General features: G+C 43.0%; 1 protein-coding gene, 1 non-coding gene and 1 pseudogene across 2 annotated transcripts; 2 read left to right on the forward strand and 1 right to left on the reverse strand.

Annotated features, from left to right (window-relative positions):
* Positions 1 to 50,827: 50,827 nt before the first annotated feature.
* On the forward strand, positions 50,828 to 197,212 carry LOC126438175 (protein yellow-like). Its single transcript, XM_050090548.1, has 6 exons — positions 50,828 to 50,875; positions 144,545 to 144,767; positions 167,194 to 167,455; positions 175,201 to 175,560; positions 180,816 to 181,059; positions 195,124 to 197,212. The coding sequence occupies exons 1-6, from the start codon at positions 50,828 to 50,830 to the stop codon at positions 195,367 to 195,369; spliced, it is 1,383 nt and encodes a 460-aa protein (XP_049946505.1). The 3' UTR covers positions 195,370 to 197,212.
* On the forward strand, positions 67,149 to 67,301 carry LOC126438182 (U2 spliceosomal RNA; annotated as a pseudogene).
* Positions 146,278 to 146,352, reverse strand: Trnas-uga (transfer RNA serine (anticodon UGA)). The gene has a single exon. It is a non-coding gene; the product is annotated as a tRNA-Ser (tRNA).
* Positions 197,213 to 288,358: the final 91,146 nt, after the last annotated feature.

Raw genomic sequence — 288,358 nt, forward strand, 5'->3', positions numbered from 1 at the left:
CGAACAAGTCAGTAAGACTTGCTAGTGTCGGAACCGCCCACACAGCTGTAAGGAAAAAAAATAGAACTTTTCCCATACAAAGTGGCAGTCGCGCAAGAACTGAAAAATACTGATCATGGTAAGAGAATGCATTATTGTCCATGGTTCAAAAATTCCGTTCAACAAAATGGAAGTGATATTCTTAATGAAACATTTTTCACTGATCAGTCATGGTTTCATTTATCCGGGTACATGAACTCGCAAAATTCTCATATGTGGAGTACTGCAAATCCATTGTGTATTCATGAGGAATCACTTCATTCTGTGAAAATAGGAGTTTGGATTGCAATTTCTAGACGTCGGATGGTGGGTCCCACATATTTCAACGAAACAATAAACGCTCAACGATACTGCGGTGATATTCTGTATCCATTCATAGGAGAACTTGTGTTAAGTGAAGTACTGAACGGTTTATTCCAACAAGATGGTGCAACCGCGCATACAGCTCGCGTTTCAGTGTCACTGTTTGTTGATGTTTTTGGCGAATGCGTAATTTCACAGGGACTTTGACCTCCACGATCGCCTGACCTAACACCACCTGACTTTTTCCTCTGGGGTGCAGCGAAAGAAACTGTCTATAAAAACAGTCCAAAATCCATCGATGAATTGGAAACTATAATATCCACTTTCACTGCTTCTGTTACCGAACAAATGTTACAGCTTGTGCTTGGAAACATAATTAGACGAATTGAATTGTGTATTGAACAACAGGGGGGACACTTTCAACATTTAATGTGAAAATTTGTAGGTAAAAATGAATATTCAATAAAATAATAAATTGTATTTCACTGAATTTCATGTCGGTATATTCATTGCAGCATATGGCACGCGCGGATAACAAAAAAAATGGCTCTGAGCACTATGGGACTTAACATCTATGGTCATCAGTCCCCTAGAACTTAGAACTACTTAAACCTAACGAACCTAAGGACATCACACAACACCCAGCCATCACGAGGCAGAGAAAATCCCTGACCCCGCGCGCGGATAACAATCATACGGCACTGCGGAGAGACGTTTTGAACACCTCGTATATTGCAAACGACTAGGTTTATGTGATAATAGGTAAAAAGAAATTAGGTTCTGTTGGGATTGGTGTGGTGGTCTATGTTGGGGGACGTTCCGGGGCGCCAGACGGCTGCTCGTGACGTTAGAGCAGCCGTGCGCTCAGAGTCTGTAGAGCAGTGCGACGCGCCATGGAGCTCTGGCCAAGGCGAAGTTCTGTGATCCTGATACTTGGTCACTAGGGAGACCTGTGGATAACACAGAACCGAATTTGACTCAGAAACATAATGGTAGACTGTTCTCGTTATTGGTTGTAAGAAGTTATTGTCGATCGGAAGTTAATCCCATTTGTAATTGGAATAATAAACCCTTGTTTGTGAACCTACCAGGATCTGTTACTAAGTTTTGCACACCCCGAAAGGCCTGGTTGAAGGCGGGTCCTTCCGTAACGAATGAGATCACGAGAAGAAAGAGAGAACCCTCGCAGTACAAACACACTGAAGTTGACGCTGGGATATTCGAACATTTATTGTAAACTGTACAGCAGGTGTTAATGTGACGTGTGCTAAAGTGCTTAAAGTGGAACTTGATAAAAATACGTATTTATCAGTTGATACTTTGTAAAGCTCATGTTGTAATGGTTACTGACTGTTGTACATGTGTATACGTGTAAACCTGACAGTGAACGGAATAAAACAGAAAATAAGTAGCAATGTACATAAAATGTAGCCCATCTCGGAAACCGTTCGGAATAGAGCGTATGCCATATGAAGTTTTTTGCTTCAAATGATCGTTCCTGCCATAACTCTGAATACAGACCATTCCTCCTGGGACACTCTATATAGATATAGCTGTAAACAATAGAGGACTTGATGGTCTTAATCTCGCCAAGAAAAGTGTAGAAACAGAAAGATCCCGTGTAGTCAGTGAGTCGGATGAAGGCAGTGAATCGATATGAAAGAGGAGATGAGTGTTGACGATAGGTAAAGCTGTGAAACGTGATACGAGGCGTGTTTTTTTCAGTAAGTACCGTTTTGAAATTAAAAGGAGAGTTGCTAAGATATCTCAATAATTTTATTTTTACATGAAAGCCTGTTTGTCGTAACGTTGTACCAGTTTTTGAATACCCTCCTCATAGAAGTCTGCCGCCTTACTTGTTAACCACTGCATCACCACTGTTTTGACTACGTCATAGTCTTGAAGAAGCTGACCGCCCACGTGTTTCTTCAAGTGCAGGAACAGATGGTAGTCACTGGGCGCAAGATCGGGGCTGTACGGAGGATGATCTAGAGTTTGCCATCGAAAAGATGTGATGAGATCTTTGGTCTCATTCGCCACATGCGACCGGGCATTGTCTTGCAGCAAAACGATGCCCTTGCTCAACTTGCCACGTCTTTTATTCGGTAATACAAGTTCTCGGTCACAATGGCATACAAAACACTACGACAAACATTAGGAAAGTCATTTCGCAAGGAGGGAATCGTAAAGCGTCTGTTTTCTCTCATCTTATTGTCCAATTCCTGCACCAAACTTTCATTAACGACAGAAGGACGCCCACTCTATTGTTCATGATGCACATTTGTGCGGCCATCTTTAAATGCTCTCACCCACCTTGTTACCATTCCATCAGTCATAATGTTTTCTCCGTAAACTGGACGGATCTCAAGATGAATATCGATCGCTTTTAGACCTTTAGCACTAAGAAATCTTATAACAGACCGTACTTCACAGTCGGCGGGACTCACGATTATCGGAGGCATCTTAAACACTTAGTACACAACGTAATCAAAGAAGAAAAAAATGGTTCAAATGGCTCTGAGCACTATGGGACTTAACTTCTGAGGTCATCTGTCCCCTAGAACTTAGAACTACTTAACCCTAACTAACCTAAATACATCACACACACACCCATGCCCGAGGCAGGATTCGAACCTGCGACCGTAGCGGTTGCGTGGTTCCAGACTGTAGCGCCTAGCACCGCTCGGCCACCACGGCCGGCATCAAGGAAGAATCAGACTGTAATGGCGTCAGTGCGTAGATTAAGGTACAGGCTTACATGTAAAAATAAAATTATTGAGATAGCTTGGCACGTCTTTTTCTTTTAATTTCAAAACGGTACTTACTTAAAAAACACGCCTCGTGAAAGGAAAAATATTTCATAGTAACTGTGAACAGATTTGTGGTAGGGATTTGTTATACAAATGGTGTTTTGGTTAAGAGTGGCTCCTGCACTTAGAGCCAACAATCGTTTATGAATAATAAGAAGTGTCATCGAAATGTATGATGTTTCAACTAAATTTTGTGGAAACAATGCAGAATAACACTAATCATAGTGAAGGTGGTATTGGAGCGATAGTGACGAGTGGGAGAGCGAGTGCAGGCTAGGATAGTTACTGTTGCAATACTTCTCAAATAACCAGTGACTGTATTTACGCATTCTGCTCATTCTGAATTACTAAATATTGACCATTCTCATAACACTGACTGTTCAAAATCGAAAGAGTGACAAACAAACCACGTTTAAGTTGAACCAGCGACGTGGGATGTCTACCAGGCACGCTGTCGCTGCTCTAAACTATCGCGTGTTTCTTTTTGAATGTGAGCTCCACCCTCCAGCTAAATTAATCACAAGGCATTGCTTCGCGGCAATTTGTGAGTCAAGTGGTTTAAATCCGCGACCTCTCGTCAGCCATTGTCAAGTGGTGACTGCCACGTGATTGCTGCTGCCAACCTCATTTACAGCCACGCTGCTTTTGTGACTTCTCTGATGCTCACTCCAGCCCCATAACACATGGTAATTTTTTTCTGTAAATTGAAGCAGGAGGGGGGGGGGGGCGAAAGGAAAGAAAAGGAACTCTTGATATCAGCTGCATCAGGACTTTGTGCGGCATCAGCGGCAACGAGTGAAAATGTATGCCAGACCCGGATTCTAACTGGGACCTCCTGCTTAACTATGGCCCCACCCGGATACAGTGTTTATCGCACCTGAGCGGATTATCTCCGCTCGCCTCTCAGCCGACCCACATTCCCACTTAGCGCCACATGTCCTCAGTTCCTGTCGATGTCCTCCATGCTCGCAACTTTGAGGTTCCCACAGTACGGACACGATGCATTCAAATAACTGATTTTTGGGACATGTCCGAAAAAACAGAAACCAGGCATTCATATAGTTGATTCACCCAGATGGGCAATGAATCCACTACATTCAGCGCAGATGCACAATTATGTCCTACTTCCTGTGGGAATCTCAAAGTAGCGAGCATGGACACATGGTCGAGGACTGCGGATAGTTAGCTCTAGGTGGGAATATGGATCGGCTGAGGGCCGTGCCGAAATAGTCCTCGCAGCTGCCATTACACTGTGTCTGGGTGGTGCCGTGGTTAACGCAACTGCCTACTAAGCAGGAGGTCCTTAGCTGCCCAATTGCGATTATAGTGTTTCTGGGTGGTGCAGTGGTGCAACTGTCTTGAAAGCGATAGATCCCGGGTTCGAATCTCAGTCCGACATACATTTTCACTCGTCGCCACTGATAATGCACAAAGTCCTGATGCAGCCGATATAAATAGGGTCTAACCTCTCCTCCATTTCTCCCCGCTTCTCTTTCTATTCTACATCTACATCTACAAGATCAATCTGTAATTCACACTTAAGTGCCTGGAAGAGGGTTCATTTTCATACTACTTCTCTACCATTCCACTCTCGAATGGAGCGTGGGAAAAAGGAACACCTAAATTTTTCCGTTCGACCTCTGATTTCTCTTATTTTATTATGATCGTCATTTCTCCCTACGTAGATGGGTGTCAACAAAATATTTTCGCATTCGGAAGAGAAAGCTGGTGATTGAAATTTCGTAAATAGATCTCGCCGCAAAGAAAACCGCCTTTGTTTCAGTGACTGCCGCCCCAAATCGTGTATCATATCAGTGACACTCTCACCCCTATTGCGCGATAACAAGAAACGGGGTGCCCTTCTTTGCACTTTTTCGATATCCTCCGTCAATCCTACCTGGTAAGGATTCCACACCGCGCAGCAATATTCCAGCAGAGGACGGTCAAGTGTAACGTAGGCTTTTTCTTTAGTGGGTTTGTCGCATCTTGTAAGTGTTCTGCCAACAAAGCGCAGTCTTTGTTTTGCCTTCCCCACAATATTATCTATGTGGTCTTTCCAATTTAAGTTGCTAGTAATTGTAATTCCTAGGTATGTAGTCGAATTGTCAGCCCTTAGATTTGTGCGATTTATCTTATACCCATAATTTATCGGATTTCTTTTAGTACCCACGTGGACGACCTCGCACTTTTCTTTGTTTAGTGCCAATTGCCACTTTTCGCACCATACAGAAATTCTCTCTAGATCATTTTGTAATTGGAATTGATCGTCTGATAATTTTACTAGACGGAAAATTAAAGCATCATCTGCAAACAATCTAAGGGGGCTGCTCAGATTATCACCTAGATCATTTATGTAAATCAGAAACAGCAGAGGGCCTATGACATCACAAAATATGTATCACAGTTGCGGTTCTGCGCGGTGTCTGTTCTTCCGGACATGTAGAAGGAACAACCACCAGGCATTTATACACTGAAGAGCCGAAGGAACTGGTACACCTGCCTAATATAGTATAGGGCTCCAGCGAGCACGCAGAAGTGCCGCAAGGCGACCTGGCATGGAATCCACTAGTGTGTGTAGTGGTGCTGTAAGGAAATAACACCATGAATCCTGCAGGCTGTCCATAAATTCGTAATAGTACGAGGGATTGGAGATCTCTTCTGAACAGTACGTCGCAAGGTATCCCAAATGTGCTCAATAATGGTCATATCTTGAGAGTTTGGTGGCCAGTGGAAGTATTTAAACTAAGGAGAGTGTTCCTGGAGCCACTCTGTAGCGAATGTGGACGTCTGGAGAGTCGCATTGTCCTGCTGAAATTACCTAAGTTCAGTGGAATACACAATAGACAAGAATGGACGCAGATGATCCGACAGGATGATTATGTACGCGTCGCCTGTCAGAGCCGTATCTAGACGTATCAGGGGTCCCATATCATTCAAACTGCTCAAGACCCACACCATTACAGAGCCTCCACCAGCTTGAACAGTGCCCTGCTGACATGTAGGGTCCATGGATTCATTAGGTTGTCTTCACACCTGTACACGTCCATCCGCTCGGTACAATTTGAAACGAGACTTGTCCGACCAGGCAACATGTTTCGAGTCATCAACAGTCCAATGTCAGTGTTGATGGGCCAGTTGAGGCGTAAAGCTTTGTGTCGTGCAGTCATCATGGGCACACGAGTGGGCCTTCGGCTACGAAAACCCATGCCGGTGATGTTTCGTTGAATGGTTCGCACGCTGACACTTTTTGATCGCCCACCCATCATTGAAACCTGCAACAATTTGCGGAAGGGTTGCACTTCTATCACGTTGAATGATTCTGTTGAGTCATCGTTGGTCCCGTTCTTGCACGATCTTTTTCCGTCCGCAGTGATGTCAGAGATTTGTTGTTTTACCGGATTCCTGACATTCACAGCACACTCGTGAAATGGTCGTACGGGAAAATCCCCGCTTCATCGCTACCTCGGAGATGCTGTGTCCCATCACTCGTGCGCCGACTATAACACCACGTTCGATCTAACAACTGCGCCAGACACTTCTCGTCTCATATAGGCGTTGAAGACCGCAGCGCCGTCTTCTGCCTCTTTACATATCTCTGTATTTTAATACGCATGCCTTCACGTAGTTCTTTGACCTTCAGTGTATAATAGGTAATGTTTTCGTTGTGCACCCGAGTAGCCCGTTTAAGTCTTCCTATTATTGGGTTCCAGGCTGTGATTAGTTGCAGGACACCTTCTTTATTGAGCATTTTGTCATAATTTTTTATCTCTATTCCTTTTTGTATGATGCTAACCCAGCAACCAGTGCTCCGTTTAGTAACAGATGTCTCGTTGAATGAAATTCGGTGTCCGCTTACCAGAACATGCTCTGCTACTACTGATTTATCAGGATGTCGTAGGCGGTTACATCTCTCACGTTCTACACAGCATTGTTCACTAACGTCCACGCCCATAAACTACTTTTACATCTCGTCTTTCACAGGTGTCGTGAGTTGTCGTATTTCTTATGAAGGCCTTAACACCGAATCGATTTTATCCTACTGAGCACGGCAAGAACGCAAGCTTCTTCATGTCTTCTTTGGAGGCCATCTGCTTGCGTGTCTCCGCAGAGTTGATTTGCGAAGTCTGTCGGCTGTTCAAGCCGTTTTCCTTGAATAATTTCCGTCAGTTGTTCAGTCCTCAGGCAAGTTTTTTGCGCTTGAAGCGGCTTCCGCTCTAAAAAGGTTCAAATAGCTCTGAGCACTATGGGACATCACATCTGAGGTCATCAGTCCCCTAGAACTTAGAACTACTTAAACCTAACTAACCTAAGGACACCACACACATCCATGCAGCAGCGTGGTTTCAGACTGAAGCACCTAGAACCACTCGGCCACAGCGGACGGCGGGGAAGATCCGCTTGGATTCCAGAGACGACTTATCTTAGAATATATACGCAAGCAGAGCAAACTTACTACCATAGCATTCGTAGATTTGGAGGAACCTTTTGACGATGTTGATGGGACTACACTCTTTGAAATTCGGAAGATAACAGGGATACAGTACAGAGAGCAAAAAGATATTCGCAGTTCGTATAGAAACCATATTGCATATTTAAAAAGGAAAAGGAAGCATTAACTGAGAAGAGGGTGAGACAGAGATGAAGCACATCTCTGATGTCATTCAGTCTGGATGTTGAGCAAGGAGTAAAGTAAACCAAGGAGAAATTTGGAAACAGAATTAAAGTTTAGGGGAAGAAATAAAAAAAGATATTTCCTGCTAGATTGTAATTCTGCCTGAGATGACAAGAGTACTTGGACAACCAGTTGTAAGACGAACGTCGCCCTAAGAAAAACGATGGAAATAATGTGTAGTGAAATTAAATCAGCTTATCATGATGGAAGTACATTAGGAAATGAGACTCCACAAATGCTATATGAGATTTGCTACTTGGGCTGCACAGTCAATGACAATGGCTGAAGCAGAGCGGATTTAAATTGCAGACTGACAATGGAATGGAAATCACTTCTGAGAAAGACAATTAATTAAAGAGTTAGGAAATCATTTCTGGAGTTGTCTGCAGTGTAGTCTTACATGTAAGTGACAAGAAGAAGTTCAGAAAAAAGAAAACAAAAGGTATTGAAATGTGGAGCCAAGTCAGAATTCTGAAGATTATATGGGTAGATCAAATAATTAATGAGGAGGTATAGAATTGAATTTGGAAGAAAAGAAACTTAAGGCAGAATTTGATTAAAAGAAGGGATCAGTTGATCGGACATAATCCCAGAGATCAGTCAACCGAATTATGAAATAGAGGAAAATGTGGGGAGTAAAAATTATAGATGAAGGTGATGACCTGACAATAGTAAACCGGTTCAAGGCGATGCAGGTTGCAGCAGTTACGCAGAGATGAACAGATTTGCACAGGATGTTGTAGGGTGGTGAGCTGTATCATATCAGTCTTCGGACAGGGGACCACAACAACATCAACAATACTATAAAACAATACTGACAATTGTGTATAATGCAAGATGGCTATATTATTATCAAATCAAGGCCAAATTTAAAAAAAATTGATAACATTGGAAAAATACTTACCAGTTGAAAGTCAGAGCCCCTACACAGTAACATTAAGTGAATTATGAATTGAATATCGTCCATCTACAAACTGGTCATACTCACATTATTTCTATTTATTTATCCGAGTCCAAAGAATATTAAAATCCAATATGGTAAGAACTACAAGCTAATATTATATAAATAACAGAGAATTTCACACTTTATGAGTCCAATGTTGAGCAGCCAGAATAGCACCGTTATTCGCTGCAAGCAACTCTTCCACGTCACTGGGTTCGCTCAGGTTACTACAGACCAGCAAGTGTCCAAGAGTCCAGCCTTGTCCACATTCACAACATTCATCATCACTGATATCTCATTCCTTCAAATTAGCCTTGCACCTTGTCACCCCTGTTCTCACCAAATACTCTACAATATACCCTCTGTAGGCTACGTGTACTAAAGTTTCCTGGTGAATGAAGGCAAGTTCTCACTTCGGAAGTCCAGATTGTGTGCACCTATCATTTATTAAACCGATCCCCGTGGCCTCCATTATACGAAATTAGGAGCAAAAAAGCTCATATAGAAATACACCCGGAAATCCATGGTGTCTATGCTATAGGGTATTTATTAGTTCATGGTACCTGTACGGTACAATATAGTGCATGAAGAGCTGTGATGAGATCATCATTAGACGAGGTACTTGAAGTGGCCCTCACGGGCCTCTGTGTATGCGCAAACACTAAGCAACAGTGACGTTCAAATGTGTCATCCTGCAACCGACAGTGTCACAGACAGCATGAACGCGTTATTCCAGTTCCTACGCGTCTGGGATGGGCTCCACATACATGACTTCTTCAGGCACCGCCACAGGTACATACTTGGGTTGGGGTCGGCCGACTGGGAGCGCCATTCTACTAGACCACCTCATCCAAACCATCAGCTGGGGGTAGTTGTTGCCGAGAAGCCTCCGCACAGAAATACGGAAGTGAACTGGAGTACCATCATGTAATAGCCACATGACCCGTCCCACCACCAGAGGCCCGTCTTCCATCAGGATGTGGAGATATGCCTCGCTTATGATGGGTTGTGGTAGGGTGACTGGTCCCATGGGGCAGTCGCCCATAACCCCACCCACAGACTAAGGCTCAAATAGTATTTATGATTCACTGCCACAATACCATGGAAAATTTCTGTCGGTCACATGTGGATGTTTTGAGTGATAACGGTTCCGTTCCTTCATCTGTATATAGTATAGATGATAAAAATCTGAGTGATGTGTGTGACGAACCAGCGACAAGACTATCACTGTCATTAGCAACAAGTCCTGCGCATACTGTAAGTGATTCTTGTTCCTCCAATGCCTGTGTACGTATCGGGCGCAGCTGCCTTTCATGGTCAACCATCCCCTGTAAACGATCCTGTCTCACACAAACGACGAAACACTGTTGCTAACTGTTTATGGTGCCGTTGCTGTCGGCGCGGATACTTTTCCCACTTTTCCCGTTACAGTCCCGCCGCCTACCCATCAATGCCCATTGCCTGTCCAAATGTACAGACTACGTTGACCTACTTCTGGTTGGTATATCCGACCATCCTCTCTCTGCGGTGCACCATACGGCACACGTCCACGTTGGAGTGAGTCTGTAACAGCAGTCAAGCGGCTGCCCCCTAGTACTTCAGTGTAGGCGGACACACATGTTGCCAAGGTTTTTTCGAGTACGCTTCAGAGGTTTCGCTGGGAAGCCCTCACACATCCTCCCTTCACTACCTATCACTCCTAGAGCGATTTACATATTTATGGAGCCCAGAAAGAAAGCTTTCGCGGGAGTCGATTTGCTTCGAACGAAGAGATGCACGCCTAAGAACAGTCATGATTCTGTAAGCTAGCGCAAACATTTTTCCATGAAGGCATTGACCTTCTTGTCTCACATTGGGATAAATGTGTTGTTATAGAAATTACTTTTGAAATAATAAAGAGTTTACATATTTTTTCTATCTGTCTTGTTTTCATTAAACTGCCTCTTACATTATCTCCTGATTAGCTCAACTAAACAACTCTCATTTAGGTCTCACTAAACACTACTACTTGACAAACATGTGGCTGGCCTTGAAAACAAGGGAAATTGCAATACTGACCGTATAAATTTTAAACCGTTGGTTACTATTGCATATCTATTTGAATCACAGAGTGATCGATCACCTTCAGTGCAAGACAAAGTCCAGTGGACTCACATAATCAGGCACAAAATATACCTTTAAACATCGGTGTTCTTAGTGAAGAACGTACCAACTATCAGGCAATGAATCTTACCTGGCAGTTGACATGTTCTTCGCTGTGAACACCAATGTTTGAAGTTATATTTCGTGCCTGATTATGTGGGTCCACTGGACTTTGTCTTGCACTGAATATGATCACTCTATGATTGAAATCGATAAGCAATTATTAAAAACGGCTTCAAATTTATACCACTAATGCTAGAGGTTCTCTTGTTTGCAATATTTGTTGTATGGTTGTGGTGGAAAAATTTCCTAATGGAATCGAGTCTAAAAAGAGTTAATATAGCAATTCATTTACTGAATATTACAAGTTTTTTTAATTTTTCTGTATTCATATTATTTATCACATTTCCTCTTATTACAGCAGTGAAACTAAGATTTTATAATTCTTCCAATAACTTTTTAAGTAGGTATTTTTATCTTTTCTGACAAAATGGTAACATATAGCCACACAATTAACGAATTTTCCAGTGTAAAAAACATAGTTGGAGACAATCATTATGCAAAGCTTCTTAATATGACACATAAAAAGGTTCTTAATATGGCGGACACAATGTACGAACATAAAAAGTAAAACTGTTTTCTTATAAATATGCCTAATTTATATATCTACTACTGACGACTGAGCTGTGACAGAACTGAACTATTCCTACAAGGACATGAAATAAGTGACGTACGTAACACCTCGTGTCTTCACTCCTGTGTAAAAAATCATAGGATTTTTTTTCACATTTTCCAACAAACCAATTCACAAGACTGATACAAATGCAGAAAAAATTGGTTTCTGTTGATTCATTAAAGTATAAATGAAAGTCCACGAATGTGAGCCTCCAGCCTCACTTAGCGCGGAAACGTACTAGCCTTTGCTTTGTACTCTCTCTTCCTGTCACTGTAAAATATTTATTTTATTTGAAACAGTTAACTGTATATGCTAATGTACACAGAAAATAGGTTTATTCGCCTTAATGAATGCAGCCCACCTAACACAACTGCCACGCACTTCCTTCTTCATGGCAATTCTCAGCCGCACTCCGCAGGGGCAGTGAAGACGCTCCTGCAGCCTTTTCGATGGGAAGTGTTCGATAACCCACAACACAGCCCTAATTGGCTCGTCCTGAGTACCATCTCTGTTCACATGAAACTCTGGATACGAAGACAAGACTTGGGCGCAGGCTACGCACTATAGACCAGCGTAGAGAATTATCTGAAAGCACAGGCGGCTTCCTTCTATGACGATGGTGTTGGAAATTTGGTATAACGCTCCGACAAATGTCTAAGTCGGAACGGCGACTATATAGGGAAGTAACTGGAAAGTGTAGCTAACTCTTGCAAATAAAATGTTTTTGATTTTCACTGTTGTTTCTATTGAGCGACCGATCGGAAATTACTTTCTGGAGAAACCTATGTGTCAGTTTGCAACATAATTACACGGTGTTTGACGAATACTTAGCTTAATGATTATGACCATTGTTTCAGTTAAACGCAGATACATTCACTGAATCACTAATTTCCACAGGAACTCAGCCGCAGTGATCGCTTAGTTGGTGTATTCCACTGATAATGATCACTGTTACGGATGACTTTTATGCTTGATTCCAGATGTGTACGAAATTTAATGATAAAAGCTATATTTCCCTCTGAGGATATTGTTTTGATGTAAACCAAACACGTTGATTGAGAACGCATGCTTTCAGCACAATACGACTGAATAAATTCTTCTCCAGCTTCCAGCTGCCAGCGGCGGTTACAGATCGAAGAGCTTTCACTTGAATGTTCTCCGGTCATTGTTAAGTGATAACGGACCGCCGTCGAGCCTCGACCTTACTGACGATCTTCGGTGGAGGCCCTCAGGCTTTTTTTTCCTTCAGACGTCTGTACGTCCGTTGCTCGTTTCTTGTCGTCTTGGCTTTCCTTTCCGATACAGGTCTGAAACACACAAAAACAAAATTACATTTCTATGTTAAAAGAACATACTATTCCGCCAAATGTCGTCAACTGATCTCCCGGAGATATGGTATTGCTGCTACTTGATGGAGTTCCACTGTGCGATGATCACGAGATAGCTCTATTTTGCAACCTCTGTATGCGATCGATATGGCAGCAGTCGCTTTTCCCCTGACTACAGATGCGTTCTCCAAAACTGCGCCCAGTCGCGACTTGCACAGACCGACAGCAGCATTCTGGGAGAGTGTTGACGTCTAGTAGAGCAGCGGGTGAAGATGGCGCAGCGCTTTTACGCCTTTTAACCTTAGTTCTTCAACCTGTTGGAACTGTTAGATACCTCTCGAGAATGACATGTAGATGCTCTCCGGCTGCACAGACCCAATACGACTGACTCAAGTCTGTTAAGAACTGGGTGTCTCACTGCGACGAGGTCTTGGCTATTCGCCAAATTGCATAACTCATCCATTTTGCAGTTCTTGACTACACATCGTCACAGGCTGCCTGCATACCCTGGCCGCTCATGCTACGAGTAAATAAGACCTTGCTTTCGGCGTACAGAGCGATCTGCACAAGTGAACGTGTTGGCAAGTCCACTGTGTGCAGCGTGTGCAACAGGGGATCGAGCACACCGAAGTTTTGCGGCACTCTTTCTAGTATCCAACGGTTCGAGGACTGCCATCCTATGTCCTGAAATGGAATGTTCTGTTTTCTAGCCATGGGCCGTAGTATGGTATCTAGTCTCGCCCTTGTAGAGCTCTGATTGTAACGTCATTGGTCCTCAGTGCATCCCCATATAAGGCAGAGTTTTCGCCCCGCGCCTGCCGCGCCAACTTTAATTTTGCGGAGGCCTAGTTCCATTCGCCAGTGAGCTGCAAGCCGTCATCGTTATGGAGAGTAAAGGACGAATGAAGTTTTACATTCCATCGACGTCATTAGCGACGAAGCACAAGCTCGGGCTGAGTAAGCTTCGGGAAGGAAACAGGCGTTGCCCTTTCGAAGGAAACTCTCGGCGTTCGCCTTAAGCGATTTAGGGAAATCATGCAACATCTAACTCTGGATGGCCGAGCGGACTTTGTATCGCTTTCCTCCCGAATGTGGATCCAGTGCCTTACAAATGCGCAGTGTTGGCAGTTGTGACGATAGAGTTGTCGTCGTAAGCAATTTTACGTACATTTTTCATTGCATGCTCAGTTACCGCCGATACGCCGATCTGTTTGGGTCTCAACCACCTCGCATGTTCAGTCCGGCGTTGTCTTGTTATGCACACGGTCTGCCCAACGTAACAGTGTCCGCAGTCACATGCAGTTTATCAAACGTCTTTTACAGGCTTCATCAGTTGTATTTTAGCTGGAGGCCTGAAGACTGACGTGATATTATGTCTCTTTACGTACCGGTTAATCTTCACTTCCAGTCAAGCACAGAAAGTAAAAAAAAAAACGCAAGCTTTTTTGCTCTTCTCTTCGGCTATGTTCTGCTCACATATACCTTCTGAAATTTCTTGCGACATTTTTCGCTTATTTTAACCATTATCCTGGTAAAATTCTCGTATGTGTCTCAGTTGTTCTGACAAGTCTGGAATCCTATTGGTGAACTGTCCTTAGAACATTACTCTTTCAGCCGGGTGGTGAGGCCTCAAGGGTTTTAGATACCGTACCGTGTGACTGCATATCCGGTGTACGCTGTATCTGACACACTCATTGGGTTTCAGACTGACGAGAACGCAAAGGAAGAGCGTGACACCGTCCTTTTGATTTCCATCGTGAACTTGGTGTGATCATAGAAAATAATGAGGTTTTGCACGAAATCTTAGATCTTCACGTCCACATGGACAGACGACAAGCCTGTAAGAACAAATCACCTTTGCAGGAACATTTTCGTGGCTATATCCGCAAAGTAATATCGATCTCGTAGACTGAGCACCAATGTCACACCACGGCTTTGTAAGGAGGAGAACACCAAAAACGTGAAAGTCAATTACCATCTGACAACAGCCGAGGAACACTTATCAGTCCTCCTCTAAAGTAACACATTTGTAATTCTGTACTTTGCGCCAATTAATTTTCATCCTATACCCTCCACAAACTTACAACACATCGTTTTGTTAAAGGCCATCTGATCCCAACAATAGATAATTTCACCTTGTCAGCGCTCTTTACTGCTGAAAGATAATGTACTCATCTTCCCTACTAATAGATCTGTTAGCCTTACACTGTTCCATGCTGCAGTAAGAGGAACGCGTCGAAGAGTATGAAGCGACCGCAGCGCCGCAGTTCTCGGACTCCTCATACTCATGAACTACAGCAGAACTGAAAAGTCTGTTAGCAATGATGTTAACAGTGGCGTCTTGACTTGTGAAGTATGCAATCCGAAACGTTAGACTCTACTCGCTGCGTTTCTGATCTCTACTGAACAACAGCTGGTGGCTGTCCACACCGGGAAAGCTACGTCAGACACAGGAAGACTTGGCCAGCCTGTGTTGCGCTGGTTCGCGGAAAGAATATGCTTGGTGTGCTTGCCATGTGGCTGTTATTAGTGCTGTGTGCTCTGTGCACAAGATCGCCCAAGGAAGCTTTCAAGCGTTGTAATATGGGATTTGCATACTTCGACACTTGTGGATTTTGTAGTTTATCATGGCGACTTGTTTAGTTGTGTGCGTGCTGTTTTTTCAAACTGTGCAGCTGATTGCTCGCTATCTACTACAGACGATTGCTGATCAATATCATTAGCATGGTGATCTTATGTATCTTTTTCAGTCGCATTGTAACTGTTGAAGGAAGCCCTTAAGGCAGTTTCGCTTTTGTGCTGATTAAATATTGTTCTTAAATTCTCAGATTTTGAGTTTGGCATCTGCTACGACGTTACACGTGCTCCACAAGCAAGACAAATCTCATAGGTATACTTAAAACAAGAACCACTTTATTTTAACAAAAATAAGAGTATTGATTCACACAAAACGCACCATAGCAGTTAATTGTCTGCTAATTGAACAATAAGATCTTTTTGATCCATCCTGAATGCTGAATAATTGCCTCCTGACTTTATGACAAAAGTCAAGTGTGGAAGTTATATGTCAAGTGCAGTCCATAATCACTGATAAGCATAAATAGAACCAGTCTAAGTCCAGATGGACCACAAGATTGTGGCTGTCCATAGTCACAGTGACACAAAGTCTTGGTCGCAGAGTCCACACAGGCATATATCATTGAGGCTGAAGCTCGTTGCTGATAGCTAGCTCCCTGTTGTGGCTGTGAAGGTGTAATTCTAGGTCGAGGCGGCGGCTCAGACTGGCTTTCCGAGGCCGTGCGGCTAACTAAATACTGCTCAAGTGGACGTATATCGCTAAGCCTATTTGCTGGCACGTGAGGCAGTTCAAGCAAATGGTGCCGTATTCGCCATACCTCCTAGCGGCGATATGGTGCCGACTATAGGCAATTTGAGTACTGCTTGTCATGGTGGTGGCTTCCAGAGTTATTCATGGAAACAACCTGCTGCTGCTGTTGTCGGAAAGTTTGTGTGTGGATCCCCAAGACGTGCCGCCTGCAGACTGGCGCATCTGCAACCCGCTGGACTTGCGTGCTATGTTGGTGGACTGTGTCCAGACACAGCATTTTCATGATATCTTTCAGAATAGAGGCCTAGCGATGTGAAGTGTTTATACTCTTACGACCTGATGTCATTCATATTACCAGATAGCATGTGTGTATTCACGTAAGGTTTCCAATTTCTATAAAATTTTGGCTCAGTCAAGCTTTACTGTGTCCCTGGTTGATTATGTTGTATTTAATCTGTGTGATTCAAGTCTTAATTGTAATATTATTTTACGTCTCTGAGATTAGTGTTTTCTGTTAACTCTTTGATTATTCTCTGATGGACAGTTTCGAGTGTTACTGAATCGGAATTCCTAATGAATTATGAATCCTGTAATATACATACAGAGTGACTTATTTCCACTTTTAGTAAATTATTTGTAATGCTATTTCTCTCACTGAACATTTTTGCAGTATTATTTCGGGAGTTATTGTTATTCATTTTGAAACAGTAAGATTTTGCTCATATTATCGTATCTGTGCTCGGAGAATTTTTGTTAAAAATTTAGTGATTGTGTTAAAAACTAGTTTTGATAATAAATGTTGTGATAGCTGAATTATCTCTGCACATTCACAAACCCCAGTCATCTGCACGACACAGCCTAATTTGTGTTTCATTTCATTCAACAGAACCATCATAAAGCAATTAGAATGAGACTGTACATTCCTCTGCGAGAAAACGCACTATTTTGAGGAAAATGCATTACTTACTTTCTCCTTTTGGATATGAACTGACTGAAGATCCTTCACAATTTGCACAATTAATAAAGAAGATTATTCTACTAACCCGACAGCTCACAGTACGGTAGATCTAAAGCTCCTGGAATAGGTCTTCTCTCTCCCACCGATCATCAGACAAACGGCAGTTGCTTCCATACACAGTTGACATCACATTCCCTGACCCACTGCACAAACAAAACAAGGCAATGCATACATAGCCTGTGTTACGTATGTGAATCGCTAAGCACTATGCTCTGAGGAGCCAAATGTTATATCCCTGCTGCAAATGATAAATGGATGGAAAGTGGCCAAAGGATCTGTCGCCATAGGAAATGGACAGGCAAGCAAACGATTAGCTGACACGAGGGCACTTTAAACAAATATAGTTTACTCAACTTGTGCGAAATAAATGCTACTCTATTGACAACTTGTGGGAGCCGTGGCTAGCTATAGGCCGAGGCCCGTCATGGGTGTGTTTCTTTATGTACTCAGTGTTTGCCAGTAGAGATAATTGTCAACAACTCGGCGCAATGTTTGACACCAGCTAGCAACTATGAGTTCAAAAATGTTCAAATGTGTGTGAAATCTTATGGGACTTAACTGCTACGGTCATCAGTCCCTAAGCCTACACACTACTTAACCTAAATTATCCTAAGGACAAACACACACACCCATGCCCGAGGGAGGACTCGAACCTCCGCCTGGACCAGCCGCACACTGCATGACTGCAGCGCCTTAGACCACTCGGCTCAACTAGGAGTAATAGAGAATTATAAAACTGGTGCCTCTGTGTCCGCCATATATAACACCATTCTGACGGTCTTCATTGGTCGGCGGCCTGGAGGTTTTTCATTGGTGGCGATGTTCAAAGTGTCGCTGATGACGCCCGCAGGATTCTTTGGAGCAATGGCTCTGGCTCTATCGATGAGCTACGCTACTATAGCCAGGGACCAAGGACTTCCCTGCTTCAAGTTTTTGTATGTCTGTCCTTCTGACTGAAGGATTGGGGGACTGTTCACTTATGTAATAAAATGTAACTCCTTGAGAGAGGACAAGTTACTCTCTCACTTATTTTTCTTATACAGAAAATTATTAAAGATTTTGTTTCAACCTTCTGCACTTTCAGCAAGACTCTAGAAAGTTAACAACCTGAGCAGAAGTCGATGGAGCCTGGTAGCATGTGGTAGTTTTATGGTTCTTAGCTTGCAGAAACAGCATGTTGGAAGTTGAAAGCAATTGGCGGTGAGCCCATCCCTCAGGCAGGCCCACAGCTGTACACAGCAGACAGAGCATCCCCTAGTCGAGAGCGGTCTCTAGCAGAACAATGCCAAGCTACCTGCCGCAGTGCCAGCAGATATGGCTGGGCTGGCGGTGGTGGACTGAAGGGACGTGTCAACACGGTGGAGTCATAACCTGGGCATTGTGTGGAGCCACGCATACTAAAAATTCACTAGTTTTCGTGTTCGCTGATACTGCAAATAGGCCTGTGACCCACTTCCATCGACTGCCTCGGTTGTATAAGAAACTCCAGCACCTGAGAAACGTTTAGAGATAGAATCTTTATTACACCTCATAGCTAGGACTAACGTACTCCAAGGCACACGTGATTTAGATGAAGATCTTTAAAATTGTATCTGTTCACTTGTTGCTGTGGGAAGCGACCGACTTCGGAGAAAAACATCTTCCACCCCTGTGAAAACTTAAAAAAGCCAGTAATTGGCGCTTTCTTTTCTCTCCACAGACGCAGGTTTCTTAACTCTTGCCCTGGTTCGATAGGAGTTTGTGCTGTCATGTTTGAGGGGAAATTTAGCGCCTCTAAAGCCCTGTGAGAGGCTCAAGACAGGGTGAAGGCGGTGTCGTTTGTACACTTTGCAGGAAAACGGAATTTTTTTTATCTGGAGAGGTGCGAAGCACTCAGGTTCTGGACTTTAGTCTGGAAGCATCTTCTGGTCGAAGCTCTGGCATGTGTGGTTGGTACTTGCGACCTGTCCTAACTGAATTCGCTTGTGAGTAGTTAGACCGGCGAGGCTGTGGTGACGTTCTTACTGTGCAATCAGTGTGACTTCAAACGTCCTGGACTACTCATTTGCCGAGGGCAAACTTATTCGTTTTTGGTCTACCAGTCTTGACGTTTGGTATTCTTGTGCATTCTGTCATATAAGTGAGTCAAATTGGTCCTTGGTACGACCAGCAAACGGGCGTGTCACACACTGAAATCTACCATGATTTCAGGGCTCTGGTAGTAAATTGCGATCCGTCTACCTGATAGCTAGACCGCGAGAGTTTTGAATTTCTTTCGTGGCCGCGGTCGATTCACAGGTGCCGCCTCCACGTCTCGCCACCACCGCGCACTTCCCGCTAGCTGCCATTTACATCGCCGCATGAAGCAAACAGGGTAACGTACTGCTGCTTTGGCCTTGTCAGAGCGTATAGATCTCAATCGCCACTTGCTCTCAGCTATAACTAAATTGAGAAACTTCTGTTGATTATATATCAATCAAAGTCTGCTCAGCGTCAGATAAGTTCAGATTGCGTTATCTACACTACTGGCCATTAAAATTGCTACACCACGAAGATGACGTGCTACAGGCGCGAAATTTAACCGACAGGAAGAAGACGCTGTAGTATTGAAATGATTAGCTTTTCAGAGTATTCACACAAGGTTGACGCCGGTGGCGACACCTACAACGTGCTGACATGAGGTAAGTTTCCAACCGATTTCTCATACACAAACAGCAGTTGACCAGCGTTGCCTGGTGAAACTTTGTTGTGATGCCTCGTGTAAGGAGGATAAATGCGTACCATCACGTTTCCGACTTTGATAAAGGCCGGATTGTAGCCTATCGCGATTGCGGTTTATCGTATCGCGACATTGCTGCTCGCGTTGGTCGAAATCCAATGATTGTTAGCAGAATATGGAATCGGTGGGTTCAGGATGGTAATACGGAACGCCGTGCTGGATCCCAACGGTCTCGTGTCACTAGCAGTTGAGATGACAGGCATCTTATCCGCATGGCTGTAACGGATCGTGCAGCCACGTCTCGATCCCTGAGTCAACAGATGGGGACGTTTGCAAGACAACAACCATCTGCACAAACAGTTCGACGACGTTTGCAGCAGCATGGACTATCAGCGCGGAGACCATGGCTTCGGTTAGCCTTGACGCTGCATCACAGACAGGAGCGTCTGCGATGGTGTACTCAACGACGAACCTGGGTGTACGAATGGCAAAACGTCAGTTTTTCGGATGAATCCAGGTTCTGTTTACAGCATCATGATGGTCGCATCGGTGTTTGGCGACATCGCGGTGAACGCACATTGGAATCGTGTATTCGTCATCGCCATTCTAGAGTATCACCCGGCGTGATGGTATGGGGTGCCATTGGTTACACGTCTCGGTCACCTGTTGTTCGCATTGACGGCACTTTGAACAGTGGACGTTACATTTCTGTTACGACCCGTGGCTCTACCATTCATTCGATCCCTGCGAAACCCTACATTTCAGCAGGATAATGCATACCGCATGTTGCATGTCGTGTACGGGCCTTTCTGGATACAGAAAATGTTCGCCTGCTGCCCTGGCCAGCACATTCTCCAGATCTCTCACCAATTGAAAACGTCTGGTCAATGGTAGCCGAGCAACTGGCTCGTCACAATACGCCAGTCACTAGTCTTGATAACTGTGGTATCGTGCTGAAGCTGCATGGGCAGCTTTACCTGTACACGCCATCCAAGCTCTGTTTGACTCAATGCCCAGGCGTATCAAGGCCGTTATTACGGCCAAAGGTGGTTGTTCTGGGTACTGTTTTCTCAGGATCTATGCACCCAAATTGCGTGAAAAGTAATCAAATGTCAGTTCTAGTATATTTGTCCAATGAATACCCGTTTATCATCTGCATTTCTTTTTGCTGTAACAATTTTAATGGCCAGTAGTGTACTTTTTTAGGGGAGAGTACTTGACTCACTTCTGCCACCCAGGATACTTGTCCATTGTCCTCTTAACCCAACTGTTAGTTGTGTACAATATTCAATCAATAATTATAATTTATTTCTGTTTTTCTTTTAAAAAATAAATGTTAGTAAATTTTACTACAGTCTCAATCATTTTATATAGTCAGCACCGTGGGTTAACTTTTATTGTGGCCTCCCATGCCAGGTTAACTTTCAACCTGCAGCAGTCGTTTCGATGTTAATTGTTATGTAGCTACCAGTTTCGGTGACTCAGTACACCATATTCACTCCTTAACTGACGGTGAGGGGGTGAACTCCCATCGTATACACGATCCCATCAGTCGCCAACACCTATGAACTGGTATCTGTAGACTGCTGTAACAGCGATGTTGTGTCTGCAATCAGGACGGGAGCAGGTGTTGCACTTTATTACATTTCCTATTTGAGATGTATCGACAGTATGGTGATATCTGTATTAACAGACATCTTCGTCTACTGAACCAGTACGATGAGGGTGATGAAAGTTTTCTCATATATACAATCACCTTGCAACATGGAAGAAAATATCCATGTCACAGTACTTGGTGGAAAGTCGCATTAATGTGCCAGTGAGTAGTATTCTAGATGGTATCCCAAATGTTATTAAGTTCATTGCATACTGCTTTATGGGGTCCACGTAAATCTGTCACCCTGTCCTCTCTTGGGAGGCCAAGCTCTGCAGGTCAGAAACCCGCATGGAGAGCAAGTAGCGAGAGGTAACATCTCCTTGAAAGAAAAACAAATACAATGGACCAACAGGCTCTGCGTGTAGCACCTCGTAAAAGCCTCTTTCCAGAGTTGTAGGGGAAACTGGAACAATCTGTGAGGCGAAGAGGGCCAGGAGACCATCAATATGGTTTACTGAGTGGAAACTCAGCCCTTACTGTTCGAGTTGGTACACAGTGGAGCTTCGTCATGGAGGAAGTCAGCAGTTCTTCCAACAGTGACAGCGAATTAGAGGAGACTGGTTAACACACCATTCCTGGCCATGACCTTGGTCTCATTCTGTGTGGACGCTAGAGCCGGGCTTCGGTGTCTGGAAGAAGGCTGCCGCCTCCACACTGGAGAATCGGCATTTTCGGCTGACTGCTGAACGATTCTACTTCTATCAAAGTATACGTCCTGTAAGAACCGTGAAGACAAGGTATATATATATCTAGGCCTATCTGCATCTACACTCCGCAAACCACTTCACAGTGCGTATCAGTGTCTATTCCTACCTCCGGTGTTGCTGTCGCAAATTGTCTGCGGAAAAAAATGATTGTTGGGAGGCCTCTGTGCAAGCTAGAATTTCTGAAACTGTACCTTCACGGACTTCTCGCGAGATGTGCGTCAGAGGAAGCAGTATATTGGCTGACTCGTATATGAGCGTACGCGTTCGAAATTTTAACAGAAGACCACGTCTTGAAGCAGAATGCCACTCTTGTGGCGTCTGCCATTACAGTTGGTTGAGCGTCTCCATGTCTCTTTCGCGCTGACTAAATAGATCTGTAACGAATTGCTCTGCTCTGCTCTTCTTTTGATCTCCTCTGTTTCCTCTCTCTCAATCATACGTAGTCTGGGTCCCAAACTGACGAGCAATACTCAAGTACTGGTCGAACGAGATAGGAGATACGAGAAATCAGGTTTTGCATGGAAACATTTATATAATCGTTTTTCCCTCAGCCTGTTTCCAAGTGTGTCAGGAAAGACATTGGCTAGCTGTGCTTAAACGTACTCTCCGACACGACACGTGTAGGTGTAGATGTAGATTTGGATATATACTCGTATAATGGTTCGGGCTTTCTGTACGTCTTTGAGAAGTGATTTTTTCAGAGCCTGTCATGCTGGCTTTAGGGCGAGTGAGTTTCCGTCATGGCAAGTATTCCCAGCGCCTTTAAGATTTAGGGGAACGGCGGGTACTGTCAACCACTTAGGGAAAAATTGCTATAAAGCTTTCGCTGGTGTTTTTAAATGAGGTACAATTGCATAAAACCTTTACTTGAACATCTCTTTGGTGTAAATAGCGAAAAAAATAAGATTTATAACCAAAATGAAACGGATCAAGAAAAGATGTTCTGAGACTTGCAATTCGAGTTGTTAAGAAAAATACCGCGTATCATGGGCTATGCAAAAAATGTAGGTTTTATGGTTCGCTTACAACAGTCAGTTTCACTTGTGGTCGACTGGAAATGACACACGACTTTAAACTAGTGGACAGAGGTTCTCTGAGAGTTATGAATGCTTCTTCATTAAGTTTTGACACAAATCTCTACTGTCAATTTCTTTCCTCTGTTCAGTCTTTCAGACAGTTTAAAATTTTCTGCCAAATCTTAAACCAGCTTTTGAAACCCAGTCTTAGCCAGCTGCCTTAGCCTGGACTCTAAATTTCTCACGTATGCTGGTCATACGAAGAGAGGGCCTTATGTCCCAAATCTGGCCAGGCTAAATAAGCAATAAGTAAATAAACAAAAGCATTTATTCGGAATTTTCTTCTAATATTCGCTTGAGAATCTCCATTTGAAGTGTCACAGATTCCTTACAACTGATTTCAATCTTCTTTGTAGGGTGTGTCAGTTAGGTTGGTCCATAAGTTCTTAATGTTTTTTTCCACAAGTTTAATAAACACAACAGATACAGATAACAAAGTCTTTAGTCATCAATAACATGTTTTCTTTTACTGTTTCCTTCATCCAAAAAACTTCGGACCATCAAGGAGGCTACCGGTGCGTTGCGCTCCTCCTTGCTGGTCTCTCGCAAGGACTCAGCGTTCCTCTGCCGGCTGCGCATTGGCCACACCTGGATGACGCACAGCTATTTATTGCGCCGCGAGGAACAACCTTTATGTCGCTGCGGGTCAGCTTCGACGATGGTCCACATCTTGTTGTACTGCCCGCTTTTAACTCCGCTCAGGCAGACGTTTGTACTGCCTGATACGCTTCATGGACTTTTATCAGATGACGTTGCGATGGCAGATTTAGTTTTGAGTTTTATTCGTGCAGGGGGTTTTTATTGCTTGATCTAAGTGTTTGTCCTTTTTTGTGTTGATTGTGTGTACGATTTTAGACTGGGGTTTTTAGTGCGTTTCTTGGTGGTTGGCTTTTCCTTTTTCGTTTCTGTGGTCGGCCAACCACTGTCATTCTCGGTGTGATTTTAATCCTTTTTTTCTGGTCTCTGTCTGTGTCTTTCTCGTCTTGTGTCGTCTCTTGTCATCTCCATTGTTTTTATTCCTTGTGGTTGTTTCAAGTTCGTGGAAAAAGGGACCGATGGCCCTAGTAGCCTGGTCCCTTCAATCCCACAAACATACCAACCAACCAACCAACCCGGGGTAACTTTTAGATTCCCCGATTGTAGAAATCACGTGGTTTTGGGTCGAGCAACTCGTAGAGGCATGTTCGGAGCGTATTTTTATTCAGAAAGAAAGTTTGTTGAAGGCTTTTCGGTACAGAGCGGAAAAGGTGAAAATCTGATGGTGTAATATCTGGTGAATAAGGTGCGTGCGGAATGACTTCCCAACACGACTTCTGTGTAGTCTGGTTTTGTCAGTCTAGCAGAACGCGGGCTTGCATTATCGAGGAGTAGCATCACTTCACGCATCCTTCCTGGTCATTGTTGCTGGATTGCGTTCAGTTGTTGACAATAAATGTTAGATGCGAAGTTACACGTCGGGGTAGCAATACGTGGTACACCTCAATGTTGCTGTTTCACCAGATGCGTAACATTATCTTTTGTGCACGCGCGCAGGTCTTCATGCGGGGCGTTGGTGTTTTGTTTCGGCTCAACGATTCCTTGCTTTTCCTTATGTTGGGATAAGTACACCATTTCTCGTCACCAGTAACGATACAGGACACGAATTCTCCTTGTTTACGATCCAACAGAGGACGAGCAAGCAAAGATGCACAGGTAACCACCTGCTGAATTTTGTGATTTTGGCTTAGAGCTTGCGGAACCCATACACCCGATTTTTGAACCTTCACTATTGCATGCAGATGTCGTACGATGGTGGAATTATGACAGTTCATCACATTTGCCAGTTCGGATATGTCCGAAAGAACAGACACCATATACATATTCAGATAATTAAGCCGAGACTGGCAATGATATCTCCAATGCAGATTTACACCAGACTCGAACTCTTACAGTAATCGGCGAAATGCGGCAAGTAATGAGGATAATAGGCAGGTGCCCATAAGTATAGTCCGTGCAGTTGCAATGACCATTGTGTTAGGGTTGCTCAGCGATGACGGCTGCCTCTTACTGGCTGCCCGCTTCTTTACGGTGCTCCCAACGGGTAAGCTTCCCCTTTTTCGTTCACATTATCGTCATAATTTTTGGCATATGGCTCCCATGCATTTGTTGATTATTATATAAAAATAAGAAAAAAATGTGACTGTATGGTAGGAGGAGAGAGACATCATGGCCATGCCTCGGAATTCGACCTATGCCCACCTTTCCTCCTCAGTATGCCGCTGACTGTGCTCATTAATTATGTAGAAAAAATTATATAAACAAATTAAACTTTGTAGAGGGCCCGGGTTCGATTCCCTGACGATGCATTTGTTTTTAATGTACTGTTCCGTTTCCATATGCAGGAGATAAACAAATGCAGTGATATTTTTTGCCACCAAGTAAACAAACCGTTTTTTTCAAATCGCCAAATGATTGCTTTTGGGGAAATACGAAGGGAAAAAAATAGTTCCTAAAAGCAAAAAATAAAAACATTACAGAAATTAAAAAACAAAGAAAAAGTTATCGGAGCATCTGCCTATTAAGAAGGAGACCTGTGTTCTAATCCCAGACCGTCACAAATTTTCAGCTTAGCCATTGCTTTCAGTATTATATGTACTGAACCATGCATCATTCCAACATTTTGTAAGGATCCATTGGCAGAAGGCAACTCACACTGGAAAGTTAGGTGAGGTCGGGGCTTACAAACACTGTACATGATGTGTCCCTCATATAATATCCACCAAACATTCTACCTGGAACGATTGGTTTCTGAACCTATGTCTGTCAGGAATATTTTCTTGTTTCTTTGTTTACTCGAGTCTTCTTTTTGCACTTACAATAGACTCCCCGTATAGGGAAATACAGGAAGAGCTTCACCGGATCGTCGTTCTGTGCAGCGACTGCCAGTGTCTCCTCAGCATAAATAAATGTAACGTCTTGCGCGTAAGGAAGGAGCATCACTGGAAGCAGTCACGTCTATTCAATATATGGAGGCAGGCATACGGAGAGGTTTAAAGTGGAACGGTAGCAGTGGTAAATGCTAAACTGAGCCTCATCGGAAGAGTCCTCACGTTGTGTGTACATCCACGAAGGAGGTACCTTACAAGACCCTCATTCGACCGACACTTGAATATTGCTCCCCACTTTGGAACACTTACCAGGTAAGATTAGCAGGAGAGATGACGAAGAGCAGCTTGTTTCGTCACTGGTACTCTCAGTAAGCGTGAAAGTGTTACGGAGAAGCATGTCCAGCTCCAGACGCGGACGGTACAAGAGACGTGCTATGCATCACTTGTGGTTTACTGTTAAAATTACGAGTGTGAGTTCTTGTGGCAAGAGTAAATTGTAGGCCTGCTTGGAGGTTGTTTGGTGCATTCGGTGTGAAATACGCCGGTAAGTTGTTGAAGAGTTCATTTCATGAAACCAAATCACATAGCGAGCACGCCCCGCACCAACGAAAGTAACCATTTTCATTGCGCACTATGCTGGCGCTCCTGGTGGCGGAATGGCGTACTGAAGCACTACGTGAATCAAGCTTGAGGTTGTTTGCTACAAAGTGACCCATCTACCAGCTCTGTTAAGTTATCTCAATGTTTCTATAACATTAAAAAGTTGTAAAGTCCATTTTGACTTGCCCTGTACAGTTGAAGATACAACATTGTCATGTACCTAGGAACAAATATTCTATTCAAATTCGGAAGAGTTGCAAGTGGGACAGTCATATCAGTAATGTATTTCATGGCCTGTGTGTTTCATTACTACTCTACAGCAGGCCCCGAATCAGTAAGTGAAATCAAGATGGAGTGTTGTCAAAAACAACTTAGACGTTAAAAACATTTTGAAATGGAAACTGTTCGCAAATAACACAAATTTCCATTTTTAAGACAGAAAAGCTGTTAAGACATTAAAGCAATTCAGTTCATTACCAAACATCACGTGTTCTGTGGTCAGACAAGTTCCATTCCAAGATATAAGATGGTTCATGAAGATGAAACATTCCTTAACCGACCACATGTTATATAACTTGTTTTAAATGTATAGAGAATATTACACACCATAAAACCCTGTAACTGAAAAATAAACAATATGTTCAAAACACCTTAAATATACAGTTTCGAGTTGTACTTTTAAAACTGAACATGGTGAGTTGATTTTAGTCAATAATGCCTTTAAGGCGACAAAGACGCCATTATCAACACCTCACTGAGTTCGAACGAGGTCGTGTAATAAGGATACGGAAAGAAAGTGAATGTTCCTTCTGTGAAATTGAAGAAAGACTTGCGAGGAATATAGCCACTGTACATGATAGCTGGCAGAAGTGGTCACGGGAAAGTAGAGTCCCAAGAGTACCAGGCTCCATATGGCCACATAGCGCTTCCTGTCGGGAAGACTATTGTGTTCAGCGCGTGGCTCGGGCGCATCGTGCTGCAGCTGCAGCAGCAATTTGAGAAACAGTTGGCATCACAGTGACACAACGGTCTGTTACAAATCGGTTACTTCGAGGATAGCTCCGAACAGGACGCCCTCTAGCGTGCATTCGAATGACCCCAAACCAGCGCCATTTGCGACTCGAGTAGTGTCAAGTAAGAGCTCATTCGAGGGCAGGGTAGAGGTCTCTTGTGTTCTCTGATGAAAGCTGTTTCGGTGCCTGTGATGGCTATGTGATCGTTTGGAGGAAGTTAGCTGAGGGCCTGCTACCAACGTGTCTGCGTCCTAGACGCACTGTACCTACAACTGCAGTTATGGTCTGGGGTGCGATTTCGTATGACAGCAGAAGCACTCTCGTGATTATTCCAAACATCCGGATTGCAAATCTGTACGCCAGTCTGGTGGATCGATATGTTGTGCTGCCATTCAAGGACAGCATTCCTGGGGCTGATTTCCAACTGGATAATACTCGCCCACATAGCACTGCTGCAAACCCAACATGCTTTGCAGAGTGTCGACATGTGGCGCTGGATGCTCGCTCACCAGATTTGTCTCTAATCCAGCACGTATGGGGCATCACTGAACGACAACTGCAGCGTCATTCATAAACAATATTAACCGTCCCTGTGTTGACCGTCCAAGCGCAACAGGCATGGAACTCCATTCCACAGGCTACAACCTGTACAATTCTACGTAAGCACGTTTGCATGCTTGCATTCAACAATCTTTACACCCGTTACTAAAGTTCCAGAATCTTACAGTTTGAATGGCTCATCTCGTACTTATTGTAACCTGTTATTTTGCAATGTTAATCACTTACACTTGTTACCTCGACAAACGTTTTCCCGAAATTACATTTTTGTACGTTATTGTTTTTTGCGTTTCTGATTTTTTCCTTCACTGTATTTTACAGTACTTAAATATGCAAAACTCTTAGTAACTACAAACGCTGCACAAAACACAGCCTCATGTGTACAACAACAATAACAATAGACAATGCCGGGCGCGGTGGTCTAGCGGTTCTAGGCGCTCAGTCCGGAGCCGCGCGACTGCTACAGTCGCAGGTTCGAATCCTGCCTCGGGCATGGATGTGTGTGATGTCCTTAGGTTAGTCAGGTTTAAGTAGTTCTAAGTTCTAGGGGACTGATGACCATAGATGTTAAGTCCCATAGTGCTCAGAGCCATTTGAACCAATAGAAAATGCCGGAAGCTGGTAACGGTGGTCTCTATTGCGAGTTCCTTCGTCTGATTAGGTCACTAGACAGAAACACCGACCAGGTACGCTATCCTCCAGGCACATCATTTACGCCCGTTTTATTGCTCACGGAAACCGCACATTGTATGTTGCACCACCATACAGAGAGACCTTCAGAGGTGGTGGTCCAAATTGCTGTTCACACTGGTACCTCTAATACCCAGTAGCACTTCCTCTTGCATTGATGCATACCTGTGTTCGTCGTGGCATACTATCCACAAGTTCATCAAGGCATTATTGGTCTAGATTGTCCCACTCCTCAACGGCGACTCGGCGTAGATCCCTCAGAGTGGTTGGTGGGTCACGTCGTCCATAAAATGCCCTTTTCAATCTATCCCAGACATGTTCGATAGGGTTCATGTCTGGAGAACATGCTGGCCACTCTAGTCGAGCGGATGTCGTTATCCTGAAGAAAGTCATTCACAAGGTATGCACATTGAGACACGAATTGTCGTCCATGTAGACGAAGGCCTCGCCAATATGCCGCGATATGGTTGAGCTATCGGTCGGAGGACGGCATTCATGTATCGTACAGCCATTAAGACGATTTCCGTACGTCGGCCCCACATAATGCCATAATGCCACCCCGAAACAGCAGGGAACCTCCACCTTCCCATACTCGCTGGAGAGTGTGTCTAAGGCCTTCAGCTTGACCGGGTTGCCTCCAAACACTTCTCCGACGATTTTCTGGTTGAAGGCATATGCAAAACTCATAACTGAAGAGAACGTGATGCCAATTCTGAGCGGTCCATTGGGTATGTTGGGCCCATTTCTACCGTGCTGCATGGTATCGTGGTTGCAAAGGTGAACCTCGCCATGGACGTCGGGAGTGAAGTTGCGCATCATGCAGTCTGTTGCACACAGTTTGAGTCTTAACACGACGTCCTGTGGGTGCACGAAAAGCATTATTCAACATGGTGGCGTTGCTGTGAGGTTTCCTCCGAGCCATAATCCGTAGGTGGCGGTTATCCACTGCAGTAGTAGCCCTTGGGCGGCCTGAGCACGGCATGTCATCGACAGTTCCTGTCTCTCTGTACCTCCTCAATGTCCGAACAACATCGCTTTGGTTCACTCCGAGACGCCTGGGCACTTCCCTTGTTGAGAGCCCTTCCTGACACAAAGTAACAATGCGCACGCGATCGAACCGCGGTATTGACCGTCTAGGCATGGTTGAACTACAGACAACACGAGCCATGTACCTCCTTCCTGGTGGAATGACTGGAACCCATCGGTTGTCGGACCCCCTCCGTCTAATAGGCGCTGCTCATGCATGGTTGTTTATATCTTTGGGCGTGTTTAATGACATCTGTGAGCAGTCAAAGGGCGTGTGTCTTTGATACAATATCCACAGTCAACGTCTATCTTCAGGAGTTCTGGGAACTGGGGTGATGCCAAACTTTTTTTGGTGTGCGTACGGAAGCAAGTAGAAGCTGGTGTAATTAATACGTGTCAGACATAGTGCCATCTGCAAAATGTGCTGTATAATACTGGTGCTATGTTTCGGTGGTACCAAAAATCTGCTCAGGAAACGCTAGACTTGATAGTAAATATCCGGCCGTTGTGGCCGAGCGGTTCTAGGAGCTTCAGTGTGGAACCGCGCGACCGCTACGGTCGCAGGTTCGAATCCTGCCTCGGGCATAGATGTGTGTAATGTCCTTAGATTAGTTAGGTTTAAGTAGTTCTCAGTTCTAGGGGACTGATGACTTTAGATGTTAAGTCCCATACTGCTCAGAACAATTTTTGATAGTAAATAGTTACTTATTGCAGTGTTATCCCTGTTTCTCCGAATTGACACTATTTTTCAGTGAAACAGCGTTGTGAGCTACATCTAAACTTTAGACTGCAGATGCTAGACGGCACCGTAATAGTTGTATGTGCGAGTGCTTAGGAGATTTAAGCTAGCGAGGCGAATGGTAGGCAGCTATTTTGGCACTCAAGAATGGTTTCTATTTTCGTAGACACCAATAGAGCGCTTTGTTTCAACCGTTCTGGCTAGCGTCACAGAAGAAACGACGAAATTTGAGAGAGCAGAGAACGATAAACACAGCTTTCAGCAAAAGTATCTGCTAAACTGACGATGAGCTTCGAAGTCAGTCGGAAGTTACTTCATTTACTTGCGACATATTGTTCTCTTAAAACCATAAGGCGCTACCGGTACCACTGTTGTTGTGTGAATACCTTTTTTTTTTATTTAGATGCTGTAACCACTTACAACCTGCATTACCTCGTCAGAATGATAATGCTATTCAACTAGTATATTTATGTGTTGGTGCGACGGAACTCATTTCTAAGAGATAATTGTTTTTAGCAGCTCTCGCTGCCTAAAAACCTAGATTTGCGTATTGTGTATCGTACTAAGCTTCAGTATAATTGTATTCACAATGAACCCCTCCGATAGATAAGTATGTAGGATCAGCCGTATATGGATTGAAGTGTAGAGGTCGAGAAGAGTCATTTATAGGCCAGACTGACAGAAGGTTCAAGACCAGGTTCGGGGAGAACCTGTTAAATAAGAAAGGTCAGATAAACAAAATTCCGTATTAGCTGTGGATCTTAAGTCCAGTGGACACCTCTCCCCCACAGTAGAAAACCTGAGGATACTACACCTTGCTTAGAAGGGGAAGAAGTTGAGTCTACTAGAGGAGCTGGAAATTGTTACACATTTTACTGAACGATCAAATTGTTAGCAGTAATAAAATATATTATGATACAATGTTAACAGTGTTCCGAATTTTGCTGCAATATTATTTTATGACGCCAGCACCACTTGTTTTCTTGTGTGGGAAGTTGGGGGAATCATATTTTAAATAGGAATTTTTAATGACTTTTAGCCGTACATGGCTTTACGTCTTTAGATTTGATGAGTCTTGTTTCTTTATTCTAGTGATTATGAATGTTTTTGTCTCTTGTTTGCGATGCTTAAGACTGCCCCGATCCTGGTATCTTGAAGTTTTATCGATTCAGAATGCATACGCTATGAATGTACTCCAAAATGTGGCTGTTTTACTCCCTGTGATGGTGTTTTAATGACATATTTTTTATATAATCACTTTATCTATTCTTTATATGGGGGTAGTTATATTTTTTGGGGTTTTATTTGTTTGATTTGGTTTAATTATATGCATTTTAATTACTATTTGTACGTACCGTTGGTTTTCGAAAACATGTCTTAAGCCGGTCATGCGCGCCGTCTGGGCAGTTCTTGTCGCACTATAGCGGCAGCTGTACATCAATTTGTCACATTATTGTTTGAGGGCGCGCCAACACAGACAGAGTCGCATGTAAGCTGTACCGTGGTTTTGTAAGCGTGGCCCTATCTTGTACTGCCACCGTGGAACCGGCTGGTGTGCTCAAGGTGGCATACGATAACCGTGACAAATTTTTCCGCCACATGTTTTCACAGTGTTTTTTGTAACAGTCTGCCACGATGGAATGGAAAATTTTTCCTTACATTAAATGTTTGTACATGCAAACACCTGACTTAATACCCATTCAGAGCAGTGCCAAAAATGTGCTTCTGTAGGTGAAGTAGGTTACAATAAAGCAGTTTACAAAGTTTCGCGTTTAGCTTTTGAGATATACACTCATGCTCATAAAGTAAGGATAATGCTGATACGTGGTGAAACAATGCCTTGGTGGGCGGTTTGTGGGTTTATATAACCTCGGAGTATGACCATGCAGTGAATTTGACCTGTGGCCGTCGCACGGTGGCGTTGGTAGCAGTCCACATCCGCAGAGGTGTTTTGGTGCATGTCAGAGTACGGTGCTAATGGTGACTGTGTGTTGAAAATGGCTCAAATAACACATACTGATGACGTTATGAGGGGTAGAATACCAGGGCCACTGAAGCCTGGTCAAACACAGCAGGTCGTAGCACGGGCCCTCCGTGTGCCACAAAGTGTGATCTCAAGATTATGCCAACGATTCCAGCAGACAGGAAACGTGTACAGGCGCTACAGTACGGGACGTCCTTAGTGTACAACACCACAAGAAGACCGATATCTCACCGTCAGTGCCCGCAGACGGCCACGGAGTACTGCAGATAGCCTTGCTCGGGACCTTACCGCAGCCACTGGAACAGTTGTCTCCAGACACACAGTCTACAGATGACTGAACAGACATGGTTTATTCGCCCGGAGACCTGCAAGTTGTATTCGTATGACCCCTGGTCACAGGAGAGCTCGTAAAGCCAGATGCAAAGAACACAGTACATGGTCGTTGGAACAGTGGTCCCAGGTTATGTTCACGGACGAGTTCAGTTATAGGCTGAACAGTGATTCTCGCCGGGTTTTCATCTGGTTTGAACCAGGAACCAGATACCAACCCCTTAATGTCCTTGAAAGGGACCTGTATGGAGGTCGTGGTTTGATGGTGTGGAGTGGGATTATGATTTGTGCACGTAAACACCTGCATGTCTTTGTCTTTGACAGAGGAACTGTAACAGGTCAGGTATATCGGGATTTCATTTTGCACCAGTATGTCCACCTTTTCAGGGGTGCAGTGGGTCCCACCTTCCTCCTGATGGATGATAACGCACGGCCCCACCGAGCTGCCATCGTGGAGGAGTACCTTGAAACCGAAGATATCAGGCGAATGGAGTGGCCTGCCTGTTCTCCAGACCGTGGTGTATGTGTTCCCTATCTGCCAATGCTATTATCGCCAGTTTTGTGTAGTGCAACGTTGTGCGGCACTACATTCTGCAATTATCCTTAATTCATTTTTTTTATTTATTTATTGTTCCGTAGGACCAGATTAAGGAGAAGTCTCCATGGTCATGGAACGAGTCAATACATAGAATTATAACACGACAGTAGAAACAAATAAAATTAAATATAAAAACATGTTCAGGTGATAAGTCTTAAGTTTAAATAAAGAAAATCAACAATGTAACACTGGAATTTGCTTAATTTTTAGCTCTTCCAGGTGCTCCTCGACAGAATAGAAGGAGTGAGCGATGAGGAAACTCTTCAGTTTAGACTTAAAACAGTTTGGGCTACTGCTAAGATTTTTGAGTTCTTGTGGTAGCTTATTGAAAAAGGATGCAGCTGAATACTGCACTCCTTTCTGCACAAGAGTCAAGGAAGTGCATTCCACATGCAGATTTGATTTCTGCCTAGTATTAACTGAGTGAAAGCTGCTAACTCTTGGGAATAGGTTAATATTGCTTACAGCAAACGACATTAAAGAAAATATATACTGTGAGGGCAATGTCAGAATTCCCAGACTATTGAATAGGGGTCGACAAGAGGTTCTCGAACTTACACCACATGTAGCTCGAACAGCCCGTTTTTGAGCCAAAAATACCCTTTTTGAATCAGAAGAGTTACCCCAAAAAATAATACCATACGACATAAGTGTATGAAAATATGCGAAGTAGACTACTTTTCGTGTTGAACTGTTACTTATTTCAGATACTGTTCTAATGATAAATAAAGCAGCATTTAGTTTCTGAACAAGATCCTGGACGTGGGCTTTCCACAACAGCTTACTATCTATCCGAACGCCTATGAACTTGAACTGTTCCGTCTCGCTTATAATATGCCCATTCTGTCTGATCAAAATATCGGTTCTTGTTGAATTGTGAGTTAGAAACTGTAAAAACTGAGTCTTACTGTGATTTAGCATCAAATTATTTTCCACAAGCCACGAACTTATTTCACGAACTACATTGTTTGATACTGTTTCAGTATTACACAGAAGATCCTTCACTACCAAGGTGGTGTCATCAGCGAACAGAAATATTTTTGAAACACCTGTAATACTAGAAGGCATATCATTTATATAAATAAGAAACAGCAGTGGCCCCAGCACCGACCCTTGGTGAGTGTAGAAACATTGACTGTAAAAAATCATTTTGTGAAATTAGAGTTCGAAGCTGCAAATGATAAAAACTTCCTCATATTTTTAAACGAAGGCTCAGAAGCACCCTGCAGGTTCGTCAGGATCTTCTCCCTTGTCCCTCTTTCTCTGAAAGCATCTGTCTTCAGGATGAATTCGCTTATTTGGTGTTGAACTCGGCTGCAGCTTGTGACGGCAAATTTTAATTCATCTCTAGCTTGCAGTCCCTTTAGAGTATGACAGCCAGAGCTGATGTAGAAATACAGTAGCACTCTTATTCTCCCCATGTTTTCATCATCAACTGATAACACAGCATCATTGACTGCCCATTTCTGATATTTTATCACCTCTAACACTCCTATTCTTTGGTACTTGTGTCATTACTCATTGGGATTCTAAATGCGCACACGTAGACACTTTCGGAAGACGTCTGGCTGAGGCATATCACTATAAATTGGCTTGATCAATAACAGCTTCAGGAATGCAGTTCTTTCTTTTGAAATAGCTCCTGGTATTGGGCGTGTCTCTCTTGTTGGCTTCTGCCTCGTGATGACTGGGTGTTGCGTGATGTCCTTAGGTTAGTTAGGTTTAAGTAGTTCTAAGTTCTAGGGTACTGATGACCATAGCTGTTAAGTCCCATGGTGCTCAGAGCCATTTGAACCATTTTCTTGTTGGCTGGCGTTGCATTGTGATCATCTGCTTCTCAACACTGATGAGTTCTTCGTTGTGAGTACCATATGATTTTGCCTTTCTAGAATGATGATTACTGCTGTACTTACGTTTCGTAAGGAGTGTGTCACGTATAGACGTGTTTATATTTTGTCAAACTGCACCAGAGCACACGATTCCACGAAAGTCACCTGTTTTATTATGAAGCCAAGCGGCAGACATAAACAGCGGGGTAGCCAACATTGAGCACTGCGTATCAAGTAGCGATAAGCAAAAACCACAGCTCTCTATGCGGAGTAGTCTCACAGACATCCATATATAAAGAGATTCATGTCCAAAATTAGGTTGTTGTTGTTGTTGTTGTGGTCTTCAGTCCTGAGACTGGTTTGATGCAGCTCTCCATGCTACTCTATCCTGTCCAATCTTCTTCATCTCCCAGTACTTACTGCAACGTACATCCTTCTGAATCTGCTTAGTATATTCATCTCCGGTCTCGCTCTACGATTTTTACCCTCCACACAGCCCTCAAATGCCAAATTTGTGCTCCCTTGATGCCTCAGAACATGTCCTACCAACCGGTCCCTTCTTCTTGTCAAGTTGTGCCACAAACTCCTCTTCTCCCCAATTCTATCCACCACCTCTTCATTATTTATGTGTTCTACCCATCTAATCTTCACCATTCTCCTGTAGTACCGCATTTCGAAAGCTTCTATTCTCTTCTTGTCCAAACTATTTATCGTCCATGTTTCACTTCCATACAAATACTTTCAGAAACGACTTCCTGACACTTAAATCTATACTCGATGTAAACAAATTTCTCTTCTTCAGAAACGCTTTCCTTGCCATTGCTACTCTACATTTTATAATGTCTCTGCTTCGACCACCATCAGTTATTTTGCACCACAAATAGCAAAACTCATCTACTACTTTAAGCACCTCATTTCCTAATCTAATTCCCTCAGCATCACCCGATTTAATTCGACTGCATTCCATTATCGTCGTTTTGTTTTTGTTGATGTTCATCTTATACCCTCCTTTCAAGACACTGTCCATTCCGTTCAACTGCTCTTCCAAGTCCTTTACAGTCCCTGACAGAATTACAATGTCATCGGCCAACCTTAAAGTTTTTATTTTTTCTCCATGGATTTTAAAACCTACTCCGAATTTTTCTTTTGTTTCCTTTACTGCTTGCTCAATATACAGATTGAATAATATCGGCGAGAGGCTACAAACCTGTCTCACTCCCTTCCCAACCACTGCTTCCCTTTCATGACCCTCGACTCTTATAACTGCCATCTCGTTTCTGTACAAATTGTAAATAGCCTTTCGCTCCCTGTATTTTACCCCTGCCACCTTTAGAATTCCAGTTAACATTGTCAAAAGCTTTCTGTAAGTCTACAAATGCTAGAAACGTAGGTTTGCCTTTCCTTAATATTTCGTCTAAAATAAGTCGTAAGGTCAGTATTGCCTCACGTGTTCCAATATTTCTACGGAATCCAAACTGATCTTCCCCGAGGTCGGCTTCTACCAGTTTTTCGATTTATCTGTAAAGAATTCGCGTTAGTATTTTGCAGCTGTGACTTATTATACTGATAGTTCGGTAATTTTCACATCTGTCAACACCAGCTTTCTTTGGGATTGGAATTATTATATTCTTCTTGAAGTCTGAGGGAATTTCGCCTGTCTCGTACATCTTGCTCACCTAATGGTAGAGTTTTGTCAGTACTGGCTCTCCCAAGGCTGTCAGTAGTTCTAATGGAATGTTGCCTACTCCGGGGGCCTTTTTTCGACTCTGGTCTTTCAGTGCTTGTCAAACTCTTCACGCAGTATCATATCTCCCATTTCATCTCCATCTACATCCTCTTCCATTTCCATAATATTGTCGTCAAGTACATCGCCCTTGTATAGACCCTCTATATACTCCTTCCACCTTTCTGCTTTCCCTTCTTTGCTTAGAAATGGGTTTCCCTCTGAGCTCTTGATATTCGTACAAGTGGTTCTCTTTTCTCCGAAGGTCTCTTTAATTTTCCTGCAGTCATTATCCATCTTACCCCCAGCGAGATAAGCCTCTACATCCTTACATTTGTCCTGCCATCCCTGCTTAGCCATTTTACACTTCCTGTCGATCTCATTTTTGAGACGTTTGTATTCCTTTTTGCCCGCTTCATTTACTGAATTTTAATGTTTTCTCCTTTTGTCTATTTAATTCAATATTTCTTCTGTTACCCAAGGGCTTCTACTAGCCGTCGTCTTTTTACCTACTTGATCCTCTGCTGCCTTCAGTACTTCATCCCTCAGAGCTACCCATTCTTCTTCTAATGTATTTCTTTCCCCCCTGTCCTGTCAATTGTTCCCTTATGCTCTCCCTGAAACTCTGTAAAACCTCTGGTTTAGTCAGTTTATCCAGGTCCCATCTCCTTCAATTCCCACCTTTTTGCAGTTTCTTCTGTTTTAATCTACAGTTCATAACCAATAGATTGTGGTCAGAGTCCACATCTGCCCCTGGAAATGTCTTACAATTTAAAACATGGTTCCTAAATCTCTGTCTTACCATTATATAATCTATCTGATACCTTTTAGTATCTCCAGAATTCTTCCATGTATACAACCTTCAAAACTAAGTGTTAGCTGTGATTAAGTTATGTTCTGTACAAAATTCTACCAGAGGGCTTTCTCTTTCATTTCTTACCCCCAATCCATATTCACCTACTATGTTTCCTTCTCTCCCTTTTCCTACTCTCGAATTCCAGTCACCAATGACTATTAAATTTTCGTCTCCCTTCACTACCTGAATAATTTCTTTTATATCATCATACATTTCATCAATTTCTTCATCATCTGCAGAGCTAGTTGGCATATAAACTTGTACTACTGTAGTAGGCATGGGCTTTGTGTCTATCTTGGCCACCATAATGCGTTCACTATGCTGTTTGTAGTAGCGTACCCGCATTCCTATTTTTTTATTCATTGGGTAGCCTCACAGATATGCTCGTCATGAAAAAAAATGGAAAAAGAAGCCAATTTAAAAAAAATCTACTGAGATTCATATAGGGACAAATTATATATCATTTTACTCAGGGAAAACGTAACAACATTGTATAACTAGTTTTTAATAGTACCATAAGTTTCCAATTTTGTGCTTGAAAGTTCCTCTTAATGTGACTAGATTCATCCTTTTACCTTACGCGCGTCTTTAGTCACGTGAGGACAGAGAAGTCGAGTCGCGCGTAGCTTTGGTGTGTCTGCAGTCGCACCAGTGGAAAGGGTTACATTTAATTACATTAACACATTGACAGTCGCATACGAAGTGATGAATGTTTCACCGCGAATCTAAGCCAGACCCACGGCATTAAAACCGATTCAGACGAGCGACTTTCTGGTCGAAATTGACTACTCGAAGTGGTCGTCTTGTGTGCCTGCGTGTAAATCAGCAAGCAACGATGCCGCGATTGTGTCGAGTGTGGAGATCTAAATTTCCGAGTATGCTGCACACTGAGCATGCGCAGAAATAGGGGACTGTGATGGCGTCTGCTAATATGGGAAGTTAACCTACTCTGGCCGAGCTCACTCCTACTACAGGAATGGATGTTGTGTTTTCGTGTCTCATTACTCTTTGTTGTGTTTCTGCTCTGTTTTCATGACGGACTAAAGATTATACAACGTTCTGGTATTTGTACCTGCTAGTGTTCTCTTACAAGAGAGACGAAATATCTGAAAACAAAATTGTATTTGCGTTTTTAGAAAGAGAAAAAGTTACACAATTCGTAAATAAGAATAGATAGACATGTTATAATGAAAATTATGTGAACAGCGAAGAGGTCAGAATTATTTTACGAGAAAAATTATTTTCGGTGCTATTTGGCGCTTAGGAAGGAAACAAGATGCAAAGATGGCTAAGCAATGTCTCCGCAATATCCTTTCTTTCAGGAGTGCTAGTTCTGCAAGGTTCGCAGGAGGGCTTCTATAAAGTTTGGAAGTTAGGAGACGAGATACTGGCAGAAGTAAAGCTGTGAGGACCGAGCGTGAGTCATGCTTCGGTAGCTCAGATAGTAGAGCACTTGCCCGCGAAAGGCAAAGGTCCCGAGTTCGAGACTTTGTCCGGCACACAGTTGTAATCTGCCAGGAAGTTTCATATCAGCGCACACTCCGCTGCAGAGTAATTTCATTCTGGAAACATCCCCCAGGCTGTGGCTAAGCCATGTCTCCGCAATATCCATTCTTACAGGAGTGTTCGTTCTGCAAGGTTCTCTGGAGAGCTCCTGTAAAGTTTGGAAGGTAAGAGACGAGATACTGGCAGAAGTAAAGCTGTGAGGGCCGGGCGTGTGTCGTGCTTCGGTAGCTCAAATGGTTTAGCCGGCACGGTAGCTCAGCGTGTTCGGTCAGAGGGATTGCTGCCCTCTGTAATAAAAAAACTGAGTTAACGGATCAACAACGAACCGAAACGGGTGTCTTTCGACGGCCACCCAGAGCAGATACAACGAACGAAAACGAACAAAAATAAGTTAAAAAAAAAGATGGTAGAGCACTTGCCCGCGAAAGGCGAAGTCCCGAGTTCGAGTCTCGGTCGGGCACACAGTTTTAATCTGCCAGGAAGTTTCAAGATGCAAAAGAATAGCAAAAAGACGCTATTTATTGCGTTGTAGATATCGTTTGCTGTGTTGGCAGATATGTATTTCCTCCAACAAATTAATGTTTACGTTCAGAAATTTTTGGGTGACAGTTTTCGTATTCTTTCAATTCCCAGGGGTGTACAGAATTTATCAGGTGACTTTTGACAAGACCCGCCACTATGAATTCTGTTTTGGTCACTAATAAACTCTATTATCATTGCTTGTTCCCACATTTTGTACATTATTCAGAACTTTTCGTAAAAAGGGTAGTCCCTCATAACCTCACTTTCACCTTTCGGATACCAAACTGCACAGAAAATTGCTCTCACAACACATATAATTTTGCGCTGACGTGTAAACAAAAATGGCCGTTCGTAACAGACGAGTCTCAGTACAGAAATAAAACGCCATGGGCTCCACAGGAGACCCACTTGTTTCGAGCAGCCAGATGAGACAAAAAAGCCTATGGTGTAAAGGGGGCTCTAGGCATGAGGCTCCGCCGTGGTCGCCGGCGGTCGCACGACAGTCAACCTCTTACAGGACAGGCGCACAGCACGGCATAGCCTCCACGTTGGAATCAAACCTTAAGGAAATTGCCCCAGCTCCGCGCACGATCACCCATGCTAACTTTTCTCACTTTTTTCAGACTACCAGAGCTATTTTGTTGGTCATGAGGATCTCGCAGCAACGACTTTATAATCTCGAATATCTTGAAACAATCCGTCTACCCCACAGGTTCCACAACTGTCTCTCTACAGCCTCGAGAGCTGCCGATCAACTGCTTGACTTAGCGAACTCCAAAACTGTCCCACGAAAGGATTTAAGTATACACATCAAAAAAAGCTTTGCATCATTCCGGTTCCCAGAACTACTGAAGATAGACGTTGATTGTGGATATTGTATCACAGACACAGTCCCTTTGACTGTTCACAAATGTCACTAAACCCGCAACAAAGATGTAATCCATGCATGAGCACCACCTATTAGACAGAGGGGGTCCAACAGCCGAGCAGTTCCAGTCATTAGACCAGGAAGGAGGGACACGGCTCCAGTTGTCTGTAGTGCCTGCCTAGACGGTCAATACCACGGTTCGATCTCATCTGTACTGTTACTTTGTTCCAGGATGGGCTCTCAACAAGGGAAGTGTCCAGGCGTCTGACCAGATCAGTGTTTGGACATGGAGGATATACAGAGAGACAGGAATTGTCGATGATATGCCTCGCTCAGGCCGCCAAAAGGATACTACTGCAGTGGATGACCGCTACCTACGGATTATGGTTCGGAGGAACCCTAACAGAAACTAAACCATGTTGAATAATTCTTTTCGTGCAGCCACAGGACGTCGTGTTACGACTCAAACTGTGGGCAATAGGCTGCATGATGCGCGACTTCACTCCCGCCGTCTATGGCGAGGTCCATCTTTGCAACCACGACACCATGCAGAGTGGTACAGATGGGCCCAACAACATGCCAAATGGACCGCTCAGGATTGGGGGCATCACGTTCTCTTCACCGATGATAATCGTATATGCCTTCAACAAGACAATCGTCGGAGAATTGTTTGGAGGAAACCCAGTCAGGCTGAAAGCCTTAGACACACTGTCCAGCGAGTGCAGCAAAGTGGATATTCCCTGCTATTTTGGGGCGGCATTATGTGGGGCCGACGCACGCCGGTGGTTGTCATGGAAGCTGTTGTAAGGGTTGTACGATACGTGAATGCCATCGTCCTACCAATAGTGCAACCATATCGATAGCATATTGGCGACGCATTCGTCTTCATGGACGACAATTGGCGCCCCCATAGTGCACATCTTGTGAATCACTTCTTTCATTATAACGAGTCGGTCGACTAGAGTGGCCAGCCTGTTCTCCAGACATGAACCCTATCGAAAATGCCTGGGATAGATTGAAAAGGTCTGTTTATGGACGACGTGACCCACCAACAACTCTGAGGGATCTACGCCGAATCGCCGTTGAGGAGTGGGAGAATCTTGACCAATAGTGCGTTGATGAACTTGTGGATAGTATACCACAACGAATACAGGCATGCATCAATGCAAGAGGACGTGCTACTGGGTATTAGAGGTACAACATGCAATGTTTGGTTTTCATGAGGAATAAGAGGGCCGGAATTGATGTTTATGTTGATCTCTATTCCAATTTTCTGTACAAGTTCCGGAACCCTCGGAACCCCCGGTAATGGAAAACTTTTTTGATGTGTGTAGAACTTTCAACCAGCCGGTCTCTAAAGCAGAATGTAGAAATTGTAACTGTTCAGTTCCTCCTCCCTGCAACAGAAACTTTGGTCCCTTCTCGAACTTTCCAATGTTTAGTTGGACGGCTGTTAGTATGGGTCAGCCGCGGAATCGAAAAGTCACCCTAGAGTTGGGAGACTGTGTAAATAGTGAAGGATAATTTATCGGTGATGACTAAAGGCTCTGTTATGTGTATGTTATCGAATTTATGGAGAAACGCAACGAATTTATGCATCAACACAATACCTTCACAACATTAAAAATACCTGTAATACGCAATAAACAAAACGTACATCTCACAAGACAGAGTAATGCAATAATCCTCAGATGAAACACGAACACTTTTATTTCAGTGTTTTCAGTGTGTTCTGTGAATCTACAGTACAGCAAGTAACAAATGCAGAACTAGTCCGTTAAAGGTATTCTTCAAAATTTCGATGACCATAATGAAGATAGAAAGTACAGCGACGCACCATCGGCTGCTTTACACGCTCAAGAATTCCAGGAGTTTGGCACGCTACCTTCGTGGTTGCGATTTTCCAAGCAAGTTCGTATGGTTATCAACCGGAGTCTCGTAAACTAGGATCTCTACGTGCCCCCAAAAGAAAAATGCATTGATTTCCGAGCTAGACATGGAATGGGACCAACGTATTGTTGTCCAAACGAAATGGAATTGCAATGTATAGAGCCAACGGAAGGTATCTGTGGACATCCTTTGAAAGTTTGTCGGTGGAGTTCTAGTTCACCCTTCATATTCTGAACTGTAATGATCCCATAACACTCAATTGTGGTGCACCCGAAGCTCGTTTTACATCTGAAGATTTCTCCGTTAAGAACGACATTCTGTATTCTTCTTGCTAGGAACTTTCCTATTGAAGCACAGACCTGGTCTGCTATCGCATACGCTCGTATTTTGTTCATTTGGCGGAACTGTAACGAACGCCTTCTGAAATTCGGTTAACACAGCATCAGTCTGTATCCTGGTATCCACTAAACTCTGTGTCTCGTCGACTAAGAGAGCGTGAGCCGGCCGAAGTGGCCGAGCGGTTCTAGGCGCTACAGTCCGGAACCGCGCGACCGCTACGGTCGCAGGTTCGAATCCTGCCTCGGGCATGGATGTGTGTGCTGTCCTTAGGTTAGTTAGGTTTAAGTAGTTCTAAGTTCTAGGGGACTGATGACCTCAGAAGTTAAGTCCCATAGTGCTCAGAGCCATTTGAACCACTTGAACTAAGAGAACGTGAGGCCCTTAGCGGCAAGGAATGTACAGCTGAAGAAAGTACAAATGGATGCAGGTTGCGGTAGTTATTCAGAGATGACGAGGTTTGCTCAGGTACAGCAGTGCAGAGGGCTGCAGCAGACCAGTCTTCGAACTGAAGACCAAAACAGCAACAATGTACATCGACCACAACGGTGACGGTAATCTTTCACTTTATATACGTGAGTAATATAATCTCTCCATAATGCGAACATTTTCCGGTCAAGGATTCTCTCTCTCTCTCTCTCTCTCTCTCTCTCTCTCTCTCTCTCTCTCTTTGTGTGTGTGTGTGTGTGTGTGTGTGTGTGTGTGTGTGTGTGTGTATGTGTGTGTGTGTGTGTGTATAATGATTTTCACTAAGAGACGAAAACCTAAAATCTGAAAATTACTCCATTTCTTTAGAGTGTTATTGAAGAGAAGACATAGCGCTAAATTGTTCTGCTGTGGTGCTGATATTCCTTGTTGTCCACTCTTCCGTAAAAGGCAAAGAAATTAAAGGTGATTTCTGTGCATGTAGCAGTGCGTCTTGTGTCATTTATTTAAGCTAATAATGAATGCAATTACATTATACAGGGTGGTCGGAAATTACCGTTACAGACTTCTAGGACTTGTAGAGGGGAGTGAGTACGTCGTATTTTGAATAGGAACCCATGTCCGGAAACGTCATCCACGAGACTACAGAGCGTCAAAGTTATAGGCGCGGACGTCTGTAAGTGTACGTATACAAGGGGTGATTCCGTGATGATGTTGCAGACTTCCTAGGATGATGGAGAACGATAAATGTATTAATCTGAAGTAAGGATCCCTGTACCGGAAACGAACGAGTCGAAAGTCATAAACGACAGCCGTTCTGATACCTCTGACAGTTGAATACATGTACCGGTTCTTGTGTTGCGAAGAGTGTCGGGCTGGTAACTTTCAGCGGTGGTAGTATGTACAAAAACAAGAAAAAGTGTCCAATAAACGTGGGATCTAAAGTGCGTACCTTAATAGCCCGAACACTTGCTCAGTAGAGGATATGTGTTTCACATTAGCGAAGATGAACCAATGGTCATAGCTCCTCAGGTATGCTGAGGAGCTAATGAAAAATGAAGAAAGGAAAAAGTTTATCGCTTATTACTTTTCCTCTTTTCCTGCAGTAAAATACCGCATGAGGCATTTGAGGTTATAATTAGTTATTTTTTTCTACTAACTATATTCGCGACATATTTTGCAGACAGTATACACATACAGTACTGAATGTAGATGCAAATTATATCACTGTACGACACGTAGGTCAGGAAACATGAAGTCATAAACTGCCGCATCAAGCATGACGTTTAAATTTATTACTTCTTTACTACTAACTCTGTTCTCAAAAAATTTCGTAGACATTATCCATATATGTCACTGAATGTACCTACAATATTATATCATTGTGTGACAGATCGTTCAGGAGATATGACGTCATAAACATGAAGCACGAGGACAGACGCTGCGAGGTATGAGCGAGGACGCACAGCTGCTGACAAATGCCGGGTTACTTGTGATATTCGAATTATTCATATTTTGCAAATTTATAATATTACTCGAAAATACAGCTCTTCGGTTGCACAGGTAAAAAATTTTCAACTTTACCTAGGTTTCAACTACTCTAAGGCAGCCTTCATCAGAAGTAAAAAATTTTTGCATTACCTATAACAGAGTTTTGGAATAATATAAAAATTATTAAATTAAACATACGTAATAAAATTACATCATAGCTGACTGCTACGGTACAGTAGACAAAGAAAGCATACTTACATAGAGTAAATAGTTATGAAATGGTTTAGAGCAACAGTGCTCACGTTAAAGATAAAAATATATTTGTACATTATAAAATTTTCCTAGGAATGCACAACTTGATTAAGACGCGCCGCTAAGGTTCGCGTGTGCGGCCGGCACTGTAAGCAGCATCAGACTGAGAGGCGCGCGCGCCGTCGATGTTAGCAAGTCGCCACCTTGTGTCGCGCCATATAGTATTGAATGTTTGTAATTTACAGTGACAACAGCTGTCAGAAGCATTGGAACAGGAGTGCACGTAATGTGCTGATTACATTATGTCAGATAGTATGTAACAGATTGAAAGTTGAACAAAATATTATACTGTAAAACAGGGAGAGAGAGAACAATATTTAAGGCTACAGTACGGGAAGCATAATAGCAATATTCCGCGTTAAGTGATTTTAAGCAAGGGCTTTACACCATCAAAGAAATTTTTATCACGTAATTGTAATTTCTCATTGAGGATTAAATGGTCGTTACGGGAAAAATGTTTGAAAATTTCCAACTGTTCAAGAATATCAAGACTGAAGCCTTTCTTTTCCGTATGTAAGATACTAATATCATGAACATCTTTAGGTTTGTGTCCTGTGATAAGAAGGTGGTCAGCGAATGACGAATTATGTACGTTCGTACCTTTTTTCCCTAATAGATGCTCTCTATATCTAATCGAAAAAGCTCGTCCAGTCTGTCCTATATAATAAGCTGAGCAAGTGTCACAGGTGATTTTATAAACTCCTGAGTTTTGCAGAGGCGACCGTCTTGGTTTTAAATTATGGATAAGAATATTTTTGAGAGAGTTGTTGGTAGAGAAAACTATGTTGCAGCCATATTTATTTTTAAGGAGACGTTGCAATCTGTAGGTTATTGGCCCTACATACGGTAAAGAGAAGTATTTCTTCAAATCGCTAGGCTCGTCAATAGTGGTCCCAAGCGTGGTAATTCTGTTATTGGTTTTCTATCTGAAGACATCATCTACTATATTTGGTTCGTAACCATTATTAACTGCAATGGTTTTAATTAGATTCAATTCGGTTTTTAAATTTTCAGAGGACAAAGGGGTAGAGATTGCTCTATGAACAGCAGAGTGAAAACATGCTTTTTTGTGAGATCGTGGGTGTGTGGAACAGGCTGGCACAATTTGGTCAGAAAAAGAATCTTTACGAAAAATATTGAAAGAGATTTTGTGATTCACTATTTTCAAAGTTAAGTCTAAATAATTTAACTGACGGGAGCTGTTTTCAAGTTCACATGTGAAGGTGATTTTTTCATGTAGTTTGTTAAAGATCTCGAACAGGTGGTTAATGCCATCGTTGGTTCCGTTATAGACGTACCTAGAATATGAAACAATTCCTAAGGTGGTAATGGAAAATTTTTTGAAAAATGTCTCTTCTAGAGAGTTGATAAAAATGTCTGCTAGGATTACCCATAGCAAGACCATCAGGTTGTTGGTACAGCTGTCCATTGAATTCGAAATAATTGTACTGTGTTACGATCGTAAAAATTTCGTCTACGGTTGCTGCATTATCGACCATGTTCAAAATTGTAATATTTTGCAAAAGTATTTCATTAAATAGCGTCTACCATTGTGATTGTTATTTACTTTTATTAATCTATTTGGATTTCTTCTGTTTCATGAAAGTTGAACAGTGAGATAAAGTGTGGATATTGAAGACGGATGTCTGGAAAGAAGTTAATTCACTAGAAGGAAAGAATTCCAGCGAAGGATGCGCGGAGAAAGCGCAACCACAACCGTCTCTTGGTGCACGGCAGTCTATATTAGCAATAAGCCTAGTTTCAATATTTTGCAACAAAACTGTGTGCTTGCACAGTTTTTTAATTTGCAAATTCAATGGTGAAAACGGAAACCCCGGCGTCAGGCCTCGAAGACCGTGCGTTAGTCGACCGGTCACCCTGTCGTCCTCAGTCATTCATCATCGGATGCGGTATGGAGGGGTTTGACGTCAACACAACGAACTCCCGGCCGTTGTCACCGCTCCGAATTTGGAACCGCTACCTTTCAATCAGGCAGCTTCTCAGTTGGCATCACGGGGCTGAGTGCATCCCTGTCGAATCCTCCCGCCGAGGAAAAATCCCTGGTAACACCGGGAATCGAACACGGGTCGAATCCTCTTTGATGATGACAGTTAAGTCACTGTTGATCCATTGTGGACATGCAATCAGGTCTTCGAAGGAAGTCGAAGGAAGCGCTTGGGATACGATTTAGAATTCACGGTATCCAGGAACGTATGGCTCAGTGTGTCAATTTGGTTTATTTTTGACAAATGAATGTGCAGCCTGAAGATGGTATAATGGAATGCCGAAACTGCTAGTAAAAATAAATAAAATAACATCACGAATGCACGCCTGTTGGCGAATTTCAATGCTAAATACAGTCAGTTAAAGTCTAATTGTGGCCTTGTAAGCTGAAAATCGACTAATGAAGTGAAATAATACTACAGAATACTCACATTTTTTGCATCGTAGTTCGCCGCCAAGCATTTATAGTACACACCTCCCTATTACGACCAGTTCCAGTCTACAGATCATCGTCAGGTGTCACAAGATATTCAAAACAGCTAACATGGCGTATTAAGCATGTGGTGTCAATAAACGTAAAACACATGAGTCATTGTTGTCAAGTAGTAAAATATAAAAATTAAATGTTATGAAATGTAACAAACAAACAAAATTATTATAAGCAGTGAAACAGTGAAGTATTTATTAATTGCTCTTAGCAGCGAACTATGATGTATTTTTAAATATTTCGAGCTGTTGCTCACGAAGTTAAAAACTGCTGTATATTATGTTCATTTATAGTTATGAAGTTAATAGTCAGCGAAATTTTTGCTGCGGGGTTCGCATTAGGGCATTGAAGTTAATGAATGATGCGAGTTGAAAGTCTGTACCAGACGGGGACTCAAACCCGGGTGCTCCACCTGTCTAGAACGTTGCCTTAACCCCCTTAGTCATATCAACACTGACTGAACTGTCAGTAGTCTACATGCCAGTTACCCGTTTTTTTTTTGTTTTTTTTTTTCAAGGAGTTGCCAAAATATGGTCATTTTGCACTCCATGTTTTGTCATTGTTATATCTAGTTACGAATGTGTCTTCTATGAGAAATATGCCTTTTTAACCCAACAGTTGTTATAATTTTTCTTCCGGTTGATGATAGCTGATATAACCGTAAGGTCTCAAGAATAAGTGTAAAATTAAATAATTTATGAAAATAAATGGCTTCTATAAAATTTGTCATAGTGGACGCAGACAGATGCGATACACAAATTCCGAACCAAGAGAGAAGGAGTGGCTACAGGAAGGGCATCCGGCCACCATCTATCACTGTCATTGCCGAATACAAAAAATAACATGCCCCGTGAAGGTACTGGCTTGTTGTTGTGGTTCAGTCCAGAAACTGGTTTGATGAAGCTCTCCATGCTACTCTATCCTGTGCAAGCTTCTTCATCTCTGAATAACTACTGCAACCTACATCCTTCTGAATCTGTTTAGTGTATTCATGCTTTCATCTCCCTCTACGATTTTTACTCTCCGTGCTTTGCTCCAATGCTAAACTGATGATCCCTTGATGCCTAGGAACGTGTCCTACCAACCGATCCCTTCTTCTTGTCAGGTTGTGCCAAAAAATCCTCTTCTCCCCAATTCTATTCAGTACCTCCTCATTAGTTACGTGTTATACTCATCTAATCTTCAGCATTCTTCTATAGCATTACATTGCGAAAGCTTCTATTCTCTTCTTGTCTAAACTATCTATCGTCCATGTTTCACTTCCATACATGGCTACACTCCATACAAATACTTTCGGAAACGACTTCCTGACACTTAAATCTATACTCGATGTTAACAAATTTCTCTTCTTCAGAAACGCTTTCCTTGCCATTATATCCTCTCTACTTCGTCCATCATCAGTTATTTTGCTCCCCAAGTAGCAAAACTCATCTATTACTTTAAGTGTCTCGTATCCAAATCTAATTCCCTTGGCATCACCTGATTTAATTCGACTACATTTCATTATCCTATTTGTGCTTTTGTTGATGTTCATCTTATAGCCTCCTTTCAAGACACTGTCCCTTCCGTTCAACTGCTCCTCCAGGTCCTTGGTTGTCTGTGACAGAATTACAATGTCGTCGGCGAAACTCAAAGTTTTTATTTTTTCTCCCTGGATTTTAATTCCTACTCCAAATTTTTCTTTTGTATCCTTTACTGGTTACTCAACATACATATTGAATAACATCGGAGGTACGCAACAGGACTGTCTCACTCCCTTCCCCACCACTGCTTTCCCTTTCATGTCCCTCGCCTCTTATAACTGCTATCTGGTTTCTGTACGAATTGTAAATAGCCTTTCGCTCCCTGTATTTCACCCGTGCCACCTTCAGAATTTGAAAAATATGGCTCTGAGCACTATAGGACTTAACATCTGAGGTCATAAGTCCCCTAGTCTTAGTACTATTTAAATCTAACAAACCTAAGAACATCACACACATCCATGCCTGAGGCAGGATTCGAACCTGCGACCGTAGCAGCAGCGCGATTCCGGATTGAAGCGCCTAGAACTGCACGGACACATTGGCCAGCTTAGAATTTGATTTGAAAGAGAGTATTCCAGTCAACACTGTAAAAAGCTTTCTCAAAGTCTACAAACGCTAGAAACGTAGGTTTGCCTTTCCTTAACTGTCTTGTAAGATAATTCGTAGATTCAGTATTGCCTCACGTGTTCCAACATTACTACTAAATTCGAACCGATCTTCCCCAAGGTCGACTTCTACCACTTTTTCCATTCGTCTGTACTAGTTAAGGCTATGAAAAAATGAAGACTGTGTGACGTAATTCGTACTCGACTGCGATCAGCTGATTTTAGCGATCCAGTGAAATTGTTATATAAGACGTGCACAGAGTTTCTTGAGCGAAACTGTTCTACCGAGAAGCGACTGAAGATTCAGTTAAGATGGTTAAGCATTATCGCAGTTAATTGCAAAATGTTTTGATTCTTACAACATTGGCTTGAAGTGGGTTATCATCCGAAGCCCCAATAAAAGAAGTAAATAAACAAAACAAGCGTCGTGCTGTTTTGACGCTGTATGCGCCGCAGGCGCGCCGCTACCACTTTGACACCGCGCGGCACCACAGTAGTCGCCGAAACTGACCAGAGATGCCGCCGCCAGCTGGGATTTCCGCCAATGAGGGAGCCGGACGGGTCGGCGACCCAGCAGTAGCTGCAGCGGTGTAGAGGCGCCGGCAGCAGCAGTAGCAGCACCAGCGGCAGCAGCAGCAGCAGCAGGCATGTCCTCCGTCCACGACTACAACAGGGCCGAGGTCCCCGGCAGATCGGTAAGTCCACTGTTCCAGCACACACGCCGATGGCTCCTGCTGTTCCACACACCACGGCGTGTATCTCTTTCCGATAGTTAACCGACGTTCAATTTGAGTTTTAATATCCACTGTAGTGATTCTCAATCTTTGTACGACCGTTACCCTTCAACGAAAACAGATGGAGGCTAACACCCCAAACAAAGTTCAGCACCTACCTAAACTTTAGATTAATAGCAACAAAAGTTGACACTCATATTTTGAAAATGACTTACGATGCTTAATAACTACCGCGAAAGGCGAAGGTACCGAGTTCGAGTGTCTGACAGGCACACAGTTTTAATCTGCTAGGCAGTTTCATATCAGCGCACACTCCGCTGCAGAGTGAAAATTTCATTCTGGAATGATGCATAATGTTTTGTTAATATTTGAGGAAATAAAGCTACGATGTTTTTATAGATTTTTTATGGTAGCTGAAAATTGGAGAGTCAGGCAGTCAGTTCTGCTTACAGGGATTGGCTTTTAAGTTTTAATTACAGATCCATATCAGTGACGGCGATTTGCGGTAGGAATTTGGGACATTTATTGTGTCCGAAGATTTACTGCCAAGTGGTCAGTACGCATTGCGAAAATATCGTTCTTATGAAACGCAACTGTCTCTTTATTCAAATGAAATAATGAGTTCTATCAACAGGCGATCTCAAGCAGACAATCTCAGATTTATTCCGTATTCCTAAATTTTTAGAAGGCTTTTGGCGCAATTCTTCACAAGCGAATTGTAATCAAATTGCGTGTCTATAGAGCATCGTCTCAGTTATGCAATTGGATTCATGGTTTCCTGTCACAAAGGTGACCATTCGTAGTAACTGACAGGAAGACATTGAGCTAAACGGAAGTGATATTTGGCGTCCTCCAAGGAAATATTATAGGCCCTCTGCTGTTTCAAAATGAATATACGCGTTTTAAGGCTTTGAAGGACACATTGCATTCACCTTACAATTATAAATAATACACCAAATGAAAGAGGAACACAAACAGATTTTCTTACAGTTCAAATGGCTCTGAGCACTATGCGACTTAACTTCTGAGGTTATCAGTCGCCTAGAACTTAGAACTAATTAAACCTAACTAACCTAAGGACATCACACACATCCAAGCCCAAGGCAGGATTCGAACCTGCGACCATAGCGGTCGCTCGGCTCCAGACTGTAGCGCCCAGAAACGCACGGCCACTCCGGCCGGCTTTCTTACAGTTATTGAGTGTGAACACCGATCACACATCGAGTCGAAAGGCGAGTTGTTCCGAGACCTTAGTCAATGTGGCAGGAGTAACTGTTGCAGTAACACTGTTTCTTCCGTGGGGTACATCAGCTGGTATCGGAGGCACATACACATGTTCGCGTCAGATCGTCTGTGAACGTCGAGGTCATGCATAAAATGCTGTGTCAACCGGTGCCTTGCACCCAATTCACCGGTCGGATGCAACATGGTTTGAACAGTCGCGTACTGAGTTATACCAGTGAGGTGGCCCACCATCTTACTCCCAAATAAAGATGTGTTGTTCAGCTTCTTCCCATTGAGGCACGGACCAGAGCTGTAGCACATCACGGTAAGAAAGTCAGTTACAGCCGATTCACCGAGAAAGAAAGGCCCATAAACTTTCCGCAGGGATATTTCTTGGGGCTAAGCGTGAAAGATTCGCACTCGTTCAACACGTTTTTCAGTCACTCTTTGTCATTCCATACTCTTCCCATTGCGCACAGTAATACAAACAAAACTGTTTGAGTTCATCTTTCATTTGGGGTATTATTTACAATTGTACGTTGAACGTAATAAATGTTCGTTTTGAAACACCCTGTATATAAACGATTTAGGACACAGCCTGAGCATTCCTCTTAGATTGTTTGCGAATGATGCTGCCATTTGCTGTCAAGCAAAGTCATCAGAAGAAAACAACCAATTGCAAAATGATATAAACGGGATATTTGTATAGTGCCAAAAGGGAAATCTACTCTAAATAATGAGAAGTGTCAGGTCATCAACATGACTATTAAAAGGAAAAGAGTTAAATTTCGGTTACACGACGATTCGCACCAATCTAAAGGCTGTGGTCGTTCCACCTTAAGTTGCTCGAACTGTATTCCCTAGGTATTTAGTTGAACTCAACTAAATACCTAGGGAATACAGTTCGAGCAACTTAAGGTGGAACGACCACATAGATTGTGGGGAAAAAAACCGACAGCTGTGCTACGGTAGCGGGTCTAGTAAAGAGACAGCCTAGACTACACTTGTCACAATTGCTGCGCGGCATGCGATCCGTATCATATAGGACTGACGCAGGATATAGAAAAAGTTCAAAGGAGGACAGCTCGTTTCGTATCATAACTAATTAAGGGAAAGAGTGTCATGGATATCAAACGCAACTTGGGACGGTAATAATTAAAAGAAAGGCGTTTTCCGTAGTTGTGAGATCGTTTCAGGAAATTTCAATCTCCCACTTTTTCCTCCGAATGCTAAAATATTTTGTAGACGCCCACCTACATAGGCAGAAATTATCATCGTCATAAAAGAAGACAAATCATAGCTCACATGGAAAAATTTAAGCATTAATTTTTCCGGCACGCTGTTCGAGAGTGGAACGGTAGACAAATAGCCTGATGGTTGTTCTATGGACAATCTGACAAGCAAGTAATTGCATTGAAATATGACCATCATTTTAGAACTTGTCGTTTCTTATTCTTAAACGAACAGTAGCTCAGAAATTGGCATAGCAGCGTGTTTACAGCGAGCTTTTCAGAAATTCGTTGCATTATGGAGTGTTAGTTAATAGATGCAGTTGAAAATGGGTCGTCCGAAATTAACGTTGCCGAATCAAGCACCACATTTAAAATACAGCTCGATGGAATTATGTTTTTCCCCAAATTTATCGAGAGTGTAATGTCCACACAGAAGGAAATGGCCAAAAGAAAATATAAAGAAACGGATGTGAAAAAATGGAAATTGCATGTGAAAATTTTTTACCATGATCTTTTATGATTTTCGCAAATGCCTGATCAAAAACAATGGCCTAGAATCGTCTAATTCACCATTTGGCAACCGACCAGCTTTAGAAAAGCCAGTTTACAAATGGTGTTCAGAATTTCATTTTAGTCGAGCTTCCGTTATCGTCGAATTTCGTGAGTGTCGACCAAAATCGGTTGTTATTCCCGAAAGACACCATAGCTGTGCCCAACGTGATTCAACAGGTTTTGCATGTGACCTCCTGTGAGAAAGAGCTATCCTTAGCTATATTAGAGACTACAGTACATTCAATTTTGCATGTGCATGTAACTAAGAAAAGCTTCTGCTCGACAACAATTTCCTTGCAACGAGTCATCGATGAAATCACGAAAAACAACAAATGGTTCAAATGGCTCTGAGCACTGTGGGACTTAACATTTGAGGTCATCAGTCCCCTAGAACAGAACTACGTAAACCTAACTAACCTAAGGACATCACACACATCTATGCCCGAGGCAGGATTCGAAACTGCGACCGTAGCGGTTGCGCGGTTCCAGAATGAAGCGCCTAGAACCGTTCGGCCACACTTGCCGGCCCGAAAAACAACAGAAAACGTCGCATCACTTATTATCATAACAAGGCCAGCTGTCACACAGCAAGTCAAACGATGGGTTACTTCGCAGAGAAAAAGCAGCTGGTTAACGTCTTATTTATACATTCCCCCGATTTGTCGACTAATGACATCTGTTTGCTCCCGTATATCAAACAAAATGCGCGTGGACAACAATTTTAATCACTTCATGAAGCTGTCGAATGTTTTTAAGGCCATGTTTTTGAGGTACCAGCATCAAAGTGGAAAAAAACCTGTTATGCGATGGTTGTCCAGAAAGTAATTTCCGATCGGGCGTGAAATGGAAACCACAGGGAAAATCCGGTAAAGCTTTGCACGGATGTGTTGGGCAGTGTCTCTAGTATGCCCGTCGATCGTGTCGCGTCGCTCTTTTCAGTTCTGAGTGAACAGTGAGCACGTAAAGATGAGTAGGGAATTGCGTCTCCCGCCAAGTATGAGGGCCTGGTTGGAGATTTCGCCTGTGTCACGCACAACTATCAAGCAGATCCTTCATTCCAATTCTCGGCCGGACACTGCAGTGGCAATGAAGACGCTCCTGCAGCGTTTCCGATGAGAAGTGTTTGATCACCCACAACACAGTCCGCAATTGGCTCCCCTTGAGTCTCATCTCCGCTCACAAGAACCGCTGGCTATGAAGACAAAATTTTTCCACAGACAACGAGCTGCAGACCAGTGCAGATAACTGGCCGAAAGCAAAGGCGGCTGCTTCCTATGACGAGGATATTGGAAAGTTGATACAACACCATCACAACACTCGATGTTGGAGCGGCGACTATGTAGAGAAATAGGTGGAAGGTGTGCCTAACTGTTGCAAATAAAAAGTTCCTGGTTTTCACTATGGTTTCCATTTCGCGACCAGTCGGAACTTACTTTCTGGCAACCCTCGTATATTACTAAACGGCCAACCCGGGGCTCTGTCCCAGTTGCAGAATGCCTATCTGACGGCTTCTTTGGGCAACGCAAATTTGATTTTCAGTAGGTCATACAGTTATTCTCCGGATTTTAAAAACTGAAAATGCTATCGTAACAGCTCACTGCGATCTCAGAGGCTTAACAATAAGTCAGGTATGGGTACTGCACTTACAGACATTGTGTCTTGAGGCAGATTAACTCACAGCATGCAAATTACCCAGAGTACATCCAACCAATATTTGAGAATGAGAGATCCTAGCGACACCCAGCAAACTTTACTCAAAATTTAAAATTTTTAAGAAGCTTTTATGCTTGACACCACCCCACAAAATGATGACACCGAACATATTTATCTCTTAGGCACATTTTCGTTCTTCATGCAGTAAAAATGCAGCACTAAGCAGGACGTTTCAATTTATAAATTTTTAGTGCTAACTCTATTCACAAAACATTTTGCAAACAGTATCCACATATGTCACTGTACGACACATAGTTTTGGAGATATGACGTTTTATACAGGGGATTTTGAATCTATAAACAATCGGGGTGGGAGTTAACTGGTGTTTCCAGAATTTGTTTAAAACTATGTAAGACTGTGCAGTTTTTTAAAGACAAACATTCTGAGAAATTATGCAAGGGTTTGTTTCAGAAACATTTTTCTTTCATTGTTGTTGTAGAAAGTTAAGAAATGGTCCTGATATTTCTAGCGGTCTTCTATACAGAGTGTTTCAAAATCCTTTCATCAAACCTTTAGGGGTGCAGAACACGTCACAGGAAATAGCTTTTTTGGAGACAAAATGTTCGCTGGTACTTCCCGGCGACGCCAGGCATCCTTTGGGATTAGTTATGCCCCTGAGAGGCAGCAGGGTAGGCACTCTGCGGCGTATGCCTGCAGTGTGATTTGCCTATAATTTAGTAATTTTTTCACATGAAAGGCGGTAGGCCGAGCCAATTAAAGTTCTTGGTTCGCTTCTAAAATATCTTCCTAGTCTTTGAGGCATTCACTCTCAAGGTTTTCCTGATGAAAATCACTGTCAGTTCTCAGGGATGGGAAGTATGGAGCACACCTAATTAGTAGACCCTGATAGTTCTGAAAAAGCTGCTCATCCCTTAACGGGCATATGATTAGTGAAACTGAACAGTTCAAATTTCTAGGTGTTCAGATAGATAGTAAGCTGTCGTGGAAAGCTCACGTTCAGGATCTTATTCAAAAACTTAATACTGCCATTTTTACTATTCGAACGGTATCAGAAGTGAGTGATTGTTCGACACGAAAATTAGTCTACTTTGCTTATTTTCATTCGCTTATGTTGTATGGTATTATATTTTGGGGTAACTCTTCCCATTCTAAAAGGATATTTTTGGCTCAGAAACGGGCGATTCGGGCAATAAGTGGTGTAAGATCACGTACCTCTTGTCGACCTCTGTTCACGAGTCTGCGTATTTTGACATTGGCCTCTCAATATATATATTCCTCATTGTCATTTCTTGTTACCAATATTAACTTATTCCCAAGAATAAGCAGCTTTCACTCAGTTAATATTCGGCACAAATCAAACTTGCATTTGGATCGGTCTTCCTTAACTCTTGTGTAAAACGGTGTTCAGAATACTGCTGCATCCATTTTCAATAAGCTACCACTAGAATTCAAAAATCTTAGCTGTAATCCACGCGTTTTCAAATCGAAACTGAAGAGTTTCCTTATGGGTTACTCCTTCTAGTCTGTCGAGGAGTTCCTTGAAAAATTAAGCTGATTCTTATTGTATTGTTGATTGCGTTTACTTAAACTTATGGACTGAAATTTTTCAGGTTCATGAACATTTATTTTTATCTGTTATTACTTTTATGTTGTAATTTCATGTTCTGACACGTTCCATGACCTTGGAGATCTGCTCCTCAATTTGGCCCTTCTGAACTTGACGTGTAAATAAAAATAAAATAATATAACAAATACGTGACGCCTAGTGTCCGTGGGAAGCGACTGTGAACATTTCGTCTCTAACATAAGCTGTTCCCCATGATGTGGTCTACCGCCACTAGACGTTAGACGCAAAGACTTTGAATCACTCTGTGTGTTCTGTTCGGTTTCAGCCTATGCACGTCATAGGCTTTGCTCCAGATTCAATCGCTTGTGGCATTTCTTTTCGTTGCTACCATAGCCAAATGTCCGCTTAATCATCCGTAAGTTTTGACACAGTATTCTTAAGGCTTTTTACAACAGCACTGTATAATACGTTCTGTTTCAGCAAAACATGTTTTCACTTTATTATGATTTTGAAGTCCAAGAAATTTTTCTATGGCTCTCATTTTACTATGTGAAAATATTATTTTATTCAATGAAAATAGTCTTCGATCCAATCAGGAAAATTGTCGCTAATTAATGTATTTCTGGCGACGTCGTGACATATTTTACACTCCTGGAAATTGAAATAAGAACACCGTGAATTCATTGTCCCAGGAAGGGGAAACTTTATTGACACATTCCTGGGGTCAGATACATCACATGATCACACTGACAGAACCACAGGCACATAGACACAGGCAACAGAGCATGCACAATGTCGGCACTAGTACAGTGTATATCCACCTTTCGCAGCAATGCAGGCTGCTATTCTCCCATGGAGACGACCGTAGAGATGCTGGATGTAGTCCTGTGGAACGGCTTGCCATGCCATTTCCACCTGGCGCCTCAGTTGGACCAGCGTTCGTGCTAGACGTGCAGACCGCGTGAGACGACGCTTCATCCAGTCCCAAACATGCTCCATGGGGGACAGATCCGGAGATCTTGCTGGCCAGGGTAGTTGACTTACACCTTCTAGAGCACGTTGGGTGGCACGGGATACATGCGGACGTGCATTGTCCTGTTGGAACAGCAAGTTCCTTTGCCGGTCTAGGAATGGTAGAACGATGGGTTCGATGACGGTTTGGATGTACCGTGCACTATTCAGTGTCCCCTCGACGATCACCAGTGGTGTACGGCCAGTGTAGGAGATCGCTCCCCACACCATGATGCCGGGTGTTGGCCCTGTGTGCCTCGGTCGTATGCAGTCCTGATTGTGGCGCTCACCTGCACGGCGCTAAACACGCATACGACCATCATTGGCACCAAGGCAGAAGCGACTCTCATCGCTGAAGACGACACGTCTCCATTCGTCCCTCCATTCACGCCTGTCGCGACACCACTGGAGGCGGGCTGCACGATGTTGAGGCGTGGGCGGAAGACGGCCTAACGGTGTGCGGGACCGTAGCCCAGCTTCATGGAGACGGTTGCGAATGGTCCTCGCCGATACCCCAGGAGCAACAGTGTCCCTAATTTGCTGGGAAGTGGCGGTGCGGTCCCCTACGGCACTGTGTAGGATCCTACGGTCTTGGCGTGCATCCGTGCGTCGCTGCGGTCCGGTCCCAGGTCGACGGGCACGTGCACCTTCCGCCGACCACTGGCGACAACATCGATGTACTGTGGAGACCTCACGCCCCACGTGTTGAGCAATTCGGCGGTACGTCCACCCGGCCTCCCGCATGCCCACTATACGCCCTCGCTCAAAGTTCGTCAACTGCACATACGGTTCACGTCCACGCTGTCGCGACATGCTACCAGTGTTAAAGACTGCGATGGAGCTCTTTATGCCACGGCAAACTGGCTGACACTGACGGCGGCGGTGCACAAATGCTGCGCAGCTAGCGCCATTCGACGGCCAACACCGCGGTTCCTGGTGTGTCCGCTGTGCCGTGCGTGTGATCATTGCTTGTACAGCCCTCTCGCAGTGTCCGGAGCAAGTATGGTGGGTCTGACACACCGGTGTCAATGTGTTCTTTTTTCCATTTCCAGGAGTGTATCTCTCAATGAACGTTTTCAGTTGCTTCCGTAGAACAAATTTTTCAGTTCTGGGAACAATGAAACAGCCTACACTTCAGCCCTGTGTTAGCAAAGCTCTAATTTGAGAAGAAGACTGCCAATCTTATTTTCCACCGTCATAATATTCATCCTGGTTCTTTAGACATCTGTTTGTTTCTCCGAATATCCACAAGGTATCTATTATTTTGGCTCTGTCAATAAGTGCACAACTGATTGCTGAAACAATGAGTGTCAGAGGCAGTATCTCGGCGAACTGCTGGACACGACTCAGTTGCGGTTGCGGTTATGTTCGGGTTGTGATAGTTTGTGATAACGCGCGAGTAGCAAATAACTTAGCCCATACAGTCGTTTCGTAAACTGTAGCTTCCGTTGCACTTTGCCATGTGGTAAAGCTCGTATCCGAAAATTTTTTCACTTAGTGACGTGGCCTTGGAACACCTGAGAGCTTGTACGATACAGTTTGACGACAGGTGCCGCATGGATAACAATGATAATTGAGAAAAATGCCTGAAGGCACTGCTAGTCAAAACTTTTACGTATACAAGTCTACAGGTCTATTACAATTAATTATTTCGATTGGGAAATATTCTTGCCTCTGCATATGTAGTTAATCGGCGACAATCCAGAAGACAGCCTGGAAAGAAAAAAAAAGTGCACCGAATTGCCAAAATTGTCAGTAATGCTAGACCCTTTTAAAACATGTGACACGACCCTTTCGAAATGTGAGTTTCCTTTTGCGTCGTTTCCTCCTTATTACACGAATTAATTTTTGGGGTTCTACCTCACTTCATCGATTTACTATTGTCGGACAATGACAGCGGCAGCCGAAAGACTGCGTCTCCGTAACTTCAGATTAATGTTTCTTATCTGATAGGTTTTCGCCCACTACTGTTACCTATTAGTAGAGAATAACTTATAAATGCCGCTGTCAGCAAGCGTGGATGTGATCAGAATGACTCAGCGTGAAGGCAATGTCTGGAACGGACGCGCATCTTACTTTTTCTAACAGCAATTATAAAGAAAAGGTACATTTAATTATGTGGTGAACGACAGGGCTGCATCTACATTGTCTGACACATTGAAATACGCGAAATTAATAAGATATGGTGAAGATAAAGTACTAATGACTCACCAATTCATACATCGTAGACACATCACGCAGGCGTATTTATTGAGATGATTACATACTTATGTGATCGTATCGTAAGCGGATACTTCATATACAACTAACGTCGTTTGTTTATTATCACAAACGACTAATATTGTAATGAACAAACAAGTTTCACTGACAATAAACATTAGATCACTTTTTCTTTGAAGTTATATCGATATTAGCATCAGTACGGTTCTACGAACACAAAATATACAAAGGCCTATAACCCCTTCCTTCCGCCTCCCTCCCCAATGACTCTTTAAAGAAATGAATTCCCACGTATAAAACAGTTTCAGACGTCTTCTTACTTTATGAATGAGTTAGTATCATATGTTAATGTCAAATATATGACATAAAGCAAGTAAAATCCTTATGGAGGAAGATATAAAACGCTAATGACATTGGTTTTATTATTCCTGGATTATTCACTCATAGACTAATGAAAAAGTCAAAACAAAAACCGGTAAACCAAAGAAGTCATAATCCCTTTATATGTTGGTTTTGTGACAGGTATCAGTGAAAAAAAGTTTCGAAAATGGTTTGAAATTATGTGTAAATTTTGTTGGAAGTCGCTAAGCGATCCCATTCTAAAATAATGGATGAAACAGTGTGGGTAATTTGCACGCTGTAAATTACACTGCCTCAAGATCGATGCACAGTTTCTAGCTTTAATGATTGTCTTATTTTGGTAAACTTTTAACATAAGATTATACGTCTTAATCAGTAGATTGTGATAACGTTTCAAATATATCAATAATTGTAAAGCCGACCATTTTAGAGGTTTTGTAATGTAGATAAACAATCTCTCTCTCTCTCTCCCACTCTCTCTCTCTCTCCCTCTCTCTCTCTCTCTGTAACTGTATATGCGTCTGTATATGTACAGATACTGGGTATAAAATATTAATACCGAAAACTGACATCATTGGAAGTATACAGTGATAGAAGAAAAAACACGTTCCAGTAAATTTGGATCCGCAAAAGAGTCGACTGCGAGATAATCGCGAATCTGTGATTATAAGCAGCCACTGACTTCAAGTATGAAATAACGTTCTAGTTAGTAAAACTTGGTTTAAAATACAGACTTTTAGATTAAGACCCTATCTAATTGGGCTCAAATTTCCCGCAAGCTCTTCCATAACGACATCTTACACACCAATACGTTTCGAGGAGAATAGGTCAAGGAAAGCCTGTAAATTGGTCTGCGAGAGCACCTGACTACCCTCGTCTGGACTTTTCTGTTCGGGGTACTTTCGGAAGTGAAGTGCACAGTACTTCCACTCACATGATTGAAGAACAGAAACAACAAATTGTATGGTCTTGCCAGACTTCACTAGTTGACCTGGCGGGAGGGTGTTTTTGAAAGAATTCGTATGGCACTGTAGAGACGAGCGTAGTATTGCATCCAAATCCAAACACGATACGCGGAACACCTACTTTAACTGAAAGGAGTGAAACGTAAATAACGTAAATTGTAACAGTTAATTTGCTAAAGTGGTTGCAATGGCTCAAATGGCTTTGAGCACTATGGGACTTAACATCGGAGGTCGTCAGTCCCCTAGAACTTAGAACTACTTAAACCTAACTAACCTAAGGACATCACACACATCCATGCCCGAGGCAGGATTCGAACCTGCGACCTTAGCGGTTGCGCGGTTCCAGACTGAAGCGCCTAGAACTTCTCGGCCACTTCGGCCGGCGCTAAAGTGGTGTTTCTTGTTATGGTAAGCTGTTGAAATTTGAACATTAGACTGGAACTTAATCTAAAAGCTTACGTTCAAAAGACATCTGTAATGACACTAGCAGGTCGAAACTACACATTCGCACTTATCCTACAAACGGCTCTATGAACACCCATGTTTGCTGCAACGTTTTAGCTTCTGTCGTCCTTTACTTTCATCCTTGTTTTTCGTTGTTGATTATGGTACACCCTTCGATTCATCTTCTGGGACTGTGTGGTAAGCGTCGATGTCTGCCATGTGGAGGACCCTGGTTAGATTGCCGGTATTGGCCAGGAGTTTTGCTTGGTGGGAGGTCTAGTGCGGGATGCACTGAACCTCTTGATGCCATCTGAGGAGCTACTCGACCGTGTAGTGGCGGCTCCACGGTTGGGAAAGTCTGCAAAGCGATCGAGAGAGAGGTGTGCTGACAACATGCAACTCCATAACGCATCCGCATGGCACCGCAAGGCAGAGGATGACACGGCGGCCGGTAGACAGCCCTTAGGCCTGGCGAGGAGTTAGCTTTGGACACACCAAAGTACACGGTGGCGGATACATAATACCAATCTTACTAGGAGACCACGCAGCAATCGGAATTTTGTACTTATTTATAGTTATGAAACGTGAAATTCAGAACCCAGGTGTCAGTTACCAACGGTAGCTCAATGCAACTTCCAAAAATTCTCTAGAAAATCGACTTTGAAGTTTTCTGTTTTCTGAACGTTTTTACTACCTTACATCTACATCTACGTCATACTCCGCAAGCCACCTAATGGTGTGTGGCGGAGGGTACTTTCGGTACCACTATCTGATCGCTTCAACCCACTCGCGAATAGTGCGTGGGAAGAATTACTGTCGGTAAGCCTCTGTATTGCGTCTAATTTCTCGAATTTTCTCCTCGTGGTCAATACGCGAGATGTATGTGGGGGAACGTAATACACTCCTGGAAATGGAAAAAAGAACACATTGACACCGGTGTGTCAGACCCACCATACTTGCTCCGGACACTGCGAGAGGGCTGTACAAGCAATGATCACACGCACGGCACAGCGGACACACCAGGAACCGCGGTGTTGGCCGTCGAATGGCGCTAGCTGCGCAGCATTTGTGCACCGCCGCCGTCAGTGTCAGCCAGTTTGCCGTGGCATACGGAGCTCCATCGCAGTCTTTAACACTGGTAGCATGCCGCGACAGCGTGGACGTGAACCGTATGTGCAGTTGACGGACTTTGAGCGAGGGCATATAGTGGGCATGCGGGAGGCCGGGTGGACGTACCGCCGAATTGCTCAACACGTGGGGCGTGAGGTCTCCACAGTACATCGATGTTGTCGCCAGTGGTCAGCGGAAGGTGCACGTGCCCGTCGACCTGGGACCGGACCGCAGCGACGCACGGATGCACGCCAAGACCGTAGGATCCTACGCAGTGCCGTAGGGGACCGCACCGCCACTTCCCAGCAAATTAGGGACACTGTTGCTCCTGGAGTATCGGCGAGGACCATTCGCAACCGTCTCCATGAAGCTGGGCTACGGTCCCGCACACCGTTAGGCCGTCTTCCGCTCACGCCCCAACATCGTGCAGCCCGCCTCCAGTGGTGTCGCGACAGGCGTGAATGGAGGGACGAATGGAGACGTGTCGTCTTCAGCGATGAGAGTCGCTTCTGCCTTGGTGCCAATGATGGTCGTATGCGTGTTTGGCGCCGTGCAGGTGAGCGCCACAATCAGGACTGGATACGACCGAGGCACACAGGGCCAACACCCGGCATCATGGTGTGGGGAGCGATCTCCTACACTGGCCGTACACCACTGGTGATCGTCGAGGGGACACTGAATAGTGCACGGTACATCCAAACCGTCATCGAACCCATCGTTCTACCATTCCTAGACCGGCAAGGGAACTTGCTGTTCCAACAGGACAATGCACGTCCGCATGTATCCCGTGCCACCCAACGTGCTCTAGAAGGTGTAAGTCAACTACCCTGGCCAGCAAGATCTCCGGATCTGTCCCCCATTGAGCATGTTTGGGACTGGATGAAGCGTCGTCTCACGCGGTCTGCACGTCCAGCACGAACGCTGGTCCAACTGAGGCGCCAGGTGGAAATGGCATGGCAAGCCGTTCCACAGGACTACATCCAGCATCTCTACGATCGTCTCCATGGGAGAATAGCAGCCTGCATTGCTGCGAAAGGTGGATATACACTGTACTAGTGCCGACATTGTGCATGCTCTGTTGCCTGTGTCTATGTGCCTGTGGTTCTGTCAGTGTGATCATGTGATGTATCTGACCCCAGGAATGTGTCAATAAAGTTTCCCCTTCCTGGGACAATGAATTCACGGTGTTCTTATTTCAATTTCCAGGAGTGTATATTGTCTGACTCCTCCTGAAAAGAGATGTCCCGAAATTTCTGTAGTAAATCTCTCCGTGATACACAATGTCTCTCTTGTAACGTCTGCCAGCGGAGTTTGTTTAGAATCTCCGTAACGCTCTCTCGCCAGCTAAAATATCCCGTGACGAAACGCGTCGCTCTTCGTTGGATCTTCTCTATCAGTCCTACCCGGTAGGGATCCCATATTGATGAACAATACTCAAGAACTGGAGAAACAAGCGCCTTATAAGCCACTTCTTTCATGGATGAGTTACATTTCCTCAAGATTCTTCCGATGAATCTAAGTCTTGTGTCTGCTTTTCCCACTATCTGTTTTATATGGTCATTCCAGTTAAGGTCGCTCTGCATAACTCCACCTAGATATTTTACGGCAGACGCTGTCTCCAGATGTTTTTCATCAGTAGTGTAGCTGTACAGTAGTGGATTTCTTTCCTTATGTATGCTCAATATGCAACATTTATTTACGTTCAGGATCAACTGCCAGAGTCTGCACCATTCATCAATTCTCTGCAGGTCGTTCTGCAAAGCCTTACTATTTTCGGGCGTTGCTACTTTGGTATAAACTGCACTATCCACGCATAGCCTTAAAGGGCACCCGACGCCTTCTGCTAGATCATTTACATATATTGTGAACACCAACGGTCCTATCACACTTCCCTGTGGTACTCCGGATATTACCTTTACATCTGTCGCTTTAGTTCCGTTAAGAGCGACGTGCTGAGTTCTATCTGCAAGAAAGTCTTGAATCCAATCGCAGGTCTTCTCCGATACTCCGTAAGCTCGTATTATTTTCATTAAACGGCAATGCAGGACGGTGAAAAATGCCTTACTGAAATCAAGGAACACGGCATCAGCCTGAGCGCCGTTGTCCACTGCGGAGTGGATCTCATGGAGGAGCAGAGCGAGCTGAGTTTCGCAGGGTCTCTGTTTGCGGAATCCATGTTGGTTTTTATAGAGGAGCTTTTCATTTTCCAAGAACGTCATAATTCTTGAGCATAAAACGTGTTCCATAACTCTAAAACAGATGGACGTAAACAATATAGGTCTATAATTGTGTGGATCTGTCTTACGGTCTTTCTTAAAAACAGGAGTGACCTACGCTTTTCTCAAGTCGTTAGGTACCTTTAGTTGCTCAAGCGAACTGCGATAAATTACTGCTAGAAGGGAGCAAGTTCTTTCCATAATCTATATAGACTCTTATAGGTATCTCATCTGGTCCTGAAGCCTTTCCACTACTAAGCGATTGTAACTGCTTTTCAGTTCTCTCAATATCTGCCATTTCGACGTTCGCACAACGGTTGAAAGGAGGGACAGTGTTACGATCTTCCGCGATGAAACAACTTCGGAAGACCGAATTCAGTATTTGGGCCTTTTCTCTGTTATCTTCCGTTTCGGTGCCGGTGTGGTCGCTGAGAGAATGAATAGATGATTTTGACCTATTTACTGATTTTACATACGACCGAAATCTCTTAGGGTTTTTACTCAGGTCGGTTGAAAGCGTCTTACATTCGAATTCATTGAACGCTTCTCTCATTGCTCTCCTTAAGCTCATTCTTGCTTCGTTCAAAGTTTGTTTGTCAGCTAGGTTTTTAGTACTCTTGAATCTGAGATGAAGTACTTTTTGTTACGTAGCTCTTTTCTAGCACGGCTATTAAACTGTCCCTTAAATCCTTACTCGGAACATACTTGTCTAGGGCATATTGAACGATGCATTTGAATTTTTTTTCCATTTGTTCTCCACATCTTCGTCCTTATCACCGAATATTTGATGCTTACTGCTGAGATTTCTGAAATTTGTATCCCGTCACCCTTGTTAGCAAATATATCTTCCAACTTTTCTTAACATTCCTTGTAGGACCCGTCGTCATAGATGCTGTCACAACCTTATGATTACTGTTACCTTCTTCTACGTTAATTGATTCGATAAGTTCAGGTCTGGTTGTTGCCAGGAGGTGTAAGATTTTACCCTCACGAGTTGGTTCTCTATCTGCTCAAGGTCATTTTCGTACAAGGCATCCAGAACATGCCACACTATTCCCTGTCTCTGTTACCACTTTCGATAGTCGATTTGTTTCGACAGGCAGCGCCCCTCTGTGGTGGAGTGCTAGTTCGCTATGCAGGCGTCTTAGCTTCGATCCCCAGTCGGTGCGAATTTTTAAACAAATATGCTTGTTCTACAAACATTACCGTGAAACGTAAAAATAGATAAGAACCAAAAGAGCTAATTTGTATTTTTTAATTTTAACAAATTTTATTGACAATCTTTTGTTTAAGAATTTTCAATTTCCATCGGTAATTGGGTTTTTGTGTTCAATATGTAATTTTCATAAAAATGCCAATTACATATGTGTTAACTTGATGAATTTCAGAGACGCCAGTATTCGAGCTGAACAAGAAAAGGAAAAAATGATGATCACAACGGGACTCGAACCAGCGACTGAGCGATTAGCAGCCTGGAGCGCTACTGATCTTTTCCCGTCTTTATGGATTTTACACTTCACAGAAATGCTGGTAGAGATTCCTACTTTCTTTAAAAATTTGCTCTGGCCAGGAATCGAGTCCAGAACTCAGGCGAGCATGCCATCACAGAGCCACGCTGTTTGTCCAAAAAAAAAAAAAAAAATTATCCTTACTTGAGGGACAGGCGAATACGCTCGAAGTGTAGTATCTGTTCTTATCAGCTTAATATCTGATACGTCTTTCATCTCAAGGGCAGAATACGAAACTCATTTTTGGCTCATGACGGATTGTTAAGGACTTGCTCCATCTCTGTCGCGGGTTGGCCCGTCATTGGCGAGAATTTTTGAGAACTGAACCGAATGCTTTAATTTATTGTTATGTAAGTTCTGAACTTCACTTACAATAAATATAAAAAAATTACAAAAAATCAGATGGCCCTGTGGTCTGCTTGTTAGTCATGCTATCCTATTCCAATTGCTTACAGTGCGATGAGAAAATCTATATGCCTCGGAATGCACCCGAATCCCTTTTATTATCAAGGTCCCTGTGTCAGGTAACTGAGGCAGAAGAATAGGTAACTCGATTTCCCCGAATACTAGTGTTATAAGTTCATAGAACATTGTTTGGTGTCCTTCCGACGGATGAGAACAGAGTAACACCTCTCCGTGATTCGTAAATGTTACAAAACACTAAGTTCGTAGAACAGTTCTGCTCGTAAACTTAATGAGCAGTGAACTAACTTGCAAGACAGGGACGTGAGCCAGATCCGAATCTGTCTAACGACCGTGGGCCATTACAGCGGCTAGGATGAGTAATGTAGTTCGTAGGCGGTTTTTCACGCTCATTTACGCAAATGCTGGGCTGGTCCCCAACCTGCGCCTCAGAAAACAAGGTAACGTGCAAAACTAAGTTTACGAGATTCACAGACAGGAGGTTCAAACGACTTCTCTCCTTTGGTTGACTAATGACCGTGGCGACAGGAAGGGCGTACGGCGACGGAGCAAACAATAAAATAAATATACCAAATCACGCAGACAGTGGATCTTATATGACAGGATAAACACCAACAGACAGAGATAGAAAATGAATGTGCAGAAGTACGTCCCGGAGAACATTTTTGACTTAGCTACAATATTCAGTTGATCTTCAAACGTTGCGAGCATTACTAAACCATCTGCAACCAACCTCGGGTCATTTTAATTTCGTATTCTTTGTGCACATTATTGCTGCCTACAGGTGTTGGACAAAAATATGGAAACACTGCGAGAAATGCATACTTGAACATAAATACAGGTGCTAACCAAGCCGGAAGGTTGCGCTGTTGTATTTGACCTCGGAATGACACCTGTACAACGTCCTAAACACATTGCTAATGTCCGTCGTGGTCAAAACATTGTTCTTTGTAGGTGTGAATGCGTTATGTCGGAGCTCTGTGCATTCGAATGTGGGCAAACGGCTGGTGCTTGTAAAATGGGTGCTCCCGTAACCAAGGTAGCTGATGCGGTATTCTGTTTACCCTCGGTACTTTGCAAGGTCGCGTTCCTGCCAAGTATTATGTCACCATTTTGGCTGATCAAGTCCACCTCACGGTACAATGCTTGTTCAGCGGTAGTGATGCTGCGTTCCAAGACGACAAGGACTGTTTTTGCGAGCACGACCATGAACTGACTCATCTCCCCTGGCCACGACAATCATCACATCTCAATATTATTCAGTCGTTGTGGTCTACTTTGGAGAGAAGGGTTCTCCATACTACCTACCTCCATCATTGTTACTTGAAATTACCACTATTCTCAGGAAGAGTGGTATAAGAGTGCCCTGGAATCCGTGCAGAGCTTGTTTTTATCCATTCTGATACGACTGTTTTGAATGACAACGGTTTTTCCCACGCCGTATTAGGCATGGTAATGTGTTGTGTTCTTGGTGTTTTCATGTTTTTCCCTACCCCCTGTAAAACATGTCTACAGTCTGCTCTACGTCAGAATATGCACTGGTGATAGTTGAAGAGGCAGTTATTATAGACACAAGCAGCACTATCTGAAATGAGTTCATGTGTCATTCTCTTGCCCGTTTTGTGGTCGCTCCCGTTCTTGCTGCTCTCAAGGGCAAGTGATGTTATTTTTGTATCACCTATAATTCGAAGAAGATGTACTGATGTGCTGCTCCACTGATGGAGTTTTTCCAACTATTTAGCTGGTCACTAGACTAGTCCCCGTGTTGTAAGTTGCTCTCGAGAGGTAGTCTTTTGTGTCATCAGTCATCTGACCAGTTTTACAAGTCTCACTATGAATTCCTCTACTGCACCCAACGTGGTCAATTATTTGTTGTATGTACTCCAGTCTTCGTCTTCCCCTACAATTTTTACCATCTACGCCTCCCCCCAGAACCACTGAAGTTATTCCTTGATGTCTTAACACATGACCTACCACTCTGTCTTTTTTTCTTGTCCATGTTTCCTCGCCGATTCTGCAGAGAACCTGTTCATTCATTATCTTATCAGTCCATCTAATTTTCAACATCCTTCTATAGCGCCACATTTCAAACGCTTCGATTCTCTTTTGTTCCGGATTTCCCACAGTCCATGTTTCACCACCAAACAATGCTGTGCTCCAAAGGTACATTTTCAGAAATGCCTTCATCGCGTTAATACTAATGTTTGGGACCAGTAAATTCATCTTAGCATAAAATGATCTCTTTGGCTCTGCTAATCTTCAACTTATATTCGTCCTCCCTACGTATGTCAAAACTTTACTTCCAAGGTAGCAGAATTCGTCTACTCCGTCGTCCCCAATTATGGTGTTACATTTATCGCTAGTCTCACTTCTGCTATTCCTCATTAAATTCATGTTTCTTTGCTTTAATTTCAATCCATATTCTGTTCTCATTAGACCATTCATTCAATTCAAAAGATCCTCTAATTCTTGCTCTCTTTCACTGAGAAATCTTACTACTGGGATCCTTTTAGCTGGAATTTCAACCTCACTCCTAATCTTTTCTATTATTTACGTCAGTTCTTCTTGAATGTACTGATTGAACAGGAGGGGCGAAAGACTACACCTATTTAATACACTTCTTGGGCAGCCACTCTTATTTTTCCCTCTTGGCACTTCTGCAATGCTTTCTCTATAGTTTTCATCTACTTTTCTGAGAATATCGAACAATTTGGACTATACTGCAGTGTCTATGGCTTTTTACCGGTCGACAAAATCTATGAATAAGTCTTGATTTTTGATACGTCTTGATTCCATTATTAATCGTAATGTCAGAAACGTCTCTCTGGTGCCATTAGCTTTCTCATAGTGAAATTAATATATTTTCAATTTTATTTTCATTATTCTGTGTATTAATACTATCGGGAACTTGGGTGCATGACCCGTTGCGCTGATTGTGCAATAGATCTCGCAGTTATATGCCCTTCTTATCTTCAGGATTGTGTGGATGATATTCTTGCGAAACTCCGGTGATACGTCTCTAGACTTATAGATTCCGCAGACGAATATGAATGCTTGTATGGTTACCACTTCGTCCCAAATGGTTTTAGAAATTCCGAAGAAATGCTATCTACGTCTCTAGACTTATGCATTGTGCAGACAAACTTGAATAGTCGTTTGAGTGTCACTTCTAGCCAATGAATTTAGAATTTCCGAAGAAATGTTATCCGTGCCTTCTGCCATATTTGGTCGCAAGTTTTCCAAAGCTCTGTTAAACTCCGACTCTAATACTGGATCCTCTGTCTTCCACGTGGAATCTGGTTTTTCTTCTGTCTATCTGACAGTTCCTCCCCGTTGTTGAGGCCTGCAGTGTGTTTTTTCCGCCTATCCGCTCTCTCCTTTGTGGTTAATAGTGGGTTTTATCTTTCACTCCTGATGTTGATACAATTACTTTTAATTTTATGTAGGGTTTTTCGTATATTCCATAGCCACGTATGAAACTTTTTGACATGAAATTACACTATCAGTCCAATAAACAAGTATTTGTGCGATTTTGCTCTATCAAGCAAAATTATGCGCATGGCATTGACCTCGAGGTCAGTAGGTCCAAAACGGACTACAGGACTGCTTTCAGTATACATGAATATTGTACGTGTCTTAGTAGACGGATTCGAAGTGACTGTGCTTTCGTTGAGTACAGCGTTTAAAAGATAAATTTCTCTTGTATCGCGTTTAACGTTTTCTACTTGCTTAAATGACTTTTCCTGTCACAGATTCTTATAGTCCAACAAAATCCCCTTATGTTTCTTTGCACGCCTGCTTGCATGCGTTTGCGACGTTTAGTAAAGCATTCACTTTCCTTTCGTCGTATGTCTCGTAGTCCGTCTCCTTACATAGAATGAACCATAACTTCACCGACAAAATTTCAGACGTTGTATTATGGACCAAGTCACGACAAGAAAAAGAGGTCCAATAAACATGGCCTATAAAATGCTTACCTTAAGAGCTATGAGTTTATGTTCATCTTCGATACTGTGTAACATCTTGAAAGTATCTTATGAAAAATATTTAATGATGGGAAATTGCGGGAAGTATCAGCTACATGCTATCACTTATTTGTCATGAAAGACAACACCCTATCCATTCGATTCCATTCGATCTTTTTATTTGTTAACAATGCTCTTAGTACTCATTTCATTCAAAATGTGTTCAAATGGCATGTCATTTATCATAAGGGGGAGGATGACTAAATGAAAAGTAAAATGACATCCAAAGTTATTTAATTTTCTCAAAATTGCAGATATAACATTTAAACTCCTTTTAATGAAATTACTCATCCTTTTTAAGCCTATCACAGACATTAAGCATTAATGAAGTATAAAACTGCTATCACTTTCACTTTTAAATTATTAATCAAAATAGCCTTTAAACTAACAGAAGTGGATGCTAACATCGTGGACATAGGACTGATAAATCGTATCCTTTACGAAAAACTTGAAATCATTGAACAACGAAAATTAATAAACTACCATAATCGCTAAATGCAAGCAAAGCAATACGACAAATACCTTCTGAGTCATTTCTGCTTCAAAATTAAATTCCAAAATCCTTTTCTCCAATTATATTCAATTCTTAGCTATTCTCCATTTCCAGTTTCTCATCTTCAAAAGGGATCCACTTGCTCTGATAAGGAACTCCTTAGTTAAGCCAACCAATCACCGTCACATCTCGCCCAAGACTGGACTATGGTTCAAATGGCTCTGAGCACTATGGGACTCAACTGTTGTGGTCATCAGTCCCCTAGAACTTAGAACTAATTGAACCTAACTAACCTAAGGACATCACACACATCCACGCCCGAGGTAGGATTCGAACCTGCGACCGTAGCAGCAGTGCGGCTCCGGACTGGAGCGCCTAGAACCGCACGACCACCGCGGCCGGCGACTCGACTATGACTGACTCTCCCCGCTACTGCTGTTCTGCCCACGGCGCACTGCTTTACTCAACAATGCTTTTCCTAATGCTCAAGGACTATGTATCCTTCCATGTGTCCAAACTTTACAAATGTATCTAAGGAAGTTAAAGTATCTGAAACTGATGTGTTGCGAAAACGATTAATAAACTCGTGCTATGGAAGATTATGTCTCAATAAATCGATACACTACAAATACAGTCGACAAACTAATTTTATACATAAAAATTGTCATGATATAAGTGGCAGACAAGGTATTCCTCTAAATTGTTCTATAATACAACTCAAATCGGGCTATAAAATGTTCCTAAATCATGCAAAGTATGTGGCTTTCTCCTTACACGAGCCTTTCAACGTCTCTCCTACTGAAGAAATGTTCATTTTAGATCCAGCGTTTACTGGATCTTGTTTCCTTCTTGTGTTGTTTCGTACTATCTCCACCGCAAAGTAAGCCACACATTTTTCTAGTCAACCCTAAGCGACGCTTGATGTGATGCGGGTAGCGACGCCACTAGACATAGGATGACTGCAAACTAATGAGTTGGAGTTACGAACCACGCTGTACCCTGTCGTAGCCCGGTGGAAGGGTTCGGATTTGGCGGGTACCTGGAGAAGATGACCTGTCATCATGCGTACTGTCAACAGTGAAGTACGAAGGAGGTGGTATTACGGTATGGGGGTGTTGTTCGTCGTTGGAGTATGGTCCCCCTATTGCACTTAAGAAAACAGTAAATGCAGAAGGATATGAGCAATTTTACATACATTAGAGGAACAGTTCGGACATGATTGTATCATCATGACGCTGTAACCTGTCGTAAAGCAGCAATGAATTTCGAGAATAACATTCCTGAAATGACTGGCCATGAATCCCTACCTGAAGCCAGTGGTTCATTTGTGGGATGAGTTAGACCGTCTACTGAGCTCGTTTCGTCTCTTAAGGAAGAATAGGTTGCCATTTCTCCAAAGCCATGCAGACACCACATTGAAAGTATCCCCCAACACAGTTCACCTTAAAGAAAGGAAAATACGAGGGTTGTCCAGAAAGTAAGTTCCGACCGGTCGCTAAATGGAAACCACAGTGAAAATCAGAAACATTTTATTTGCAAGAATTATGTAAAGGATGAGCCAGACAATAGGAGATTTTACTTTATTATATGAGCCTCCAACCAGTAACTTAATTTTTCCATTGCGGCCAAGCCACGGCCGGCAGCGTTAGCTGCCTGTAAATTCTTTCGTCCCACGATCTAGTAACAGGAAGTCAGCACCGAGAAAGGGCACCTTGTTCACGCGCCTCTCTCGTGTGCTGACGAGGTAACGCCGTCCCAGGCGTCGCTTAGCAGGCAACGCTCTGGAAAGTTCCATGCCGCCCGCACGGTTTGCTCGGTCCTGACCAATCAGGGTGGAGGAAGCCGCGTGGTGCGTCGAACATACCCGGCCGCCCGTCGCCGGGCTCGCTCTCTTGTATTCTTGCTCACCCGCGAGTCGGATGCGCGTCCTGTAGCACTGAACATCTCCCGCTTCTCCCGGTGCTACGGCACTGTGGACTTAGTTTTGGCAGACGACCACTTTCGGTAGCTTCGCGAACAATGTTCGCCAAATTGTAAGCTCTGGCTCACCCTCACCTCCCTAGGCCTATGTAGCCCCTTTCATCATGCTTTAGCCAATAAATGGCCTTTCTCTAAAAATTACTCTATTATTCCATAACGCCCACCGCCTGCCCATACCCGCCATCCTGTACAATTGGTGTCAGGAGTGTGGATCCGTTCCCGTAGTGACTTTGTCGCTACACTAAATTTTTCCCGGCAAAACGCCGTACACTTCGCGCATGGAATGCGCCAACCGGCCGCCACGTTTGCTCCACGTGGGCCGTGGCTGCTCCACTAAACACGCACAGGGCGCGCGCTGCAGCGAGGCAGCCCACGCTAGTCAGCCACGTGAGCCGGAGGCCGCCGCGCTGCCCGCTGCCTGAGTTGGAGGGGCCTGCGCTGCGCGACCTGCCGGGCCGCCGTCATCCGCCGTCGCCGCGCCGCCCACCGCCGCCCGCCGCTGTCAACGACGCGCCAGGGGCCTGCCGCCATCGCCGACCGGCCGAGCCAGCGCCGGCCGCCGCCAACACATTCGCCGCCGCCCGAGGGTCCGGACGCCGCCGCCGCCGCAGCCACTGCACCACGCCGTCGCCGCCATCAATGCGTCGCACCGCCTCCATCACCATGTAAGTCGCCGCGATGCTTACAACTATAGCTTCGACGATCTTCCGCCGCTGGATTGAGAATCTTTGTGGCCGTCCTTTTTTTGTAACAATCATTACTTTTTTCTGGTCACTAGCGTCCCATAAATTTGTAAACATGCCGATGGGAACACGAGCGACGGTACGGGATACCACCGTAGAGGCACCTGCCTCGCAAGACCCACTCGAGGCCATAAATGCACAAATGCGCCAGTTATTCGCACAAAATCAGGAGCTACTTGAGCAAAACCGCGTCTTGAAACAGACGCTGGAAGCTAGTGCGCGAACTTCCATACCTGTGGCTAGCCCCACCCCTGTAACAAATGCTCAAACAGAGGCAACTAACACTAATTCTGTCTCTAATACAAACGCCACAATTTCTGCTAACATGGCGACTGTAAGCAATTTTCCTGCGGCTGATTTCATTCCCACCTTTTCTGGGAAGTCCCACGAAAATGTAGCTATGTTCTTACAAAATATTCGTGATGTGGGTCGCACGTGTGCCTGGCCGGATGATCTATTGGTCAATGTAGCCAGACTCAAGTTGACAGGGGAAGCCCGAATGTTCATAGAAACAGTGGACGAATTGCGTGACACGCACGAATTTGAAGTATTGGCCCGCGGATTGACTACGCGTTATTCCGATACCAGAGGTACCGCATATTACAGAGATCAATTATCAACCCTTAGGCAGAAGCCTAATGAGGATTTTGATGCCTTTGCAGATCGCATACGAGCAGTATCTTGTCGTACCTATAAGCTAGGTGAAAATGCCAGTGAAAACAGAATTTTGCGTTCAGAAGCCGAAGCGCGTGCAATTGATGCCTTTGTCCGCGGTATTGACCCCCGCATCGGAGGAGAAGTCAAAGCAGCCTCCCCCACTTCTCTGTTTGAAGCTGTTCGTTTGGCAATGCTTCGCGAAGAGGTGTTGCGTTTTTGCGCTGCCGCCCCGCGCCCATCGGACCCAGTACCGGTCCCAGCAAAAGAAGTATTTTGTCAGCGTTGTGGGAAGCCCAACCATACGGCAATGCGCTGTCGCGCGCCGTATTGCACTATTTGCCAGACAGTAGGTCATGCTAATAATGTTTGCTCCACAAAGTCACCATTTTCAAATCAGATGCGCGGCCACCGCCGCAACGCGGGGTCGAATCAGGGAAACGCTTGGGGGGCAGGTTCCGCCACCCACCCGCGCCCCCGACAAAAATAATACACCCGGTTAGGACCGAAAAATGTAAAGAGGTGGAACACGTTAGTCTATTTGGCGTACTCGGGAACAAATCAGTTAGAATTTTAGTTGATACTGGTGCTCAAGTTAGTGTATTGTTTGTGGAGAAAAATGATAGAAGGGTGTTACAGCCACCCCGGTACCATATCAGTGGCCTTGGAGAGGAAGTAATTGTCCCTGCAGGTTCGTGTGTAGTGAACCTGCAAATCGACGAGGGTAAACACAGTCAGATGATGGAGGTAGTAAGGCTAAAGAAGGGTGAATTTGACATCATACTAGGGAATGACTTCCTGCACCGTTATCAGGGGATAGTGGATTATCGAACGCGAACTGTGCAGTTCGGCGAAGCAATTCACCGATTTGGCAGCGCGCACCCCCGTCAGACGCGAGGGAGCTGCGAAAGGCGCCGTTCACTGTCTCCCATAAAACCGCAGATGTGGGCGATAAAAACCACTGACCCTGTGAGGATAAAAGGCGGAAGTGGAAAGATTCTCTGGATAGATGTCAAAAATCAAGAACAGCCTAATACAGACATTCTGGTTGACCCGCTCACCCAGAATGATGTTTTAGATCGTCAGTCAGTACATATAAAGAGAAGTATCTGCCGACCGGAAAGGAGACAGAAGGGTTTTGCGATACCAGTAAGTATAGATAATTTTGGTGTAGAAGATGTTGTGATACCGAAGGGTACTATTGTTGCCAGTGGTCAGGAAATTTTTGAGGAAATAAGAGGAGCTGAGAAGCAACGAAATAAAGATAAGAAAGGCAGGAAAGGAAAGAAATGTTCAGTTAGAGAAGTGCGATATGTCGCGTCGACGATAAGGAGTCAGTTAGCAGAGAAGTTAGGTCATTTAAATAGTGAGGTGAAAAGGATGTCGCAGCCCGTATTAAAGGAATTTTCGTGGTTGTTTGAAGAGAGGCAGTTTCTACCGGCTACGGATTTGGTTCAGCACGAAATTCCGACCGGAGAAACCGGGCCTATCGCGCCATTAGTTCCACCCAAAAAAGCAAGAAAGAAGGTAATACAACCGCCTAGACAGCAACGTAGATATGCTCTAAGGTCAAACCCCCATGATTTGCGTTCCAGAGAGTAGATCTGAGATGGTATGTAAACAGTTGGCAAAGTCCTGCATGCAGCAAGAGAATTAATTGACGGAAAACACCGTAGTTACTATACATTTAATTAAATTGTGCATGTTAGTTATAAGTAGACATCAGAATTGGCAACTGTTTGTAACTGGTAATAGAATGTATGATGTCACATGTTAATGGAAGTGATTGAAGTTATGTAATCATTTTGTCGTGTCATTTAACGTCTCCAGTAATGTTATCGTAGCAGTCGAGAATTAAAAACACAAACATTCTTTAATCATGGAATTAAGGGGAAAGTTGTCCTTGTCAACAGAACACTTAGAGAAAGAATCAGTTAATCTAGAATATATCAAAGGGATTCACATTTCACCCATTAATTTAGTGAATAGTGCACGAACACAGGTATTAAAGCTTTACCATAAAAACATGATACTAATACGCCTTCGTAATTGCCAGTAGATCAGTGACTACATGCAGCCGTCTACCTGTACTTTGAAAGACGCCCTATTACATGCATGTTTTGCAAAATGATCACACAACGATAATAACAAGAATAAATACGTCCAAGTTAAACAACAAATAGGCTACTCTAAAGTAAAAGGAGTCTTCCTGAAGTGCTATTTTATTGTTTTCGTGATGCGATGTTGAACAGACAACGAGGTAAGTTTTTTGGTACCACGTATTTCTGTATATTAAATGCCACGGAAGGAGTGCGTAAATACCTCCACTGTGGTCTACAGCTGTTCACATGCGCCGAGTCCCGCCCCTCCCTGTCAGCTGGCGACGCGGCCCCCTCCCCTCCCCATCCACCGGCCTGCCGAGAGAGCGGCCATTGCAGTTCCCCCTTCCCCACCCACCGCCTCTGTCCTTGGTGCGTGCAGCATCTGCACCTCTCCCCTCGCCCCTCCTCACCGCCCAACCATCACCCTGCAGGCCACGTGCCTCAGCCACGCTACACATTCGTACATTCGTACGTTGCAGTTTAAACAGCAAACCTAAAGTGATAGTTATAAAAATAAAATCACCAGCTTAATATTGCCCTACAGATTTTATTAGTCTTATCTAAAGACGGGAATCTATGTGTATTGTCTATTTGAATTTTCAGTATGGAACAAAAATCGTAAGAGAGAACTTTTTCCTGGTACGCTTTGTGGAAACTATCAGGATTAGAAAACATTGGAATTTCAGATCGATCTCCGGCTATGTTGTATCACCACCACGGTTAATAAACGGATCTATATGGTGTCAAGGAAGCCGGCACTTGCCGCTATATCTGTCCTGTAAACGACCGCTGTGTGGGGAACGCGTTAGCCAAGGAGTTGGGTTTGGAATGCCATTGCAAAATATAGTTTATATAGAAGCCTAACACCTGCCATTTACCTAAATTTTGAAGAACAGAGTGTTTAAGTAAAATAGTTGTAACCCGATAGTTTTGTGACCTCTAGCGATTGAAGTTATTAGAGTCCCTTAGAAAAGAACGTTCTCCATGCATAACTGTCGTGAACAACATAAGATAACTCTGGAAGGAAATTTTGTGACTGTACCGAGAGATAAACTCCATGCGTAGCAGGAGGACGGACCCAGCGTGAACGCCAGTTCTGCCGCCCAGCCAGTGAAACCGGAAGCAGCCGTAGTGTCAGCTGTGCTGTCAGCAACTTACAATCTCACGAGCGCGACGCGTGTCGCACCTTAGCACCTCAAGCTGCACTGAATCTCAACACAGAAATTCTTAACCATGATATAACGAACCCTATGAATAACTTTATGCACATTTTCAATAGTCAGGAACTTACTTTGCTCCCTACACACTCTTTATATGACAAATGAACTCTAATTTTATAAAAAACCAAAGCACCGACAGGTAAGTCATATCGACGTCTTCCGAGATGCAACTAGCTTCGTCGAGCCGCCAATATTGGTTATATGGAAGCAGGTAAGTGAGAGAATGAACAAAAAAGAACAACAAATACACACCGGAACGATTGACTGGGTGACTGATAATCACAAATATTTGCAAGAACAAATCAACACAGGAAACGGTTTATCACACGTTTAATAATTATTGGTCTGTCCATTGAAGGAGACATAAAATCATTTTTCATCAGAATCTTCTTAAAGGAAGTATTAACGTGACATTACACTATTCCACAGCATTACACACAACATTGCCATTACTTAATGACAGTTTTCCTGTGGGTAGAAGTACCAAAGATCGGTTGGAATGAAAATACAAACGAGAGCTTAAAGGAATACCAGGGGATGCTTACATTCATTTTGCTACGAAATGTAACTGGAGAGTAAGGAAGTTTTGTTTGAAGGAAATAATATTTTAAACTTTTGCTTTTGTTACGGCTTTGCCACCGCTTATATCACTATGACGAGTTGCCAATTACTTATGTCAAATTGCTTGTGCCTAATTGATTACGTCCAATTACTTATGTCTAATTACTTGTGTCCAATTACTTAAGTCCATGTATTATCTTATTGTTGTTCATTTTGACTGTTTTATTACTAACTATTTAGAGAATTTTGCTAAAGTTTTGCCAGCACCAGTAATTTAGTATTTGTATCAGCCTAGTGTTTCCATGTGTCGCTGTGTTACTATACTGATGAGGATAATAATTTTGTAGGATTTCAAGCATGCTAGAGTAAGTTCCCGAGTACTGCCAATTATTTGTTTAATAATAATGATGTCTTAGGTGATAGATTGTTTTGGAAGAGTAGTTTAGGATGTAACCATGCTTTATTTTGATTTGTATTTGAATGTTTATCTGGAGGGACATACCACATGCACCACCCGCACGGGCACGTACCTGACGTGACGCGGTTGGCTCCCGCGCGGACCCTTAGCTGTCTGTGTCGTTTCTTCACTTTTCCGTTTCGCGACATAGTCCGTTCTACCCACTTTCATCTTTCCGCTATCAACAGAACAACCCTTGAAGGGTCATGCACCACCCGCAGGGGCACGTACCTTACGTGACGCGGCTGGCACTCGCGCGGAACCTTAGCTGTCTGTGTCGTTTCTTCACTTTTCGGTTTCGCGACATAGTCCATCCTACCCACTTTGATCTGTCAACTTTCAACAGACACAAAACTATTCAGCCCAGACTTTGATCTTCCATCTAGAAGAAGAGTTCACGAGAACAGTGTTCCGTGCTCTCTGACGACAGCTGATCAGGCAACGTCAGACGCGAACCGCGTCTAGCCCGCAGCTAAACGCCAGTGAGCGGAAATCTCTGTTCAAAACCTTGAGCCTTCTTTGTTTTCCCGTCGTATTTTCCGAAGGAATACCGACTATTGAAGTAGTAGCATTTAACTGTATGACGTGTCTCAGGACACTGCGATACAAGCAAGGATAGACGGAGTTTTAAGCAACCAGCTGGACACGAGGAGGCCAGTACTACGGAGTTGTAGAGACGGCGAGTTTAGTCGCAAAATGTTGAGAGGATGAAGACGGCGAATTTGGTCGCAAAGTAAAGTTAGTCGCAAGATGTTGAGAGGATAAAGACGGCGAATTTGGTCGCACAGTAAAGATTTTTTTTTTTTTTTTTAAGTGAGAGAAGCCGTGTTTTAGGAAGAAGTAAGTAGCAGCTATCTTGCAGTCGCAGCATTGTCATATACACAGTTAAGTAGGCGATAACGTCGTGTCAACGATGCGCCGTGCGCTAAACCTTCATAAAGGAAAAGTCCTTCAGAAATTACGCTCAAATTATATTGTAATCCAATTTCTTACGCTTTCTGTCTCCACTATGGAAATCTCTAGATTCCCTTCGAGTTTTGTTTCTCTCCTTTCGCTAGCAACAGCGTTGACATCCTACGACACAATCTATGTCCCACCTGCACCAAACTGGTGTCACTTTTCTTCGTCACTCTCACTTAACGGCGTGCAGCAAATATATTGAGTGACGAGAAAATTCTTCTCAAAATGTGAATGTTGTTACACGTAGAGGGTCAGCCCAAAGAGGCACTTAACTTTCTTTGTTTACCGATGTGGAATATGCAGTAAATTTAATATGATATATGTGTACTTCACTTTTACATTTTCATGTTATGAACCAATTTACTGATGCATAATGTAATTTTAAACAGAACCCACTGTAACAGCTCATCTAGCTTTATGTCACGCGTAATCCCACTTCTATTTTGTTGCATTTGACAGTCGGCATTTGACAGTCGTAGACCCCTCAGCTGCCACGTGCAGCCTCGACGCCGCGCTGGCCTTGGAAATTATCTGCCGCGCGCCTTTCTGACTTAGCGCGAGATTCGGCCTTGCAGTCAGCTGCCACTCTGACGTAGCCTCCGCGCAGATCTTTAGCAAACGGTTCCTGTTGGAACACCACTTATAACCTTTCATGCCACTACGCATTACTTAGTATTCGCGCCCCCTTTAATTATGTTTTTTATACCTGAAAGCCCATTCATGATTCCATTGTCAGCTAACTTGCCAGCTTTGTCTAACATATCAAATGATCACCTCCTATCGTCAATTGATGACTTGCTAAAAAATGAAAAAAAGGACAAAATTCTTACGTTCGCCTGTTGGCACACTTAAATTAATGGCAAACAGCCACAAACTAAACTCAACAATAACGAGAAAACAAGACCCTATCAGGCATGTGCCCTCCCTTAGTTTTAAGAGTGCAATTCTAATATTGGAGAAACTAGTGTAGTGTAGTGAAGTGTTCCCTTAATGATAACTCCCTTTTCAACTGTGTTTTGAAACGTGTGAATCTCCCCTCATACTCCCCCTGCGCTGAGTTCCAGTGCACGGACCTGGCCACGGCCACGCCCCCTTCCTGCCGGCAGCCTGCGCGCTGCCCGCTGAGGACAACACACCACACCGCCTCGCGCCAGGCGCCCCCGCCGTGACTCATCAGTGGTGATGTGTTTATATTTTCAACTTATTCCAAGAAAAGAAAAAAAAAGACATTTTTACTTCAACTTAGCAACAAGAACACTTGACATGTTTGTCTAATTCACACTGCTATGTTTTGGTCTAATTTTGTTTTGATATTTTATGATGTTTTGATATTCTATGATGATTTGATGTCTTATGATGATTCTTGCATGCACACAATATTGTTGATGTAAGTCCCCTTGCGACCCTTAGGAGGTCTTTAGAGTCTCTATACCCTCCCGTAAATTAAGACCCCTGCCGTCTTCCGTGAGGGCCATTCTTAATCAAGTAATGTTTACTTTGTTTTGCAAGCTAAATTTGTTTACATTCAAATAATAATTACATTGAGCGAATTCACGTACGTTCTCCGCTCCCACGGAAGGGGGAGGAATGTAAAGGATGAGCCAGACAATAGGAGATTTTACTTTATTGTATGAGCCTCCAACCAGTAACTTAATTTTTCCATTGCGGCCAAGCCACGGCCGGCAGCGTTAGCTGCCTGTAAATTCTTTCGTCCCACGATCTAGTAACAGGAAGTCAGCACCGAGAAAGGGCACCTTGTTCACGCGCCTCTCTCGTGTGCTGACGAGGTAACGCCGTCCCAGGCGTCGCTTAGCAGGCAACGCTCTGGAAAGTTCCATGCCGCCCGCACGGTTTGCTCGGTCCTGACCAATCAGGGTGGAGGAAGCCGCGTGGTGCGTCGAACATACCCGGCCGCCCGTCGCCGGGCTCGCTCTCTTGTATTCTTGCTCACCCGCGAGTCGGATGCGCGTCCTGTAGCACTGAACATCTCCCGCTTCTCCCGGTGCTACGGCACTGTGGACTTAGTTTTGGCAGACGACCACTTTCGGTAGCTTCGCGAACAATGTTCGCCAAATTGTAAGCTCTGGCTCACCCTCACCTCCCTAGGCCTATGTAGCCCCTTTCATCATGCTTTAGCCAATAAATGGCCTTTCTCTAAAAATTACTCTATTATTCCATAACGCCCACCGCCTGCCCATACCCGCCATCCTGTACAATTAGCTACACTTCAGATACTTTTCTACATAGCCGCCGCTCCGACATTTGTCGGAGCGTTATACCAAATTTCCAACACCATCGTCGTAGAAGGAAGCCGCCTGTGCTTTCCGATAATTCTCTACGCTGGTCTACAGCCCGTAGCCTGCGTCCAAGTTTTGTCCTCGTAATCAGCTTTTTATGTGAACAGAGACGATACTCAGGACGAGCCAATTAGGTCTGTGTTGTGGGTGATCGAACACTTCCCATCGAAAAGGCTGCAGGAGCGTCTTCACTGGCCCTGCAGAGTGCGGTTGAGAACTACCACGAAGAAGGAAGTGCGTGGCAGTTGTGTGAGGTGGGCTGCATTCATTAAGGCGAAGCCTCTCAGCGGGCCCTCCTACTTGGCGGGAGACATTGTTGTTCTAGGTACCTTTACTCGCTCGCACTGCGCTCACAACTGAAATGAGCGTCTTGATACGATCGACGGTCATACTAGAGACACTACCCAATACATCTGTTGAAGCTTCATCGGGCTTTCACTCTTGTGCCCATTTCGCCACTGATCGGAACTTACTTTCTGGACAACCCTTGTATACCCCATACTAACATCCGCTAACAATGTCTGTATACTTTCGAACAGATAGTGTTTCTTTTCCTCGTTTTCCTGATCTGTTCGTGACTGGAGCGTGGCAGGAATGACTGTCGGCAAATAACTCCTAATTTCTCTAATTTTCTCGTCAATATCATTTCACGAGTTGTATATGGGGGGAAACTAATTTGCTACGTGACTCTTCTTGGAACGTAGTCTCTCGAGATTTATTCGGTACGTTTCCATGAAGACCGATATAAATATTTTTATAGTCCGTGGTGAAGATTGATTGATCGAAACTGATGAAGGCTTATTCCCTCATCAGTTCTTGGTGTTCCTGAAATATTCTTATAATCGTTACCAATACAAGATGTAACTTTTGCATCTACGTGCAACATGATGTTCCAACATATCTGACGACAGCAATTTCCGAAACGCGTAATACTGGAATAATATTGTCAGCTTGCGCCGAGTCAGTGACTTTTTCCTTAGCGACCTATTCAGCATTTTGCAGACTGTAAATATGTTGTTTTTCTAATATTACATTCTCCTTAAGCCAAAATGTAAGAAGAAAAATAAAGAGTGGTAATAAAATACCTATTTAATCTTATAACTGGAACATGAAATACAATATAAAAGATGCTGCAAAGAAATTAAATGTAAGTACATCTGCTATTAAAATTTTATACAACGCGTAATACTGTTGTGTTATGAAATCTTCGGCTCATTGCACAGTTTCCCCTGTTGTAAAAGGGGAGTCCACAGTGAAGAGTAGATGACATTGTATTGCGAACCCGTTTTGATTTAGCGACAGCTCTTTTTTTTATGCGCTTGTCTATGGCAGTTATTCAGGGGATGAGAAAGGCTGCAGAGAGAGCAGATCGTCCTACCATTCAGCAATACTCTCTGCCCTACTGCTCTGAAAAGATAGGGATCGTTCCAAAGGATATCTTCATACCATGTTGGGAAGAGTGATGGCATAAGTGATGATAGACTATCAGAGCGATCCTTAAATTTTTTTAACGAGAGCACTTAATGACTGTCAGATCATGAAGTTATGTCATAGTCGAATATCTACAATGATGTGCAAAACTTAAGGACGAAAGCAACTTTCGCGTGTTGTCACTGTAAAGTGACCTAGCTAGATGCAACTTGGGACATATATAGATGAAACTGCTGTATTATAGTACAGTACAGTACAATAAAGAAGATAACTGAAAGAAATACGCAATGAGATCAACATAAACGAGACTTTTATTCACAGAAAATAATCACAGTGAAGTCTACGCGATTTATGACGGTACACTGGTATTACAGAAGGCGGAACGTGTTTCAGAATAGGGCGGGTGATCACCAAGGACAATGCCCGCTCTGCAACTTGTTCCCATGCTGGCTACACTTCGAGAGTGTGATGACTGAAATCTTCGCCGACGATCCATACTTAGGAATTTCGCGATTTCCCTGAATGCCGCGATGATCTCTTTGAAAGGATAAGATCGATTCCTTCCCCATTAGTCTCCAATCCTAGCTTTTGCTCAGTCTCTAATGGCCTCATTTCAGACGGGACGTTAAATCCTGATTTCCTTCCTTCCCCCCAATCCCCCTCCCCAGTTCCTCAGACCGGTTTCTTTACCGGATGGAATGCAGGAAGAAAAATACTGTCGTCACCCCTTTGTATAGCCTGATTGTATATGATTTTTCCACTGCTGTCACTATGCGACATGGACCCTGACGGGAATGGAAAATTTTAAACCATGAACACCAAAAGCTGCCAAACTGTTGCTACAGTATTTCCATTTCAGTGGGATACGGTTCTGACACTCCACTACTTTTCACATTCGTCAGACACCAGCAAAAACGCCCTGTGAGTGCGTTAGCGTCTACAGAATAAATGACTGGGCTTAGGAGTAGACCCTTATTCTATGACAGAGCACAACGGTATTTAGCTGTACACAATTTGTTTGATTCCAGAATTATTGTCAAAGAAGTACACCAATTTACATAGGTTGCGACCTGACACATACAGGACGGTTGTTAATATAACATATTACGTCGTTTTTAGTAGAAATAACCCTGAACACAACAATATCAAATTCAGACAGAAGGTTCTCTACGAAATTATTTTTACTACTACATCGTAAAGGTGGCCAATATTACGACAAATCATCCGATTCCGGTTCTAAGTTCGGTACTATTTAGGAGGACAATCAAGTTCTTGTGAGAAGATGAGCAAAAGATTACTGAAGGTTACTCAAGTTCACAGTGGACGCAAGCTGGTGAACCATCAAGTTTTCGCCTCTGCCAGCGGCAATTACCTTTTAGTTGCGATGTGCTGTCGGCTGCATGGCTGCTCTCGCCCTCTGAAAATCCTGTAAAAAAAACTAATCAAAATCTTTACTGACTTTTTCAGTTGAAACTGTCCTATTTTTCTCGTTAGGCGAGAAAACATGCACTCATGACTAATCTGAAAAAAATGGCGATATACACGTGCATAGATGTTCTCTCGAGAACAGTTAACTCGTACATGGCTGTTTCGTCTCTCTGCTATCGGGGCTCAACGACTCTTCAGCTAATTTGTAGCTGAATGTCAGCCCCACCTGTGTCCTTCCATGCTTCACATCACAGCTTTTTCAGACCAACGGGAGCATTCCTTGCATATCGTGGAAACTACCTCTGCCAATAGCAAAGGGCCTACCTTGAAACTGCATCGAAATATCGCCCCTTTCTACTCCTGTTGGGTTTATTTCAGTCAGTCGGACATTTTGTACACACTCCTGACGCCCAAAGTTACACACATTCAACATGAGCATACCACGAGCATTTCACGTGATCAACCGCATCGCTGGTCTGCTTGTATCCATCTGGAAATTCCCAACTCAGTTTTCTAAAGAATTTCTCCATCGCAAGCAGCGCTGGCCTACTACCTGCTTTCCTCGATGTTTCGCTCAGCATGTTCGTTGTCCCTCTTGCCGTGAGTAAACAACCCCTTTTGAGAAGCATTTCGTTGTACTCGGGCTGTGACAGCACATCTCATGTCTGCCCCCAAACTAAAACGTTTCCTCCAGAAGCTTTTTTTACCTTTGGCTCATTGAAATGCAGAATTTGTGTTCGGTGTGTTAATACCATCGAATTGAGTGTCATTCCTTTGTATTACATACTGTGTATTTTGACACACATATCCGCTCATTATCACCAAAGTATGTCAGGTGACATATTCATCTACTTGTTACGACTTATAAAATCTCTCATGTAAGGTGCGAAATTGATATTTATTCAAGCTGCCACCTTACATGGTTATTAAACTTTCATCCTTGCACGAACTTATCTGCAGTATTTCCACTAAAGAAAATATCCATTACTACAAATTAAGAGTGGTTTGAGTGTGTGGACCTTCTCAGATAAAAACAGCGAAACACAGCGTGGCCAGAGGATGTGCACGTGCATCTTACCGCTATCTTTGAGTCTCCGAGACAGATCAAATCATCGGCATGAATGGCATGGGAGCATTATACTGACACATTGCGCAGACAGTTGGCAGTTGTGCAGTAACTGCTTAATGAGAGGTGACAAGATGGCCTCAGGACAACAGTGTGGTGATAAGAAGATCCACTCCACAAGAAGACTGCAAGACTGTTCGACTGGCTGCGACGAGTAGAGGGATGACAACAGGAGCAATCTGGACAGAAGTTACAGGCAAGAGTGCCACCATGGACTGGCAGGAACAGAGTACTGAAACTGGATTGAGATCTAGACTTGTTAGCTTCGTTTCCCACTAACACTATACCCAGACAGCAGAGACTTGCATGGTGGCGAACCAGAGTCAACTGAGACACTGGGTCTAATTTTGTTACGTCCATCCCCGAGCCTCGCTTCTGTTTGTGGTGGTCAGATTGAAGGCAATCTGTTTCCTGAAGTCAACCCAGGTGAAGGGCCACTTCTATGCAGGGTTTGGTTGCGACATTGAGTAGTGAGGAAGAGGAAGGGCGATGAAAGCTCAGATATATGAAACCAAAAGTCAAATATTTCGCTGGAAGTCATGCGATGACACTAATTGCGTCGTAGTGATTCGGCCACGCCCCCTTTCAGCACATTATGAGTACGGTGCGTAGTGCAACTGTGATGGCTAGCTGATGGCCAGTAGGCCATGATGTCTACACCAAGGAATCTCCCTGACGCCAAGTGCTCCCCCCGCTGCGTGCGCCACAGTTACACGCGACCATCTGCGTGGAAGGCTGCCGGAATACTTTCAGGGGAAGGCAGCGTCCGGTACTGGATCTCGCTCCTGTGTGTAATGCCCAAAAAATAGTGGCAGCAACACACTGCAGACGCCCTCGTTGAGAGTCATGCACCTGCAATACCTCCAGTTACGATGCGGAACCTATTGGATCTGCCAACAGGACTGAACTGCTATGTGCTCAGCTAAGGCTCTAATCTCCTCTGTTTGTGACATCCCCTCCATGAGTGGGGTAGGGGGGTACCAAGTGCTGTATTCCAGCAGGATAATACAAGACCCCACACTGCAGTTCACACCAGTCCTTCTTAGTGGAATACTTTCTGTTACTGTATTTTCTGTATTTTCGAAAATTAATATATGTCTTAGCTTGTATGGGAATGTGGGCTCCCGGAATTGTGAGGAAAACCCTCCATTTTTGCATTATACCTTTCTTTTAGAGGCTGCCACCGAAATATATTGAACACTCTCGTGCTAACCAACGAACACCTGAGAAAGCAGACAGTTCTTCTAGTTATGTACACTTAATTCTGCTTACAACTTCAGTTTATTAACAAATCTCATTAAGTATCTCGATCTTGAGAGCGCATTGAAAAGCAGACTGAACTGAAGACAAACGATGATCGAACCAAACATACACTGCGATATAAAATTACTGCTGAAAAACTGACTCCTATGGCGGACTCCACCGCCGGATTATGAATAAGTTTTCAGCAACAAATACGAAAATACAATTGTTACAACATGTGTAAAATTAATTTAGAATTAAAATTTTTGCTTTTAGGTAGATTCATATAGAGGAACATGTTCTGCAGATGCTATATATTGAATCGTTGGTAAATGCGGTTTTTAAATATGAACTTCTTATGGCGTACGGGAATAGCTACTAATGTCAGAGAATATTAGTTTGTTTTTAATTAAGAAGTATCATTCCTTACCAAAATTTATTCTTAAATTTGGTTCACGTTCCAAAATTAAACATTTTATGTTTTAGGAATAAATAGTTAGGGAATTCGACTGCAGGAACTGATGCCAAAGCGATTTTTGAAAATTTGCATAAAGCAGATCTACTTAAAATAATTATAATTTGAAAATCAGAAACAAGAATATCTGAGCATAAAGATAATAATAAACTTATATCCAAATGGAAACAGGAAAATTGGTATTGTCAGTCATATATAGAATATGAATTCTATATGCGACACGTGTATTGTAATGTGCGTCGTTCCCAGCATCGGTAACTTCAGTATACTGTTTCCTGGCCTGCTACATTACAGATAGTCTTGAGATTTTCCCAAATGATTCGCCTGCTTCCCCCTTACCGCTGATACTATTGTGAAAGCAACGAATTAGAAACGCGATAGAAATGAAGAATGTATAGAAAAGTCTTTAAACACAATATTGTTAATAAAAGTGTTAATGTAAACGAGTAAGAAATATTTAATTTATGTTATTCAAATCAGTGCTATTACAGCTAAGCAATTCTGTGACACCATGAGACTCAGAACGGAGTTTCGTCGAGTGACAAATGAGGTTCTATTTTGAAGCCAGGAAGGTGCCACGTGACACATGCATCTCTATAAAAACCAAGTACTGATGTGCCAAGAATTTTTAATTTGGGCGGCAGTCGAGGTGAGCAATTTCGGCAGTGGGCACTGGGCTTTATCCAAGTTGCATGTCTTTCTTGAGTTATGATTCTTTCGAGTTGTTTCCGCCTCCATCTAAGAATCGTCAATAATTTTGTAACTAATAAAGCCTCCCTTTAGTGATCAATCCGAGAACTTGTTGGCAGCAGTCACGTGTGCAACAAATGTCCAGTCCTCACGCTTTTCTACCTTCATCTGTATTCTTTTGTTGGTCCTACAGTCGACATTTTTTACTGTTTAAATTGTGTTCAATATTATGGAGTCACAAGCCACAGTCTTAATAGACCGGACCGAGACCCTGATACTGTCGAACTTTGACAGGGCCTGGTACACTTTTCTCCTCCTTACACGGTCTTTCCACAACGAACATAATTATATACCCGCTGCATAACATCTCCCTACACACAGATTGTGGATGGATTCACTCTTACCTACTATGTGTGGTTGCACAGAAATGCTTTTCTTTTCTATATCCAAACATCTATTACACCTCCGTCTGTTTTATGTACATTCTGAGACAAAAAATAAGAAAAAAGCCACGCACCACGAAGAAACTTTCCGAATGGAATAGAAATCGCTGGATATGATGTACATGTACAGACAAAAAATTGATTAAAATAACTCGATTTATTCAAGAAAAAGAGCTTAATAAATTGAGCAAGTCAATAACGCGTTGGTCCATCTCTGGCCCTTATTCGATTTGGCATTGACTGATAGAGTTGTTGGAAGTCACCATGAGGGATATCGTGCCAAATTCAGTCCAATTGACAAGTTAGATCGTCAGAATCGCTACCAGTTGGAGGACCCTGCCCATAATGCTCCAAACGTTCTCAAATGGCCACCTTGCTGGCTGAGGTAGGGTATAGCAAGCATGAAGACAACCAGTAGAAACTATCGCGTGTGCGGGCGGGCATTTTCTTGCTGAAATGTAATCCCAGTATGGCGTGCCACGAAGGGAAACAAAAAGGGATGCAGGATATCATCGTCTTACCATCGTGCTGTAAGGGGGCCCCTGTGCTGTAAGGTTGCCGTCACTCTTGGCTGTCGGGCCGTAAGGCGGGCGACAGTCAGTTTCGTTTCGCATCGCTCTCTGGGACGTCTCCAGACATGTCTTCGTTGGTCATCAGGGTTCAGTTCGAAGCGGGTCCCGTCACCGAAACAATTCTACTGCAGTCAGTGAGATTCCAGGCCGCAGGTGTGTCTGGAGACCAGAGGCGGACCAGTGCGATATTCACTTGCTCGATTAGTGAAGCAGTGTCTCTTCAATAAATAATTTTCTGCTTTTTGTAATCATTTGTTTATCTGTACATGTCTCTACCTCTACCGATTTTCAACCCATTCGGCTAATTCATTCATCGTGCGTCGCTTTTTTTTTCTTTTTTCAATTTCTTTCTAAAGTGTATGCTGCATGCCGTCTTTACGGTGATGTAATCTAAACAGTCGGCAGTGGATAAAGAGTTACTATGAACAGTTTCACCGCTTGGATACTACTGTAGATGTGTGCGAAACATCCGATTAGGATTATAGTCCCACATTTCAGATCTACCATCACGGAAATTATCTCACATTCTTACTCATTATTCATTTTGCATACATTTCGAGCCCAATAACAGTTGCAGACGCTGAGATCTTGGCTCACACATTTGCTAAGTCTCTGAATTGTCCGTTAATGGTAGACAATTCCCCATCGCAAATGCTTTTGTCAAAATTTTATTTTTTACCAGAGGTTGAAAATACCGCAACAGTTGTGAAGTAGTTTTATTTTCACACGACGGGTTTCGGGCACTTATACACCCATCTTCAGGTGTCGTAACTTGGTGCTGTGACCCCCGAGCGCCACGGTGGACGTGTACGAGGCGCGGCGTGCTACCAACGACCGCAGAACGTGGAGCTTATAGGTCCTTCTGTCAACAGTTATTTTGCACTGGTGTGCAAGTTTGTGCGCCATGGAAGACACTGGAGTCAAATTCGATGGGATGCGTGTTCAAATTCCTACCCAATAATCCTGATCTTCACCCTTTGTCGTTTCCATTAAACGCTTAAGATGAATGGATGGACTGTCCTCACTTAGGTACTATCTGTCACTAGTCGGCGCAGCAGTGGTCGAAAAATCCAAGATGATAATGGTTAGAAATTTAAAAAATGCAAGATGGTATTGGTGGGATATTAAACAGAAACGAGATGGCTGTGGTGCAAAATTTAAAATGCAAGATGGCGGGACGAGCCCAGCTGTGTTTTGTACCTTCTCCGTCTCTTTCCTCCATGGGGATCCATTAAAAGCCTTTCGATGCGAAAAGCCACGAAAACTAAGGCCACTAATAACAGTAAATCATGTTCCTACATCACTAAACGATGAAGAATTTATTTGCGATCTTTATGAAATAAACCTCAGTGAGCATTTCACAAGAGCAGAATTTCAGGAAAAAGTCAAAACAAGATTCAAGACAGGATCTAGAGGCAAAAGAACTGTCAACAATGTACTTGAGGTTACACCAAGGGTCAGATTTCTGCTTTCACAAGGCGATAGTGTACGTACAATATGAGTCGTTACGTATCACACACTTTGTGTCAGTCCAAAAATATTTTAAATGTTGGCGATTTGGTCACCCGACCAAATGTTGTGATGAAGACGCAGATGTGCTAAACCAGGCCACAAAAAACCGGAATGTAGCGAGGAAAAAGTTGTGGGCAGCATCTCTTGCAAAACCGAAAACGGTATTTGCGATAAGGCCGGGGTCCAGAGTGTCCGACCTATAAAGAACTGTATACTCATAAAAGGTAGACAGAACGTACTGAATAAGAACTATCCAGTAATGTTTGCTTAACAGTACATCAACGATAGGCAACTATATTCATCCCCTGCAAATACCGACAGTAACTATCTACAGTACAAATCGCAAATACAAATCTCCATCCACGCAAACAAGAGCCTGGTGGCGAAGAATGGCGTGGAGGAAACAGCTAGGGCTACTAGAAAATGACACGGAATCACCACATCTTCTTACGTGGGAATTTATTAAGAGTAAATATTTATCTATTGCTGATTTCATAGATGATGCATGAATGCTAGGTGTCATGGAGTATATCATAACAAGATGCCTAGAATATGAAATTTTTCAATGACAGCGTTCCAAACAGCTGATTTTATGAGGTTAGAAGAACTAGAAGAGTAAGTAATCAGAAACGAGCAAGAAATAGAAAACACACAAATCACCACGGAGAAACCTGATCACCAACATAGTTATACAAGTATCAATAAATACACTATAAACGCTACAGTACTCAAAGAACTCAGAACAGCATAAACAAAATTGATCAATTGAAGATAAGAAAGCCAATGGTGACGAAATAACGACTACAACTAAACAAGAACGCAACACAACAAAACGTGGAAATTATATGAAACCTATACGCTTCACGTATGAGGGAAAAACACATACCATTGTTGACAGAGAAATAAAACAGAAACGGCAATGGAAGGTACGGACGAAAAAGACAACGAACATCTGAATGATCAAGAACAAGGGCTTGAAGACACAAATACTATCATACAAAACGAAAGAAGGACAATACAGGAGAAAATTCACAACACGTCATCAGAACAAATTACAATACAGAATAGGACACCACAAGACAAAAAACACACGGAACTGTAAGAACCGGACAAAAATGTAACGGACAGCCCAAAGGAACAAACAGCAGATTACAGTAAAATAGATAATAACGTGCAATTAAGTAGACTAGAGCAGATATACATTCGAAGCAGCAATTAGACTAATAATAAGATTAAATCATGAAGATGGAGACAATACATGTTACATGGCGACAGAGCAAACTGACCGAATGATCCTATGATCTGAAGATATACCGTCAGACAGTAAAGGACTCTTACAGGCATAGGGACCGGTATGTGCTAGGAGGAATGAAGCAATTAACTTCGACAAGGTATACAAAGATCTTGTAAGGGCACATGAACGAGTATACTTTGACCACACGCAGACCGGTCCTAGATGTTTTGTATTAACTAGACTGCCATAGTGGTTTTCTTGCAATTAAACTGTATGAGAAGTACCATTCTAGTTAAAGAGCTTCTGATGCTTGTGGAACAAATAAATGCTGATGTAGAGTGCCATACTTACGTAATGGCGGAATACCAGACTTTCCAAAAGACTGTATGATGATAAACGAAAGACCGGACGGAAAGGCAATAATCATAGTATATAAAATAAAAATCACAGCTACACTAATGACACAATTATGTTTGGAAGATATTGCAACAGCTAAGATAACACTAGTGAACTATAAATGGATTATCTCCTCAATACATGCACAATACTTATTTGACGTAGAGCCCTTCGCAGACGGAATAAGATATAGCACAATTTGCCACTGCAAAACGACTAATGATTCTAGCAGACATCAGTGCACGCTCAGCTCTTTGTCAAGCAGTTAGAACAGACGAAAAAGGACATATAATGGTGTACGTAATAAATGTCCTATTTGTTCTAAATAAACGTGGTCAACCCTCGACCTACTACATTAACATGGTACATAAAAGTAACATAGACATCTCACTTGTAAATACTAAGGATGTACTGAAGGAATCCAAGATGGCCGCCGAGTAAGTGACGCCAGAAACCATTTCCAGAAAGTTAAGTGATTTAGACAGGAATATAATTTAATTTAACGCCGACAACAAATTAAATACGTGCATTAGTGTATCGTTTAGTCTTGCCGTTAAAGGTTTGACTTTTCTTTGCGTATTTTTTCAGAAAACACGAAAAGATCGTAACTTCGCGAAGTCGCGCTTAGGCTTAAATTTTGTAAACGTGTTTGTTTCTTATTTCGCGGTAATTTAACTAGTTTCTCGGTAACAAATAAGTAAACTACCGTAAATAGCGTATAACTTCATTGTTTTAATACAGATTTCAGAAAAACAGCGTAACTTTATATCAGAAACTTGCCTATATACATTTGTTTATAGGCCTAATTCTCGTAACGTTTTTGGAGAATCAAAGTTAAAGTATCTCGTTTAATTGTTTTTTTTTTTTTCATTCCATCGAGTGAAATATATAATAAATAGCGTATACCTTCGTTGTTTTAATACAGATCTCAGAAAAACAGCGGAATTTTAAATCAGAAACTTGCTTATATACATTTGTGAATAGGCTTAATTCTTGTAACGTCTTTTTTGATTTTCGGTAATTTAATTGATTTATTCTAGCTAAAGTATTATTTTTGCCATGAGTGAGAAGTGCCTGACTTGCCGTAGAATTGTTAGTTCCGGGGTTTGGTATGATGGATGCAGTAGTTTTTTTCACTGGGGGGACTGCAGTGGCGTGGGTGTTGGGAAAGTGGATCAGTCTCATCAGTGGTTATGTAGGATTTGCAGCAGAGATAGGAAGATAGTGGAACAGGAGGGGAAAATTGCTGCCCTTCAGGCTGAGCTAGATCAGGCTAGGGATGATCTGGACAGGTTAAGGAGGGAGAAGGGCAAAGAGAGGTGGGAAGTGGCAACAGGTAGCAGAAGGAACAGGCCTAGAACTAAGTCTGACAGTTTTGTGGTGAATGTCAAAAATAAGTTTGACCTGTTGCTTCAGTTAGAAACTGATGAGCCTCAAGCAGAGGTGGGTGTTGACAGGACACAACAAACTTTCAATAGGAAATTGAAAAAGAATGTAGGAAAGTCATCGAAAAGGAAGAAAGTTTTGTTGTTAGGCAGTTCTCATGCCAGAGGTGTAGGCCAACTTCTGCAGGAGGAATTAGGACCAGAATACCAGGTCACAAATTTTTTCAAACCAAGTGCTAGTCTGGATCAGGTGACAGAGGATTTAGGTTCACTCTGTAAAGGATTTACCAGGGAAGACACCGTGGTTATTGTGGGAGGGCCAGGGAACAGCATCGACAGAGATCCTGGGTACAGTATAGAGTGTGACCTGGTAAAGGTTGCGTCAGCATCGAGACACACCAATGTTGAGTTTGTATCTGTCCTGAGACGCCGTGACCGGCCTCATTTGAACTCTTCTGTTGGGAGAGTTAATTGGGATTTGGAAAGGCTGCTTGGGTCGGGTGCAGGGGCTCATATTGGTGTGGTTCCTGTTGATTATCTCAGTAGGTGGGACTATACCAGGCACGGCCTACATCTCAACAGGAAAGGGAAGGGGAAACTGGCTGGGGTAATAGCAGGAAATTTAAGGGGGGGAGGCACTGCCATGAATGGTAAAATACCAGTGGTTACAGGTGTTGGAGCAGCACCTTTTTTAGGATAGGTAAGACAGAAAGATGTCAAGTTCTGCGAGAGGTCAGGATTGAAACAAATCTTCAGTTTAGGAAAGAAATTAAACAGCACAATTCTAGCACATTGGATCACCAATCACAGCTATCAATTATAAATTTTCACCAATCACCAGAAATTTTATCTCCACCAAGTTGTATCTCAGTCCTAGGTAATTGCATTGATGAATTAAAGTCACCCAACCCAGTTGACATAATCTGCCTCTCTGAACACCATGTGACCACTGGTATAGGAACTAGGCCTAAGCACAATGAGAAACTCAGACAGGAGAGTACTGCAAATGTTAGAATAAGGAAAGGTTCTCATAAAAGTATAATTAAAAATAATGTAAGTATATTTCATCAAAATATTGGGAGTTTGAAGAATAAAGTAGATGAGCTTCTGGTTTGTTTAGAAGATTTAGAAGCTGAGAATGAAATAGATATACTAGGCCTGTCTGAGCATCACATTGTTACTGATATGGATAAGGTAAATGTAAGTGGTTATAAGCTCTCTGCAATGTAATGAGAGAAAATATGGAGAAAGGAGGAGTTGCCATATATGTCAAAAGTTATCATTGTGCAAAAAGTATAGAAACAAAAAAGTTTTGTGTAGAGAAACATATAGGAGCATGTGCCTGTGAGCTTAAATTAAATAAAGGCACATTTATAATTGTAACTGTATATAGGTCCCCATCAGGAAATTTTCATCTATTTCTGAAAAATTTGGACTCCTTGTTGTGCTATCTGTCAGACAGGGGGAAGCAAATTATTATTTGTGGGGACTTCAATGTAGATTCTCTGAAAGAGGGTAATAGGAAAAATGACCTTGAAGTATTACTCGGTTCTTTCAATTTGACACCCGTCATTGATTTTCCTACTCGGGTGGTAAAGGATAGCAGCTCACTGATAGATAACTTCTTTATAGACCAAGATAAGTTTAACCAGATAAATGCTCAGCCTGTTGAGAATGGTCTTTCTGATCATGGTGCACAGCTAGTTACAATATATGACATAGCTCCATTCAGCAATACTAAAAAGTCCTCCAAAGTAGTACGTTCAGTCAACGATTTAACAATTGCAAATTTCAGGGAAAGCCTACAGCAGTTAGACTGGGATGAGGTGTACCGTGAACCTGATGCCAATTTAAAATATAATTTATTTCATGACACTTTTGTAGATGCATTTGAAAACTGCTTCCCCAAGAAAATAGTTAAATATACTCGTAAGAAACCTTGTAACAAACCATGGCTAACTAAAGGTATAAAAATTTCTTGTAACCGGAAAAGGGAAATGTATCTGACGGCAAGAAAGAGTAGTGACCCAGAAACTATCAAAAATTATAGAAACTACTGTGTTATATTAAGAAAAGTTATTAAAAAATCCAGGAGTATGTGTATCATGTCTGAAATCAGCAACTCTGATAATAAAATTAAAACAATTTGGAATATTATTAAAAGAGAAACAGGTCAACCAAGAGCAGAGAAAGACAGTATTACCATCAAATTGAATGAAAACTTTATGAACAAAAAGTCAGAAGTTGAAAATATTTTAAATAATCATTTTCTAAATGTTGTGGATATAGTAGGATCCAGGTGTTCATTAGAAGATGCTAGGCTGTTATTGGAAGAGGCCATACCTATGCAATTTGATACAATTGAAATCTCACCCACTTCTCCCTCTGAAATTAGGAAAATAATAAACTTACTTAAAAGCAAAAACTCACATGGAATTGATGGCATTTCCAGCAAAATACTAAAAGCTTGTTCTCAACAGATAAGTAAGATTCTTAGCCACCTGTGTAATAGTCCTCTGGAACAGGGCATTTTCTCTGATAGACTGAAATATGTTACTTTTATACCTTTGCATAAAAAGGGGGATAGATCTGATGTCAACAATTACCGTCCAATCTCCCTTCTAACAGCTTTATCCAAAATTTTTGAGAAAGTAATGTATTCAAGAGTAGCTTCACATATCTGTAAAAATGAAGTACTAACAAAATGTCAGTTTGGTTTCCAGAAAGGTTTTTCAACAGAAAATGCCATATATGCTTTCACCAGTCAAATTTTGAATGATCTGAATAACCGAACACCACCTATTGGGACTTTTTGTGATCTCTCAAAGGCTTTTGACTGTGTAAATCATGAAATTCTGCTAGACAAGCTCAAGTATTGTGGCATGAGTGGGACAGTGCACAAATGGTTTAATTCGTACCTAACCGGAAGAGTGCAGAAAGTTGAAATAAGTAGTTCTCATAACACGCAAAGATCAGCACATTCCTCAAACTGGGGAACTATCAAGAATGGGGTTCCACAAGGGTCAGTCTTGGGTCCTTTGTTGTTCTTATTATATATTAACGACTTGCCATTCTATATTCATGAAGAGGCAAAGTTAGTTCTCTTTGCTGATGATACAAGTATAGTAATCACACCTGAGAAACAAGAATTAACTGATGAAATTGTCAATACTGTCTTTCAGAAAATTACTAAGTGGTTCCTTGTAAACGGACTCTCACTGAATTTTGATAAGACACAGTACATACAGTTCCGTACAGTGAATGGTATGACGCCATTAATAAATATAGACCTTAATCAGAAGCATATAGCTAAGGTAGAATATTCCAAATTTTTAGGTATGTCCACTGATGAGAGATTAAATTGGAAGAAACACATTGATGATCTGCTGAAACGTTTGAGTTCAGCTACTTATGCAATAAGGGTCATTGCAAATTTTGGTGATAAACATCTTAGTAAATTAGCTTACTACGCCTATTTTCACTCATTGCTTTCATATGGCATCATATTTTGGGGTAATTCATCACTGAGGAATAAAGTATTTATTGCGCAAAAGCGTGTAATCAGAATAATAGCTGGAGTCCACCCAAGATCATCCTGCAGACATTTATTTAAGGCTCTAGGGATATTCACAGTAGCTTCTCAGTATATATACTCTCTTATGAAATTTGTTATTAACAACCAAACCCAATTCAAAAGTAATAGCAGTGTGCATAACTACAATACCAGGAGAAAGGACCATCTTCACTATTCAAGATTAAATCTAACTTTGGTACAGAAAGGGGTTAATTATACTGGCACTAAAGTCTTTGGTCACTTACCAAATAGTATCAAAAGTCTGACAGATAACCAACAAGTATTTAAGAAGAAATTAAAAGAATTTCTGAATGACAACTCCTTCTACTCCATAGAGGAATTTTTAGATATAAATTAAGAAAAAAAAAATTAAAAAATAAAAATAAAAATAAAAATAAAAAATAAAGAAAAACAAAAAACACAAAAAATAAAGTTGTTATATTAACTTAAGTATGTTGTTAAATTAACCTAATTATGTCATGTATTGGAAAATTCGACTCGTTCCACATCATTACGAAATATCGTATTCATGATCCATGGAACTAGTATTAATCTAATCTAATCTAATCTAATCTAAGTCAATTGCACATATTACAGACTGGAAGGTTTTGGACAATGTAACACAAAGCGATCACAAATCAACACTAATGCACACGGGAACTAGTAACACAAACATACACAACACACTACAGGAACGCCTAATCTTAAACAAAGCTGACTGGAATAAACTTAAAGAGAAAACTGAGAACTCACCTCTACATATAATTCAAGGCAGTATGAATTACCGAGCAGAAAGTACAGCAAGTATTCTAGCTCAAACACAAAAGCAAGCAATTCTAACAACACAAACCACACAAAAACAAGTAGTGCCATGGTCGACTACATTAATGAGACTGAGAAAAGATACGTGAGACAAACGACGCTACTACCAAAAATCTTAGACCGCTTAGGAAAGAACCATTAGACTACAACATCATTTACATGCAAAAAAAACGAAACAAAAAGGAACACCAAAAGATCAGACAAAACCACTGGAACAAATTTGTAAAGACCAACACGCAAAACAACATCTGCGATGGGGGAGGGGGGAGGGGCGGCATCTTTTAAGATACAAACAGAGCGTTTAAAGACCCCAACAGTTCTGTCAACACTTTGAAGACCGGATGGCATGTTCACGAAAGGTTGGAGATATTCTACTCAACACGCTTTGAGTAAAATCCTTTCTGATAACGACTATACACAAGACAACCGACAACATACAAACTTACGCAGACAACTAACTGAACGATATGCAAATAACTGAGTCAACACCCCTTTTCTACTTGAAGAGGTTGCGTTGTTACAGATGTCATTCACTCGGAAACGATCAAAAACGCTGCTCCACAAATTATACGTTACCTGACAGAGTTACTAAACGACGCATTGCTAGAGGGAAGAATACCAACATTATGGAAATCTGCGAACGCAGTAATAATTAAAAAGTCAGGCGATCGAGACCCGACTGACCCAAAGACCTACAGACTCATATGCCTTATCAACAACCTAGTGAAAATACAGGGAAGACCACTATGTGACAGACTACAATGGCAGAGACAGCTAGTCGGACTAGATCTCCATCAGTACGGCTTCAGACGACACAGATCTCTAGACGACGCAATAAACAAATAAAAATAATACAGACAACTGACGACAAATATACAGAGGCTGTACTGATAGCTGGAGCTTTTGACAACCTCTGGTGACCGGCTTTCTTCGGAAGACAAAGAGATGTAGGGACTCCATCGGCTTTGTATGATAGTCTGGTACATTACTGCAAGTACAGAGTAGTTGAATGGAAGTCTGGCCACCGGAAGGTAATCAAAAAGATTACCATAGGAAGTCAATAATGGGGTCAATTTGCCATCGAATCTCTATTGAATAAAATCTGTGAGGATAACGGAGCAAAAGGGATGGTGGATACGCTGACGATCTGCTGGTTGTAATGTCAGCAAATTCAAGAATAGAATTAGAAACAAAGGCCACACAACTCCTTGAAAGTATTAACAATTGGTGTACAAATAATAACCTGTCTAGAGCAGCTAACAAAACAGTGTACCTATTATCAAAGGGGACTTTTAAAAGGAAGCCTATAATAAAACTAACAATATCTCAATTGATAACAGGGAAGTAACTATATATCTTGCAATACATCTAGACAATAAATTAAATTTCTGTGAACACGCAAGACTCATTACTAACAAAGCGATGACAGTAATGCATAAATTAGCTAGACTTAACACGATCCAATTTAGACTTCCACTACATGCTATGCGGATCTATCACATGGTACTCTTTGAGTCAACAGTGTGTTTAGCTGCGAGCACCTGGGCACACCCCTCTGTCTGAACACATTTTAGAACATTGTAAGACGCGGACAAAGGAACGTGCTCATCAGAATATCTAGAGCTTTTAGAACAACATCGATAGAGGCACTGTAAGTGGTCACGTGTGTGTGCCCCGTTGACATCACTATTCGTCATCGAGCAACAACGTACCAGTTAAAGAAAGGTAGGTCAGACAAAATACAAGACGTAACTGGAGACAACACAGTAGATCAAAGACAGCTTAACATATGGCGGACAGAGACATGGCAGGAGGAATGGGACCAGACAGACAAGGGACGACGTAATCATCTTGACGTTGAAGCTCTTTTGTCTGTGTTTGCTTTAACAATAACATATGTTTTTGAGTGGGGTCAACCTTTAGCAAAACACAATTGTGTTTTTTTTTTTACCCAGACATGTTTCACTGCAGTTGCAGCATCATCAGTGGATAAGGAATGTTTATTATTATGGCTGTTAAACATAAGGAATGTTATTATTATGGCTGTTAAACACAAAGAATGTTTAACAGGCATAATTATAATAAACCCACTCATGATGCTGCAAATGCAGTGAAACATGATTGGGACAAAAAAAAATTCTGACTTGCTAAAGGCGGACCTCAGTTAAAAACATATGTTAAGGGACGGCGTGTTTACTCTTTTTTCCCTAATGTACGAGAACGCATAACACTAAAATACATTGACCCCACAAGAGGAATGACCTATTTCCTGATGGATCCAGGCCCATATGGAGTCTCTCTCCATGGTGTAGATTTAAAAGAAACTGAAACTTGTGATGTGTGAATATGGCACCGCTGAACATGTAGTTCTCCGCTGCAACACATTAACACACCTATCACCGAATGTAGAATCACAGTACCTTGTAAATACAACAAGAGATCAGAACAAATGGCACAACCTGAACAGACTAGCAGATGACGTATCTCAAATCCTTCACGAAGGTTACAGACACATTAGACCATACTTAAAAACATTATAAAACGCAACACAAGCACGACAACAAAACACGTGGCACGAAACAGACACTGGCACTGAATCGAATGAAACAGCAGATATAGAAAGTCAACGTGACATTCAAATATTAATGTAATTATCCATACCAACAAAACCTAACAACAGTACAAATAAAGTAGTACAAATGGTTCAAATGGCTCTGAGCACTATGGGGCTAAACATCTAAGGTCATCAGTCCCCTAGAACTTAGAACTACTTACACCTAACTAACCTAAGGACATCACACACATGCATGCCCAAGGGAGGATTCGAACCTGCGACCGGACTGACGCGCCTAGAACCGCATGGTCACCGGGGCCGACAAAGTAGTACAAAAACTGTAAGTAACATTAGATTAGGATTAATTCATAACACAATCAATGAAAACAATTATATAAAGCAAAGCATATCAGTTGCAAAACCAAATTCTTGTAAATCTGTGTCAGTAACGACAGGCTCGATGTCTTCCCGAACCCTCGCCACTGAAACAGCTACGGTTCCAGGGACAAAATTCCTCTTTCACTAACGTCCCTCACACCTTTCTTCACAATTTGTTTTCTCTTTAATGTTTATTTATTAACGCTTTCCAATCTTTGCATTTATTTTAAAACCTGCGTTTGTATTAGGAAAGAACTAAAATGAAATTCCAGTTATTAATACTCTGTCACAATAGTAATTTTATTAGTAGAATTGTGTTAGTAACAATACTGCTCACAAACTGTTATATAGATAGTGGGCTAACTGTAGGAAATAAATAAATATCCTCCTCCCCTCCCCTTCTTCAGACTATCTCAGTGCATTATTTCAGCGGGAATTAAAGTGAGGTTCCCAGTCACAATGCATCTGTCATATTAAGTGAGTTTCATTTAAATTCCATAACGAGGACGCCAATTTCAAAGATATTTTTTTATAAATTGTACAAATGTAATGTATTGCGAATACATAGAAAGAAGGATCCTTTATTGTATGATTATATGATAGCGAAACAAACACTGGTAGCAGTTTCTTCTGTAAAATATCTGGGAGTATGCGTGCGGAACGATTTGAAGTGGAATGATCATATAAAATTAATTGTTGGTAAGGCGGGTGCCAGGTTGAGATTCATTGGGAGGGTCCTTAGAAAATGTAGTCCATCAACAAAGGAGGTGGCTTACAAAACACTCGTTCGACCTATACTTGAGTATTGCTCATCAGTGTGGGATCCGTCCCAGATCGGTTTGACGGAGGAGATAGAGCAGATCCAAAGAAGAGTGGCGCGTTTCGTCACAGGGTTATTTGGTAACCGTGATAGCGTTACGGAGATGTTTAATAAACTCAAGTGGCAGACTCTGCAAGAGAGGCGCTCTCCATCGCGGTGTAGATTGCTCGCCATGTTTCGAGAGGGTGCGTTTCTGGATGAGGTATCGAATATATTGCTTCCCCCTACTTATACCTCCCGAGGAGATCACGAATGTAAAATTAGAGAGATTAGAGCGCGCACGGAGGCTTTCAGACAGTCGTTCTTCCCGCGAACCATACGCGACTGGAACAGGAAAGGGAGGTAATGACATTGGCACGTAAAGTGCCCTCTGCCACACACCGTTGGGTGGCTTGCGGAGTATAAATGTAGATGTAGGTGAATGTAGATGTAGATGTAGACATTTTTAATATCTACATGTAGAGAAAAATATATAAGCTTCACTTGAAATTATACTATGATCTACACATACACACACACACACACACACACACACACACACACACACACACACACACAGAGAGAGAGAGAGAGAGAGAGAGAGAGAGAGAGAGAGAGTGTGATGCTTACTTGCATGAAGCACAAGCAGTATAATTTATTACAGAAGTAATGAGAAGGAAAAAAAAGTCGAAAGAAATGCTTTACAAATAAAATTTTCTATAAAACAGCTTGCATCTTCAGCACAACTTTGATCCACACTTGGTTGATTTTGCACATTTACAGACACCATTCAGTGTGGCCTGTTACGATGGGGAAATTTAGTGTTTTTTCATTTTCCGCATATACACCATCTGAGAAATTAATATGGGCGTTTTTGATCACAAATTGTATAATATAAATTTATGATTTATCGAGAACTGTACATCGCACTTAAAATCAGATCAAGAACACATATTCCTTTCGATTGCTAGTTTAATTTAGTCTACCTCTAGAAGGGAATACTTTTGTACGAATCCGTGAATTAACATCATTTATAGACGTGGTAGTGATTCCAAGGTGCAACTACGGTTACAATTTACAATCATTAATTTACATCTTGCACACACAAATTTTATATGTTTTCATATATTTACTTTAATACATTTTCAGATATTTGCGTAATTTACAATAAAATCAATTATCAACATCATTTTCAGGTGGTAGCGACCCGAAGCCAATGCATTTACCTTATTTAGAAGTATAAAACGTTTACCAGCCAGTATAGATAAACCTAGTTCGAGTTGTTTAACAGTAGAAACTATATAGTTGTTTGACCGAATTACATAGCGCACAGTTGTTTGAACTACAAAATCAAACACACATTGCCTGGAATCATCAATGGTTAACGTAATAACAGAAGACTCGTTTTTAGAATTTGTTCTGTACTTTATACACTCAGCCTCAGCATCGAGTGCATAAATGTTTGCTCATAGCCCAAAAATTTTTGTAATAGGATCATCACACAACCATTCAATCTCTTTTCAGCTTACCATCAGAGTATTGTATCTGTTATATACAGGGAACAGTGAAACTTGAACTATCAAAACTGAGATTGGCAGAATGCGTGGATCTGGGAGTGATAAACAACTGGACCCAGACTCAGCAGAAACATTTTTACAATTTTATTGTAGCACAAACAAATTTATATAAGGTACACATTGGTAACCAGAGAACATTTCATAAAGTCATGTAATTATTAAATTGTAAAGGTGCCAAAATAAAAACAGTTTAAAACTGGATATTTTTTAAAAAGCGTCACCAAGGTAAACTCATTGTTAAAGGATTACATAGTTTAAGGTAATCATAATCATTAACATTAAAAATTATTTACATTGCCAATAATATCACTAAAGACTTTTAATAATACTAAAGATCAGATTAAACAATGTAATAACAAAAATTTATTTTAAACGTTACGTAGGCTATGTATTATTTGAAATCTCATGAGTGAGCGCGTCAAGTTTCCGTCGCTTCCGACAGATGGCGCAGCTGCAAGAGTTTCAACCTGGCGTCTGTAGGTGATGTACGTTACAAACGACGTGCCATCATTGAATTTCTTACTGCAGAGAGAGAAACTGTGGGGAATATTCACAAACCCTTGTGCAAGGTCTGTGCAGCATCTGCTGTCGACAGTACAGTTAGCTGCTGAGCTCGGAGGGCGAGGTCATCAGAAGGCGATTCAGCGGAGCTCCACGTTTTTCAGAGGTCGGGAAGACCATCCACGGCTGCAACACCTGACATGCAGCAGCAAGCTGATGTTGTCACTCACGAGGACAGAAGCATTCGTGGAAGACATTTTGAGGACGATGAGGAGGTGACTCACACAGTGAAGCACTGGGTCCGCCACCAGGACAAGGATTAGCAGCAGCAGGGCGTACTCACCCTTGTTTCACGCTGGAGGAAGCCACAGAACGGCATAGTGAATACGTGGAAAAATTGGATGTGCAGATAAAACATAATTGTTTCATGTGTGTATTTCTCATTATGTTCGATAAATAATTGTTGAAGAAAAAAATGCGGTGCATTACTTTCTGGGCAACCCTCATATATTCGAATTTAGACTATGCTCAAGAATTCTGCAGTAATCCGGCGTTAAGGATATTGGTCTCTAATTTTCCGAGTCTGTTCTTTAACCCTTCTTATATACGGGGGTCACGTACGCTTTTTTTCCTGTCTTTTGAGACTTTTGGCTGGGCGAGAGATTCGCCACTGCCGAAGAGTACTCTATTTAAAACCGAATTGGCATTCTATATGTACCTGGCGACTTGTTTGTTTTCAACTCTTTCAGCAGCTTCTCAATGCCATGAATGCCTGTTTCTGTATCCTCCATACGGGAATTTGCGCGTCGGACATTTTGTTTTTTAGTCCAGGGGTGTGGCACTACAAACACAAATTAATTTCTCCGGAGTGTGCCTTCTCGTGAATGAGATAGTGGACAGTAGTCGATGTGCGACTTTCACAAGTCACAGAACGCCAGAATACACGCCGAAAAGCGCGTGATTCCAGTTCAATCTGAACACAGCCGGTGGTTGCCAACGTCGCTGGCATCCCATTTAATTAATACCGGTTCGACCCCCACCAGATCCCGGGAGTATCTTTGTCTCGCTGCCCGAAGCCGTGCGTCTGAAGGTGGCCAGAAGCGCCAACTTTATGGATCTGGCACGGTGCATCAGACGGCTGCCCTGACTTTGTTCGTAACTGAGATGTGTTCACATCTTTACTGCTCAAGACTAACTGATCCAGCGACAGCACTTTTCTCTCGATATTTACGCGCTTTTGCCTTCCGTGCGGTATCACACCGCTACGAGCTGTCCTACGACCACCCGAATTCAGCGTTTACGGGTCCAGAACTGCACGTGAACGACAGTGACAACTGACTCCCAGTGGTAAATCTGTTGAAAATGAGGAAACGGCCTATGCTTTGCGCTGTTTATTTCTCACGTCCTAAAGTAGTCGCAATGCTTGCCATAGTTTACACTAAGGCTGCACCAGTTTGCACAAGAGCTATGAAGTTACATTTCTGGCACGACAAAGACCAGCAGAATCTGCTTGCTACACACATCCGCCCATAAACTTCTTTTCGTAACGACTTTTCATCTACAAATTAAATTTATTTCACTAAATAGTTTATTCCTAATTTAATCCTCCACATTACTCCTACTTTACATAGTTTACAGAAAGTTTGAGGAGAGGTTGTATCCCTCACGTAGCTCATTGTCTGTCGTGACCCGAAATTAAAACTCTATGTGCAGTGTGTCCCAGAAGTCTTTCCCTGATTGCAAACATGCATCAGGCAGAAATCACATGTCTTGAAGTGCACATAACGTAAGTCTTGCGTACACACACGAAAGTAATAAATTCTACGTGTGCTCTCTTCGTTGCCCGAAGGATACTCGGGCGTCATTCCAGTTCCAACCATGTTCTGATCAACATTTCGTGAGGGATGGATCCCGTCAATAATTCAGCGCCATAATGCTGCGACGTCCGTCACTGATGTTTGGTAAACCTGGTCCTTAACATTATCCCAAAGGAATAAATCCAATGATATTACGTCCGGTGACGACGGAGGCGAGTTGATGGGATAACCTCGCCCGATCCATCTGCCCGGAAATGTTGTATCCAAACACACACGAACATCTAACTCCCAATGCAGTGGCGCACCATCTTGTTGCAAAATTAAGTCCGCAATGTCTTGAATCTGTGGCAAATCGAATGACTGGAACTGTGATTGTCATTTTATTAAAGATAACAGGTCGTTTCATTGCGCATAAGACCGCAACACACGTTCAGCTTAGGACAGCCTCTGACGGCCTCAAACACAGCGTCGGGATTCTAGGACCCCCAGATCCTAGCAACTGTGTCGGCTGACAACACGGTTCAAATGAAATGTGGCCTTGGCTGAGAAAAGGACACGTTTCAGACAGTCATTATCTTCCTCAGCCTCAACCAGCATGGCAACAGCAGTCATAACTAGCACTGTAACCCTTTGGTTGGAGGGATTGGACGATCTGAACTTTTTACGCACGGAAAAGAAGTTGTTTATATAGGATGCGGTGCAGTGAAGTCGACGGAATCTGCCTCTGCGGGTTGACTTCTTGACACTTCTCACGGAGGCGTCTCTTATTGTCTGGATTGTCTGCACACTAGAGCCAGGCCTGCCTGTTCGAAGCGTATCACAAGCGTTCCCTGTTTCTTTAAACTTCGCGTAACACATCTTGATGCTTTCCACATCTGGCGGCTGTCTATGATATGCCGCCCTGCAGCAAACAAAGTAACAGTAAGTATGTAAGTAAACGAAAACGGGAATACATCACATGCAATTCAAGATCAGAAGTATTTGCCTATGTGTCATATTTATGAGTTATGAATGTTTGTGTCACGGGAAGACTCACGGCATTTTGTTTTGAATTTAATTTGAAGGGTGAGCATAAAATCTTTTCTGATTACGAAAATATTATTTCTGAGAAACTATGATAAATACAATTACACGGTTTGTTGAAAACGGTAGCTTCACTCATAATGATTTCTATGGATACACCTCCAATTACTGACGCGGTTTTTTGGAAATGGTGGCTAAGTCATTACATTTTCATGGAAGTACATGTGTATGTCATCCGAAATCTCAAAAATGGTTCAAATGGCTCTGAGCACTATGGGACTCAACTGCTGAGGTCATTAGTCCCCTAGAACTTAGAACTAGTTAAACCTAACTAACCTAAGGACATCACAAACATCCATGCCCGAGACAGGATTCGAACCTGCGACCGTAGCGGTCTTGCGGTTCCAGACTGCAGCGCCTTTAACCGCACGGCCACTTCGGCCGGTCCGAAATCTCAGTTAGAGGAATTCTAAGCATGGGTAGTATTTCAACAAGATGAAGTAATTCTCGCACTTGTCGGTTCTAGATGTCTGCGGAATTGTGTAGATGACGTTTTCTTGAAAGCCTGATGTATCGCCAGTCTAATACATTCTACATACCTATGTATTCAATGTACTCTTTCCATCTGTCCGCTCTTCTCTTTTGCATTTGTACTAGTAATGTTACCGCCCTTGCTTTTAATTTCACCAAATGTTGTTTTGAATTTGCTATATGCTGAGTCAGTCTATCCGACAATCATTTCTTTATCGATTTTTTCACATTTTTCATGTAGCTATTTCGCCTTAGCTTCCCAACACTTCCTGTTTGTTTAATCCCTAAGTGACTTGTATTTCTGTATTACTGAAGTCCCCTGAACATTTTTATACTTCCTTTTTACATCGACCAGCTGAAGTATTTCTTCTGTTACCCATTGTTTCTCCGTAGTCACCCTCCTTGTACCTGTGCTTTTCTTTCCAACTTCAGTGATTGCCCTTTTTAGAGTTGTCCTTTCCTCCTCAACTGAACTGCTACTGTGATACTGAGAAATCCACTATCGCACTTCATTCCATATGTTTCGTAGCCCACTTCTTAGCGCATTGATCACTCCTGACTAGTCTCTTAAACTTCAGTCTGCTTTCCATCATTATTAAATTGTGATCCGAGTCTGTATCTGCTCTTGGGTACGCCTTACAACACAATATCTAATTTCGGAAGCTTTGACTGACCATAATGTGACCTATATGGAATCTTCACATACCTTCCGGCATGGTTGCAGCATACCTCCTCGTCTTGTGAAAGCGTTAACTATTACTGTCCGAAATTTATTGCAGAACCCAGTTAGTATTTCTCTTCTTTCATTCCTACTACCAACCCCATATTCTTCGGAAACGTCTTCTACTCCTTGCCTTGAAACCTCATTCCAATTTCCATGGCTATTATTCATCTCCCATTACGTATTGAATTGCCATTTGTATATCCTTATATACGTTTTCTATCCTTTCATCGTGTGCTCTCGACGTGGATATGTGTACATAAACTATCATTGGTGGTGTTCTTTTGCTGTCGACTCTGATGAGAACAACCATGTCGTCACATTCATGACGTTACTACTTCAGTTATACCATTTTCTCCTGATGTTGATGTTACCGTATACATCTCTGACCATAAATCCTTGTCTTCTTTCCATTTCACTTCAGTCAAATCTTAGTATTTCCCTTTTCAGATAGTCCAGCTTCCCTACCACGTTCAGACTTCTAACATACTACACCCTGATTCGTAAAACGTTACCCTTTCGTTGGTTATTCACTCTGTTTCTTATGGCCACTGTCCTTTACCAGACCTGTCCCGGAGATCTGAATGGACGACTAGTCCGGTATCTTTTGCCAATGGAGAGCTTATCATGCCACTTTTTCACTTTTTCAGTTACAGACCATGTTTCCTGTGGATACATGCTATGTTTTTTTAATGCAGTTGTTTCCATTGCCTTCTTCAACCTCATGACTATTATCATTGCTGGTTCTCCCCCTCCCCCCCCCCCCCCCCCCCCCCAACGACAAGGGCAAGAGTATCCCCTGAATCTCTGTCCACTCCTATGGCCTCTTTGAGAAAGTCGTAGGCATAACGAGGGTGACTTCTTATGCCGCAAGTCTTCGACTGCCATTGATGATGATTTTTATTCAAAATGTCAGCCGTGGTTAGGTTCTATCCCGGGATGCAGGACCTTTTAATTACTTGTCAAAGACCCTACCTCCCATACTCGTTCAGTTGGCGACAGGACTGGTGATCTTACTGGCCATGGAAATTGTTGTACGCCACAAAGAGCACGTTGGGTTGGAGCAATCGTATGTGGACGTGCATTGTCCTTCTGAAAAATTACGTCACCGTAATGTCAAAGGAAAGGCAGGAACAAAGGAATAACAAAATGTGTGATGTGGCGGACACTGGTTACTTTACACTGCAAAAATTCCAAATGTGACCGAAAGTTGTAACTGTTGTTCCCCCACACCATGAAGCCTGAGTTGAGACGTGTCACTGGCGAACGCACTCCGGAATAGGCCGACCCCCAGGTCTACGCCATAGACGAGTACATCCATCACTCGCATACAGACAAACCATACTCTCATCACTGAAGGCAACAGAGCACTACTCTATTCTCCAGTCGACTCCTTCACGACATCATAGTAACCGTATTTGGCGGTGTCACTTTGTCAGTGATACCCTCGCCGGAGGCACAAGTGAAATTATTCATCCTCCAGAAAGTAGACAGTTCCAAATGGTCTTTGGTGAGAGGTCAGATGCAACATGTTCCCGCATTTCTTCCCTGCATGATGTCGGTTTGGCACCGGTGTTCGCACGATGCATCGACCTTGACGTGTGTCTGTGTTATGCGTACATCCAGAAACTGGTCTACGGGTGTGGGAATGTTCCCCAGATCATTGCTGAAAGCAGAAATACTCCATCAATACATTGTACGCAACAGGTGAAGCAACCTGTCAATACGTACATGCAGCTTCGCACAAGTCCACAATGCGATCCCCTTCAAATGACTGAAACTGTTCAGTGGAAATATGTACTAGTCGGTGGGCAGTGATTGTACCATAGAATGAATGTTGCTAAAACTGTTCACCTCTAAATTCAGCACAGTTGCTGCCTACAGAGTCAAAACATAGGGGGTGCAGACAGGCCTCCTGAGCGCCATTTGATCGCTGATGACCGCGACAATTGCCAACACTCAATGTGCACATATATCATGCCCTGGTGCCACTGAACACAGTATTTGAGGGTGTTGTATTTTTTTCGATACCGTGCAATGGTAGAAGCCGACCTCGGGGAAGATCAGTTTGTATTCCGTAGAAATGTTGGAACACGTGAGGCAATACTGACCAATCGCCTTATCTTAGAAGAAAGATTAAGGAAAGGCAAACCTACGTTTCTAGCATTTGTAGACTTAGAGAAAGCTTTTGACAATGTTGACTGGAATACTCTCTTCAAATTCTAAAAGTGGCAGGGATAAAATACAGGGAGCGAAAGGCTATTTAAAATTTGTACAGAAACCAGATGGCAGTTATAGGAGTCGGGGGGTATGAACAGGAAGCAGTGGGGGGAAGGGAGCGAGACAGGGCTGTATCCTCTCCCCGATGTTATTCAATCTGTATATTGAGCAAGCAGTAAAGGAAACAAAAGAAAAATTCGGAGTAGGTATTAAAATCCATGGAGAAGAAATAAAAGCTTTGAGGTTCGCCGATGACATTGTAATTTTGTCAGAGAGAGCAAAGGACTTTGAATAGCAGTTGAACGGAATGGACAGTGTCTTGAAAGGAGGATATAAGATGAACATCAACAAAAGCAAAACGAGGATAATGGAATGTAGTCGAATTGTCAAGTGATGCTGAGGGAATTAGATTAGGAAATGAGACACTTAAAGTAGTAAAGGAGTTTTGCTATTTGGGGAGCAAAAGAACTGATGATGGTCGAAGTAGAGAGAATATAAAATGTAGACAGGCAATGGCGAGGAAGGCGTTTCTGAAGAAGAGAAATTTGTTAACATCGAGTATAGATTTAAGTGTTAGGAATTCGTTTCTGATAGTATTTGTATGGAGTGTAGCCATGTATGGAAGTGAAACGTGGACGATAAATAGTTTGGACAAGAAGAGAAAAGAAGCTTTTGAAATGTGGAGCTACAGAAGAATGCTGAAGATGAGATAGGTAGATCACGTAACTAATGAGGAGGTATTGAATAGAATAGGGGAGAAGAGAAGTTTGTGGCACAACTTGACAAGAAGAAGGGACCGGTTGGTAGGGCATGTTCTGAGGCATCAAGGGATCATAAATTTAGCATTAGAGGGCAGCGTGGAGGATAAAAATCGTAGAGGGAGACCAAGAGATCAATACACTAAGCAGATTCAGAAGGATGTAGGTTGCAGTAGTTATTCGGAGATGAAGAAGCTTGCACAGGATAGATTAGCACGGAGAGCTGCATCGAACTAGTCACAGGACCGAAGACCACAACAACAGGAACAACTGTGCAATGGTGGTAAGATGTCAGACAAAGAGTGATAAGGGTAAAGATAATCGACGCAGATAATCCAGGTTCCATTACAGCTGTTTCATTGCCTTCTTTCTTTGTGCACCTCAGTACTAAGGATGCGGGGGGAAAGGACGCTGCATTTCCTCTTCATAGTTTTATTTGGTAGCGTGCATTAACCCATCAGCCACAGCGGCTAAGGTTTGTGAATTTACTTGGCAAGCTAATGTTATTCAGAAACAAATTAGCATTACAATTTTAAATATTTTTTCGACATATTACAGAAACAAATCAGATGACCTAAATTCTTTCTATTACTAGAGACTGTTGGCTAGTTTTATCCTTAGTCTTCAATGTAGATGTATCACGTCATTTTAGTCGTAACTAACAAGTCAGCAATATTACTACATTGAAAGGCAACAATTCACCAATTCACTGCACTTATTAAAATAGTACACTACGAATACTCATTTGACTTTACTTTACGAAAGATGATTTTAGGCTAAATCCACCCCTTATTTTAGTAACGTTGTGCTACGCACTTCTTTTCTTCCCGATTAGATTCTGTGCCTGTACATTGCCTAGCCGATCTGCCATTCTAATTTTCAATATTCTTCTGAAGCATTGCATTAGAAATGCATCTATCATCTGTCTGTCTGTACTGCTTGAGGGTTGTTTGGGGGAAGAGACCAGAGAGGGAGGTCATCGGTCTCATCGGATTAGGGAAGGACGGGGAAGGAAGTCAGCCGTGCCCTTTCAAAAGAACCATTCCGGCATTTGCCTGGAGCAATTTAGGGAAATCACGGAAAACCAAAATCAGGATGGCCGGACGTGAGATTGAACCGTCGCCCTCCCGAATGCGAGTCCAGTGTGCTAGCCACTGCGCCACCTCGCTCGGTGTCTGTACTGTTTATCGTACACATTTTACACTCATTAAACCTACACTCCAGACAAATACTTCCATAAACAGCCTCCTATCACTTAAATTTGTTTTCGATGTTTATGATATTTCTTTTTTTCAGAAAAGGTTTTTCTTGCTGCTGCCAGTGTGCAATTTATATTATCTCTACTGTGATGTTTATCAGTTTCACTGAAGACCCAAAGAAACTGGTACACCTGCCTAACATCGTGTAGGGCCCCCGCGAGCATGCAGAAGTGCCGCAGCACGACGTGGCATGGGATAGACTAAAGTCTGAAGTAGTGCTGGAGGGAACTGACACCATGAATCCTGCGGGCTGTCCATAAATCCGTAAGAGTACTAGAGAGTGGCGATCTCTTCTGAACAGCACGTTGCAAGGCATCCCAGATATGCCTAATAATGTTCATTCCTGGGGAACCTGCTAGCCAATGGAAGTGTTTAAACTCAGAAGAGTGCTCCTGGAGCCATTCTGTAGCAATTCTGGACATGTGGGGTGTCGCATTGTCCTGCTGAATTCCCCAAGTATGTCGGAATGCAGAATGAACACGAATGGATGCAGCTGATCAGACAGGATGCTTACATACGTGCCACCTGTCAGAGTCGTATCTAGATGTATCAGGGGTCCCATATCGCTCCAACACCATTACAGAGCCTCCACCAGCTTGAAAAGTACCCTGTTGGTATTCATGGTCCATGGATTCGTGAGGTTGTCTCCATACCCACACACGTCCATTCGCTTGATACGTCCGACTAGGCAACATGTTTCCAGTCTTAAACAGTACAGTGTCGGTGGTGACGGGCCCAGCTTTGTGCCGTGCACTCGTCAAGGGTACACGAGTGAGCCTTCGGCTCCAAAAGCCCATATCGATAATGTTTCGTTGAATGGTTCGCACGCTGACATTTGTTGGTGGCCCAGTATTGAAATCTGAAGCAATTGCGGAAGGGTTACACTTCTGTCACACTCAACGATTTTCTTCACTCGTCGTTGGTCCCATTCTTGCAGGATCTTTTTCCGGCCGCAGCGATGTCGGACATTTTATATTTTACCGAATTCCTAATATTGACGGAACACTCGTGAAATGGTCGTACGGGAAAATCCCAACTTCATCGCTACCACGGAGATGCTGTGTTCCATCGCTCGTGCTCCGACCTTCAAACCCATTTAAATCTTGATAAACTGCCATTTTTTTCAAACGTAACCGATCTAACAACTGCGCCAGACACTTGTTGTCTTATACAGGCGTTGCCGACCACAGGGTCGTAGACTGCCTGTTTACATATCTCTGTATTTGGATACGTATGCCTATACCAGTTTCTTCGGCGCTTCAGTGTATAATGCTGCTGAAATAGCAAAACTCGTCTCATTTCCTAATCTAATTATTTTACCATCAGCTTAATTCGACTACCCTTGGTTACACCTTGTTTTACTTTCGTTGATGTTCATCTTTCCAAGTCACACATTCCGTTGAGCAATCATCCATGAAAGCTGCAAATGTAAGTCTGAGATAAATAGATTGGCACTGGAGAGAAATTCGTGACTGGCCACAGAGAACCAGTCAGAACACTGATGTCCCCCCCTCCCCCCCCCCCCCGAAAAAAAAAGAATAAAGATTCAGAAACACTTTATCGCTATGTTGTACAGAAGCCACTGATGCACACATGCAGCTCTGCAAAACGCACATTACCATGTTCGAAGGTTAGCAAGGGTACACTGACAGAATTGCTGTGACCAAAGACGTTTATCATAGTTTACAAGGCTCATTTCAGATGTTTACAGATCTATCATCAAGTGCATTTATGTTATTTGGTATGGAACGGGTGTGTCGTATGCGCGATTTTTGGGTAATTTATAGTATCATGTGGCAGCAGAAGACAAATAACTATTTTAATACAAGTTTCGCAATTATTCTAATTATTGGTACTTCTCGATGCCGAGTGAAGTAGATGAGGCAGTTCACAAAGGGAGGAATTTCCAAGTCTGTGGAAAGTTTCTGTTTGCCAGTGCTGTTCCTCGTAGCAGTACAGAAATAGCACGGTGGCAGGAACAGAGTTATAAAAGACGAGAAATTATTGCCCAGCTGACATAAACGACGCGGAGGAGGGTTAGGGATAGTTGGTACTGCGAGTTCCTCTGATCTTTGCTACATGTACGAGATTAGTACTCAGTCATGAAAATCAATTTTAATTGTTTAGAAAAAACAGTTGTATCACCTTAATCTAAAGACTTTTCCGTTACTTTTAGACATAATCACCTGCTCACTGCACAGGTTTTTCCTATTGTTCTGAAAGTTTCAAAATTTCTTTGAGGTGGAAGTCCGTTCCGGCTCCTCAATGACGTAGGCCCACCGCTCCCTGAATGTCCACCAGCGTCTAGTAGCGTTGGCTTCACAGCTAATCTTTCACAGAGCAGGAAATACAGGAACAGCACTCAGAGGGGGCCACGTTGGGACTAAGAGGAGAGCGCATAAGACTCTCCAGTTCAAATAAAGTGATCTAACAAATAACCGCCACCATTCCCAGCAGAAAATACTGTCCTTGATGTCATTGTTGATGATAATCCAAATTGTCTCATACCACACACTAATGATGAAATCAGCTTTCGCCGATCCTAGTACTCATAAAAACAATTCAACTCCTCCATTTCGATAACTCTGAAGAAGGCTTTGGGTGATGGCTTTTCTCTGAAAAGGTGGATCCCAAATGGCACAAACTTTTTGATAGCCGACGCATTGAAAATTTTGCTTACCTGTATATGCTATCGAAAGTGCAGTTGCCATTTCGTTCACAGTGACATGTCTGTCTGCTCCAATGAACTCGTCAGCCATTTCTTTGTAACGTATCTTAGATGCAGTAGGAGGCCAACTATTCGAGACTCATCTTGGATGCTTGTGTTCTCATCTTCGATGTGTTTCACACATCTCCCTGCCCACGGATGCATTTTTACAAGCACGCCGAGATCTCAGAGGTACTTCAGCATCAGATGTTTCCTGTTCAACAAGGAGATCAGTGACAACATATTGTCTTACTAACCGAATATATCTATGTCGGAAATTTTCTATATAAAGTCTCTGTCACCTGAAACAAGTCAATGACGTCACAATACGTCAGCAGAACTCGTGTATTATGACACCTGTGGGAAACTGGAAACGTAGCGCTGTGACATTCGGAAGCAGTGAACTTGGGTACTGGTACTTACGTATTTGATTCGCCTAAGCACAAAGGCACCTGTGAAAACTGTACAAATAAGCATTGAAATACGGCAGGCGAAGATTTTTATAGGCACTGTCGCCATTTTGTAAACGTAGGCTCTGGTCACCTGATACCCTTGATTACTTAACCTTTGCAAAATTTACAATTGCAGTTAGTACGAATTCACGGTTCCAGCTATCTGGTATTGTCAGTACGTGGCATAAAACAGAACATTTTGTACTGAGTTTGTGTGTGACATACCACTGGGACATTATAATTGTAATTAACTAGTACATAAACTATAATTTATGACCTTCTTTGAATAAAATATTAAATAGTAAAATTTACTACGGTTTAGTAAGAATGTAAAGCTTCCCCCCTTTAGTGTTCTAGGGTTAATGACGTGACACTTCGTCACCACAACACGTTGTCTGAAATCAAAATTAGTGAAAGGAACATAAAACATGACTGCAAAAATAGCTCTAAGTGAGACAGATTATCTCTAACCTCGATGCAAACAAATTTGGGAATAGTTTGTCTATTACGATCAGTGGTCTACATCGTTTGGTGCGAGCTAACATCAGCAAACGGTTTGTGGATGAAATTTGCTGACACTATGAAACAAATAACCTGTGTCAACAGTGTTATGGCGCAAGTTCGATATATATTGCAGACGACAGTGGAGTAGAACATGTAGATAAAACTCTTGACCCAATTTGGAATATATAAAATGTGATTTAATCTGTAGTCAACCATTCGCCACAGATTACTGAACTCAAAATATACTGTTCTCATTTGTACTGATTTTCTGACTGGTTTGACACGGCCCCCCACGAATTTCTCTCCTGTACCAACCTCTTCTGTTTAGAATAGTACTTACAACCTACGTCTCCAATTATTTTCTGGATGTATTCCAGTCCCTGCCTTCTCTTCCAGTTTTTATCCTCTACAGTTCCCTTTAGTACCATGGATGTTAGTCCCTGACGCCTTAACATATATCTTAACATCCTGCTCCTTCTTCTTGTCTGTATATTCCATATCTTTCTTTTTTCGCCGATTCTGCGGAGAACATCCTCCACAGACAAATTACACACAAAATTATCTGAGAATTTGGTGAAAAGCCTAAATTAACGAATCTAATTCATGAAACAGAGATAAATATATAAAATGTATATAAATATATATATATATGTATAAATGTATATAAACATATAAAATGTGTTTTAATCTGTAGTCAACCATTCGCCACAGATTACTGAACTCAAAATGTACTGTTCTAATTTGTATTGATTTTCTGACTGGTTTGACACGGTCCCCCCACGAATTTCTCTCCTGTACCAACCTCTTCTGTTTAGAGTAGTTCTTACAACCTACGTCTCCAATTATTTAATTTAGTTTCTAAAGTAAAATTTATGGGAGAAATACTGAGCTGTTCGAAATAAAAATAGATTTACAGCAAGGTGATGGCCTATCACCAATTCTTTTTAATTGTGTTCTAGGTAAAATGTCGAGAATTTTAATTGAAAAACCGGATTTGAAATGAAAAACTAAATGAATATAAGATTTCATCAATAGTGTTGGGAAGAGGAAACAAAAATACTGAAATACATTGCCTCATATTTGCTCTACTTTCTGAAAATTAATATCTGCTGTAACAGAAATTATTTTTCGACTCGCTAAAGAATTTCTGCAGAGAAAATCAATTATTTGACGTATATTGAAAATGCCCCGTAATTTCGGAAAACTGATTCTGATACAATTGAAAAGATTAAAAAGTTTAAATATCATGTGGAGCTAATCCAAGAATATGGTTTTGGGAAAAGCTGCTGTAGAAGAAAGGATACAGAGAATGGAAAGGCCATGTGATATACCCAAAGACTTTGACAACAAAAGACAACTGTCTAAAAACGCAAAACTATTGCCTTACAGTACAGTACAGAAGTCCGAATGTCTATGTGCAAGTGAATGTCTAATATTAAACTATAACATAGATAAACCGGAAATATTAGAAGGGCGAATAATTGTGAAAATATTAGATCCACCAAAAATTAAGGAAGGTTGGAAATTATGTAACAACGATGCAATTTAACTAAACGTAGAAAACATATCACAAATAATGAGAAAAGGAAGACTGATCATTTTTTGGACATTTATATCGAATGAAAGGCAGTAGATTAACCAAAAAGCTTTTCAAATGTTTGCGGAATAGGAAATCAACAACAGATTGACAGGTTTGCTGATCTAATTCTTGCAACATGGCCCCACAGGTGTCAAAACTCACGTGTTTCTGGTGGTGTGATAAAGACGATTTAGACAAAAAATGAAAGCTGAAAGAAAAAACTGACAGAGAAGTATTTAGGGAAACAGTATTTAACATGGAAGGATTCCAAGGTAGAGTGAAAAGGATTGTTCTGAAGTGGTCAGGAGACAGGAAAAATCATAGTGGATGGAAAGAAAGGAACAATGAATAGACAATCAAAATTGGCCATGATTTTTAGTTGGCACATCAAAGAACGAAAAAAAAATGCACTACGACTACTGTATTCTCCAAACATTTCGAAATAAGAAATTATGGTGTCAATGAGCTATTATTTGCAGTGCTTCACTATCCAGCGCACATTATCTTAAATAGTGTTACTACCAGAACGAAAAACGCTCCTGCCATAGCACAAAAAAGGCGAATATATTCTGCCCAGAGTTAGAGATGTAAAAGAAGGAAACTGGCTTATATCTGACAACTCCAAAGACATTTGAATCAAAATGTCTTATCATATTCGCGGTTTTAATCCACTAGAAGTTTTATCCCCTCCAGAAAAGCTTTTTTAGCTGTTGCATGTATGCTCTTCAGCCATATTATGTATTGTTTACTATGGCTGGCGAATCTTAAGGATTGTGGGCCCAGGACCAGGAATTTTATCTCATAAATTGAAGAAAGCAGGTGTGCTAACATCTTGCGGCTAAGAGAGCACACTGCGCTGGGGAAGTAGAGTTAACTTGTAAAAAAAGCGCGATTATGTCAAAATTTTTTGCTTCACATGCCTTTGAAGAAGTCGAAAAGATAGTTCCCTTCTTTTAAATCCTGACTCTGCCCAAGACATATTCGCCTTTTTCGTGCTATTATTCGTACAAGTTTAAAGTGCAGAAGTGGCGCGCTTCGAAAACCTTCCAGGAAAACGTGTTTCAGTCGCATCTCGACAACGAATAAAGTTTAGTGGATAAAAAAATTGTTTTCATTTGATCCAGTTACCTACCTTTGTGCAAAGTTCTAACCGATTTGTACAAGTTTAAGGTATAGAAGTGGAGAGCTTCAAAAACCTCCCAGATAAACGTGCTTTTTGCACTTAAATTTTAAACGAAGAAAGATTCTTACCAACGGTTAAAAATTACGTTAGACCAAGGCCCGATACATCGGTGGGCCAAATCTGAACCCTCAGTCTCCCTCCAGTCCGAAGTTATTTAAGGGTGACTCTCTTTGCCCGTAAAATCCAAACAAGTGTGACTGTTTTTGCTCGTTAAATCCTAATGGCGTACATGGAAATGTTGTCATTAGCTGAGCATAAATTCAGCCCGATTAAAATATTTGCAAAACGAACTAATCGTTTCGCACAATTTGCCATTAGTTCGTTGTTCAAACTTTGTTTAACATACTGCAATATAGCTAGAGTAAGGCAATTATTCGAATGTCTGTTGCCTGGGGCAAACCAAAAACTTTTCCCCATGTTCTTAGCTCAAACAGGAACCCAGCATCAGGACCCCCCTCCCCTGAAACCACAATACTGTGTGCCGGCTTTTCACACATATCTGTTACAGAGCTTCCGTGCTGTAACCATTTTCGATTCCACGCTGAGAACAGTTACTCCTCTTTCACAGAAGTGCACAGTCCGATCCCGGGACTCGTGGCACCGCAAGGTCCGTAGCATGTGCTGTATGTTCCACAAGGGATAAACCGCCCCGGGCCGGGGTGACGCCTTGGCAGAATAACAACAGTCGCCATCGAATGTCGTCTTCAGCAGCGTGAGCCGCGGGAACACAATGGGGCGCTGTCTCCCAGAATAGCCCCTCTGTCAGCTGGCCGTGAGGCTGCTTTCGCCTGTTTGGCGTCCCCGCAAGTGGGCGACAGTGCGGCGCAAGGCCGTGGCGCCGCAGCCGGGACCATCCCAACACAGCACGTTCCTTCTCACACCTGTGGGGCCGTACTAAAAAGAACTGAGGCGCCGAGAGCCGTAAGGGCCTAAAGCACACCGTCGCCCATTTTGAGATTGTAAGATATATGCATGCTCCTGAAGTCTGTTAATCTTACATTGAACCAGCTTTATAAGTGCTGTACCCCTACACTGAATATTTATGAAAAGCTGTCTCACAGATTTCTCAGATATTCACTTCGATAAGGGATAACCAGAATTTTACATTGTGGTAGAAGCGCTCACTGGCTACATTGAATCCCATTTCGTCATAAAAGCTGGAAGCTCTTGAAGGAAAGCCCCACCTTAAACTCACCTACTGTTGTTTGAGCATTCCATTCTGTAAAATGGACGCTGTGTGTTTCACAACATTTAAGCGTTTTACGGACCTCACTACCGAACCAATAGTTGATGTTCGTGGCAACAATGTACATTTAAGAAATAATACAGTTATCAAGTTTTCGACAGGTTGCCATGAACTGTTGTTTAAAGTATCATATTCTTCATTGGAGTCGTAGGAGGCCACCATTCTCTTTAAGTAACTTCGAGGAAAATCACAATTTGTTATTTTCCCACACTTTGCATAGGCCTATGAAAATCTGATGCCCAAATATGTAGGTGGAAAACAAATATCTTCCTTGAAATATAAATACTTAACAAAATTTCTAGATCAAACTAGAAACATACAGAGTTAACAAAACTAGTAGATTTCACGCGTAAAGTAAAGAGATAGTTTTACCTGAACTTCAAGCCAGAGAATGCCCTTAATGAGTATGATGATAACGAGGACCATGAAGTGTTGCGATAGGTCATAATTGTGTGTTTGGTGCTTGTAGTATCTGTTTTTTATGTTCTGATTCTTGTTTCAGGTTTATTACAAACTACGCAACAGTCAAAAAGACGCTAGCGCCGCTAGCCTGTTTTTAAAAAATTTGTGGGTTAACATCAATCATAATAATCCAAAATTTTAATTAAAATTTCATTAGATGAAATGGACACACCGTTTTTATAGGAAATGTAAGAAGTTGAGTCTCGGTAAAAAAAAGGAAACAGAACAACTATGAGACTGGCGGTTTGCTTACAAATCTGATCTTCAAAGATGTCTATTTTCTCAAAACGTATCCGTGCTTTGGGTAATTATGCTTCTCAGTGTCTCAATTACATCACCTAAACTGTCAATTTGTTTGTGCCCCACTGGCCAACCCATAATGGTCAGACTACGTAATATCCACACCCAGATTTGAACATCTCCTCCAGAAGCTCTTTCCCTGTCTTACCTCTGACGGAATAACGTCATTCCAACTGAGAAAACATGTGATGAGATGGAAGTACCATCAAGGCCTTCTTGCCATACTCAGATGGTAATCCTTCAAGAATCGTAAGAACAGCCTCTCGTTCCCTCTCATTTTTCTTTTAAACATTTCTAACAGATAGCAAGAACATTGCTATCTGACCATCCAGGCAGAGACCTGCAGGTGTAAACTTCTTTGAAATGGTTGTATTTTTCGCTAGCGGCACTGTTGGGACACTACGTACCATAGTTTAGTGTTGCAGTAAGCGTCTATTCCCATATTTCCGTTTTTATGGAGTTTTTAAAACGATATAAAATTGTTACAGTTCTAATAATAATAATAATAATTTTGGAACTAATATTTATAAATTATACAGGTGACGAACAGATTCCTTTTTCCTATTAATCAAAATTGCTGAAGGTGGCGCTAAAGAAATGTAGGAGAGGGGACTCTCGGTACACTTTACTGTGAAAACGAAATGGGGACTGAAGGAGAAAATGAATATGGACGCAGTGAAATAGACGAAAATGAGTGTAGTGTTGATGATCATGTTGATGGGATATGATAGTTGACGATGAAGTGATATGATCGGAAAAGAACCTCAAGTTACACTCCGACATATTATCCCAAAAGAGAATATTGCTACGCAAGGCGCTGCTGTTTTTGTCCAGGACAAAGAGAAACTACGTTTAAGTGTAAGAAATGTAACAGATTTATTTGGAGCATAAATTAAGTATCTTTATGTCCTCATTGTACGTAAATTACCAGGTAAAAACTGATTTCAATACTCATTAGATTGCTAACAGTCATTTCATAGAAATAAAACATGAATTTCAACCATTGCAGTAACAATTTTACTTGTAATACGCTGAAGAGCCAAAGAAAACTGTACACCTACCTAATACAGTTTAGATCCCCTGAGAGCACGCAAAGGTGCCGCAACACGACGTGGCATGGACTCGACTGATGTCTGAAGTAGTGCTGGAGGGAACTTACACCATGAAATCTTGCAGGGCTGGCCATAAATCTGTAAGAGCACGGGGGTGAGGGGTGGGGGGGTGGAAAACTCTTCTGAACAGCACATCACAAAGCATCCCATGTTTACTCAAAGGGAAGTGTTCAGACTCAGAAGAGTGTCCATGGTGCCATTCTGTAGCAATTCTGGACGTGTGGTGTGTTGCATTGCCCTGCTGGAATTTCCCAAGTCTGTCGGAATGCGGAATGGCCATGAATCGATGCGGGTGATCAGACAGGATGCTTAGGTACGTGTCAGAGTCGTATCTAGATGTATCAGGGGTCCCATATCACTTCAACACCATTACAGACCCTCCACCAGCTTGAACAATCCCCTGTTGATATTCATGCTCCATGCATTCATGAGGTTGTCTCCATACCCATACACGTCCATCCGCTCGTTACAATTTGGAAAGAGACTCGACCGACCAGGCAACATGTTTCCAGTCACCAAGAGTCCAGTGTCGGTGTAGACGGTCTCAGGCGAGGCGTAAAGCTTTGTGTCGTGCAGTCATCGAGGATACACGAGTAAGCCTTCGGCTCCGAAAGCCCATATCGATGATGTTTCCTTGAATGGGTCGCACGCTGACAGCTGTTGATGGCCCAGTATTGAAATCTGCAACAGTATGCGGAAGGGTTACACTTTTATCACATTGAAAGATTTTCTTCACTCGTCATTGGTCCCGTTCTTGCAGGATCTTTCTCCGGCTTCAGAGATGTCGGAGATTTGATATTTTACCGTATTCCTAATATTCACGGAACACTAGTGAAATGGTACGCGAAAATCCCCACTTCATCACTACCACAGAGGTGCGGTATCCCATCGCTCGTGCGCCGACTATAACGCCACGTTCAAACTGACTTACATCTTGATGACCTGCCATTGTAGCAGCAGTAAGCGATCTAACAACTGCGCCAGACACTTGTTGTCTTACACAGGCGTTGCCAACCAAAGGGCCGTGTTTTGCCTGTTTACATACCTCTGTATTGAATACGCCTGCCTATACCAGTTTCTTTGGCCCTTCTGTGTAAGTGGTATATACAGTTCTCCTGTACAGTGTTCACAGGTAGTGTGCATGGATACAGTACTGCAGGGTTAAGGAAGTTATCGAACGCAAATTTAATGAAGCCAATCAGAAACTTTTATTTCGAGAGTAAAGGTCACATACAGGTAAACATAGGAAGGACAAAACTGCGATCATGCGCCTAGCTGTCTTCTCATGTTTCCGTTTCCATTTGATACAACCTGACCATTATTCGATTAATTTAAATCATTAACTGAAGGAGAATGATTTATATTTTACATTTCATATCAAGTGAAATCTCTATCCATATGTAGAGTGTCCGAAAAAAAAATTAATGAAAGCACTGACAACGCTTATTATGTTGAGTGGGAAGACATACTCATTGGTTTTCAAGAATAAGTCCATATCCAAAAAGGCACGGGGTGGGTGCTCGAAAGCGTCGAAGTCTGAGAACGAATGCTAGTAACGATATTGCAATGCCTGTGTTATTCTGAATACGATGCAAAGTTCCTTAGGACATGCATGCATGTCCAATGCAAAAGGGGTTGCGGCGACCACAGCCGCTACGAAACACATGAAATGAATTAGCAATTGCGAAAACGGGCTGCTGTCAGCTTTATAATGGAATGATGACAGTGAAAATTCGTGCCGCTCCAGGATTCGAATCCGGGTTTCCCGCTCTCGGTTAGCCGGAAATTCGGGTTCGAGTCCTTGTCCGGTAGGAATTTTCACTGTCATCTTTCCATTCTGCAGCTGATGGTAGTCCTTATTGGCATTGGCTAATTCATTTGATGTGAAATGCTTGTAACGGTTCGCTCAGATTCGTATTGGTGTCTGAATACGGTAGGTATGCAACCCATTAGCCATTTGTGTATTGCGAATGTACGACTTGAGCCTAATATCATCCGGTGTATGCTGTACATTCCTCCACTTAGGCTTATGCACATTGTGGTGTGTCGTAGAGCATTGCGTGTTGTACAATTTCGGCAAGACTACAACAAAACCAGTTATTTATTATTAATGTAACATGAGGTTTTATTTAATCACTGCTTTTCCCGGCTAATGATCGTTATTTTGTTAAAGAAATCTCCACTTGGGAACGTATAGTAATGTTGTCTGTCAAGTGGTGTAAATGGCACCAAGTTCATTCACATAAGAAAATCATATATAACTAGCAAACAAGCTAAATGTATGATAAGTAACCTGAACTATACAAGAGTAATGATTTTTAGCAATTTTCAGGGCTGTTGCGTAATAGTCTCATTACTAGTTGCAGATCAAAAGAATGGTTCAAATGGCTCTGAGCACTATGGGACTTAACATGTATGGTCTTCAGTCCCCTAGAACTTAGAACTACTTAAACCTAACGAACCTAAGGACGTCACACAACACCCAGAGTTGCAGATCGTCTATACAATTTCCGCTACTGGTATTCGAGTTGGCAACACTTTTCTTTAAGCAAAATGAACGGTTTTGTCACACAATACTACGCGCACATAACACTAATGTATTTTTTCCTGTCAAAATATTTCATAAAAGTTATTACGAAATGCATCATTAAATAATAATTGGTACCACGTAAGATGCTGTTTGCATTGACAAAGTTCACTAATTTTAGTGATTATTCACAATCTAAGTGGAATTTACTAGTTCAGAGTGGGTTCTGTGCCATCATTACACAATTATTATGGTAATAATGACATTTATGACTGTTTAACAATTCAATTTAAAACTGCCGCTGCAATATTTCACTAAGATGACGGCTAACGTAAGACAATCACTTATCTAATCTCCTTGAAACACTGTTTAGTGCTAAAAACTAATATATATTATATCATTTTTGTGCCTTTACAATATGCATTAACATTTAAAGGCATTTTTCAATGTTAATCGCTTATTATTCAGCATTTACCACTAAACCGCGCTGAAGATCAATAGCGCTAATGGTTGCGCTCCTTTGTACTGATCAGAAAAACTTACATTTATATAGGGCGGCAATCATAATGAAATAAAACTCCAAACAAAGAAGATTCATTTCAATGACACAGAAACTCTATTTTTCAAATATTAATTATCAACATAATAGAGTTTTTTTTACAAACCTCCGTGTTACGAGACATCAATCGTATCCGATCAGTACAACAGTCCGAACAACAAGAGGGATTATTTTAGAAGAACCATAGATAACAAAAGAGTGAGATTTTCATTGTCTTTTTCCATAAGTATTGTCTGAGATATAATTTCTTACAGAATATTAAATTACGTCATTGACAATAATTATTTATTATTTTACTATCGATGAAGTTCTTTTATTAATATCGTGATGATGTTCATTCGCACTTCACGCACAACGCTATCTCGAATATGATTCTGAGTAAGATGTAGGCGTGGATGTTACAACGTCCTGCTGCAAACCTGTCTAGACAGCAGTGCAGATTGTACCAGTACACAGCTGCGGAAATGACCGATATGGTGCTCGCATGCAGCAAAGTGGATTGCAATGGGATAGCTGCTGCAAGATTGTCTGCGGAACGTTTTCCAAGCAGGCGTACCTCACATCATTCCACTTTCTCGGCCATCGAGAGACGCCTCAGAGGAGCCGTAAAGTTGCAAGTAGGTATTTTCTGCGTAAAGCGTGTCCATTTTACACTAAAGTAGTAGCTCTTTGTTGGTTCGGTTGTTTTGGGGTAAGAGACCAAACTGCGAGGTCATCGCTCTCATCGGATTAGGGAAGGACGGGGAAGGAAGCCGGCTGTGCCCTTTCAAAGGAACCATTCCGGCAATTGCCTGGAGCGATTTGGGGAAATCACGGAAAACCTAAATCAGAATGGCCTGTCGCGGGACTGAACAGTAGCACTTTGTGCTTGGTACTTGTGAATTCTATCCCCAGTATAGTGTCTGGTAAGTGCCGAAACATCATTCAGATCGTCCACGCTCGGCTCGAACACTACAGGTGGAGCAGGGTGTGCTGATAATGTACGAAGAGGATCCAGCCACCACCACTCGGTGGCACAGGCGCTACACACAGGTAAAAGTACCGTGCGGCATGATGTCCTGAGCAGTGGTTCCACCCATACCATGAGCCGGATGTCCAGGCGTTATGGAAGACCCACGTCAAGTACAGTTTGCGCTGTGGTAATTACAACAGTGCGTACTCCAACCACCAACTCGCGAGTTTGGTGCTATTCACGGATGAATGTATGTGTACTAGAGACGGTATATTAAACTGCCACATCATACATCTATGAGAGGATGAAAATCCGCATGCTCAGGTGATTTAAAATTAGCAACACAGAGTCGGTATTAACATCTGGGACTGGATGACTGGTGGCCCATATCTACTACCAAAGAGACTAACAGGACCGATTGATCTCACATTTATTAGAGACGTTTCGCCTAACCTATTATATGTAGCGACACTAAATATTTGAATGGAGATGTAGATGGAGTTCCAGTAGACTTTGAATCGATGTGCGGCATCACCTCAACGTTGCATATGCAAATCGATGGGTTGGTTGAGGTGGACCAGTTCCACAGCCAGCACGTTCGCTAGATCTGACATCTCTCGACTATTTTCTGTGGGATAGTATGAAGAGTATGGCGTATGGCACTTTTGTCACGTAGAACGATTTTCTTCACTCGTCGTTGGTCCCGTTGTTGCAGGATTTTTTCGGGCCGCAGAGATGTCGGAGATCTGATGTTTTACCGGATTCATAATATTCACGGTACACTCGTGAAATAGTCGTACGGGAAAATCCCCATTTAATCGCTAACTCGTAGATGCTGTGTCCCATCGCTCGTGCATCGACTATAACACCAGGTTCAAACTCACTTAAATCTTGATAGCCTGCAATTGTAGCAGCAGTAACCGATCTAACAACTGCGCCAGACACTTGTTGTCTTCTATAGGCGTTGCCGACCACAGAGCCGTATTGTGCCTGTTTGCATACCTCTGTATTTGAATACGTTGCCTATACGAGAAACATTGTCTTGTCATCGATCACCCTAAGGAACATAACATGGAGATTCTGAGATGCACTTCCAGCTACTTGCATAGCATTATTAAGTAAGATGTTGAAATTAATTAAACCTTATAAATAGAGACAATGGTTTTTGTTCAGATTGTACATGGGATCCTGCTCTCGCCTTGTCAGAAAAAAGAAGTGCGACAGGGGTCGTGTGACTAGGGCCTACCGTCGGGATAACCGTTCGCCGGGTGCAAGTCTTTCAATTGGACGTCACTTCGGCAACTTGAGCGCCGGTGGGGATGAGATGATGATGGTTAGGACAACACAACAGCCAGTCCCTGAGAGGAGAAAATCTCCGACCCAGCCCCTTAGGATTGACATTCTGTCGCGCAGACAACTCAGCTACCCGAACCCAGTCCCTTAGGATTGACATTCTGTCGCGCAGACCACTCAGCTACCGGGGGCGGATGGGACACGGGTTGTACTATTTCACCTCCTGATTATTAATTTCACTGTCGATATTTCTGACGACGGTCATCTATGGTTTGTGATGGCGCTAGTGTTTACAGTGTGTGTGTGTGTGTGTGTGTGTGTGTGTGTGTGTGTGTGTGTGTTTTATTTTCCCGAAGTTTCTCTGAAAATCGAGGTTTTAAATTCGCTTGCGCAGCGCTTACTTGCTGTAGTTTTGCATTGAAAACGGCAGAGTGTTCTCCTGTTGAGCGGTTGTCGACGGCGCAACCCGGCTGCATTCCCGTAACTTATTTGAACGTCTCGATTTGATCACTCCCATTACGCACACAAAATTTAAGTTAGGAGAACATAATGAGAGGTTAACGTTTCTTATTACTCGCACACTAATAAATATTTCACTCACTATTAATCATAGTGCTACTTCTTTAATAACTCCTCATCACATTATCTTCACATGTAGTGTCAGTTAATTTTATTCTATTCATCATTTGATTATCAGCTATTTTATCAAATTTGTCATCGATTACTGCTCCATGTTAATTCAACTAATCTAGCTCTGATTCACTTAAACTGAATACAGATGAAAAGCCACACACATCCAAATGAAAATCCCACATCGTTAAAACTATATTCCCCAACGAACATCCGTTTGCCTGACAAAGATGTTGGCCGGTAGATATGGTTACTCAACAGTCTTCTGAGTATTTTGATGCAGCCCGCCACCCATACCGCTCCTGTGTCAACCTCTTCATCCCAGAGTAGCGCTTGCATCCTACATCCTCAACTATTTGTTGAGAACATTCCAATCTCTATGTTCCCTACAGTTTTTACCCCCTACAGCTCCAGTGCTGTGGATGTTATTCGCTGAGGTCACACATCCTATTGTCCTGTCCACTCTTCTTGTAAATGGTTTCATCGCGTTTTTCTCCCCGCAGATTCATCAGAGATATTCATTTATCACCTCATCAGTTCATCTAATTCTCAACATCCTTCTGCAGTATCACGTCTCGAAAGCATTGATTCTTTTATTTCCTGTTTTCGTGTAGTCCATGGTTCATACCATATAATTCTGTGTTTCAAACTTACATTTTCTGAAATTCTTTCCTCAAATTAAGGCCGATGTTTGGTACTAAGAGGCTTCTTTTGCCCTCTCGTCTGTCCCAGTCTACTTTTTGTGTCTTCCTTGCTTCATTCGTCACATGTTATTTGGCTTTCAAGGTACAAAATTGCTTCACTTTCCTACTTCGTGATCCCCAATTTTGTTGTTAAACTTCTCACTTATCCGATCTCTGCTACTCCTCGTTGTTTGTTTTGTTACCTAAGGTTTCTTCACAGTTTCCTTCCTTCTGCCTACGAAGTAGATTGTCCAGCTCAAGTGACTGCTCTTTTTAGAGATGTCCATTCTTCTTCAACTGAACTCCCTTCATGGTATTCATTAAAGCAGTATCTACAGCCCTAAACAACTTCAAAAGCACATCATTCTTCACTGCTACAGAATCCCGCATTGATTCATCAGCCTTAAGCTTCATCGTGCTCGTCGTCATTATTAAATTGCAATCTGCCTCCGTCTCCTCTTAAGTAAGCCTTGTCCAGTACCTGACTTCGGAATCTCTGACCATGATATAATTCGCCTGGAATCTTCCAGTGTCTCCGGGTCTTTTCCAAGTGTACCTTCTCTTCATGTAATTTTGAACAGTTTATTCGCTGTTACTATCTGAAATTTATTGCAGAACTCAATTAATATCTTTCCTCACTAGTTCCTGTTACAGAGCCAATAGTCTTCGGTAACTGTCTTCTATTCCTTGCCCCACTACAGCCTTCCGACCATATGTGCTTATTAGAATTCCATTTCATTTCCATATTGAATTATAGTTTAGTAGCCTCATACATTTTCTCTATAGCTTCACCTTCTGCTTGTAACGTGGGCATGAAACCTGTACTATTGTCGCTGGCTTTGGTTCAGTGAAGATCATGAAGGAAATAATCCTTTTACTGAATCGCTCGTAGTGACTCCCTTTCTGCCCTTCCTTCCTGTTCATGAGAAATCCTACTCCAATATTATCATTTTATTGTTACTGTTGGTACTACCCTAGGTTCGTCTGACCAGAAATCATAATTTTCTTTCCATTTCATTTCGCTAACGCCCACTATTATCTAAGCTGACCCTTAGCATAACCATTTCCCTAGTTCTGACTTCGCTACGACATTCCGACTACTGACACTCCACGCTCCGACTGGCAGAATATTACCCTTTCTGGGGTCATTCAGTCATTTTCTCATAGTCACCTCCTCTTTGGTAGTCCCCTCCGTAAGTTCCGAATGGGGATTAATCCGAAATCTTTTGCCAATCATCTTGACACTTTTTCATTTACAGGCCACATGACCTATGTATATAGATTGTGTGTCTTTAACGTAGTGATTACCATGACCTTCTGCATCCTCCTGCCGTCGATGATAGCTGATTCTTCCTCCTTTTAGGGGTAGTTTTCCATCCGAGGGACACGAAGGTGATCGAAATCTCTATCCACCCGTCTGCCCTCTTTAACAAGGGCACTGGCAGAAGAAGTACGACTCCCTATGGCAGAAGTCTTCGCTCGTCGCTGCTAACGATATTTATTCAAAATTTAAGCAATGGCTGGCTTCTAATCCAAGACCGACGACGTCTAAGGGGCTACCTCTAGATCACAGGACGCATCAGCATGGTATGGTTACAAACAATGATACTGAGGAACTTGCTGGGTCTGGTCAAATGCAAACTCGGTCGTAAGATATGATCGTATACGGCGTACCTCATCAATACAGACTGTCGTATTTTGATTAAATGTGTAGCGTGCTTTCAGACCATCGTCATACACGTCAGGACCAGCTGGATGAAAGTGCAGTAGCAGAGAATTGTCTTAGAAGAGGACATCCTTTTATGTTCTAGAGCATCAAGTTTATATCGTTGGGTTCGTCCCTCTGGAAGTGCATTGCGAAAGAGGTGATAAATATTCCGACAAGTCAACCTTGTTTAAAGGGATTCTGAACTCAAAACAGCCTGAATCCTGTACTTGTTACCATCAGATCGTGACGGGCTAGGCAAAATTTTTCGACAATAGGCCGATTACAGCAAAACTGAAGACCCTCACGGAAATCAATTTTGCATTGGCTCCCAGTCGTACTGAGACCAGACATCAGCACCAGGAACTCAGTGCACTAGCAGCAGCCAACAAGTCAGTACCTGGGAGGAGGATCCTTCTTTAGTATGCTGATGATACTGCTTTCCTAGCCCTTTACCCAACCCTCCATCTATCTCAGCAGACGCTTCAGTTCCTTCGCAACGTACCCTTCTAAGCTCCTCAAGGTTAGTTCTTCCAAACAGCGAGCAATTAGCATTGCATGAACCACCTGCAGTTCTTTCCTACAAGACCTAAGCTTAACTGTTTAGAGCCGTCCTATCCATGCTAATAACACTGAAAAATACCTCGATGATCAACCACAAGATAACATGGTAACCAATCTAATAAACCATCCAACACAAATGGTGCAATAGACTAAATTTAAAAGTACTAATTAGTTGGGTACGGCGACTGCAGCCTTTCACCGTCCCCTACCTCTAAAAACCCTTGAACCGACTGACGGTCATCTGAAACAGTGCTGAAGCCGTAGATTCCTGGTATGGTATTCCCTCCAAATCACGCAGTTTCCGTCTTTTCGCTTTGCCCCCCCCCCCCCCCCCACGTTCCTTATCAAATTCCCACCCCTCCTCACGCTCAAACTCATCTCGCTTCTTTTCCCCTACACTGGCCAAACCTCCTTCAGCACAGACCCTCTCCTAAATCTCATAAGTAATGAATCCAATCAGTTCTCACTCTTCCCCTCTCCCACCCCACCTCATATCAGGTCTAACTCCTTCCATGTTTCTCTATTTTATTTCCTCTTCATACTCAGATCACATCCCAGTCTCCTATTTGATTTACCACTCCGCTCCCTTACCATCCATCCACTCTTGTCTACATCTACATGTACATTTATACTCCGCAAGCCACCCAACGGTGTGTGGCGGAGGGCACTTTAAGTGCCACTGTCATTACCTCCCTTTTCTGTTCCAGTCGCGTATGGATTGCGGGAAGAACGACTGTCTGAAAGCCTCCGTGCGCGCTCTAATCTCTCTAATTTTACATTCGTGATCTCCTCGGGAGGTATAAGTAGGGGGAAGCAATATATTTGATACCTCATCCAGAAACGCACCCTCTCGAAACCTGGCGAGTAAGCTATACCGCGATGCAGAGCGCCTCTCTTGCAGAGTCTGTCACTTGAGTTTTCTAGACATCTGCAATCACGGTTACCAAATAACGCTCTGACGAAACGCGACGCTCTTCTTTGGATCTTCTCTATCTCCTCCGTCAACCCGATCTGGTACGGATCCCACACTGATGAGCAATACTCAAGTATAGGTCGAACGAGTGTTTTGTAAGCCAACTCCTTTGTTGATGGACTACATTTTCTAAGGACTCTCCCAATGAATCTCAACCTGGCACCCGCCTTACCAACAATTAATTTTATATGATCATTCCACTTCAAATCGTTCCGTACGCATACTCCCACATATTTTACAGAAGTAACTGCTATCAATGTTTGTTCCGCTATCATATAATCATACAGTAAAGGATCCTTCTTTCTATGTATTCACAGTACATTACATTTGTCTATGTTAAGGATCAGTTGCCACTCCCTGCACCGAGTGCCTATCAGTTGCAGATCTTCCTGCATTTCGCTACAATTTTCCAATGCTGCAGCTTCTCTGTATACTACAGCATCATCCGCGAAAAGCCGCATGGAACTTCCGACACTATCTACTAGGTCATTTATATATATTGTGAAAAGCAATGGTTCTATAACACTCCCCTGTGGCACGCCAGAGGTTACTTTAACGTCTGCAGACGTCTCTCCATTGATAACAACATGCTGTGTTCTGTTTGCTAGAAACTCTTCAATCCAGCCACACAGCTGGTCTGATATTCCGTAGGCTCTTACTTTGTTTATCAGTCGACAGTGCGGAACTGTATCGAACGCCTTCCGGAAGTCAAGGAAAATAGCATCTACCTGGGAGCCTGTATCTAATATTTTCTGGGTCTCATGAACAAATAAATCGAGTTGGGTCTCACACGATCGCTGTTTCCGGAATCCAAGTTGACTCCTACAGAGTAGATTCTGGGTTTCCAGAAATGACATGATACGCGAGCAAAAAACATGTTCTAAAATTCTACAACAGATCGACGTCAGAGATATAGGTCTATAGTTTTGCGCATCTGCTCGACGACCCTTCTTGAAGACTGGGACTACCTGTGCTCTTTTCCAATCATTTGGAACCTTCCGTTCCTCTAGAGACTTGCGGTACACGGCTGTTAGAAGGGGGGCAAGTTCTTTCGCGGACTCTGTGTAGAATCGAATTGGCATCCCGTCAGGTCCAGTGGACTTTCCTCTGTTGAGTGATTCCAGTTGCTTTTCTATTCCTTGGACACTTATTTCGATGTCAGCCATTTTTTCATTTGTGCCAGGAGTTAGAGAAGGAGCCGCAGTGCGGTCTTCCTCTGTGAAACAGCTTTGGAAAAAGGTGTTTAGTATTTCAGCTTTACGCGTGTCATCCTCTGTTTCAATGCCATCATCGTCCCGGAGTGTCTGGATATGCTGTTTCGAGCCACTTACTGATTTAACGTAAGACCAGAACTTCCTAGGATTTTCTGTCAAGTCGGTACATAGAATTTTACTTTCGAATTCACTGAACGCTTCACGCATAGCCCTCCTTACGTTAACTTTGACATCGTTTAGCTTCTGTTTGTCTGAGATGTTTTGGCTGCGTTTAAACTTGCAGTGAAGCTCTCTTTGCTTTCGCAGTAGTTTCCTAACTTTGTTGTTGAACCACGGTGGGTTTTTCCCGTCCCTCACGGTTTTACTCGGTACGTACCTGCCTAAAACGCATTTTACGATTGCCTTGAACTTTTTCCATAAACACTCAACATTGTCAGTGTCGGGACAGAAATTTTCGTTTTGATCTGTTAGGTAGTCTGAAATCTGCCTTCTATTACTCTTGCTAAACAGATAAACCTTTCTCCCTTTCTTTATATTCCTATCAACTTCCATATTCAGGGATGCTGCAGTGGCCATATGATCACTGATTCCCTGTTCGGCACTTACAGAGTCGAAAAGTTCGGGTCTGTTTGTTATCAGTAGGTCCAAGGTGTTATCTCCACGAGTCGGTTCTCTGTTTAATTACTCGAGGTAATTTTCGGATAGTGCACTCAGTATAATGTCACTCGATGCTCTCTCCCTACCACCCGTCCTAAACATCTGAGTGTCCCAGTCTATATCTGGTGAATTGAAATCTCCACCTAAGACTATAACATGCTGAGAAAATTTATGTGAAATGTAATCCAAATTTTCTCTCAGTTGTTCTGCCACTAATGCTGCTGAGTCAGGAGGTCGGTAAAGGGAGCCAACTATTAACCTAGCTCGGTTGTTGAGTGTAACCTCCACCCATAATAATTCACAGGAACTATCCACTTCTACTTCACTACAGGATAAACTACTACTAACAGCGACAAACACGCTACCACCGGTTGCATCCAATCTATCCTTTCTAAACACCGTCTGTGCCTTTGTAAAAATTTCGGCAGAATTTATCTCTGGTTTCAGCCAGCTTTCTGTACCTATAACGATTTCAGCTTCGGTGCTTTCTATCAGCGCTTGAAGTTCCGGTACTTTACCAATGCAGCTTCGACAGTTTACAATACCGATTGCTGCTTGGTCCCCGCATGTCCTGACTTTGCCCCACACCCATCGAGGCTGTTGCCCTTTCTGTACTTGCACGAGGCCATCTAACCTAAAAAACCGAACAGTCCACGCCACACAACCCCTGCTACCCGTGTAGCCGCTTGCTGCGTGTAGTGGACTCCTGACCTATCCAGTGGAACCCGAAACCCCACCACCCTATGGCGCAAGTTGAGGAATCTGCAGCCCACACGGTCGCAGAACCGTCTCAGCCTCTGATTCAGACCCTCCACTCGCCTCTGTACCAAAGGTCCACAGTCAGTCCTGTCGACGATGCTGCAGATGGTGAGCTCTGCTTTCATCCCGCTATCGAGACTAGCAGTCTTCACCAAATCAGATAGCCGCCGGAAGGCAGAGAGGATTTCCTCCGATCCATAGCGACATACATCATTGGTGCTGACATGAGCGACCACCTGCAGATGGGTGCACCCTGTACCCTTCATGGCATCCGGAAGGACACTTTCCACATCTGGAATGACTCCCCCCGGTATGCACACGGAGTGCACATTGGTTTTCTTCCCCTCTCTTGCTGCCATATCCCTAAGGGGCCCCATTACGCGCCTGACGTAGGAGCTCCCAACTACCAGTAAGCCCACCCTCTGCGACCGCCCGGATCTTGCAGACTGAGGGGCAACCTCTGGAACAGGACTAGCAGCCCTGTCCGGCCGAAGATCAGTATGAGCCTCACACAGAGCCTGAAACCGGTTCGTCAGACAAACTGGAGAGGCCTTCCGTTCAGCCCTCTGGAATGTCTTTCGCCCCCTGCCACACTTCGAGACGACCTCCCACTCTACCACAGGTGAGGGGTCAGCCTCATTGTGGGCAGTATCCCGGGCAGCCACAGCCATAGTCCAATCGGGGGATGCGTGGGACGAGCTGGCCGTCCCTGACAAACCCCCATCCGAACCCCCACAGTGATGCCCATTGGCAACAGCCTCAAGCTGTGTGACCGAAGCCAACACTGCCTGAAGGTGGGAGCGAAGGAATGCCAACTCAGCCTGCATCCGAACACAGCAGTTGCAGTCCATATCCATGCCAAAAACTGTTGTGCAAAGAACGTCTGAACTAATCTACAGCCGGCCAGTGTGGCCGAGCGGTTCTAGGCGCTTCAGTCTGGAACCGCGCGATCGCTACGGTCGCAGGTTCGAATCCCGCCTCGGGCATGGATGTGTGCGATGTCCTTAGGTTAGTTAGGTTTAAGTAGTTCTATGTTCTAGGGGACTGATGACCTCAGCAGTTAAGTCCCATAGTGCTCAGAGCCATTTGAACCATTTGAACTAATCTACAGAGAGAACAAACAATTCGACACAAAAGTTAAACGGTTATTAAAATACAAGATTGCCTAGTAAATGCAGTAATGCTGCTGACACAGTGCTCGGCGGCGGAAGGAGACTACGCGATGTTACACTATTCAGGTACTAAAACGCGATTCTACAACTCTCAAATACTATAATACGCCCTAAATTTATGAATTAGACAATGCAAGTACCAAAAACACTCAAATGACAATGCAAGTACCAAAAACACTCAAACTGTGTAACAAATAAGTGAGCTAAGAGTATACGACTTGCTGCTGGCAGCTGCTTATCCAACGGCGGCAGGGAGCACACTGGCTGTCTCTTCATTTACAACTCACTGAATCCCTCTGCTTATACTCCCATACTACGACCCAACTGTAGCTCATTTTTCCCTCTCGTAAAACATTTCCATAGCAAGTCCTCAAATTTTCCGTGAATATACGGTGCTTCCTTTGAAGATGACCTTCGTTACTGCATTATACGTTTTATTTTTATAATAACTTTTTAAATTTAAAAACGAAGAAGAAGTGAACGCTTTTATAAATCGACCATCTTTTTAAATGTGTCTAAAAACCCACATATATGTTTCATCTTTTCCAAATTTTCGTGTAAATTTATGTATTTTAAATCCACTGAGCTAATAGGGGAACAGTTGTACGGTTGGCAATTAACTAGGCATCTGTGTAGAACGAGAGGGATGAAACAACGATCAAGACGAAAACGGTGGACATCGACAGATGCCAGAGACGCGTCAAAAGGTACCGCAACTAGCCAGCTGAAATACTGACCACCTACAAACGAAAGTAGAGCCAAACGAAATCGGTTGAAGACTCGACATTTCATGAAACAGGTACGAGAGAGCAGGGAAATTTCATGAGTTCTGCAATAAATTTCAGCCAGTGGTAGCGAATGCACTTACGCCGTCCTTGGTGGATCGAGTTTGGGAACTGCGTCTGTTTATGACATAGAAGATAAGTTAAAACTGTTATCTGTTTCACTTTTCATTTATCCACATGACGCCTTTAGGCGGCTTATGTCCTCGTCTTCAGGTGGATCAGCGTATCAAATCACGTTTTTACTTACTTAATGTAGTCGAATCAACAGACCTTGTCTTGCGCTGTTGCAGCACGACCAGTAAGCGGACACACACGCGCAATAGTACGCTGTTACAAAACGATACTGAGGAGGAAACTGATACGGTTGCGACGTAAGCAGAATCAGAGTGCGATTCAACAAACGGATGTCTGATAAAACATTCCGGAAGTCGACTATTGCAGCGCAACAGCTGATGCAAACTTTACTTTGTGGCTAATACGTTTCCCCTTTCCAGGAGTTTATTCGTATCTGTTCCTTCAGAGGAAGCCGTCCGTTGCCGGCCGGTGCGGTCGAGCGGTTCTAGGCGCTACAGTCTGGAACCGCGCGACCCCTACGGTCGCAGGTTCGAATCCTGCCTCGGGCATGGATGTGTATGATGTCCTTAGGTTGGTTAGGTTTAAGTAGTTCTAAGTTCTAGGGGGCTGATGACCTCAGCAGTTAAGTGCCATAGTGCTCAGAGCCATTTCAACCATTTTTGAAGACGTCCGTGTTAAGCATGGGAAATGGTTTCTGTGAGATTTAAGAAGAACTAATGTAAGCAGTGCGTGCTCGCGTCCCTTCTAAAGTCCAGGCGACGACTTTGAGTCAAACAAAAAGGCTAGAATTTCTTCTAACAGGGAGGCCAAGATCTTTCAAAATGGTTCAAATGGTTCTGAGCACTATGGGACTTAACATCTGAGGTCATCAGTCCCCTAGAACTTAGAACTACTTAAAACTAACTAACCTAAGGACATCACACACATCCATGCCGGAGACAGGATTCGAACCTGCGACCGTAGCAGTCGCCCGGTTCCGGACTGAAGCGCCTCTAACCGCTCGGCCACCGCGGCCGGCTGTAAAAATCTTTAATTGAAGTAATTCTGTCTTTGTACTAAAAAAAAAACTGAAAATATGGGGAGCACTTTATGTTCGGATATATTTTTAAAAAACCAACGCCAGTTGCCACATACACTAAAACAGATAGTCCGTGCTCGAACCAGGGAAAACTGCACAACCAACACCCCACGTCCATCGGGTTTCGCAGTCGCCACTGCACGGAAAAATACCTTTCCTCAGTCGGCAGACAGATCTCTACTTTGAGGTGATAAAGGTCATGGGATAGCATTCTGCTAATACCCAGATGCTGGTAGTACCGCGTATAAAACGTATAAAAGGACATTGCATTGGCGGAGCTGTCATATTTATTCAGGTCATTCATATGAAAAAGATTCCGATGTGATTGGGGCTGCGGGAATTAACGGACACTGAATGCTGAATGGTAGTTGAAGTTCGGTCCATGGGACGTTCCTTTCAGAAACTGTTAGGGAATGCAATACTGCTAGATCCACAGTGTCAAGAGTGTACCGAGGATATCAAATTTCAGGCATCACCTCTCAACACGGACAATGCAGTGACAGACGGCCTTCACTTAACGACCGAGAGCAGCGGCGTTCGCGTAGAGTTGTCATTGCTAACAGACAAGCGTGGGACGTACGACGAACTATCCGTTAAGACCGTGTGATGAAATTTGGCGTTTATGGGCTATGGCAGCAGATGACCGACATGAATGCTTTTGCTAACAGCGGGACGTCGCCTGCAGCCCTTCTCATGGGCTCGTGACTATATCGTTTGGACCCTACACGACTTTAAAACCGTGTCCCGGTCAGACGTGTCCCGATTTCAGTTGGTAAGAGCTGATGGTAGGGTTCCAGGGTAGCGCAGAACGCACGAAGCCATGGACTCATGTTCTCAACAAGGCACTGTGCAAGCTGGCGGTGGCTGCACAATGGTGTGGGTTGTATTTACGTGGAATGAACTGATTCCTCTGGTTCAACTAAATCGATCATTGGCTGGAAATGCTTATGTTCGGCTGCTTGGTGACCATTTACTACCATTGATGAACTTCATGTTCCCAAAAAACTATATCTTATCATCGGGTCACAATTGCTTTCCGATTGGGTTGAAGAATATTCCGAAAAGTTCAAGTGAATGATTGAGACACCCAGATCGCCCGACGTGAATCGCATCGAACATTTATGGTACATAATTCGAAGGTCAGTTCGCGCACAAAATTCTGTACCGACTTCAGTTTCACATATTTGGACGGCTCAATATTTCTGCAAGGGACTTCCAACGACTTGTTGAGTCCATGCCACGTCGATTTGCGGCACTGCCCCAGGCAAAAGGAGGTCCGACACGGTATTAGGAGGTATCCGATGACTTCCGTCATCTCAGTCTACTCTGAGTGACTCATGAGAGTGGATCATATGAAGGAGTCGAGACAGGGCAGTGCAGCTGATAAGAGCGTTGCCCATAATAGGCAAAGCACTGTGTTCGAGTTCGAGTCGAGTAAAAAGTTAGTCCGTCAGAAATTTTGAGATATTTTCTGTCATCATTTTGCGCACCTTCTGTCGTTCCTTAGTTAGTAACAAGATTTTGAGCGACTAGGAATGAACAGTTTAATAACCACACTATATACTGAGAGTAAATCGAAAAGAGACGACCGTAATGAGGAGTAGCAGACTTTAGTTAGTATGTTTCATCCCGTGGACCATTTGCACAATAAATCATAATGCCGGCCACCCTGAGGAGCCACCACATGCTATTGTCCACACCCCTCGTATCCGCTGAAAAGTCTGCCAGGCCCGACCTCACGTTTTTCTGCCGTACTTAACACAAATGGCTCTCGTTCAGCCCCGCCTCACCCACACAAGAAAAACAAAAGAGCAAGCAATGTCTCAACACCAGCTGAAATATCACAAATAAAAACCAGAGTCCTTATTACCGGTTACATTTACAACAATAAGCTTCCTCGGCCGGCTCCTACTGAGACACAATAGTAAAATGATATCTAATAAAAAAAATGAAAAAGAGGAGACAGGCCACAGGAGCTTATAACCTCACAAGCTTGTAGAAAGAAGCCAAAGGACAGAGCAGCTGGAGCGGGAAAGTCATCCTGTGTCACAACGAAGTGACCACGAGGCAATGAACGTCACTATTCTGTCTGGCTGGATAGCCTGCAGAACATTTTTGTTCTACACAGTTATCCCTGTGTCTTTTACTAAAGTAAAACAGTATTTATAACACAACTGAAATCTTCAATGTTTAATTCAGGTTTTATTCGAAAATTGTTGACTTCTAACGTGAAAAAGAGGGATGCTGTAGTAAAAATAAAGAAAACGATGCAAATTTATCACATAGCGAAACGAATTTCTCTGAACAAAATTTTAAAAAAGGACCGCAAAGCAAAAATTTATCAAATATAACTTGAACACCTTGTCGAACTTACACACAACATTTTTCTGTTAGTCATAAACAATTTTCGCATTTATCAGTAATAACAGAAAACCCTTTGCATTTGATAATGATGAAGAACGTTCTGAGTACAAAATGACAAGAAAAATTATATAGGCATATATTTGTATTTGTAGATTGTCCTTGCATCAAAAGTAACTCCTTTGGTTGTACACTCCTGGAAATTGAAATAAGGACACCATGAATTCATTGTCCCAGGAAGGGGAAACTTTATTGACACATTCCTGGGGTCAGATACATCACATGATCACACTGACAGAACCACAGGCACATAGACACAGGCAACAGAGCATGCACAATGTCGGCACTAGTACAGTGTATATCCACCTTTCGCAGTAATGCAGGCTGCTATTCTCCCATGGAGACGATCGTAGAGATGCTGGATGTAGTCCTGTGGAACGGCTTGCCATGCCATTTCCACCTGGCGCCTCAGTTGGACCAGCGTTCGTGCTGGACGTGCAGACCGCGTGAGACGACGCTTCATCCAGTCCCAAACATGCTCAATGGGGGACAGATCCGGAGATCTTGCTGGCCAGGGTAGTTGACTTACACCTTCTAGAGCACGTTGGGTGGCACGGGATACATGCGGACGTGCATTGTCCTGTTGGAACAGCAAGTTCCCTTGCCGGTCTAGGAATGGTAGAACGATGGGTTCGATGACGGTTTGGATGTACCGTACACTATTCAGTGTCCCCTCGACGATCACTAGTGGTGTACGGCCAGTGTAGGAGATCGCTTCCCACACCATGATGCCGGGTGTTGGCCCTGTGTGCCTCGGTCGTATGCAGTCCTGATTGTGGCGCTCACCTGCACGGCGCCAAACACGCATACGACCATCATTGGCACCAAGGCAGAAGCGACTCTCATCGCTGAAGACGACACGTCTCCATTCGTCCCTCCATTCACGCCTGTCGCGACACTACTGGAGGCGGGCTGCACGATGTTGGGGCGTGAGCGGAAGACGGCCTAACGGTGTGCGGGACCGTAGCCCAGCTTCATGGAGACGGTTGCGAATGGTCCTCGCCGATACCCCAGGAGCAACAGTGTCCCTAATTTGCTGGGAAGTGGCGGTGCGGTCCCCTACGGCACTGCGTAGGATCCTACGGTCTTGGCGTGCATCCGTGCGTCGCTGCGGTCCGGTCCCAGGTCGACGGGCACGTGCACCTTCCGCCGACCACTGGCGACAACATCGATGTACTGTGGAGACCTCACGCCCCACGTGTTGAGTAATTCGGCGGTACGTCCACCCGGCCTCCCGCATGCCCACTATACGCCCTCGCTCAAAGTCCGTCAACTACACATACGGTTCACGTTCACGCTGTCGCGGCATGCTACCAGTGTTAAAGACTGCGACGGAGCTCCGTATGCCACGGCAAACTGGCTGACACTGACGGCGGCGGTGCACAAATGCTGCGCAGCTAGCGCCATTCGACGGCCAACACCGCGGTTCCTGGTGTGTCCGCTGTGCCGTGCGTGTGATCATTGCTTGTACAGCCCTCTCGCAGTGTCCGGAGCAAGTATGGTGGGTCTGACACACCAGTGTCAATGTTTTCTTTTTTCCATTTCCAGGAGTGTATAAAAGCTCATGAGTTACGCCATCGCTTAATTTTTACTTCTTATAAAATGCAACATACTTTCTGTAAGGATATAAAATACACAGTGGACTATCAGTGAATGATGTGTGGTTCTAACTATGTGCGAAACAAACACCCAAACAAACAAAAGAAAAGAAAGATGTCGTCGGCTCCCATTTTATCTCTTCCATGCCGGCCGCGGTGGCCGTGCGGTTCTAGGCACTGCAGTCCGGAACCACGGGACTGCTACGATCGCAGGTTCGAATCCTGCTTCGTGCATGGATGTGTGTGATGTCCTTAGGTTTGTTAGGTTTAAGTAGTTCTAAGTTCTAGGGGGCTGATGACCTAAGATGTTAAGTCCCATAATTCTCAGAGCCAAGCCATATCTTTCACATTCATTTATGTTTCGTTGGTTGCTTGGTTAATTTGGGTGTAGGGACCAAAGAGCGAGGTCATTGGTCCCATCGTATAAGGGAACCATCCTGGCGCTTGCCTGAAACAATTTAGGGAAATCACAGAAAACCTAAATCAGTATGGCCGGATATGGGTTTGAATTGTCGTCCTTCAGAATGTGATATGTTTCTATCCCTACTAATCCTGTGGTATCATTTGACGATACTACCTTACTGGTGTGAAACCAATTGAAATTCATCGACAGTTAAAGGAGACATGTGGTGATGGAGTAATGGATGCGTCGAAAGTGCGTTCGTTGGTGCGACAGTTTAATGAAGGCAGAACATCGTGTGACAACAAACCGAAACAACCTTGTGCTCGCACAAGCCGGTCTGACGACACGATCGAGAAAGTGGAGAGAATTGTTTTGGGGGATCGCCGAATGACTGTTGAATAGATCGCCTCCAGAGTTGGCATTTCTGTGGGTTCTGTGCACACAATCCTGCATGACGACCTGAAAATGCGAAAAGTGTCATCCAGGTGGGTGCCACGAATGCTGACGGACGACCACATGGCTGCCCGTGTGGCATGTTGCCAAGCAATGATGACGCGCAACGACAGCATGAATGGGACTTTCTTTTCGTCGGTTGTGACAATGGATGAGACGTGGTTGCCATTTTTCAATCCAGAAACAAAGCGCCAGTCAGCTCAATGGAAGCACACAGATTCACCGCCATCAAAAAAATTTCGGGTAACCGCCAGTGCTGAAAAAATGATGGTGTCCATTTTCTGGGACAGCCAGGGCGTAATTCTTACCCATTGCGTTCCAAAGGGCACTACGGTAACAGGTGCATCATACGAAAATGTTTTGAAGAATAAATTCCTTCCTGCACTGCAACAAAATCGTCCGGGAAGGACTGCGCGTGTGCTGTTTCACCAAGACAACGCACCCGCACATGGAGCTAACGTTACGCAACAGTTACTTCGTGATAACAACTTTGAAGTGATTCCTCATGCTCCCTACTCACCTGACCTGGCTCCTAGTGACTTTTGGCTTTTTCCAACAATGAAAGACACTCTCCATGGCCGCACATTCACCAGCCGTGCTGCTATTGCCTCAGCGATTTTCCAGTGGTCAAAACAGACTCCGAGAGAAGCCTTCGCCGCTGCCATGGAATCATGGCGTCAGCGTTGTGAAAAATGTGTACGTCTGCAGGGCGATTACGTCGAGAAGTAACGCCAGTTTCATCGATTTCGGGTGAGTAGTAAATTAGAAAAAAAATCGGAGGCCTTAGAACTTGAATGCAACTCGTAATTTACCAACAATACCGAACTATAGTTTTGGTAGAGCATAACTCTACGTGGTACCCTCATTACGCTAAGTTTGGCTTCGTTAAATTTTTGTTTGCCCACGAGGCTTTGGCTACGTTCGTATTTGCAGTGAAGCTTTCCTCGCATCCGTAGCAGCTTCCTAAGATGCAGTGTGTTCCCAGGACTTTTAACAAAGGTACTGACGTGCACGTTTGGGCGCAGACGCGGCGCGCCATGACGACGTCGGCGCTGCTGACGACGGCGGCGACGCTGCTGACGTCGGCGGCGGTGCTGCTGGCGACGGTGACGCCGCAGGCGCGGGCGTCGGCCACCAGGGCCGTGCGCAAGGCGTTCTCGTGGCAGGCGGTCAGCTGGACGTGGCCCGAGCAGCCGGCCGCCGCCGACGCCTTGCGGGCCGGCTACACGCCGCACACCAACCTGCCGCACGGCCTCGAGGTGTGGCGCGACCGCCTCTTCCTGACCGTGCCGCGCCGCAAGGCCGGCGTGCCCGCCACGCTGGGATACGTCACCGTACACAGTGAGTGGCACCTCCGCTGCCCCCCACTCACCAGGGTTTTACTGCTGTCGATGTCTTAACTGAAACACGTTATTGCACGGTTATACGAGAGGGGACCCAAAAGAAATCGGATTGTTGTCATAAGAAATTTATTGATGAACCTTTTTACAAAATTACTTCAATCACCTTCAAAATACTCTCCATTACATGCGATGCACTTGTCAAGTCGATTTTCCCACTATTGGAAGCATGTTTGGTACTCTTTGATATTGTCCAGTGCCCTTTGCGAAGCTGTTTTTACCACCTCCACATCGTCATAACGCTCCCCTTTTAGCGTCTTTTTCATTCGTGGAAATAGGAGAAAGTCGCACGCGGCTAGGTCCGGCGAATACGGAGAGTGGGGAGCGACAGACCACCTCTGAGATGCCAAATAGTGGGTCACTCGTAAGGCCGTGTGTGCTGGAGCGTTGTCGTGATGCAGAAACCAGTCACCTGATCGCCGAAGTTCCGGGCGTTTCCTCCTCACATCCTCTCGCAGACGCCTTAAAACATCCAAGTAAAAGTGCTGGTTAACAGTCTGGCCAGGGGATACGAATTCCCGATGCACAATTCCACGAACATCAAAAAAGACGATGATCACCGTCTTCACATTTGACCTCACTTGCTTTGCTTTTTTTTGGTCTGGAAGAGTTGGGAGTCCTCCACTGGCTTGACGCTTGCTTGGTTTGTGGGTCATACCCGTAACACCAACTCTCATCCCCTCGTAATGACTTTGTTCAAGAAGTTTGGATCACGTGCAATCTCTGTTTTCAAGTCCTGACACACATTCATGCGGATGGTTTTTTGCTCTTGTGTGAGAAGGCGTGGAAAAAATTTAGCAGCAACACGTCTCATGTGCAAATCCTTACTCAAAATCCGCTGGCACGAGCTCCAACCAATTCCTGTCTCTGCTGAAATTTGATCGATCTTTTGGCGGACCTTTATGTTCTCCTCATTTCGCAATGTTGAAGGGCGTCGAGAACGAGCTTGGTCTTTAACACACATCTCACCACGTTTAAAGCGCCCAAACCACTCTAAAACCTGTGTGCGGCTCATTGCGTCCTTCTGGAAGCTTCCTGGAGCATTTGGTGTGTCTCCGTTGCAGTTTTTTTAAGCAGGAAACAAATTTCACACACACTCTTTGTTCTTTTAAAATTGCCGTAACGACCCATGACGACATCGCAGAGATAACCCGCCAACAGTCAGAGAAACACAATACCACACTTCCACGTTCAGCTCTACACTGACGCCGTCTGCACAGCTGTTTCATGAAGGTCCCTACTAACACCATCTAGCGTGAGAACTCTGCACTACGTTTACGAGTGGCAGCGCCCTCGGAGTCCGGTTTCTTTTGGGTCCCCCCTCGTACTTTCTTATACCTTTCGAAAACTCTTTGGTGCGGTTCTCACTGAGGCAATACGTTACGCTTTCTTTTTTTTTTTTAGAATGAGAGTGCTCGCTGATATGAAATTTCCTGGCAGATTAAAACTGTGTGCCGGACCGAGACTCGAACTCGGGACCTTTGCCTTTCACGGGCAAATGCTCTACCAACTGAGCTACCCAAGCACGACTCACGCCCCGTCCTCACAGCTTCTGTAAAGTTTGGAAGGTAGGAGACGAGGTACTGGCAGAAGTAAAGCTGTGAGAACAGGGCGTGAGTCGTGCTTGGGTAGCTCAGTTGCCAGAGCACTTGCCCGCGAGTGGCAAAGGTCCCGAGTTCGAGTCTCGGTCCGGCACACAGTTTTAATCTGCCAGGAAGTTTCGCGTTTTTTTTCTTTATTGGTAATTTCACACCTGATACAGGAAGGCCAGCAGCGGCACATTACGCCACTTGTCGGCCACAGAGAAAACTAATGAGACAAAAGAAGACAAGCACAGAACAGACAGGGTAGACATACAAACATAGACACACAAAAGTAAAACACATGGAGCCGTTTACGGGCGCAGAGAACAAAATAAAAATGTTCAGACACGTGGGCACGCACTGTGAGGACAGATGGCACACGCGAACGTTGGAGGACAAACGAGTAACACTGGAACACTTGAACACGAACACGACGACACACACACACACACACACACACACACACACACACACACACACACAAACACTAGGCGATGGTCTCTGACACGACAAAGTTCACTATTCGTGTGCGAGTCCGGGGACCTGCCAAAAAGAGAAAGAAGGGGGAGGGGGGAGAGGGGAGGAGGGCGAGGGGAGTGTGTAGATGCCAGTGGCAGTGGAGAAGGGAGGGGGAGGAGAGAAGGTAGGGGGGGGGGTTGGGGAAGCCCAGGGGAGGAGGGAGGGAGAGAAAGGAGAGAGGGTGCCCTCAGGAGAAAAACAAAGGGTGCAGAAGAGGAGGATCAAATTTGGTAGGAGGGATAGATGGAGGGGGGGGATGAGGGCATCATCAGGGAGGGGGAGTTGGTGGAAGCCACCTTGGGCGAGGGTATGGAGAGTGGAGAGATGGAGAGCAGGTGGGATGTGGGAATGCAGGCGCGGCAGCAGACAGGGTTGGGAGAGGATGGGAGAGACAAGTGGGTGATGGGGATTAAGTTTGCGGGAGGTGTAGAGGATGCGTATCCGTTCGAGGAAAAGAAGGAGGTGCGGGAACGGAATTAGGTCGTAGAGGATCCGCGTGGGATAGGCGAGGCGGAGCGCATGACGTTCTAGGATTTGAAGGGATTTGAAAAAAGGTAGGAGGGGCGGAGATCCAGGCGGGATGAGAGTAGCACAGGATAGGGCGGATAAGGGATTTATAGGTGTGGAGGAGTCCAGACCCCACGTGCGGCCAGAAAGGAGCTTGAGGAGATGGAGTCGGGAGTGTCCCTTGGCTTGGATTGTCTGGAGATGGCAGTCCAGGAGAGACGATGGTCAAGGGTGAAACGATACGCGATGCTAGTCGCGATATGATGCAGAAGCAACCCGCATTGGTAGAGAGCACAGGAACACAACTGACACGATTAAAGGGGGATCGACATGGCGACGGTCGAAAATTCACGAAAATGTTTTATTACGTAAGTCGAATGTATACAGGGTGGTCCACTGATAGTGGCCAGGCCAAATATCTCTCGAAATAAGCATCAAATGAGAAAACTACAAAGATCGAAACTCGTCTAACTTGAAGGGGGAAACCAGATGGCGCTATGGTTGGCCCGCTAGATGGTGCTGCCATAGGTCAAGCGGATATCAACTGCGTTTTTTTAAATAGGGACCCCCATTTTTATTACATATTCGTGTAGTACGTAAATAAATGTGAATGTTTTAGTTGGACCACTTTTTTTCGCTTTGTGATATATGGAGCTGTAATAGTCGCAAACGTATAAGTACGTGGTATCACGTAACATTCCGCGAGTTCGGACGGTATTTGCTTCGTGATACACTACGCGTGTTAAAATGGACCGTTTACCAATCGCAGAAAAGGTCGATATGTGTAGTGATCAAAATGCCCAACAGGCGTGTGCTACGTATGCTGCTCGATATCCTGGACGACATCATCCGAGTGTCCGGACCGTTCGTCGGATAGTTATGTTATTTAAGGAAACAGGAAGTGTTCAGCCACATGTGAAACGTCAACCACGACCTGCAACAAATGATGATGCCCAAGTAGGTGTTTTAGCTGCTGTCGCGGCTAATCCGCACATCAGTAGCAGACAAATTGCGCGAGAATCGGAAATCTCAAAAACGTCGGTGTTGAGAATGCTACATCAACATCGATTGCTCACGTACCATATTTCTATGCACCAGGAATTGCATGGCGACGATTTTGAACGCCGTGTACAGTTTTGCCACTGGGCACGAGAGAAATTACGGGACCATGACAGATTTTTTGCACGCGTTCAATTTAGCGACGAAGCGTCATTCACCAACAGCGGTAACGTAAACCGGCATAATATGCATTATTGGGCAACAGAAAATCCACGATGGCTGCGACAAGTGCAACATCAGCGACCTTGGTGAGATAATGTATGGTGCGGCATTGTGGAAGGAAGGATAATTGGCCCCCATTTTATCGATGGCAATCTAAATGGTGCAATGTATGCTGATTTCCTACGTAATGTTCTACCGATGTTACTACAAGATGTTTCACTGCATGACAGAATAGCGATGTACTTCCAACATAATGGATGTCCGGCATGTAGCGCGAGTGATGTTGAAGTGGTATTGAATAGCCATTTCATGACAGGTGGATTGGTCGTCGAAACACAATACCATGGCCCGCACGTTCACCGGATCTGTGGGGAAAGTTAAAGGATATTTGCTATCGTGATCCACCGACAACGCCTGACAACATGCGTCAGCGTATTGTCAATGCATGTGCGACCATTACGGAAGGCGAACTACTCGCTATTGAGAGGAATATCGTTACACGTATTGCCAAATGTATTGAGGCTGATAGACATCATTTTGAGCATTTATTGCATTAATGTGGTAATTACAGGTAATCACGCTGTAACAGCATGCATTCTCAGAAATGATAAGTTCACAAAGGTGCATGCATCACATTGGCACAACCGAAATAATTTTAATTTAAAAAACCTACCTGTTACCAATTGTTCGTCTACATTTGTGAGCCATATGTTTGTGAATATTACAGCGCCATCTATCACAAAGCGAAAAAAGTGGTCCAACTAAAACATTCATATTTCTTTACGTACTACACGAATATGTAATAAAAATGGGGGTTCCTATTTAAATAAATGCAGCTGATATACGTTTGGCCTGTGGCAGCGCCATCTAGCGGGCCAACCACAGCGCCATCTGGTTTCCTCCTTCAAGCTAGACAAGTTCCGTACTTTGTAGTTTTTACGTTTGACGCTTATTTCGTGAGATATTTGGCCCGGTCACGATCAATGGATCACCATGCATACATTTAGGAAGTTGTTATATCCTAGCCAGTAATGCCACCCGAGCCCTCAGCCAAAAAGGTTGGCAGCATCAAAGTCCGGACGCCGTCCGCATAAACAGCGCCAGCGAGACAGGAAATCGCCGCAAGTCTGCGCGCGCCACCGCTGGCTTCTGGGTTCTTAAGCGCTGGAGTCGCGAGCGCTAGGACAGTTCTGTATTCGCCGCTCAGTTGTATACTCGCCACCGAATTGTGTACTTGCTAGTCAGTTGTGTGTTCATCGCAGCAGAGTTGTTGTTTGTCGTCAGCCGACGCTGACCTAGCCGCTCCGACTCGAACTAGACAGATCTCTGTAGACACGGAGTTCACTACGGTGTTTCTGTATCTTCGTTAATAAAGATAAGTACCGACTTTTATTTAATCAGAGTGTTTGGGTTTTCATCTTTCTGTTCACTGTTCCAGCGGACCGGTCGGCCCGCTATTAAAAGTGTGGCGGTGACTTCGTAAGCCGTTTCTACAGCGAATTGCTTGTCGCTACGAACACCGCCACAAAACTGGCGACGAGGACTTCCGAACTCGTGTGCAGGGCTGGTTCAACTTGTTTCTTGTTATACTAGTTATAGAGATAAATTTTGGGTGCTGGTTTAATTTGTGTTCACTATGTCTGCCGAATTACAACAGTTGATCTTGTTACAGAGTCAGCAAATACAAAGTCTGGTGGAAGCAATCGCAAAACAAGCGGCTAATCCACCAACACAAACGGAACAAGCACAGGCAGCACCACCTTTCTGTGCTTTTGATGCATCAAGAGAGGAATGGCGAGAATATTTCGCGCAGTTGCAGGCGCACATGACAGTCTACAAAATCACAGGTACTGAGCGGCAGCTTTATTTAATTTCCACTGCAGGCGTGGAAGTCTATCGACTACTTTGTAAGTTGTTCCCGGAATCCCAGCCAGAAGCTTTAGACTATGACGTTGTTGTTAACAAGCTTGCTGAGTATTTCGAGTCGCGAGTTGATGTGGCAGCAGCCAGATTCAAGTTCTTCAGATTAAAGAAACTGCCACATCAATCTAATAAACAGTGGTTAACAGATTTACGGGGCCTCACCCGTCAGTGCCGATTTAATTGTGTGTGTGGAGCTTCCTACAGTGATGTCATGTTACGAGACGCTATTACTCAAAACATTGCAGATTCTCGTATTCGTGCTGCTATCTTAAAATTGCCTGACCCGTCATTAGAGACTGTGATGAACATCATTGAAGCCCAAGATACTTTTGACTATGCTGAGTGTGAGTTAGATCAGCCATGTATTTCTCAAATTGCCTGTGGCAAGCAAGTTATGTCACGCCAGCGGCCCCACCGGCAGAGTCAGACTGTCAACACTAGCCGGCCGCGTCATGTTAAACACATTCGTCGGCCGCGTGTGAAAAATGATAGAGTTAAGTCTTGCCCTAAGTGTGTTCTTGCTCATCCTCGTGAACGTTGCCCGTTAAGAAACGCGGTTTGTCACTTTTGTCAAAGGAAAGGACACATCCAGACTGTTTGTTTGCGTAAACGCAAGAACAATTCTAGTGCTGCCCAGCCCATGGATATTCATGTTCTTCAAAGCCAGCCCGCCCAGAAGGTCGCGTTTACAGACTCTTCCACGGTTCGTGTGGGTAATAAACTTGTTCGCAATAAGCCACCCACCCAGCCCTCTGCTATGCGACCCAGGCGTAATTCAAACGCTATAAAAAGTAATGTACAGACTGCAAGTGAAGCGGGAGTTGTTGTTCCACCCGCCCAACCCACGAGTTGTCGTAAGCAGCGAACACGCGCTAAACGCGCTGATTTTGTGTCTTCCGCCACCACTGCACCGATCCAGAGACAGTGTAATAAACTATTTGTGAAGCTACGCATCCAGGATAAGACCTTCAATTTTCAATTAGACACTGGTGCGTCTGTGACTCTCATAAATAGTGCTACGTATGCGGCTATCGGCCGCCCTAAACTTTCAGCGGCAAAACATTCTTTGGCTACTTATACTGGAGAACAAATTCCTGTGTTAGGTGTATGTGGCGTGCCAGCCACATTCCGTGGCAATACAAAAACAGTCTCATTCACAGTGCTCCGCGCTACAGACAGTGTAAACATTTTCGGATTAGACTGTTTTGACTTGTTTGGCCTGTCTATCCAAGACAATGTGTTGCAAATTAATTCTGTTGTTGTTCCTCAAGACAGCATAACCGATTTGTGTAAACGATACAGTGACATATTTAAAGACGAACTAGGTTGTGCTGCGAACTTTGCCGCTCATATTACGTTAAAAGATAATGCTCAGCCTCGATTTTGTCGTGCTCGTCCAGTGCCTCACGCCCTCCGGGCACCTGTAGAAGATGAACTTCGTCGTTGGCAAAACAACGGTGTTATTCAACCCGTTTCAGCGAGCCAGGGGGCTTCTCCCTTAGTTATTATAAAGAAACCGTCTGGCAAGTTACGTTTGTGTGCTGATTTTAAGTCGACAGTTAATCCTCAGACTGTCATTGATTCTTTTCCTTTGCCTAGACCGGACGAGCTGATGGATAAGTTAGGGGAAGCTCGTTTCTTTTCCAAAATTGATCTCCGTGAAGCATATTTGCAATTGCCCCTCGACGAGCAATCACAACAGTATTTTGTCATAAACACGTCGTTGGGGTTGTTCCGTTTTCTGCGTTTGCCTTTTGGTTGTGCGTCAGCTCCAGCTGTTTTTCAGCGTTTTTTGTCACAACTTCTGGCTAATGTGCCATCGTGTTGCAACTATTTAGACGATATTGTTGTGTCCGGTCGGACGCCTGCTGAACATTTCCGTAATTTGGAGTGTTTGTTTAAAGTGTTGTCTCAGGCAGGCCTACGTTGCAACATCGATAAATGTTCATTTTTCCTTACGGAGTTGGAGTATCTGGGACATGTTATTAATGCTCGAGGCATTCATCCCTCCCAGTCACATTTAGCAGCTATTCGTGATTTGCCCGCCCCTCGCAATCTGCAGGAATTGCAAGCAGTTCTTGGCAAATTGACATATTATATTAGGTTTATACCTAATGCATCACAGATTGCTGCACCGTTGCATCGTCTCCGCCGTAAGAATGTTCCGTTTGTGTGGTCAGCTGATTGCCAATCAGCCTTTCAGCAGCTTAAAGAGGCTTTATTGAATGATCGTTGTCTGGTCCATTACCACCCTAACAAGTCTCTGGTGTTAGCTTGTGATGCCTCTTCTTTCGGCCTCGATGCTGTGTTGTCTCACCGAGTCGGTAACACCGAACGTCCTATTGCGTTCGCATCTAAATTGCTAAACAAAGCTCAGTGCAATTATAGCCAATTGGACAAGGAAGCGTTGGCTATTGTGTTCGGTGTCACAAAATTCCATCACTACCTCTATGGTAGACCATTCTATTTAGTAACAGATCACAAGCCCCTGACGTCACTGTTTCATCCGTCTAAACCAGTTCCTCAGCGGACAGCTCAGAGACTACAACGTTGGGCTCTTTTGTTATCACAATACCAGTATGAGATACTGTATCGCCCTACAGCTCAGCATGCAAACGCTGACGCGCTTTCTAGATTGCCGATTGCTGCGGATGATGTCTTCGATTCCTCTGACGACTCTTGCCATCAGATTGACGCCGATGAGCATCAATCCCTCCGGGATTTTCCGATTGATTATCGTCAGGTGGCACGTGAGACAGCTACGGATCCTCATCTGAGTTTACTATTACGTTTTGTTCAACGTGATTGGCCGTCCAAGGCAAAGGACATATCTGATCCTGTGGTTCGTCGCTATTATCCACAACGTCATCTGGTGTCTGTTTCGCACGGAGTTTTGCTATTACGCACCGAGAATGACCAGCTTCGTGTAGTGGTTCCCCAAGTGCTCCAATCCAAGGTCCTCGACTTGTTGCATCAAGGTCATTGGGGAGTGGTCCGCACCAAGCAGCTTGCCCGCCGTCATTGTACATGGATCGGCATTGATAAGCAGATTACGCAGATGTCTACAGATTGTTCGACGTGTGCCGAACACCAAGCTGCTCCGCCTCAACCCTATTTTGAGTGGGCACGCCCTGCCGGTCCCTGGCAGTGAGTACATATTGATTTCGCTGGTCCATATTGACATTCTCGTTGGCTCATCGTGATAGATGCATTTAGTAATTTTCCGTTTGTTGTGCCCATGCAGTCTACAACGTCTGCACAAACTATACAGGCGTTGACTTCAATTTCTTGTATTGAGGGTCTTCCAGAAGTTTTAGTATCTGACAATGGTCCACAATTTACCTCTGCTGAATTTGAAAGTTTTTGTTCTGCCAATGGCATTCGCCATGTTCTTACTCCGCCGTTCCACCCTCAATCGAATGGTGCAGCGGAACGTTTTGTACGCACATTCGAGGATCATATGGACCGCCTTCGTGCTACGCACTCTCGTCAGCAGGCCCTCATCACGTTCCTGTCGTCGTACCGGACCACGCCACGCGACGGCCTTTCGCCTGCGGAGCTTCTCCACGGCCGTCGTCATCGCACCCTACTACGGTTGTTGCACCCCCCGGATCGACCCGCCGCTTCAGAGCATCGCACGCGTTTTCAGCGCAACGACGCCGTTTTTTTCAGAGTTTATCACGGTCGCCGTCGTTGGGAACGTGGTACCGTGATAAGTGTCCAGGGTCGCGGTTTTTATACTGTTCAAGGTGCTACTGGGGTGCACAGGAGGCATCAGAACCAGTTGCGCCGCGCTGGCCGCCCGGATTCTGCCGCTCGTTCTTTGTCCACAGATTTGGTCCGCGGCGGGTTCCAGCCGCGCCTTCCGACTTCGCTGCCGCCCCCAGGGCAGCAGCAGCAGCCGTCGCCGCTACCACGCCGACAGCCCGTCCCGTTGATGCCTCCCGCGGAGCTTCATCCGGGAGCGCCCCAGGTGGTCGCTCCGGTGCCTGCGGTCCCTCTTCAGTCGCCACCGCCTTCGGAGCTGACGGACGTCGACCCCTCAGCCGGGCCGCCTTCCCAAGCGGTGGCTGTGCAGCCTGTCCTGCAGCCGCTTTCCTTGGGCACCCCCAAGGAGTCTGACACCGCAGCGCCTTGTCCGGCGCCCACTCAGCAGCCGTCGACGCAGTGTCAGGAGACGCTGCCTCTCTTCGTGGGTCCCGACGCCCCGTCGCGTCCAGTACCAGAAGCTGCGCCCGTGGTCACAGGCGTGCACCCTGACCTCGGTTTTCAGTCGGTGTTTCCCGAGGCCCCGCGCAGCCAATGCTGGGGTGCGGACCGGGGACTGCCACCGACAACAGTCTCCGCCCCGGTCTCTTCTGCTACGCCTGCGGCCAGACCCCTCCCCCGCCGTCGACGCTCGCCACGTCATTATTCAACGATGGTGCTGCGATTTGGGGGGGAGGAGTGTTATATCCTAGCCAGTAATGCCATCCGAGCCCGCAGCCAAAAAGGTTGGCAGCATCAAAGTCCGGACGCCGTCCGCATAAGCAGCGCCAGCGAGACAGGAAATCGCCACAAGTCTGAGCGCGCCACCGCTGGCTTCTGGGATCTTAAGCGCTGGAGTCGCGAGCGCTAGGACAGTTCTGTATTCGCCGCTCAGTTGTATACTCGCCACCGAATTGTGTACTTGCTAGTCAGTTGTGTGTTCATCGCAGCAGAGTTGTTGTTTGTCGTCAGCCGACGCTGACCTAGCCGCTCCAACTCGAACTATACAGATCTCTGTAGACACGGAGTTCACTACGGTGTTTCTGTATCTTCGTTAATAAAGATAAGTACCGACTTTTATTTAATCAGAGTGTTTGGGTTTTCATCTTCCTGTTCACTGTTCCAGCGGACCGGTCGGCCCGCTATTAAAAGTGTGGCGGTGACTTCGTAAGCCGTTTCTACAGCGAATTGCTTGTCGCTACGAGCACCGCCACAAAAGAAGTACTCCCCAAAAGATTATGAGAGGATTTCAAAAAGTAACAATTCTATGAGCGTATGAAGCCAAGATTGCACGGCCCCTGGTAGACGCTCAGTATTATGGAAAAGATATTCGTGATAATTTCGACTCTGCTGAGAATATGACACACTACTTCACAAAAGTTTATCGGATGATATTCGTCGACATTACTTCTGTCCTGCTTGCGAGCAATCCTCGTGCATCTGGCAGCGCGCTAAAGCAACCGGTGAACTGGTAAGTTATAAACGCAAATCGCCATTGCTACAAGTCGTTGTCGATGCCATCACCCCTATTTATACCGATCTGAGTAAACCTGATTTGATGGAGCGTTGTTTGGGCACTGGTCTCATTTGGACATACGCTCCAAACATAACATCCAGCCGAAGCGAAACTGTCAACATTGTTTCAAGTTTGGCCGAATGTCTATTCAGTGTGGACCATACTGCCTTAATTCACGTGGCAAATGCCTTTCAGATCAAAATCTGCGATGAAATGCGCCGATTCTATGAAGATAGAGACGCCAGCGGCGATGATCTTAGTGACGAAAGGCGCCTTGAGGACGAAAATGAGGGCTTGTCAGGTCAAAATAGCAGAAAGCGGCCATTCACTAGTAGGGGCGATAGTTATAATGGATCAGGCATCGATAATATCCCATGTGCTTCAAGTTTTGTCCCTTTTTATATGATAAATCCTGGTCAAACTGTGAAAGGGTTTTTATCAAAATCACGTTTTCCGGAATATTTGTCATCGCCCTCGCTACAGTTTTCATCCGATTTTAATCATTTTTGGTCTCTATTGAAGCAGACAATTCTCTTCAGTTCACCGCAGCCGATTTTTTATGTTCATACTGAAATTTCTATAATTTAGTTTTTTTTCGTTTTTTTGTTTGCGAAGTCCTACGATGAATTAAAATTGCGTCTGTAAGTATCAGGGTGATATGTTAATTTCACATTATAGCGACAACCGTCGATCTACTCATTTCAGAGCTGCAATGGGAAACTCCTAATTACACAATGAAGGTATTAATATTTTTCAATAAAAATACCAATAAAAAGTTCAACTTATGCTTTACTCATTGCATCAAACCCCATTTGTCAACTACATTCCACTACGGAGGAGAAAAAAGCCCTAAATTTGAGCAATATTTTCATCCGTCACCCTGTGTTCCTTCCCCCTTGGTAACCTTAACTTCAAAAAAATCGATATTTTATTTTTCATCTTAAATTGATATTTAGAGCTTTTTGAACAAAATGGTGGTTAAAATTATTGAACTGAACATGAGGAAGTTGTTTAAAAATGACTTTAAAGACCTATCTATGTGTGTCCTACACATTCTTGTTTCAGCTGCTTTCACACTTCAATGTCATCATTAGATTCTTGGTCGAGAAGCGTATACTATACAGTTCTTTTGCAAGCTAACACCACTATTAGAAGATACGCTTTGCGATGTTCTTATGTTTGCCTTGTATATATTTGGCTTTCGAGCGTTGTTTTTCTTACAGACTTCCCTGTAGTTCGAGATCCTATTCTCAGAGTTATATGCCTGTAATTCATTTTAATGTAGGGCAGTTAAGAGGTGTGAAGTTCTAAAATTGCCAGGAATATATTCTGCGCTTAATATAAGATAATCATTCTTACCAATTGATTCCATGAGAGTGACCGAAGCTGAGAAGTGAGTCCTTCATGATGCCAGAATTACAAGGAGAAACAAGAAATAGATAAGATGAGGAACATGTAATCCATGAAAATTAGGCAACTGGAATATATTAGAAACAACAAAGGTCAGTCATAGGTCAAATATATCTTTGAACTGAATTTCTCGAGAGTTAAATTTCGTGGTATGTTTATTCTATGCACAAAATACCTATTTGAACTAAAGGCACTATTTGGAGGAAAGTGGACTACAAACATTTACCGTGCTATCAACATGAAGGAAACTACATACTGATTAATTATAAAAAGCAACCTTAGTTTGGATTACCAGATGTAAATATTTCTAGAATAAAAACTTGTGGTTGAAACGACATGATTGTAGTCAGCTTTTAAGATAGATATGATGTTTTTGTGTACCTAAGGTTTCAAGCGTCTAAGTAAGTCAGTTACTCAGTGCATAGATTCCAAGTGTGGGGCCCGTACATAAAAATCTATTTAACTGATCTTCACAAAAAATTGTAATACAAAAAGCTCAGCGTCAGAACTAATGTGATTAATATGAATCAAAATGTTCAGCAAGAAACATGCCTATTTTCCCACAATTTTGATGCTACTAAGAGTTCACATTTCTTAGTAACAGCTGTATAATCTTTATGAAAATTATTGGTATTTTTCCAAGCATTTACATCGTAGTTACCGTAACTGGTTCACACTGGGACGACAGCGATGTAACATCAATACAGTTCTCTGCGTATGGCCTAGAGCGAAACGGAGTGTAAGTTTCTCCGCGCAACTGCATCGTATGATACAGGAGGATAGAAATTTCAAGTCATCTGATGTGGCTCAAAATAGTTTTATGTGGATGAAGCAACGGTACAACCGTCTCTGTAGTTATTTTCTATGTAAAAGTTTACTTCTCGCGTAAAAACTTAAGGAACTACTGTTTTGGGATTCACATTTGTTCTCCGAGAAGCAATATTTCCATTCTGAGGTAATTATTCGAAAAAAAAATTAGATTCTTTGTCATCTGAATTCTGATAACAGAGTTCGATAATGAACTGGTTCACTTTTCCTACTGCTCATATTTGTTGATAATTCGAAATTAAGTAAAACACAGCACATATTTTGAAAACCTTGCAATAAGAAATGTAGTCAACCTCCAGTTTACATCTGATGCAATTTGGACCATACAATGTTGCATACCAAATGTAGCTACCATATAAAATTGGTTTAATGCTGTAAGGAGAGCCATAGCTTGAATAGATACGTCAAATACATGGAAACTGTTCAAGAAGAGACTGGTAGCAATGCACCGCACACGAAGCTATCGCCAACTGCTGTGTCTTGTTGCTTGGTATCGCTCCCGTGGCAACCCGAGTGTCGCACGGATAAGCATTGCGCCACGCGCGTGACGTAGCATATCACATACAGTATCGCCTCAGTGACATCTGCGTCTTACCGAGTGAGGTGGCACACTGGATCCGCATATGGAAGTACGGAGGTTCGATTCCACATCCAGCATCTAGATTTCGGTTTTCCGTGATTTCTCTAAATTGCTCAGAGAAATGTGGTTAAGATGAAATACAAGGCAACCAAAATCTGCTATTGGGGTTGAAATATCAAGTGGAGCTCTCATGCCTTGCTTCGTCGTCCAACAAGATAGGCCAACGCTACAGAGATAAAGTATGTTTCCTCTTAGCATATTTTACACCAGACGGTCAGCTACAGTCCTTGAAATGAAACTACAGTATATACTAATATATAGTGTATGTGGAGCTTAGAAAAGTATTTCAGATGTATCAATGAACACATTTTTAAGTGAATAGCTTTTGTGAGAAAAGGAAACGATCGAAAGATTTGATAGTATGATGGAAACTGGCATGAGACCGCTATTATACAATGTTTAAAATACAATAGCCGACTCTTGTGTCACTCCCCTTCAGTTTTCTCACATTTCTCGGATACCTTTGTCAAAATTATAATCTTCAAAATTAAAGAGGGTTATAACTTATTTTCAATAGCGTTCATTAAAAACGTGATTCGCTGCGTTTTTGTTTTTGTTTTTTAACAAAAGGGTACTTGCTTCAAAATATTGTTTGATACAAGAGTACTACTTACCCCCTCTGCCTATTATCATTTGATATAAACCTCATTCCCATATCTTGAACAATTCATCGAATATAAGCCTTACGTTTTATACTGAAATATTCATAATTCTTTAAAAAATCCTGCACGTTTTCTTTTTGACAACCCACTTCATTATTCTTAGTATTCGTTTTTTATTTTTAATTATCAGCTTTCATAACTTGCTCTTCCCCACAACAGCTTACCATACCGTACCCATCTCGTACAGGGCTTTAAAAAAAGTGTCACATATCCTACAGGAGACAGTGTGGGTCAAAACTAGAAGACTGACTGAAAATGACTTGCAAGTTCGTAGCGCCCTCCATCGGTAATGCTGGAATTCAATATGGTGTTGGCCCACTCTTACCATTGATGACAGCTTCCACTCTCCTAGACATACGTTCAATCAGGTGCTGGATGCTTTCTTGGGGAATGGCAGCCCATTCTCCATGGAGTGCTATACTGTTGTTGGTCGGTGAGGCCTGGCACGAAGTTGGCGTTCCAAAACATCCCAGAGGCGTTCTTTAGGATTCAGGTCAGGACTCTGTGCAGGCCAGTCCATTACAGGAATGTTATTGTCTTGTAGCCACTCCGCCAACGACCGTGCACTAGGAACAGGTGCTCGATTGTGTTGAAAAATGCAGTTGCCATCCCCGAATTGATCTTCAACAGCGGGAAGCAAGAAGGTGCTTTAAACATCAATGTAGGCCTGTGCTATGATAGTGCCACGCAAAACAACAAGAGGTGCAAGCCCCCGCCATGAAAAACACGACCACACCATAACACCACCGCCTCCGAATTTTACTGTTGGCACTACACACACTGGCAGATGACGTTCACCGGGCATTCGCCATACCCACACCTTGCCATCGGATCGCCACATTGTGCACCGTGTTTTCTCACTCCACACAACGTTTTTCTACTGTCCAATAGTCCAACGTTTACGCTCCTTACACCAAGCGAGGCGTCGTTTGGCATTTAACGGCGTGATGTATGGCTTATGAGCAGCCGCTCGACTATGAAATCCAAGTTTTCTCACCTCCCGCCTAGCTGTCATAGTACTTGCAGTGGATCCTGATGCAGTTTGGAATTTCTGTGTGATGGTCTGGATAGATGTTTGTCCATTACACATTACGACCCTTTTCAACTGTCGCCTGTCTCTGTCAGTCAACAGACGAGGTTTGAATGTACGCTTTTGTGCTGTACGTGTCCCTTCACGTTTCCACTTCACTACCACATTAGAAACAGTGGACCTAGGGATGTTTAGGATTGAGGAAATCTCGGGTACAGACGTATAACACAAGTGACACCCAAAACTCGACCACATTCGAAGTCCGTGAGTTCCGCGGAGCGCCCCGTTCTGCTCTCTCGCCATGTTTAATGACTGCTGAGGTCACTGATATGGAGTACCGGGCAATAGGTGACGGCACAATACACCTAATATAAAAAACGTATGTTTCTGGGGGTGTCCGGATATTTTTGATCACATTGTGTTTATCCGGAAACCAATACCTGTTGAGATATGGGCCGTTTTACTTGTAAAGATTAGTGTATAGTAATCGGTATATGCGTAGCATATTATGACACTGTAGTATGCAAGTGTGAGCAGATACAAGTCCTCGACTAATCATGGAGGTCAGGCAACAGGATCGGTTCAGTAGCGACGCACGGGCAGGAATCGTCGCTGGCAGAAGCAGAGGGCCACACACTTCACCACAAGGCTTAATGTCGGTCCCTTGTTGCCGATTTCTGTGCAATGAATTACCAGCGCTATTGTACAGCGATACCCATGCAGGAAGACGACGATTGTCGTCTATATGGGTTTCCCTTTTACCTGACCTGAATCCGCTGGATTTCTAGCTGTGGGGACATTGGTGTATGCGCAACGCATAGACAATGTGCAGTAGTTACAGGAACGCGTAACCACTGTACACGACACGGTACAATGGATGCAGGTGTTCTTGGAACAATGGGTGATTCTCTGCAAAAAAAGGGAGGAAGGATCTGTCAGGATGTGTGGTAACCTCAAACAGCACTGTCTATAGCATCTATTTCTATGCAACAGAAAAGAGCAAACTGCTCCGTATCACAATAGGTATTGTGTTCCGAACATATGATTACCGGTTCTTTTCTTCTAGTTTTGAATAGCGCCTCCCGCATGGATATATGATACCTCTTTATAAGCACCTCTTAGTATTCAGATTGAATTTTTCACTCTGCAATGGGATATGCACTGATTTGAAACTTCATCGCCATCATCTTCTTTCAAGGATTAGGTGCTGTAGTCACCTGCTCCGGTCTCCGTCATCCATCCATCCATCTGCTATCGATTGTCTACCCAGTTCTCACTTTGCAGCCAGCCGATAATTCACTATCTTTTTTCGCATTCCATTTTCTATCATTCTAGGAACATCGTCCTTCTATTTGATTTTGCATTGAGGTGAAAAAAGTAATGGGATAGCGATATGCAGATATCCAGATGGCTATGTATCGCATACAATAGGTGTAAAGAGGACATTGCATTGACGGACTCGAGTGATTCATGTGGAAAGGTTTCCTATGTGATTGTGGCTGCGGGAATTAATAGACTTTGAACGCGGAATGGTAGTCGGAGCAAGACGCATGGGGCATTCCATCTCGGAAATTGTTAGGGAATTCAATATTTCGAGATCTACAGTGTAAAGTGTGTGCCGAGAATACGAAATTTCAGGCATTACTTCTCACGAGGGGCAATGCAGTGATCAACGGCCTTCAATTAAAAACTGAGAACAGCGGCATTTGGGTAGAGATGTCTGTGCTAAGAGACAAGCGACACTGTGGGAAATAATCGCAGAAATCAATGTGGGACGTACGAAGAATGTATCCGTGAGGACAGTGCGTCGAAATTTGGCGTTAATAGGGTATGGTAGCAGACAACCGACGCAAGTGCCTTTTCTAGCAGCACGACATCGCCTGTAGCGCCTCTCTTGGGCACGTAACGATATCGGTTACATCCTAGACGACTGGAAAACGGTGGCCTGGTCACATGAGTCCCGATTTAATTTGGTAAGAACTGATGGTAGGGTTGGAGTGTGGTGCAGACCCCACCAAGCCATGGACCCAAGTTGTCAAGAAGGAACTGTTTTACGTGGAATGGTCTGGGTCTTCTGCTCCAACTGAACTGATCAATGGCCATTTGCAGCCATTGATGGACTTCATGACCCAAACAGCTATGGAATTTCTGATAGATGACAGCCGGCCGGAGTGGCGGTGCGGTTCTAGGCGCTACAGTCTGGAACCGAGTGACAGCTATGGTCGCAGGTTCGAATCCTGCCTCGGGCATGGATGTGTGTGATGCCCTTAGGTTTTTTAGGTTTAAATAGCTCTAAGTTCTAGGCGACTGATGACCTCAGAAGTTAAGTCGCATAGTGCTCAGAGCCATTTGAACCATAGACGACACTGTACCAAGTAACTGGACCACAATTGTTCGCAACTGGTTTGAAGATCATTCTGGGAAATTTGAGGAAATGCTATGACCATCCAGATCGCCCGACAAAAATCCCATCAAACATTTGTGAGAGATAATCGAGAGGTTAGTTCGTGCACAAAATCCTGCACCGGTAACACTTACGCAATTATGGACGACTATAGTATGTGTAAATATTTCTGCAGGGGGCATCCAATGACTTTTTGAGACCCTGCCACATCGAGATGCTGCACTGCGTCGAGAAAAAAGAGGTCCGACGCAATATTAGGAGTTATCTCACGGCTCGTGATTTTTCTTTTTTGTTACTGCCGTGATTTGGAACCATACACAGGAGTAGGTACAACTATAACTTCATAAAATTTCATTCGTGTTTCCTGTCTTGTTACCTTCCCCTAAAGTTCTTCTAAGTGTTCCAGACATAGCTTGGTATTTATCAACCGTCTCCTGAATGTCTTTTTTCATACTTAAAACTTATATCACACCCTGGACAATTGAAGTGGGAATCTTTTTGTAAAATTTAATCATTTATTATTATTATTTGGAATGAAACTGGATTATTTTCTTTGAAAGACATTATCAAAATTGTTCAGATGGCTCTAATCACTATGGGACATAACATCTGAGGTCATCAGTCCGCTAGACTTAGAACTACTGAAACTTAACTAATCTAAGGACATTACACATATCCATGCCCGAGGCAGGATTAGAACCTGCGACTGTAGCAGCAGCGTGGTTTCGGACTGAAGCGCCTAGAACCGCTCGATCACAACGGCCGGTGCCATTATCTTTGTCGTATTTGTAGAGTCAGTAAAGTTATAATACATCGTGTTTTGGCTGAATCGATATACTGCACCTGGTAGAATCAAAGCTGCATCCCGGACCGGGAGTTGAACCTGAGTCTTTGACTTTCGTGGGCAAGTCCTCTGCCTACTGATCTATCAATGCAGTACCCGACCTCTCGGCGTTACTTTCGCCAGTACCTCATCTTCAACCTTCCTAACTTCAGAGAAGCTCTTCCGCTTGCCTGGCGGGACTAGCACTTCTGGAAGAAAGGATATTGTGGAGATATGGCTTGCCCACAGTCTGGGATTGTTTACTATTTTACAGTGAACTTCTGTGAAGTTTAGAGTGTAGGAGATGAGTTAGTGGTGGTAGTAAGGCTGTGCTTGGATAGCTCAGTCGGTAAGAGCATTTGGCCGAGAAAGGGAACGGTCCAAAGTTCGAATCTCAGTCCGGAAAACAGTTTAAATCTGCCTAGATGTTTCACCCTTTAATATTGTTTGAGTTTTGCAGTTGTCCATGTAGAAATTATGCAGTAGTACTACGAGGGTCACTGCAAAAGAGTGCACACTACTTTGTAAAAATACAGTTTTCATTCTGCATGTGCGAAAGTTTTACAGTGTGTAGATAGGTCCTTCTCGCTTGTTTTCAAACTTAGTTCAACCTGTTCCCGTGAGTGGCGCCGTCACAGCATGTCTTCAAGAGGGGTGCTACACTTGACGTTCGTCAGAAGCAACGTGCTGTCATACAATTCCTGTGCTGTGAAAACGAGACAGTGGGAAACATCCACAAGAGGTTGAAAAAGGTGTATGGAGATGCTGCTGTCGATCGCAGTACAGTTAGTCGGTGGGCAAGCAGGTTACGTGATGAAAACTGGTACGGCAATATTGAGGATTGTCCTCGCAGCGGCAGGCCTCGTACTGCACACACTCCAGACAATGTGCAGAGAGTTAAGGAATTGGTGACTGCTGACAGACGCATCACAGTGAACAAATTGTCGCGCTACGTTGGGATAGGGGAACGAAGTGTTTGCAGAATACTGAAAATGTTGGCGTTAAAAAAAGTTTGTGCCAGGTGGGTTCCCAGGATGTTGACAGTGGCTCACAAAGAAACAAGAAAAACGGTATGCAGTGGACTTTTGGAACAGTACGAGAATGGGGGAGAGGAAATTCTTGGAAGAATTGTGACAGGTGATGAAACATGGCTCCATCATCTTTCACTAGAGACGAAGAGGCAATCAATGGAGTGGCATCATGCAAATTCACCCAAGAAAAAAAAAAATTCAAAACCACACCTTCTGCTGGAAAAGTTATGGCTACGGTGTTTTTCGATTCCGAAGGACTCTTGCTTGTGGACATCATGCCAAGTGGAATCACCATAAATTCTGATGCATATGTGACGACACTGAAGAAACGTCAAGCTCGACTGAGTAGTGTTTGACCACATCGGCAAAAGCAGGATGTTTTGCTGTTGCACTACAATGCACGGCCACATGTCAGTCAAAAAGCCATGGAAGCGATCATAAAACTCAGATGGACAACACTAAACACCCACCTTACAGTCCTGACCTGGCCCCATCTGACGTATCACCTCTTTGGGAAACTGAAAGACTCTTCGTGGAACAAGATTTGAAGATGATGACTCCCTTGTGCACACTGTCAAACAGTGGCTACAACAGGTTGGTCCAGAATTTTACCGGTCGGGTATACAGGCGCTGGTTCCAAGATGGCATAAGGCAGTTGAGAGGGATGGAAATTATGTTGAGAAATGAAAATGTTGTTCCTAAAGGATGTATCTACACACTGTAAAACTTTCAAACATTGTAAGACGTCGTGGTATCCTGACATTCATTGCTTACATATTCCGGCCTCACAATCATATTCCGCACATCAAGACGCTTCATTCGAACCCAAACTCGATAAGATAAAGTCAATGTTGTATGAATTCATGTAAACGATATGCAAATAATTAGTAAATCGCAAATGCGCTCCGAGATTGAAATACTCAAAGCTGGTGTACACACACATTCAAGACACGACGGTCGCAGGAGTTTTTAGTTCGGGAGATGCAAACCACACGCCGGGGGGCTGGTCCCATCAGAGGACGACTCAGGCCATCTATGTTGTCCGGTGACCACCCATAGAGCAGACAGCGTTTGCCCGAGTGAAAGGAAGAACACCCCATGTTCGGCTTAAAAGCAAATTCCGCTACATTGTGTGGGAGCGCCCAGCCTATGAATTCTTTAGAAATATAAATCAGAGTGTCAGGGATTTTCACAGGGAGACAGCAAACGCCAAAGCTACAGATTTCTGGATTGGTCGCCTTAAACGAAACGTCATTCTCCCGTTTTAGAAGAGCGATGCTAATTGGCAGACGATATTCCTGACGCCTTGAGCTGAAAGAGTAATGGAAGAGACTGAAAGATATACCCCTTCACGTCTGGCGTGGAGAGGGGCCGTTCCGTTGTCGCTCCTGTAACTAGAACACATAACGAGAGCGTGCGCGCTCGTACGTGTACTCAAAGAGCGAGGAACAAGTCTCTCCTCAGTACTTCACTGGGAAAGCACCTCTGTCGAGAGCGAATTATTGAGTCCTTGCGATTAAGTGTTGTTCACTGTGTTGGCCACCACACTTATTGTGTGGTGTGAACGGACAGAGTTATAGTTAAACGCCTGCGAGCGAATTTTTGAGTGGCATCACGGTGGACTGGTTATCTGACCGGTGTACCACGCCAATAGACTAGGGGCGATTAGGAGTCCTCGACTTCAACAAGGCGTAGGGAGAGTTTGATTGGCGAAGGTCAATCCAGATAGAACGAGAGTTATCTTATTTGTCAGCAGCGAGCGGCGCAGACAGCAGTCATCGCAGCTTACGGTATTGTATGCTACAGCTCTTGTGAGCCCCATATTTGCTCCACAACAGTACACTTCACTGCATTTCACACACGACAGCCTCAACCGTACCTAGCAACATTCTAAAGGATAATTATTCAAGTTGAGTAGGAGCGGCTCTCACCCATTCTGCCAAGTCAATAACAGTCTTAAACTATGAATAGAAATTTCATTAGCGTATCCTATCCTTAAAAGGTAACTTCACATTCCGAAAAGAACCCAGAAATAACTTGTTCAGTTCATAACTAAAAGTGCCATTGTGATTTCTCAGAATTTTTGCAAAATAAATAATATTTTTCGTTAGTTTCATGTTTTTCTTACACTGACTAGCACTACTCCAGTACCCAAGTATCCCACTAGTTACGTAAGAAATTTTGTGAATTTTTTGCGTCATTTCCTTAGAGTGGAGGATTTCAGAAGATATTTATTGCTTAAAGTTTTTCAGGCATTTCTCTTTAGAACGTTAGGAGCGTCTGTCTGACTTCTGTAGTAGTGTGGGGGTGGAAATTGCATCTTGCAGGAGCCACAGGGTAAAGGGTACATCACAGATTAATCCGTTGCGCAGAATGACAGAATAGCACCCATACGCTCTCAACATATATAAAAGATGGATTTTAAAAAATAATTGTGTGCTTTTCTTTTGGAGTGACCCTCGTAACAACCTTGTGTTCAGAGGTTTAACCGTGATGAGAGAGTGAGTGCTGGCCACTTTGCAGGGGAGGAGAGGGCGCCTGCGTCGCCATGGTCGCCGCCGCTGTCGCCGTACCCGGACTGGGAGACGCAGCGGCTGGAGGGTGGCGAGCGCGCCGAGGGCGAGTCAGCGCGCATCACGTCCGCCTACCGCGTCAGGGCGGACGCGTGCGACCGGCTGTGGGTGATGGACGCCGGCACCGCCGACCTGGGGCAGGGCGCGCTCGCCCGCCTCACCCGGCCGCAGCTACTCGTCTACGACCTGCGCACCGACACCCTCCTCCTCAGGTACCCTGTCTGCGGCCGTCGCGCGGAACGTATTGCTCAGCGTGAAGACGCAAAACCACGTTCCCGACGTAGTACGAGCACGCTCAGAAACGTGCTGGTATCTGGTATATCTTCTCGTCGTGATTTACAGCATACTATTTACTATTATTTAGCTAATGGCTAATACAGACATATCATGAAATTAAATTACTTATACATATGTACATATTGACACACAAGAAACTTAAGTTTGTCTTTACAACTGAATATCCAGTCCTTCAATCCAGGGCACTGCATCTGGAGTTGCTAGCAGGAAGTCCTCTTTGGCGCCGTGATAGGCTCGAATCCTGCATTCACTGACAATGTGGTGAACAGTCTGGTTTGGATCCAGAATGAAATATTCGCTCTGCAGCGGAGTGTGCGTTGATATGAAACTTCCTGGCAGATTAAAACTGTGTGTTGGACCGAGACTCGAACTCGGGACTTTTACCTTTCGCGGGCAAGTGCTCTACCATCTGAGCTACCGAAGCACGACTCACGCTCGGTACTCACTGCTTTACTTCTGCCAGTATCTCGTCTCCTACCTTCCAAACTTTACAGAAGCTCTCCTGCGAAGGTAGGAGAAGAGGTACTGGCAGAAATAAGCCGTGAGGACGAGGCGTGAGTCGTGCTTGGGTAGCTCAGTTGGTAGAGCACTTGCCCGCGAAAGGCAAAGGTCCCGAGTTCGAGTCTGGGTCCAGCACACAGTTTTAATCTGCCAGGAAATTTCAGTCTGGTATGGAGCCCCACAGTCACAAGCTGGATCAGGCAGCTACTTCCACTTAAAGAGAGCATCCCCGCATCGCCCATGGCTGGTACGGATTCTGTTGATAGTAGTCCAGGTCTTGCGTGGTAGGTCGAATCCACTTGCAAGTTTAGCACCTGAGAAGATATTGTGCACGTGCGCATCTGTCACTCCTTCCCACCGACCTTTCCATTCTTCAAGAGATTTGAAATTCTTAGCAACCATGTCAGCAGCATCGCACAGAGTTGGATGGCGTGATTTCAGTCTCTTGCGATTTAAAAGTGGCAGGTCGCTATGCACGGGTAGGTTAGAATTCCTGGAGATCTTGTGGAATTCTCTCATAAGGGCAGTACATCTGCGTAGATCGGGAGGCATTATACTGGTTAACAGTGGAAGCCAATAAACTGGAGTAGATATGATTGCGCCAGATGATATGCGCATTGTCGTATTTAGCTGGGTATCAACAAGCCTTGTATGATGACTGTTCATCCAAACAGATGCACAATACTCAGCACTTGAGTACACCAAGCCCAGAGCTGAAGATCGCAGGGTGGTTGCTGAAGATCCCCAGGTAGTTCCGCGTAGCTTATGGAGGATGTTGTTTCGAGTCCTCTGCTTTTGAGCTAAGTTAAGAAGGTGTTGTTTGAAGCATAGTGTACGATCCAGGATGACACCAAGATATTTTGGGTTCCAATATGACGAAGAATTCTGCCTCTGAAACTTACTGCCAGTTATACGTTCGCCAACCGGTTATTTAGATGGAAGCAACACACTTCTGTTTTACTCACACTGGGTTGGAGTCTCCAGATTTTGAAGTAATTATCTAGTGCAGACAGCTCATTGGCTAGAATCTCTTCTGTTGTCTTCATTTCCTGGTGTTTTACGGCATAAATATATTTTGTATAAATGCGTGTTTTCGATTAAGCTTTTATCCGCCGGTGGTTCGAATCGGAATACCTTTCATTTCCCTCGTCCCATATGGGTCGGAAATGGGGAGTCAACGGTACAACATCTCCCTCACATCTTCAGCCAATGCTTTAAAAATTGTAAGGCGGTAACATTTTTACACCATTCATATAATATTATGTCAACTCGTTTCAAATTATACACTACTGGCCGTTAAAATTGCTACACCAAGAAGAAATGCAGATGATAAACGGGTATTCATTGGACAATACTGAAATGTGATTACATTTTCAAGAAATTTGGGTGCATAGATCCTGAGAAATCAGTACCCAGAACCACCACCTCCCGCCGTAATAACGGCCTTGATACGCCTGGGCATTGAGTCAAACAGAGCTTGAATGGAGTGTACAATAACAGCTGCCCATGCAGCTTCAACACGATACCACAGTTCATCAAGAGCAGTGACTGGCATATTGTGACGAGCCAGTTGCTCGGCCACCATTGACCAGACGTTTTCAGTTGGTGAGAGATCTGGAGAATGTGCTGGCCAGGGCAGCAGTCGAACATTTTCCGTATTCAGAAAGGCCCGTACAGGTCCTGCAGCATGCGGTCGTGCATTATCCTGCTGAAAAGTAGGTTTTCGCAGGGATCGAATGAGGGGTAGAGCCACGGGTCGTAACACATCTGAAATGTAACGTCCACTGTTCAAAGTGCCGTCAATGCGAACAAGAGGTGACCGAGACGTGTAACCAATGGCACCCCATACCATCACGCCGGGTGATACGTCAGTATGGCGATGACGAATACACGCTTCCAATGTGCGTTCACTGCGATGTCGCCAAACACGGATGCGACCATCATGATGCTGTAAACAAACCTGGATTCATCAGAAAAAATGACGTTTTGCCACTCGTGCACCCAGGTTCGTCGTTGAGTACACCATCGCACCCGCTCCTGTCTGTGATGCAGCGTCAAGGGTAACCGCAGCCATGGTCTCCGAGCTGATAGTCCATGCTGCAGCAAACGTCGTCGAACTGTTCGTGGAGATGGTTGTTCTCTTGCGAACGTCCTTATCTGTTGACTCAGGGATCGAGACGTGGCTGCACGATCCGTTACAGCCATGCAGATAAGATGCCTGTCATCTCGACTGCTAGTGATACGAGGCCGTTGGGATCCAGCACGGCGTTCCGTATTACCCTCCTGAAAACACCGATTCCATATTCTGCTAATAGTCATTGGATCTCGACCAACGCGAGCAGCAATGTCGCGATACGATAAACCGCAATCGCGATAGGCTACAATAGGACCTTTATTGAAGTCGGAAACGTGATGGTACGCATTTGTCCTTACACGAGGCATCCCAACAACGTTTCACCAGGCAACGCCGGTCAACTGCTGTTTGTGTATCAGAAATCGGTTGGAAACTTTTTAGGTGTCGCCACCGGCGCCAACCTTGTGTGAACGCTCTGAAAAGCTAATCATTTGCATATCACAGCATCTTCTTGCTGTCGGTTAAATTTGGCGTCTGTAGAACGTCATCTTCATGGTGTAGCAATTTTTATGGCCAGTAGTGTATTTATATTAGATCATTGTTTACGATGCACAACCGGATTATTAATCATATCATTGACTGACACTGGCTAGCACTAGCTGCTTACTATTTCCCTAGTACTAAATGCTGACAGAAACGGCGATGTGGACAACACGTTCCTCAAAAGCCGCTATCAGCTGAAGAGAGGTCAGGTGGAGAGCTGTGTTCTGCAGGGGCGGACGTTTACTGTTCCGAGAGAGAACAGACCGAGGAGGCGGCTGACTACAGGCCGCAGAACCGCCATAATGCGGTCAGCGATGGCAGAAGTTTGCATTCTAGTGGGCTGAAAAAAATAATTCAGAATAGCGATGGGGGCGAAACAAGGCAAAAAGACACCCTTTTTAGAGCAAAGGAATGCGTGGCGTCACAAACGATGGTCACAAGCTGTCTTCCAAGGGCACACTTCCCACTGAAAAACAGAGACGCGTATCTGAGTGGCGAAGTGCTAAGGATGTAGGATGGGAAACGGAAACTTCCAGAAAATCTCCTGAAAGGAGTATGAACTTTAGGCGATTAGCTGGCAAATTCGTGACCCATGTAGTTGGAGGTAATGTTTTCGTAAAAGCTGCTGTAATTCGTTGCCTGAGCGCTAAAGTAGACGCCGCAGGGCCGGGATCGAGCGGGAATATGGCGTGGACACGCTTTCATGCGGAGATTGGTCGAAGATACTTCCCTCCAGGGATCGACATAGAGACTTCGCAGGCGAGACCCACGGAGCAGAATCTTGCAGTTCGATTTTGGTAACTGTTGATTTTCGCCACAAGGAGCACGTGAAGTCGTTTTCCTGTGAACGGAATTATTCAGTTTACTCGATTGACGATTCTTTACTTCTCTGTGGAATATCACAAACAATGAAGTCCTTCTTTATAGGACAATACTTGAGTCGAATTTCTGTTTCTGGCTCGTGAGTAAACAGAAATCTTGACTTGCGTTCTGTCTTGTACTGAGGTAATTTCAACGCTGGTAGTTTGTAAACAACATCCTGCGTCCACTGTGTAGGCAGAGAATTACACGTAGCTACATACGTCATCTGCACAGTGGCCAACGCTCCGACCAGCACGCCGTCGGTGCAGTCAACTGCTGTCTGTGCTTCAGTAGGTGAGATGCAGACTTCGTTTCGGTGGATAGGGAAACACTCTCAGTAAATGTGCTGAGTTCCATTTGCGTGCCTACTGAATTTTTTCTGAAAGTGGCAGTCAGAGTGTAAGTCTTCTGTTTGTCACCGCTAATCAATATTAGCCAACTCTGTTTCTGTCTAATAAATTGGGACGCGGTCTAAAGCAAACGTATGTTCTGCCAATCTCGAAATTACATTTAGGGAAGAATCGGACATTGTGCACTCTATATGTTTTTTGAGAATAAGTCATTTACGGTATCCAAGTTGTGATTCGTTCTAGTAGCATCCCGACAGGAACTATTGGTTTGATCTGCTATACTGAAGTCAAATCACAACATAATACTTGGTTTTATAGAAGTCTCTAGTTGTAGGGTCGTTTTAATCATTTGTAGCCTTGAGAATTCCTTTGAGGGGACAACATTAAACTGGCTCTGAGCACTATGGGACTCAACATCTATGGTCATCAGTCCCCTAGAACTTAGAACTATTTAAACCTAACTAACCGAAGGACATCACACAACACCCAGTCGTCACGAGGCAGAGAAAATCCCTGACCCCGCCGGGCATCGAACCCGGGAACCCGGGCGCGGGAAGTGAGAACGCTACCGCACGACCACGAGCTGCGGACGGACAACATTAGACAGCCACTCATAAACACGCTATATGTTACAAACACCACAGGGATTTACATACAGTATACCAGAGTTGACCAGAAAGTAAGTTCCGATCGGTCGCGAAATGGAAACCACTGGGAAAATCGGGTAAAGCTTTGCACAGATGTGCTGGGCACTGACTCTAGCATTCCCGTCGATCGTGTCGGGTCGCTCTTTTCAGTTCTGAGTGAACACTGAGCACGTAAAGAAGCGTAGGGAATAGCGTCTCCCGCCAAGTATGAGGGCCTGGTTAGAGATTTCGCCTGTGCCATGCAACCCACATAACGCAATTGTCGAGCAGTTCCTTCTTCATGCCAACTCTCGGCCGCACGCGGCAGGGCAATGAAGGCGCTACCGCAGCGTTCCTGATGAGAAGTGTTTGTTCTCCCACAATACAGTCCGTAATTGGCTCCCCCTCAGTCTCATCTCTGCTCACAAGAACCGCTGGCTATGAAGACAAAATTTTTCCACAGACAACGAGCTGCAGACCAGTGATGATAACTGGCCGAAAGCACAGGCAGCTGCTTTCTACGACGAGGATATTGGAAAGTGGATACATTACTATCCCCAGTGCGGTGTAGGAAAACCATTGGCATTCAAAACAGCTTTCAGCCGTTTCGGAATGGGCAAATAAAGGCCCTGTATGGTTTTCAAGGGAACATTATATCATTTGTCCTGAAAAGTAGTGACAAGTTCAGGTGTCGATGACGGAAATAGATAGCTATCATGCAGGCTTCTCTCCAAAGTAGATCTGGTGATTGTGGTGCACAGTGGAGATGCGAAAATTCATCCTCGTGTTCACAAAACGAGTCCCGCACAATGCGAACCATGTGAACAAGCACCCCGTCATCTTGGAACACAGTCTCACCACTGGGAGCAAACATTGTACCATTGAATGGACCTAATCAGGCAAAATTATCACATAATCCCTGGCAGTAGTGCCACGCTGCAGGGTAACCATGGGACCCGTGGAACGCCACGACGTGGCTGCCAAAATCATCACCGAACCACTGCCGTGGTCCACTCATCTGGACCAACAGCTGAAACCACTGTGCAGCAAGTTTCAACCGACCATATCACTTTCTTTCATTGTTCTCTCAGTCCAGGTTTTATGGCTTCGGCACCACGTTTTACCGTTACGATCATTTACATCGCTGATGCGTTGCTTTGGAACTTCAGCTCGCCCTGCAGGTCATAGATTATGGAGCTCCCCTTCTTTTGCAGTGACTTTTGCGGTTGTCGTTCTCTTATTTTTCGTCATAATCCTCTTCAGTGACCGTCACGATCACTCAGCACATATTTTCGTCCTCTTTGTGACTTAGAGGATGATGTTTTTCCACTTTCTCTGTGTGCGGTATAAATCTTCGGTACGGTGCCTCTTCGAAACCCCAACCACCTCAGCTGCTTTGGTTATAGAAGCATCCACCATATCGGCACCAACAATTTTCCCGTGTTCAGATGCACTAAGCTCCAAAACAATGGACTCACAACTACACAGAAAACTGTTCTGAACACGACTGACACTTGCGAAGTGGAGGACATTGCACAGGTGTCGTTCAATGTCAAATGCAAAGGCACAACTTAGAGGCTCGGCTAGCATCTGCATTCATGTTCAAGTATGCACTACGTCCACATACACAGGCCGACTACTGTCGAATAGGACCGCTCCGACACGTTCGCCTTTCTACGGGAGATTTTACGGTGGTGGAGTCCGTGGTCTTGTAAGTAGGCTGTTTAGGTTTTCATATTGGTAACGTCACGTAGCGTTCTGTATGGAAATCACTGGCTGTGTTGTGTGCAGTCTGTGGCTGGTTGGCATTGTTGGAATATTCGCTATTGTAGTGTTGGGCAGTTGGATGTGAACAGCGCGTAGCGTTGCGCAGTTGGAGGTGAGCCGCCAGCAGTGGTGGATGTGGGGAGAGAGATGGCGGAATTTTGAGAGCGGACTATCTGGACGTGTGTCCATCAAAAGAGTAAATTTTTAGTACTTGATTTCATGAACTGCTGTATATATGATGACTTTTGAACATTATTGAGGTAAATACATTGTTTGTTCTCTGTCAAAATCTTTCGTTTCCTAACTATGCCTATCAGTAGTTAGTGCCTTCAGTAGTTAGAATCCTTTATTTAGCTGGTAGTATTGGCGCTCGCTGTACTGCAGTAGATTTTTGTGAGGTAAGTGATTCATGAAAGGCATAGGTTATTGTCAGTCACGGACATTCTTTTGTAGGGATTATTGAAAGTCAGATTGCGTTGCGCTAAAAATATTGTGTGCCAGTTTAGTGATGATCAGAATAAGTAAACAGAGAAATGTCTGAGTACGTTCAGTTTTGCTCAGCTGTTTGAAAATCAAATAACGTAAGGGGTTTAACAGCTCAGTCATTCATAAATTTTTCTAAGGGGAGGTTTCAGTCTGCGTGCGTCAGTTTGCGGGCAGATCGCTACCCGCTTGCCCTGATCACTGCCTGCTATCCCAAATTCCGTCAGTCCACAGAAAGTCAGACGGTCGGCGTCCCGGTCAGCCGTGGGTAGTGGTCGATGGTGAGGGAGGGGGGGGGGGGGGGGGGCGTGTTCGACCGACCAGTCGGGATGTGAATGGGCGGCTATTTCTCATGGTTTTTCCGTACTTATGTCCAATTCCTGTGTAACAAGGCCAACAGTTTTTCTATGTCGACTGAGGACGGCCTATTTGAAAACAGCTGCCTGTGCCCACAGGTACTACCTGCGGAGAGACGACTTCGACGCGACGTCGTTCTTCGCCAGTATCGCGGTGGATGTTGAGGCGGGCCACTGCGGCGAGGCGTTCGCCTACCTGCCGGACCTGGGCTCCTCGGCGCTGGTCGTCTTCAGCCTGTCCGACCGCAGCTCGCGCCGCCTGCGCCACAACTTCTTCCGCATGGACCCGCTGTACGGCGATTTCGACATCGCGGGATTCAACTACCAGCTCGCCGATGGCATCTTCTCAGTGGCGCTTTCCGCGCCAGACCCCGAGGACGACGGCTACCGCACCGCCTTCTTCCACGCTCTCTGCTCTTCCAGAGAATTTGCCGTCTCGTGTCGATGGCTCAGGAACAGGTAAGTACCAGTGCAACTACTTAAGAATTGTGTACACTGTCCGCTGCGGAGAAGAATGCGCAGGACAGGAATGCGGCAGCGAGATGGGTATGCAATGTAACATGTTGTTGTTGTTGTGGTCTTCAGTCCTGAGACTGGTTTGATGCAGCTCTCCATGCTACTCTATCCTGTGCAAGCTTCTTCATCTCCCAGTACCTACCGCAACCTACATCCTTCTGAATCTGCTTAGTTTATTCATCTCTTGGTCTCCCTCTACGATTTTTACCCTCTTCGCTGCCCTCCAATACTAAATTGGTGAGCCCTTGATGCCTCAGAATATGTCCTGCTTCTAGTCAAGTTGTGCCACAAACTTCTCTTCTCCCCAATCCTATTCAACACTTCCTCATTAGTTATGTGATCTACCCATCTAACATGATATAAAGAACAAAAGTAACGCCTTGACTACAGAACTATTCTGTTGCGTCCAACATATTTCGCGTAAGGACCACGAAGAAAAGATACGATAAATTAGGGCTCGTGCGGAGACATATAGACAGTTGTTTTTCCCTCGATCTATTTGCGAGAAGGAAAGATAATGACTAGTAGCCATAAGCTGGCTTGCGGAGAATCAATGTAGATGTAGATACAGAATATTAAAAATGAGACATACAAAAGTGTTATGGCTGCCGTTCATCAGAACATGCTTCAGTGTCCTACCAAATCAACCCGACGCCTGTCGCAAGAGACCGGCAGATCAGTCGAATACTCCACCTGGACCTCCACACGCACGCCTACTGAGTGTCTGGTGTTCATGCGTTAAGTCCAGCAGATGCTGCTCGGCGCCTCCAGTTTTGTTAGTGACTGTTCACTGAGATAACAATGAATGGCTTGGACATGGATCTGTTCTTTATGTCTGATGAAACCTCGTTTCACCTGAGTGGTTATGTCATCTCACAGAATCACAGGTTCTGTGCAGCGGAGAATCCGCAAAACTTCCACGAAACACCACTATGTGATAAGAAGGTTAGGATTTGGTGTGCAGTGGCTGCAAGCCGCATTATTGGTCTCATCTTCTTTCATCAGCGCTTCGGCGCGTTACGTTGACAACATTTTGAAACTATTTGTGGCAGCATTAACGGAGGAGGAAAAGACCTACAGTTACTTCCAATAGAATGGAGTAACTGCCCATGCAGCCGGCCGGATCTTGGACGACATTTATACAATTTTCACGCCTCATAGAGTTTTTAGCAGGGATCAGTCAGGTTGCAGCCGTAGCTGGCCACCCAGGCCACCTGATCTGTCAGTGTGCGATTACTGTGTGTGGGGATCCCTCAAGTCTAAGGTGTATCGCAACAAGCCTCACAGTCTTCAAGAACTGCAACAGAACATTTCGGATGAGACTGCAGAAGTTCCAACAGTCCACGTTCGACACCCCTTCAGCAGTTTGCTGACCAGGCCCCAAAACTGCTAAGAAATAATGATGGTCATTTTCTACATCGTCTATAGTCAGGTTAATACTGTATTTCCTCTCCTCTGTTGTGTTTCTTTGTACCATGGAACTCTGTTATCTGGGCCACCTTTATCTGTCCCACTCTGTATAAAGAGAATAATAGCGGTGCTATCACACATCCCTGGAGCTCTCCTGACGGTACTCTTGTCGCTGATGAATACTCGCCGTCGAAGACAACGTACTGGATCCTATAACTTAACAAGTCTTCGAGCCACTCACACATCTGTGAACCTATTCTGTATGCTCTTATCTTCATTAACAGCTTGCAATTGGGCACCGTATCAAACGCTTTCCGGAAATATGGAATCCGTCTGTTGCCCTTCATCCATAGTTCGCAATACATCAGGTGAGAGTAAGGCAAGCTGAGTTTCTCACAAGTGGTGCTTTCTAAAACTATGCTGATTCGTGGACATAAGATTCTCAGCCTTAAGAAAATTTATTACATACGAATTGAGAATATATTCAAGGATTCTGCCGTAAATAGATGTTAGAGACGTTGGTCTGTAATTTTACGGGTCCGTTCATCTGACCTCCTTATGCACAGGATTCACCTGCGCTTTTTTTCCTGTCGCTTGGGACTTTCAGCTGGGCGAGAGATTCGCCATAAATGCAAGCTAAGTAAGGGCCAGTGCCGTAGAATATTTTTGGAAAAGCCGAATTGGTATTCCATCCGGAACTGGTGACTTATTTGTTTTCAACTCCTTCTGTTGTTTCCCTTCAAATGGTTCAAATGGCTCTAAGCACTATGGGACTTAATGTCTGAGGTCATTAGTCCCCTAGACTTAGAACTACTTAAACCTAACTAACCTAAGGACATCACACACATCCATGCCCGAGACAGGATTCGAACCTGCGACCGTAGCAGCCGCGTGGTTCCGGACTGAAGCGCCTAGAACCGCTCGGCCACAGCGGCCGGCAGTTGTTTCTCTACGCCAGGGATGCTTATTGCTATGTCGTCCATACACGCGTCTCTTCGATGGTCAAATGACGGTGTGTCTATGTATGATTTTCGTGCATGAACGCATTCTTAAACATTAAATTTAAAACTTCCGCTTTAATTTTCCTTTCTGCAACTGCCATACCCGACTGGTCAAGAAGTGCCTGGATGGAAGCCTTAGACCCACTTAGCGGTTTTACATAGGATCAAAATTTTCTTGGCTTCCCTACCAGATCTCCTACTAATGTGTGACGGTGGTTGCAGTTGTATGCTTCGCGCATTGATTTTTTCAAAGACGCACGCATCTCTACTAACCTTCGCTTGTCGTTATTAAACCATGGTGGGTCCTTTCCGTCCTTCATCCAATTACTACGCATATAATTCTCCAGACCACGATCTGCAATGTGCGTAAACTTTTCCCATAATTTTTCTACGTGCATCTTACTGGAACCAAGTGATCTCAATTCACTGCCTACGTGAGATGCTAACAACTCCTTATCTGCTCTTTCTAATAGAAACGCTCTCCTAGCCTCCTGTACAGATTTATTAACTTTCATAACCGTAGTTGCTATAATGACATCATGATCGCTAATCCCCATTTCTATATTGACGTTGTCTATATGGTCCACTCTATTTGTAGCTACGAAGTTTATTTCCATTACGTGTGGGATGTCGAACTAGATGCTCAAGACGATTTTCAGAAAACGTATTCAAAAGCATTTCGCATGACTATCTGTCTGTACCCGTGCAATGAATCCATAGACATCCCAGTCTATAAACGGCACGTTAAAGTCGCTTCCAACTAGTAATGCATGATCTGGCTATTTACGCGCTACTAACCATAGAAATTCTTTGAATAACTCTAGACCTGCCACAGCAGAATCGGTTGGCCGGCAGAAACATTCAACACTTAGCTTGGTTTCAGCTAGACCTGCTATAAGCGACCAGATAACTTCACTGTCACACTCGACTTCTACCTCAAAAGAGACAGTATTTTTTTTCAACTGCAATGAACGCTCCCCCTCATATAGCCTCTAACCTGTCTTTCCAATATACATTCCATGACTCGCTAAGTGTCTCAGAATTTTCCATTTGGGTTTCAACCAGCTCTCGGTCCCCAGAATAATTTGAGAGACAACATTCCTGCGGGACAGTGAATTCGGGAGCTATGTTACGAATACTTCGACAATTTTGACCGTCGAAGTGTCACTACTCTGAATGCGTTGTGACTTCCCTTGCTGAGTATTGACTGGCGAGCGTTCATCTGAGTGCCTCAGAGTACTGCCTAGCCTATAAAAACACAAGTACCCTTCTAACCGAGTAGCTGCTTCCTTCTTGTAGCGCACCATGACCTATCAAACCCTCAACCGATAAAGCAGGTCTAGAATCTGCAACCAAGATCACAAATCCTTTGATTAAGACCCTCTACTCGTCTATAAACCAAAGGACCCTGATCAACTGTGGCAACAACGGTGCAAATTGCGAGCTCTTCCTGTACCCCATGCTTGAGGCCAGTAGCCTTCACCACTTCCACCAGCCGCTCGTATGAACTGTGGATGGCCTCTAGCCCATGCGACAAGCGTCGTTGGTGTTCACAAGAGCCACAACTTAAGACGACTGCACCCAGCACGCTCGATAGCAGCAGGCAAGACCGCCTCCACATCTCGAGGTTCCTGGCAAGCATACCGAGTGCAACCTAGCTGTCTTCTCAGTCCTGAACACTATCTGCCTAACGGCTCCATAACGCACTTGACGTTGGAGCTACAGATAATTAGCAAACCTCCCTACCCCATCCCAGTGTGCATGCTCGCACCCTTCTGAAGGAGCGGACACCTGTCCACTCACTGGGTGAATGGGCAATGCCAGATGGCCAGTCTCCACATTGATCCTTCGCCTCGAGCAACGCGAACGCGTTACCACCCGCCACTTACTCTGCAGTGAGGACGGATTCACAGCGTCGGGTAGACTAGGAGATGTGTCCGAAGCGGAACCCATGGGCGAAACAAGCGATACCTGAGGTGTCCCATGCGACGCACCAGATTCTCTGCCACACCTACAACCCTAGGCAGCAGCCTGAAAGTGACTGATTATAGCCAGAAGGGCATTCAGCTGCTCGCGAACTGTGGCCAGCTCCTCCTGCGTCCGCACACAGTATGCACACATTATACCCATCCTAGCAAGACTAACTGAAAAAGTAAACTGTAAAAGCAGACACAATCCGTGATATGAAACTTGCTAACCTGGTGGATGTGGGTGACTGAACTGTCAACCTCCCACATATGAGTCCAACGCCTTAGCACTGTACAACTTCGCTCAGTATATATACAAGCCATCCATGGAGCATGATCTCCACTTCTAAGAACCTTCAAGTGAATCGTCGACACAGGTTTTCACGTGAAGAGTGACCTGGAACTCCATAGTAGTCGACCTACTCTTTACACGAAGAACAAGTGTCAAATCTCCTTCAATGCACATGCTCTATAGCTCGTGGTCTAGTTTCTAGCGGTTCTACCTCTAGATCACTGGGTCCCGGGCTCGATTACCGGCCGGGTTGGAGATTTTCTCGTCCCGGGGACTGGGCGTTTGCGTTGTCCCCATCATTTCGTCATCATCCTCATCATTAGTGACAGTGGCTAGATTGGACTGTGAAACAAATTGGACTGTGAATAAATTGGGGCTTTGTACGGACGCTGATGACCACGCAGTTGAGCGCCCCACAAACCAAACATCATGATCAATGCACAAATTTTCTCCGTTTAAAGAACTTGGCCATTACTGTACTGTCCATTTTGCGAATTTCCACATCTTGAGGCACACCGTTTGTTTTAGCAGCACTGCCGCTGGCACCACCTCGTGGTTCCGGTCGTTCCAGCCGGTGGGCAGCCGCGGGGACCGCGGCCAGTCCACAGGCAGCTTCCTGGACGAGCGAACAGGCGTGCTCTTCATGATGGAGGTGCTCAACCACCGCGTCACCTGCTGGAACTCACGCTCCGGGCTCCCCATGGACGCAGAAACCATAGGTGTCGTCGCCGAGGACGACGGTACCTCATTCATCTATCCCAGTGACGTTAAGGTACTCCTACAATTACGCTTGAATTTATCCTCCAGAAATCACTCTAAAGTACAGTTACGCATAAGCTCACAACAAAATATGTCACCTCCTCAAAAGCGCCCACTGCTCACATTCGATCGCTGTCTAAGGCTTTGCAGTTATTTGGGCAGGGGCTAATGATGTTTGCCAACATTACAAAATACAAATGTGATTATTGTTGGAGTACCACATAGTCATGACTTGGCTAAATGGTCGAGTAAATCAAGAAATCCACTCCACAAACAGAAAACTAGAAAAGTTGTGAAAGACTCCCACAATGCAAGCTTTATTATTACATCTAACAAAAAAGAGCTATATACAGCACATTGACTACGGGTGAATGCAACTGGCAAAGAACTAAAGGCCACTGGGGTTCATGAGTCATTGAAATCGAACAGGAAAGTTTACAAAATATCTGTGGAACTGAAGCAGATAAAAGTCAGTCAAACCAGTGACAGGCACAACTCCCATAAGAAGAACGTCAGAATCTTTAAAAGCAAATAGTATATCTGTGATTTATACAATTACTCAATAAAAAACCATACTCAAGGGATCAACGCAATACTTAAAAGAAGTACCGAATGAAAATAATCCAGCAGCAGTTATGACAGAAGAACACATCTTATAAGGAGACAGAACAAGTTGTAGAAAGAAGAACAAGAACACAAGTTCAGGCAGTGGGAATACCAACTGACTGTATATGGCAGTCAACTTGCAAAAACAAACCACGACCAAAGGGCCAGGGTTGTTGGTGGGATCAGAGGTTGTTTCACAAGAGAAAGTGCTTAGCAAAGGGATTCAACAAATAGAAGAACAGGTATGTGAAATCATAACACGTATAGGCACAATACTGTAGGATTAAAGACATTAACTGAGCCTAACACTTCAAATATAGAGACAAATAGCTCTGAGAGGAAAGCAGATAGACACAGACAACTCAGTTTTCTACAAATTAACATATGTTGCATTAGAAATAATGTTTTTACAATTACAGCGTTTGTCTAACATTCAACATGTCGATATTATCTGTGTATCAGAACACTGGTTAACCCAAATTCAAGTAAACATATTTCTTCCCAAGGGTATGTTGTGGTGCAAACATAGTGTGTAGAAGACAGAGAAAAAATGATGAGGCTGGAATTTTTTTCAAATAAGGAGTAAAATTTTCCAAAATTCATTTATCTACAGCCCGCATCTCGTGGTCGTGCGGTAGCGTTCTCGCTTCCCACGCCCGGGTTCCCGGGTTCGATTCCCGGCGGGGTCAGGGATTTTCTCTGCCTCGTGATGGCTGGGTGTTGTGTGCTGTCCTTAGGTTAGTTAGGTTTAAGTAGTTCTAAGTTCTAGGGGACTGATGACCATAGATGTTAAGTCCCATAGTGCTCAGAGCCATTTTTTTTTCATTTATCTACATATTGCTCATAATGGTTGCAAACAGAACACAGCATGTGGTTCTCAATGGAGAGACGTCTACAGACGTTAAAGTAACCTCTGACGTGCCACAGGGGAGTGGTATGGGACCATTGCTTTTCACAATATATATAAATGACTTAGTAGATAGTGTCGGAAGTTCCATGCACCTTTTCGCGGATGATGCTGTAGTACACAGAGAAGTTGCAGCGTTAGAAAATTGCAACGAAATGCAGGAAGATCTGCAGCGGATAGGCACTTGGTGCAGGGAGTGGCAACTGACCCTTAACATAGAGAAATGTAATGTATTGCGAATACATAGAAATAAGTATCCTTTATTGTATGATTATATGATAGCGGAACACACACTGGTAGCAGTTACTTCTGTAAAATATCTGGGAGATGCATACGGATCGATTTGAAGTGGAATGATCATATAAAATTAACTGTTGGTAATTCATTGGGTGAGTCCTTAGAAAATGTAGTCCATCAACAAAGGAGGTGGCTTACAAAACACTCGTTCGACCTATACTTGAGTATTGCTCATCAGTGTGGGATCCGTACCAAGTCGGGTTGACAGAGGAGATAGAGAAGATCCAAAGAAGAGCGGCGCGTTTCGTCACAGGGTTATTTGGTAAGCGTGATAGCGTTACGGAGATGTTTAGCAAATTCAAGTGGCAGACTCTGCAAGAGAGGCGCTCCACATCGCGGTGTAGCTTGCTGTCCAGGTATCGAGAGGGTGCATTTCTGGATGAGGTATCGCATATATTGATTCCCCCTACTTATACCTCCCCAGGAGATCACGAATGCAAAATTAGAGAGATTCGAGCGCGCACGGAGGCTTTCCGGCAGTCGTTCTTCCCGCGAACCATACACGACTGGTACAGGAAAGGGAGGTAATGACTGTGGCACGTAAAGTGCCCTCCGCCACACACCGTTGGGTGGCTTGCGGAGTATAAATGTTGATGTAGAATGGGATCGGGAGTTTAGTTGTGTAAAACAGAAGAATGAAAATGTAGTTAGTGTGTATAGGTCTGTAGATGGACATGCAACTTTTGTATTGAAAAATGTGTGTCAATAGTTATAAAAAGTCTTGGTGATTAAGTCGAGAATAGTTATCTGTAGTGATTTTAACGTAGAAATGGTTAAACACAGGGGTACAAGTCACAAGGATACTTCTGAATATGCTAAGATCATTGGACCAATGTTGAGTAAATAACTGTGCTATATGTAAGAATGCCTGCATAAACGATATTATGGTGAATTTACACAGGGAAGACACTACAGTCAGACTTGCAGGAGGAGGTCTGGCAGATGACGAGCCTTTACTCCTCACACTCTGTAAGAGACAACCAATTAAAATCTAAGAACCTAAAGTGCTACTCATAAGAGGGCAAAAGGAAGAGTACATGAGAGTTTATGTTGACAGACAGCAAATTGGGACTTTTTATATAACTGTCAACTGAGGGAAGGGGAGCTGAAATGGCTTTTGATAACTTTGTTGAAGAAATATACAGATTTATGGTATTCTTCTTCACCAGTAACAAATGTTAGATATCCAAGTGCACCGAAAAGTAACAGGCTGCTGGTTTTATGAAGATCTCGAGGAAATCAGAGAAAACACGCTCATGCTGTACCCAAAGGACACAGCAGAGAGAAAACATTACGGTTCCTATACGAAAAGCAAAAAATTCTACAAAGCTAAGCTCCTTACTACAAAAAACTGGCAGGAGAAAACTAAATTGAAAGGGCTCCCAGTAAATGAATATTAAAGAATTCTTTGAGATGCCTGAGGAGGATATTAGCATTTGTAGTTTGTTGTATTATTATGTGCTCTGGTTATGTCTTGTATAATTATGTCCTCTGTACTCTATCCAGTTATTATGCACATGGTTTATACCATACTATACATACTGTAACTTATTGAGACTAGCTCTTAGAAATTTGCCTGTAATGCTCTTTGTTAATGATACTAGGCGATCATCAGAACCTCAACTGCTAAAGATGTCAGGCCCTTGAGGTGTTGTGCGTGTTCCAGTCGGTTGTATGGAATTAGTACGTGAGATGGGTTAATATAAAGAAGCGATGGAATAGAAGCAAGGATTTATGATGTTTGGAGAACCCTATGACCACACCGCTAATAACATTTTCAGATTTGTTGGTGCACTGGCACGGAAGGTCCAAAGTATCTGCAAGGAATAGTGTACAACTCACTGCCACGTGACGTGGAGTAAGACCAATGGCTGTAAAAAGCTCGTAATCTAAAGGTACTGGAAATTAGTGTCACTCCTTCTCATTGTCAATCTGTGCAAAACCAACCATGTGTTGCTGCTATCAGTGATTGGAAATCCATCTCCACCAGTCTTCGAGCTAACTTTGCGAAGAGAACTGCTTGCATTGGACATCTAAAGTCGAATAACTTGCAGTAGCCAATTGGTCACATCTGTACGTTTTCATTGGGCTAAACAATACAGAACCTGGACAGTAGCTTTCTGGAGGCGTGTAGCGTGGTCCGACGAATTTGTTGCCTCTATCCAAATAACAAACTGCACAGATGGCCCAATGAAGCGTTTAATCTACAGCCTGCTGGGGGGCATGGTTCACTTTGGAGGTATTTCTATGATGCTTTCCAGAGTGGGGAGAGGGGCGGTCAGAGGAGTTCGTACCATGACTTTTGCCCATTTATTCTGGCTGTAGTGAACACGAACCACAATGTTTATTTAAATATACTCGGTGACCAAGTGTTGTTTCTTGTTCTACATCTCCCTGACGAGACTCTGTGGACACTTCCAAGATGACAACAGCCTTGTTCACAGACTGCACATAAACTTTTGTGGTTTGGCAAACACTTAAGTCATTATCTGCACCTCGAGTAGCCCACTAAATCATCCGATCTTACTCCCGCAGAGAAATCGTGATTTGATTCAGTGGGTGAAATATACAAGGAGCGTTCAGTAACTAGTGCAACACATTTTTTCTGAAATCAGGTTGGTTTTATCCAGGCTTCCAATACGCATTATTACCCACTCTTTTCGCTAGAAAACCCTATTTTTCAACATAGCCTCCGTTCAGTGTGATGGCCTTAAGCCACCTTACTGGGACGGGCCATATGCCCACGTGGTACCATCCTACTGTTCAATGCTTCATCAATAATCTCCCCATCACCCACGTACTGCTGCCCGTGGAGTGCATCCTTTAGTGGTCCATACAGATGGAAGTTGGAAGGTGCCAGTATTGGGCTGTTGGGTGGGTGAGGTATAACGTTCCAATGAAGTTTTGTGAGCTCCTCTCGGGTGCGCAAACTTCTGTGAGACTTCGCGTTGTCATGGAGAATGAGAGCCTCATTTGCATTTTTGTGGCGACGAACATGCTGAAGTCGTTCCTTCCATTTCCTGAGGCTAGCACGATACATTACAGGGTTGATCGTTGCACCATAAAGGATGGTATCAAACAGCATAACCCCTCAAGAGCCCCAGAGCACGGTCGCCATGGCTTCACCGGCTGAGGGTATAGCTTCGAATTTTTTCTTCGAAGGAGAGGTGACGTGACACCACTTCATGGATTCCAATTTTGTTTCCGGTTTGAAGTGATGAACCCATGTTTCATCATCTGTGATGTTCGACAAAAAGCAATCACCATCATCCTCGTAATTGTTCAATCAATTTTGCGCAGATGGTCCTTCGATGCTCTTTATGGTTTTCCGTTAGGCGGCGAGAAACCCAGCAGGCGTACAGCTCTCAGTACCACAACTGGAAAATGAGTGCGTCAGAAGCGCAAACAGAGACGTCCAGTTAAGAAACTAGGTGTTTGATTATGATCCGTCGAGCACTTCACGTGAGACTGTCCGGACGTTCCAAAATTGGAGGAGTCACAGCCGGCACGCAGGAGATCTGGCAGGTTTACGCGACCTTGTTGCGATGATGACACACACCTTGCCCAATGGCTCATCATGCTATTGATCACTGCCAGGTCTCCGTAGACCTCCTGAAAGCGTCTATGAATATCTGCGATGCTCTGGTTTTAATCCAAAAGAAACTCTATGACAGCTATCTGCTATCTGCGAAAAAATGTGTTGCATAACTTATTGAACGGCCCTCGTAACGATCGACATTCACGCAGTTTGGTACCTCTACGGGATATAAACGTCAGTGCTTAGCTTCAGCTGGATATGGCATGCTGAGAAAACTTGCGGTCCTTCTTACTTGCCGAATTTAGACCTTTATCAAGGCCAGAGATGGTGTTACACAGTAATAGAGGTACGTCACCTGAGGATGACTAATTTTTTGTGTGTTGTACTTACTACGACCCGTTCTTTTCCTTGCAGTTAAAAACATTTTAAACTTTTTCCTTCGTTGAGAGGGCGGGCTGTTTCAGATTTAGATCGTAATTAAGCTCAGTTCATTTCATCCAAAACCCAGAGGGCACGGAGTGGAACAAAGGGTTTTCCAGTTCATAGCATTTGGGAGAGGATTTCCAGTTCTAGAATTTGCTTGCACCAAATAACGTTCCCGAACATTTTCATGGGAACCGGGAGACTGGAACTCTTTTTAATTTGTTTCTAAGAAAATATGTCACAGATAAAATTATGAATGCTTAGTGTATATCTCTTAAAGCATGTAAAGGGGTAAAGTCAGTAACGTGTTCGACAAGTACAGTGGTGGATTTGTGCCTGATTCATGGACGGAGCTTGAATACGTTTGTGTGAATTTCAATTAGCATAATTTTACGTTCAATGTTATCATGTGACGAGTGTGTAGGAATGTTTCTAGATATCACTCCGAGAAAATTAATATTTTTAACAACATTTTGGATATATTAGCTTTCATTATTGAAATTTCTTCCGTGTTTTTGTGACGTACTTACATGAGCTAAATAAACGTCTGAGCACTCGTTTTGCCCTAAATAATACAGATTTAATGTTTAGAGAGTGTCGATATCATAAGACACATAGCAAGAGATTATGAATGAAAACACACATAACGCTGATGTAATATTCTACAATATTTACTACTTATTTAACAAACCGGTTTTCGACTGTTACCCCTTCATCAAGTACAAAGATAAATATGTGGTGCAGTGAACTTTTTGTAAGACCAAAGATTTTAAACAAGTGCATCAACAGAGTACGAGACAACTGTTAATGTTAGATCTAGGAGTAAAACGAGAGGAATTATTTCATTGCAAATGCGACGTAAGATTATTCGACTGAGATAAAATACGTGACACTTCAACTAATGAACTACATAACAAATAACAATTGGTATTATGAGAAAATAAATTGAACATTAATCTTTGGTGACTTGTTTCAAGGATGTGGCTGAACAAAATAATCTTTTCTTTACGAAGCCCTAAATTAAAAGCAGATAATATATACTAGTGAGCTGAACCACGTAAGCGAAGCCGCTGCGATTATACAGTGACTTTTTTAAAGGATAAGAGAAATTATAGTGCTGAGGCAAAGGAAACAATGGGGCACGTGATTAAGGGAGTAATTTACAACATGGCCTGGATGGGATTATGAGTAATATCTGCAGTTGGGCGGTGAGTAAGGGAACTATGTATAGTCATTCATTACTGACAATGAAGCAGATGGACATATGATTATTAATTTCCATTATATCAAGGTAGTTCATCTTCCTTTCTTTATGAATGTGGTGTATACTTCATTCTGCACCTTCTAACTACGGCCTCGTTTATGCAGGTGGTCTGCAAAAATAAAGTCTCCTTTTCTAAGTTTCCAACTTCTATGGTGTTCTTTCAAGAGGGTGCTTATTGCCCTGCCCGACTGGCCTGTACAGAATTTGACACAATTACAAGTGATTTTGTATATTCCACTCTTTTCCAAGGATAGAGCGCTGTCTTCATCATTGAGTAAAAAGTGTAGAGCACTTTTGTTCATATAAAATAATGTTTTAAATTTCCTGAATTTAAGCTTTCTTGCTAGATTCAGTGAGACTTTTCCTAAACATGGAATTGTGCACCATTCATTGCAACTATGAGGTGGTGGGTCGAGAACATGGCAAAGAAGAGAGTGTACCTGTTGTTACTGCTTTTTGTGCATTATGGACTCCACTAAGGTAGGAGGGTAGGCATTTGTCTGGCTGAATTTAATTCCACTTGGAAGTTGTCTTTGATTATGGGGGGTTGATGTTAGGCGATGTATATTGAGGGAAAGACAGTATGTTTATGGATCACTATGTGTTGAGAATTGAAGGCATTACACTGTCTGTGGTGTCAGGTTTCGTATAAATCTTGAAAGTATGAATATGATCACCTATGTCTATGGTTAGTTTTAAATGATTTATGCATTTATCTCAAAAATCCATTGCGAATTTTTTGCTGTGGTGTTTAGCATTTAGCTACTTGAGGAATTTTTGAAGTTGTCTGGTATGTCCATAAGCACAAAACATCAACATACCTAAACCAGTATACAACCTTGGAAGAGAGTAACTCATTTAGACAAAGATGGGGAAGCAAATCGACCGCATCCTTGTAAAAAAAAAGAAAAAATCTATCCCGAAATTCATCTGAACGATTCTAAGAAATCATGTGAAACTTACACGTCTGGTCTACCACAATAGGTTATTCATTTTGCGACTCCAGGTACTCCCATCGACTTCAAAAATATTCAATCAAGACATTTAGAAGCTTTGTAAGTTATCTTTTTCGCAGACAAATTGTACTTTCTCAGTATCTTAATAATAGTCTGAAATGTGCCAATTCCATTACCTGTGGATATATGTGGTCCTTCCATTTCATATGCTCAAGACTAGGTAATCCTCACTGACTGCTCAATTCCATTCACAAAGTCCATGGAACCGAGCCAGAAGCAGAAATGTTGTGCAGCTATGTCACGCCAGCACAGATAACTTCCTTAGATTTATGATCATCATGGACCTCTGCCGAATGTATCACTATGATTCCGAGACAGGAGAAATGCCAGCCGTGGAAATATGTGGATTCATCACCACCTAAAATGGCAAAGATCTAACCATCATCGGAGAAGTTGATGCTGAGTGTTCTTTGGAACTGTCATGCTTTGGTGCTAACAGATTATGCTTGTGAGAGGCTTTCAGTACAGGAGCATATCACTGAAATCTCCTGACGAGATTCCGGAAGACTGCCAAGACGAAGCATCGCAGGAAGCTGTCCAAGTGGGTCTTTCCGCTCCACAATAGTGCCTCAGCTAGTTCTCCGTAGTACACAGTCACGAACGTTGCTTCCCTTAGTTATCAAATTTCGTCTCACCCCAGCATTCTCCAGATAAATCACACGGTGATTGCTTCCTTTTTCCTTGAAGTTTCAGGATTCCAGCCGTATGACATCGACGATATTTCGGCTGACAACCATTCAGCCATCTTCAGGGGAGTATTTGGCACTGGTGACCGCTAGATCACGTCACTGACTTCGTACCAATATTGATCCATCTATGACGCGCAGGAGCAGGCGAAATAGTGACACTACATGTGAGCTCTCTGTCGGAATGCAGGTTTGCACAGCTAAAATGCAGATGTCAACTAAATAAAATTAGCTGCCGCTAGACGTGTCACTAGTCATAAAATGTTTCCTTCATGCAGACATTAAAGAAATCACCGGCTCCCAAGACTTATCCAGTTGAAAGCCGACACCATTATTAAGAAGATATTCCGCCTACCTTATTTACACCGATTCCTTAATAACTGAATTCCAAAAGAACCTAGTCGAGGCCAAACTTTCCGCGACAGAATAATCCATGGAATATTCTGTGGAGATACAATGCTCGGGAATGGCTGACTTACTGGGCTGCGAAAGGCGAGTGTGGCGATGATGTTGAACACACCTCTGACGCATGTGCTCTATGTCTGACCAAAGTAGATTTTGTCGCATTGGCGACGTATTCCATAGATTCCAGCCCTCCGCAATCCCAGATTGTCCTTTGCCGATCCGAGAAAAATCTTTTTAGGTGGTCAGAAGATTTCTTGTGCTTTCCTCGGTTCGGTTCGGCGAAGGACGATCTGTGATTCCGGATGGCTGGAATGTACAGAATACCTCGCCAGTGTAGCAAATCCTACATTTGTCAGCCAACGAGCACAGTGTGTGAAAGGTGCGTTGAACATGATCGCCACGGTCACATCTCTGCTACTAGTGTAGTAGTTCTAGAAGAGACGAACTCAATGACATTTCACTTGTCAAACTCCGATTACTAGTTTCGAAATAAGTACAGTTTTATACACAGGATTTATGTTTTGTACATGAAAACAGTTGCTATCTAATTGGAAGATCATGTTGGGTTACGGAACTTTTGCTTCAGGCAGGTGGGGCGTTCCAGACTAGCGGAGCTGCGACAGTTTACTTACAACGTGGAACAGTGGGAAAAGGTTTAATTTCAAACTGACGCTTGTCTGTATGTAGTTGGACAAACACACCAGCCAATATCAGGAATGGCCTGCACGGACACCAGTACATTTCTTTTTGGGGGCATATCTACCCTGAAGAGCCCAAGAAACTGGCACACCTGCCTAATATCTTGTAGGGCACCCGTGAGCGCGCAGAGTGCCGCAACACGACGTGGCATGGACTCGACTAATGTCTGCAGTAGTGCTGGAGGGAATTGACACCATGAATCCTGCAGGGCTGTCCATATATCCGTAAGAGCACGAGGGGATGGAGACATCTTCTGAACAGCATGTTGCAAGACATCCTAGATATTCTCAATAATATTCATGTCTTGGGAGTTTGGTGGCCAGTTAAAATTTTTGAAGTAAGAATCGTGCTCCTGGAGCCACTCTGCAGCAATTCTGGACTGTGGGGTGTTGCATTGTCCTGTTAAATTGCCCAAGTCCGCCGGAATGCGCAATTGACTTGAATGGATGCAGGTGATCAGACATGATGCTTGCATACGTGTCACCTATCAGAGTCGTTTCTAGACGTATCAGGGATCCTTTATACTCCAATTGCAAACGTCCCACACCTTTACACACCATTACAGAGCCTCCAAAACTTGTTCAAATGACTCTGAGCACTATGGGACTTAACTTCTGAGGTCATCGGTCCCCTAGGACATAGAACTAACCTAAGGACATCACGAACATCCATGCCCGAGGCAGGATTCGAACCTGCGACCATAGCGACAGAGCCTCCACCTTGAATGGTTCGCATGCTGACACTTGTTGATGGCCCAGCATTGAAATCTGCAGCAATTTGCGGAAGGATCGCTCTTCTGTCACCTTGAACGATTCTCTTCAGTTGTCATTGGTACCATTGTTGCAGGATCTTTTTCCAGGCCCAGTGATGTCGGAGATTTGATGTTTTATCGGATTCCTGATATTCACGGTACACTCGTGAATTGGTCGTATGGGGAAATCTCCACTTTATCGCTACCTCGGAGATTCTGTGTCCCATCGCTCAAGCGCCGACTATAACATCACGTTCGTACGGACTTAAATCTTGATAACATGCCATTGTAGCAGCAGTAACCGATCTGACAACTGCTTCAGACACTTGTTGTCTTATATAGGCGCTTCCGACCACAGCGCCGTATTCTGCCTGTTTACATATATCTGTATTTGAATGTGCATGCCTATATCAGTTTCTTTGGCGCTTCGTTGTTAATACTTCTGTTTATGTCACCCAGCCAACCAACCCATGTGACTTCAAACTTTGCATCGAGCACACTCATCGTTCCGTTATACCAGCAACTTTATGTACAGAATACACCCAAAACTTTCAACATTTCTAGATTCCCGACTAAAATTGACAGAACTGATTTGTGCACAGTTGCTTTATAAATGTCAGCTACTCGATAGAAAAAATAACGTTCTATTTCAAAAACTATAGCTTGTTGCTGTAATTCTCTGGAAATTGATACATATGGTAAAAGTGGATGTGTGTGATTTAGTAAAAGTGGATGTGTGTGATTTAGTAAAAGTGGATGTTTGTGTGTATGTGTGTGTGTGTGTGTGTGCGTGTGTGTGTGTGTGTGTGTGTGTGTGTGTGTGTGTGTGTTTGGGTACGTACCTTTCCCATGTCCTCCTAATCCAGTGGACTGATTGCAACCAAACTTGGTACAAATATTCATAGACGTACGCATGTACTTTACTGTCATGCAACAATCGCTGAGGCTGTAAGAACCATCCAACTATCAAAGGCGTGGGGGTGGGGAGGAAAAAGAATCGTAGCTCACGGCGCCTGAATTCACAGACTTTATTCACCCAGTACTTGTGAGTGAGAGGACTTAGCAACTTCCTACAAACTTTACACACAATTTCAAATCTTTGCGAACTTTTTAATCGCTGATAACTCCCACAAAATGATGAAAAAAAAAGCTTATCGCTCTCTATTTTTCCTCTGTTAGTGCATGAAGTTATAATTTCAGTAAAAAAACTGCCTATCATGCATGGCGTTTAAATTTATTACTTCTTTCTTACCCACTCTACTCGCAACGAATTTCGTAGACAGTATCGACATCTGTCGCTGAATGTACCTACAAAATTATATCCGTGTACGACATACGAGGGCTATTCGGAAAGTGAGGAACGATTGGTCGCGAAATAGAAACCACTGCGAAAATCTGACGAGGCTTTTCACAGACGTTTTGAGCAGTGTCTCTAGTATGTCCGTCGATCGCATCAAGACGCTCTTTTCAGTTGTGAGCGCACTGTGAGCGAGTAAAGGTGCCTAGAACTACAATGTCTCCCGCCAAGTAGGAGGGCCCGCTGAGAGGCTTCGCCTTAATGAATGCAGCCCACCTAACACAACTGCCACGCACTTCCTTCATCATGGCAATTCTCAACCGCACTCTACATGGGTAGTGATGACGCTCCTGCAGCCTTTTCGATGGGAAGTGTTCGATCACCCACAACACAGCCCTAATTGGATCTTCCTGAGTATCATCTCTGTTCACATGAAACGCTGGCTACGAAGACAACACTTTGGCGCAGTCTACTCGCTATAGAACAAAGTAGAGAATTATCGGAAAGCACAGGCGGCTACCTTCTACGACAATGGTGTTGGTAATTTTGTATAAATTGGGACGGCGGCCATGTAGAGAAGTACCTGGAAGGTGTGGCTAAATGTGCAAAGGAAACAGTTTTGATTTTCACTGTGGTTTCCATTTCGCGACTGATCGTTCCTTACTTTCCGAACAACCCTCGTATATTTCAGGAAATGTGATGCCATAAACATTAAGCACATGGCTAGACGCTGCGTGGAACGGGCGTGGACGCACAACTATAAATAAATACCTGGACAACGACGAGTTTCTCTGCTAGTAACTAAATAAACTACGTTCATAACGCTCCAGGAAGAGTAAATATTCATTTTACTTATTATTTTGTAAGTTACAGAGAAAGATACCATACCTCAAACACTCCGTTCTTTGTGAAATACATGGTGTCGGAAAAGTCTTTCCCTGATTACATAAATTGATAACTCAGGCTAGAAGTAAGATACAAATATGAAACTGGTGTCTAATTGTTTACAAACCATCAAAGTTCTTTTCACACATCAGTAAACTTCCACCTGAACACCCTTGCTAGCACGTAGCACATATACGTGATATTCAATTTCCATCCACACATTAGCCAACATCACTGGAGGGATCGATTCAACGACTGTGGTTATCCGTTGCCTCAGGGTTTCAAGATCTGGTACACGTGTTCAGTAGACCAAGTCCTTGACAAAACCCCATAAAAAGAAGTCTAATGGGGTTATGTCAGGAGAGCTTGGAGACCAAACCGTTGGCCCATCACGACCAATCCATCGCCCAGTAAAGGCCATATCGAGATAGGCATGGACGTCCAAACCCCAATGAGGCGGTGCACCGTCTTTCTGAAACAAGACATCGGGTTGATACCTAAGCAGCTGAGGGACAGCATACAGTTGAAACATGTCCAGATACACTGCAGATGTGATGGTAGCCTCAGCGAAGAAGAATGGCCCGATAATTCGCTCGTGCAATAGCACGCACCAAACATTGGACTGCCTCTGGTGCACTCCATGACCTCGCTAGGGGGTTGTGAACCCCAAATGCGCACATTATGGCGATTCACTACTCCACTGAAAAAAATGGTCGCTTCGTAGGAAAAGGCAATTCATCTGAGATAACCATCATCGTCCTCAATACGTGATAGCATTTCGACTGCAAAGTCATATCGACGTGTACTGTCATTGGGCAACAAAGCCTAAACGATTTGCACTTTGTATGCAAGAAACAATACACGTTTGTGTAAAATGTCATGGAGAGACCTTTTTGGCATCTGATATTCACGTGAGGCCCTGCACACCGATTTCTTCGGATTTCGCAGAAAAGACTGCCTTACAGCTTCCACCGTGTCTGCTGAGGTTCTCGGTCGACCAGTCCCCAGAAGGTCAGCAACCGATCCTGTAATCTTGAACTTCTCATTCAAGGCTTTAATGCTCTTGACATCAGGTGGATTCCTTCCAAATGTTGTCTGGAAGTGCTTCTGCAGTGTGGTTGGTGATCGTGTCTCATGGTACCACAGGACACACTGACTTCTCCTGATTGGTTAACATGGCTTCTTGGACACTGCGCCTCATCCACTACTTACGTTCTGCGAACCTAAAACAGAAAGACATTTCGGACACCCCGTAGAAATACGTTGTATAAACTACACAATGTCTTGATGTGTCTGTTGCAAGGTGGATGCTTCTCGAAACGAGCTGTGGTTCCTGACGAATGTGTACCCGGTGCTGCTGCTGGGCCGTATCAACACGACGGAGTACAACTACCACGTTTTCACTGGCGCGTTAGACGATGTGGTGCGGGACACGCCCTGCGAGCCTGCGCGTGACGCCACGGGCAGCGGACACTGGCGGCGCTACCAGGCGGAAGCCGCGTCCCCCGTGTCTCCCAGCCTCGTCATGGAGGCGGCGGGGCCGCAGTAACACCAGCTGGCGACGACGCTGCTCCAACAGGTGGTCGCCAACTGCATCCACCTGTGTCCGCCAGCATCGTCGTGGAGGCGACGCGACCCCAGTAACGACGGCAGGGGAGCTCCAACAGGTGTTCGGCAACGCTGTGTCTCCCAGACTCATCATGGAGCCTGTAGCATAGGCTCCCTCCAACTGTGCCCCAAAGAGTGGCCTGCAACACGTGGTCGGAGCCAGTGACGAAGAGTGCATACTAGAGGGTGGTTTTTATTAACATTTAAATACACACAAAGCGACGTATATGGTCCTGAGAGAACTAATTTAATTACAGGCACATGGAGTTGCAAATTTAGGGAAAAACCACAAAAGTGGACGACAAACATTGAACATGTGACTTCACCAAGTGACGTACCTCGCAGCAGCTGGTCTTATCGATCCTGCTCTCACTGGCAGGGGGCAGTGCTACACATCGCTCCGCTAGACTGCTCTGTTTTCGTAAATGTAAACCGATTCATCGTAGTCTTGTACCGCGAGCACTATCGTATCACCTAATAATGCAAGAACGAAAGCAGAGTAGACTAACGGAGTGATGAAATGCACAGCCCCTACCGATGAAGGAAGGACCGACAAGTCCAAGGGCTGCACGTGCGGCGGCATACGTCACATGGTAAATTTAAATGTCGTGTGACTAGGGCCTCCCGTCGGGTAGACCGTTTGCCGGGTGCAAGTCTCGATTTGTCGCCACTTCGGCGACTTGCACGTCGATGGGGATGAAATGATGATGATGAGGGCAACACAACATCCAGTCTCTGAGAGGCGAAAGTCTCCGACCCAGCCGGGAATGGATCTCTGGCCCTTATGATTCAAATTCTGTTGCGTTAACCACTCAGCTACCGGGGTGGACTACGTCACCTGGTGATATCTCTTGTTCAACACTTGTCATCAACTTTTGGGGTGTTTCCTGACGTTTGTGGCCCCATGTGTCTTAGCGTCATCTATATCACTGCTGTGGTTTTTAAGCGTTAATAACAATCACACTGCGTATAAACACATTGGACTGGACTATCAGTCAGACACAATGACAAGCATGTAATGCTACAAACACACGGCAGACAAGCGTGTGAACGACTGATCAAGCCTCCTTACAGTGACTTAAATCTGGTGTTTAGCCTGATCAGAGTTTAAAAGGTTAAATCGATCCTTCTCTTTCTGCTGGACAGAACAATATTCATAAATTAAGAGAAAAAAATTTTGGTTCTTCTACAGTATTAGTCTGTGGTGGCCTCCTAAGCCAAAACCAATTAGCTAAATAAATAGATTCTATAGGACATCCACAGTGTTATGCTTTCCATTCATACTCTCTACAATGGTAAGTAACTGTTGAAACCATGTGTTTTTGGTTGTGCCCTTCTGATTGTAGATTGGCAGAAAGCTACTTAGCTATGAATGGCAGTGAGGAAATATAACTGTTGTGTTGACACAGGCTAGATATCAGAGACATTTTTGTGGTGATATGGATATTTGTTTGGTGATAAGGACATTTTTTGTGGTGATAAGTGTGTGAAGTGCTTACAAAATTATATAAACATATACTTATATGTATGTATGGTGAAACTCAATGCATGAAAGATAACTGCTATACATAAAATCGTTCTCATTACTAATAGAAAGTATGTATTTCTATCTATCACAGTTCACAGACTTTTTAAAAAAGTATATGTTTTATATGATGACATTGAACTATCCCTTACATTTCTTCGATGTATCGTAGTTCAGATAATGATTTTACCGCTTAAAAACAGTTCGTTTTTGTAAACGTTGCACTTCTGCAAAATAAAATGTTGTTGTTGTTCTAGTCTTCAGTCCGAAGGCTGGTTTACTGCAGCTCTCTATGCTAGTCTTTGCTGTGCAATCCTCTCCGCCTCTGCATAATTACTGCAGCCAACATATGTTTTAAGCTGTTTACTGTTGGATTAGATTAGATTGTGTTCAGTTTGCGTTTAACAGACCCACATATAAGATGATTCTCGTGGGTGCGGAATATGTCAAAAAAGAATAACATAGAAAACATAAAATATTTGAATTAATACTCAAGACCCTGATCATTTTTCAGGAGAATGTCGAAATAGGTGAATATACTACAGTAAACTGGGACTGCTAATATTTACAGAATTAGTACACTCTCAGAGTGAAACATAGTTATGCACTTTTAATAAATTCATCATAAACAAAATACCTAACCTTGACTGTTGTCCAACTGACATCAAAACTGAAATCTAACAGACATTTTTACTTAAACTGGTCTAACAGTCACAGTTAAGATATTCATCTATAAAATAGAAGGAGTTGCCTATGAAAAAGTCTTTCAAACTTTGTTTAAACTGTGCTTGATCTGAAACCAAGCTTTTAATGGTTGCTGGCAATTTATTGAAAATGTGTGTACCTGAATTCTGGACCCCTTTTTCGACTAAGGTAAGTTCTTTTAGGTCTTTATATAGATTGTTCTTATCCTAATATTGATTCTGTGATTGGTTAATTGGTTGGAAATAGAGATATGTCACTTGCAACAAATTTTATTATAGAATAAGTATATTGAGAAGCAGTGGTTAGAACCCAAAGTTTCTTGAACAAGTTTCTACATGATGTTCCTGAATTTGCACCACAAATTATATATTATATATATATTATATACTTTTGCACGCTGAAAAGTTTTTCTCGGTTTAATGAGTTTTCCCATATCCCAAATGACATAATAGAATGAAAGTAAGCAAAGTACGCAAGTTTTTTATTTATATCTCCTACATGTGGCATCACTCTCACTGCAAATACAGACTTCTTTAGGCATTTCAGCTATTCTGTGGTATGCCCTTCCCACCTGAATTTATTATCAGGTGGTAATCCCAGAAATGTAGCACTTTCAACCCTTTCGATCTGCATGTCTTCACATGTTATACAAATGCTGGAAGAAAATCTATTACAGGTTCTGAACTGCATGTAATGGGTCATTTCATAAAAGATTTTGCTGTTGATAACGCAACATTAAATCGATTCTTTACATTTCATTTTGTATTACCATTTATTAAGTTTAATGACAGTGAATTAACTTTAAGCCAATTAGTAATGTCAGTGAAAATTTTGTTAGCAGCCATTTCTAAATCTGTACTTGACTTGCTACGTATACTGATATTTGCACCATCTGCAAACAAAACGAACCTGGCACCTGGCAATGTAAAAGACGAGAGGTCATTAATGTACACATGAAAAAACAATGGGTCCAAGATGGAAGCTTGAGAAACACCACATGTAATTAATTTCAGATCAGATGAAGACTGCGCAACGACAGCCTTTTTCCTGTTACTTAAATAAGACTCAAACCATTTTGAAGCACTGCCAGTGACACCATAATATTCTAATTTACTTTGGTCAGCCAAAGGCTTTTGATAGGTCACAGAAAATGCCAGTAGCCTCTAGTTTATTATCTAATGAATTAAGTACATTTTCACTGTGTGTGTAAATAGCTTTCTCTACAACAGAACTCTTAAGAAGCCCAAACTGTGGCTTGGACAATATATTACTTGAGCTCAGATACTTTAGGAGACGCTTGAACACTAGTTTTTCAAATATTTTTCAAAAGGCTGGCAGAAGTGAAATTGGACGATAGTTTCATGGTATCTCTTTATCCCCCTTATTGTAAAGAAGCTTAGCTTCAGCATATTTTAGTCAGTGTGGAAATGTTTCTCTGATAAGTAGTTGATTACACAAATAACTTAAGCTAGACCTCAACTCACATGAGCACTCTTTGCTTAACTTCGTTCATATGATATCATACCCACTAGAAAACTTAGATTTTAAGGATTTTATGATGAATGCTACTTCTTTGGGAGACATGAGTGTCATTTCTATTTTACACAAGTTATTTTTAAATACTGATCTCAGATACTTCCTTGCACTGCACATCGAACTGATAAACGCAAGCTTTTAGCAACAGAAAAAAGTGCTTGTTTAAGAGGTTTGCAACACTACATGCACTTGTTATCAATGTTTCACTTCTTTTCAGAGCTATCTGTTCCTTTTTCTTTCTGGCCCCACACATCTCTGTCTTCACTATATCTCAGAGTTTTTATTTTATTGCCAGATGTAATTCTCTTTTTCTCTTAAAAAGCTGTTTGTTTCCTGGACTACTTGCTTCAATATTTTGCAATATTCTTTGTAATGCATTACATTGCTAACATCAAAGCTGTTCCTAAATAGTAGATACAGTCTCCTTTTTATCCCACATGATGTATTTATTCCTTACGTAATCAATGGTTTATTTTTAGAGTTCTGTTTGATTTGCATTATCTTTAGGGGAAAATAGTTTTCAAAAGTGAAAGTAAGTTTATTAATAATGTTTTGTATTTTCCATTTGAATCAGTAGTATTGTAAAGCTGTATCCAGTTCATGTCTTTGAACAATCACCTAAACTTCTCAATTTTTGACTGATTTATTACTCTCCTACACTCATTTTTAATAGGTTTTTAATCTTGACAAGTTTCAAAATTTAACACAAGATGATGTACATCATGTTCAGATACCCAATTTACATTGGTTTTGTGATATGACTTTTTTCCTAGATTTTTCTACAAAAATACTATCAATAACAGTCTCAGAGCATTTACATGTGCTAGTTGTAAAGTTCACAGTAGGAATTAAACTGAAAGACAATGTTACTGATTACAATAATTCCTCATTGACATAGCTTATCAATAAATCCACATTAAAGTCAGTAGCAACAACAATTTCCATGTTTTTTCTGTTAGATGTGGACAACAGAGCTTCTAGATTTTTTGTAAAGAGGTTAAAGTTTCCTAAAGATGCTCTGTATATATTTACTATTATAAAAGACATTATGTATTGCTACCTCTGTTGCAAAAGCTTCTAAGTGCAGCTCTGAGCAAAATTTATTAGTATGAAAATTCTTAAAATCAAAACAGTTTCTGAAAAATGTGGAAACTCCTCCTTTATCCCTATTTTCTCTACAGAAGTAAGTAGCTTACTTAAATCCTGTAACGTTTAACATATCTGTACGAGTTGTCACATGATGTTCAGAAAGGCAGATTATATAATCTAGTTTGCTCAATTCTAATTCTTCAACACAAATAAGTAACTCATTAAACTTACCCTTTAGCCCTTGGATACTCTAATGCAATAAGGACAACTGATTTTGTGCACTCATTGAATTACACTTGGATGAACCTAGTTTTTCTGTCAATTTTTCAGTATTTCTAGTTTAAAACAGCGACTGTCTCCAAGAATTGTGTACATTAAAATGTCCTATCTGGCTGTCTGTTTTATCAATGTATATCTCATTTTCAGCCTGTCTCTGAACATATTTCGTTTCTGCCCTTCCTACGCTATAAAACTGCTATTCTGTCAGTTGTAACTACTGGTACTTTACCACCTGTGGTAGTGACCCCCTCCCATCTTAAGTTATTTGGTATTAGCCCAGACAGTTTTCCCTTCCCTTTTCTGCCTAGTAAGGTCTACATCTACATCCATACTCCGCAAGCCACCTGACGATGTGTGGCGGAGGGACAACTGCTGATGGAGTTGACAGGAACCATACTGATATGAGACCGTATACCTGATCCAAGCAGCCGTTCCACCTTCAAAGTGAGTCTCCTAACAGAAGAGTTTATATGAGACCAGTCTTGGTGTCTCAGAACAGATACAAGCCCAACACCAGTATGTCTCGTTGCTAAAGCTATCTTTACCAGGTCAACCTCAATTGACTAATTAGGGTCCCTGTCTATGCTGTTGCCTGCCCCACGAACTATTACAACTCTGTCTTCCTTTGTGAAGTCTCTGCAAAGTTAACATACGTCCTCTGTCACATGACCCAGACTTGCAGTAGGTTTAAAAGAACTTGTGAACTCGTAAGCTGATCCTAGTTCATCCTACAACAGTTGGCTAACACCTCTACCATGTTAACTATCTAACAATAAACCTTTCTACTTCTTCACAACCTTTTGTGACTTCTTAGTTTTCAAACACTTTTTGAAACTTCGTTGTATCCAATATCCATGTCTTGGTCCCTCTGTACAATTTGTGACCCCCACACTTACTTCCTTTAGCAAACTGGAGATTTCTTGATGCGGCAGGGTACTTCCTATCAACCAGTCCCTTCTTTCAGTTAAGTCGTGCCATAAATAATGTAACATATCCAGATGGAACGTCAGTGGTGCTACGTTATGAAGACTGATACCTTACGTTGAAGTTGCACAGTTGATGTTTTTAATAGATAAACTGGTAGCAAATCGGACCCATCTACTTGAAATGCGATTGTAGAAGACATTTAGTAACATCAACGAAAATAGGAATAGAAATACATACGCATAAATTTACTTTAAATAAAAAGAATTTGATTTAAGATATTTTGAAAAATATTTTTCAACTTTTATATTTAACTCATGGATTATATCTTGTAAGGCAATTTCTTCCATTAATTTTGTAACTCTTAACATACGTTTTCAGTGTCATCATTAAAGTAAACTCGATTTATTTCGAAACGTCACATACTATGTGTCATTAAAGGAATTTCAGATAACATGCATTACATTTCTCCACTTTTTAACATACTACTTCAGAGACTTACTATTCTTTCTACAGCAAGTGAAAATTACTGTGCTGAATTGGAATCACTATACAGGCGCATTTTGAATTTTAGGCACACTTGATATATCCAAATTTTGTAGTGGTTTTATTATAGATGTTCCTAAAACAATCGATTTACACAGAGTCGATTCCCAGTTACTCGTATTAACTAGTTCTGGGTCAAAACATGGGGACGAGAAAACATGGGCATGAATAAAAGGCGCCTGCACCAAGACTGGCCTCTATTACATCACATCTGTGGTTCACAACCTGAAGCCAGATTCGGGTACACTGATCGTACGCGCCGTAATCTTGCAGTAAACATTTGGCATGCTGTCTCTGAAGTCTATTTTGTACGATGAAAGTATTTAGGAAGTCAGTGAAAGTAAAAAATTCGCGTTGTTAAAGTTTCGTCATCGTCTTTCACAATCAGATCACACGAACTCGCTCTATATTTTGTCTGTCGAGGTTCGCCAATACATTGGAGTTTTGTAGAGCAGTTTAATCATTCTGTGCTATTGTCATTTACACAGAAAAAGTGAAAACAATGAGGTCCTGGAGGGAAAGTATGTTTCGCATACATTATGGGGAGGGTTCTTTTCTTCTTCTTTCTGTTTGGCATACTCCAGTGACAGCTATGTGCTGAGGATGACACAGCGGCCGGTCGGTACCGCTGGGCCTTCATGGCCTGTTCAGGAGGAGTTTAGTTTTAGTTTGGCATACTAGCCAGTTTTAAATAACATAACAAACTCTATTTTTAGTCTTATTCATAATGTCTTGTGCAAAGTTAATGCATCGATGTGGTGTTGCGTCATAGGCAAGATGTTTATAAGCAGTCCTTTAATTATTTAGTCCCAATAGTCCGAGCCACAACTGGTATTTTTGGACAGGGAAGTACTACCAAAAAAAAAAGGTTCAAATGGCTTTGAGCATTATGGGACTTAACATCTGAGGTCATCAGTGCCCTAGACTTAGAACTACTTAAACCTAACTAACATAAGGATAGCATACACATCCATGCCCGAGGCAGGATTCGAACCTGCGACCGTAGCAGCAGCGCGGTTCCGGACTGAAGAGCTTAGAAGTATTACAATATAGCCCAGTGGAACACTATTTAGTATCACGAAACTTCCTGGCAGATTAAAACTGTGCCGGAAGATCGAGTCTCGGTCCGGCACACAGTTTTAATCTCTTAGGAAGTTTCATATCAGTGTACACTCTCCTGCAGAGTGAAAGTTTCATTTGTTTAGTCTCGGTTTTTTTATGCTTCTATCGACTGACTGTAATATTTGGCTCGAAATGCAGAAGTGCAAATGTGGAGTTTGTCATTTCATTGAAATTCCACGTTTCCATTTCGATGATGGATAAGGTAAGAACGTACCACGGGAAATATGCACCTATCAGAGCACAAAAAGGGTGAATATGCTCCTGCTTAAAGACTCTGACTGAAAATTGTAGTACCAGCTGTCTAATCCTACCTACTTCAAAATCTTTAAGAATTTTGCTAAACATTTTGGCATGCTTACATATTCACGCTAATTGTAACCCGCTCACATCTACTAGTCCATCGCTGGTTAAGTATCTTATGCCAAGCCACTCCCAGTTGCCCATTATCATTCACTCATGCACTCCAGCTCATTGTCATTATCTTTTTGTGTCTCTCTAGTTGTCACTGTCCCCTTTCTCACAGCCACAGTCTCCTTCGTTGTGTCCTACTACTACTGTCTCCCTCAGTGTCACTGTCTCCCCCTTGCTCTCTCTCACTGCTACTACCTCGTCCATTCCTTCCCACTGCTGCTGTCTCTTGTCACTGTCACTATCTCTCTTTTCCTTGTTGCCATTGTCAAAGACTCGGTCTCTCATTATCACTGGCACTCGTCTACTTCCACTTTCTCCTTCTCTTAGTCCTTCTCACTGGCACTGTCTCCTTCACTCTTTTGTTAGTATTGTTCTGTCACTATCAACTATGTCCCTCTCTTTCTCGCTACTGCTAATGCAATTATTTAAAAATAGTATATTTGAGTCTTCCAGAAAAATATCCTGTTTCAGTGAGCTACTACACATGTGGCTGAGAATCATACTTATCTTTTGAGAACATGGTTTTAGTATTCTGTTGGAAATACCATCAATTCCAAGAGGGCTTTTACTTTTGAATGAATATATTTTTTCCTCATTTTAGTAGAAGAGGTGGGTTTAATTTCATTTTTATCAAACTGCATAGGTATTGCCTCCTCCATACACAGCCTTCCATTTTCTAATGAACAGTTGGATCGTATTTTCTCTACAACACTTAAAAAAGGATTATAGAATACATTTTCTACTTCTGATTTCATGTTCACAAACTTTTCATTGAATCTGATGGAAAAACAGTCTTTCTGTGGTCTCAGTTGTCCTGTTTCCTTTTAACAATATTCCAAATTGCTTTAATTTGAATGTCAGATGTGGTAATATCAGACAGAATGGACATACTTCTGGACTTTTTAATAATTTTTCTTAATACATTGCAGTAGTTTTTGTAATGTTCAACTGTTTATGGATCTTTACTCCTTTCAAATATAAGGTAGATTCCCTTTTCTGTTTGCAAGATTTATATCCCTTTAATAAGACTCAGTTTTTAGATGGTTTCTTACAATTATGTTTCACTGTTTTCTTAGGGAAATTATTTTCCAATATTCTCAAGAAAGATATCATAAAATAGGTTAAATTTTATAGTAGTATCAGGTTCCCTGTACACCTCATCCCACTCTAAACGTTGCAAACTTTCCCTAAATTTGCAATTGTTAAATTGTTAATTTAATTCAGTGTTTTTGAGGACTGTTTTGCAATACTATATGGAGCTATGTCTTATACTGTAACTAGCTGTGCATCATTATCAGAAATATGGTTCTTGATATGGAGAGGGTTTTATTTGATTAAATTTATCTTGGTATATATAAACATTGCTGCTTGCCTGTAGCACCCATGTAGGAAAATCAATATCTGATCATCAAATTGAAGGACTCTTTCAGAAAATCTACATTGAAATCTCCCACAAACGAAAATTTTCTTCCCTCTGTCTGACCGATAGCCCAATAAAGAATACAAGTTTTTCAGAAACAGCTAAAAATTTCCCAATGGGGACCTATGCACAACCACAATTATAAAAGTACCGTTACTTAATTTAAGCTTGCAGGCACATGCTTCTATGTGTTGCTATACACAAATTATTTTAGTTTCTAAACTTTTCATTGAATGATAAATTTTAACATATACTGCAATTTCTCTTCTCTCCATAGTGCCTCTATTTACATGTGCTGAAAGCTTATATCCACCGACATTTACCTTTTCCATATCTGTGAGTATGGGATGTTCCAACAGGCGTAGTACGTCTTACCAAATCTAAATCTTCTAAGCAAATAAGAAGCTCATCTACTTTGTTTTTCCATCCCCTGTTATTCTGATGCAATATACCAACATTATTTTTCGCTGTACTTTTATGACAATCTTGTGATATATTAACTGCATTTTTCACTGTACTTATACGAAAATCTTATGATATTTTAACATCTCTAGTACCTGCCTCTCTGAGCTTCTCATTAAGCTTAATTTCATTCAATGTTGAACCGTCGGATATTGATGTTAGCCTAAAAAAGAGGTACTCCATGAGTTTCAGTGCCCCTTCCTCCTTAAATATTTTGCTATCATCTCGGTCAACTTACCTTTCCCTTTACTACTGAGATCCAGGCCATACCTTGTGAAGTCCCACCTACCAATAGTATCAACAGGAAACAAGCCCATACCTGACAAAGCCTGTAGCAGCTGATCTAGCTTCATATTGACCCTCCTGACAGAGCTGTTCAGTTGGAGTCAATCATACTGCATGAAAGTAGGAACCAAGCCAACATTTGTGTGGTTCATTGCAGATGCTATTTTTATCAGCTCCCACTCAATATTGTAGTCTCGATCCCTATCAGCACTGTTACCTGCTCCACTTTCTATCCCAACATGATTCTGCTTTCTCAACCCATTGTACAGTTGTCTTACATCCTCTATCAATTGGCTAAGACATGCACTGGACTTGAAAAACTTGTGATCTGTTACCTGGTACCTAATTTTTCCTGCAAGATTGGGCTCATACGTCTTCAATTGTTACTACCTAACAACAGAACCTTATGCTTAATTTCTGCTTTTTTGAAACTGTTGGTTTCCTTGTAAAAGTCTTACTTCCACTTGAGTGTTTTCCTTAGTTATCTGAGGTAGCAAGAGAAATCTGTTGTCTGTGATATTGATAAAACTGTCAGATACTGTTCTCTTTCTGTCACCCCTGTTCTTGCTATCACTTCCCACCTGTTTTCACCCTTCTCCCTCCTCAACTTCATCGGTTCCTCCCTAGCACTACGCAGCTCAGCCTTAAGAGCTCTAATTTCCCTTCCTGTTCAGCTTTTTCCTATCCCTTGAGCATATTTTGCAATACCATGGAAGAGACCTATTTGCTTTCCCTATCCCCATGCCATTACATTGCCCACATTGTAACCATCCGCCACAACAGCTGCATACAACCCAGAACCAACTTTCATATGGCGGTTCAAAAACTTCTCGCACATGGTTATTTACATTTTTTTACAAAATTTACCTAGACAATAATATTCTATCAACTACAGATCGGAAGAATCACTAAAGTTATACGGAAAATTAATGCGTGTGTTCACAATTAAAATAGTAACGTTAAAACTCAGTACTTGTACACTCGATAAATTAGGCCTGAAATCGAGCATGTGTCACACGGACTTAACGCGTTTTGAAAATAAGTAGAAGATAAAACTTAAAATCTGTATTTCCCCGAGGAGATACGGACTACTAAATATATGTGTAACGAAAACAACTTGAATTCTTCACTTTAATTTGTCTGAAAACCTATGCCTGATGTACGTCGAAACCGGCACTTAGGATATGTGCTTTTTTTCGGGAAATACGTTGAAATAAGTGAAACCTTAAATACGCTGAAGCGCCAAGAAACTGGTATAGGCATGCGTATTCAAATACAGAGATATGCAAACAGACAGAATACAGCGCTGCGGTCGGCAACGCCTATATAAGACAACAAGTGTCTGGCGTAGTTGTTAAATTTGTTACTGATGCTACAAAGACAAATCAAGAAGATACGGACTACTAAATATGCGTGTACCGAAAACAACCTAAACTGCAAAACGAGCTTACTGGAGTGTAAACCAGTGTCAGAATGGAAAATAACCGCATGCTTTAGAACAAATGTGCGAAATATCACTAATTCAATACTACGCACCTACTGAAGTGGCTGAAGGAGGATAAAAGGATGCATTTCATATAGAGCTAATGGAGTCTTTAGACAAACAAATTGGAGAAACAGAAAAATTTTAATGAGAGACTTGAAGACAAAAGTTGGGTCCGAAAACGAAGGGCTTGAACACAACATAGGTGTACAGAGCGTTGGGAATAGAAATGCAAATGAACTTCTGATAGATACGTGCGCTGAGCATGACCTTCTCATTGGAGACACACTGTTTCTAAATCGCAACTGCCCTAAGTTAACGTTGGTCTCGCCAGATCTTGTTACTAAAATCAGATGGATCACATAGCCGTAAGACGTTTGTTTCGACACTCTCAGAAATAAAAAAGGAGTGGACGTTGAAAGTCATCACCTAGTTTTGGCTGAGCTCAGATTGAAGATAGTGGGAAACAGAACCAAGCTCAATCACAGCAATAAAATAGATGTGGCAAGTTTAGAAATCCAGTACACAAGAAAAAAGATTTGCGTCTGAACTACAAAATAGATTCCAGGTACTCTCCGACGAAAACTTCATGCAGGAAGGAATTGAAATAGTTTGGCAAGTACTATAGAGGGCTATCTAGAAGTTGGAGAGAACATATTAGGATTTAAGACACATCAAAGGAAAGATCGGATCACTTATGACACATATAGAATGAAATTAGCTGGAGGTAAGATCTAAAACAAAGGTTAAATTTTTATAAAGCAAGAGCGCAGAATATGGAAGCGCATAAAGAATACACAGATGCAAACAAAAGAGTGAAAATGAGGATAAAGCGCGATAAAACGAAATGGATGGATGAGCAAGCACAGTTAGAAGAAGAAGCAGCTAGACAGGGAAATATAAAGAAGCTGTACAATATCACTAAACGACTCTCAATGAAGACCTTTAGACGTGAAGGACCAGTTAAGAGCAAGGATGTGAAGATGATTACAAACCAAGAGGCATAGCTACAGAGATGGGAGGAACGTTTCATGGAATTGTTAAATTGTAACAATAACCAAGTGGAACAGCTGAGTTGCGGTCCAGAGCAGGTCGAAGCAGATCAAGATATAAGTGTACAGTGACCCAGAATAGGCGAAACTGGGAGTGGTTTGAGAAGAGTAAAATATGCAAGGGCTCCAGGACTAGACAATATAGCACCGGAGCTGTTAAAAACCGATATCGAAAGTAGCGTTATAATGCACCATCCCTCGTTGAAGCGTATTTGGCTCGAAGAGAAAATTGGTGGTAAAGCTCTCAAAAAAAGGAAATTTGTCGCATTATAACAACCGGCATGGTATTAAACTGCTGTGAGTGCCCAGTAAGCTCCTCACCAGAGTTATCTTAAATAGGATTAAATATTCAGTTTAAAATCGACTGCTCGAAGAACAGGCAGGTTTTCGAGCACAACGCAGTTGCATTGATCTTATTTATGCTCTTAAGACCATCTTAGAGGAAAGCAAAGAATTACAGGCAACCATGTACCTGGCACTAATCGATTTTGAAAAGGTCTTCCACGTCAAGTGCTCTGGCAGGTGTTACGAAAGTATGGTATACCATAGAAGATTCTAAACATCATCAAAGATCTCTATAATGGCTAAAAATGTTGTGGTAAATCGCACAGATCCAACAGAAGCAACAGTCGGAGTTGGGCAGGGTTGTATTCTGTCACATACTCTCTTTCTACGTGTCCTTGGCTCAGTTACGAGTAGAGTGACAGCGAGCAGGAGACGAGGAATCGAATGGGAGATCCATGAACGTCTGGAGGATTTGGATTTCGCAGACGACATTGTTTTATCAGTTCAAAAGCTGCCATATATGAAAGCTAAATTAAACTCACTGGAAAGAGAAGCAGAAATTGTTGGGCTCAGGATAAACATAGGTGAAACAAAGAAAATAAGAATAAATTCTAAGAACACGGAAGTGCCGCTGCTTGTGGGCGAGCAACAACTGGAGACTATCAGTCCATTCGTGTATCTGGGTAGTGTGGTGACGGAAGATGGTGGAGACGGATAAGATCTGAAGAACAGCATAAAGGAGACAAATTCTGACTTCATACAACTGTGTCCAATATGGAGAAAAAGAAATATAGTGTGCAAAACTAAAATTTTTAGTTACGGAGCTTCATAAGTAGATATCTCCTGTGCATCATGAACATCTGACGACCAGAAAAAAAACTAATGAGGATTTCTGCAGTAAACAAGCCAGAAACCTTTAGAAGAACAGATATGTGAGAGAAAGTGGGGATGGCTGGGGCAAACATTGACAAAGCCAGATCGAGCAGTCGAAAAGAAGGGATTGGAATGGATTCCTCAAGGAATAAATAAGAGAGGCAGGTACATGGGAGAGGACGGTGGAAGGGGAAGCAAGGAGTGCTGGCAACACCTGGCCGGAATTGAGAGAAATGACTAAAGGCAGAGATAGATGGCGAGTTTTCATAGATGCCTTATACCCCCGTAGGGGTCAAAGGAATTGAGTCAAGTATGACTAAATCAGAAAATGGAACAGCTCTTTTCCAGACGCCATATTTAACAGGAATAGCAAATCCATTTCAGACCTTAACAAGTAAAAACGGCAGCATAAAACTGTTCCCTAAATTCCGTTTTCATCTCTTGGATGATGTGTTGTATGTAAACGTAATGTATATATTCACTCATCAACATATGATTTTGTTTTACTTAGTACTGAACAATGATTATTAAAATTATGTCTTGGGTAACAAATAGAATATTCACATTTCGGAAAATAATAGATTTTAATCGACTAAAAATGTCGAATTGTATGTTCTCAAAATAAGGTTTAAGTAAACGTTCTTTAATCACGAACAAATTGTATGTAATACTGAAGAAATGAGAATAGTTATAAACAAGGTATTATGCATTACATGCAAGGTGTAATTGAATATATGGTACCATGACCTTTAGCAAGTGCACAGAATTATATTAACCGATAATTAAAACAACAAAAAATACAGACTGTAAGAGTAAGAACTGTATTTAATACAAAGTAAGTATAAGAGCAAATCACGCATGCTGTAGTATAATTACTTCTTTATAGTTATCAAAAATTACTAGATTAATTCATTATAAAATAAAAAAATAATTTTAATGCAGTGTATTAAGAAAAAGAGCTTCATTAAGTTTTGTGGGCCCTAGTCGGCTCTTTTGATCATTACACAAAATACTTGGTTTTGAAAATGGTCTTTCAGGTGGCACTGAAGACGCCGGTGCGCAGAGATATTTATGCGCAATCTTAAATAGCGTCGGAAATAGAGATTTTTTCACTCCAGTCCTGAAGGGTATCTTATTTCCTGTCCATATAAGGTAATTCAGTGTATAGTTTTATCATCGCGTCTGCTATATCAAATGTAGTGGAATTGGACAGCCCGACAATTCAGTAGTACGGTAGAAGTAGAAGGAGCGGCGAAAGCAAGAGACTTGGAAGGTTGGTCTGTGAATCCACCGTCTTCACTGATAAATAGTTCTTTAGTTCATTGATTACCCACATTTGTGCATTGTTTGCGTTACTTTTCTCAACTGAAAGCTTCTTTTTTAAATCAAGGTTCAAGAAAGGTAGCTTTTGTTGCTGTTATATTAAGTCTCGTAACCCCAATTTGCTTTTCTATTACACTGGCCCTTTCTCTTTGTAAGTATTTGCCTATCTCTGTTATTGAGGTTTTGCTATTTATGACATTTTGTAGGCCGAATACAAGCAGCATAAAACATAATAGCGAAGGATATTTTTCCCCTGATAAAATTGCATTCACCTTGTCAAACGGACATAAGACAACCACGTCTTCAATCAATAAGCACTCCCGTGATTTCAAATTCGCTTGAGTTGATTGCAGTTTCGGTAAATTTGTAGAAAGTGGAACCCTAAGTGTTAGTAGGCTATCGAGCATGTAAAATGTGCTGTTCCAACGGCTGCGAACATCTTACTTTCCTATATGAGGACCAAGTCATAAGAAGATCTTGTGCTATATTTAAAATATGAAACAACAGCAAGCTGTTCAATTAATACTTGCAGTAACTGATACAGTCTCCTAAATCAAGCCTGTCTATTTCTATACAGTCTTTGAATGCAAAATCAAGACTGTGAGTGCCACAGAAATGATTTCGCTTATTTCAAATTTCGCTAACAATGTTTTTCATCGAAGCTGCGTTGTCTGCAACTGTAGTTACTATTTTTTAGTTTATCTGCCAGCCTTCCAATATTTGTCAAATAACATTTGCTGTATTTTGAGCTGTGTGGTTATCTTGTATTCCTGAAGTAAAACTCACTATTGATTGCAGTTTTGTTTCTTCTTTAAAATAGCAGGTCACAATAATAAAACATTTGTTACTTTCTGATGTCCAAATGTCAGATGTTCAACCTCGTCCGTAATAATCTCAACCCAAGTTAGCCCGTTTCATTAATAGACTTGATCCTAACCTCGTTCAATCCGAGTTGTTAGGGAAAGCTAAATTAACGTTCGGCGTCATTTACCACGATCAAGTCCGCATGGTTTGTTACGTCTCACAAGATACGGGAACAAAACCCGAGTTTATAGAAAAATTCTAGTAGCGTTCATTTCTCTCGTTAGCGTCTCCGCGGCTTACGAACCGATTTGATTGCAGTTTTGTACATTACCGTATGTGACATCGGCGATCAAACTGGAAACACTTTTTTTACTGTCCGACATCCAAGTATCTGGTGTCAAAACAATATGTTCTATCGATTGCAATTTTTTTCTATCGATTGCTATATACTCCATATAAACATTCTATTAGTCAATTTTTCTTTCGTTAGAGCAGTTCGTAATTGCGATATACTATAGAAGCCAAACGGATTACCACGAGCAGGCGCTGCAGGGTGCAATTTCGAGTCTTTTGTCATGAAATTTTGAAGCTGGTGGTACACCCGCAATTTTCTGTATTGGTTTGTCGACGATCTGACGATCTTAAGGTAGCCATATGCCACACTACAGGCTGAAACTTGACAATACACTTGTGAGACAATTTTAATTTGCTGCAAGATTTGTATGGTGATCGGACGATTTAAGCCAAATGCCTCGTCATGTGCCTCGTCTTGCCGTGATAAGGGCCGCAATTCGAAAATACACACACATGGAATCTGCTGTAAGCATCCTGACGACGATTGGCCAATACACGGCTCGAGGAGCATGAATGGTGTAGAGCTACAGTTTCGTCATCGTTTCCCTCAGCCACTTTATACTCAAAACTTTTATATACTCTGAGTTGCTGTGACGCTACCAGACAGACACAGAGCAGACCATCTCTTCTCGATCATGGTTTGCCACCGTTTAACTTAGTAGACGCTATTTAGCTGCTATCGTTCGCGTAAGGCTAGGACCCGGATGTTACCTCCCACACGTATATCGTTGAAGATTACCACATCTGGACACTGTGAAAAGGAAACAACGGCAGTAGCAGATCTTAACCACATCATATTGGCATGTTCCAAGTACACGACTGCACAGTCAGACTTGTTTAAGAAATTAGTTGCGAGAAGTTACCCCCTCCCCACCATAATTCCTGTTTTACTGTACAGTTTTGATAAATATTACTTGTTCACAGACTGCTTGAAAGCTACCAACATTCAAATTTATGAGTTGCCGAGGTCTTCATTTACACATGGCATCAGCCCCGTTCGTAAATGGGTGCGTAATTTTGTTTTTTAATTTGCGTACTTGTACATTAAATTTTCATTATTGCTCTCTTGTGCATTTTCTGTCACTGTTCTACTGGCACTACTGTAGATACCGTTGGTTGTACAACTTTGAACATGGCTGATGTTTGCAGCAACCGTATACACAAATTTGAAAAATATGTAAAAATCTGCCAACCGGTTGCATAGGTTTTCTATATACCTTGACCAGGTTTCGTCACCTCTAAGGGTGACTTCATCAGAAGGTAACCGGTTGGTAGATTTTTACATATTTTTCAAATTTCTGTATACGGTTGCTGCAAACTTCAGCCTTACCCGCCCATGTATCAAAGGCTGTCTCAAAGTACAAAGACATCAGAAAGAAGATCCTACACACAGGTAATTACCTTACCTTCTGATGAAGTCACCGTTAGAGGTGACGAAACCTGGTCAAGGTATATAGAAAACCTATGTAACCGGTTGGCAGATTTTTACATATTTTTTACTTTAATTACATGTCTGTGCGCTACATTTTTCATTTCGTTATATGATGTTATTTGCTGTCTTCTTCTTCAGCTATTGTACTTACTGTTTGTTACACGGTGTTTGCCTTTTCATGCTTTTCATTTACTATAAGAGCAATGGATCTTTGTTATAATGTTGCTGTATAGTCCTGTTTGTAATTCTGCTACAATGTCATTTGACTATAAGAGTGTGTTCGTATGGTAACTTCGTAATTTCGTGGTATTTCGTATTTTTTCGATTATGTTTCTTTGGCATTTTATAGGCGTTGTTGGCTGCATGGTCATTGTAACCCAAAACCAAAATTAAAAAAAAAAAAAACTCGTGTTAGTTACACGTAATGCGAGTTGACCGGAAATCTCTTCAGGTCGAGTTAAGTCAATTTGGCTCTGAGCACTATGAGACCTAACATCTGACGTCATCAGTCCCCCAGAACTTAGAACTACTTAAACCTAACTTACCTAAGGACATCACACACATCCATGTCTGAGGCAGGATTCGAACCTGCGACCGTAGCTGTCGCGTGGTTCCAGACTGAAGCGCCTAGAACCGCTCGGCCACACGGCCGGCTAAGCCGATTTGACAACTCGAACTGACACATTTCTACTCTCTGTCGCGAATTGTGAAAAAGACGTCGCATCTGATGAGATTTAGCAACTTTATAGTCCTGAGCCGACAGTGAATATTCGTAGACACTTTGAGGCGCTGCCTGTTATACTAGCGGCAGCTGCGACATCTGACGAAGGATTGTACGTCAGATGCAGCAAGTTCACCTCTGTTTCTCACGTTCGCCGGCTGATGGCGTACGCGTTCGTGTCAGGTCTCACGACTAAGTAGTACTCTACTTTTATTTCGCAAACAAAATACAAATACATTTATAATTCTGTGAACAGTTGTAAAAGCTCCACACTATAAATGTATTTCTAGAAGAAATCTCTCTTCTCATGTAGTATTGCGTTAATTAACTAGCGACTCTACCCTGGCATCACTTACATACATACGAAGTAATATGTGTAAAGATGTTGAATGTTTGTCGTCAAAGCTTTCACGAAGCGTGGAGAATGTTTAAGGAAAGCCACCCTAAAGTGAAACCAGTTCTAGAGTTTTCTACGCATACGCGCGACACGTCATCCGGAAGACGAACACAGAATTCCGGAAACCATTTTTTGCTGTTGTGTTTACACGTTAAAGCCTGAAGCGGGTTTCCTGGCCCAGTAAGATATGACGTCTGGAAAACAACTGTTCCAGTTTCTGAATTAGTCAGCACAATCACTATTTCTCTTCGTTCAAATATTAGAAGTAGACAACCCCATGCTCGATCTAAGATTTCACTGTCTAAAAAGTCACTTCGTCCATATGAGCCGAAAATTTTTGAAAACAAGACAACCTGACCAGCCAATCAGGTTTCAAAATCGGTTAAGCGTTTAGATGGCAGCGAACTGATCGTGGAAGTGGAAAAACGGCAGCTACACCGGAATTTCCAGAATCGATTTTTGAATGTTACATGTCCAAGCGAAAGCAATATTGAGAAATCGGTTTACGAAATCCAGTTTTTCAGCGTGTAAACATAGTGAATGTTACGTCATTTGTAATCCTTAGAGGTAGATGCGACAGTAGACCATGAATTCTGATGCTGCCAGGTTTCACAACAGACCAGAAAAGCCCGTACAGAAAAGTAACGGCAATGTTCAGATAACTTAAATGGTGATTTCTAGAAGAAAGAAACAGAGGCTGGAACATTGGGACATCATTACAGATCATGATACTGTCAATAGCCTAGTTGTCCTCATAAATCCTGTTGGCTAGTTTGCAAAACTTGTATTCGAATTACACTGTGCAACCATTATGCTGCCTCTCTCGTGTAACTTTCATAAGGATCATCAAAATAAGAGATGAGAGTTGAGACGAACCTCTATATCATCCTTAGGATAAGCACTACATGAAGTGATAACCTCAGGTGTCAGGCTGCCAGATTTATTGGCTTATACAATTTTTTTATTAATCTTATTTCATTTGTCTGATCATTTTTGAACTCAATTTATTATACTGACTCACATTCTGACATTAATTTTGTTTCGATCTTAGCAGGCATGCAAATATCTCTGCGCTGGTGTGACTATTACTAATTGATATTTGAACGTCAAACATAACAATTCTGGTTTTGTATTTCCGGAACACCTTTTAGAAGAAGTGAAACTAGCTTTTTGTTAGTATTTACGGAATACTCATGCAAATGTCAGGCACATTTTCCAACTAATAATATCCATGATATTAGGAACTTAATAAAATGCATTGTCGAAATATATTCTACACATTTCAATACTAAAAGCCGTGTAATGTTTTATCCTGCAATGTGAGAGGAACAAATTAATGCGTAACTTGATAAGGCTAGTCGGTATACACCAGTAAGTTTTTGATTATAATCCATAAATTTTCTATTAATGGTACATTGGCAGTAACTCAGCACGTTGCAGCAAATTTTGGTGGAGCAGATACTCGCAGCTGCTACAGGATCGGAGGCCGCCGAGAAATGAAGATGAATATTTGCTAGTTAACTGTTATCTCCTGGTATATTTCAGAGTGCTCCAAGCAAATACCATAGGCTAAAAAATCCTTACTGTTAGGCTAAAGCACCGTCCACCATACAGTGTACAGCAACTTGTAGACGTACGTGTGGATGCAAATGTAGAATTCCTTCATCTCATGGATTATTTTGTTCATTTTTTCATACTATCAAGTGAAATACACGCCGTCGGAAAATACAAAGGTGCAGCGAAAAGATACTTAATGGAATAGAATAAATGCCATGACTGACGTCAGACATGCTTCCTGTCCATATACTACACCATGTACAGGAATGTATTCCACCCTCTCAATCGGAACAACTTCACTTCTACTACTATCTGCTTCTCCATTACTATAATGTCAACGTCTCAGACAGCTTCGCTATTCCCAATGGCCCCCACTTTGACCTCGTGTTGTACCTTCGTAGATCGCTCGCTTCATTTAGGGAAATATCGGAGCAGGAGTGAAGACTGCAGAATACAGTTAAGGATACAGAATGAAATTTTCACTCAGGAGCGGAGTGTGCACTGATACGAAACTTCCTGGCAGATTAAAACTGTGTGCCGGACCGAGACTCGAACTCGGGACCTTTGCCTTTCGCGGGCAAGTGCTCTACCAACTGAGCGAAGCACGACTCACGCCCCGTCCTCACAGCTCTACATCCGCCAGTACCTCGTCTCCTACTTTCCAAACTTCACAGAAGCTCTCCTGGAACCCGAGTTCGAGTCTCGACCCGGCATACAGTTTTAGTCTGCCAGGAAATTTCGTATCAGCGCACACTCCGCTACAGAGTGAAAATTTCATTCTGGAACTATCCCCTAGGCTGTGGCTAAGCCATGTCTCCGCAATATCCTGTCTTCTAGGAGTGCTAGTTCTGCAAGGTTCGCAGGAGAGCTTCTATGAAGTTTGGAAAATAGGAGACGAGGTACTGGCGGAAGTAAAGCTGTGAGGACGGGGCGTGACTCGTGCTTGGGTAGCTCAGTTGGTAGAGCACTTGCCCGCGAAAGGCAAAGGTCCCGAGTTTGAGTCTCGGTCCGGCACACAGTTTTAATCTGACAGGAAGTTTCGCAGTTAAGGATACTTTGACACAGCAGTATTGCATACCCCGATGAAGGCCACGAGGAACAGAGCCTGGAACGGTTGGACATCGTTACAGATCATGACACTGCAAGGATAATGGAAGTAAGCCATTTTTCTTACAATCTAACACCATTAACGTACCTCCGTCCAGCTCCCAGTGTTGAGAAAGTGTTCACAAAACTTAAAACACCAATCACAGCGCGCAATATCAAAAAAGGCACTACAATAAAAATATTGTCATGTGTATCCTTCCGCATAATGCGTGCCTCACATTACAACTAGTTTCCCCGGCCCCCCACCTCTGCCTCTCGTACACACACGTGCACACACATTCAGTCGATCTAAGTATAATTTCAGAATCCAAGCAAAATCGAAAACACGTCCTCTCAGATAATGATGAGGTGGTGTAGACGAAACTCAACCACAAGACAATGCAGTGGCTCCAAATAAGTCAAAAACGAGCACCGTTCAATAAGATACAATGTTTCTTAGGATACGTGGACTAACGGAGAAATATTTGTTCTTGAAGAAGCTTCCCCTACTGGCATACGTTATTTTATGATAATTATTACCATAGTGTCTCTGTGGGTTTTCGGAATACAATAATGGATCTGTATGTACGAACACCTGTGCTCTAAATGGATTCAAAACGGAACACAAAATTGTTGACGGAAATTGTAAGAAATGCAAAGCGCCTTTATACAGATAGCTGGAGCACGACTAAAGGCGTGGATAATGAAAATACACAACGGGATGAACGGTGATAAGGCATCATAGATCTAGTGATAAGCCACATTTTCAGCTTTTTATATCAGTAAAATAATTTGGACTTTTCCTCTTAAAATGGTTCAAGACTGGTTAAGGAACACTATTTAGATTTTTTTAAATTATAAAATCGTATGTGCTCTAAGAAATGTTACCTACCTTGTGATGTGTTGGTATTCAGATCATCACGACTATTCCGCCCCTTCAACCACACCATAATTGTCTTTTTACCACGAATGAGTAATTCTGCCATTTGCTCTGTTATAGATATACCAAGTAACTGCTGGTGTTGTTGACAACATTGGTAGTGCAGAACTCTAATCTGACAGAATTAAAGTTGTGTACCCAATCCTTCTAGTATGATTGTAACTTCTGCTATAGAGATCTCTACAGGACGTCTCATTTTTCAGTTGGTAGTATATTCACAGCGATCACTTTCGTCACAAGTCAGTTTTTAAATTTCGTTAGCGCCTCGTTCGGAGTTTCTTAATTTTATTGTTGTTACTTTTAGTGCTCAGTGACGAAGACCTACTATGTGACTACGTCGTTACCTGATGCTCACAGTGAAAGTTCTAACGTTTGTGGAGATGGAAAGTGAGGAGACACACCTACTAAGCTGAATAAAAAAAAAGTTACCAAGCGAAGTAAGAGAAGATAAAGATGGAAATTCTAATGAATGATTCCTTTTCGTGGACCTTCCCGTGTTTAGTGAGTATGTCAAGTATTGTTTGTATGATGATATTTGGGGGGGGGGGATTGTATTGACATGAAAATAACAACATCAATTTTGAACTTCCCTGCAACGCTGCTATTGTTGATGCAAGTTTTCGTAATGGGACCTCTGCTGGACTTCTAAAAAGTGCAGTAGTAATATGTTTGAGAGTAACATCAGGAAACTATTGGTAAAGAATATACACCGGCTCAAACACTTTGTGCCATAATGAATCTTTCAGCTCCACCTACTAAAATAGACAAATACTCTGAAGTGAAACTGAAAGAAATGATCGTATGGCGTTACTGGTTGTGGCAGGAGACTGTACAGTCGCCCTATAAAAGCTGCTGCCATTGACGCCAAATATTCAGATAAATGAAAAATCAATTGTTTTAGATGGAAGTTAGCGGAAAAAGATCACACGTCAAAAAATGCTGTTCCTCCTGTCATTAATGTAGATATTGGCAAAGATTTGGATTATGAAGAACTTAATAAACACTGTTAGGGCGGCACACGTGGTCGAGGGATAGCGTCTTTGATTAGTAATCAAGACGTCCTCGAATCCGGGTTTGAACCCCGCTACCGCAGCTTAATTTTTATTACAAATCATCAGCAATGGCGGCCGAACACTTCCAACGGCCTTGTCAAAGAGGGCGGAAGAGCGGACAGAGGTTCAGGACAGTCTCTTGCCCTTGGGATGGGAAAATGCCCCTAAAGGTGGAAGAATCGGCAATGATCAACGGCATGAGGATGCAGAAGGCGATGGAAACCACTGCATTAAAGACACATAATGTGTATCCACAGGACTTGTAGCCCATAACTGAAAAAGTGTCATGCTGATCTCTCCATCGGCAAAAGATTCCTAACAAGTCCCTCATTCGGATCTCCGGGAGGGGACTGGCAAGAGGAAGATGACCATAAGAAAAAGATTGAGTAATCAACGAAAGAATAACGTTCTACGAGTCGGAGAGTGGAATAACAGAAGTTTGAACGTGATAGGGAAGCTAGAAAATCTGAAAAGGAAGATAAGGCTCAATCTAGATATAGTGAGCTATTGAAGTGAAAGGAAAAGAATTAAAGGATTTCTGGTCAGATGAGCACAGGGTAATATTAACAGCAGTGGAAAATGGTATAACGGGAGTCGGATTTGTTATGAATAGGAAGGTAGGGCAGAAAGTGATTTATTGTGAATCTTGCAGTGATAGAGTTGTTGTTATCGGAATCGACAGCAAACTAACACCGACAACGATGGTTCAGATATACATGTTGAAGCCGCATGCTGAAAATGCTAAGATAAAGAAAGATATGAGAATATTGAATAGGTAACCAGTGCATAAATGGAGATGACAATCGAATAGTACTGGGGGATTGGAATGTGGGTGTAGGTGAAGCAGTAGAAGAAAGGGTTACGGGAGAATATGGGGTTGGTACTAGAAATGACTAATGAGAAAGATTAATTGAGTTATACAATAAATTTCAGCTAGTAATAGCGAATACTCTGCTCAAGAATCAAAAGGCCGTTTTATACTTGGAAAAGGCCGGGAGATAAGGGAAGATGTCAGATTACATCACGTTCAGGCAGAATTTCCGAAATAAGATACTATGTCGTAAGGCGTACCGAGGAGCAGATAAAGGCTCAGACCACAGTTTAGCGATGATGTAGGGTAGGCTGAGACTTAAGAGACTAGTCAAGAAGAAATTCACAAGGAAGTGGAATACGGAACTACTAAGAATTGAAGAGATATGCTTGAAGTTCTCTATCGATGAAAGAAGGAAGTCCACAATTCTTCAGGGAAATTCAGGAACACCCAAATACAAGTCACTTAGGAAAGAAATAACTATGAAGTGTAGAGAAGCTAACGAAATGACTGCATTAAAAATGCGAAAAAAACGAAAAACAAATAAGTCTGAAGGTATGCAGAGGAGAGAGCGGAAAACTCAAAAGAGTACATCTAAGGCCTCTATGAGAGTGAAGACTTGTCTGATGACGTGATAGAAGAAGAATCAGGTATCGATGTAGAAGAGACAGATGATCCAGTATTAGAATAAGAGTTTAAAAGAGCGTTGGAAGACAAAATCAGATGAGGCAGAACGGATAGGTAATATTGCATCAGAATTTCAAAGATCATTGAGGAAAGTGGCAACAAAACGACTATTCACGTTGGTGTGTAGAAGATATGAGACTGGTGATATTCCATCTGACTTTCGGAAAAACGTCATCCACACAATTCCAAAGATTGCAAGAGCCAACAAGTGCAAGAATTATCATACAATCAGCTTAACAGTTCCATCCAAGTTGCTGACAAGGATAATACACCAAAGACTGGAAAATAAAACTGAAGATGTGTTAGATGACGGTAAGTTTGGTTATAGGAATGGTAAAGGCGGCAGAGGGGCAGTTCTGACGTTGACGCTGATAACGGAAACAAGACTAAAGAAAAATAAGGACACCTTCATACGAGATGTAGTACCGGAAAAAGCGACCAACAATGTCAAATGGCACAAGATGTTCGACATTTTGAGAAGAATAGGCGTCTGCTATAGGGAAAGACGGATATAAACAAGATGTACAAGAACCAAGAACGAACAATAAGAGTGGAGAACTAAGAACGAAGTGCTCGGATTAAAAAGGGTGTAAGCCAGGGATATAATCTTTCGCTCCTACTATTCAATCTATACATTGAAGAAGCAATGACGGAAAAGTTCTAGAGCGTGATTAAAATTCAAGGTGAAAGGATATCAATAATAAGATTCGTTGATGACATTGTTATCCTCAGTGAAAGTGTAGATGAATTACAGCATCTGCTGCATTGAATGAACAGTCTAATGAGTACAAAATATGGATTTAGAGTAAATCGAAGAAAGACGCTAAGAATGAGAAGCGGCAGAAATGAGAACAGCGAGAAACTTATCAGGATTGATGGTCACGAAGTACAGTAGGTGAAGTTAAGAAATTCTGCTATTTACGCAGCAAAATAACCAATGACGGACGGAACAAGGAGGACATCAAAATCAGAGTAGCACTGGCAAAAGTGCATTCCTGCCCAAGAATAGTCTACTAGTATCAAACATAGATCTTTATTTGAGGAAGAAATTTCTGAGAATGTACGTTTGGAGCACAGCATTGTATGGAAGTGAAACATGGAGTGTGGGAAAACCAGAGAAGGAAAGAATGGAAGCATTTGAGATGTGGTGCTACAGAAGAATGTTTAAAGTTAGGTGGACTGATAAAATAAGGAATGAGGAGGTTCTCCGAAGAATCGATGAGGAAAGGAATATTTAGATATCACTGATAAGAAGAAGGGACAGGATGGCAGGACATCCGTTAAGATATCGAGGAATATCTTCCATGGTACTAGAGGAAGTTGTAGAGGGTAAAAACTGTAGAGGAAGACAGAGACTGTAATACATCTAGCAAATAATTGATGACCTAGGCTGTAAGTGATACTACGAGATGGAGAGGTTGGCACAGGAGAGGAATTCGTGCGTGGCGGGCCGCATTAGACCAGTCACAAGACATCTGAATCAATAATTATGAGGATACACGTGGAGGCATTGAGGCCTCAGCTGCCATTTTATACTAAATTCCTTGGGGATGGTGACTCTGAGCCTTACAAGGCGATAAAATCTACATCTCCATATGACATACTCCGTAGACCACAGTAGGTGCATCGCGGAGGGTATCTTGTATTGCCACTAGTCACTTCCTCTCCTATTCCACTCGCAAACAGAGCGAGGGAAAAACAGCTGTCTATCACCATCCATATGAGCCCTAATTCTTCGCATCTTATCTCCTAATCCATTACCCGAAATGTACGTTGACGACAGTAGAATTGCACTGCAATGGGCTTCAAGTGCTGGTTGTCTAAATTTGCGCAACAGTGTCTTCCGGAAAGAGCATCGTCTTCTCTCCATGGATTTCCATTTGAGTTCACGAAACATCTATGTAATTACCCATCGGTGATAAATCTAGCAAACCGCCTATGAACTGCTTTGACATCTTCTTTAACCCGACCTCTTGGAGACCCCACACTCGAAGAGTGCTCAGTAATGGGTCGCGCTAGCGTTCTATACGCCGTCTCCTTTATGGATAAGCTACATCTCCACAAAATTATCCCAATAAAACGAAGTTGAACATTCGCCTTCCCTGCTACCAATATCACGTGCTCACTCCACTTCATATATCGTCTTGCATCATTATGTCTAGAAGTTTCATCGAAGTGTCTGTGAGTGGCAGCAGACTACTAATGCTGTATTCGAATGTTACAGGACTGTTTTTCCTACTCATCAGCATCAACTTATATTTTTCTACATTTAGAGCTAGATGCCATTCATCACACGACCTAGAAACTTTGTCTAAGTCATCTTGCATATTCCTGCCGTTTCTCAACAACGACACCTTCCCTTTACACCATAGCGTCATCAGCAGACAGCCGTAAATTACTGCTCACTCTGTCAGTCGGGTCATTTATGTACAGGAGCAATAAAAGCGGTCCTGTCACACTCGCTGTGGGGCTCTTCACGATACCTAAGACCACATTTATACAATCTTCACACCTGACAGATTTGTAAGCAGAGGTCAGTCTGGTAGCGGCCCTACATGGCCACTCAGGTCATCTGGTCTGCCAGTGTGCGATTACTTTGTGTAAGTCTAAGGTGTATCGCAACAACCCGCATAGTCTTCAAGAACTGCAACTGAACGTTTCGGATGAGACTGCAACAATTCCGGCACTCCACAAAAGTGCCAATAGATGAATGGTTATTCCTTCCTGCGTCTACTGTAGTCAGCTTAGTACTGTATTTCTTTTCCTCTGCTGCGTTTCTTTTTACCCTGGAACTTTGTTCTCTGGGCCACTTTCATTTGTCCCACCCTGTATATAGAGAATAACAGCATTTCTATCCCACTTCCCTGAGGCACTCCTGACGATACCCGTGTGTTCGCCGGCCGCTGTGGCCGAGTGGTTCTAAGCCCTTCAGTCTGGAGCCGTGCGACCGCTACGGTCACAGGTTCGAATCCTGCCTCGGGCATAGATGTGTGTGATGTCCTTAGTTAGGTTTAAGTAGTTCTAAGTTCTAGGGGACTGATGCCCTCAGATGTTAAGTCCCATAGTGCTCAGAGCCATTTGAACCATTTGAACCTTGTGTCCGTTGAGCACTCGCCTCGAGGACCAAGAACTAGGTTCCATTATGTAAAAAGTCTTTGAGCCCCTCACATATCTGGGAACCTAGACTGTATGCTCGGACCTCCGTTAACAATCTGCAGTATGGCAACGTGCCAAATGCTTTCCGGAAATCTAGACTATGGAATTTACCTGTTGCCCTCCATCCATGCCTTGTGTCAGTAGGACAATAACTAAAACTTTAATGTTATTTATTTTTCGGTTGTGAGATAGAGGTTGTTATACTTGATCAGTAATAATTATTTACATTCAGCCACTTTAGTAGTACTTGATACAATTCAGCTACACGTATCAAAAGCCAAAGAATATAAAGACGCTTTCAGACTAAGGAATTACGACAAGTCACCAGTAGTCAACAATGTTTGCAAAACAAGCCACCACTTAAACGGTGCAGGATACGGATTTGGAAATGTTTTACAGGAGAAGAAAGCAAGAAATCTTTCCTCGCTGGAAGGATTTGAAATAGCTATTCACAAAAATAAGTTCACTGATGTTCATGATTTGCAAATGAATTACAACGTAAAAAGATTTAAACAGCTTTCTGGATTTATTTCAATGTAGAAAAATAGTTAAAAGTATTTATTATTCGATGGACGTAATAGTTGCACGTTGGCCAAATTTGTATATAGAAATATAAACACAAGCTGTTGATGCACAGTGATACCTCAGACATAGATGCTCACATCTACCTCCGGGTACCAGGAGAAATATCAAGTGCAGACTCTTGGAACCCGAAATTGAAAAAGAGGACACGGGCTGCTGTGGTGTGTGAAATGGAGGGCTTTGTGCAAGTCAAGAACTCAGAGTCCAATGTCCCTTTATTATGTTTTACTTAATGGACATTACAAACTGTCGACAACCTAGTGATGAAAGCACTATGTCTTGAAACTCGCTATGTATTGTATCAAGCTGGAGAGATCTGGGTACTTTGGCCACAGGGGCAAGATTATTTCGTTAAACTACCGTTGGAATATGCCATCGGCAAAGGAGGTCGGTGGCAATACATCGTCTTTCCATAAATGCATCAGTGCAGTTAGGTTCTTGAGCGAGGAAGGACATGCGGCTTATGTGTTGTTGTTAGCAAAAGTAAATTCTGTTTGCTCCAGATATTTGTTGTGTACTCCAAGACGACCCTCCAACTAAACAAGCAAGCCCAACGATTACACTCTTTGATTAAGGATTATTTTGACATCATATACGGCTACAAATGTATCAAACGTTCTCTTAAATAAACTAAAATAATTCCAATACGGCTACAGGGCACAATGGTCCACTTAAACAGGGGCACTTCGGTCCACTTGTCCAACCTGCATCGCTGCCTATTGTAAGTAAGTACTCTCCTTAACCTCAGCAGATCAAAGTCTAGATCATATCCAATGCTATTTTTATGTAACCACATTGTCACCTGCATTGACTTTAAACCGGTAACATCTGTGCAATGTTTGACTTTTTTCTTTCAAAACTCAAAACTTATATTCAAGTATTCACCTAAAAAGACTGTAATATAAGTTGAAATTACTACTTATGGGACATTGCAGGACATGTATTTTCAAGTATCAAATCTTCGAATATGTTCATGTATTTATTCTTTATAATTCGCCCGTTTAGTTTTTTGGACAGTTTGAAACTGTAGAAAGAAAACTAAAAGAGGCAATTTTTATGAAGAAATTATGAGATGAGCAGTGTTACAAATAAAACGGCGTGAAACAGCGGTTTAGGAAGCGAGCGAAGAGTTTAATGTTCGCATAAAAATTTTTTGGGAGGAGGAGCAGGAGGGTACGGTAACTAATTCAAACATTTAGAAACTTCTGAAACAGCAACAAAATTCTGTGATAGATTTGGCTTCGCAAAAAGATTTCAGGTAACATATTTCTTTGCTTGGTAACGTTGCACTTAACATTTTCGTTTTTTTACAGAAAAAAACATCTAATATAATGGAAGTACCGCAATATATATCTATAAAACTAATTCGATAATAATTTTTGAAAGCTTTAGTTATTATAGGATTGTTTGAATACACAGCTAAGCCAAATTCATTTTTCCAGGTGTTTGAACCTGAACTGGGAAACATGCTTGAAGAGTGCCCTACTAAAGTCAGTCACATAATGATATCGGCCTTTCAGCAAGAGAAGTTAGGCAGTTTGCCTACACCTATGCAGTTGCCTGTCAATGTAAAATACACCGAAATTGGACTGACATATAAATGGTGGGAGAGCTGATTGGTTGTTAGCATTCCTGAAACTACACCCAACGCTCTCCATTCGAACGTTTCATTCAACTGGTTTGTCACGATGTAGTAGCTTCAACGAGTTTTTTAACACATTGAACAATGTTCTGACAATACTGAAATTGACCGCTGGTGACATCTAGTATGTAGATCAAACTGAATTCGCTACAGTCCAAAGACCTAAAGAATAGTCGCTCAGAGTAGGTAACCCTAAATAGGGCGGGTGACATCTGCTGCAGAGAATCACTCATCACTGAGGCTTTAACTGTCAATGCAGTCCATTTTTCATATTCCTAGGGTTAACTTCAAGACCCATTTTATCAGAGGCCGTCCTGCTGCGTGCTAAGGTAGTGCCCGCCCATCAGAATGGATGACAGAAACTAACTGCCTGAAATATACACATAATTTTGTATCACATGTTCGATGTTCCGAAGAACATATCGTTGTTTGGTGCTGATTGACAGTCACACTTACCCGCTAAAATCTTAGATTTTTGCAAGCAAAATGGCGACTCACTCTTGTCTACTCCAGATCACTATAGTCACAAATTGTACCCTCAGCCAGAGGTATTTATGGTTCCTTCAAGAAATTTGTAAACTCAGCATAGGTGACAACAAACACACGACCAATGGCAATATGCGACGTCCAAATCTTGATGAAAATTGCACTACCAAACGCAATTACGTCCAGAAATACTGGGTGCCTCAAATTGTACGCTACGGCTCCAATATGTCGTATATCCCATACTAATTAAGATATTCACACAATGTTTGACTTATGTGGCACAGAAACTCACAGCTTTTTGTTTGCGTGTGTTACAAGTTGTCTTCAGTCAAACATAATGACAGCGGTTCAAGAAAAGGCTCAATGTGTGGAATCCTTTATTCAGACCAGATCGGACCAGCTGCTTCAATGGAACTTCCAAACATAGTACAGGATGCAGCAACACTTGTGAACTTAGAGACGCCGCAGGTAGGAAACGTGGATGTAAAACATTATACTAGACGATCAGGAAGAAGTGAAGCCGACACAGAACGGATGCGGTTAGCTTTTGAACGTTCGCTGCCGAAATCTGTTCGGAGGGCGTCGCAGGACCTGCAAATCCCTGAAGCGACTGAGCATCAAATCCTTCGGAAAAGCTTACAGATCTAACCATACCGACTGTAACTGTTGCTCGAATTGCAGCTAGACGACTAGCCACAACGTATTTAATTCGCTGTCGACCTTCTTCACCGTTTAGAAGAGAATGAAAATTTTCTTAAACAACCTAAGCAGCATTCCTCGAATGTGGTAAGATGAACAAACACAATGTTCGCACATAGGCACAACCAATCCGCGTAATGTGATGGAAGAGATACGTGACAGGCCGAAACTGAATGTGTGGTGTTTCTTGATTGTCGATTGCATCATGTTAAACAGTTAATCCGATGCAAGCATAGCCCACTCCTAGCCCTGTCACCACATTTTGCGAACATTTCGATCCTTATGATAATGACACTGCATCTCCATTGCCGCTCCTGGCGGCCAGCTCAAGCTTCCCAGAAGATGCATGTCTCTCATTTTTCACGTTTGCTATTCCCGTTACCGTCTGAGCCAAACCCTTATCACATGGCTTCATCCGAGCCACCTTCTTTGGCCAATACTGCCTGGGTTCAGGCTCCACTGTAATGTGTAAGCAACCAGGGACTGCCTGGTTGACCCTGGGATGCCTCCACTCTTCAGGAGACATATCTTCTTCGAGATGGGTATGCCATGTCCCCCTGAGGGGGGAATGAATGCTGTCTCTCCTTGCAACACAACACCAACCACACAGTTGTGTGCCGCTGGTTGCCACAACTCCTAACCTCTTACAATTCTTCCTCTAGATATCACACCAAAAGCAACCGCATCAACACACACACCAGTTTGTTCACAACCGAACCTCCAATAGCAGTTAAGTTTGCGTGCAGGAGCACAACAATTCCTTGAAAATATGAAGGTTTTGCGTCAAGTAGGCGAGGTATACTGGCCTACCTTAGTGCTAGATTTCTAGTATAAGCATCATGCTAAAATTAGCCACTCAAAACACATGGCAGAACTCGGACCCATTCGAGACAACTCGGAGGAACATTTTTAGAGATTCATAGCCTCTGGTCTGGCAGCCGTTCCAAAAAAGCGGGCAGGGGTAGAAAGGAAATGTAGAAACGAAACACACCCACAGAAGCAGATCACTAAAATGTTAGTAGTAGATTAAAACTGTATGCTGCCGCTGTGTGCCTTTGTCCCGACCCTGACCACAGCAAGACGGCGCCTCGGCTGCTACACTTATTGACGTGAGTAAATACGCTACTGTTTTCTCACTGCTCTTATGACTCGACAAAGTACGACTATCTGGTCGTCATACCTGCTGCCCTAACAATCATCCTGCTCCAACATTGTGGCTTACAGTGAGGCCACGAACCCTCACGCTTTCCTGACCTCACTGTACATGAAATGTTAGATCCCTTAAAATGGTAGGCAGGCTAGAGTATTTGAGGTGAAACATGGATTGGTTGAATATGGTGGGGGTTAGGGAAGTGATACGGTAGAAATAACTGGACCATTGGTATTACGATATTACAAATACAAAATAAAACGAAGATTATACACGTGAACCTGTACTAACGAAAGGCAAAATGGAAATATGGGTAAGCTCCTATGAACAGCATAGAGAACACCTTAACGTAGCAAACACAGACACGAAACTAACACCTATCATGCTAGTAAAATTTCATATGCCTACTAGTTCCGCAGATGTGGAAAAGACAGAAACGATATATCATAAGACAAAAGAAATTATTCAGATAGTTCTGAAGAGTGACGAAAATTTAACTGCGATGTGGGCCTGAAACATTATAGGAGGAAATGGAAGAAAAAAATATATTAGGAGAAGAGAGACTAAGTGAAAAAACTAAAGAGGAACCCACATGGTAGAGCTTTGTTCAGAATATGGCTCAATAAAAGCCAACTTTTCGCTTAAGGATGATGGAAGACGACTGAATAAGCCACCGGAAGGCTTCATGTTATATAATGGTCAGACAGAGATTCCAAAGCCAGATTTTAAACTGCAAAATATTTCCAGCAGTATATTAGGACTCTGGCCACAATCTTTTGGTTATGAAATGCAGACTAAAATAGTAACAACTGTAAAATATGTAGGATATTAATGAAGTAGGACCTGAATAAACTGAAAGGACTGGAGAGAGTATTACGCAGCGATTGACTGAAGAAAGAGAAAAGAATACAGTTGAAGGCAAATGAATAGCTTTAAGAGATAACATAATGAAGGCAGCAGTGATGAAATAGGTAAAAAGATAAAGCTTAGTAGAAACCCTTGAATTATAAAGGAGACACTGCATCTAACTGATCGAAAATATACACTGAGCTGACAGAAGCCATGAGATAGCCATATGCAGATATACTAATGGCGGTAGTATCGCGTGCACAGGGTATGAAAGGGCAGTGCATTGGCGGAGTTGTCATTTGCACTCAGGTGATTCATATGAAGAGATTTCCGACATGATTATGGCCACATGACGTGAGTTAACAGACTTTGGAGCTAGACACGTGGCACATTTCATTTCGGAAATCGTTAAGGAATTCAATCGTCGGAGATCCACCATGTCAAGAATGTGCCAATTTCAGTCATTACGTCTCACCACGGACAACGCAGTGGCCGACGGCCTTCACTTAACTACCGAGAGGAGCAGCGTCTGCGTAGAGTTATTAGTGCTAATACACATGTAACACTGCTTGAAATAACCGCAGAAATCAATGTGGCACGTATAACGAAGTATCCGTTAGGACAGTGTGGTAAAATTTGGAGTTAATGGGCTATGGCATCAAACGACGGCCGCGAGTGGCTTTGCAAGCTGTAGGACATCGTGTGCAGCGCCTCTCCTGGGCTCGTAACCATATCGCTTGGTCCCTAGACAGCTAGAAACCGTGGCCTGAGCAGGTGTGTCTAGATTTCAGTTCGTAAGCGCTGTTAGAGGGGTTTGAATGTGGCGCAGACCTCACGAAGCTATCGACACAAGTTGTCAACAAGCCACTGGGCAGGCTCCATAATGTAGGCTGTGTTTACGTGAAATTGGAGTGGGTGCTCCGATCCAGCTGAATCATTTCCACCCTTTCATGGACTTCATGTTCTCAAACAACGACGGAAATTTTATGGATATCAATGCGCCATGTCACCAGGCTACAATTGTTCGTGATTGTTTTGAAGAACGTTCTGGACGATTCGGGTGAACGATTTGGCCTTACAGGTCGCTCGACACAAATCCCATCGAATGTTAATGGAACATACTTGAGAGGTCAGTTTGTGCACAAAATCCTGCACAGGCAATATTTCTGCACTTATGGATGGTTATAAAGGCAGCATGGCTCATTATTTCTGCTGGAGACTTTCAACGACTTGTTGAATTCACGCCACGTCGAATTGCTGTACTACGCCGGGCAAGAGGAGGTCCTACACGATATTAGGAGGTATCTCATGACTTTTGTAACCTCAGTGAAACCCACAGTAAATAAATCAGGTCAAAAGGAATACAGGCGTCTACAAAATTAGATCGACAGAAAATGCCTATTGGCTAAGCAGGGTTGACTAGATGACGAATCAAAGGCTGCAGGAAAATTACTGAGTCTTGCCGAGAGAAGAACAGTAGCTGTACGAATAACAAGAACTCAGACGGCACCCAGCATTAATCAAAGAAAGTGAAAGGTGGAAGCAACATGTTGAAGGGCTGTACAACGGAAATAAACCTGATGATCTTGAAGAGGTTGTAAACGAAGACGAAATGAGAGACATGATACTGCGAGAAGATTTTACAGGAGGCTGAAAGACCTAAGCTGAAAGAAGGGGCCTGAAGTAGACGACATTCCCTCAAAATTTTTGAGGGAAGCATGTTCTGCAAAACATACGAGCCAAGCGAAATATCCTGAAACTTCTAGAAGTAGGTAATAATCTACATTACAAAGGAAAATGTACTGACAGGTGTGAATATTACCGAACCATCGGTTTAATAATTAATGGTTGCAAAATACTAACACGAATTATTTGCAGAATAATGCAGAAACCAGTAGAGCTTGACCTTGGGGAAGGTCAGTGTGAGTACCTGAGAAACTTAGGAACATGCGAGTGAATACTGAGCCTACTGCTCGTCTTGGAAGACAGGGTAAAAGAACACAACCTACATCAATAACATTTGGATACTTAGAGAAAGCTTTTGACAATGTTGACAGTAACACACTTTTTGAAAATGTGAAGGTAGCAGGGCTAAAATGCAGTGAGTGTTATGTAACCTGTACATAAATCATATTGCTGTTATAAGAGACGATGGAAAGCGAAGCGGTAGTTGCGAAGGCAGTGAAACAACGTTGTAGCCTGTTCCCGATGTTATTCAGTAGTTACATAGAGAAAGGTGTCGAGGAAACGAAGGAGAAGTGTAAAACTTAATTGAAGTTCAGTGGGATGAAACAAAAACTTTGAGGTTTGGTGATTATATTGTAATTCTGTCAGAGACGGCAAAGAACTTGTAACAACAGTTGAACGGAATGGACAGCGTCTTTAAGAGGATATAAAATGAATACTAACAAAAGTAAAACAAGGTAATGGAATGCCTCGAATTAAATTAGGAAACGATACATTAAATGTAGTTAATGAGTTTTGCTGTTTGTGCAATAAAATATAAAGTCTGACAAAAAATGTGAAACACCCAGGTTCATGGTCGGATGTCAATGTAACATCGCAAACGTACACAACATCGGCGGGCACGTAAATTATTAGACTTGCAATTCTTCGTGAGAGGTAGAGCGGCCACCAGTATGCATTAGGATTTTTCGTGTTTAGTGATGTTACCAAGACGGGGTGGTGGACATACGGGGCGTGAACCGTTTCAGGTGTTGAGTGGTCGCTATAAAAGACTCGAAAATGCTGCGTACTGTTGAAAGATATCAGCACATGACAGAATTTGGACGGGTCTCATTGTGGGTCTCCACTTGGCCCGTTGGTCGAATCGTGTAATATCCAGATTCTATTTGCATTCAGATTTGGCAGTGGTCCAATATTGAAGTGCATGGAAACGCGAGGGCAAGCATAGATGTCGTCAAGGTTCTGGTCGACCACGTGTGACCAGCACGTAGGAGAACCGCAGTACTGGCACCAAGCACGCTGACCAGCACATAGGAGAACCACAGTACTGGCACCAAGCACGCTGACCAGCACATAGGAGAACCACAGTACTGGCACCAAGCACGCTGACCAGCACATTGGAGAACCGCAGTACTGGCACCAAGCACGCTGACCAGCACATAGAAGAACCGCAGTACTGGCACCAAGCACGCTGACCAGCACATAGGAGAACCGCAGTACTGGCACCAAGCACGCTGACCAGCACATAGGAGAACCGCAGTACTGGCACCAAGCACGCTGTAGTCCCTTAAAGCTGCGCCCGCAGTTCGAGAACGAGTAGTGGACTCCCTTGAAACATTCTACCTCAACCTGTACCATTCATCGACATCTACATCTACATGACTACTCTGCAATTCACATTTAAGTGCTTGGCAGAGGGTTCGTCGAACCACAACGACGTTGTACTATTGTACATATAAATAATATTTTTTTTTCCATCTGATTTTTCGTTAAACTTGAGTAATTGATGTTCTGATGTCATTTGTTTTCTTGTTTCATGTCATTGTGTTAGGAAAACTGTAAATGATTTTCAATGTGAATATTAATGTTTATGTCAAATGTCAAACAATATTGTAATAGAATTGAAATGTAACAAATGTTGAAATTGTTGCAAGATGTTTGAAATTGTAACTGTGCGTCTGGTCCATACGCAGGCAATGTGTTAGGATATGAATTATGTAAAACCTCGGGTGAATACCCTGTCTGTAAGGGAGCGGTAAAAGGTGGATGGCAGGCGAGCGCGGGAAAATGCGCACGGGCACTGCACGGCATAACGGGCTCAGGAGTAGTTAGTCGGAGTTGGGCATTGGTCTGAGCAACACGTTCTGGATCGAGGAGGCTCTCCTGGAAGACGTAATTTCATTGAGCCTCGGATATGCCGTTCCGACGCCTATACAGCATGGCAAAATTCCATAGGCACTAAATGGAAAAGTATTGCGACGCTATGAAGAAGTAAAGTGCCGATACATCAAGAGCCATTGCTGTGGTTGTATGTGTGCTCCGTGCCTCGCCATCTCGCCGCCCGCCAACCGCCGCATCGATACGAACAGGTTGAAACTTTTAGTACTGTATTCGTGTGGACCAGTGTTACTTTTGTTCCATACTGTTCAATAACAACTTAAATTTTATCAGAACTGTCCTACCATTTAATTATCCTCACAACTAACCTAGCCAGGGTCCTTTCCAAATGTTGTGCAATCCGAGTGTTCCGAAATGAAGAATTAAAGTTTATGTTAATAATAATTACCTGCAGACCTAGCTACGTTAGAATGATGTTTAAAGAACTTTTCTATTAATGAACTAATAGACGAATAACAAAGGTCTGACAAAGTTGGAAGATAATTTTGATATTGATTTAGTAGTGAAGTTTAATCATTTCGAGACAGATATAATGGTATTTAAATGAGCAGGAAATAAAATGAAAAGAGTAGTAACTAATATATTGGAAATCTTCAGCACATAATGATTTCAGTAATCGAATTTTTTTATACAGTGATCATAACAGTTTCAGGGTCCCCCCCTCCCCTTTTTTATTCATTTGAATTCTGAAGTGTTCTAGACTGATTTGATCAGCAAAGTTAAAGTCAATATAAAAAACCAAAATTTATCAGTGTTTTACCTTTATCAAAATTGACATTGTGTGTGTGATTCGAAAGTGCTATTTCTAGGGTAACCTATGCCCGATTTTAATCAGATCAATAGACGGTACGAAGTTTTGTAGTAAGCATTATTGTGTAGTGTTATGTATTTTTGGTTTATCCCTATCCGTGCAGAAAGTGAAATTATCAGTTCAATAGATTTTCTGGTTCTAAAGTTTACCATATTATGCTATGTTACTACGTGTTGTTTTGGCTTGAACGTACATCAACTTGTACAGGGAAGAAACTCAGTTAATGCCTAATTAGGCTGGCGACCGTATTATTAACAAATTGGGAGCATCTTCTGTGTTGTTTCTTGTCCGTCCTGACGTGTAGTTGCATTTCGGACTTGCTTGACGTATCATTGTTGTTACAGAGTGGGTGTAAGTCTGATTTACCTCCATTCAGGTACACGCGGTCAATTTCTATACAAAAATCCTTTCTCATAGGGTGAAGCCCGTCAACTTACCATAGTACAGGCTTGAATGAGTATCGTGCGCACTAGCGCAGCGTTACAGGTTCGTCGAACCACAATCATACTATCTCTCTACGATTCCACTCCCGAAGAGCGCGCGGGAAAAACAAACACCTAAACCTTTCTGTTCGAGCTCTGGTTTCTCTTATTTTATTTTGATGATCATTCCTACCTATGTAGATTCGGCTCAACAAAATATTTTCGCATTCGGAAGAGAAAGTTGGTGACTGAAATTTCGTAATTACACTCCTGGAAATTGAAATAAGAACACCGTGAATTCATTGTCCCAGGAAGGGGAAACTTTATTGACACATTCCTGGGGCCAGATACATCACATGATCACACTGACAGAACCACAGGCACATAGACACAGGCAACAGAGCATGCACAATGTCGGCACTAGTACAGTGTAAATCCACCTTTCGCAGCAATGCAGGCTGCTATTCTCCCATGGAGACGATCGTAGAGATGCTGGATGTAGTCCTGTGGAACGGCTTGCCATGCCATTTCCACCTGGCGCCTCAGTTGGACCAGCGTTCGTGCTGGACGTGCAGACCGCGTGAGACGACGCTTCATCCAGTCCCAAACATGCTCAATGGGGGACAGATCCGGAGATCTTGCTGGCCAGGGTAGTTGACTTACACCTTCTAGAGCACGTTGGGTGGCACGGGATACATGCGGACGTGCATTGTCCTGTTGGAACAGCAAGTTCCCTTGCCGGTCTAGGAATGGTAGAACGATGGGTTCTATGACGATTTGGATGTACCGAGCACTATTCAGTGTCCCCTCGACGATCACCAGTGGTGTACGGCCAGTGTAGGAGATCGCTCCCCACACCATGATGCCGGGTGTTGGCCCTGTGTGCCTTGGTCGTATGCAGTCCTGATTGTGGCGCTCACCTGCACGGCGCCAAACACGCATACGACCATCATTGGCACCAAGGCAGAAGCGACTCCCATCGCTGAAGACGACACGTCTCCATTCGTCCCTCCATTCACGCCTGTCGCGACACCACTGGAGGCGGGCTCCACGATGTTGGGGCGTGAGCGGAAGACGGCCTAACGGTGTGCGGGACCGTAGCCCAGCTTCATGGAGACGGTTGCGAATGGTCCTCGCCGACACCCCAGGAGCAACAGTGTCCCTAATTTGCTGGGAAGTGGCGGTGCGGTCCCCTACGGCACTGCGTAGGATCCTACGGTCTTGGCGTGCATCCGTGCGTCGCTGCAGTCCGGTCCCAGGTCGACGGGCACGTGCACCTTCCGCCGACCACTGGCGACAACATCGATGTACTGTGGAGACCTCACGCCCCACGTGTTGAGCAATTCGGCGGTACGTCCACCCGGCCTCCCGCATGCCCACTATACGCCCTCGCTCAAAGTCCGTCAACTGCACATACGGTTCACGTCCACGCTGTCGCGGCATGCTACCAGTGTTAAAGACTGTGATGGAGCTCCGTATGCCACGGCAAACTGGCTGACACTGACGGCGGCGGTGCACAAATGCTGCGCAGCTAGCGCCATTCGACGGCCAACACCGCGGTTCCTGGTGTGTCCGCTGTGCCGTGCGTGTGATCATTGCTTGTACAGCCCTCTCGCAGTGTCCGGAGCAAGTATGGTGGGTCTGACACACCGGTGTCAATGTGTTCTTCTTTCCATTTCCAGGAGTGTAGATCTCGCCGCGACGAAAAACGTCATTGCTGTAATGACTTCCATCGCAATTCGCGTATCATACCTGCCACAGTCTCTCCCCTACTACGTGATAATGCAAAACGAGCTGCCCTTTTTTGCACCCTTTCGATGTCCTCCGTCAATCCCACCTGGTAAGGATCTTACACCGCGCAGCAATATTCTAACAGAGGACGAACGAGTGTAGTGTAAGCTGTCTCTTTAGTGGACTTGTTGCATCTTCTAAGTGTCCTGCCAATGAAACGCAACCTTTGGCTCGCCTTCCCCACAATATTATCTATGTGGTCTTTCCAACTGAAGTTGTTCGTAATTTTAACACCCAGGTACTTAGTTGAATTGACAGCCTTGAGAATTGTACTATTTATCGAGTAATCGAATTCCAACAGATTTCTTTTGGAACTCATGTGGATCACCTCACACTTTTCGTTATTTAGCGTCAACTGCCACCTACCACACCATACAGCAATCTTTTCTAAATCGCTTTGCAACTGATACTGGTCTTCGGATGACCTTACTAGACGGTAAATTACAGTATCATCTGCGAACAACCTAAGAGAACTGCTCAGATTGTCACCCAGGTCATTTATATAGATCAGGAACAGCAGAGGTCCCAGGACGCTTCCCTGGGGAACACCTGATATCACTTTAGTTTTACTCGATGATTTGCCGTCTATTACTACGAACTGCGACCTTCCTGACAGGAAATCACGAATCCAGTCGCACAACTGAGGCGATACCCCATAGGCCCGCAGCTTGATTAGAAGTCGCTTGTGAGGAACGGTGTCAAAAGCTTTCCGGAAATCTAGAAATACGGAATCAACTTGAGATCCCCTGTCGATAGCGGCCATTAGTTCGTGCGAATAATGAGCTAACTGCGTTGCACAAGAACGATGTTTTCTGAAACCATGCTGATTACGTATCGATAGATCGTTCCCTTCGAGGTGATTCATAATGTTTGAATACAGTATATGCTCCAAAACCCTACTGCAAACCGACGTCAATGATATAGGTCTGTAGTTAGATGGATTACTTCTACTACCCTTCTTAAACACTGGTGCGACCTGCGCAATTTTCCAATCTGTAGGTACAGATCTATCGGTGAGCGAGCGGTTGTATATGAGTGCTAAGTAGGGAGCTATTGTATCAGCGTAATCTGAAAGGAACCTAATCGGTATACAATCTGGACCTGAAGGCTTGCCCGTATCAAGCGATTTGAGTTGCTTCACAACCCCTAAGGTATGTACTTCTAAGAAACTCATGCTAGCAGCTGTTCGTGTTTCAAATTCTGGAATATTCCATTCGTCTTCCCTGGTGAAGGAATTTCGGAAAACTGCGTTCAATAAATCCGCTTTAGCGGCACAGTCGTCGGTAACAGTATCATCGGCACTGCGCAGCGAAGGTATTGACTGCGTCTTGCCGTTTGTGTACTTTACGTTGGTGGGAGGGGGGACGGGGGGCTAGTAGTAACGAGACTACGGAGTTGTCTTTGTGTGTGTAGGCCGCCGTTAACATCGCAAAACAAAGGACTGCGTGATCGGGGACACATGGACTACTGATGAATGACCATTGTGTTCAGCAATGACAGCAATGAGTTAGTATCCCAGATGACCATCGTCGTCCAGTATGCAGACGATCTGGGGATAGATTCCCTTCTTCCAATGTTTTGGAGGGTAAAAACTATGTTTCTTCTGGCGTCGTGGTATGAGGAGGCATTGAGTATAGCCTCTAGCATCAAGTCACGACTAGTAGTGATTGGGGGAACTCTGATGGAACATCGCTATGCCGCGGGCGTCTTACGTCTTCGCTTGTTACCTCTAATGCGACAGTATCGTGGTGCCGTCCTTCAACAGGACAGTGTCTCTATGTACTGTCTGCGTGATGTTGAGCTACTCTCGTGGTCAGCAACGCCCCCAGATTTGTTCCAGATGAACACGTGTGGGACCAACTCACACGCCAATTCTGTCCCAATGCCAGTATTCAGAATAGCAAGGGCCAATTACAACACTTGTGTGCCAGCTCACGTCAGGTCAGGATACAATGGCTTTATGACCTAATGGTCACTGCCAGGGAGAATGCAATGTCATATTGTTGGTATCACCAAGTTCTTTTTAAATTTGACTCCATTCCGTAATCACTGAAATAATATCGCATACATCACGATACATGAAGTTTCATTTCCTTTATATCTCCGCTTATGGGCGTTTCACTTGTTTTGTTAGGCAGTGTAAGTGATGCCTGCAGAAGTAGATAGGATATAAAATGCATTGTGGCAATAGATAGAAAAGCATTTCTCAGAAATTTGTGAACATCGAAGTATTTTCGAAGATATTTGTCGGGATTGCACCCTTGCACATAAATGAAACATGGACGATAAACATTTCAGACAAGAAGGGAATAGAAGATTTAGGAATGTGGTACCACAATATTAGGAATATATCAGGTAACTTATGAGAAGGTATTGAATGGCGTAACTTGAATAAGTGAAGGGATCAGTTCATCGGGCACATGCAGAGGTATCAAGGAATCGTCCATTTCGCAATGGAGGGAAGTGTGGAGAGTAAAAATTGTGGAAGGAGAACAACACTTGAATACAGTATACAGGTTCAAGTGGGTGTATTTCGCATTGGTTTTACGAAGTGAGGAGCCTGTAGAGGACAGACTAGGACGGTGAGCTGCATGAAACTAGTTTCGTCCAGAAGTCCGCAACAGCAACTGAAGAGTTTTTCCTAAAACTCCTAAAACTATCAGGTAAGTGCATAAGTTTGTAGCTTTTCTATTTTAAGTGTTGGTATTCCGGATGCTACGGGTTTATTTATTGATTGACATTTTTTATTTGTGGTTCACTGTTGCTATTTGAGTTGGAGAAGGTTCAAAAACCGCATACTCTAAGCCAAAATCACAAAAATCAGCTGGGGGCCATATAAGCATCTCTGCTAGCTAGTCATCACCTGGCTCGTGAACAACACCATCCATTCCTATCCTGTATCGTTTACTGGTGACGAGAAATGGAGTCCTTATGATAATATCAGGAAAAGAAAGGAATGGTTGAGCCCAAACGAAGCAGCAACTTCCCGTACAAAGCCCTACGCTCATCCACAAAAGATACGGAAGCGTATGAACCTGTTAGAACAGCGATGGTGTGGTGTGTATTCCGAATTGCTTCTCCGAGGTGTAACATCACTGCTGACATTTATTATCAACAACTGAGAAAGTCTTGCACACGCGACCCAAGAACAACGACCAGGAAGACTGCACCAAGCGATGCTACTGCACGATGACGCAAGCCCGCTTTCTGCTAGACTGACAAAAAAGGACTGTACAGGAGCTGGGTCGGCAAGTTATTCCACACCCACATTATACACCTGATCTTGTGCTCTCATATTTTCACTTTTTCGCACTCTATCGAGCAACCTTTAAGGAACTTTCTCTCCGGATGAACTTACGCTCCGAACCTGGCACGACGAGTTCTTCGCCTCAAAACGACGTGATTTCTACGGTTGCAGAATAGAAAAGTTAACCGCAGCGTTGGTAGACTGTTGTAAATAGTGAAGGAAAATATATTACTGACGAGTAATGTCGCTATTCTGTGTGTACTTGTTGCGTTTGTTAGACGTATTGAAAAACGCTACGAGCTTATGCACCAGTCGAATATATTGCGCTTAATTCCAAGTCCTTAAAATTAAAGAGACAGAAAAGGATACATTTCTGTATTTTAGGAAAAAATGGATGAGATAAACAGCTGAATAGATAAGCTGCTGTTATCACCTTAAAGTGGGACGAATGAAATGCCCGTGCTGAAGTAGAGACGGAAAAGGACAAGGTCTCGGAATTTTCTCGCAGGCGTAAACTTGAAGCCGAGCGAAAGCTGTCGATACGGCGACGGCTAGCACCAAGGATACTGGTGTGTCGGTATCGACGGGGAACCGGCGGGATTGGAAGCGATAAGGAAAGTAAAAGTAGAAAACCCTCAGACGCTAGGCAGTGGCTGGGCCCAACCGTTACAGTCGCTGCACATACAGGACGCTGAACTGCAGCCAAAGCGCTCTTGCAAGACAAAAATCAGCAGTCGCCAGAGAGACTGTTGAAGTACCTGGTCGCAACTTCACTGAGATACAGTGTTACCGGTAGCTATGATAATGTATTCTGCATGACGTCATCCTTACTCTAGTATGCGATTTTCATCAACAGTTAGTCGGTTTACTGGGAATATACTGTACATTTATGAATGAGAATTTACTTAGTCTCCGATACGCAGAAGCCAAAAATGCAACGAGAGGGAGCTGACTGAAGATATGGCTATTACATCGATACATCGATACTTATAAATTTTGACTTGGTCCCCAGAGGGTGTGGACAACATGTGATTATCAAAACTGTGTGCCGGACGTAGACTCGAACTCGGGACATTTGCCTTTCTCGGGCAAGTGCTCTACCATCTGAGTTACCCAAGCACGACTCACGCCCCGTCCTCACAACTTTACTTCCGCCAGTACCTCGTCTCCTACCTTCCAAACTTTACAGAAGCTCTCCTGCGAACCTTGCAGAACTAGCGCTCCTGAAAGAAAGGATATTGCGGAGAATGGCTTAGACTGGGAGTTGTTTCCAGAATGAGATTTTCACTATGCAGCGGAGTGTGCGCTGGTATCAAACTTCCTCTCAGATCAAAACTGTGTGCCGGACCGAGACTCGAAGGCAAAGGTCCCGAGTTCGAGTCTCGGTCCGGCACACAGTTTTGATCTGCCAGGAAGTTTCATATCAGCGCAGACTCCACTGCAGAGTGAAAATACAATTCTGGAAACATGTCATTAGTTAGATTAACGTTTATTAATCAAACATCACTGCCACTTTTACAGTAACAGAACTACAAATTTAATTAAATTAAGTACGGTGTTGGTAAAGAGTCTATGCACAAAAATGTCACAGCTGTTACTGAAATATAAATTATTGTTAAACTTTGGGAGCCCAAACGAGACCTAATACAGTAACGATTTATTAAGATGGCGTAGTATTCTGCCTGTCTCTAATCTGCAGTCCACCGTCTCTGCTAGAAGTGAATGCCATCACGTATACATGTGAAGTGATTTTACCACGTCTCCATTGGAAGCGAGAGCATATCTCGGGCAGACGACATTTACTTCTAGGTCTGCATATCTGGAGAAGTGCCAGCCAGTCACGGTGCGTCCATCCAACTCCACAGGCCTCCTTTCGATATTATACAGGATGGTCCATTGATCGTGAACGGGCCAAATATCTCACGAAATAAGCGTCAACGAAAAAACTACAAAGATCGAAACTTGTCTAGCTTCAAGGGGGAAACCAGATGGCGCTATGGTTGGCCCATTAGGTGGCGCTGCCATAGGTCAAACGGATATCAACTGCATTTTTTTAAAATAGGAACCCCCATTTTTATTACATATTCGTGTAGTACGTAAAGAAATATGAATGTTTTAGTTGGACCACTTTTTCCGCTTTGTGACAGATGGCGCTGTAATAGTCACAAACATATGGCACACAATTAAAATACAGGACGTAGGTACGTTTGAACATGTTATTTCGGTAGTTCCAATGTGATACATGTACCGTTGTGAACTTATCATTTCTGGGAACGCATGCTGTTACAGCGTGATTACCTGTGAATACCACATTAATGCAATAAATGCTCAAAATTATGTCCGTCAATCTCAATGCATTTGGCAATACGTGTAACGACATTCCTCTCAACAGCGAGTAGTTCGCCTTCCGTAATGTTCGCACATGAATTGAAATGCGCTGCCGCATGTTGTCAGGCGTTGTCGGTGGGTCACGATAGCAAATATCCTTCAACTTTCCCCACAGAAAGAAATCCGGGGAAGTCAGAGTCAGAGCCGACGACCAATCGACCTGTCATAAAATATGTTATTCAATACCGCTTCAACCGCATGCGAGCTATGTGCCAGACTTCCATCATTTTGGAAGTACATCGCCATTCTGTCATGCAGTGAAACATCTTGTAGTAACATCGGGAGAACATTACGTAGGAAATCAGGATACGTTGCACCATTTAGATTGCCATCGATAAAATGGAGGCCAATTATCCTTCCTCCCATAATGCCGCACCAAACATTAACCCGCCAAGGTCGCTTATGTTTCACTTGTCGCAGCCATCATGGATTTTCCGTTGCCCAATAGCGCATATTATGGCGGTTTACGTTACCGCTGTTGGTGAATGACGCTTCGTCGCTAAATAGAACGCGTGCAAAAAATCTGTCATCGTCCCGTAATCTCTTTTGTGACCAGTGGCAGAACTGTACACGACGTTCAAAGTTGTCGCCATGCTGTTCCTAGAGCATAGAAATATGGTACGGGTGCAATCGATGTTGATGTAGCATTCTCAACACCCACGTTTTTGAGATTCCCGATTCTCGAGCAATTTCTCTGCTACTGATGTGCGGATTAGCCGCGACAGCAGCTAAAACATCTACTTGGGCATCATCATTTGTTACAGGTAGTGGTTGACCATTCACATGTGGCTGAACACTTCCTGTTTCCTTAAATAACGTAACTATCCGGCGAACGGTCCGGACACTTGGATGATGTCGTCCAGGATACCGAGAAGCATACATAGCACACGGCCGTTGGGCATTTTGATCACATTAGCCATACATAAACACGATATCGACCTTTGCCGCAATTGGTAAACGGTCCATTTTAACACGGGTAACGCATCACGAAGCAAATACCGTAAGCACTGGCGGAATGTTACGTGATTCCACGTACTTATAAGTTTGTGACTATTACAGCGCCATCTATCACAAAGCGAATAAAGTGGTCCAACTAAAACATTCATATTTCTTTACGTACTACACGAATATGTAATAAAATTGGGGGTTCCATTTAAAAAAAAAAAACGCAGGTGATATCCGTTTGACCTACGGCAGTGCCATCTAGCGGGCCAACCATAGCGCCATCTGGTTTCCCCCTTCGTTCTTCATAGTTTTTTCGTTTGATGCTTATTTCGTGAGATATTTGCCCCGGTCACAATCAGTGGACTACCCTGTATATTAGATACACAGTGTACAAAACTTAAGGACTAAAGTAAGCGTCGCATGATATGTATCTGTCATGTAACATATTAGATGAAACTTGGGACTCACTTAGAAAGAAATATCACAGTATAGCGCAAAAAATGAGTTTAATGGGCAATCAGACTAATAGAAAGGACATTTTTATTCAAAGACAACGATTTCACAGAAGTCTCCGAGATTCATGATGACCGACTGGACTTTAAAAACGCGGGATATGGTTCAAATGGTTCAAATGGCTCTGAGCACTATGGGACTCAACATCTTAGGTCATAAGTCCCCTAGAACTTAGAACTACTTAAACCTAACTAACCTAAGGACATCACACACACCCATGCCCGAGGCAGGATTCGAACCTGCGACCGTAGCAGTCACGCGGTTCCGGACTGCAGCGCCAGAACCGCACGACCACCGCGGCCGGCGCGGGATATGGTTATTAAGAGGCTGTGTGATCATCACAGACGACACTGAATGTTCTGCGTTGAGTATTATGCAATGTGCTCCCACGCTGTCCACAAGGTTGGTAAGGAGTTCTTGCTGTAGGGCGTTCCGTTACTCCACCAGCACGGCTGACGACTGCTGGACGGTTGTTCATGGTTGAGGACGTGCCGCAGTACGCCTGCCCAACGCATGCCACACGTGTTCAATAGGATTTAAGTCGGGGAAGTGGCTAGGCCAGTCCAGAGCCTATTTTTACTGGACATTTTTGTCTTTTTTTTTTTTGTCCATTCTATGATGTCCCAAAACATTAAGCAATAGCTTGCAGCATATGGGATTTTTTTTTTCACAGTATCGAAGATGGAGAAGCGCTCATGGTTCTTAAGGCATGCATTTTAGAGCCCATGTTCGCTACACATTTTGCTTCCTATGATCGTTGCTGTGATATCCGTAAACATCGGCCATACCTCCTGACACACGCTGCGTGTGTGTGCCTTGCATCCTGTAACATTCTTAATCACTGTTACGTCAGTACTGTCGTTGCCTATTGCTTTCGAAGACAACCTCCTGATTGCTTTTCTTCTCATATTTATTGTTACATGTTTTAGATTTAAAGCGTCGTTGTTATTTATGTAGTCTGGGGATTCCTGCGCGCGATAGCTCTTTGCAGAATGGGGACTGGCTGGTGCTCAGTAAATTCATTGGTGGATTTCCAGCGAGATGGGTTAATAACAGGACTGCAACCTGTGTTAACTATTTTGATGTAGAAAACAGCCAAAGATGCAAATAAAAAAATGAAATCTTACAACTTTGGCTGTTTTCTACATCAGAATTCATTGGGTTGGTTAACTGAAACCTGATTTTGTTTTTCCAACATTCAAGCTACGGAGACTCTTCCACATAATCGGGGGTATCGTCAATAATTTCAGTAAAGGAAGGGGAGGGCGATTTGTTAAAGAGGACCTTAAAAAGACTTATATTTATCATTTATTCTTAAAATTTCCATAAAGAACAATAAGCCATTTTGACCAAGCGGAGTTATAACCATTATTTAGGAGTGCTGTATATTGCCAAACCACTAAGAAGCAGTCATGCTCTAATCTCCCTTCATTCTTCAAGGTTATTTTGCACTCACCTTCTTTTAATTTGGATTTGAACTGAGGAAGAGATCAGAAACGGACGAGCGCAAATTTTTTGGGACACCGTGATTATTACTGATAGATCTTACGGAATGAAGAGACCTCTGTTCGACACAGAAGCTAGAGCAAGTTTTGGTGGCGAAAATGCGAAGGATCTGGAGTCATTCAACCTTACACTACCCCAGATTGCCTCATTTAAGTATGCATCCTTCACTTCAGGCAATGTAGGAAAGATCATTTCCTGCATTAACGAATGTCCCGAAAGACAAATAAATGAGCATAAATGAGGATACTTCTGCATTATTATTTATTCATCATAATGCTTTTAGTTCTGGGAATCTCCAATGAGATGTTCTACTCGCTTTCGATGTAGGTCTTTTCATTTAAGCAGAGGGGCTGCACCTTTAAGGGAAATGCGATCTTTCAGGAACTGGCTGTGGCTTATAGTAAGGGACCGACCCTGGCATTTGCCCAAACGGAAGGTGGGAAACCACAGAAAACCACTTTCAAAGTTGCTGCGAATGGATTCAAAGAAGCTCGTCTCCCGAATCCCGGAATAAGTCGATGGACAATTTGGAAAAACTGATTACTGTACCTTGTTTTCAAATTAAATAAAATGAATCGCAACAAAAGACTGAATTCTCCTGTATTTGTGCTTGTTTATTCATGCTTGTTTACTGCGTGAATGCAGAGAAATTTTAAGATTTAACTGCACATGGAATTTCGGGCTTCAGTTATTACAGTATTTCAAGAAAGTAAATAGACTTTGGAAAAAAATGGGGAGGGAGTGGTGCAGAGAACAGTCAGCTCGGACGAAGTGAAGCAGCTAGCCGAAAAAATCTGTTACAAACGAATGAACTATAGAATGTCCCGTCACCTCGTACACCTTCCGCTCTCCGCAGACTCCTCCAACGTCCCGTATCGGAACTAGTTTTCATAACTGAGTACCGCTCGGGTGACCAGATTGGGAGATATTTTGCCATTTTGACTACTAATGATAGATTATTGAGCAAATTTTTTAAAGAAATGCAACCATCGCCGTTTGGGAGATATTTTTGTTGATCAATGCGATTTTTGGGCGACAAAGACAAATCCAAGTGTATTTCCATACACTGATTTTAATTTAATGTTATTTGTAATAATATTTACCTCTTCGATGCCTTGTGAAATATTGAAAATTTGTAATCTCAAGGTTGTACCAGCCTCCAAATAACTAATTTAGTGGTAACATTAAACTGCATTATGGAAGTGTAATTACGCTATTATAGCAGTGCGTACCTAAGCGAATGAATCAAAATCGATTTTCCTTTTCTTTCTTGTTACAAACTTATTCATAATTAAAAACTGCCACAACAGCACCGAGCACAAAAAGTAAACGGTGGCTCTTACATTAAATTTAACTGTAAATAAGAGCTGAACTGTTGAACAAAGCAACAACTGAGCTCAAACAAGAGACCGATAATTGGTCTTAGCTAAAATATGGCTAGGCGATAGCCGATAGTACTATGGGTGCACAGATAGGTTAAACCCTTCGTTGACCTTGCTGAGTATCGGCAGTGCGCATCAATTTTTTACCATTCAAATCAAAGTAGCTTTCAATTTCACTACACGCCAATTAGGCCATTTATAATTTTATTTAAGTGATAGGGGGTTGTGGACCCTTTGGACCCCTGCTCTGGCTACGGGCTTGCTAGCGTGTCGTTTCACGTAAAAGAACGAGTGTGTCTGATTTTGGTATTGCGGCTTTCTGTATTCTTGCTACCGTTGCGGACTCGGGGTTTGCTTGAATCTTCTTTAAGCAGCATCCCTGTTGTTCATCATTTGACGTAAATCGATTGTGAGCCTAGAGACAGGAATTTTTTTTTTTTTTTTTGCTTGGATTGTACTTACCTATGTAGAAACCAATGAGGTATAATTAGTAAGTTCATGGATTTTTCCAGCGGTTGTAGGCTTTCTGCTTATTTAATACCATTGGGTTTCCGAGCAGTCAGCTGCAAGAGCTTCACGATCTATATTCTTAACGTTCATACGTACTCAGTTCGGCAGTTTGTGTTTTGGGGGCTGTAACAAGCAGACAAGGAAAATTACGTCGCGTGCTATGAAGGCTGTAGCTGATATTTGATCTGTATACCCTACTTTGTCAGTCGTCTTCGTTGCGATTACATCTACAGGTTGGAAGAAATAAAAGTGATCCAGACTAGTGGATACTATTTGTCGTAGCATTAACGGAGTAGTTAGTCGTATAGTTTTTACAACAGGATGGAGCAACTGCCCATACAACCGCTCGAACCTTGGAGCACATTTATACAGTCTTCACATCAGTCGGAGTTTTAGCAGAGGTCAGTGTGGTCGCGGCCCTAGCTGGCCACCCAACTCACCTGATCTGTCAAGTGCGATTACATTGTGAGCAGAGCCCTCAAGTCTAAGTTGTATCGCAACAAACCTCATAGTCTTCAACAACTGGAGAAGAACATTCCGGATAATGCTGCAGCAAATCTGCAACCTGCTGACCATTGGTCAAGAACGCCAGGAGATGAATGGTGGTCACTTTCAATTTCTGCTATAGTCACATTAGTGCTATATTTCCTTTTTTTGTTTTGTTTATTTGATTTGTACCATGGAACTCTGTTCTCCGGCCTACTTTTATTTGCCCCACCCTGTATAGGAATGTTACCGTGCGCCATGTGGTGTGTGGGCTACGGTGGAAGAATACTCACACTGTTGCAGCTAAATAACCTTGTTTCTGGTGGAGGGAGAGTCTCCCAGCAGGGCTACGTTTATGTCCTCCATTACGATGACGCACAGCAGTGTCACTCAAAAGCACCAAAAGCAAGTATATTGCATTGTCTCGCAGCAATGTATTGTATGGTTTCGAGACCCGATCCAAGGTAAGTTCTCGATATCGAGTTGTCTTGCAGTCACGTTTGTATCGTTGCGAAACCTTCTAATCTAAGGAAAATTCTTACTTCATGTAACTGTTACAAGTTAACATAACACGTTATGATTTTACAACATAACTGCGCTGAAAGAGTGGTTACCTAGAAACAAATTCCCACGTAAACGGATACTCCATCGGACCCTGCGTTCAACTAACAACAGCTGTCGTGGGATGGTGACTAGGCGGCCACAGTGGACAGTATGGTTACTGCCCCCGTCTATTTGTCGGCGTCTGCCTGGCATGAACTAGACATCTTTTACTTCTGTTCTTATTGATATTCGTGAGAACAAGTATTGAATGTAACTATAATAAGCGAAGAAAGTTAATAAATAAAAATAATATTAATAATTGAAACAGGGCTAGTATTTGTCCAATAATACACTACTAGCCATTAAAATTGCTACACCAAGAAGAAATGCAGATGATAAAAGGGTATTCATTGGACAAATATATTACACTAGAACTGATATGTGATTATATTTTCACGCAATTTCGGTGCATAGTTCCTGAGAAATCGGTACCCAGACCGGCCACCTCTGGCCGTAATAACAGCCTTGATATGCCTCGGCATTGAGTGAAACAGAGCTTGGATGGCGTATACAGGTACAGCTGCCCACGCAGCTTCAACACGATACCACAGTTCATCAAGAGTAGTGACTGGCGTATTGCGACGAGCCAGCTGCTCGGCCACCATTGACCAGACGTTTTCAATTGGTGAGACATGTGGAGAATATGCTGGCCAGGGCAGTAATCGAACATTTTCTTTATGCAGAAAAGCCCATACAGGACCTGCAAAATGCGCTCGTGCATTATCATGCTGAAATGTAGGGTTTCGCAGGGATGGAATGAAGGGTAGAGCCACGGGTCGTAACACATCTGAAATGTAACGTCCACTGTTCAAAGTGTTGTCAATGCGAACAAGAGGTGACCGAGTCATGTAACCAATGGTACCCCATACCATCACGCCGGGTGATACGCCAGTATGGCGATGACGAATACAAGCTTCCAATGTGCGTTCACCTCGATGTGGCCAAACACGGATGCGACCAACATGATGCTGTAAACAGAACCTGGATTCATCCGAAAAACTGACGTTTTGCCATTCGTGCACCCAGGTTCGTCGTTCAGTACACCATCGCACGCGCTCCTGTCTGTGATGCTGCGTCAAGGGTAACCGCAGCCATGGTCTCCGAACTGATAGTCCCTGCTGCTGCAAACGTCGTCGAACGTTTCGTGCAGATGTTTATTGTCTTGCAAGCGTCCCCATCTGTTGACTCAGGGATCGAGACGTGGCTGCACGATCCGTTACAGCCATGCGGATAAGATGCCTGTCATCTCGACTGCTAGTGATACGAGGCCGTTGGGATCCAGCATGGCGTTCCGTATTACTCTCCTTAACTCACCGACTCCATATTCTGCTAAAAGTCATTGGATCTCGACCAACGCGAGCAGTAATGTTGCGATACGATAAACCGCAATCGCGATAGGTCACAATCCGACCTTTATCAAAGTCGGAAACGTGATGGTTCGCATTTCTCCTCACACGAGGCATCACAACAACGTTTCACCAGGCAGCGCCAGTCAACTGCTGTTTGTGTATGAGAAATCGGCTGGAAACTTTCCTCATGTCATCACGTTGTAGGTGTCGCCACCGGTGTCAACTTTGTGTGAATTCTCTGAAAAGCTAATAATTTGCATATCAGGGCATCATCTTCCTGTCGGTTAAATTTCGCGTTTGTAGCACGTCATCTTCGTGGTGTAGCAATTTTAATGACCAGTAGTGTAATAATGCGTTCCGTCTTCAGGCCATAAGTGGCCCATCGGGACCATCTGACCGTCGTGTCATTCTCAGCTGAGGTTGCGGATAGGAGGGGCGTGTGGTCAGCACACCGCTCTCCCGGTCGTTATGATGGTTTTCTTTGACCGGAGCCGATACTATTCGGTCGAGTAGCTCCTCAATTGGCATCACGAGGCTGAGTGCACCCCAAAAAATGGCAATAGCGCATGGCGGCCCACATGGTCACCCATCCAAGTGCAGGCCACGCCCGACAGCCCTTAACATCTGTTATCAGACTGGAACCGGCGTATCCATTGCGGCAAGGCCGTTGCCAGTTATTGATAATACTTAAACAATAAAAATAATATATTGTTCTCCGCACAGCGATTGTGTACATACATAAGCATAAAGAAGACAGTCAATCATGGAATCCATGTGACGTGGAGACAGCATAACAGGCACTGTAGGGCGGTAAGGCTTTCGAAACTGCTGCAACCACTTCTCGAGTTCCAAGGAATACTTTGAAGAGGAGAGTTTTGAAGAAAAATTTGCATGTTGTTGGCAGAAAGATGAACTATGTAGGATTACAGAACGTTTTAACCTCAAAACCAAAAAAAGGGAAATTTCTGGCTATCATCTGCTGTTGGAGAGAAGATTTTTCGGCTCAAAAACTAAGGATCTGCAATGCACACCATTTGAACTGGCCCTACAGGAGTTACCTTCCTCATAATTTTAATAAGGGGATCAAAATGGCTGGAAAGAGGTGGACTGTAGTCTTCGGGAAAAGGTTTCGCAATTTGAGTCTGAGAGCAGCTGGCGAAGATATGCAATGTTAAGGGCGGTTCTTGGTAACGATGAAAATCCTGTTTGTGGAAGAACTGTGATTGTTACTATTTGAATCTCTTTGCTGTAGTTTTTCTCTTTCCTAATGATAACATTGTCTTGACAAAAATTGTAATTATATATCTAATTTTTACGCTTGCCATGAACTCTTACTGTAAACAAGTTTTTTTCTAATTTTTCTCAATTAAAACTGGCTTCCGCAATTTATTTCATTTGTAGCTTTGTAGCCGTTATGTCTCACCCCGTCGGGGAAAATGGTCGCCTGGGTATTGTTCGGATTACTGATCATTTAGATGCTTTCCTTTTGTCCAACCTCGCGAGGGTAGCCGCGCGGTCTCAGGCACCTTGTCACGGTCCGTGCGGCTGCCTCTGTCGGAGGTTCGAGTCCTGCCTCGGGCATGGGTGTGTGTGTTGTTAAAAACGTAAGTTAGTTTAAGTCAGATTAACTAGTGTGAAGCCTTAGGGACCAATGACCTCAGCAGTTCGGTCCCATAAGACCTTACCACAAATTTCCAAAATTTTGTCCAACGTGAATGGAAACAATGGATAGCTGGGAGGATAGTGTGACTTTGAGGCCTATGGTGGTGGAGTTTCTCGATCGATTAAAATGAAACTCATGAAATCTTAGGGTAGCCGCTATGCCAGTTCTTTTCCTGTGTTTAGTCTTGCGATCGCTATAACTGGCCGCTTGTCAACATCTTGCGGAACCCACAGTACCTTGTGAGTCAAAGGTAGACGCATATTCTGTTAGATTTGATACCATAACTTTCTGGACTATCACTATAAAGATGACGCACCCGAGGAGGCCTATTAAGACTGTCTGTGGCAGTCTCCCATAATTTACGTGTCATATTAAAGAAATTACCAAAGATTTAATTGAGGATAACCAGACTGGGTTTTTAAACTTACTCCTCATGGGAGTAAACTCCACATAACCATCTATTCAAGCCAGTCGTTGAGAGCAAGCTTACTGATCCCTTCTTGTAATTCTGGAATTCTGAGTACATCATCGAACATGGACCCGACATAATTCCTTGTATTACAAGATGAGAGAATTTTTCAAGTGTTTCAACAATATCAGTGTGTCAGAGTCTGAAGCACAGAGCTGTATTATGAGACGAACAACTTCTGATTTTAATAAATTATTTCGATAACTTTAGGAGGCTGTCGTCGTTTATCTATGGCGTTGCAGGAAAAATAATGACGAAGAAGTCGCCACCAGTATAGGTCTGTTTAAATTATCTTGCGCATTTGTCAATGTAGCGAAATCATGCTCGAACAGGCTACCTACTGGACATCACGTCTTTCTGCTGTTTCTGAAAGCTGTCACGAGACACAATTTAGCTTTAGCGTGCAGCATGGGGAGAGTGGCAAGCTTTTAGTCCTTGTCAACAATAGATGTGTTCCAGATGGTGTAACCGGGGAAACGCCATAGTTGGTTCTGATGCCAGCCATGTTCGGTGCGAGTGGAGTCGCTGTTGCTGCGTTCGTCGTGTATTATGTGCTCGGATGGTAAGTTGCTTCAGCACCGTGTACGACTTTCCTGTGGATCAGGTCTTTAACTTTATTTGGCAGTATAGGCGTAGGAAGAAGAGGAGCGGGCTCCAATAAGCATCCTCCCATTTTGGAGTAGCTTTCTTAATGATGTTTAAAGTTACGGATAGCTTCTTGGTTTACTGGACACCTTGAGACAGCCACAATCGGATCTGTAAAAAAATTTTGCAATTGGTGTATGTTGTGACGGTCACAATTAATAAGTAATGAAATAGCTTATACGTGTAGCTTTGCGGTTACTTAACCCTACATTTCCGCATTTAATACTATCCGTATTACATTCGGTACAACATATTTTTCGCTCCTAGTTAAAACGATTGTAGCATCACAGTTACATAACGCCTGAATGTCGTATGTTCAAAACCTGTGGAAAATAAATTTACAATATTTTCTTTCAGTTTTATATTTCAGTTTCCTGCGTAACGAATTTAATCTGTTTTTATAATTCAAGTGAGAACGTACAATGCTATGTCACGTTCTCAGAAAACGACAGACATTCGGTATTGCAGAACTCTCTAATATTCCAATGTAAATTATGATTTTCTTAGAGCATTGCTGATAAACGGCTGTGATCCATTCAGAAGCTTTCAGTGAAACAGCGATTGATAATGCGACGAAGGTATAATTTACGCTGGACAACACTCACTCACTCACTCTCTCTCTCTCTCTCTCTCTCTCTCTCTCTCTCTCTCTCACACACACACACACACACACACGCACACACACACACACACACACATGCACACACACACACACACACACACACACAGACACACACAAACGAACACACACGCACACAAACACACACACACACGCACACACACACACACACATACACACAAACGCACACACACACACACACACACACACACACACACACACACAAACAAACACATACACACATAAACACACACACACACAAACACACACACACACACACACAAACACAAACACACACACGCAAACGCACACTAACGCATGGGCTCGGTTGGAACAAGGAGTTCATCTCATAATTCACCATGCTCTTCACAACACACAAACTACATCGTCAGGGCAAACTTTACAAATACCATGTGTTCTTACAACAAAAGGCATTGTACTATTAAAAAAAGATGTACCTATGTCTGTGTTGTACACTTCGTAAACATTAAACGTACGATAAGCAATTACACTACGATCAATGAAACTTTCAAGTTAACGTCCCTTTTCAACTTCCCTAGCTTTTAGCAGTAGTTTTCAGATTGTATCGCTGAATGAAAACGACCTTTTCATACTTAGCAAAAAAATGGTTCTGAGCACCATGGGACTTTAACTTCTGAGGTCATCAGTCCCCTAGAACTTAGAACTACTTAAACCTAACTAACCTAAGGACATCACACACACCCATGCCCGATGCAGGATTCGAACCTGCGACCGGAGCGGTCGCGGGGTTCCAGACTGAAGCGCCGAGAACCGCTCGGGCACACCCGCCGGCCATACTTAGCAGGATGGCACGATACGCCTGGAATAATGACGTCGGAAGATATAGGCTTATGATAAATGCTAAAAACGTTTATATGTTTAGTCATGGCGACGGAAAGAGCTAAGTAATTAATACTGTTATGATGCTGGTGCTCAACCGTAAAAGTAATTTTATTGTGAATTTGCGGATTAGTCAGTTTCTTGTTGTGAGCCACGGAATGAGACGAGAATGTCGTCAACATAACGATTGTAGTAAGTTATACAAGCCCTTATTTCAAGGTGTTCCTTGAAGAATTTATTTTCCAATCGATTGACGGAAATATATATCAGTGCCTCTGCCAACGTTGATCCCACAGCTAATTCATCTATCTGGAGGTAGATCTTGTCCTGAAACGCTAAGTAATTATACTTTAGTACCATTTCCAACAACTCAATAATTTCAGTGACTGCCCTAGGGTTAAGTGTCTTGTGCATTATGAAATTATCTTTATTCGCTGTTATCGTTTAGTGAGCAGTGAGATTAACATACATGTTTATTATACCGAGCGAGGCAAAACCTCGCATTCCAAAATAGTACTGCTCTGACTGTAAGGCGACCTACGTAGGCAAACCGGAAGAAATTTCAAAAAGCGATTTAAGGAACGCACGGAATTAAAAAGTAAACACTTATGTAGTCATTCCACATTCCAACTCATCTTATACAAGATAGTCACAAGGTACACAGTATTGAAAACAACCTCGTAATCCTTCATACAGTAGAGAAGGACTACATCTTATGAAGAGATAGAGGTCTACACTCACCTGAAAAAAGCCAAGGAAAAGACGCTTAATGAACAATGCACATTAAGGGGCACCGATATCTTGGATATCTACCGCTAACAGCTTCCTTCAACGATTTTCCCCAAGCTGACAGCTGTAGCTAGTTGCTTTAAACATATTTTCGTCAGCCGACGACGATACGTGCAAGCTATACTAGAGCCCTCAACAGTTCCCGGTGGTTCAAATTTTACTTGCTAGAGACGGTACCGTGACGCTCGGCTTTGACATCTCTCCTTCATTGCAATTCTTTATTCCAAACATGCAGCTGTAATTCTGAAACATGTCAGAGTATAACTCTTTCAAACTAAAACATATTAACAGTTTTTCGAATTGTACATACCTATTCTGCTCATGACGTCATTGGATGAGAAACTTTATTAAACCCACTTCTACTTTTTATATCATCTGACCTTACTTCTCTGAAACATAATGTAAGTTGTATATTAATGCACTTGTATTATACATTCATAATTATTATCTCTAAACTGTTATTATAAAAAAAAACATCTGTATCCCCAACATCATATTATTGCATCATTTTTCAAGACATTTGCTTGAAAATCGCGTGTAAACACATACAGAGACACGTGCGCACGCCTTGTATTTCATACGTTAAATTACATACTCCTTGCACGTTTATCTCTCTTACAAAGTAATCCAGTAATAGTATTTCTGTTTCCTTGTACACACGAGCACTTGAGTGGCTGTGCGGTTCTAGGCGCTACAGTCTGGAGCCGAGCGACCGCTACGGTCGCAGGTTCGAGTCCTGCCTCGGGCATGGATGTGTGTGATGTCCTTAGGTTAATTAGGTTTAATTAGTTCGAAGTTCTAGGCGACTGATGACCTCAGAAGTTAAGTCGCATAGTGCTCAGAGCCATTTGAACCATTTTTTGAACATACGGGCACACATACTCACACCCTCCGCCCCCCCCCCCCCACACACACACTTACACACATTTGCTTATTTCGGACACAGTAGCTTCAGCAGAAAATTTCGCTGTTCATTTTCTTTACTCGTCTTCATACTTAAGTTTATGTCCACATCTAAAACTGTTGTACAGGGGCCTCAGACGTGTCTAAATGTTCTGAAATTTTGTGCCACTTTCAAAAGTGTTTACTCAGACAATTATGCAAAGGGTTTAACTTGCGGTATTTAAAAGTGCTTTACAGGGTTCAGAAAGATATCCGAATGCATTATTTTTTTTGCACCATGACCAAAAGTTTTTATGCAGAAAATTACGTAAGAAGTCTAATTTGCAAAATTTTTGATGGCGCTCAAAGGTATCCAAATGCTCTGAATTTTTTAAGTATATTCAAAAGTTTTATGGTATCTATCACTGTTGTAGAAATAGTAGTAAGTTTATGCTTTTGCAGCTACTAACAGTGATCGGTAAATTCCACAAAAAGTTCTCCCTCTTCCATAATTTATAGAATCCAAAGAAAATAGTATTATGCAATAGCTCTTCACAGACCAACATATTTAAACACAAATGAATATTTTGCAAGCATCTGTAATGATTCACTAGTGATAACAGACTAGCTTGCTGTTTACTGAATCTAAGTCCGAAACCCGCAAACAGTATTTAGTTTTCACCTGATCTGCAAGATGGGCACAAAAAAGGAGTATTTGTTCTCAACTTTATCATGCTGTCCAACACAATATGGCTCAGCAAACATTTAGTTGTATAAAAATATTATTTGTAATATAATGGTATATTTATAATGGAGCAATGAGCTTTAATGATCTGAATGTTAACATTAACACAAAATCTGTACAGGAATTATTAATCATAAATGTAGGAGATATTTTAAATACACAATATATTTTGTCATTTATGTTGAAGATGGGGCCACAATGTAGTCTGTGTGTTTTCATATTAATATAAAACCTATGTGGGAACACTCATTTGAAAATAACGTATTAAGTTTTCTTAATATTCATAAAGGAAGGTCGTTTATACTAACAATAGGATCATAATGTGGCCTCAGTTGATTACATGTAAAATAAAGATGTGCCAAAATGGTTAAACAAAAAAGTGTCACTCACTAAAGGCCTATATAAATCCTAGAAATGATAAATGAAAGGAAATAATCTAAAGTATGCCAACTATGTACCAATGATGTCACAGATGAGAGTGAACATCTTCAAAATGTATGAATATATACAAAAATTTTAAAATGAAAATGTAGGAATCAACTTCAGTGTATGGCCTCTGTGCCTTCACGATAGATAAAACACATTATGTACCAAAACAATTGTAGTTGATGGAGAGAATTAACAATTCAATAATAAGAATAATAAAAGAATTCTAATGTTCGCCAGAGACTGCTTTTTATGCTCTCTCGATGATGATCTTGCGATTGACTTCATAGAAGCGTGTGTTTCATGACACTACACCTTCACATATTTCGTAATGTTTCCGCCACTCTTCTTCTTCAACGACAGAGACGTCGCAACAGACATAAACTTAACCAATCAAATCGTAAAATGGTGATTGCATGTCATCGTAACAATTCTTATCTTTTTTACAATAGCGCCTATGCTCCTCTCCTGTCAGTATAGTAGTTCAAAGCGAATGCGTTCACTGTCTCATAATAATGGAGACCAAAGGCGGATTCCGTCTGAACCAATCAGATACAGAACCAAACAGATGCCAACTCGAGAAGAAGGACCAGAAGATAGAGAAAAATGAACACCAGATAAAATTAATGGGGAACGAAACTAATTCAGTGATTAAATGGAAATGTACTAATTGTCTCCTGTCTTTAAAAGTGAGTCTCTGGACACAGAAGAAAGTTTAATTGACTTTATGGAACTGACGGGATGTATTAACAGAATCTAAAGACGATTGTCATTTAAACAGTGACCAAATTAAGTCATGTGGCATTGTCGTCTAAGTGAAGATTGTGTACATGCTTTATGTGAAAGGTATGAAAGTTCTCCACGCGTAATGTTCGACATACACATGTTCGTCGGACACTGATACATGCAGCAAGTCGACATGGCTGATAGTAGGATTACGCTACACCATTTCAACAATGTGTGGAGTTCCTGCACAAGTTGTTGTTCTACGTGTGCAGAAGAAAAATGAGAACGTGGAAGAATACCTGATTGACACACTGTAATGAAAGCTGGTACGCATTCTATGGTCAGGATTTCGGCGTACCTGAAAACGCTTACGGTATTGCTCGACAACAGCAGGAACATTATAAGCGCAGAAGCCGTAAACATACGCCATATCTGCATGTTCTTCATTAGCGTAGGTATGTGACATGTTAGACAACGTGTGTACAAACACAGTTAAGCGATGCTTCTGTTTAATACACTCTCAATCCCTCTGCTGTTAACTGCTCATTAAGTGGGATAGTTTAATGGCAAACGACATCCTGAGCAAGGAGGTTGAGAATAAGGTAGGCTCAGCCGGAATGAAACGTCAAAGATGTTGGGTGAGTGGGACCATACATAACGCCAAAAACAAACGTACATTAGATGTGTTCTATCTTGAAAACCATTTGGAGTATGGCATGTAAGAAGCTTTTTGTCTCAGATGGTCTATTCTGTCGTATCTATGACTACTGATCATTCCTCCAGGGATAAACTGTCCATAAAAAACACACATCATATACTCAAGAAATGTAAACGCTAAATCAATGAACACATAAATCATTGGCAGATTCTCAAGTAACACATTCTCTTCCTGTGAAGAAAGATATTTGACAATGATAGACACACCCTCAACCACAATAAATTCCACTGCTTCTCCGTATCGACTGTTTCAAAATATCCCAGATGCACTCCATGTTCATTTTATTAAATGGATTCTACTGTCGCCTGATTTCAGTCATGGACCGCTCCTCTTTAGTAATCTTCAGCCTTTCATCTTCCATCAACATCTTCATTCATTCTTCGGTGATCTATGCTCTTCTACTAACCTATGGTTTGTTTAAGCGGTGCCAATAATGGAACTGTATTTTAATAACTTATGCAGACAATTTGGAAATATTTAACGTAAAGGTCAATACAGCCTAAAAAGTGTGACACAACAATCGAACTTCTTAGCAGAAGTGCCAATAAGAAAGCTGCATTCATTTTAATAAGCAATATCGACAATTTAGATATGCAAATATTTAACTGCAAGACTCACGGTCCTGCAAACTGTCTTTTGTATTCTATATAATGCAGTTTTATTTTCTGCATGGTTAGAAGTCCCAAGATCTGCATTTTTACTTCCATGTGTTTTGATGGATAAATATACCTTCGACATACTGACTGTCATTATCTTACGTTCTATTACTGACGTTGGTCGTGTTGTCGTAAAACAAAGCAGGCACTCGACAGTTCAAGTGGTCCAGCATCTAGACCAAGACAATTAGACTTCTAACTTCCAAAAATTAGTGGAATTCTGGAAACAGTTGTATTCACTCGAATAGGTCTGTGATATGAATAATCTAAGTTTGCCCGATTTATGAGTGGAGCATCAACCGTGGTGAAAGGCAAACAACTACAATTTCGGACTTTTTCTCGCTTTTTCCGATTCCTCCTAAATTAAGCGTTTAATCGGGAAAATTCAAGGTTACCTAAAATGCAGAGCATTAAATTCTGCACCGATTGAACACCAAAAATTTGCTATTTGACTAGAGCATCAAGTTGTGTATTAAAAAGTCAAAAGTCAAAGAAAGTGACAAAAAACCTAGCTAGTAAATAAATACCCCCACAGTTCAATTTTACGTAAATCAACCTGTTGACGACCAGCATCAACGTTCTGCTTTGTGTAACGAACTTTTTCAAGATTCAGCTTTTTCATCCTTGTTACTGGTACCTAATCTCCAACCTTCACTTTATTGAGACGATAGTTCTGAAAAGTTTGAAACTAGCAGAATGAATTAAGGACAGGCAAAAAAATTTGTTTACAACTGAATTAGTCAAAAGAAATGCATTACGTTTGTTATTGTTTTATTCGAGATGTAGAAACTTAATTCGGTTGACGACAAATTTATTAAATATGTTTATATAAAAATGCGTTAAATTTATGCAGTAAAACACAGTATCTTCTCTTAGAGCAAAAGAATAATGGTCTATAGTTTTTTCTTAATTTAACAGTATTACTTCCTTACGCCCTTGGAGAATAAAGGCCAAGATGACGTTAACTCTAAGTCATTTCTACTGTATTCATATCCTCGAGGATCTCTTCTTCCTTCTTCCAAAATGTCGTTGTCTATGTCACAGTCATCAATGCCAATAACGAGAATGCTAGATGGAACATTGGTACAGGATTGGCCTTAGTATTATAGCCTGCAAATGGTGGTACACTTAACGCCGTTATCTCCTGCAGGAATAACTTCCATATCACCCTGTTCGGCATATGCACTAAATCGTCTTCAACAATTCCGCAAGTGCTGGTTCTTCAGCTGTGGCAATTAGCGTGAGGCCAAAGTCTTAAGCCTTTCAACACCGTTGCAGTGGATCCAGCGCGCTGCTCTCCTAAGCCTGCACCTGCAAATACTTCCACAGTGGATCCTGTCGAGCAGCTGCTTCCGTAAGTGACAATGAAGCGAAGTTGAATGACGTGTTTGATACACATTATTCAAAGATTTGATAGATAAGTGAATTTAATAGCTTTGTTTCATCTTTGCAGCACAGGACTGCCACGAACTTCAGTCTAGCTTCATTAATCGCCTCAGAAATAGCATTTGAATTGATAAACATCTCTGCTGCTTTCCGAAGGTTGTTTTTCAACCCCAGTTCCTTGAGAATTTTCGGTTTTACTTGGCAAAAAAAAAGACAAAGTCGTATCGCGGCCACTGTACGAACAGAATGTTGACTTTCGATACTTGACACAACGTGAAATTTAAGAGCCTGTAGACGGCGGCGCCTGTCTTTCTATTGAAATAGAAATATGTTGTGAGGCAATGGGGCTAATGTGCTCGGAATCACAAGAAGGGCTGTGTTCTCCACAACGACAACACAGTCAGAAAACTGGGCAACGTCAACTGCAATAACTACAATTATTCCATCGGCGTCCTCAGCAGCTTGATAACATAAAAGTGGTCACCATCAAGATGTCCAGCTGTTTTGGCATGGCTACTAACACTGTTTATTTTGGTGGCTCTGTGTAGCCGCTCAGCTGATTGCGTGCTCATGTCACTTGTGTCAAGGTATCCATCAAACACAATCATGACTTCTCAGCGATACCAACGCTTTGTGTAACCCACATACTTTTTAAGTACGGAAGAAAATAATCCTTTGCCAACCATGTCACGCTACGCAGCAGATATCCACAACCTGCAAGGAACTCTACCTTTTCGAAGGCAATTGAGTCTTTATAGGCGTCAAAGAACTCGTAAAACACAGCTGTTTTTTTTTCCGCATACCTAGGTCATCAAACACGGGTAGAGGATACGGGGCAAATCGTATTCAAAATAGCGCATAGCTTTCTTGAGTTTTCCGCATACCTACGCCATTAAACACCGATAAAGAATAGGGGGCCAGCTGATGCCCAACATTGGCAAGGGTGTCCTCGTCATCCGTTGTTATTTTAGCTGGCACACACTTTAGAGGTAAGACTGGATTTCTTCTTCGAAATTTCACACTGTCAACGCTGCTACCGATAAACTCTGAAATACATAAATTGCCAAATCCATCACTGGCAATTGATATTTTCATCACCCTCTATCCTAGTGCTAATGGATATTACACGCTCACGAACAGGAAAAAGATTAGTGACAAAAACTAATCATACAACTTTTTTTATTCTTGTATTTCTCGAATCAATACGTTGCTCAGTAGCTGCAAATGAAAGACCAGAGAACTGTTTAACTTGATCGATTAAGTCAGCTGTTGTAGGTACCGAAGCAATCCATCTGACCAGAGTACTATCTGGTAATCCACTATCTTGTGTTCACACACAATTACTTTTCACTTTAATCATTACAGTTTTTTTCAGCTTTCATATCAGACCAAATACCTTCACAACTTTTTTTTTTTTTTTTACCTTCGGACAGTGAACCATCCCTTACTTACAAGAAGCTCATATTCTTGTCCCTACGTTTCGTTTCGAGTTCTGTCGCGTCTTGTAAAAATAAATGACATAGTTTTGCATAAAAGCAGTGACCACTGGCATGAAAATAGCATAGTATACACTTACGTGTTGCAAATACAACTGACTACCTCCAACCTTCTCAGTTCCCACAAATTTCTTCACAGGACTTACAGTTTTGAAATACTGCTCCCATAATCGTGCTGTACCTGTAGAACTGCTTTAACTTTTTGATCAATTATTTCGGCCACCAATTTAATCGAAGACGCATCGACATCCAAACTGTTAGCTTTCCAGCCACTGAAGATAGATTTCAGTGCTGAATGCTCTACCTCCGTTTGATCGGGCCTCAACAAAACAATGTGGGGCCGAAGTCAGGCGTGCCAACACACGGCTCCGCAAAGCTCTTGAGTAGCCGCGACCAGTCATAACCTTTGTGGAAGTGTCTGCGTAGATAATACTAAACAAATTTTACAACCCACTTCCACCCATAATATATCTTATAGCTCCCACGAAAGTCGTTAATAAGCGAAAACCTCCAAAGCGGGCAATGACAGATCCCAGCACATTGTTAGGATCGCAGGAAACAACGAATTTTCGAGCTCTTAGATAAATTTGAGAGTTCTGCTTTAGTTAGGAGGTACTTCAGTCCCCTCTCTCCTCTTAGAAATGGAACTATAGGCATAGTTCAAAATTTTCATGAGGCAGCTGCAGTAAGAACTTCTGTCTGTTTTGGAATCGGCTCTCCAGCACGCATTGATGACTTTTGTAATATACACTGGACGCCACCCACAGCGTAAAAAGTTTTTCTTCCATCACTAGTACCAATATTTACGCCTACGTTGCCGAATACAAGCTGGATAAAAGAATTGACTTGATAGATTTCTACTGCTTGTTACGTACCATATACTTGACTGTCCAATATATAGGGAACTGCAAAATCCATAAGCTGATAGCAAATCTACAAGCTCCTTTATCCGTATCTTTTGTGCATCTTTGCCCCAGGATCTAGTTATATATTGTAACAAAGGGTCTCGGCCTTGTGTCTGAAAAACTGCGTACACAAGGAAATTGATTTTCGTCTTTAGCTTCGAGTGTTCCCCTTTCTTTTTTAAACAAATAATCTTTGTAGGAAGTAATTGCAGTGATTGTGGAATGTCACTTTCAAGTTTGTCCAAAAAAGTGTCTGAAGGGAGGTATACCTCCACTTGCATACTCGTGATCTGATATCCTTCAGGATTACAGCTGCTTCAGTTTCAAAATTTGGATGCGTTATTTTTCTCGGTCTTTCCTTCTGGTCTCATACCACATGTCAGATATGATGGAATGCCCTGTGGTTTGACAGCGTTTTGAGAGATGACAAGTAACTCTCTCACTTATTTTCATATACAAGGCTATTCTTTAATGTTGTTAACACACCCCACACATCATTTTCTGTGAGACGACAGGAAGTTATCAACACGAACAGACGTTGATGGAAACAAGTCTTTCCTGAAGTTGAGAAAAAACAGGCAGTTAGGTTATTTAACGGTAAATCTTGCCGTGGACATTCGGGCCTTGGAAACCACGTGCACCTGCTAGGGAGAGGAACATCTCAAAGCACTTGCAGGAGACAGAACGCTGCCCCAGAATTTCTAGCACCATTGTGCAGGCAATGCTTTTGACCGAAGAGGCGAGAAACTGCCACCTGACGTTATACGTTCCTGGCCTCAGCAGGGACAGGGACTCAGGAGAGAAAGTAGCTCACCCAAGTCGTTTCGACGGTGTCATTTACGCCCATGGTGTTCAGAGCTAGCGTCCGTAAAAATTCGTGAGTTTCCATGTTCACCTAGGAGCGGACACCATAGGCAGAGTCATCCGGTTGTGTCATTCATCTGTCTGCCGAGTTTCTTATGAAGCCTTGGGTCTTCGGAAGAATTTAGGGATAGAATGCAACATTTATGGTGGCTCTGAAACGGTTTTTGTTGGGACACAAAAGCACTTCTCTTAGTTTAGCCGAGGACCCTGGTCGGTCATGGTGCAACGTTTCGTCCATCAAGATAATGATCTCTGTGATAAAAATGTTACGCACTTTAGGCCTAAACGAAAACTCTCAAAACATGCTGCCTAAAGTGGTCCCGTAGGAAACTCATTCTGGGGCGTAACGTGTTCTCCTCCCTGTGCAGAAATTTACGAGTCAGGGATTGCAAACAAGCTAGAAGGGAGACATGACGCTCATGATATCTTGTGATTGGTATGAAACCTGAGTGGGGGCGGTTGTGTTGGTGCACTTGTCGAGAGTACAGAGTTTTGATGGAAAGGATCGAGCAGAGCATTGGGGGTCTTCGAATTCAGACTCCTGTCAGGACAGGAGATTCTGGCCTTGACTCCTGTTATGGATCGGTTGCACATGGGACACTCGTCCTGAGTGTGACTTTGCACTGGCCTTGGTCTTGACTGGGGAGCTGGTGAAGTCTTAGTTGTACCGACAGTTTGGGCCTTAATCATCTAGGACAACTCGCTGCGTCGAGGACAATCTTATTCATGTCAGGTCTGTCGCCTTGACGTTTGATCTCCATTTGCACACTGCCATATAAGTGAGTGAAATTTGTCGGTGGTATGACCTGTGAACGGGAATGTCAGACGCTGGAATCTGCCGAGATTTCACGACTCCGTTAGAGAGTAATTGCGATCCATCTGATAGATCACCTGCTAGCAACTTTGCATATTTCGTGCCCGCAATAACGAATTACAGGAGCTGCAAATCGCTACTCCGCAGATGCCTACGCCATGTCCGTCACCTGGGACAGCGCTACGCATGGAGAAATATATTGCTATTCCGGCTTGTTAAGGCAAACAGAATCACAATCTTGCCACTTGTTGTCGGCTGCCCCAACGTAGCATAACTACTGTATAGAATAAAGCTATCATGTCTATCGAGCGTTAGATAGTTTCAGATTGTACTATTCATGTTTTGAGCCAGGATAAATAGATTAAACAGATGGACCTTCGTCTTTGCCAATCAAAAGCAACCCAGAGGAAAACTAATTTTTTCTTGCTTCTATTTGTGTTTCCAACAGTTCAAGATTTGTCATCGCGCTTAGCTTGCGTTGTGTGTCCTATTTTATGATTGATAAACTCTTGCCATTTTTATAAATGGTTAATCCTGCGTTTGTGCATTAATCATCAATCAGCAATTGATTACAATAACGACAGGCGGCCATTTTATGATAGCAAGGTTTTGGTACTCAATCGAAGCAAAATTGAATGTTCTACGTTTCGGGTAACCGTAGTTTTTTTCGACTTAATACATAGTTTCGAGGGAATCGGAAAATATTTGTGCTTTTTTATTTCATCAGGACTGAAGCTCAAACCATAAATCCGGACAAATTCGGATTATTCATATCAGAAGCCTGCTTTAGTGATTAAAACATTTTCCAGAATTCCACTAATTTCTGGAAGCCAGCCCACTTTTTTGAGCTAATTTTAATGGCCTAATAATAAAAGCACCTTCTTCCTTCCTTCCAGAAATGGTGTTTGGCTATGTTACATTAGTGCTGTTTCGCACTGCATATTTTTAATAGGTGGTGCTATTATTTAGAAGTTAATTATAATTTTAAAGAGTACCTCGGTACCATAGTTCCAACTCGTAAATATTACAGTCGTCGTTAAAAGTTGTTGTTGTTCGTAAGATGTAATAAAACTAAATCGTTTGTAATGAAAACAGTAATTGTCAGTTACCGTGAACTGGCATATTTTTCGACTAATAGAACTTAATGCACAATCTTTATCTTATTAACATACTATTTTAGCTAACACCTATTTTCTGCAGTTATAAGCTTGATTACGGGCACAGCTTTCGACCTCAAAGCACGCAAACCCTCCCGCCCGGCACTGAAAGTGCCTACGATAAGGCGGTATCCCCTGGCAGGGACTTTATTCGTTGCTGATGTATTTTTGCGGATACTTTCGATTTAGGAATGACACTGTGACGCTTGAAAAGCGTTATAGATACAAAAAATAATTAGAGACTCCCAGAACCGATCGCGGTCCTCTGGTTTGGAGCCGAGTGGAAGGCTTAAACCAGAGGCTCAGACGATTCTGTGGAGATCTGGGGTGCAAATTTCTCGACCTCCGCTATCGGGTGGAGAAATGTAGGGTCCCCCTGAATAGGTCAGGCGTGCACTACACGCCGGAAGCGGCTACAAGAGTAGCGGAGTACGTGTGGAGTGCACATGGGGGTTTTTTAGGTTAGAGAATTCCCTCCCTAGGCCCGACAAGACGCCTCCTGAGACGCGGCAAGGTAGGAGTAGGCAAAATGCAACAGGGAATTACAATATTAATGTGCTAATAGTAAACTGGAGGAGCGTCTATAGAAAGGTCCCAGAACTGCTCTCATTAATAAACGGTCACAACGCCCATATAGTACTAGGGACAGAAAGTTGGCTGAAACCAGACATAAACAGTAATGAAATCCTAAACTCAGATTGGAATGTATACCGCAGAGACAGGCTGGACAGTGAAGGGGGAGGCGTGTTTATAGCGATAAGAAGTGCAATAGTATCGAAGGAAATTGACGGAGGTCCGAAATATGAAATGATTTGGATGAAGGTCACGGTTAAAGCAGACTCAGACATGGTAATTGGATGTCTTTATAGGCCCCCTGGCTCAGCAGATGTTGTGGCTGAGCACCTGAAGGATAATTTGGAAAATATTTCGAGTAGATTTCCCCACCATGTTATAGTTCTGGGTGGAGATTTTAATTTGCCGGATGTAGACTGGGAGACTCAAACGTTCATAACGGGTGACAGGGACAAAGAATCCAGTGAAATTTTTTTTAGTGCTTTATCTGAAAACTACCTTCAGCAGTTAAACAGAGAACCGACTCGTGGCGATAACATATTAGACCCTCTGGTGACAAACAGACCCGAACTATTTGAAACAGTTAACGCAGAACAGGGATCAGCGATCATAAAGCGGTTACGGCATCGATGATTTCAGCCGTAAATAGAAATATTAAAAAAGGGAGGAAGATTTTTCTGTTTAACAAAAGTGACAAAAAGCAGATTACAGAGTACCTGACGGCTCAACACAAAAGTTTTGTCTCAAGTACAGATAGTGTTGAGGATCAGTGGACAAAGTTCAAAACCATCGTACAATATGCATTAGATGAGTACGTGCCAAGCAAGATCGTAAGAGATGGAAAAGAGCCACCGTGGTACAACAACCGAGTTAGAAAACTGCTGCGGAAGCAAAGGGAACTTCACAGCAAACGTAAACATAGCCAAAGCCTTGCAGACAAACAAAAATTACGCGAAGCGAAATGTAGTGTGAGGAGGGCTATGCGAGAGGCGTTCAATGAATTCGAAAGTAAAGTTCTATGTACTGACTTGGCAGAAAATCCTAAGAAATTCTGGTCTTATGTCAAAGCGGTAGGTGGATCAAAACAAAATGTCCAGACACTCTGTGACCAAAACGGTACTGAAACAGAGGATGACAGACTAAAGGCCGAAATACTAAATGTCTTTTTCCAAAGCTGTTTCACAGAGGAAGACTACACTGTAGTTCCTTCTCTAGATTGTCGCACAGATGACAAAATGGTAGATATCGAAATAGTCGACAGAGGGATAGAGAAACATTTAAAATCGCTCAAAAGAGGAAAGGCCGCTGGACCTGATGGGATACCAGTTCTATTTTACACAGAGTACGCGAAGGAACTTGCCCCCCCCCCCCCCTTCTTGCAGCGGTGTACCGTAGGTCTCTAGAAGAGCGTAGCGTTCCAAAGGATTGGAAAAGGGCACAGGTCATCCCCGTTTTCAAGAAGGGACGTCGAACAGATGTGCACAACTATAGACCTATATCTCTAACGTCGATCAGTTGTAGAATTTTGGAACACGTATTATGTTCAAGTATAATGACTTTCCTGGAGACTAGAAATCTACTCTGTAGGAATCAGCATGGGTTTCGAAAAAGACGGTCGTGTGAAACCCAGCTCGCGCTATTCGTCCACGAGACTCAGAGGGCCATAGACACGGGTTCACAGGTAGATGCCGTGTTTCTTGACTTCCGCAAGGCGTTCGATACAGTTCCCCACACTCCGGCCGGCCATGGTGCAGGAATGGCAACCGAATCTCAATGTAGACAAGTGTAATGTGCTGCGAATACATAGAAAGATGGATCCCTTATCATTTAGCTACAAAATAGCAGGTCAGCAACTGGAAGCAGTTAATTCCATAAATTATCTGGGAGTACGCATTAGGAGTGATTTAAAATGGAATGATCATATAAAGTTGATCGTCGGTAAAGCAGATGGCCAAACTGAGATTTTTTGGAAGAATCATAAGGAAATACAATCCGAAAACAAAGGAAGTAGGTTACAGTACGCTTGTTCGCCCACTGCTTGAATACTGCTCAGCGGTGTGGGATCCATACCAGATGGGGTAGATAGAAGAGATAGAGAAGATCCAACTGAGAGCAGCGCGCTTCGTTACAGGATCATTTAGTAATCGCGAAAGCATTACGGAGATGATAGATAAACTCCAGTGGAAGACTCTGCAGGAGAGACGCTCAGTAGCTCGATACGGGCATTTTTTAAAGTTTCGAGAACATACCTTCACCGAAGAGTCCAGCAGTATATTGCTCCCTCCTACGTATATCTCGCGAAGAGACCATGAGGATAAAATCAGAGAGATTAAAGCCCACACAGAAGCATACAGACAATCCTTCTTTCCCCGAACAATACGAGACTTGAAAAGAAGGGAGAACCGATAGAGGTACTCAGGGTACCCTCCGCCACACGCCGTCAGGTGTCTTGCGGAGTATGGATGCAGATGTAGATGTAGATGTCGTTGTGCCTTACACCAAGTGTGGTAAGCAGACAGAAGCATGAACACCGACATCTACTTGCGACGACGAGCAAAAGGAGCATAGAGCACCAGTGATTTTATTTGGCATTCTCCAAGTTTTTTAGTATACTTTTAAATTCCTTTTCAGTAAATACGTATTTGTATCACACTAATTACAATGCATAAGCACCTGTTGGTTTTAACTACACCGACGGAAAAGAAACTGCAACTCCAAAAACAAAACAAAAACATATAGTAATGAAATTCCTAGAATACATTTGCCTATGGAACACATTTAAGTGATTAACACTGCAAAGTCAGAGACAACCGGTATAATCGCCAGAATGCTGAATACAGCTTGCAAAATCGCGTGCTTTGTATCATACAGGTGCCGGATGTCAGTTTGGGCGATGGAATTCTATGCCTGTTGCACTTTGCCGGTCACTACATGGACGATTAATCCTGTTTGTGGATGATGGGGGAGTAGTCGTCCGATGAGGTTCTAAATTTTCTCGATTAAGAGAGATCTGCTGAATGAGCTGGCGAAGGGACATGTCGACATTCTGTAGTGGAACAACAGTATGTGGGCGAGAGTTATCTTGTTGGAAAACACCCTCTGGTATGCTGTTCATGAATGACAGAACAGTGGGTCGAATCGCCAGATTGACGTTAGTTTTACTGCGTACAGATTTGCTGTTAGGGCGTTTTGGGTAACCACGAGAGTGCTCCTGCTGTCATTTGAAATCATACGCCAGACCCAGGTGTTCGTCCAGTATGTCTAGCAGATAGACAATTCCGGTCCAGACTGTATACAAATTAGGTTGATTTCAGAGTATGCTGGTGCCGTAGCTCCATACTTAACAATCTTATACAATCGCTCGCTCGACGAGAGATCCGTACCTATAGTTTGGAAAGTTGCACAGGCCACAGCAGTATTCAAGAAAGGTGGTAGGAGTAATCCACTACAAGTCATTATATCATTAACGTCGATATGCAGCAGGATTTTGGAGTATATATTGTGTTCGAACATTATGAATTACCTCGAAGAGAATGGTCTACTGACATCGTTCTTGTGAAACACAACTAGCTCTGTACACACATGAAGTGATGAGTGCTATTGACAAGATATTACACATTGATCCTGTGTTTCTAGATTTCCAGAAGGCTTTCTACACTGTACCACACAAGCGACGTGCCTAGAAATTGTGTGCTTAAGGAATATCGCCTCACTTACGTGACTGGAATCGTAATCTATCACAGAGGTTACAGTTCGTAGTAACTGACGGAACGTCATCGACTAATACAGAAGTGATTTCTGGCGTTCCCCAAGGTAGTGTTACAGGCTCTCTGCTGTTCCTTATCTATATAAGTGATTTAGGATACAATTTGACCAGCCGTCGTAGGTTGTTTGTAGATGAAGCTGTCCTTTATTGTCTAGTAAAGTCATCAGAAGATCACATTGTAAAACGATTTAGAAAAAATATCTGTATGGTGCGAAAATGGCAATTGACCCTACGTAATGAGAAGTGTGACGTCATGCACATCAGTGCTAAAAGAAATCCCTTAAACTTCGGCTACACGATACATCAATCAAATTTAAGGGCCGTAAATACAATTAAACACCTAGGAATTTCGCTTACGAACAACGTAAATTGGGAAGAAATGTTACGGGGATGAGAAACCAAAGACGGCGTTTCATTGGCAGAACCCTTAGAAAATGTAACAGATGTACTGTAGGGAGTGCTTACGCTACGCTCGCCCACCCTCTTCCGAAGTTCTGCTGCGCCCTCTGGGATTAACGGAATACATTCTGGAAGCTCAAAGAAGAGGAGCATGTTTTGTATTATCTCGAAATACGGAAGAGACGTGATACAGTATTTAGGGTGGACACCATTAAAATAAAGGCGTTTTTCGTTGCAGCGGAACCTTCTCACGAAATTTCAATCACGAACTTTCTTCTCCGAATGCGAAAATATTTTGCTGACGCCGACCTACGTAGGGAGAAACGATCATCATGATAAAATAAGGGAAATCAGAGCTCGCACGGAAAAATACAGGTGTTGGTTCTTACCGTGCACCGTTCGAGATTGGAAAAATAGAGAATTATTGTGAAGGCGGTTCGATGAACCCTCTGCCAGGCGCTTAAGTGCTATGTGCGGAGTATCCATGTAGATGAAGTTGGTTGTTGGCCTTCAGCTGACCTCCTTCTAACCAACACACGCTCATCATTGACACCGAGGCCACACCAGCTTTCATCAGAAAACGCAACAGAAGAAAATGTTCAAATGTGTGTGAAATCTTATGAGACTAAACTGCTAAAGTCATCAGTCCCTAAGCTTACACACTATTTAACCTGAATTATCCTAAGGACAAACACACACACCCATGCCCCAGGGAGCACTCGAACCTCCGCCGGGACCAGCCGCACAGCCCATGACTGCAGCGCCTAAGACCGCTCGACTAATCCCGCGCGGCAAAACGCAACAGAACTCCACCCTGCCCTCCAATCGCTCTCGCTTGACACAACTAAAGTCACAAACTGGGCTGGTTTGCGGTTAGTGGAATGCACGCTACAGAGAGTGTGGTTCGGAGTTGTCCTTGAAGTAACAGATTTGTAACAGTTCGTTGTGTCATTGCGGTGCCAACTGCTGCTCAAATTGATGTTACGGATGCAATACGATGCGCCAGAGCCATATTCCGAACATGATGGTTACACCGCTCTTTAGTGCCACATGGACGTCACGAGCTCGGTCTTCTTGTGACCGCATATTCTCGTGACCACCGCTGCCAGCAGTTATGTACAATGTCTTCATTCGTGCCAAGTTTTTCTGCAATATCGCGGAAGGAACGTCCAGCTTCTCTTAGCCCTATTACATGGCCTTGTTCAAACTGAACTAGGTGTTGATGATGGCATCCTTGTTGCCTTAAAGGCACTGTTGACTGATTTCAGCGTACCACATCCAATTTGAATGGCAACTAACGTTCACGACCGTTGCAGTTTGTATTGAGAGGAAACATAGTGGCGATACGAGAACCACTCTTACGCGACTGGCTCCAAGTTTCAATAGACGACATGTTTCAGATATAGAAACATGCCTATAAACTTTCTTTTATGTCGCACAATTCCTCCTAAGTGTTGTGAATTTTTTTCGGTCAGTTTGTTTGTGGGGACGATGGTTTATAACAAAACTACAAATATCACAAATTGTACTAAATGCTTATGGTGTCGATTGAAGTTCATGACAGAGCATATACGATGCAAAGCAATAAATAACGTTTTCCGTCTACTTTGTATGATTGACTGAACCTGGACCGTGGAAAGGTGCTTCAGCTAGTCAGACCCCCGTTAATTCTTAAACGTCAATGTACTTCTCCCTGGGCCGCTCTTCCCTTGAAGTATCTGGAACAGAACCGATTTGTCAAGATTCAGCAAGTTGATCAATGTGTTTCTTGACTTTTCCGTGCTGAAACCTAGGGTACAGTTAACTGTGTGTGTGTGTGTGTGTGTGTGTGTGTGTGTGTGTGTAGTTGGACCTGTGTTTCTACAGTACATGTTCCTGAGATTGATTTCATGTATCTAATCTCTGCAAGGTAAGTACTAGGGTACAGTTAACTGTGTGTGTGTGTGTGTGTGTGTGTGTGTGTGTGTGTGTGTGTGTAGTTGGACCTGTGTTTCTACAGTACATGTTCCTGAGATTGATTTCATGTATCTAATCTCTGCAAGGTAAGTACAAGAGATCTTTTTTCAAATCGTTTTCAGTCAAAACATACGCGCCATTAATGGTGTCTGCATATTTAATGCTGTTGCATCGAAAACTAATGCTGTATGACATAACTGAAACCCCACTCAAAGAGAATTTTGTAGACAAACTTTGACCTGTTTTTTTTCTTAGATAGTTAAATGTCTAGAATGTGCGATAAATTACAAGTATAGAGTCAGTAGTGAGATAGGTGCTATTGACAAGAGTATCGTATTGAAACTTCCTGGCAGATTAAAACTGTGTGCCCGACCGAGACTCGAACTCGGGACCTTTGCCCTTCGCGGGCAAGTGCTCTACCGAGCTACCGAAGCACGACTCACGTCCGGTACTCACAGCTTTACTTCTGCCAGTACCTCGTCTCCTACCTTCCAAATTTTACAGAAGCTCTTCTGCGAACCTTGCTTTCAGGAGTGCTAGTTCTGCAAGTTTCGCAGAAGAGCTTCTGTAAAGTTTGGAAGGTAGGAGACGAGGTACTGGCAGAAATAAAGCTGTGAGTACCGTGCGTGAGTCGTGCTTCGGTAGCTCAGTTGTTAGAGCACTTGCCCGCGAAAGGCAAAGGTCCCGAGTTCGAGTCTCGGTCGGGCACACACTTTTAATCTGCCAGGAAGTTTCATATCAGCGCACACTCCGCTGCAGAGTGAAAATCTCATTCTGGAAGAGTATCATATTGTTTACCTTTGTAACACTCGTCGACAATAGGTCTTTAAGCTGTAGGTTAGGTCAACAGTAGTGCTCATGTAGAGTTTGCAACGAAGTGTGTCACGGTTGGTATCAGCAACACGAGATTTGTCAGAGAGTGTGAAACGCTCATTCACTGAAATCAATCATGCTGATTGTTGGATGTAAGATCCGACATGTTTCAGCATCTCTGTGCTATCATCAGCGGGTTTCTGTTTTATTTAATCTTTAATGTGAACATTTTTACTAAATAATTACAAAATTACCGGAATATTTAGTTCAATCAAAAATTTGTTTATTTTAGTTACTACCTTTACACACGGTCTGCATGATTTTTCAGGACTACTTGTGTGTTATTTATTACAGGTAGCTTTTTTTAAAAAGAATCTTTATGTCCATAACAATACTAATTATACATGTTAACCCACCTCCTAACATGATTAGTGGGTCATAAGGTGATACATAAATTGGGTTACAATCCAGGTTAACTATTACAATTATGTTAGTGAGCTACAGTTTAAACTACTACAGTGTGTTAGTTTTCTACAACAATGGGCAGTTTAATTTAACCTACTTGTTAATTAACTAACCTAGAATGACTACTACCTGTAGCGTCACAGGTGTGCCAGTAAAGTGCAAACCTACTTAGAGTAGCCAGGCTCCACGAGCTAACCCCGAGGAGCATGCCCCTGGCACTGGGCTGGCCAAAGTTTGTATTCGCTGCAGTTTCCTAAATCAGTGTCCTAAATCTAAGTCCTACAAAAACTAACTTAGCCTACGTCATATCCGGTGCTTTTGTCATGATCGGTGGTATTGACCCCACCCCCCCTAGTCCCGTACGTGGCGGTTTCCAACTATGATGGAAATCGGCCATTCCACGCACAGGCGGTATGGGAATGGGATCTGGTCTCAGTCGGTTGGTTCCTCAGGTATTCTGCTAACACTTTACCTCATCTGCCAGTGCATTCAAAGTGTGAAAAGCGTCTTCCTATCTGAGTAGTTGGTATGTGTCGTTCTTCGGAAGTCTGTCTCGGAGTGTTGTCGTGACATAAAGTGAATAAGTCCTCGTGTAGGTTCAAAATATTTCACACCCCCTCGCTCTTTTACGTCTGGTAAGAACTGGAAGGTTCTTCTCCCGGTTTCTTCTTCCTCCCAAGCCCTCTGCCAAAGTTCCTCCCCTCTGTTTCGTATTTCCGTCTTATCCTCCAGCCTCACACCCATAATCTCTATTATTTTCTCCCTGTTCCCCTTTTTGGCCCAGTACCACGCCGCTTGCTCACGTATACTGATATCTACTGGAAGGCTATTATGACTAACAGAGCTCCCCCCGGAGATGTTCTATAGGCCTCCGCAGATCTCAAAATCATGCTTCTTTGGACCTTTCTCACTGTCATGGCGGGCACGACCCTCGTGAGCCTGTGCGCCCAGGCTCCCGAGCCGTAACCCACTACTGAAGTTAGAATACTATTGTGATAATGTTTTATGACATGAGGAGGGAGATGAAATCTTATATGTCCAATGGAGATGAGATTGTTTAGTAGTTGGAGAGCTCTCTGGGTTACGGTGTCTATGTGTTTCCCGAAGTTCCATCTCTCGTCAATTATGACTCCCAAGTATCGCGTCTCCCGTCGCCGAAGAACTGGTGAGCCATCGATTCTTACAGTAGGATTCCTGATTAGCTGACCTTTTAGAAGCAAGTATTTAGACTTACTCGGAGATATTGTCATTTTTGTATTTTGGCACCATTGGTGCAGTTTCTCTATGGCCCTTTCGATCTTTGGTTCGATGTCTTCTCGGCTGCGACCGCCAACCAGCATTAGGAGGTCATCTGCGTAGGCTATCACCTCTAGCACTTCTTCACTTTGCTGTAGTCTGTCTAGTAACGGTTCCATATGGATATCCCACAAAAGGGGTCCCAAAACGGAGCCTTGGGGACACCCTTTGGTGATTACTTTCCCAATTCTCCCGCTAGGGGATGATAGCCATACCTCCCGCTCATTACAATAGCTCCTCAGACACCCATATAGCGGCCCTGGACACTCTTTCTCCCGCAGACAGGAGAAGAGCGAAGGCCACCACAGGTTGTCGAAGGCGCCACTGATATCCACCATGATGCCAACTACGTACTTATGCGGGGTTGAGCCACAGACCTGAGCCGCCAGACCGATAGCATCAGATGCCGACCGCCCCGGCCTGAAGCCGAACTGCCTGCCGCTCATCCCGCACAGCACCCGGTGAGCCGTAAATCTGTCAGCCAACAGTTTTTCCAATAGCTTCCCGAACAGGTCCAACAGGCAAATCGGCCTGTATGATTTAACTTCGGCCAGGTCTTTTTCAGGTCCCTTTTTTATTATTACATTTGCGGTTTTCCACTTCTTGGGAAACTTTCTTTGCCTTAGGCACTCGTTAAAGTGGTGAGTTAGCGGCGCGATTAACTGGGGTGCCAGGAATTGCGCCACCTCAGCCACAATGCTGTCTGGTCCTGGAGATTTCCCTCTTTTTAGGGATCTTATTTGTGCAGCCACCTCCTCTTCCGAGAATGGGTAGACTGCCGTGTCGTTGTTGTATTCATCTAGGTCCGTATCCCGCAGTTGCTGCTGACTTTCGGTTTCTCCATCCGCATTGTCGTCAGGCAGCAGGGACCGGAGGAGGACCTCTGCAGTCTCCTGCCAAGATTCCGTCATCCTGTCCCCCTGCCTGACTGTTGATAACTCCAGGGGAGAGCGGATTTTTTCCCTCACTAATTTATAGGGGAGACCCCACGGATCCAAGGCCAGCTGGTTCAACACGTAGATCTCCCAGCTACGCATTCTTACTTTGCGTAGTTCTTTCTGAAATTTCTGCTTGGCCTCCCCATGTTGCAACTTCCATCTTTGCCTTTCCAGCCAGACGACACTGCGCTGGTAGTTCCTCCTTAGCCTCCTTAGTTCCTCTAATTCGGCCGACCATGGTGACGCTGAGGCCGCCGTAGCCTTCCTCCTGGTTGGTACAGCGGCCCGCACCGCTCTGTGTACTGCGCCCACCAGTTCCTCAGCTCTTTCGTCCACGTGTATGTCTTGACGTACGTCACCTTCCGGTCAGGCAGGAACGTCGCACTCCCTTGCTAGGCGTTCCCAATCTGCTTTGTTGTAGTTGAATTGCACTTCCCACCCCACGGTCCAACGGCACTCCCTTTCACCTAGAGTGAAAGTTATTAAATTATGGTCGTTAGTGGTGGCATTGCTCACGACCTTCCAGCGCTGTATTAGATTTGCTGCGTTTGGAGGTGTTAGGATTACGTCGATGTTCGTGCCCTGTCCTCCTCCTGCGGCGTAGGTAGGAGGGTTGCCCGGTTTGTTGACCACCACGAGTTGCGAAGCCATGATAAATTCTTCTACTTTGTCTCCGTTTGTATCTCTGGTGCCGCTGTACCACAGGGGGGACGCCGTGGTAACTCTTGCCAGATGTTGCTCAATATCATCTCCGTATTGAAAGTAAGTGTTTATGAGAATGATTACTCCCACTGGAGACTGAAGCTCCACGACGTTGCAGTGACTAGTTGTGAATTGTGAAAGCGTAGTGACCCTCAGAAGTTTATTTGTAACCGCTATTGCCGCTCTTTGGTCCTCCCCTCTGCTGACAATTTGCCATGTTGCGGCAGCAAAAGCTATTTTTCCAGCTTGGTAGTACGGCTCCTGTAGGCAGAGCACATCCAGTCTCCTCTCCTCCACCTCTTTACGGAGCTCCTGCATTACAAGTCGGCTATTGTGAGTGTTTAATTGCCCAATTGGTATTTCAGTCATCAAGGAAAGTATGTGTGCATGTGATCGTCTGGTCAGGTCTTACTCCAGTCGAAAGCAATTCGTCCATTTGCCAGTACAGCCTGTTCGTAGATGTCCTTGAGGTCAAACTTCTCACCACGTCTCTCCAAAACTTTCTTAAGCAGGTCCTGCAGGGCTCCGAAATCAGTGGGGAGATTCACTGACTCCATTACCGAAAAGGTGACCTTCCTACCCTCTTCATGTCCTACACGGACCACATGTCGTAAGGCAGTGGCCAGGGTAATCGGCTCTTCCAGCCTAGCCAGTTGCATCGTGTACTCGATATTGGGGTACACCCTTACCGGGTCCACAGATGGCAATCTGACTAATGGAGTGATCTGTGTTGTGGAATTTAGAATTGTGCTCGTGACTGCGTTGACTTGAATTGGTTGGGTTTCTTTAAGTTGATTTTCTTTTGGGATTGTTACAGCCATAGGATGCCCTTGCCGCTTCAGATGGACTATCGGCTTCGTTCCCCGGAGTTGAGGGGCGGGATCTACGCCCATTGAGAAGAGATCTGTCTGCATACTGTTGTCTATCATGTAGGGCTCTGTTTGGATGGCCTTGTCTAATGATTCTGTCTTAGTGGCGCCCGAGAGCGCCATCAAGAAATTCTTAAATCTGGTTGCCCTCATTGCATCCCGCCTCCTCCTGCTCGGGGATTTGCGCTTTGGCATCCTGTTTCGCGGGCTGTAATCAGCCATAATCGATTCTAGAAATCAATCGTTGCTCCAGCATCCGATATGTTAAGCAATTACGTCCCGTGGCTCCACATGACTTTTTGCCGCGGCTTTTGCAAGGAATGCAGACCGCTGGTGCCTTGCAGTCTTTGCGGTTGTGACCGTTTGTGCCACACTTCGTACAAGCCGACTCCCTGGTACAAAGCCTTAGAATGTGGTCCAGGTCACCACAGTTGTGGCAGCGAGGTACCACGATATAGTCCCTGACGTTGGCCAACGTACAATCTGCCCATTGCCGTGATCTTTCTCCACATTGGTGCCGTGACCTCGGCAACGTGATGAACAACATCATGCCCCCGAGGCCCCGTCTTGAACCGTAGTTTGAAACTGTTTTTAAATTCTTCCTCATCTGCGTCGTCAAAATTTTGCTCTCTTGTTGTGTCAATAAGCTCCTCCTCGGTCGTTATGGTAGGTACATCGTAGAGGATAACTAAGGGATTCCTTTTCTTTGGAGGTTCTACTACTGAATTTAATGTTTGGTTGTTCAATAACTTGTCTTTGTCCTCCTCCGACGCAACCTCCACAATTACCGAATTTTTACTGGGTTTGATCCTCTTTATTCTGATCTTATCTTTTGCTGAATTGATGGTTTTCGTCAACAGTTCTTGAATTTTCTTCACACTGGTGTCTTGCCCAGGCAGAGTCCTGAGAAAGACCGCAGTGTCTGTTCTCTTAGCTACTTTGTCTATCGTCTCTTTAGTAGTGTTTGGCTTGGTTGGCGCTTGCGCAGCCACCGCCGCCCAGATCTTGACCGGTTGGTTCCGTAATCTGCTATTTTCCTTCTCAAACTCTTCCACCGGCCTTCAAGTTTTGCATGAGCAATGGCCCATGCTGTGAGTTCATTTTTAATTACAGACAGACCCGCTTGGCTTATCTTGCCATTTTTCACTTTTTGCTCTAAGAGCAGTGAAATTCTGGCATGCCTCTGTGTCACTGTCTCGCCCTCTTCCTGTCCCAGCTCGTCCTGGGGAGAGGGATGAGGCGCAGAAGAAGCGCGTTTCGACGCACCCGAATCACTCGTTTCAACTGTAGCAATCATGAATAAACGAGTGATAAAAGACCACAGGTAGCTTGTCGTCTGCCACCAAACGATGTTGATGAGAACTTTTGTTGGGGGATAACCTATCATTTTATGCTTTAAAGGTAATTTAGTTAGTTGCGATATTTCGCGCCTATATTCGTTTTTCCTTACGTTTTTATGTGGCAAGCCCTTTTCTCAGCAGCCTGAAGAGGTGTTGTGAAGCACAAGTAAATGTAGCACAGATTTTCACAAATATGGTCTTAAAAGCACTTTGCACTTCACACAAACCACACTGCAATCGCGAATGTTGCGTGTCCCAGCCGTCAGTGTTCATTTGTTCACCAGTGAGTTTGGCACCAAATTTGAATTTTGTGTGCATTTTATCTTTATGTGTGTGTGTGTGTGTGTGTGTGTGTGTGTGATTAAATAAAACAGAAACCCACTGATGATGGCACAGAGTTGTTGAAACATGTTTGGAAACTTGCCTTGTGACACTCGACAGGCAGCATAGAACAATTTAAATGTGTAAAATAATTAATTCGAGGCTTTGTTGTGCTCTAGATCATCTGTGCAACACAAATACAAATATACACCCATATAAGTGACACTTAACGTAATTTTTTAGATCAGAAACATTAAGTACGAAAAAAGTACAGCATAAAATCAACGATATGTACTGACGAGGATGCAGTTTCACATACCGCATCGTCGTCAGTACATATCGTTGCGACCGTGTGTGTGTGTGTGTGTGTGTGTGTGTGTGTGTGTGTGTGTGTGTGTGTGTGTGCGCACACAGTTCAGAATGTCTTTAAATGATGCCATTTCACGTAAATATCTTTGACGGTGGCGCCTTAAAGGTTAGGTCATGGAGGTAAAAAAAGAAAGGAGATGGCTGTACAGACTTACGTTGTACACTGTTTTGAGGCCAAAATGGGTGGGCCATGCCACCAACTTAAAGAGCCCAAAACATTAGCAGACTAATGTTTACGATTGCTTCTTGTTCATTATTTCTGCCGTGCGCACGCAACAAATGTTTTAAAAACTAAAAATTATAGTGCTTACATGAGTAATATAAGCGACAGGAAGCCAATTTGAAGTTTTTATGTTCTTGAGTGCCTATTTGCTCTAGTGATACGACACATTTGCCCTCGTTAACCTGTTTTTTGCTACTACATTTCGGATAACGAGAAAGAGAAGGAATTGATGTGAAAAGTACGCTTTCGTAATCTATTTCATTCCACTTTTACTGTATTTGTATCGATAGCAAATGAAACTGGAACTCCTAAACCAATGCTTGTTTGCTTACTGGTATAGATAATGCTTTTTGTTCATTACAATTTCAGCTTTGAACACATATGCACAACATTTTTAGGGTTCATGTTTTCAAAAGCCTTACATACGTGTTCTTTGCTAACCCATAAAAGTCTGCAATGAGGAAAGAAGCAAGACATGCTATGGTATCTTGTGTGTCCACAAAGTGAATGGCAGTAGAAACGTCAAAGAAACAGAACTGCTTAGAAGCATGCCTCTGTGCAGAATAAGGTTCTTGCTTTATTAGATTGTCAGTGCGTTAGTCCCTCCATAGTCTACCCATCTTCTCACTTTCAAAGCTTACCTATGACGCGTTATTCCATGTGTGGCAATAACGGCAATTTACAGGCTAAAAAAGTGACATATTTTTTAAACATCTTCCAGCATTGTGGAATTCTACATCCATATTTTGCTTTAACATGTATGCAAGTAACATTTTAGTAATGATAGCCTAACATGTGTAAGGTGTAGGCCTACTTTTCCAACATTAGCCTATTTGATTCTTTTCCCAGAATATTTCTCCCAGTAACTGTGCCAGCTTTTCAGGAATAACCAAACATAACAAACCTGGAATGTACATCTACTTTGATCATCTGCTTAATTTTACTTTTGACATTCATTTTGAGCCTACACCACGTTTTTTTTATTTTTACTTTTTATTTTTATTTTTTATACATCAGTAGATAGTTACTTAGTTAGTTTCATGTTCCATGTATAATTTGCACAATAAATCGTGATAATTCTTTTGTAAATATGCCTCCATGCTGACCATGCATTAGTTTTTATGATTTTTAATTAGAGACAGTAATTCCTACCAATAACCGTTTACCCATTACAGAAACAGAAATAGGAGGAGTTGTCAAAGAGAAACGTTTTCACTTTAGTTTCAAACTTTACTTTGCTATGTGTCAGGCATTTTATATCAATGGATAAGTGAGCAAAATTTCTGGTTGTAGCATTGTGAACTCCTGTTGGTGCTATGGACAACCTTAATGTGGCGTAATGACAATCCTGTTTTCTTCTGCAATTGTAATTATGAACGTAATTTTTACTTTTGAAGTGCAGTGGATTATTTACATCAAACTACATGAGGGAATAACAACACTGTGAAATGGACAGATATCTTCTCACAGGATGAGAACAAGGCAGGCACGAAGAAAGGAGTGTCAATATAAATTTTCAACCAAAGCGTTCTTCAAAAGGAAGCAATGCACATACATTCATGCAATCATACAGTCAAAACTCTTGCCGGTGAAGGGAATATAGCAATATGCTGCCCAACAATCAGTGCAGTTATGTAGACAGTGGTGTGCGGGGACGACACCGTTGATACAGTGTGGGTCGGAAGTCGGAGTGTTTGCGATGTGGAAGGCCATGAAACACACAGGAAAGAAGAGAAAGAATGGGTAATGAGTAAATTAAAGCAAATATTAAGTCAAATGACAAATAAAACTACTACAATAAAAGTAAACAGTGCAACAATAACTCGGGAATAAAAAAGAAAATATTGCTTGCACAACTCCGCTTACTAAGGAAACGTGATTTCTTTAAACTTTATATTGCGTCTGGATCGATTAATACTCGCGTAAACAGTGCAGGCTGGCGTTTTTGATGAAACAACTACGTCGCCACACAAAAAAAGCACCCAACACTGTCGAAACTGGGCAGGGGCACGCCAGAGTGACGTCATGGGAAGTATCACCGCGGTGGACAATGGAGGTATGAATGCGGCGGACCTAAAGTTTTGGGCTACTTAAAAAGCGGACGCCAGCGTCGAGTTTGTGACGTTATGACACCTCCCTGATATTTTTATCTCTATGGGTTAGGTAATTATTTTCTGAACATCTTTGACCAGACGCAATAGGTCACCTCATTTTGATACTACGATGTGATTAGCTGGACAGGAGGAGGGTGACGGGAAAGCACGATTGTGTGAAATCTAATGGGACTTAACTGCTAAGGTCATCAGTCCCTAGGCTTACACACTACTTAACCAAATTATCCTAAGGACAAACACACACACCCATGCCCGAGGGAGGACTCGAACCTCAGCCGGGTTCAGCCTCACAGTCTATGACTGCAGCGCCTTAGACCGCTCGGTTAAGGGGAAGCAGGATTGATTGGGGCGTTGAAAAGAGAGCTAGGGGAAGCGAAAAGCTGGCGGTGATTGTCACATGATAGTGATGATGATGATGTCATCATTGATAAACGTGGCGTGGCTTCGTTACAAATGCCTGTGAGGTGGGCCACAATGCCCAATGTAAACAAAACTGTGCCAGATAGTACCTATGCAAGCTAATTAAGTGTTTCGTCACAGTTTGTCTTTAAATTATCTGTCTTTGCCTCTTTTGCAAGACGTCTGTCCTCTCCTTTAATTTTAATTCGTTTTCCACTGAAGTAACATACAAGTAAATCAACAGCAGGCCCACAAGGGGACAGCTGGAGCCGCTGGTCACAGAGTCACCATAACAGACAACCTCTCAAAGGCACAGACACCAACACATAATTCCTTGTGTTTCATGCAGTATGCCTTGTGAGTTGTGTTACTCCAGTCTAATTTTTTAATCCTTATGTTCCAGGTTGCTGTGGTGGTGGTGGATCTACCAAGACAGGTAAGAATTAGTGTAGCATACTTACTTTTACTTATACTATCACCAGTGCAGTCCTAAGTACTTCAGATTTTTACGGGTTACGTTTAGTTATGTTTTTGTAATCAGAAAAACTATGTTATGTTGATTTCATCTTAGATTCCTAGAATAACTAGTAATGAGAAATGTTCAAGAATGGTTCAAATGGCTCTCAGCACTATGGGATTTAACATCTATGGTCATCAGTCCCCTAGAACCTAGAACTACTTAAACCTAACTAACCTAAGGACATCACACAACACCCAGTCATCACGAGGCAGAGAAAATCCCTGACCCCGATGGGAATCAAACCCGGAACCCGGGCGCGGGACGGGAAGCGAGAACGCTACCGCACGACCGCGAGCTGCGGACAAAAGAGAAATGTAATGATGTGCCGAACGTGAGCGAGCGAAGAGTGGTTGTTTGACGATGTTGGCTGTGAGTTCCCAGAATCTGATTCATGTGACTGGTAAATCTTCTCCTCCACCCCTCCATCTTCTCCGGTCCTGTATTAATCTCTTCTTGCCCCCTCTCGCTGATCTTCAGCCTTGTTTACCGTTATTTGAAAGGCAGAGTCCCCATCAGTATTAAAATTAAAAGCCAGTAAGCCACAAATACAACTTTCCTACTTGCTAATAACGTTTCTCTGTTAAAAAATTTATACTTGTATATATTAAAACTATATTTTCTATGTCCGTCTGAATGATCATTAGAATATTATGTAAAAACTGGAAATAAATCACTGAAGAGATTTTCGAGATTTTTGGGAAAAAAAATCCTTTTATGTTGGGAGGAGTTAGTTCGAAACGGTATGACTGCGCACAGGTCGCTGTTCTCCGTCAAGGAATTAGCAAATTGCACGCATTTTTATCCGCCTATCCACTGCTACATAGTCGGCGACAAGCACTGATACGAATATGATGTTTGCCTGCGACAAAGGACTCTGGAGGTTGTGGTTTACCTTGAATGCTCACGATACGCCCTTGACAACGAGGAACATTGAAAGCCTTAGCTCTTCAGAAAACCTCGGAGAAACATTGTCCTGTGCACCGACATCATGCAGTTCTCCCACCTTCCACTCTTCTGAAACACCTGCGGCTATTACAGTGACTGGTGACACACCATGACGTGAACAAACTCGTCCCTCAAAGCAATGCGTCTGCAAGAGGTGCTTTCTTTTCAGAGCAGAAGCTATTTGCAGTTACCGACGGCTGTGTACAAAAGCGTACGCTGCTCTTTCTAATCAATGTTAAACAATGGCTGTATCAGTGTACCGTGTGCAACTTTTCTTAGGATTATAGAGGAAATATCGGTAGGAAACTAATCTCGGAATAAACCATAGTGAAAGAACTCTATTAAAAATGAAAGCGATGAACAGCTTCTTTCATCGGCTGTGCCTTAAAATTGACACTGGTGTAACAGAATACGTGATCTGTCACACCTATACCTTACCGCACGGTAGTATACAGGTGAGAAAATGATGTATTACAATTAGGTCACATCATACTGTTTGATTCAAAAGTTCTTTAATTTCTTTTTTAATTTCTTGTGAATGTATATTACATGACTGTTCGTTTTCAAGGACAACTCAACGTGCCAAGGGTAATATTTTGTTGGGGCGGTCAGAGATGCAGTGACGTGTGGTGTCGTCTGAAGAACGAGGTACCATGACACAGTTGATTGAGGGAACCACAAGTAAACACAGTCGCTGCCAGACGCTGCGACGAATGAGACACTTCGGCTTAGAATTTCCGTTCGCCGCTGCTGCTAAAGAGTTGCTTGCTTACTTACTTACTGACTCATAAGTCAGGGTGCACTGAATCTCAGGACATTCTGCAGTCACCGCCATAGTACGACAACATCCGTCTCACTACAGTGCCAGCAAAACGAGAGTTGTATCAGACAGAACTATGCAGCAAAGTTTATTGTGACACTATTATGATGTACCGTATCAAGTGATACGCTATTATTCAGTGGCAGTAACAAATATGCATAAACAGTCCTGCGGACATAGCAGCGCTGGGTAGCCGCGCGGTTTGGGGTGCCTTGCCAAGGTTCGCACGGCTCCCCCCGTCGGAGGTATGAGTCCTCCCTCGAGCATGGGTGCGTGTGTTTGTTGACCTTAGCATAAGTTAGTTTAAGTTAATTCCAGCGGTTTGATCCAGCAGGAACTTACCACCGCCACCACCACCTCCTCCGGACATAGGTTGTTTCAAAGGTAAGTATTTCATCTTGTTCAAGTGATATAATATGCTGTGTGTGTTGCACTATTCTCCTCTAGAAGCAATCTAAGAACTCACCAAAGCGCCGGCGACCGTTTTCTCGTCCGTAGAAACATACTGACCACTGCCACAAATGAAGCGAAGGCCAGCGTTTACAAGAAGATTCTGCTAGCGAGTGTCGCTGATCTCGGCATAGTTTGTAATTTAAATGTATTGGTGTTATAAGTTAGCCTGTCTTCTAACGTCTATCCGTTAATGTCTGTCCATTGATATGTGTATGTTGCTATACGACGCTAATAAAATTGTTATGAAGTGTAAGCTATTTCTCAGAATTCTTGCAGTGTGAATTATTTTTCAAGAGAAAGCATAAAGTCAAATAGCAATTTTAGAAGAAAGTGTAAAGGAACTTTTCCAATCCAGCGTCTTCCTGATGTTTCGAATGTTGTATTTCAACAGAGATTTTATTTCAAGATTTAGTGGTGGCTCGCGTCCTGGTAGAACTAAATCTAAGCACCGCTGAACTGTTTAATTGTAAAATTAATTCTTTTTAAAACTTGAAAAATCGGAAATCGACCATAACGCACCAACTGGTGTCTCTTTTTCATTTTTAGACTATCCATAGTAGTATAAGATGTAGAAGTGCCCAGTATAGTCATATACTGACGCAATGTCCTTGTTTGTGCAGCAAGTCCGATGACCGAGCGGTCAAGCGCGAAGATTGGTCCGGGGCAGCACCTGCTGTGGCCGCGACAGCAGCGGAAGAGGGTTCGGCAGGCAGTTCAAGCCAACCGTCTGGTAAGTGCGGCAACTTATTGTCTACACTCTAAGTGCCGGAGTAATTTCCAACGTCACTTGAAACCGACATTATGGAGCACATGACCGTCATGGCGGCAGATATCGAATAGTTATTGCTTTTGTTTACAGCGTTGATAACAGAAAATCTTGGGATAGTGAACTTTGTCAGTAAAGTGAACAGAAACACCTGCAGTGTTGATTTGCACTACTCTTATCTGGCGGGAATTAATTCCGAGACTGTGTACCGTAGAAAGATCTTTGGACTTCATTTAGTGGGAATCATGGTGTTAGGAACTGCGTGGACTGTCGTGGGAAAATGTATGTCAGACTAAGTGCAAATTATTGCTAGTGTGTTCCCGGGATAAGGCGAAACAGTATTTCTTGTGGCGGCATACACAATATGCGGCAATGCCGATGATGAAGATCTGAATCACGACACGGGTGAGTTAAATGACTGTCAATTTTTTTGTTTCATCTTTTGTCGACGGTGTGTCAACGCTGTAAAGAAAATGTATATCTGGCGCCATGACAGTTGCTCACTCGGGCGCTGTTGTTGTCAATGCTGTAACCAAAAGCAATAACTAATCGATATCTGCCGTAATGACAGTCGCGCGCTCGATATGTGTTGCTTGTAAGTGATGATGGAAATTAGCAGCAGCAGTACTCGCTACACTCTTGTCTTGCACGCTCACGGATGGACGTTCGTGTCAGGCGAACACTGCATGTGTTACTTGGAATCAAACAAGAGTCTCTGCCACTGATTTACGCCGTAGAGCATTCTGGAAGCACTCCGTCCCGAAACAGAACTTAATTCTGCAACAACTGTTCGTTCTGCAAGTTTCCTTCTGCAGCCTATATACATCCTCAACTATAGGTCGGAAAACTCTTGTTGCCCTTCGGTGTCAATGTGGTTTATCGAAGTTCCTCTGGAAACCTTCCAGACAAATCTACAATTCTATGTCGAATAAGCCCATGATTGAGCAAACAGACGGTTTGAATGTAAGAATCGTTTTCAAGAATTTTTCTGATTACTCTTTCGTTCTTATGAATTTATTTGTGAAATAGTTCAGTAACAGCATGACTTCATTTTTGCTTTTGACCCGCGGGAATAGTGCGTTAAATCGTAAACGCGCTCCTTGCATCAGGCCACTGGATCAGCCCGAACGTCGGCTGATTGGATGGGATACCAAAAGTGCAGTGAGCTGGGATTTCAAGTGCTTCCCAGATACGTTGATTCCTGTATTATGTCCCGTATGACTTTCTTCCGAAGCTTAAAAAACTTTTGACTCTGTTTTCCCTTCTTCCAAGAAATCACATAATAGAGTCCCCACACCTTTATTCACCAAGGAAACAGACTTTTTAAAAAATTTCGCCTGTTTTGGTTATAATTTCTTAGTTTTTTAGAGAATAATAGCTGATCTTCCACTCGTTTACAGTTGCGCAGAGACGCCAAGAGCCCTTCACACTTTGCTTAAACTTATTTGTACGCGAGTCTGAAATTCCCTCCTAGAGCGTTTTGCTCTGGAATCAACGAACTCCACGCCCGCGGCGCCCTCTTCATCGTCAGATGCACTAGTTCTTTCACGTTGATCTCAGTTCGCGTCTTACGGCGTGCGCTTTTAATCGTTCTACTCGTTCTCCGTTAGATTCTTTGTTGTACCCAGGGCGGATGCGGCAGCCAAAATGCCGCCTGTCGTTAAAAACACACTTGTAAACAGGCGATGTTATACTAGACCGACAGGTAGGTTCTCTTATGTTGGCTATGCCATTAATGGCCGAGGAGAACTCTGCCGAAAGCTCGTGAATTGAAAACCACTGGACGCGGTTGGAAGCCCGTCAAAATTTTATCAGAATATATCGCCGCTATACTATGCGTTCGTATATTGTGCAGTTGATGTTCGTCCTAAGACACAACAGCCCTCAAAAAACTCTTTCTACATGTTAATTCAGTTATTCAACTGGGTGTGAATTCCTGAGGGACCAAACTGCTGAGGCCATCGATCCCTAGACTTACATGCTATTTATACTAACTTATGCTAAGAACAACACACTCATCCATACCCGAGGGACGACTTAAACCTCCGGTGGGAGGGGCCGCGCAATCCGTGATATGGCGCCTCAAACCGCGCGACCACTCCGCGCGGTCACATGTAAACAACCGGCAAATGATTCTGTTATTTCTTTTAAACTACTCATAAACTATTAAACATATAAAAAATATAATTGATGCCTGTTGTAATATGTTAGTAGTAAAACTATAAATAAGTGTCAAAAGATTTGCGTAACGTGTTTAGCAGATATATTTTTTGTAAGCAGGGAAATATTGTCACGATTACAAAAAAGTTATTATCAATTCGATGCTAAACCGAAAGAGATACGGGAGAACAGCAAGTGAAGTCAGTAGGCTCTGAGATCGGCAGAACGCTGACAATAAAAGATTGGCCGCGAAACATCGCGAAATTGAGGATTTATTGTACCGATGTCACATGAATGACCGCAACCTTGACTCTCATAAACGACAACAGAACTGTGTTTCAGCCAGAGGCATTGGTTGAGATGATTAGAAATAAGGTCAGGTGCTTCAAAAGTGATGCAAGATCAAGTGTTGACAGACATACACACTCCGTTTCATACTTGTTTCTTAAGAGAGATTACTACAGGCGAAAGTTTAACTGAGGGTCCAGAATATTATAGCGTACTTTGGGGCGTACGTTTAAATTCGTACCTCCAGCAAATAACGCTCTTGCATCGTTGTGCTGGGTACCCACGAATTTATCGTAATTCAGAGTGTATGTGGTTGTTTTAAAATGAAACAAGCGGTACCCAAAACTTGAGACAGCTGGAAAAAAAATTAACGGGAGTTGGAAAGTTTAGAAAGTTTGATCAAAATGTTTCGAATTAATTTACCGGAGATAGCAGTTCATCTTTGTAATTATCTGTTTCGTTGCTATGACTCGTTGAATGGAGACTGCATAAGATCGTTCAAATAAACAACATTTTTAAGGAAATGAGCAACATACAAATTCTTTTATCATAAAGAAATAATTGGAAATGCGTCTCTTTCAGTTTTATCCTCGTTAGCCTAGAAAAATAAATGTTTTCCACAAACCAAGAGACAATGGATTTACGGAGAATGCAGGAGTTCGGAGAGAACGGTTGAGCTGTACGCACAAAGGATTCTCGAAATACTATGTCCAACGTCTATTGTGCAAAAAATTGTTAATGGAAGGGAACTGGAACACTAAACGGAAGGTAAGGATCAAGACTGCATCGAGCAGGGAGAACAAATTACATCTTCTGGCAGCTCTCGCTCATAATCCACACGGTGGCTGCAAAGAAATTGAAAGTGCTTCTGTGCTAGAACTTCCGCATTTTTTGCGCTACCAGCTTCTACTCGAATCATGTGTCAGCTCACCAGCAGATCAACCAACGGGACTGCAGAAGACGTATGCTTGGTAAGAATTTCTACCGGTGAAACTATCTTTACAAATTACGGAAAACTGAATGTAAGAAATACGCATTATGAGTTGCTGAAAATCCGCACTGGCCGAATTAT

The sequence above is a fragment of the Schistocerca serialis genome, unplaced genomic scaffold, assembly GCF_023864345.2.
Source record: "Schistocerca serialis cubense isolate TAMUIC-IGC-003099 unplaced genomic scaffold, iqSchSeri2.2 HiC_scaffold_1261, whole genome shotgun sequence".
In the NCBI taxonomy this organism is placed as follows: Eukaryota; Metazoa; Arthropoda; class Insecta; order Orthoptera; family Acrididae; genus Schistocerca; species Schistocerca serialis.

Coding starts and splice junctions, on each gene's coding strand:
- LOC126438175 (XM_050090548.1), top strand. CDS start 50,828: ATGTCCTCCGTCCACGACTACAACAGGGCCGAGGTCCCCGGCAGATCG. Junction 144,768..167,193: donor GGGATACGTCACCGTACACA/GTGAGTGGCACC, acceptor GCCACTTTGCAG/GGGAGGAGAGGGCGCCTGCG. Junction 181,060..195,123: donor TCTATCCCAGTGACGTTAAG/GTACTCCTACAA, acceptor GTCTGTTGCAAG/GTGGATGCTTCTCGAAACGA.